This window comes from Podarcis gaigeae, assembly GCF_964106915.1.
Source record: "Podarcis gaigeae genome assembly, chromosome: 5".
NCBI classification, from domain to species: domain Eukaryota; kingdom Metazoa; phylum Chordata; class Lepidosauria; order Squamata; family Lacertidae; genus Podarcis; species Podarcis gaigeae.
This window is the reverse complement of record NC_139681.1, coordinates 101218207-101497362: the sequence shown is the minus strand read 5'-3', so window position 1 is coordinate 101497362 and position 279156 is coordinate 101218207. Positions and strand designations below refer to the sequence as shown.

Sequence of the window (279156 nt, the reverse complement as noted above, 5' to 3'; positions counted from 1 at the left end):
GCCAGAAGAGGGATAGGCAGCAGCACAGGTGGTCGAGGCTTTGACAGCCAGAAAAGGCAGAGGCAGCAACGCATATCGTCGAGTCTTTGACAGCCAGAAGAGGCGGAGGCAGCAGCACAGGTCGTCGAGTCTTTGACAGCCATACAGGGCAGAGGCAGCAGCGCAGGTCGTCGAGGCTTTGACAGCCAGAAGAGGCATAGGCAGCAGCACAGGTCATCAAGGCTTTGACAGCCAAAAGAGGCAGAGGCAGCAGCGCAGATCGTCGAGGCTTTGACAGCCAGAAGAGGCATAGGCAGCAGCACAGGTCGTCGAGTCTTTGACAGCCAGAAGAGGCGGAGGCAGCAGCGCACGTCGTCGAGGCTTTGACAGCCATACAGGGCAGCGGCAGCAGCGCAGGTCATTGTGGTTTTGACAACCAGAAGAGGCGGAGGCAGCAGCGCAGATCGTCGAGGCTTTGACTGCCAGACGAGGCAGCGGCAGCAGCGCAGGTCATCACGGCTTTGACAGCCAGAAAGGAAGAGGCAGCAGCAAATATCGTCGAGGCTTTGACAGTCATAAGGGTCAGCGGCAGCAGCGCAGGTCGTCGAGTCTTTGACAGCCATACAGGGCAGCGGCAGCAGCGCAGGGCATTGTGGTTTTGACAGCGAGAAGAGGCGGCGGCAGGAGCGCAGGTCGTCGAGGCTTTGACAGCCAGAAAAGGCAGAGGCAGCAGCGCAGGTCATCGAGGCTTTGACAACCAGAAAGCCAGAGGCAGCAGCGCAGATCATCGAGGCTTTGACAACCAGAAAGCCAGAGGCAGAAGCGCAGATCATCGAGGCTTTGACAGCCAGAAAAGGCAGAGGCAGCAGCGCATATCGTCGAGGCTTTGACAGCGATAAGGGTCAGCGGCAGCAGCAGAGGTCATCGAGGCTTTGACAGCCACAAGAGGTGGAGGCAGCAGCACAGGTCATCAAGGCTTTGACAGCCAGAAGAGGCGGAGGCAGCAGCACAGGTCATCGAGGCTTCGACAGCCAGAAGACGCGGAGGCAGCAGCGCAGGACATCAAGGTTTGACAGCCAGAAAATCCAGAGGCAGCAGCGCAGGTCATCGAGGCTTTGACAGCGAGAAAGGCGGAGGTAGTAGCGCAGGTCATCAAGGCTTTGACCGCCCGAAAAGCCAGAGGCAGCAGCGCAGGTCATGGAGGCTTTGACAACCAGAAAGGCGGAGGCAGTAGCGCAGGTCATCAAGGCTTTGAAAGCCCGAAAAGCCAGAGGCAGCAGCGCAGGTCATCAAGGCTTTGACAGCCAGAAAAGGCAGAGGCAGCAGCGCAGGTCATCGAGGCTTCGTCAGCCAGAAAAGCCAGAGGCAGCAGCGCAGATCGTCGAGGCTTTGACAGCCAGAAAGGCGGAGGCAGCAGCGCAGGTCATCGAGGCTTTGACAGCCAGAAAAGGCAGAGGCAGCAGCGCAGGTCATCGAGGCTTCGACAGCCAGAAAAGCCAGAGGCAGCAGCGCAGACCGTCGAGGCTTTGACAGCCAGAAAGGCGGAGGCAGTAGCGCAGGGCATCAAGGCTTTGACAGCCAGAAAAGGAAGAGGCAGCAGCGCATATCGTCGAGGCTTTTTCAGCCATAATGGTCAGCGGCAGCAGCGCAGGTCGTCGAGTCTTTGACAGCCATACAGGGCAGCGGCAGCAGCGCAGGTCATTGTGGTTTTGACAGCGAGAAGAGGCGGCGGCAGCAGTGCAGGTCGTCGAGGCTTTGACAGCCAGAAGAGGCGGAGGCATCAGCGCAGGTCGTCGAGGCTTTGACAGCCAGAAAAGGAAGAGGCAGCAGTGCAGGTCATCGAGGCTTTGACAGCCAGAAGAGGCAGAGGCAGCAGTGCAGGTCATCAAGGCTTTGACAGCCAGAAAAGGAAGAGGCAGCAGGGCATATTGTCAAGGCTTTGACAGCCATAAAGGTCAGCGGCAGCATCGCGTGTCGTCGAGTCTTTGAAAGCCATAGAGGGCAGCGGCAGCAGCGCAGGTCATTGTGGTTTTGACAGCCAGAAGAAGCGGTGGCAGCAGCGCAGGTCGTCGAGGCTTTGACAGCCAGAAGGGGCATAGGCAGCAGCACAGGTCATCGAGGCTTTGACAGCCAGAAGAGGTGGAGGCAGCAGCGCAGGTCGTCGAGGCTTTGACAGCCAGAAGAGGCATAGGCAGCAGCACAGGTCGTCAAGGCTTTGACAGCCAGAAGAAGCGGAGGTAGCAGCGCATATCGTCGAGGCTTTGACAGCCATAAGGGTTAGCGGCAGCAGGACACGTTGTCAAATCTTTGACAGCCATACAGGTCAGCGGCAGCAGCGCAGGTCACTGTGGTTTTGACAGCCAGAAGAAGCGGTGGCAGCAGCGCAGGTCGTCGAGGCTTTGACAGCCAGAAGGGGCATAGGCAGCAGCACAGGTCGTCGAGGCTTTGACAGCCAGAAGAGGTGGAGGCAGCAGCGCAGGTCGTCGAGGCTTTGACAGCCAGAAGAGGCATAGGCAGCAGCACAGGTCGTCAAGGCTTTGACAGCCAGAAGAGGCGGAGGCAGCAGCGCATATCGTCGAGACTTTGACAGCCATAAGGGTTAGCGGCAGCAGGACAGGTTGTCAAAACTTTGACAGCCATACAGGTCAGCGGCAGCAGCGCAGGTCATTGTGGTTTTTACAGCCAGAAGAGGCAGAGGCAGCAGCGCAGGTCGTTGAGGCTTTGACAGCCAGCAGAGGCGGAGGCAGAAGCGCAGGTCATCAAGGCTTTGACAGCCAGAAAAGGAAGAGGCAGCAGCACAGGTCGTCAAGGCTTTGACAGCCAGAAGAGGCGGATGCTGCAGCGCATATCGTCGAGGCTTTGACAGCCAGAAGAGGAATAGGCAGCAGCACAGGTCATTGTGGTTTTGACAGCCAGAAGAGGCGGAGGCAGCAGCGCATATCGTCGAGGTTTTGACAGCCAGAAGAGGCATAGGCAGCATCGCAGGTCGTCGAGTCTTTGTCAGCCATACAGGGCAGCGGCAGCAGCACAGGTCATTGTGGTTTTGACAGCCAGAAGATGCGGAGGCAGCAGCGCAGGTCGTTGAGGCTTTGACAGCCAGAAGAGGCGGAGGCAGAAGCGCAGGTCATCAAGGCTTTGACAGCCAGAAAAGGAAGAGGCAGCAGCACAGGTCATCAAGGCTTTGACAGCCAGAAGAGGCGGAGGCTGCAGCGCATATCGTGGAGGCTTTGACAGCCAGAAGAGGCATAGGCAGCAGCGCAGGTCATTGTGGTTTTGACAGCCAGAAGAGGCGGCGGCGGCAACGCAGGTCATCGAGGCTTTGACAGCCAGAAGAGGCGGCGGCAGCAGCACAGGTGGTCGAGGCTTTGACAGCCAGAAGGGGCATAGGCAGCAGCACAGGTGGTCGAGGCTTTGACAGCCAGAAGAGGCATAGGCAGCAGCACAGGTCATTGTGGTTTTTACAGCCAGAAGAGGCGGAGGCAGCAGCGCATATCGTCGAGTCTTTGACAGCCATACAGGGCAGCGGCAGCAGCGCAGGTCATTGTGGTTTTGACAGCCAGAAGAGGCGGAGCCAGCAGCACAGGTCGTTGAGGCTTTGACAGCCAGAAGAGGCAGAGGCAGCAAAGCAGATTGTCGAGGCTTTGACAGCCAGAAGAGGCGGCGGCAGCAGCGCAGGTCGTCGAGGCTTTGACAGCCAGAAGAGGCATAGGCAGCAGCGCAGGTCGTCGAGTCTTTGACAGCCATACAGGGCAGCGGCAGCAGCGCAGGTCATTGTGGTTTTGACAGCCAAAAGAGGCGGAGGCAGCAGCGCAGGTCGTCGAGGCTTTGACAGCCAGAAGAGGCATAGGCAGCAGCACAGGTCGTCAAATCTTTGACAGCCATACACGTCAGCAGCAGCAGCGCAGGTCATTGTGGTTTTGACAACCAAAAGAGGCGGAGGCAGCAGCGCAGGTCGTCGAGGCTTTGACAGCCAGAAGAGGAATAGGCAGCAGCACAGGTCATTGTGGTTTTGACAGCCAGAAGATGCGGAGGCAGCATTGCAGGTCGTCGAGTCTTTGACAGCCATACAGGGCAGCGGCAGCAGCACAGGTCATTGTGGTTTTGACAGCTAGAAGAGGCGGAGGCAGCAGCGCAGGTCGTCGAGGCTTTGACAGCCAGAAGAGGCGGAGGCAGCAGCGCAGGTCATCAAGGCTTTGACAGCCAGAAATGGAAGAGGCAGCAGCGCATATCGTCAAGGCTTTGACAGCCCGAAGAGGCATAGGCAGCAGCACAGGTCGTCGAGGCTTTGACAGCCAGAAGAGGCAGAGGCAGCAGCACAGGTCATTGTGGTTTTTACAGCCAGAAGAGGCGGAGGCAGCAGGGCATATCATCGAGTCTTTCACAGCCATACAGGGCAGCGGCAGCAGCGCAGGTCATTGTGGTTTTGACAGCCAGAAGAGGCGGAGGCAGCAGCACAGGTCGTTGAGGCTTTGACAGCCAGAAGAGGCAGAGGCAGCAAAGCAGATTGTCGAGGCTTTGACAGCCAGAAGAGGCAGAGGCAGCAGCGCAGGTCATCGAGTCTTTGACAGCCATACAGGGCAGCGGCAGCAGCACAGGTCATTGTGGTTTTGACGGCCAGAAGAGGCATAGGCAGCAGCACAGGTCGTCGAGGCCTTGACAGCCATAAGGGTCAGCGGCAGTAGCGCAGGTCATTGTGGTTTTGACAGCCAGAAGAGGCGGCGGCGGCAGCGCAGGTCGTCGAGGCTTTGACAGCCAGAAGAGGCGGCGGCAGCAGCACAGGTCGTCGAGGCTTTGACAGCCAGAAGCGGCATAGGCAGCAGCACAGGTGGTCGAGGCTTTGACAGCCAGAAGAGGCGGCAGCGGCAGCGCAGGTCGTCGAGGCTTTGACAGCCAGAAGAGGCATAGGCAGCAGCGCAGGTCGTCGAGTCTTTGACAGCCATACAGGGCAGCGGCAGCAGCGCAGGTCATTGTGGTTTTGACAGCCAGAAGAGGCAGAGGCAGCAGCACAGGTCATTGAGGCTTTGACAGCCAGAAGAGGCAGAGGCAGCAAAGCAGATCGTCGAGGCTTTGACAGCCAGAAGAGGCGGCGGCAGCAGCACAGGTCGTCGAGGCTTTGACAGCCAGAAGAGGCATAGGCAGCAGCGCAGGTCGTCGAGTCTTTGACAGCCATACAGGGCAGCGGCAGCAGCGCAGGTCATTGTGGTTTTGACAGCCAGAAGAGGCGGAGGCAGCAGCGCAGGTTGTCGAGGCTTTGACAGCCAGAAGAGGCATAGGCAGCAGCACAGGTCGTTGAGGCTTTGACAGCCATAAGGGTCAGCGGCAGCAGCGCAGGTCATTGTGGTTTTGACAGCCAGAAGAGGCGTGGCGGCAGCGCAGGTCGTCGAGGCTTTGACAGCCAGAAGAGGCGGCGGCAGCAGCACAGGTGGTCGAGGCTTTGACAGCCAGAAGAGGCATAGGCAGCAGCACAGGTCATTGTGGTTTTTACAGCCAGAAGAGGCGGAGGCAGCAGCGCATATCTTCGAGTCTTTGACAGCCATACAGGGCAGCAGCAGCAGCGCAGGTCATTGTGGTTTTGACAGCCAGAAGAGGCGGAGGCAGCAGCACAGGTCGTTGAGGCTTTGACAGCCAGAAGAGGCAGCAAAGCAGATTGTTGAGGCTTTGACAGCCAGAAGAGGCGGCGGCAGCAGCGCAGGTCGTCGAGGCTTTGACAGCCAGAAGAGGCATAGGCAGCAGCGCAGGTCGTCTAGTCTTTGACAGCCATACAGGGCAGCGGCAGCAGCGCAGCTCGTCGAGTCTTTGACAGCCATACAGGGCAGCGGCATCAGCACAGCTCATTGTGGTTTTGACAACCAGAAGAGGCGGAGGCAGCAGCGCAGATCGTCGAGGCTTTGACAGCCAGAAGAGGCATAGGCAGCAGCACATGTCGTCGAGGCTTTGACAGCCAGAAGAGGCGGAGGCAGCAGCGCAGGTCATCAAGGCTTTGACAGCCAGAAAAGGAAGAGGCAGCAGTGCAGGTCGTTGAGGCTTTGACAGCCAGAAGAGGCATAGGCAGCAGCACAGGTCGTCGATGCTATGACAGCCAGAAGAGGCGGAGGCAGAAGCGCAGGTCGTCAAGGCTTTGACAGCCAGAAGAGGCGGAGGCTGCAGCGCATATCGTCGAGGCTTTGACAGCCAGAAGAGGCATAGGCAGCAGCACAGGTCATCGAGGCTTTGATAGCCAGAAGAGGAAGAGGCAGCAGCGCAGGTCGTCGAGGATTTGACAGCCAGACGAGGCATAGGCAGCAGCACAGGTCATCAAGGCTTTGATAGCCAGAAGAGGAAGAGGCAGCATCACAGGTCATCGAGGCTTTGATAGCCAGACGAGGCATAGGCAGCATCACAGGTCATCGAGGATTTGACAGCCAGAAGGGGCTGCGACAGCAGTGCAGGACATCAAGGGAATGAAAGCTAGAAAAGGAAGAGGCAGAAGCGCAGGTCGTCGAGGCTTTGACAGGCATACAGGTCAGCGGCAGCAGCACAGGTCATCGAGGCTTTGACAGCCAGAAGAGGCGGAGGCAGCAGGGCAGGTCGTCGAGGCTTTGACAGCCAGAAGAGGCATAGGCAGCAGCACAGGTCGTTGAGGCTTTGACAGCCGGAAGAGGCGGAGGCAGTAGCGCAGCTCATCAAGGCTTTGACAGCCAGAAAAGGAAGAGGCAGCAGTGCATATCGTTGAGGCTTTCACAGCCATAAGGGTCAGCGGCAGCAGCGCAGGTTGTCAAGTCTTTGACAGGCATACAGGCCAGCGGCAGCAGCACAGGTCATTGTGGTTTTGATAGCCAGAAGAGGCGGAGGCAGCAGCGCAGGTCGTCGAGGCTTTGACAGCCAGAAGAGGCATAGGCACAGCGCAGGTCGTCGAGGCTTTGACAGCCAGAAGAGGCATAGGCAGCAGCGCAGGTCCTCGAGTCTTTGACAGCCATACAGGGCAGCGGCATCAGCACAGGTCATTGTGGTTTTGACAGCCAGAAGAGGCGGAGGCAGCAGCGCAGGTCATCAAGGCTTTGACAGCCAGAAAAGGAGGAAGCAGCAGCGCATATCGTCGAGGCTTTGATAGCCATTAGGGTCAGCGGCTGCAGCGCAGATCGTCGAGTCTTTGACAGCCATACAGGCCAGCGGCAGCAGCACAGGTCATTGTGGTTTTGATAGCCAGAAGAGGCGGAGGCAGCAGCGCAGGTCGTCGAGGCTTTGACAGCCAGAAGAGGCAGAGGCAGCAGCACAGGTCGTCGAGTCTTTGGCAGCCAGAAGAGGCAGCGGCGGCAGCGCAGGTTGTCGAGGCTTTGACAGCCAGAAGAGGCATAGGCAGCAGCGCAGGTCGTTGAGGCTTTGACAGCCAGAAGAGGCATAGGCAGCAGCGCAGGTGTTCGAGGCTTTGACAGCCATTAGGGTCAGCGGCTGCAGCGCAGATCGTCGAGTCTTTGACAGCCATACAGGGCAGCAGCAGCAGCGCAGGTCGTCGAGGCTTTGACAGCCAGAAGAGGCGGAGGCAGCAGCGCAGGTCGTCAAGGCTTTGACAGCCAGAAGAGGCATAGGCAGCAGCACAGGTCGTCGAGGCTTTTACAGCCAGAAGAGGCAGAGGCAGCAGCGCAGGTCATCAAGGCTTTGACAGCCAGAAAAGGAAGAGGCAGCAGCGCAGGTCGTCGAGGCTTTGACAGCCATAAGGGTCGGCGGCGGCAGCGCAGGTCGTCGAGGCTTTGACAGCCAGAAGAGGTGGAGGCAGCAGCGCAGGTTGTTGAGGCTTTGACAGCCAAAAGAGGCATAGGCAGCAGCACAGGTCGTCAAGGCTTTGACAGCCAGAAGAGGCGGAGGCAGCAGCGCAGGTCGTCGAATCTTTGACAGCCATACAGGTCAGCAGCAGCAGCGCAGGTCATTGTGGTTTTTACAGCCAGAAGAGGCGGAGGCAGCAGCGCAGGTCGTCGAGGCTTTGACAGCCAGAAGAGGCATAGGCAGCATCGCAGGTCGTCGAGTCTTGAACAGCCATACAGGGCAGCGGCAGCAGCACAGGTCATTGTGGTTTTGACAGCCAGAAGAGGCGGAGGCAGCAGTGCAGGTCGTCGAGGCTTTGACAGCCAGAAGAGGCGGAGGCAGCAGCGGAGGTCATCAAGGCTTTGACAGCCAGAAAAAGAAGAGGCAGCAGTGCATATCGTCGAGGCTTTGACAGCCATAAGGGTCAGCGGCAGCAGCGCAGGTCGTCAAGTCTTTGACAGCCATACAGGGCAGCGGCAGCAGCACAGGTAATGGTGGTTTTGACAGTCAGAAGAGGCGGAGGCAGCAGCGCAGTTCGTCGAGGCTTTGACAGCCAGAAGAGGGATAGGCAGCAGCACAGGTCGTCGAGTCTTTGACAGCCATACAGGGCAGCGGCAGCAGCGCAGGTCATTGTGGTTTTGACAGCCAGAAGAGGCGGAGGCAGCAGCGCAGGTCGTCGAGTCTTTGACAGCCAGAAGAGGCAGAGGCAGCAGGGCTGGTCATCGAGGCTTTGACAGCCAGAAGAGGCATAGGCAGCAGCACAGGTCGTCGAGGCTTTGACAGCCAGAAGAGGCGGAGGCAGCAGCGCAGATCGTCGAGCCTTTGACAGCCAGAAGAGGCAGAGGCAGCAGGGCTGGTCATCGAGGCTTTGACAGCCAGAAGAAGCATAGGCAGCAGCACAGGTCGTCGAGGCTTTGACAGCCAGAAGAGGCGGAGGCAGCAGCGCAGTTCGTTGAGTCTTTAAACAGCCATACAGGGCAGTGGCATCAGCACAGGTCATTGTGGTTTTGACAGCCATAAGAGGCGGAGGCAGCAGGGCTGGTCATCGAGGCTTTGACAGCCAGAAGAGGCATAGGCAGCAGCACAGGTCGTCGAGGCTTTGACAGCCAGAAGAGGCCGAGGCGGCAGCGCAGGTCATCAAGGCTTTGACAGCCAGAAAAGGAAGAGGCAGCAGCGCAGGTCGTTGAGGCTTTGACAGCCAGAAGAAGCAGAGGGAGCAGTACAGGTCATCGAGGCTTTGACAGCCAGAAGAGGGATAGGCAGCAGCACAGGTCGTTGAGGCTTTGACAGCCAGAAGAGGCGGAGGCAGTAGCGCAGCTCATCAAGGCTTTGACAGCCATAAGGGTCAGCGGTAGCAGTGCAGGTCGTCAAGTCTTTGACAGCCATACAGGGCAGCGGCAGCAACGCAGGTCATTGTGGTTTTGACAGCCAGAAGAAGCGGCGGCAGCAGCGCAGGTTGTCGAGGCTTTGACAGCCAGAAGGGGAATAGGCAGCAGCACAGGTCGTCGAGGCTTTGACAGCCAGAAGAGGCATAGGCAGCAGCACAGGTTATTGTGGTTTTTACAGCCAGAAGAAGCGGAGGCAGCAGCGCATATCGTCGAGGCTTTGACAGCCATAAGGGTCAGCGGCAGCAGCGCAGGTCGTCGACTCTTTGACAGCCATACAGGGCAGCGGCGGCAGCACAGGTCATTGTGGTTTTGACAGCCAGAAGAGGTGGAGGCAGCAGCGCAGGTCGTCGAGGCTTTGACAGCTAGAAGAGGCGGAGGCAGCAGCGCAGGTCGTCGAGACTTTGACAGCCAGAAGAGGCATAGGCAGCAGCACAGGTCGTCAAGGCTTTGACAGCCAGAAGAGGCGGAGGCAGCAGCGCAGATCGTCGAGGCTTTGACAGCCAGAAGAGGCATAGGCAGCAGCAGTGCAGGTCGTCAAGGCTTTGACAGCCAGAAGAGGCGGAGGCTGCAGCGCATATCGTCGAGGCTTTGACAGCCAGAAGAGGCATAGGCAGCAGCACAGGTCATCGAGGCTTTGATAGCCAATAGAGGAAGAGGCAGCAGCGCAGGTCGTCGAGGCTTTGACAGCCAGAAGAGGCATAGGCAGCAGCACAGGTCATCGAGACTTTGATAGCCAGAAGAGGAAGAGGCAGTAGCGCAGCTCATCAAGGCTTTGACAGCCTGAAAAGGAAGAGGCAGCAGCGCATATCGTCGAGGCTTTGACAGCCATAAGAGTCAGCGGCAGCAGCGCAGGTCGTCAAGTCTTCGACAGCCATACAGGGCAGCAGCAGCAGCACAGGTCATTGTGGTTTTGACAGCCAGAAGAGGTGGAGGCAGCAGCGCAGGTCGTCGAGGCTTTGACAGCCAGAAGAGGCGGAGGCAGCAGCACAGGTTGTCGAGGCTTTGAAAGCCAGAAGAGGCATAGGCAGCAGCGCAGGTCATCGAGGCTTTGACAGCCAGAAGAGGCTTAGGCAGCAGCGCAGGTCGTCGAGGCTTTGACAGCCAGAAGAGGCGGAGGCAGCAGCGCAGGTCGTCGAGGCTTTGACAGCCAGAAGAGGCATAGGCAGCAGCACAGGTCATCGAGACTTTGATAGCCAGAAGAGGAAGAGGCAGCAGCGCAGGTCATCGAGGCTTTGACAGCCAGAAAGGCATAGGTAGCAGCACAGGTCTTCGAGGCTGTGAAAGCCAGAAAAGGAAGAGGCAGCAGCGCAGGTTGTCGAGGCTTTGACAGGCATACAGGTCAGCGGCAGCAGCACAGGTCGTCGAGGCTTTGACAGCTACAAGAGGCGGAGGCAGCAGCGCAGGTCGTCGAGGCTTTGACAGCCAGAAGAGGCATAGGCAGCAGCACAGGTCGTTGAGGCTTTGACAGCCAGAAGAGGCGGAGGCAGTAGCGCAGCTCATCAAGGCTTTGACAGCCAGAAAAGGAAGAGGCAGCAGCGCATATCGTCGAGGCTTTGACAGCCATAAGGGTCAGCGGCAGCAGCGCAGGTCGTCAAGTCTTTGACAGCCATACAGGGCAGCAGCAGCAGCACAGGTCATTGTGGTTTTGACAGCCAGAAGAGGCCGAGGCAGCAGCGCAGGTCGTCGAGGCTTTGACAGCCAGAAGAGGCGGAGGCAGCAGCACAGGTTGTCGAGGCTTTGACAGCCAGAAGAGGCATAGGCAGCAGCGCAGGTCATCGAGGCTTTGATAGCCAGAAGAGGCATAGGCAGCAGCGCAGGTCGTCGAGGCTTTGACAGCCAGAAGAGGCGGAGGCTGCAGCGCAGGTGGTCTCACCGTCAGAGCCTAAGTGACACCAGATAAAGTCGAGCAACATTTATGTCCTCAAGCCTGATATTCACCTGAGAAGGTGGTGCCTTGTTTTGACCCCCAGGCTTATTGTGACCCATGGAAGGTACAGAGCTGCCGCCCCCCCTTATCAGACAACAAATATCACGTATTTCATAAGCATATAATGTCATGGTTTTACAGTTGGAGTGTGAGCTCAGTTTCTAAAAAGCACCTCTTGAATGGGTTACCGGTATTTTGGGATTGATTCAGGTTGGCCCCCAAAGCAGCTCACTTCAGTTCAATGGTCTCCAGCAAGAAGCACCCAGCCACGCATGACCCCTCCTGCCCCTTCTCATCCCAATCTGGCCGCAGCAGAAGCTAGACTGGTGCTTCCATTTGGAGCTATGGAGTTCTCCGCTGGTTTCTGGTGGGCCTGGACCCCGCATTCCAACCTCTAGGGCTGGGCCTGGCCCTCCCAATCTAATTTGCCTCTGCTCTCACAGTCAGGTACATTTTGGTGGGAAAGGGAAGGAAGGAGTATGAGCTGGTTGGAATCATGCTGAACCAAACACATCCTAAGCTGGGTCTGAACTGCAGGAGGGTTTGGACCTGGCTCATAAAGAGCATGAGATGAGGCTTGAAACTGGAGAAATCTCTTCAGTTCAAAGACTTAGTGGCCTCAATAAATAAATGAAAAAAGCTTATTTGGACGAGCAAAGGATTATTATTATTATTATTATTATTATTATTATTATTATTATTATTTAGTCTCCCCACCCCGATACATAGCGGAACAAAGAGGAAAAAAGATATATAATAAACCAGCAGACACACAAAAATCAATCTTTAAAGCAGGCAAAAATAAATACATATGAACTTATACCAGCTTTCAGGTGTTTCCAATCGTACATATAAAAATGTAATTTTAAGAAAAATCTTAGCCTTCCAAAGGTGAAGACTTGTCCATCCATTAACGGAATACCTGTATGATTGCTGCCTGCAGTAACTTGCGCGCTAGGTCATGGAAGTGTCTGTATCAGAGTCGGACATCCCCTAAGTTGGAGCAAAGCCACTGTAAGTGCATCTTTTATTATGTATACATTCATCTTCTATCAAAAAAATATTGTCCATATATATTAGACATGATAGCAGTGAATGCAGCTGAAGTTGTACAATTAAATAAAAAATGTGTAAATGCTAAAGAACATTTGACAGTTAAATTGCGAGGAATAAAGAAACCATTAGAAACATTAGAACAGGCATTCCCTGTTTCCAGTTCCTACCTCCAAGTAAAACGCCATGCCGATGGCTCTCTTCTTATTGTTTTGACAGCACATATATTCCCGTGCCAATCGGGCAATCCTCTTGTACTGTTCTGACGAGGAGGTGAACAAGGTCCTGAAACATAAGAGTAAGAGACAAAGGATTCACAAGCCTGAAGCTGGCTCAGCGTTCCTGCACAACAACAACCCCCACCAGGTTACTTGAACACTGAGCAGAGCCTCCCGCCTGCATTCGCTCCATAAGACGCACACACATTTCCCCTTACTTTTTAGGAGGGGAAAATTGCGTCTTATAGAGTGAACAATATGGTACATTTTCTGAAATAAATAAGAAGTTTATCCCCATTTCCCCAGAAAGCAGGCCTTGCTCTTCATGCCTCACCTGCCAGTCCTTTTCACCTTCTTACCTTGCCAGAAGACGAATGCCTTTGAAAAAGCTTTCTGGACTTGACAGCATATCCCAGCAGCTTTGCAACCCCAAAACCTCAATTTCGTCAAGGTATTCAACACGCCCAATCAGTTGTTTCAGGGCCTGCACAGCGGTCCTGAGTCAAGTGAAGGAATTAAGAATATTATATTTTAAAAATCTGTATACTGCCCTTCACCCGTAGATCTCCGGGCAGTTCACAACATAAAAATGCAAGTTAAAAAGCACAAAATACAGAATAAAAACAAGAACCAAAGCAAACCAATAACTCCTCTCCCTCCAACAAACACAGTTGAAAGGGCATAGGAGGTTAATCAGCCAATGGCCTGATTGAAGAGGACCATTTTTGCCTGGCATCTAAAGGCACCAGGCAAGCCTCCCTGGGGAGAGCAACCCACTAATGGGGAGCCACCACAGAAAAGGCCCCTTCTTGTGTGGAGGAGGCACGTGAAGAGGGGCTTCCGATGATGAGCGCAAGGTCTGGGTAGGTTCATCTGGGGAGTTTTAGGTCCTTAACATCTTGCAGTCCAACCCCAACCATCACCCCCTGCAGCCTCCCACATGTTTCCAGCACAAGCGACAACCTTTCGGCTGTGATGGAGACTTAAGGTTTCATGACACGTGAGTCCACCACACCCAAATCAGCCCATCGTGCGGGAGAGTCTCCAACATCCTCTCCCATCCTAGGGTCCTTCAGATGTTTTGGGCTACAACTCCCATCTTCAGTCCAGTTGTGCTGGCTGGGGCTGGTGGGAGTTGTGGTCCAAAGCGACTGAAGAGCACAGGGGTTGGGGAAGCCTGGGTCTCCTAGCTATCTAACCTAAGCAGAACCTCCATGTCCAAATGAAGCCTATCTCTTGGGGGAGGGCTGAGCCATCACCGCTATGGGTCAGAGAGAGAAGGGAGGGGCCCCCCAAATGCATTAGCAGGTCCCTTACGTCAGCGGATCGAGATGCGAAGAGGGCTCCGGGATTAGACTTGTCGCCCTAGAACCTCTTCTTCTCGCCTCATGGACAAAACAGATCCGAGTGCTAAGTGCAAACAGCAGGTGGTGGAACTTGCTCTTCAGGATACCTGCAGCCTCAGGGAACGACAGGATATGACACAGAGCGTTGGTAGCCTGGAGGGACAAGGACAGGAGAATGGCATTCAGCAGAGGTCATCGTCAGATCAAGACCTCAGACTCAGACACGACTCAGAGCCCCGGTCCATCTCACTCAGTGTTGTCTAAACTGACTAGCAGTGGCTGTCCAGGGTTTCAAGCGAGGGACTCCCCGACATGGAGATGCTGGGGCCCTTCTGCATACAAAGCAGGTCTCACAGGATGGACCACTTATTAAGATGCACCCCCTCCCAGCAAGAAGCCCCCAGCCCCATCCAGCTCCCATTCAAAACAATCCAGGAGAGAGAAACTGAGTGGTTTCATACCGCCATTGGCATTTGAGAAGTGCTGCGTCGCCTGGAAGTGACTTCCGCTTTGGGGTCTTCATCCTGCAGCCTTTTCAGGAGGGGTCTCAGCAGCTTGACGCTGGAATACGGATCTGTGACCAACGCCTTCCAGATCACTGCGGCACTTCTGCAGTTTTTCAAAACAGAATTTTTCCTTTTTCCTTTTCTTAAAAAAAGTCAGGCCTTTGATATTTTCTTTATATTGCACATACATTAGCAAAGAAAGAAACCACAACTCGGAGCACAATTTTTTGCAAGTACGAAATTCAATATAAATAAATATAAATGAAGAAACCCCTTAAATCTACCCCTCCCCATTTTCACATCACAAAAACTTACTCATCACACTCCATCGAGCAGTCCAACAGGCTGTCTACGACCGGCTGCAGGCGCTTGGTGGCTAGGCTGACAATAGCCGAAAGCGTCTCTTCCTTAGTGCGGGTGTCGGGGATCTGGTGGAGATGGTTGTAAATCTCCTTCACAACCATAGGCAGCTGGAAGAAGATAAAAGAAGACCAGGATGAGAAAGTGTGGTGAACCTGTTTCTATTTGGCTTAATGTATGTAGGGTTTGATGTCAGCGTTACTCGTGCCAGTTCTCTGCTGTTCACTTGTGTTCCTTTGGTGGTGAGAGAGGTTGGGGTTGGCCTAGGGTGTGGTTGTTTGTTTGTGATTGGCTGTGGTGATCTTTGTTTTCGTGTGAGAGTGGGGTGGGTGGGTGTTTTGGATTAGGTTAGCCATATTGATTTGTATGCTGTTGGTGGATTATTGTCATTGTCTTTTTGGGCTGTGTTTGTGATAAAGGGGAGCCATACCAGGATGAAGGCGTCTTCTTCTGTTTGTCCACGTGTCAGTTTCAGTTTATTGGTTAATTTTTCTAGTAGGGCTGTTTCCCATACTATTTGGTACCATTGGTCCATGCTTACTCCTGACAGGTCTCTCCAGTGTCTGGTTATGCTGTTTCTGGCTGCTGAAAGTAGGTGAGTTATAAATTCTTTGTGGTGTAGATATGCATTATTGTATTGGAAGATGTTTAGTAGGGCCAATTTTGGAGTGATTTCTAATACTTGCTTAGTTATTTTACATATTTCTCGTATGGCTGTTGTCCAGAATAGTTGGATTTTGGGGCATTCCCACCACATGTGGAGGTATGTGCCTGTGGAGGTGCACCCTCTCCAGCATTTTGGTGAGTTTCCTGGGCGTATTAGCGCTAGTTTTCTTGGTCTTAGGTACCACCTGTAGGTGAGTTTCAGAGTGAGTTCTTTTCGTTGCTATGGATTTAAAGGGGGGGGGGTTAGACCACATTCTGATCCATTGAGTGGGGTTAATCTCATAGCCTATGTCATTCTCCCATTGTTTTTTGATTGCGTCTAGGGGGGTTGTGGGATTTTGGAGTAGTATATTGGAGTAGTATATTTTGTATATTGCGGATACCATCCCTTTACCGTTTCCCTTTGTTGTTAGGAGGAGGTTTTCAAAGGTTGTCAGGGGCCTAGTTGCTGCTGATTTTACTGTTGGATTGTTTAAGAGGGCATGTAATTGGTGATGTGTTAACCAGGGCATTTGGCTGTCTTCTAGTTTGTCTTGTATTTCTTGTGTTGACAAAGATTTGTTATTTTTACAGAAGTCTATTAGGCGATATAAGCCTTTGGTTTGCCAGGTTTTTATCTGGAGGTTTTGTGCTGCATGGTGGAATAATAGGTGGTGCGGCAGGGGGATTAGTGGGGATGGGGTTGGTATTTTCAATTATGTCCCTCTCTAGGTGTACCCATTGTTTTGTCTCATCTTCTAGTATATATGGGATTATATGGAGTATTTGGCTGGCAGTGTAATATGCTTCTTTGTTGGGGATTCCCCATCCTCCTTCTGAGGTGGGGAGGTGCAGGTATTTGGGGCTTATTTTTGGTTGTTTATGTGAGAAGATAAAAGAGTGTAGTTTTCTCTGCCACTGCGGAGTTGTGTTGGGGGAATCCAGATTGGGAGGGTCTGGAATAGGTAGGTTAGTTTTGGGAGGGTGATCATTTTGATCATAGCAAAGTTTTATTAATTGACCTCAGTGTTGTCCATATTGTGTTTCCTTTGCACTGAAATGAACAGGGTGGAATAATGTAATTAAAATACTGCCAAAGCAGACAGCGAGATGAAAAACAGGGTGGTTGATTTTTGGAAGCCGAACTGCAGCAGGATGGAAACAGAGGTGTGAGCCACAGACACGGAAATTGAAGAAGAAGAAAAAGAGTTTGGATTTGATATCCTGCTTTATCACTACCCGAAGGAGTCTCAAAGCGGCTAACATTCTCCTTTCCCTTCCTCCCCCACAACAAACACTCTGTGAGGTGAGTGAGGCTGAGAGACTTCAGAGAAGTGTGACTGGCCCAAGGTCACCCAGCAGCTGCATGTGGAGGAGCGGAGACGCGAACCCGGTTCCCCAGATTACAAGACTACCGCTCTTAACCACTACACCACACTGGCTCTTCTTACTTCCCACACAATGCCTTCTTACTTCCCAGAAACAAGCTAATTCTAAGTCCGAAGAGAATGTTTAATTTAGAGGAAACCTGCTCCCCCTGCCTCCGTTTTGAGCCTTACGTCCTCCATTTCCATCCCGCATTCCTCAAGGAAGGACCTCAGGAGCTTTCCTGCAGCCTGAGAGACGGCTCTGGCTTCCACTGTCAGGTTGTCAATCGCCTTCAACACGATTTCGTTGATCTGGCTGGGCTTGAGGTGCTCCCCAAAAGCCTGACACAAAGAAGAAAGAAGAGGGAGTTTTCTTCTGCTCCACACTCTGACCACGTTTCAGTAGTCCAAGGGTGCCTTCACAAACCAAGTGAAAGACATCTCCACTCTGCCTTGAGAGGGTTGAACTAAGTGACCCCCGCGTCCCTTCCAACAATTCGGTGATTCTATTTATGTGTTTATTTAAGTAGCTGAAAGATTTTACAACAAACAAAACTAAAAGTCAGGTGACGCCTTGCTATTTTCGATCCACATCTTAAATTGGTTATGACATTGGGACATGAAGAGGTTCAATCTAAAATCAGACTAGAAAATTAAAAAAAAATTCTCGCAGGAACAGAGAAGGTGAAAAATAGTGGCTATCCGTTATATAACCAATGCCAAACAGACTGGGTGGGAACCTGCTGGCTGTGTGTTTAGTTCTTAATATACAACAAAAACACCCACCACAATGTTGGCATAGTTCATTGGCTTGGCAGTCCCTTGTGAAAGATGTATCGGATGAGTCAACTTTTCCTATTCTTTTTCCACCCTGAGGAGCCCAAGGTGGCAATGCATAGTTCTCTCTCCTCCCCATTTTAGTCTCATGAGGTAGGTTAGACTGAGAGACTGTGACTGACTCGTGAGTTTCAGGGCTGAGTGGGGATCTGAACCCTAGGTCTCCCAGCACCTAGTAGAATTTCAATAAGTAGAATTCTGCATGCAGTTTAGGCTACCGGGCACTTGTCTTTGAGCAATTTATTCTAATACAATTCATTTCTGAATGTTATTTACACTAATAGCTCACGCATGGATTTTTTTACACACTGTTTGGCATTGCAAAATTCAAGGACATGTGAATTTCAAAGGCGGGTTGTGTTTCAGTTCTCCTATTGTTTCTGAAAGCCTCGATTTGATAGCTTTGGCTTGCAGTGTGAACTGCTCTGAATCTCTCCCTCATTCCTAGAAGGCGTGGGCTGCCTGAGGGCAGGCTGAAGTTGGTGGGGCAGGGCCCCATTGGCCTGAGTGAGCAAATCTTTGCTAACTGGGAGTGGCTGCGGTCTTAGCAATAAAGAGTACAAAAAGCCACCCCTACCTTGGCCACTTTTGCGATGTTGTAGTGGAAGAGGGAGGGCCCAGGGATGAAGAAGTCTTCTCGGACCCATCTGACCATGTTGCCTTTCTTATTTTTATTCCTCCTCTTCTCCAGTTCCTTACCTAAGCAGGGTCGGGTTTTGGAATATGCATGCAAAAGAACCCAGCATTAGTGCTCCCTGCTCAAAACCTCCAGTTTTCCCACTGGGAACAACAAAAACAATTATCGATTTCACCTCAAAAATTATAATTCAGAACTGGGAAAAAGGTTCAGAAGGGGGCAACCAAAAGGACTGGGGTGCTTGTGGAGCTGGTTGCAGCATTTGTGGGGGGGGGGGGTTCCGTTTAGAAAAACGGCGAGGAAGAGGAGACACAATGTATGGCATGGAGAAAGTGGAGAGAGAAAGCTTTCTCTCTCACCGTCAGAACATGAGAACAACTGGACCTCCAATGAAACTGAAGTTTCAGGATGGTCCTTCTTCTTGCAGTGCACAGCTAAACTCTGGAACTCCCTGCCACAGGAGGCACTGATGGCCACGGACCAAGATGGCTTTCAAAGAAGATGAGGCAAATTCATGGAAGAGAAGGCTACCCATGGCTATTAGCCAGTATGGCTATGCTCTGTCTCCATGGTCAGAGGCAGCAAAGTACAGGAGTAGAAAGAGCTTGAATTCTGCTTGCTGGATCCCCACAGGCATCTGGTCAACCCCTGTGGGAACAGGATGCTGGACTGGGCTGGGCCACTGGTCAGGTCCAGAAGGCTTTTCTGATGTTCTTCAGCAGTGAATCCCTCCCCCAAGACTGCCCTCTCGTCTCTGGCCAACAGGGTGTTGGCGTTAGGCCAGTGTTGGCACGAATTCTGGCCCTCCTAAACTCCCTGATCAACACCAGCAGCAGCCAGCATGGACAACACTCAGGGATGATGGGAGTTGGAGCAGACTCTGGAGGGCTACAGATCTCCCACCCTGCGGCTTACAAGAAACAAGCCATTTCCCAGCATCACCCTCACCCATTTTGGCTATCATGATGTAATGGAGATGGTACAAGGCCTCCGCTGACTGCAGGCCAATCTCCTTCACATTGTCTGCGAGGTGAAGGGACAAGAGCGCCACCAGCTGTCCAAGAAGGGGGAAATCCTGGGATACCTAGGAGGTGGAGAGAGAGAGAGAGAGATGCACAGTCAGCCCTCGTCCCACAGAGCCCAGCAAGAGAAAACCGTCTGGCATGCTTTCAGTCGGCAAAGGTGACAGAGGGGCACAGGGCAAGAGAGCTGTGCTTAGGTGGCCCACCCTAGGCTTGCCCCAGGGCTTTTTCCCCAGCCAGAACTCACTGGAACTCAGTTCTGGCTGTTGAATGGTTGAATGTTGAATGGTTGAATGTTGAATGGCTGTGTCAGCATTTGGGTGTAGTATATAAGGAGCAGCACCTAGCTCTCCCATTACCCTGGGGGATGGGTTGGTGGTTGGGTCTGGTTTGTTGTTGATGTATTTAGTGTTTTTGTTTTTGTTATTAAAACCTTGTTTAAGTTATTTTTGAGTCCCTTTTTAATGCATGATCTCCCCAGAAAGCTCTCTGCAGTGCTACTATACTGCAAATAGGTAACATCTTTGGTTATGGGCCCAGCTGCTGAGTGGATGACTGCATATTTTTGGACTCTGAGAAAGGTTTGAAAACTCCTTCTCCTGTTAGTGTAGTTTCTGTGGGTCTGGAAGAGTTCCAGAATGGTTGACCGGGTTCCAGAAGCCGAGAAGGCTCTGGTGTTCCCACAGCTAACAGATGAGAACTATAGTTTATGGTCTTTTCGGGTGGAGGCGCTTTTGACCTCTAGAGAAGTATGGACCTATGTAACTGATGACCCTCCTGACCCTGTAACTAATGCTTGGTCAAAAGGAGATGCGAAAGCCAGGGCAATAATTAATTTGGCAGTCAGCGACCAGCAAGTAGTCTATATAAGAAATAAGAAAACTGCCAAAGAAATGTGGGACAGTCTTGCAGCAGTGCATGTTAGAAAAGAGTCAGCGTCTGCATTGACGTTTTTCAAGCAGCTGTACCAGACCAAGTTGTAGCCTGGTGGTGATTTGGCAGCACACTTGAGATGTCTGGAGGCAATACGCTGCAAATTAATTCAAAGGGACATGGAGATACCTGATATTCAGTATGTTTTTATCATTCTTTGTTCCCTTAATGAGGACTTTGATGGTGTAGCTAGCCAGATATCTGCCGTTCCACCAGCACAATTAACTGTGGAAGGGGTAACGGCAAGATTAATGGGCGATTTGGATAGAAGGGAGGCTTGTGCCATAACTACTCCTATTTCCAGAAACAATGAAGAACGCCATATGCAAACTTGTGGTAATACGACTGCATTTAAAGCTGCAAAGCGTTATTGGTTCTTCAATAAGCAGGGACATTTTGCAAAGGACTGCAGATCCAAAAGAAAGCAAAGTACTCCCAAGTCTGTTTCTGTTCGTCAGTCACGGTCGTCAGCCCAGCAGCCGACATCGTACCGTAAAGACAGAAACGAGCCACGAGCTTTTCATGCTCGGACTACAGATCGTAAAAGAATTAAAGGTGCCAAGTGGAAGTCTTTTATTGTGGACTCAGGAGCATCTCAGCACATTTGCAACGACCGAAGCTTGTTTATTTCTTTTGAAGAGGAAATTGGTAATGTACATTTAGCCAATTCACAAGTCTTGCAGTCGCTTGGCAGGGGTACTATTAAACTTGACTCTTTAAACATTACGATAGCGAACTGCATTTACTGCCCATCAGTGGACAATTTATTGTCAGTAAGATGTTTTGCTCGTCAAGGCATAACTGTGCATTTCTTAAAGTCAATGTGTGAGTTTTTTGATGGGAACAAACGTCTATTGTATGCCCGGGACTCTGATGGTTTATATAGACTATATTTTCGCACCTACTCCCAATCGCCTATAAATTGCAGAGCAGCACAGTCAAGCCAGGGGTTGAGGAATGTAAGGCCACATTCCGGGTGTGCCCATGAAGCACACAGAATTCTGGGACATCTGAATTTTGCTGATGTAATTAAGACAAAGAATATTGTTAATGGCCTAAACTTAAAACCATGTAAATTCTTTATGCAATGTCTATCCTGTTGCAAGAATAACATTAAGGTTGCACTCAAGGGTAGGTGCTCAGATAGGAAAGTAACTGAGCCATTTGAGCGTGTACATTGTGATTTAGTTGGGCCACTCCCACCATCATTAGGAGGTTCTAAGTGCTGGCTTACCCTGATAGACCAGTATAGTAGATATTGTTGGACTTATGCAATAGCTGAGAAGTCCCAAGCATTTGAGAAGTACAGAGCTTTTTGCAACTGGGTAAAAACGCATTTTAACAAACCAATTAAGAACCTGTTTACTGACCGGGGCGGGGAATTTGTTTCTGAGGATTTTGAGAAATTCCTGGAAGCGCAGGGGACTACTCATGAGTTATCTTGCCCCCGAAGTCCCTGGCAAAATGGGCTTGTTGAAGTTGTGCAGCGTGACCTGCAGGCAGGGGTTAAAACTTATCTGCACAATGCTAATCTGCCCAAAGTCTTTTGGGCTGAAGCGCTCAATGCCTTTGTTACGTTCGAAATCGCAGTTATCATTCTGGTTTAGATGTCACCCTGTTGGGATACTGCCAGGGAGACAAAGGCCATCATGCCCCCACGTCGACTTCAGACGATCCATCAACTTCCCGTAGGAACGCAGAATCAGTCAATTAGCGACACAAGCCTCAGAAACAGCTTTCAACATTCCAAGGACTTGTGCACGCCCTTTGCAGAGTTCGCACAACGAAAGATGCACTCAGGAGAGCATTATTTACAACTTTATTCAGCGTTGGTCAGAACAAAGAAAAAACATGACTGCTTGCCTGCGTGTTCAGGCACAGAGAGAGAAACAAAAGCTATGTACAAAACATAAACTTCCTGTGAGCCGGAAGTACGCAGACTGTGACTCAAACAACAGCCTGCTCCCTGTTTAAGGTGGAACGGAAATATCCTTACAACCCCCTATGAGAAGCTGTTTAAAAACGCCCTAATCTGAAATACCTACGCATTTGGGATTCAGATATAATTATGCATTATCCCGCCAAGCAGAAATTGGGTGAGCGTAGTTGTCAGGGGCTCAGGAGCAGAGGCACAGGAGAGGGTGGAGATGGAGAGCGAGGAGGAGGAATCCGAGGGGGGTGTAGGCAGTGACAGTGGTCAGAGGGATTCCACGAGCCTCTCCAGCGAATCGGAAGATTCACAGAGGGGAGCGCCGATGGCCAGGGCGAGGGAGGTGCCAAGGGGGAAACCCCAGAAGGAAGGGGCCAGCGGGGACTCCCTGAGCAGCAGTTGGAAATCAGGACCAGCTTCCCCACCAGAGCGCAGTAGGGGGGAGGAGTCCCAGGAATCGGGACCAGTGTTCTCACCACCAGCGAGAGGAGATGAATCAGGATTGACCACGCCTCCATCGGAGAGCAGGGAAACGGTCAGGAGGAAGGTTACCGGCTGGGCGCGCGCGGCAAGTTCAAATGTACAGGCGAGCGGCACAGCAGGTAGCCCGGATAGGGAGCCAGGTCCTAAAGCCCGCCGGAAGGAGGGGCAAGACTCAGGGGGGTCAGCATCAGAAGAGTCCAGAAAGGAGGAAACCCCAGGGGGCAGAAGGACCCAGAGGAGGAAAGAACAACGGAAGAGGTGGAGTAGGGCTAGGATATTAAACTGGTGCGGAAGGGGTGGTGATTCAGACGGGACTTCGCCGATCTAAGGTCAAGACGTAGGGCTGCACGCTCTGGCGTTGGAATGGAAACTAAACTTCAATAAAGACTTTTGTACATTACATCAACCTGGCGTTGGTCCTCTGTGAGCTGGGACCTAGAGGCAGCTCTGACAGTAAGTCCCCTCTCCATTTTAAAACCTCGCAACGTGAGGGAACGCAGCGAGGGGCGAAGATTGGTGCTTCGCGAGCTCACGAAAACAAGACAAAATGACTACCAAAGAACAAATAGCAAGCCTGCGAAATGCAGTGACACAACTTAATGCGGAAATTTTGGCATCCAGGCAGAAGGAAGAGGAAGCAGCTGCTGTCTGCCAGGATCTGCGAACCAGGTTAGAAGTGTTGACTAAACAGGGGCTACCGGGACCCAGACCAGAGGGGATTGGGCTGGGGAAGAGAGGAGGGAGCCTTGTGTCTCATTTCGATGGGAATCTGCAGCAGTATCCTAACTTCAGAGCAGACGTGATTTATGCGCTAAAGTTGCTGGAGAAGGACTTTAGAGATGAGGAGGAGAAAGTAGGCTTCATAGTAACTCATCTCCATGGAGAAGCTAAAGCGTGGTTGCGCAATCTCTGGAGAGATAAAGATCCAGCCCTCCGAAATGCGGCTGCATTCATTAAAGCGATGGATGCGTGCTTTTTATCAGAGATTGATGTAGATATCGCCAGGAAAGAGATTCATGGACTAAGACAAGGCAAAGCCACTGTAAGACAATATCACTCCCGCTTTTTTGCATTGGTCAATGCGCTGGGATGGGAAAAAGATTCAGCTGCCATCAGGGACCTGTTCTGGGAGGGGTTGAACGGGGCTGTGAAAGACGAAATTGCAAGGGGGGAGAGACCCCAGACCACTAAAGACGTGGTGCAGAGGGCGCTAACGATTGGGGTGCGGCTAGAAGAACGCCCTTGGAGCAAGGAGGAAGGGCGTTGGGGACGCACGCCAGCAAGAGCACCGCCCTTCTTTCCCAGGGAAACGGCGCGTGCTCAATCCACGCCTCCGCTGGGCGGGGGAGAGGAGCCGATGGAGATAGGTGGTGCCAAGGCTCAGTCAGCAGCCAGAGCCCTAATGCCGGGAGCAGTCAAAACGAAGCCTCCTAGAGGGAACAGGAAATGTTACATCTGCGACAGTGCTCAGCACATGGCGAAAGAGTGTCCCCGGAGGATTCACAAGCACACTGCAGCCTCAGCAACAGTAACAGAATCAGTTCAGCAGAGTGCACCACAGCAGGGAAACGACGAGGTCTGGCTGGAAATGGAGCCACTGGGGCCCAGCCAGACGTGTCAGTGAAGCAGTCCCCAGGGATCTTACAGCCCACAGACCCCCTCCCACCCAAAACAGTGGTGCAGCTCACCGCAGCGCTCCAGCTTCCCAATGGGCTCACCATGGAAGTCCCTATTACCATTGACTCTGGCAGCAATGCAGACTTTATAGGAGTGGATTTTCTCAAGCAACATAACGTGGCGCTCCTACCGGCCACGATGCCCCTGAACGTCGTCACGGTAGACGGCAGAGAGCTACTGGGAGGACAAGTGCTGCAGCAAACACCGCCGATGGTGATGCGAATTGGAAATCACCGCGAAGTCATCAGCTTCAACGTCACCCACCTGTCAGACACGCCCATAGTGTTGGGCATGAGTTGGCTGGACAGGCACAGCCCGGCATTAGCATGGTACCAGCGTCAACTGACCTTCTGCTCCTCCTACTGCGCAGAACACTGCATCCTTGCGAACCAGGAAGATGAGGGGCACGAGGATGGACCACAGCTTAACTTAGGCATGTTGCAAGCAGTACCCAACAAGTACAAAGAGTTTTTGGAGGTCTTCTGCGAGAAGGAGGCGGACAAGCTGCCTCCCCACAGACCCTACGACTGCAAGATTGACCTCCTGCCAGGGGCGACGCTACCGACGGGGAAACTGTATTCCATGTCTGAGGATGAACTGCAGGAACTCAGGGAGTTCATAGACCACAACTTGAAGCGGGGATTCATCCGAGAATCCAAAGCAGTGGGGGGTAGTCCTGTGTTTTTTGTGAAGAAGCGGGACACGCCCCAAAAGAGGCTGGTAGTTGATTATAGAATTTTGAGTTCGAAAACCAAGCCCTCAGCCTTCCCCATGCCCAAGATCGATGACCTCCTGGCGACAGTGAGGAAGGGTCGCATCTTTACCAAGTTGGATCTACGCGGAGCGTACAATCTCATACGCGTGCGGGAGGGCGACGAGTGGAAGACGGCCATGTTTACGCCGCTGGGCACCTATGAATATAGGGTCATGCCTTTTGGATTACAAAATGGTTCCCACTGTTTCCAAGCCTTCATGCACCACGTATTAGCGGGTCTCCTCTACAAGAAGTGCGTCTGCTTCCTGGACGACATCCTGATCTTCTCGGAGTCGCAGGAGGCCCACGAGAGAGATGTCAATGAAGTCCTGCAGAGGCTGAGAGAGCACAGGCTTTATGCCAAGCTGGAGAAGTGCCAGTTCGACATGACGGAGGTGGATTTCCTGGGCTACAAGCTGTCCGACAAGGGGCTCGCCATGGACAGCGCCAAGGTCCGCTCGGTGCTGGACTGGAAAAGCCCGCGCAATCGGAAGGAGGTCCAGAAGTTTGTCGGCTTTGCCAACTTTTACCGCAAATTTATCAAGGGTTTCGCTATGCAGACGGCGGCCATCACCGACACCCTCAGCTCCAAGAAGAAGAAGTTCCTCTGGACGGAGCAGGCGGAGCAGTCCTTTCAGAAGCTCAAGCGTCTCTTCGCGTCCGAAGAGCAACTACTACATGTGAACCCCAGCAAACCCATGAGGGTTGAGACGGACGCCTCAGACAGAGCCATGGGGGCAGTCTGTTGCAGCGAGACCACCAAGGGGACTGGAGGCCATGCGCTTTCTACTCCAGGAAGCTCAGCAAATCGGAGCAGAACTACATCATCTGGGACAGAGAGTTGCTGGCCATTCATGCAGCCTTCAAGGCGTGGCGGCACTTCCTCATCGGAGCCAAACACACAGTGCAGGTCCGCACGGACCATAAGAACCTGGAGTACTGGCGCACGGCGAGGTTCCTGAACCAGAGACACATCCGCTGGGCAGAGTTCTTTGCTGATTTCGACTTCAGGATAGAATACATCCCGGGAGACAGCAACATCATGGCGGATGCGCTATCCAGGAAACCGCAGTATCTCGAGGAAGAGGCACCAGCGGCGGCCAAGCACATTTTCGCACCGAAAGCGTGGGCATGCGCCTCAGCCACGGTGGACCTGGACGCGGTACGTCGCGCGCTGCAGACGGACCCCTTCGCGCGAGCCAAAATGGAGGAGGTGCGCAGCGGCACAGCGAGGAACGACGAATTCCAGATACGCGACGGACTGCTCATCTGCAAAGGGGCCCTCTACGTGCCGGGAGACGACCTCTGCGCGAGAGTACTGCAGCAGTTACACGACGCGCCCAGTGCTGGGCACTTCGGCAAAGAGAAGACGGTGGAATTAGTAGCCAGAGACTTTTGGTGGCCCAAGATGCGGGGGGAAGTCGCGGATTACGTCAATAGGTGCGACACCTGCCAAAGGGCCAAGCCAGTACACAGGCCGCCGGCGGGATTGTTGGAACCGCTACAGACCCCGTTCGAACCGTGGGAGAGGGTGGCTCTGGACTTTGTCACTGATCTGCCCAGCTCGAGGGGCAAAACAGCAGTACTCGTGGTAGTAGACTTGTTCACCAAGATGGCCCACTTCATTCCTTGCGCGAAGGTGGCCACGGCAGAGCAGACCGCCAAGCTGTTCATAGACCACGTGTTCAAGGTGCACGGCCTACCACGGTCTATCCTGTCCGACCGGGGGCGCCAGTTCATCTCCAACTTCTGGCAGAAGCTGATGGGCATCCTGAACGTCAAGGTCAGCCTAGCGTCGGCGAGGCACCCGCAGACCAACGGACAAGCGGAAAGGGTCAACGCCATCATGCAGCAGTACCTGAGATGCTACGCGAACCAGCAGCCCTCGACCTGGGTGGACTACCTACCGCTGGCCGAGTTTGCCTACAACAACACGAAGCACGTGTCCACGGGGGTGACACCGTTTTTCGCCAACAATGGGCGGCATCCCAGAACCTTCCCAGGTTTAGAGAAAGTGAGGGAGGGGGAGCCGCAGGGAGCAGAGGCCTTGGCAGCGGAGTTACAAGAGGTCCACAAGCAGCTCCGGAGGCAGTTAGAGCTAGCAAAACACGCTTACAAAATGCAGGCAGACAAACACAGGAGAGTTGGGGAGGACATCCGGGTGAGGGACTGGGTCTGGTTAGCAGCCCAGGCAGTCCCGGCTAGATCGTTGGCTAAGAAGAAGCTCGGACACAAGCAGCCAGGGCCTTACCAAGTCGAGGCACAGATCAATCCAGTGGCCTTCCGGTTGACACTCCCGGAGGGATCCAGAATGCACCCGGTCTTTCATAGATCAGTGCTCACGCCCTACAAGGCACCTCACAGGTTTCAGGCGCCAGGGACAGCACCAGACCCGCTCAGGGGAGCACCTAAGAAGGGGGGGTCACCGAGAGGGGAGCCACTCAATGAAGCCACAGAGATTTTAGACTCGAGATGGGGGGAGGAAGGGATTGAATATCTCCTCGCCACAGAAGACACCCCGGCCAGCGCCAACAGGTGGGTGCCGGACTATGCAGTGGAGGAGCAGTGGCTCAAAGACGAATTCCATGCACTTTTCCCGCACAGACCCATGCCAGCGGATTATTTCGACGAATATCTTTTCACACCCACACTCAGCCAGCACTTTCCAGGGTTTCTCTTCAGCTGAGGAGACGGCGCCGGGGACTAGTTCCCCAGAGGGATCGCTCTCAGGGTTTGGCACGGGAGGATCTTATTGGTGGGAGGATCAACCCGAGGTGGGCTGGCGCAGAGACCTGCCGACAGGACCTTTGCACGCAGTGTCATCCCAGGCGACAGGGGGAGAGGGGGTCTTGGGTGATTTGGGGGTAGATCCAGGTTTCGAACACACCTCCCACGAAATGGAAGCAGAGGAGATCGCCGTCGACGAGACCATGGAGGACTTCCCGGACTTATCCCGCTGGCTGCACGCCACGGGGGACGAACTGTATCCTGCACTCACCCCCACAACACTGGAGCACCCAGAACAAGCACCTGAAGAGGGGGAGGGGGGCTTCGAGGGGGGGATGGATGTCAGGGGCTCAGGAGCAGAGGTACAGGAGAGGGAGGAGATGGAGAGCGAGGAGGAGGAATCCGAGGGGGGTGTAGGCAGTGACAGTGGTCAGAGGGATTCCACGAGCCTCTCCAGCGAATCGGAAGATTCACAGAGGGGAGCGCCGATGGCCAGGGCGAGGGAGGTGCCAAGGGGGAAACCCCAGAAGGAAGGGGCCAGCGGGGACTCCCTGAGCAGCAGTTGGAAATCAGGACCAGCTTCCCCACCAGAGCGCAGTAGGGGGGAGGAGTCCCAGGAATCGGGACCAGTGTTCTCACTACCAGCGAGAGGAGATGAGTCAGGATTGACCACGCCTCCATCGGAGAGCGGGGAAACGGTCAGGAGGAAGGTTACCGGCTGGGCGCGCGCGGCAAGTTCAAATGTACAGGCGAGCGGCACAGCAGGTAGCCTGGATAGGGAGCCAGGTCCTAAAGCCCGCCGGAAGGAGGGGCAAGACTCAGGGGGGTCAGCATCAGAAGAGTCCAGAAAGGAGGAAACCCCAGGGGGCAGAAGGACCCAGAGGAGGAAAGAACAACGGAAGAGGTGGAGTAGGGCTAGGATCTTAAACTGGTGCGGAAGGGGTGGTGATTCAGAGGGGACTTCGCCGATCTAAGGTCAAGACGTAGGGCTGCACGCTCTGGCGTTGGAATGGAAACTAAACTTCAATAAAGACTTTTGTACATTACATCAACCTGGCGTTGGTCCTCTGTGAGCTGGGACCTAGAGGCAGCTCTGACAGTAGTGTTCAGGGAAAATTAATGGGCTACCAGCAGGGGGCGTACAGAATTTACATACCAGCAACTGGCAAATTTCATATTACCAGAAGCATGATACAAACTGTAAATTGGAATGGCGTTGCTGTTTTCCAAGATACTAACGGTATAAATGACACTGAGGAAGAAGAGGAAGCAGCAGCAGCAGCAGCAGCAGGAAATGGTGCTTCTGAATTAATGGAACAAGACAAAAAGCCTGTTGAATCTGATAATTTGTTTGATGATTTAAAATCACAGGCACCCGAGGGGAGGTTAGATTCTCTTGAGTTTTCTGACTGTGAGCTTAGCCTACAGGCACCTCTTCAGTCTGACAATGATGATTTACAACCTGAAACTAGTAGTTCAATTAGTCCCATTAAGTCTGAGGAGTCTGACTCTCCTTCCTGACTGAGACATTCAGATAGAAAAAGACAGAAGCCACAACGTTTTGCAGATGAACATTTAAATACTGTGTATGCCAATAAGGCGGTTTTTGAGCCAAAAAGCTACAATGATGTTCAGAATTTACCTAAGCACCAAGCTGTAAATTGGTATAAAGCTATGAACTCTGAGATAGCTTCTTTAAAAGAGCATAACACCTGGTCTCTTGTACCACAAACCCCAGATATGAGACTTATTGAAACAAAATGGGTTTAAGAAAATGCAAATGGGAAGGAAACGCCTATGGTGTGTGGTTTCACCTTTACAGGTGAAGATAAGCCATTTCCTAACAAAACTTTGTATCGTTCTGCTATAGGCAAGCTAAATTTCATTCAAAGAATCTCAAGACCAGATATAACTATTGGAATAATTAGGCTTAATTGGTTTACGACCCCAATTAAGCTGTTTACAGCGGTCCGGCGCGCTTCCTCTCAGCTGCGGCAATTCTCTCCGTCTCTTCACGCCTTGCAGAGTAAAACACAGCGGCAAAACTGTCGCTTAGCTTCAGACAAACACACAAAGTATTTGTTTGTCATTAACAGTTCTTCATTGCGACATTTCTCAGAAATACACTCCCGGACTTCTCGCAGCCATGACAAACTGCGTCCTTTTCCCTCAAAGACAGAGAGGAACAGAGAAAATCTCCTCCCACCTTCGAATCCTGACGTCAGAATGTTGAGGCATCATGGGAACAACTTAACCTGTTAAGTTCTGAACTCTAACAATAACTTATGCCTTTCACTTTCTGGCAAAATTTGTGGAAAAGCCCACTACGCAATGTTTCTCTGCTCTTAAGAGAGTGGTAATGTACCTTAAACATACCAAACATTATAGGTTGCAGTTTACATCATGTATTGACAAAGGTTTTGAAATTTTCTGTGATGCATCTCATGCAGTGGAACAAAATAATCGCAGGGATGTGTCTGGTATGGTGTTTTGTTATAACGGTTGTCCATTTGAATAGAAGTCCCAGACACAAACCATTATTTGTCTCTCCACAACAGAGAGTGAATTATGTGCATGCGTTCAGGCCACTCGTGATGTGGAATGGTATCTGCAAGTATTTGCAGACCTACAGATGAAAGTAACACTACCAGTAAGAGTTTACCTTGATTCCCAGAGCGGACTCGCTATCCTGTGTTGAGAGACCAATACGCAGCGCACTAGCGTCTTAAAGTTACGTTTACAGTTTGTAAAGAAACTAATTGCTGACGAAATGATTGTATTTCAATATGTTCCAGGTGACAATCAAATTGCAGACATTTTTACAAAAGCACTTCCAAAGGTTACTCATGAAAGACATGTACAAAATATGCTTTATGTTTTTGTTCCACAATGATGAACCGCAGGGGAAATGTTGAATGGTTTCTTTAAATGTAAAGGTTCATTATTGTTCCACCAGTTGTGTATGTCTTTAAGGGGCCAGAGCAAAATAACAAGACCCAGCTTTACAGCTGTGAAACACAGCAGGTGCTGCTGAGTTGTGTTGATTAAGCTGTGTCAGCATTTGGGTGTAGTATATAAGGAGCAGCACCTAGCTCCTCTCCCATTACCCTGGGGGATGGGTTGGTGGTTGGGTCTGGTTTGTTGTTGGTGTATTTAGTGTATAAGGAGTTTTTGTGTTTCTTTGGTTATTTCTGAGTCCTGGTCTCCCCAGCAAGCTCTCTGCAGTGCTACTATACTGCAAATAGCTAACACTGGCACCTCTCAGGTGGGCGCTATTGCCATTATAAGAGAATGAGGGAGGTGAGTTCATGGTGAGTCCTGGCACCTCTTTTTCTAGAAAAATAGCACTGGCTGGCACCTTCCCCTGGGATGGCCATGCCATACAGCTTTCATCTAGTTTACATGTGAACTTTCCAATGCAATATGATTTGAAATTGCAGCATTAAGCCTTGGTCACTCACATCAAAGTCCAAATGCTCGGAGACATATTTCATGAGTACGTTGGTGGTCTTGACTGCTCTTTGCCTCTCACTGATTTTTGTGGAGTCAATCCAGCCATTTGTGTGCTGCGAGAGAGAAATCATCGTCATCACATGGAAGGACAACCCTTAATCCAGGTTTGCAAATTCACAAAGCTTCATAGAGGGGACAAATTGCAAAAGGGGGTTGTTTTGTAAAGGAGAAAGTTTGCTGCAATTTGTTTATTATTATTATTATTATTATTATTATTAATAATAATAATAATAATAATAATAATACCCCACCTTTTTCCCAGACAGGGACTCGAGGCAGCTTACAAACAAAACAAGAACTAAAGACACAGAAAAAAGAAGCCATTAAAAAAAAGCATTAGTAGAATTAGATATTAATTGGCTCTTGGGTTGCTTTTGTTTTATTATGCATTTTCTGTTCTGATTTTGTATTTTTATGTTGTGAACCGCCCTGCAATCTGTCATTTGTGTGTTTGTGTGTGTGATAATTACAACAATACAACATACACCTCACCACAGCCATAGCAATGGAATGCAGGAAGCATCCTTCGACCAAGCCCAGCCATTGATCCACAGGTAATGAGGACTGGCAGTTGGCCCTTTGGCCTTTCAGGCAGAGAGCCTTTTCCCAGCCCCACCTGGAGATGCTGAGGACTGAACCGGGGACCTTGGGCATGCAAGACAGATGCTCTCCCCCAAGCCACGGCCCTTCCCCATACGCCATCAGCAGAGGACATATCTTGTGTGCCTTGCACAAGCATTGCTAGCAGAACAGAGGCCCACTTGACCATCAGCACCCACAACCAGCGAGTTGGCCCCAGATGCCCCCCGTGCAATCATTTCAAGAGGGTCTGTCCTCCGGCATGGGAGCTGCTGCTTCCCCCTGCTCTGACACCTTGGGGGCTCCCTTACCACTAATATCTCCTGCAGCGTCTCCAGAGAGGGGGCCTCCGACAGCAAGCTAGTGAGCATGTTGAGCCAGATGTAGATGGTCTCTTGAAAGCAGTCCTGGAAGGAGAGAAGCAAAAGCACTTAGAAGCTGAAGACCCCCATGGAAATCCCACATGCTCTGGAGCCTTCTAGTCCAAATTCGTAACAAAGCTTATGCAGGGGTTCAAGCAAGGCACACAAAGAGTCATAAACAGCAAACGTTTCTTGATATATGTAAGGTTACAGGTCATGCGATATAAAGATACAGGACTCCACACTGGGCTCAACTTCCTTGGAGTGTTCCAAGGCAGAGGGCCTTCTTGGTGGTGGGGCCCACCCCGTGGAACACCCTCCTATCAGACGTCAGAGAGATACATCATTATACTTCCGTCTGAAGACATCTGAAGGCAGCCCTGCATAGGGAAGTTTTAAATATTTGATTTCTGGCTGTGTTTTAATTTGTTGGAAGCCGCCCAGAGTGGCTAGAGTAACCCAGTCAGATGGGCAGCATATAAACAAACAAGCAAACAAATAAAATTAAATGCAATGTAGGAGGGAGGCATGAGAGTCACAAAATGCAGGCATGCAGGAATCATTTGTGGATGCATTTTAGCCAAAGGTGAAATGCAATAAATATGGAAACATGATTAAAATCAAAAATATACACCCCAAGTCTCTGGCTGTTACATCATTGTGATGGGTCAAATGTCTCGGGCAGCATTCTTTGCAGCTTACACGGCTCAGACTCTTTGCCCTCAAATCCTTTAACCTGGCAACCCCATTTTCCTCCAGAAGCAGAAGGTCCAGTCACCTGGCTCTGTGTTGCTGGCACAGAGCTCCCGGCTTTGACCTTCGTAACCTGCAATGATGGCAATTGGAAGACCTTCCTTATGGTTTTCTGTAGCAGCTGTGACCGGAGCAGGGGGTCCATGCGTGGTCTCAAGGCACTGAAAAGAGAAAGAAGGGGAGAGGAAAGGATCAGCACCCAGCAGTCCATAAACCTGGTGAAGAAATATGTACTGTGTCTGGCCGTACTTACGTCATGCGAATGATCGCTTCCATCGCTTGGTGTAATATGGTGAGCGATCCCATCGGCTCCTCTTTGATTACCTCCTGTGGTGGGGAAGCACACAGCATGTCAGGGAACTGGAGGCGCCATCCCTGCCACCACCACACCAAGCCCTCAGTTGTGCTCTCTATCCAGCCCACTTGACAACTTCTTTGCAATTGGCAAGTGGGTCCTCCTAGAGGAGAAGAGTGGGCTTCCTGGATCTGGGAATAAGAAGGACACTGACAAACTGGAACGTGTCCAGAGGAGGGCAACCAAAATGGTCAAAGGCCTGGAAACGATGCCTTATGAGGAACGGCTAAGGGAGCTGGGCATGTTTAGCCTGGAGAAGAGGAGGTTAAGGGGTGATATGATAGCCATGGTCAAATATATAAAAGGATGTCACATAGAGGAGGGAGAAAGGTTGTTTTCTGCTGCTCCAGAGAAGCGGACACGGAGCAATGGATCCAAACTACAATAAAGAAGATTCCACCTAAACATTAGGAAGAACTTCCTGACAGTAAGAGCTGTTTGACAGTGGAATTTGCTGCCAAGGAGTGTGGTGGAGTCTCCTTCTTTGGAGGTCTTTAAGCAGAGGCTTGACAACCATATGTCAGGAGTGCTCTGATGGTGTTCCTGCTTGGCAGGGGGTTGGACTCGATGGCCCTTGTGGTCTCTTCCAACTCTATGATTCTATGATTCCCTTTTTCTAACATAGCAATCATGGCTGGGAGCCATCGACAACCCTCTCCTCCTGGGAGAACCTAGCCTCTTTTACTTAGGCGCTGGTGACATCCTGCTGAGGTTGCCACAATGTAGGGCTGCCTTTCAAGAGGGTTTGGAAACTTGAGCTGGAGCAGAACGTGGTTTGGGGCCAGATGGTCAGAACATGCAACCCAGAGCTAGACCTACACAGCTATTTTTAAGAAAAAACGCTCTGAAAATAAACCCCAGGAGATTCCCCCTCTTTTTTTCTTTTTCTTTTTACTCACTATGATGCAGAAGGTGAGCTCGTCTTTGTGGGGGAAGGTGACATATCCCACATTTGATTGCACAAGCGCCTTGGTTGTTAGAGTTGCTGCCTTCATAAAGCTCTTCTTCAAAGCCTCGTTCTGAAAGGAGAAGGGATTTTATAAAACTGAGTTTGAATCAAAATCACAAGGAAACATAAAGCCACACTGACCCTAACCCTAATTCTAATCCTTGTCCTAACACTAACCCAATCCAAAAATTAACCCTAACCCAGAAATGGTCTTGTTAGATAGTTAAATTCGTGGTAAATTGCTGTTTTAGGGTTTCTTTAAAAAAAAGTCTGGAAAGAATTAATCCATTTTGCATTACTTTCTATGGGAAAGCGTGCCTTGGTTTGGAACGCTTTGGTTTCAGAATGGATTAAGTTTGAGAACCAAGGTACCCCTGTAATGCCCCATCTGGTCCTAAGGGTGGAGTCAGTATACACCCCAGTCTACAACCCTTCGGTGGATGAAGCCAGAGACCCTGCCCTAGGGCACAGTCTGAAGGCATGTGGTGCAAGAACCTTGACGGAGCTCAGGAGCTCTGCTCATGCCTGGATGGTGACCACAGGGGAAATGGAGTCGTATGACAGGAGAAAGGCAGGATATACCATATTTTTTCATGTATAAGACACCCCCTATTTTGGGGGACTCCAAATTAAGAAAATGGGGGAAGGATTGCCCAGAGTTGCTGAGCTTTTGGGGGGGGAGGATTACCCACAGTTGTTCAGCTATTTGGGGGAGGGGATTCCAAAAATTGCTCACCCGCTGGACCTATGCTGCCACTCACACACGTCGCAAACCTACCTATTGTCTGTCCCTCGCCGGCAGAAACCGCCAATCGCCTTCCCAATTTCCGCAGCGACAGCCAGTCAACACCACCCCTTGCCGCAGCCACCCATAACACGCACAATAGCCGCTGACTATCTCCGGCTTGCAGCGGCAACCAATCCCACGTCCCCCCTATGCACTATCTGTGTATAAGATGGCCCTCATTTTTAAACATCATTTTTTAATAATAATAAAAAACACCTCGTCTTATACACGGAAAAGTATGGTATAGCTGAGAGAACAAACAACAGGAGTCCGTGTGATAATCAGAGCCATACCTTCCTGCTGTTCTGGAATTGGAAGAGGAGCTCCTCTGTGATAAGGTCTATGAAAAAGGGGAGATCATCCTGTCGTGCCCCGAATGCCATTTGCCCGCAGCAAAGGATGACGGTGATACTGGCATTTGTCTTGCTAGTATTCTGGAGGGAAAGGATGGGGAAAGTGAGTTTGGGAACCTTAAGTGCAATTGGAGACAAATCACCATTTAGTTGGGACCTTTTAGCAGCTGGGAAAATATTAGTAGTCAGTAAGTTGTTGTGCGGGATGCGGGTGGCGCTGTGGGTAAAAGCCTCAGCGCCTAGGGCTTGCCGATCGAAAGGTCGGCGGTTCGAATCCCCGCGGCGGGGTGCGCTCCCGTTGCTCGGTCCCAGCGCCTGCCAACCTAGCAGTTCGAAAGCACCCCCGGGTGCAAGTAGATAAATAGGGACCGCTTACTAGCGGGAAGGTAAACGGCGTTTCCGTGTGCAGCTCTGGCTCGCCAGAGCAGCGATGTCACGCTGGCCACGTGACCCGGAAGTGTCTCCGGACAGCGCTGGCCCCTGGCCTCTTAAGTGAGATGGGCGCACAACCCCAGAGTCTGTCAAGACTGGCCCGTACGGGCAGGGGTACCTTTACCTTTACCTTTTAAGTTGTTGTGCGATGTGACAAGGCTCCACAGAAAAGTGCTAATTAATAAAAGACTAGGCCAAGAATTTATCTCTTCGGACAAAGTGAAGAAAAGAGGTGTGGTGATATATGCAAAGGAGAGCCTGTCACCGAAATTCTTATTTAAAGATGAACATGGCAGAATTTTGGCGATTGAAATTCAGACACAAGGAGAAAAAATTCTGATATTAGGAATATACGCCCCAAATGAAGGAAAATCGGAATTTTTCAGGAAGCTGCATGAGATTATGCTGGATTACTTAGACTATAACAACATCATCATGATGGGTGACATGAATGGGGTTGTGTCTGTAAATATGGATAAGTCGCAAAGTGCTAACATAACGAAAGATGGCAGACTACCTAAAACTTTTTTTGAAATGACTGACAATGTGGACTTAATTGACATATGGAGGGTTAAGAACCCCCTAGGAAAAGAAGGGACTTTCTTTTCTGAAGCTCATCTGACATGGACACGAATCGACCAAATATGGATAACTAGAGGGCTGGCACCCAAGACTAGAAAGGTGGAAATCTGCCCAAAAACCTGCTCCGACCATAATGCTTTGAAAATGGAATTGAGACTAAATACAACCGGATCCTTCAGATGGAAAATGAATGACACCTTATTAAGGGACGAGAAGATTGTTAAGAAGGCCCAAAAAACTTTAAAGGACTATTTTGAGATAAATTTAAATACCACTGTGGAAAAAAGAATAATCTGGGACGCAAGTAAAGCAGTCATGAGAGGGTTTCTAATACAACAAAATACGATCAAGAAAAAATTCTGGAATGAAAAGAAGGAGAAGATATTGGAAAAAATAAGAGATGGAGAGAAAAAACTAAGATCCAGGCCAAAGTCGAAGGAGGTGCTGAGAGAAGTGAAATTTTTCCAAGCACAATATTTGAAACTGATAAATCAAGAGGTGGAATGGAAAATTAAACAAATGAAACAAAGATCCTTTGAATCAGCAAATAAGTGTGGGAAACTGCTAGCATGGCAGTTGAAAAAGAGACAAAAACTTAATACTGTTACAAATCTAGAGATTGAAGGGAGAATGGTTCAGAAACCCGAGGAAATTAGAAAGTGCTTCCAGAGATATTTCAAAGAACTCTATTCACAAGGGCCACAGAAAGATTCGGAGGTGGACCAATTTCTTAAAACCAACGGATTACAGAAAATACCTCAGGAAATGAGAACAACCCTGAATAGTAATATTACACAGCAAGAAATTGAAAGCGCCATTCAGAACCTCCAATTAGGCAAATCTCCAGGCCCCGACGGACTTACCTCCAAATACTATAAGGTTTTGAAAGACTATTTGATACAACCTTTGTTGGAGGTTTGTAACCAGATTATGGAGGGGAGGAAGGCACCGGAAACGTGGAAAGAAGCCTTCATCACATTGATACCCAAAACTAGAAACTGAAAAGACTCAGCTGAAGAACTACCGCCCCATCTCACTCCTAAATGTGGATTACAAAATTTTTGCAGACATTTTGGCAAGTAGGTTTAAAAAAGTGCTTAATGAAGTGATCCATAAAGACCAGGCTGGCTTTCTCCCTGGTAGGCATTTGTTTGGCAACACAAGAAACATTATCGACATTTTGGAACTTTTACAAACAAAACTAAACACTAGAGCGGTGTTAATTTTTATTGATGCGGAGAAAGCCTTTGACAATATTTCCTGGATGTTTATGAAGAAAAACTTGGAAGGGATGGGAGTGGGGCGGGGGTTTGAAAATGGAATAGAAGCAATATATTCAGAACAAAAAGCGAAATTGATAGTAAACAATGTGGTGACAGAGGAGTTTAAAATTGAAAAAGGGACACGGCAGGGGTGCCCCCTATCCCCCCTATTGTTTATTTCAGTTCTGGAGGTGCTATTGAACATGATTAGAAAGGACCGGTTGGTACAGGGAATTGAGGTTGGAGTGAAACAATATAAATTGAAAGCATTTGCAGATGACCTGGTATTAACATTGCAGGAGCCTGTCTCTAGTACTAAAAGAGTGTTAGAATTAATTTCGGACTTTGGTCGTGTGGCGGGATTTAAGCTGAACAAGCAAAAAACTAAGGTTATAGCAAAAAATTTGACAAGTACAGAAACAGATGAGTTTGTGAAAGAAACAGAATTAAATGTGGTTAAAAAAGTAAAATACCTAGGGGTGTATCTGACCTCCAAAAATTTGAATCTGTTTAAGGACAACTACGAGAAATGTTGGTTAGAAATCAAAAGAGATTTGGAAACATGGTCAAGATTGAAACTTTCCTTGTTGGGCCGAATAGCAGCTATAAAGATGAATGTATTGCCAAAAATGCTATTTTTGTTTCAGACCCTACAGGTCGTGGACAAGGTGGAATGCTTTGGAAAGTGGCAGAGGGATATTTCTAAGTTTGTTTGGCAGGGCAAAAAGCCCCGAATAAAGTTTAAGATACTAACTGATGCGAAAGAAAGAGGGGGATTTGCCCTGCCAGACTTGAGGTTATATTACGAAGCTGCAGCCTTCTGCTGGTTGAAAGATTGGATTGTACTGGAAAACACTGATGTCCTAGATCTGGAAGGGTTTGATAATGCTTTTGGGTGGCATGCATATTTGTGGTATGACAAGGTTAAAGTGCACAAATTGTTTAAAAACCACATTGTCAGGAGAGCAATTTTAATGGTCTGGACAAAATATAAAGACTTATTGGAGAGTAAGACTCCGAGGTGGCTCTCACCGGTGGAGGCCAAGGCACGTAAGAGACCTAATATGGAAGCCAATTGGCCTAAATATGGGGAAATTGTTGAAAAGATTGGAGACAATTGGAGGTTGCAGAGCTTGGAAAAACTAAAAAACAAGGTGCGAGATTGGTTGCATTATGCACAAATTCAAGAGGTCTTTAAAGTAGATAAGAAGGTTGGATTCCAGGTGGGAAAATCGAAACTAGAGACAGAATTGTTAGAACCAAAAAGTAAACTACTTTCGAGAATGTATAACCTGCTGCTTAAATGGAATACTCAGGATGAGACAGTCAAATCCGCCATGATAAAGTGGGCGCAGGATTTGGGGCATAACATTATGTTTGAAGACTGGGAAAGGTTATGGAACACCGGAATGAAATTTACGGCATGTAGTGCCTTGAAGGAAAACATTATGAAAATGATATACCGGTGGTACATGACCCCAGTCAAGCTTGCTAAGATATATCACCTGTCTGATAATAAATGCTGGAAATGTAAAGAGGCGGAAGGGACATTCTTTCACCTCTGGTGGACCTGCCCGAAAGTGAAGGCCTTCTGGGAAATGATTCATAATGAACTAAAAAAGGTACTGAGATTTACCTTACCTAAGAAACCAGAGGCCTTCCTTCTGGGCATGGTGGACCGGAGAGTGTTTAAGAAGGACAGAACTTTTTTTATGTATGCTACTACAGCAGCAAGGATTCTGACTGCAAAATATTGGAAGACACAAGATTTACCCACACTGGAGGAATGGCATACGCAGTTGATGGACTATATGGAACTGGCCGAAATGACTGGCAGAATCCGAGACTTGGGAGAAGAAACATTCGAGGAGGATTGGAGAAAATTTAAAGACTATTTGGAAAAACATTATAAGTTGTATGAATGTTAAAAAACGTACCTTTTAGGAAATTCTAGCTTCAGTAATGTTAAATTAAAGAAATGGAAATTAAGGTACAAGGAGTCAGAGATAGAATAATGAAACAACTTTATTGTGTTAAAATGAAAATGTACATGATTTGGGTTATAATACATTTGAAATTGGGTAACATGATAAAAAGGAAGATACAATAAGTATTGAAATAAGTTAACAAATTGCAGACGTTATGCATTACAGAGAATGCAGGGTTGGGAGGACGTGGGGAAGTCCAACAGATTTGGAAAAAAGAGTAAGAAAAATTTGTAACCTTTCTTTTTTACTTTTATAATACGTTCTTTATTCTTTTTTCTGTATTTTATAAAACTAATAAAAAATATTATTAAAAAAAAAGTAAGTTGTTGTGCGAAAGGTGGAGGGCACAAGGAGAAGGGGACAAGCTCTCTAAGCTACCAGCATGAGTTTGACCAAGCTGCGGGAGGCAGTGGAAGACAGGAGTGCCTGGCGTGCTCTGGTCCAGGGGGTCACGAAGAGTCAGACACGACTAAACAACTAAGCAACAACAACAAGTTGTTGTGCAGACTTACAAATTTTGTATTTTTTTTTCCTCCAGGAAACTCAAACTGCTGGCAAGCCAGGGCTCCCCCACCCTATATATGTGCATCAGGTTCTTCCTGCCTAAATGTAGAGCCTAACATTTGACTCTATTGAATTTCATTTTGTTAGTTTGGGGCCAGTTCTCCAATCTGTTAAGGTTATCTTGAATCCTGTTTCTGTCTTCTGTGGCATTGGCTACCCTTCCCAGTTTGGTGTCATCTGCAAATTTGATGAGCATCCCCTCAATTCCTTCATCCAAGTCATTTATTTTAAAAAAATGTGGAACAACAACGGGTCCAGGACAGAACCCTGTGACACCCCACTGGTCACTTTTTCCCCAGGATGACGAGGAACCATGAAGGTGTTCTCTTTGGGTTCGGTCAGTCAACCAGGGAGAAAGTGCAGGACAGTGTAGGGTAGACTGACCACTGGTGCTCTATTCCATGGGAGCTGCTTTTTTAAAATTAAAATGAACCGGGGGGATCTGCTCATCTTCTCCATAGTGAGGGTTGGGAAATTTCCTTGGTCATTTCCCAACTCACAGCAAAAATCCAGGGGTACCACACTCCTGGGTTTCATTTCTCTTGGATGGCAGAGCACAAGAGAGTTCAGGGCTGCGTTCAGATGTAACAATAAACCAGAGGGCATCAACATAGGTTGGCCTCTAGCTCCCATCAACCTCAGCCAGCATGGCCAGTGGTCAGGAGGGATGGGAGTTGCAGTCTGTAGCATCTGAAGGGCCCTGTCAGGACTGCCTCTAGGTCCCAGCTCACAGAGGACCAACGCCCGGTTGATGTAATGTACAAAAGTCTTTATTGAAGTTTAGTTTCCATTCCAAACCCCAGAGCGCGCAGCCCTACGTCTTGACTCTAGATCGGCGAAGTCCCCTCTGAGTCACTATCCCTTCCGCACCAGTTCAAGATCCTAGCCCGGCTCCACCTCCTGCGCTGTTCCTTCCTCCTCTGGGTCCTTCTGCCCCCTGGGGTTTCCTCCTTCCTGGACTCTTCTGATGCTGACTCCCCTGAGTCCTGCCCTTCCTTCCGGCGGGCTTTAGGACCTGGCTCCCTATCCGGGCTCCCTGCTGTGCCGCTCGCCTGTACATTTGAACTTGGCGCGCGCGCCCAGCCAGTAACCTTCCTCCTGACCGTTTCCCCGCTCTCCGATGTGGGCGTGGTCAAACCTGATTCATCTCTTCTCGCTGGTGGTGAGAACACTGGTCCCGATTCCTGGGACTCCCCCTCCCTACTGCGCTCTGGTGGGGAAGCTGGTCCTGATTTCCAACTGCTGCTCAGGGAGTCCCCGCTGGCCCCTTGCTCCTGGGGTTTTCCCCCTGGAGCCCCCCTTGGCCTGGCCATCGGCGCTCCCTTCTGTGAATCTTCCGATTCGCTGGAGAGGCTCGTGGAATGACTCTGCCCACTGTCACTGCCTCCACCCCACTCGGATTCCTCCTCCTCACTCTCCATTTGCTCCCCCTCCTGTGTCTCTGCTCCTGAACCCCTGACAGGCCCCATTTTGGTTACCTCTGTGATAAACTATGGTTTATTATTGTGTGAATGAGCCTTGGACTCATTGGCTCCTGCTCCCTTCTCCTCTAGCACAGTTGCAAAACGGAGACCAGAAGCTTGAGGGAAGTTAACTGAAAGTGGGGAGAAGGTTCTGATCTCCTTCCAGCTGGGTTGGAGAATTGGAGAGTCGGGGGCACATGACCCCAAGGCCCCCTCAGGTTATGGAACTGTTAGATCCGCACGCAGTTACTATGCCTTTGTAATAATTTGCTTAATTGACAAATACATGGAGGTGAACACAGAAAGTGACACTCAACTATGCTTTGTTTCAAGTAGACCTGTCGAAATGAATGGGCCTAACTTAGTCATCTTCATTAAATTCAATGGGTCTACTCTAGAACATAGTTGAATGGGGCCAGCAGGCACTCCCGTAAGCAGAAGAACCCTTGCACGAGAGCAACTTGGGCAGCTGCCCTGCCCCGGGATGCAGCTGAAACCTCTCCCCTCTTTCTCTCTGCCTCTCCCAGCCTGCCGCCTGCCTTCTCTCTTGGGTTCTGCTCCCTCCCCTCAGTTGGAGAGGTGTCCCCTCTTCCAAACTCTAAGAGGTTCTTCATTCAAAGTTTTCTGGCAGCAGAACACTCTCCCTTGGGAGGTTGTGGACTCTCCTTCGTTGGAGGTTGGATGGCCATCTCTCGGGGATGCTTGAGCTGAGATTCCTGCATCGGAGGGGGTTGGACTAGATGACCCTTGGGGGTCCCCCATTAGCTTCCACTATTGAAGAAATGCCAACCAACCACCTGACAACCAACCTAAAAACAGGGGTCAGTGTACTTTGGGGGATGACCAATGGTTTCTAACGAATCCGTTTGACTGACTGACTGAGCCACGGGATCAGATCAGATCTAGGATCTGAAGCCACAGAGACAGGACTGCTGGAGCCCACTTCAGAAGGATGACTGAGACATACCCACAGAGGAAGCTGTCTGGCTTCCATACTGAGAGGATGAGCAGATCCAATTGCCTTTTTGGAATGGTAAGGATCCCATCCCTTGAAAAAGAGCATATTTGGAAATGGGGCAGGATTCGTTCTTTTCCAACACAGCTCTGTTTTACTAGATCAGAGGAACCCAGAGGCTGCTTCACGTGCTTTGGTGTGGATGTAAATAGCCGCTAAGGATCCAATTTGCCAGGACCTTTGTCTAACCATTGGCCATGCTGTCAGGGGCTGGTGGGAGTTCCAATTCAAAACACACGGATGGGGAAGGGGCACCAGGCTGGGGATGGCTGACTACACTCTTGCTGCGCTCCTTCCTCACTTCACATCCTTACCTCAGACGTCTCAGTCGTCCTTGCAATGGCTGCGCGGCCAAAATCCCGCACTGCCATCAGCGCCTGGGAAATATGGGTGCTTGAAGCCACACCGATAGCCTCAGAAATTCCCTAGGGAGAATGAGGCACGTGAAACATGTCGTTTTCTTGATTGGAATTAGTGATAATAATAAATTTTATTTATATCCCACCCTCCCCAGCCAAAGCCGGGCTTAGGGCAGCTAACAACAATAAAATAGTACAACATTCTAAAAACATTTCATTATAAAAATTAATTAAAATCAATTAAAATGAAATTGATGGCAACCATTAAGCTAAGCTGATCATGAGGGATGGAGGATAAACGTGATTCTGTAAGCAGATTGCTGCAAAATGTGGGGAACCAAATTTAAGAATGGAGAAATGAGACACTTAGAGAACCAATTTGAACAGATCCTTTCATCCCGGATAATAATAGGGGTGGTTTGAAGAACGATATTTCTGTGGATTCTGATGTGAACTGACCAGACCACACCTCCCAGACTCATGTGCAGCTTGCAACGCAAGGATGCCTTGCATTCTGACATTTTGTATACAGTTCTTGGCTTCCTTAAACACCCAACCACATTAAAATGCATCATTTATTCCCTGGAAGTATTTGTAATCCACCCCTCACCCAAAGGCGCCAGAGCAGGAATATGCACCATCTAAGCCAGGGTGCTCCAATTTCTCATACCAAGTGGGCCACAAGAATAGTTCAGCACAGAACCTGTGGGCCACACACTGACTTGTCGTGTGGGAGAGGGGAGCAAGCCCAAAATTTGACACACACACCCCGGCCCGCATGCTGCCTTCCCAAAGGTAGGCAGGTGAGGCGCTGGGTTTTGGGAAGAAGGCACGAGGCTCTGGTGGGACCTAGCGCCTTCCCACCTTCTTGCCAAAGGTGGGAAATAGCTAACTGAGGACTCTAGGACCCTGACAGATCACACCTGCCTCCTTCCCCAAGCCCAGCACCTCCTTACCCAGCTTTGGGAAGGCGGTGCAAGGCCTACAGGTGTGTAGGGGTGCCTCCAAGGTTGCTGAGGGCTGCCAAGAAAGGCATTGAGGGCCACTTGCTGGCTGCTCTGATCTAACCCAAAACTAAACAAATCTGCCCAGATATCTGAATGCTGAAAAGCGGTTCCTCCTGTAAGGGGCTTTGAGGGGATGACTGGGTGGGCACGAAATCCTTGGAGGAAGGAAGGTCACGAGCAGAGACCAATCCGGAAATCAGGACAGAGGGTTGGTGGGGTCTGTGGGGTAATGTCAGGGACTGGCTGGATGAATAAGAGTGGGGGACCCTGGATTGTGGTGGTGCGACACTGGGGAGCAGCCTGGGGAGGCGCTTGAAGCAGGAGGGTTCAGAAGGAGGAGGCTCTTCCAGGACACGGCTGGAGGTGGAGAGTCTCCATGTGAGCACAGTCCCAGTCCCGCTGGCTCTCCTCCCCCCTGACATCCCACACATTCACTCACCTCTCTGTCTGCTTCCTCTTCGAGAGGCAACGTCAGGAGTAAGTGCAGGTACTGGTGGACTGTCTCTGTGCTCCTGGAATCCCGCAGCTTGAGTCCATAGTATCTATAGAGGGCGTTCTAAGGGTTGGGGAAGGTTTGGGTGAGTCACAGGGAGGAGACCCCACCAGCTACATCAACTGCTTTTGGAAAACCAAAGAATTTCAATTTTAACGTCTGAAAATGTCGGGTAATACTGAATAATAATAATAGATTGCAAGCACTAGGCAATTGTTTTAATGGTTTGTATGCAATTTTACCCATCTTCTGAATTCCCAAGTCATGTTACAACTCTTTAAAGGTAAAGGTAAAGGGACCCCTGACAATTAAGTCCAGTCGCAAACAACTCTGGGCTTAAAGCTCATCTCGCTTTAAGGCCGAGGGAGCCGGCATTTGTCCGCTTCCGCAGACAGTTTCTCCAGGTCATGTGGCCAGCATGACTAAGCCACTTCTGGCGAAACCAGAGCAGCACACGGAAACGCCGTTTACCTTCCAGCCGGAGCAGTACTGGCTTCGGCTGGGGAGGGTGGGATATAAATAAATTATTATTATTATTATTATTATTATTATTATTATTATTATTATTTACTTGCACTGTGTGCTTTTGAACTGCTTGGTGGGTAGGAGCTGGCACCGAACAACAGGAGCTCACCCTGTTGCAGGGATTCAAACCGCCGACCTTCCGATTGGCAAGCCCAAGCGGCACAGTGGTTTAACCCACAGCGCCACCCGCGTCCCTATTACAACTCTTTAGTACTCCTCATTTGGGGAATTTGAAAGTTGACAAGTTCAGCATGTCCTAATTGCTCTGCCTCCACTGTTGGAGGCAGGAATGCTTCTGAATACCAGTTGCTGGAAACCACAGAAAGGGGAGAGGGCTCTGTGTTTGAATTCTGCTTTCCAGTTTCCCATGGGCATCTGGTTGGCCACTGTGAGATAAGGATGCTGGACTGTGCAGGCTGCTGGTCTAACCCAGCAGCCTCGTCTTTCATTCTCATGACACACTTTTGTCCTGGATATGCTGACCCTAGGCTCTTCCCGCTTTTTAAGAGAACTAATACCTGCACCCACAGCCTCTTACGGGTTTCCCCACTGTCAGAGCTGACACCCACCCTCCCCCCATGACTGAAATTGGGAGAAGGTTTCTCTTTTGTGGCACCCCACAGTAATGTGATTGGCTGTCACTGGTTTAAAAGGGAAGCCTGTCCAATAGTGGTGGAGTGGTGTAGATGAGTGTGGAGTCTTCTTTTGCCTCCAGGAGCAGGTACTCTGTCTGATTATATGAACTGCTTCTGTAGATATTTGTATATATATTTAGCTCACAATAATGAATACTGCACTAAAGAACCTGGGACTCTGAGCATTCTGCTAAAAGCGCCGCGAGGAATTCGTGACAGGGTTATGGGCCCAGCACGCTTCCACTGCGCAGAAGTACAGGTGGCAATTATCTAGCCATGGGTGCTGGAGGGGAGCTGCAGGGATGGAGCAGTCCAGAGCTAGCGTGTTGCTGGAGAAGCTGACGGCCACAAACTACAGGATCTGGTCAGTCCGCATGCAACACTTCCTCAAGCGTGAGGGCCTGTGGAAAGTGGTGGAAGATCCACCGCAGCCCCCTGAGGAGGATGAAAAGGATGAGAAAGCCTTGGCTACGATCATCCTTGGAGTGGACGACAGCCAGCTAGTCTACGTAGCTGATAAGGTGACGGCAAGTGAGGCGTGGAATGCGCTCAAGGCTGTCCATGTGCGAGAGACAGCTGGCTCACTGATAACATTGACCAGGAGACTGTACCGGTGTCGGAAGACATCGGGGAACTCCCTGGTGAACCACCTAAAATTCCTAACAGGCTGTTTCCAGAAGCTAGCCTTAAGAGGGAGGCCTGAGGGGGAAGAGGATAAAGTCTTTATAGTCCTGAGTTCCCTTGATGACAGCTATGATATGCTGGTCAATTCCCTCGAGTCGGTAGAGACTGATAAGCTGACTCTGGAATACGTTACTGGACGGTTGTATGCAGAGGAGAACAGGTGTTCAGAGCGAAAGATGACCTCAGCCCAGCTGTTGGAGCATCCCAGAGGGAACAACAGCTGGGAAGAGCAAAGGTGTCAGGAGCCGGAGAAACAACCAGGAGGAGCTGCTGCAGACCAGCTGGTGGTCAACAAAGTAAAAAGGTGTTTTTGCTGCAAGTCCAATGGACATCTGCTTCGGGACTGCCCGAGGAAACAACAAAAACAGCAGAAGCACAGGAGGCAGCAGAGAGAGTTTAACGCTTGGGTGTCTGCAGATGGTCAAGAAAATGAAGAGCTGTGGGTTCTGGACAGCGGAGCTTCTCAAACTTTTTGTAAAAGAAAAGCATTGCTAACTGATGCTAGGGCTTCAAACAAAACCATGTAAGTCTTGCCTCAGGCCAGAAAGCTAATATAGCCTGTGAGGGGGAGATTGTGTTCCCACAACTGGGACACACATTCAGGAATGTGTTGTGTGTGCCTAGTTTGCAAAACAATCTCCTGAGTATTCCTGACTTAGCAAAAGCAGGCTTTGAAGTAAACTTTGTGGGAGATCAGTGCCAGATAAAGCAAAATGGGGCAGTATTGGCAAATGCTAATCTTAGAACTAATATGTATGTACTGCAGTGTGAGTCTAAGGTTGCGAATGTGCAAAATGTCCCGACCCATGATATGTGTATTCATCTGCTGCACAGGCATCTGGCTCATGCCAGCTTTAAGGTGCTGAACAAAACATTGGAGTTGTGTGGGGCGATGAAAAACATTAAAAGTTGTGATAATTACTTAGACTGCAATATCTGCAAGGAGGTTAAAAGCAGGGCTTGCCCAGTAGCAAGAGCAAGCCAGAGAGAAACAAAAAAAACCCACTGGAGTTGGTTCATGCTGATGTAACTGGTCCTTTTCCACCAAGTGTCTCCCGTAACAAGTACTGTTTGATTCTAGTGGATGACTATTCTAGATTTGGCTGGGTCTATCCATTAAAGCAAAAATCTGATGTTGCCCAAACTTTGAAGTTCTGGGTAAGAAGGATAGAAAGACAACTTGGCCAAAAGGTGTGCTCTATTCAGACAGAAAGGGGAGGAGAATTTATGGCAAGCTCCCTAAGAAACTGGTTGCGATCCCAAGGGATTAAACATAGGCTTACCAATGTGGCGACTCCTCAGGAGAATGGAGTAGCAGAGCGTAGGAGAGGTGTCTTGCAGACACAATTGAAAGCATTGTTGGCAGATGCAAATCTTCCAATTAAATACTGGGCTGAGAGTATTAAGGCAGTGAATTATATTGGAAATTGTTTGTGGTCTATAAGATTCTCTATAACAAAAGTCCCAGTTTGCAACATTTGAGAATCTTTGGGACAAATGCATGGGTTGACATACCTGTAAAAAAACCGAAGAAAAGGTGGGAAAAGGGCACAGCAGTTGCTATTTCTTGGGTATGAAAGCGGTACGAAAGCCTACAGGTTTGAAGATGATAAAAATCTTTTGAGTTATAGTTGGTCAGCCAGCTTTAATGAGCAAAGAAATTGGCCCAAGATACATGCAAACCTGCTGCCAGAAAAAGTTTTACTGCCAAGCGTACCTGATAAGGCCGTTGAAAGAAAGCTAAGAATTGGCAGCTCTCCCAGAGAAATTGAAAGGGAGGAGGTAAAGACTGAGCATTTTTCTCCAGCTGAGTGTGTAGATGAGTGTGGAGTCTTCTTTTGCCTCCAGGAGCAGGTACTCTGTCTGATTAGATGAACTGCTTCTGTAGATATTTGTATATATATTGAGCTCACAATAATGAATACTGCACTAAAGAACCTGGGACTCTGAGCATTCTGCTAAAAGCGCCACGAGGAATTCGCGACAAGGACTTACCTTGTTGTGTCCAGGCTTGGATGTCTTCTGCTGGGAATAAAATGAAGAAAAGTGTCATGTTTTTTGTCTAGAGAACAGTTGCCATCTATCTGCCACTTGTCTTCTCTAAAAAAAAACCCCACATGCCTAGAAATAGACTTCTTGCAAAAATCATTTGGAGTAAAATCTATTGCAATCAATTATTATTCTTTTTTAAAGTAACACTCCAAAGAAGATTAAATAAATCCTCCGGACTGGGAGACACACCATTCATTTAAAGCACTTTGTTTCCTGCCATGAACAAACAGAATCTAGGCATTGTGGCTATTACTATTATTTATTAAATTTCTGTACTGCCCTTCATCCGAAGATCACAGAGTGGTTTACAATATAAAAACTCAAAAATACATACCATAATAACAAACAGACAATACCACTCCCAGTATGATTATTTGCTTGCCTGCTCTGCCAAATGCCCAGGCCTAGCAAATTAACTGCTCTTGAGAGCGAAGAGGAAATATTGGCCATATTTGGCACAATACAGTCACAAAAACGTTTACTGCACAATATCGGGTTCTGAAACGTTCCCACATATTGGGAACGATCAGTTGCAAAAGTTAAAGAAAAAAAATGCAACATTTGCTGGGGTCCAAGTCACCCCACCAAATCAAGTTCATGGATTGGTTCTTCTTCCGGTCTACAGATCCTGCACTGGTCGCCTTCTCTGATTTCCCAAATTTGCCTGGTCCTCTTTTCAAGCCCCCCAGACTGGCGGCCACCACTCCTTCTCACCAGGGGAAAGTCGTCTCTTGCATCTGCAAATAGGACCTTCCTCCAAGCTGGGCTCCCAATAGTTCAGGCCTAGGCAAACACGGCCCTCCAGTTGTTTGGGGACTCCAATGCCCATCACCCCTGACCCGCTGGTCCTGTTAGCTAGGGATGATGGGAGCTGTAGTCCCAAAACAGCTGGAGGGCCGAGTTTGCCTTTGCCTGTGATAGTTCATGGCAGTTCCCCTCAACTTGAACCCTTCTACATGCTCCCACCAGCCCCAGGCAGCATATGGCCCAGAACATTTAGAGGGCACCAGGTTGGGAAATCCTGGTTCACGCTGCACAACATCAGACCAGGGTGGATAAAAATCAATGACCCAATTTTTTTATTTTTCATTTTTTAAATGGATTTCTTTGATTTAAATCACATTTTTTAAAAAATTAAATTGGATTTCTAAAATAAAATGCTTTTGGAGGAAAAATCTTTAGAAATATATTTTTCTTTTTAAATTGCATTATAGTCCAACGGCTATTCACTGGGAAGTAAGGATTTATTTTAAGTTTTTCATATATGCTAAAATTCATTCTAAGATTTTTTTAAAAAAAATGTTTAACCACATCAGTTAACAAACATGGATATATATGCTATAATGTTATTGTTTTAGTTAAATAAATTGTTTAAATTCTTATTAAGGAAATGATTATTTTTCTCCTTCCAATAAGGTACAGCAGAAAAGTTGTCCAAATATACAGTGGTACCTCAGGTTAAGGACTTAATTCGTTCCGGAGGTCCGTTCTTAACCTGAAACTGTTCTTAACCTGAAGCACCACTGTTAGACGTATCGGTTGGTTGCTTGAGAGCAATCAGGAAATATGGCTCAAGAGTCTGTTTTCCAGCTTTCTTCTTCTTAGTGATCAAAACCTTTAGAATGCAGAGCGCCTCTATTCCGTGTCTTGCTCATTCACGGGCAGAATCTGAGAGTGGGCAGCCCTTCAACCTTCCCCAGCAGAGTAATTTATTGGCGCCCAGTCTGCGCCTCCCCTCTCTGCGTGGAAACCTACTGCGCAAGGAAGGCTTGGGTAATGGGCGACCCCCCTCCTCCCCGCTTTGCTCAGGCAAGGTGTCCTGGCACCGCCTTGCCTCCTCCGACCCCTGCATCTCCTCTCCTTCCTCCGCTGAGGAAGTGCTGCTTCCCACGATCTTTGGGGGCTCTGTGTAATCCACCCGGCTTTTCCCCTCTCGCCCCTGAGCCGATGGCAGTTCTTAACCCGAGGTACTATTTCTGGGTTAGCGGAGTCTGTAACCTGAAGCGTATGTAACCTGAAGCGTCTGTACACAGTTAACTTATTATACCCCACAATAATTTCATAATTATCTGTCTATGCATTCCTAACAGTATAAACAAATCAGTAGTAAAAACTACTCTGGAAATTTATTATTCCCAAAATGAAACCTTCATCTGGTTGTAAATATTAAGATTATACAAGCAAGAATGTAAAACTATGTTTTAAATTGATTTGATTTCAATCAAATCCACCCTGCATCACACACACCTGGGGAGGTGGCTGGAGGTGTTGGAGGATTGTGTCCAAAATCTCCCTTTCATCCATCATCTCCAAGGCTTCTCTGACGGTTCTTCCTCCCAGGATCTTCTTACCCATCCACAAGTACTCGAAGTTTTCATCAGAGAGTTCTTCAGAAAGAGAGAGAGAGAGAGAGGTGAGTAAATGAGGCGGATGTGTTTCTTTGTGGCTGATTAGCTGCTCTCCCTGTGCAAAGGTCAGAGGGGGCAGGGTTTCTGTTGAGGTAGGTGATTAGCTGTGGAAGGAGCTTATCAGAGCTTGTAGGGCATCTTTTAGATTTAGGGGAGCTAGTCTCAAACGTTTGTTGGGGGAGACCTAGGTTTTTTTGGGGGGGAGTTATTTGTCCTGTCTTCACGCTTTTTATGATGGAGGACCGCTGTAGTCACCCCCAACGACACGTTCTCAAGATGGAGGGTGAGGGAACAGCTGCAGTCACCTGCGGTTCCTGCGCAATGTTTGCCATCTTGCCAAAGGTTGCAGGCAGCTTTACCTGCAGCAATTGCATGTTGATTGCCCTCTTAAAAGACAAAGTCCAGCAACTGGAGGAACGTGTAGCTACACTCCAAAGAATTAGAGAGTTGGAGCTCTTCTTGGAAGCAACAGAGCACACCGTCTCCACCAAGGAGGAGACAGGGGACTCCCCTGAGAAGGAGGCTAGTTCACCAACACAGGAGCCAGATATATGGAGAAACGTTCGCTCTGATTGTTTAGAAATACACAATCGCTTTGAGATCCTCTCCCATAGCATGGAAGACGAAGAGCAGACTCCATTTGAGGATCTCTCCCTCATTACAGTCGATCAGGTATATGAAGACGAGCAGCAAAGTCAGTCCTCAGGGAATGTGCAGGCGACCTTGGAACGGACAGCTCACGGAAGAACCCCGACCAGACCTAAGAGGAGGCGTGTAGTGGTGATAGGGGATTCCCTACTGAGGGGAACAGAAGCAGTGATCTGTGCTCCTGACAAGATGTCTCGGGAAGTGTGCTGTCTCCCCGGGGCTAAGATCCAAGATGTAACTGAACGACTGCAAGGAACCATAAAACCCACTGACAAATACCCCATCCTCTTGGTTCATGTGAGAACCAATGACACTGCAAGCAATAGCCTCCAGAAGATCAAAAGAGACTACGAGGCTCTGGGCAGGAAATTGAAGCAATTAAATGCACAAATTGCCATCTCATCTGTCCTCCCAGTTGAACGACGTGGCCCAGGGAGAGAGGGAAAAATAGTGGAAGTGAACAACTGGCTTCGCAAATGGTGTAAACAGGAACGGCTTGGATTCTTAGATCACGGACTGCAGTTTCTTAAAGATGGACTTCTGGCAAGCGATGGGCTGCACCTCACAACGGTTGGGAGGAATGTTTTTGCCAAAAATCTCAGAAACCTCATCAGGAGGGCTTTAAACTGACTAATGTGGGGGAGGAAGACAGTGCTCCTGAAGGTAGGAGTCTATCAATTGATGAAGATGATCATCCCAATGTCATAGACCAAATGGAGCAAACAGCACGCAGACCTGGTGGTGGGAGGAAAAAATCCTTAAATAAGAGACACGGGGGAATGATTAATGGACTTCAATGTCTGTACACTAATGCGCAAAGCATGGGAAATAAATAAATAAAGAGCTTGAGCTCTTGGTACAGCAAACTAAATATGACATAATAGGCATCACTGAAACCTGGTGGGATAAGTCCCACGATTGGAATGTAATAATGGAGGGATACAATCTATTTCAGAGAAACAGACCAGACAAGAAAGGAGGAGGAGTGGCGTTATATGTCAGGGATGTGTATATCTGTGAAGAGACAAGATTTAGAACCTCAAAGCCAAAGTAAAAGCATTTGGGTCAAAATAAAGGGAGAGAAGAATAACAGTGACCTCATTGTGGGAGTTTACTATAGATCCCCATGCCAAACGGAGGACATAGATGATGCCTTCCTGGATCAGATGGCCAAGCATGCAAAAGGAAGGGAGATAGTAGTAATGGGGGACTTCAATTACCCGGATATTTGTTGGATGTCAAACTCAGCCAAGAGCATAAGGTCAAACAGATTCGTCACTGGCCTTGCAGACAACTTTATTGTCCAGAAAGTGGGAGAAGCAACAAGAGGAACAGCCATTTTAGATCTGGTCCTAACCAATGTTGATGACCTGGTTAGTGGGGTAGAAGTGGAAGGATCATTAGGCGCAAGTGATCATGCTCTTCTGAAGTTTACTATACAGCGGAAAGGAGCAGCCAAGCATACTAGGACTCCATTTCTTGACTTTAAGAAAGCCGACTTCATAAAACTTAGGGAAGTGCTGGGTGAGATCCCATGGACAGTAATACTAAAAGGAAAGGGAGTTCATGATGGCTGGGAGTTTGTTAAGAGGGAGATAGTAAAAGCACAACTTCAGGCAATACCAATGAGACGGAAACATGGAAGGTGCCTAAAGAAGCCAGGGTGGCTATCTAAAGAACTTTTAACTGAGTTAAGATTAAAAAAGGATGTGTACAAAAAATGGAAAAGGGGGGAAACCACCAAAGAGGAATTCAAACAAATAGCCAGCACGTGTAGACACAAAGTCAGAATAGCTAAAGCACAGAATGAACTCAGGCTTGCTAGAGAGGTTAAAAGCAACAAAAAAGGCTTTTATGGGTATGTTCGTAGCAAAAGGAAGAACAAAGAAACAGTGGGGTCACTCAGAGGAGAAGATGGTGAAATGCAAACAGGGGACACAGAAAGGGCTGAACTCCTCAATGCCTTCTTTGCCTCAGTCTTCTCCGATAAAGAAAACAATGCCCGACCTGAAGAATTTGGAGCAAATGATTCAACAGAAGAAACACAACCCAGAATAACTAAGGAGATAGTACAAGAATACTTGGCTAGTTTAGATGTATTCAAGTCTCCAGGGCCAGATGAACTGCATCCAAGAGTATTAAAAGAACTAGCAGATGTGATCTCAGAACCACTGGCACTCATCTTTGAGAATTCCTGGAGAACAGGCGAAGTCCCGGCAGACTGGAGGAGGGCAAATGTTGTCCCTATTTTCAAAAAGGGGAAAAGAGAGGACCCAAATAATTACCGCCCAGTGAGTCTGACATCAATACCAGGGAAGATTCTGGAGCAGATCATTAAGCAAACAGTCTGTGAGCACCTAGAAAGGAATGCTGTGATCACCAATAGTCAGCATGGATTTCTGAAAAATAAGTCATGTCACGGATTGCTTTTCATTTAAAAACAACAACAGAAGGATGTTATGGTCGATGGTGTCAAAGGCCACTGAGAGATCCAGCAGAACTAGGAAACAGCTCTCACCTTTGTCCCTAGCCCGCCGGAGATCATCGACCAGCGCGACCAAGGCAGTTTCAGTCCCATGGTGAGGCCTGAATCCCGACTGAAAGGGATCCAAATGGTCTGCATCCTCCAGGAGTGCTTGGAGTTGTTCGGCAACCACCCGCTCAATCACCTTGCCCAAGAATGGTAAATTTGAGACTGGGCGATAGTTGGCCAAACTGGCTGGGTCTAAAGATTTTTTTTTAAGAAGCAGTTTAATGACCGCCTTTTTCTGCGGGTCTGGGAAGGCTCCCTCACAGAGAGAAGCATTCACCACCCCGCAGAGCCCATCGCCCAGCCCTTCCCGGCTCGCTTTTATCAGCCAGGATGGGCAAGGATCAAGGAGACAGGTGGTCGGTTTCACTTGCCCATGCAGCCTGTCCACATCCTCGGAGGTAACAGATTGGAATTGATCCCATGTAACAGGACTAGACAGAACTCTAGCACTCTCCCGCCCTGCCCTGCTCCCACCTTGGAGTCTACCTCCTTCTGAATCTGAGTGACTTTATCTGCAAAAAACTTTGCAAAAGCATTGCAGGAGATCTTGGGATCCCTACCAGGCCCCGGTGGTGCAGGTGGTTCCGATAGATTGCAAACCACCTGAAAAAGTCTCCTGCTGCTGTTTTCTGCAGATGCAATGAAGGCGGCGAAGAAGGCCCTCTTCGCCGTCGCCATTGCCACTTGGTAGGCTCAACATTGAGCTCTAGCCCGTGTCCGGTCTGATTCAGAGTGAGTTTTCCGCCACCAGCTCTCTAGCCGTCTCAACTATTGTTTCATCGCCCTTAGCTCTGGGGAAAACCACGGATCTGTCCGGGCTCCATGCAATCGGAGAAGGCACTTCGGAACCAGACAGTCAATAGCCCTGGTTAACTCCGCATTCCAACGGGCCACCAGGGAATCAGCCAAGAGGCCATCAACTTGGGATAAAACATCCCCTACCACTCTCTGGAAACCAGTTGGATCCAGTTGGACCATCCAAATCGGTCCCACCTCCCTGCAGAGGGGAAGGGTCGCGGAGAAGTCCAGTTGCACCAGGAAGTGGTCTGACCATGGCACTTCTTTTGTTTCGCTTTTAGTTAGTGTCAGATCACCAACATCCGTAGAGGTAAACACCAAGTCTAAAGCCAAGGGGAACCCAAGAGGGATCTGGTTCTGCCTACTCACCTGGGAGCGCTGGCCCAGAGTCCTCGAGGCTCTTCTTTTTTGAGGGCCGCTGCTGGCTTGGGTCTTGCTTGCTGGTCTGGGGCTTCACCAGCCCTGGCAAGACTAGGGGTTTTGCCTCTAGTGGTCTGGCCCCTGCCGCTGATTCTGAAGGCTTCACCAATGCCGGCAGTAGGGCAGGGGCCTCGTCCTCGAATGAGGGGTAGATCTTGTTTTTCTTTTTTCTTTTTAGAAAAAAAGCCATCCTGCAAGATGCAAAAAGATTAGGAATTATTGGGGAATGATATATAATGAATTGAAAAAACTGTTTAAAAAGACTTTTGTTAAGAAACCAGAAGCATTCCTTCTAGGAATTTTAGACCAAGGTGTAAAAAAAGAAAATTGGAAATTATTTATGCAACAACAGCGGCAAGAATTTTATTAGCGCAAACTTGGAAGACAGAAGAAATACCAACGAAAGAACAATGGCAAGGGAAACATGGAATATGCAGAACCGGCAAAACTAACAGAAAAATTACATGAAAAGGACAACAAAGACTTTAAAAGAGAATGGGAACCATTTACAACATATATGAAGAGGCAACATAAAGAAATGGACTCATTGGCAGGGTTTGAGTGAACAATCACAACTGTCTACAACAAAAAATAAGACTATATGTATTGAGGAAATTTTGGAGAAACATCAAATACGCAAGGTGAACAATAGGGAAATAAAACAAAATGCGAGTAAGAGGGAAGTCCAGGGGAGGGTCGAAATATGAAAAAATGTTAAAGATATAGTGTTAGAAGTAGAATCCATGGAAAAATCACTAAAAAATTATTTTAAAAAAATAAATAGAATCTCTGCATAAGAAATTGTCATTTTTAGGTAATCTATTAAGACTGGAATATGATATTCCAGTTTTGATTGCTGGAAATTTAGCAATTGGGAAATATTATCCTGGATATTGACAGAATCTGGGAATGATTCAAAGTATTTGGTATTGTATTTTTATTTGTAAACATTGAAATGAGGAAGTCTTTTTACTCAGAGTGAGAAGGATGACCAAATATCTGACAGACCTGGAAATAGCAAGCTCATGTAGATCCAAGGGGGGAGGAAGTGGATACCGCGGAGGAATATTGTAAAATCTGTGGAGGAAAATGATCTGACATGATCTACTATTCCAGCCTGGTTATCTCTTCCTAATTCTGGGTGCTGTGTTTTATTATCTTCAATATCTCTTGTGAAAAGGTCTTTTAATGTAAGGTCAGTAAAAGCCTGGATGTAAGGCCTGCCTTTTGTGTGAATAGTTTTGTTTTTGTTCTCTCATTATGGGTGGATCCCAGGACAGACTAGGTCTGGCTGAAGGTCTGCCCTGAAACCTTGCTGGAAGGATCTCCCGTTGGTGGGCCACTTTGCAGGAGTCGACTCCTGCAGGCGGCTTGTCTTGTGTGCGGGTGGAGGCGTGCTGCCTGCAGAAGTGGACCCTGGGACTAGCTACCTGGAAAACCTCTGTGCCTGAGGACGCCACAACTCCTGTAGCTTTTTCAGGCTTTGCCCTCAGGTGGGAAGAGCATTGCACCCGGGAGAGGGAAAGGGGAGTCAAACAGGCACTCAAGGGATAATTTCAGAGAAAGAGCTTTATTTCTATCATCCAGGCTTGGTAGAAGGAGCTAGTGTGATAACTTCACAAACAAGCACAAGTTCACAGCCATTTGCACAGAGCATATATTCCCCTCCAGTTCCCTCCCCCTTCTCCCCCTCCTCAGGAGTCCTGCCTCATGAGTTTCCCTGAGCATAAACAGAAAGCTCCTGTCCTGGGACTCTTGGGACTCTTGGCGCCCTTCCCAGGAAAGGGGGATGAGAAGCCAAGGGGGTTGAGAAGCCTTGCGTTCAGCGTGTCCAAGATGTGTTGCAACTGGTTGAGATAAGACTCAGTTCCCAGACCTGCTTATTCCTGGCATTGACAGAGCCTATTCATTAGCTTTTTGAAGCCTTCTTGTACTGATAAAAAATAACCTTTTGCTTATGCAGCAGCATCTTGTGAGAAAGCAGAGAAGAGCAGAGAGAAGCTGTTGTAGACGAGAGAAAGGGGAATTTTGGTTTTGAGGCCTGGGGTGACTTTGGGCCTGGGGGGGGGTCACCTGTCCTCACCTCCTTCACTCCCTGGCTTCCCCCCCCCCCCCCAGAGAAAGGGGAAGGCATGGACAACAGACAGTCGCTTCAGGACACCGATCCGCTTTCAAGAAGCCGGCGCATGGGAAGAGCCGCACCCCATCAGCTGCGAGCAGTACCTGATCCGCCTCCAAATAATCATTTGGGCTTCTGTGTATATTCCCAGGTTGTACTTTCAGTTAGTTGGAAGGGGGGGGCGGTTCTCCAGCAGATGCAGGAGTGAAATGCCATCCCTTTTGTTGTGTTGAAAACAACAACTCTCATCTGTGGGAGCCTCAGCTTCTGATCCTAAGGATGAGGCTAATGTTTCTGGTCCTATCCCTGAAGTTCTTTTATAGGTACTGAAGACTGACTGGATATTCTGTTTATTGGTTTGGTAATGCTGTGTGTCATTTAAAATGTGGTTGAACAACTCACACCGCTCATGTGATGGCTCTCTGGGAAGTCAGCCCAAGTCACGGCCTGCACCGCATCCCAGAGAAAAAGGGTACGTGAGCCTTAAAAACCCTTTTGGATCTCTATCCCAACAGAACAGCTGCATTATTTCTCTGGGAAGGTTTTAGTTTAGGTTTTAGGATCCCAGTTGCTTCCCCCCCCCCAATTCAGGTGACCCACCAAATCAGAAATCAGTTAGAGAGATGCCCGAAGTGGCGCAAGAAAATACTTAAAGAAATTAAGGCAGGGAGGGTAGCCGGCCCCTTTTCTGTCTCTCCCATAGATGGTTTGCATATATCCCCATTAGGCATCGTCCCCAAAAAGGCACCCAGTGAGTTTCGCATGATTCACAACCTATCCTACCCAAAGGGAGGGTCCATCAATGATGCGATACCTCAGGAACTTTGCTCTGTGAGGTATGCCTCATTTGACCAAGCGGTTAAACTTATTCGCAAATTTGGAAAAGGCGCGTTGCTGGCGAAATGTGATATAGAGTCTGCTTTCTGACTCCTGCCAGTCCACCCAGAAGATTTCCGGTGGCTGGGTTTTAAATTTGATGGGGCATACTTTGTAGACACGGGACACGGGTGGCGCTGTGGGTAAAACCTCAACGCCTAGGACTTGCCGATCGTATGGTCGGCGGTTTGAATCCCCGCGGTGGGGTGAGCTCCCGTCGTTCGGTCTCAGCTCCTGCCCACCTAGCAGTTCAAAAGCACTCTTAAGTGCAAGTAGATAAATAGGTACCACTTTATAGCGGGAAGGTAAACGGCGTTTCCATGTGCTGCGCTGGTGTTGGCTCGCCAGAGCAGCTTCGTCACGCTGGCCACATGACCCGGAAGTGTCTCTGGACAGCGCTGGCCCCTGGCCTCTTAAGCGAGATGGGCGTGCAACCCCAGTCGGACACGACGGGCCCGTACGGGCAGGGGTACCTTTACCTTTACTGACTTTGTAGACAAAGCAATGCCTATGGGTTGCTCAGTGGCCTGTGCAGCCTTTGAGGCATTTAGTACCTTTTTGGACTGGGCGCTTCGTTTTAGAACAGGCTCTGAGGGTGTGTCGAACTACTTGGACGACTTTATTTGCGTAGCTGATAGTAGGCATAAGTGCTCGGCCCTTCTGGAAGCCTTCACATCTTTAGCAGGACAGCTGGGAGTACCTTTGGCTGCAGATAAAATGGAGGGCCTAGCTACAACTATGGTTTACCTAGGCATTGAGTTGGACAGTCGCCCAAACCTCAAAACTTCCTAGTGAAAAATTGGTTGTGCTTAGGGACCTCATTCAGCAACTTCTCCCTCTAAGAAAAGTTACGCTCAGGCAGATTCAGTCATTGTTAGGCCATTTGAACTTTGCTTGCCGAGTGGTTTCCCCAGGCCGCCCATTTTGCGGCCGCCTCGCGAGGTTGTCAGCAGGCTTGCGGTCACCCCATCACAGGGTTTGCCTATCTAAAGAGGTAAAATCTGATCTGGAAGTCTGGCTGAAGTTCTTGGAAAGTTATAATGGTGAAGAAGCAACCGTTGGAACGCAAAGGCAACACGGCCAGTACCAAATGCAAAGGGGTAGCGACAAAGATGTGTCCTTTTAAGCCTCCCTCCTTTTGCTCCACCAAGCCCCCCACAAACGTTAAAGGTGCCCCACCACCCTGCGAATGTGGCTAGAAATAAGAACCCCCAGCCAAACCTGATCTGTCGGGCGAGCTGTGCGCTTCCAAGTAAAAGGACTAAACGGCGATGGGCTGGCGCTGAACGTGCAAACCGCGTTCCGCAAAGCTCCGCTGCAGAGAAGCCACCCAGAGAGAAGGGAAGACCCGGCCGATGGGGTTTTCCAGCACGGTTTCAGCCCTGCTGTTCCGGAGCTAAATAGCTCTGGCTGCCAAAGCGGCTGCCTGGAACACGGGCGGGCTTGAGGCAGGCAATCCGATGGGAGGCACAACACCGATGCGCGGGTAAATCCAAGTGAAAATCGATCACCGAAGGAATTGAGATACACAGCCTAAAGAAAAGGTAAGCAAGAGACAAAACAACCTTAATACTAACCAAAGCGGGATGGCTGGTGAGGTGAAAAGAGGGCGAGCCCCGGCCGCACAGGCCCTAAATAGGGCAGGCTATGCCACCCAACTGGCTGGCTGGGTTGACGACGCGGCCGGGATTCCCTCAGTCTCACAGGGGCTGGAACCAGTCCCCGCGCACATGGAGTGGGCGTGAAGCCCGCAACCCCAACTCCTCGCCAGGTTCGGAAGTGGCTTTGTTGTGTTGAAAACAACAACTCTCATCTGTGGGAGCCTCAGCTTCTGATCCTAAGGATGAGGCTAATGCTTCTGGTCCTATCCCTGACGTTCTTTTATAGGTACTGAAGATTGACTGGATATTCTGTTTATTGGTTTGTTAATGCTGTATGTCATTTAGAATGCGGTTGAACAACTCACACCGCTCATGGGATGGTGTGATAACCGCACATACATAGATCAGCACAGGAAGACCGACCTGAAGCCATTTTGATTCCTAAACTGAGCAAATGTTGTTTCTGCAAGGTCAAACTGGAAAAGCCTCCCCATTGTCTTTTCCTTCACAAATCCTGTCTTAAGGGTATGTCTGTGTTTGAATAGGGTGTGATCCTGTGACCTGGCCCAGGAACTAAGTATTTATCATTACAAAAGACTGGCCAGGCTCCCCAGGCAATCCAATCAAGTAACCTGCCAGACAGGAGATAAACAAGGACAAAAACAACATTAAATTTCTGTTTAGACTGCCTTTTCTGTGATGTAGGTGTGATGTGTCTGAGGGGTGGTCTTAGGTTACACCCCTTCTGTGATGTATGTATGATGTTCCAGGGGTGGTCTTGGTCTACAGGGTGGCAATTTCAAGAGTCCATATAAGGCCTTGCGCACCATTGTTCTGGGTTCCTCGTCTCTCCTGCGGATGAGGGGAGCACCCTGTTGCAACAGATCAATAAAGATCAAGCTTACTAGCTGCCTTGCTTCTCAATATTCTCTGGTTGGCCTCTGTTATCTTCTCCTACCAATAGGGAACCTATGTAAGGACTCTATATGGGCTCTTGGATAACCCCATAAGGAAAATTTTTTATTTACAACAGAGGCTCTCTGGGAAGTCAGCCCAAGTCACAGCCTGCACTGCATCCCAGAGAAAAAGGGAACGTGAGCCTAAAACGTACAGGGGAGGGAACCAAACAAGCTGTTAGGTGCTAATTCTCATTTACTGCACCCTCATGGTAAGACCTTGGGAAAATGCCACCTTTTCCCAGACATGAGCTATATAGAGCATGGTTATTCCTCTTGTGAAATCAGGGAGACGTTTAATTAGTAAGGAATTCCATGGGTTGTAATGATACCACCACAAATAGCTCTGAACAGGCCTCTGTCTCCAATTTCTACATTTTACCCTGGCCAGCCCCTGAAAGAGCTGAATGGTTCTGGCTTTGGAACAAAATAATGCCTAAAAGGTCCTTCCTGGGTTTTTTTTATAATGTTAGGCGCTCTGAGCCCGGCCTCAGCCGGGGAGGGCAGGATACAAATAAAAAAATCTCATTCTCATTCTTATTCTTATTAAAAGGGAACACAAATGCCAAATTAAAACTAAACATACCACACTGACTTGGGGGAGGAAAAGAAAACACACTCACTCTCTATGGAGGTCGCTGTGTACCAGCGTTGCTAAGGGCCCCCAAGCCCCTGGAGACATGAGGTCACAGCACTATGACAACATGATGGAATGATGATGTCAGTGGAATGGAGACCTCTTGCTCCTCTCTTTTTCTATTTACATTCTATTTGCTGATTTATGATCCGGCAAACCTTCATCGAAGATGAACTAAGAACTTCTTAATGGATTGAATATTTTAAAAATTAATTCTCCAGTAGTAACATTCCAATGATAACAAATCAAATCAATTCTTGCCACATCATAATACAAACAATAAAGCCAATTATACATTCCAAACTAAAGATTTTGGGGAGGCCTTTCCATGTTCTGGCTGTCGGGAGAAAGCTTCTTTCACTTGTTCCTGCGTTCTTCTCTCTTGTTTCCCCCCAGATTCAGCTAGGTAGACCAACTACCTACCTCTAAGGGGCTACTGTACAATTTTTTAATTTTTTGGAAAGGATTCTTTTAAATACTTTTTTAGGACTTTTTTTTAAAGACTTGATTCTTTTAAAGGGATTTTTGGAAGAGTTTTTTAAATATATTTTTTCCAAGTTTTCCCCCCATTTCATAATTCTGATCTTCCGGTCTTTTTAAAATATCCTTCTTTCCAGAACACTCCTGTTTCTTAGTCCAAATTCTAATAATTTTTGAAGAGCTGAGTCCAGGGGGTCATACATTGTCCTGGGCAAAGGTGGTTGGCATTGCAGGGTAAATATTAGGCTCAAGTTGCATCGCAAATTTTGCACACAGTGATCTCTAGGATAAGCCAGGCATGTGCTGTAATGTTATGGCATGTCCACAGCCACTAACAACAACCAAAGTGAATAGTTTCTGATGAATTTTCCTTAAAATGTCTTGTGTCAATTATATTTTTAGAGTTTATCATTGCAATGGTGAGCTAGATACTGCAGTTTTTGGTTGTGGTGACCTGCTATTCGTTATAATTAGGTAAAGTTGTTTCTATATGTAACAACAGCCGCTTGGATTCTATATGCGCAGAAATGGAAGGAAAAAGAAGTTCCAAAGAAGGGATAAGTGAGATAATGGACTATGCAGAACTAGCAAAATTAGCAGTTTTGTGGACAAATAGGCCTTTTTCGGATTATAGTACGCTGAACTCGTAAGGAGGATTTGAGCTATGAGCAACGTAAGTAATTGGAGTATAATACTGGGGTTATGATTTGACAAACAGAAGATGGGGTGCAGCAGGAGAGAAATAACAACTCCATGGAAAACAGGGTGGGAAGTTGACGAAAATTAAGAGAAAAGTCAAAATTGTGTTTTGACTGTATATGATTTTTAAAATATTGAAACAATAAAATATAATTGTAAAAAAAGAAGAAGTTGTAACCACTTTTGAGCTTCTGGATAGGCAGCCTCAGAATGGCTTGTTGTCAGGGGTTCAGAAGGAGAGACACAGGAGGGGGAGCAAATGGAGAGTGAGGAGGAGGAGTACGAGGGGGGCGCAGGCAGTGACAGTGGCCAGAGTTATTCCACAAGCCTCTCTAGCGAATCGGAGGACTCACAGAAGGGAGCGCCGGTGGCCAGAGCGAGGGGGGCTCCAGGGGGGAAGCCCCAGGAGGAAGGGGCCAGCGGGGAGTCCCTGAGCAGCAGTTGGAGATCAGGACCAGCTTCTCCACCAGAGCGCAGTGGGGAGGGGGAGTCCCAGGAGTCGGGACCAGTGTCCTCACCACCAGAGGGAGGAGAGGAGTCAGGTTTGGCAACACCCACATCAGGAAGCGGGGAAACGGTCAGAAGGAAAGTCACCGGCTGGGCGCGCGCGCCAAGTTCAAATGTACAGGAGCGCGGCACAGCGGGGAGCCCGGGAAGGGAGCCAGGTCCTAAAGCCCGCGGGAGGGAGGGGCGAGACTCAGGAGGCTCCGCGTCAGAGGAGTCCAGGAAGGAGGGAACCCCAGAGGGCAGAAGGACCCAAGGCAGGAAAGAGCAGCGCAAGAGGTGGAGCCGGGCTAGAATCTTAAACTGGTGTGGGTGGAGCAGTGAGTCAGAGGGGACTTAGCCGGTCTAGCGTTAAGACGTGGGCCTGCGCGCCCAGAGCTTGGAAATGGAAACTAAACTTCAATAAAGACTTTTGTATATAATATCCACTGGGCGTTGGTCCTCTGTGAGCTGGGACCTAGCGGCAGTCCTGACAATGCCAAACTCCTGAGCTATGGAATCTCTCCTTCAGATTCCCTAAAACTAGACCAAATTACTGCTCAAAGACTGATCCGCCAAAGACTGGATGACATTGATCTACAGCGAAATTATATGCTGGGGGGAGGTGTTTGTTCGCCCCAGAACATTGGTATCACTTTAACTTACTGCGTTCCATCATACCTCTCCTCCCTTTCGACTGTTGCCCATAGACTGGCCTTCACCAAAGCGAGGTTCAACGTTTTTCCCTCCAACGTCCTGAGACATAGATTCTCAAAGAGCCAAGCCCCCGCCACGTGCGAATGTGATAAGGAGACGCCGGAGTCGCTCCAGCACATCATGTTCACTTGCCCCCTGTTCAGTGTGCCACGGGCAAATTTGTTGGGATCAATCATACAGAAACTAGAGGGTACCCCACCAAAATTCCACCTTGCTCAAATCTTGCAGGATAAGGATACTCATACGACCCTGAATGTGGCTAGGTTCCTGGTCGCTGTCCTTACCCAAAAGCGACGCCAAGGAGCACTACAAGCTAACTAAGGCGTAGTAAGCCATTCTATTTTATAGTATTTTATTGTTATTGTGGTGTTTTAGCGGCTGTTTTTTTTCCCCACGTGCACAAGCTGTTATTTATGTGTTGTTTTTACCTGTATGGGCTTATGGCCGTAATAAATCTTGTTGTTGTTGATGGTCCAAACTTGCCCATCTGGGCATTGATCTGCACCTCCTCTCCCTAATTATTTCCCTTTATTCAAACACCACAGCTCGCGTTCGAATTGGTCCCAACGGCTCCCTTACCACTCCATTCCCAACGGCCAGGGGTGTCCGACAAGGTTGTCTTTTGGCCCCTTTACTGTTTAATCTTTATCTTCATGATGCTCTTTCCCCTTTGAAGCTAGCAACTAAGTATCCTCCTCACTTAGCAGGCCACCCCATTGCTTCCCTTTTCTATGCGGATGATGCCGTCATCTTATCCAGAACAGCTGCGGACCTAGCAAATGCAGTTAATGCATTTATCGCCTATTGTAAGGCGGAAGCTCTTAATATTAATTATAAAAAATCGAAAGTCCTCCACTTCACTCGTTCCCGCAAACTCAAGCTGGAGCCGCTTAAGATCACAGGTGGCTACTTAGAAAAGGTAAAAGCCTTTAAATATCTAGGTTTAATATTTACTTATAATCTCTCCTGGACCACCCATCTACAATCTGCCTCTCTTGCTGCAACCACGACCTCTAATGCCATTGTCCGATTTTATCACCAGAAGGGCGGCAAACACCTTCCAGCAGCAATTCAAATATTTAATGCAAAAGTTGTCCCTAAATTATTATATGGCTGCGAAGTATGAACTACAGCAATATCAGGTAACTTGGATCGCCCACTTCACATGTTTCTGAGATCTCTTTCTGGCGTCCCGAGATGTGTCTCAGGTGCAGCCCTACGACTTGAGTTCGCCCAGCCCTCAATTGTAAAACGAGCATGGAGTCGAGCCATTTCCTATAGCTCCCACCTACTAGCATCGGATGCTCGAATTAGAGGTGGTTTCTCCAATCTGATCCTAAGAGATATTCATAATTCTCCTTGGAAAACTACAATTAACCTCAAATCCCGCTCTCTTCTCAATTTGAACCGCAAAACTGTTTTTAACTTAGAGTGTATTAGCCCAGCGGCCCTACCTCCAATCAAAAAGAAGCTACAGCAACTTGACTTCTCTAACACAGCTTCCCATGCAAGAGGGCTGTGTTCAGGCTTAGCCCTAGCTATTCCACCCCCTGAAGGGATCCCTCTATACTGCCTCACAATTCCTTCGGAGGCTAAGCGAAGGGCCTTTACCTGTGCCCGTCTCAACTGTTTTCCTACAGCAGTTCTGTCGGGTCGTTACTCCAGAGTTTCCATCGCAAATAGAACATGCACCTGCAATGACACGGCTCTGGAGACTATGGAACATGTAATGCTCTTCTGTCCCAACTGGACAGATGAAAGATCTCGGTTTCTAACTCCTCTCGTGAACAAGCTTCATCTCCCAATCCAGCCTTGGATAGTGTCCCTTCTTCTGCAGGATTCTGACTGTTGGATTACCGAGATGACAGCTAACTTCCTGCTTAGTGTGATGAAGAGGAAAGCGGCACCAACTTCTTCTTTAATACCCCAGATGTAGTCGATACGCCGCACAATCGAACCTGTTTTTGTATTCTCTGTCACTCGATGTTTTAAATCCCCCGTTACTTTTGTTATCCCCATTTTTTCAAAGTATTCGCCCAGGACGACATCCACTTTTATCTCCCCACCCCCATTTTATGTTGTTATTTCTATGTATATTATGCTATGGCCACATGGCTAATGCAATAAAATCGATTGATTGACCATCGGCTGGTCCAATCTCCTACCCCGTCTTCGCTGGAGGGGGGCTTCCAATCCCTCTCGCCTCAATTATGCAGTGAGTAAAATTAGCAGGGCCACGCACATCACCATGCACCAAATTGGTGGGTTCTGTATCCCACATTCCACCATCACAGCAGATAGAGTTGACCTATTCCGGGGGGACGGGGTGCACCTGACCCCACTGGGCAATGACTTCTGGCTCCACGACGTGGGGACTGGATAGATTGCGGGGTTTGATTGGTCCTCGGTTGTGGGACTTGGCGGCGAGGCCCCTTAGGGCCTCGAGTGGGAGTCCCTGGCCCTAGAGCGGCTGCATGTAGGTCAAACTCCCCAGATGAGGGCAGTGGAAGGGCATGCTGTGTAAGTTTGCGCTTTGCAGTCCCCTCTCACTGGGCCTCAACTGCCTGCATATCCTCAGCCAGGCGGGCTGAGAGGGTTGCCTGCCAAGGCCTGTGCCAAGCTCCCCACTTCTGAAACTCAATCAAGTTGTGGCCAATTTGAACCCATACTCTGGTCTCTTGTCTTATCATTTGGGAAAAGGGGTAGGCACCACAGACAGGGTTTAGCGTGTGTGCCCGCAAACGTCTAGTAGCAGGGAGTTCCACAGGGCTTAGCTCTGGGTACATCCCTAGTGAAGACTAGATGAAACTCAGGGGTGCTGGGAACCACCAGAGATTCTCCGTGAGGGAGGTGGAATCATTTGGGTCCTAGTCGTTGAGGGCTTTTCTTTGCTTCAAAGAGCCTTCTTCCCCAGCTTGGGCCTCCCCCCAATTCTCTGCATCCAGACAGTCCATGACACCCCTGTCCTGAGACCAAGCTTCTGGTCAGCAGAAGCAGGAAGGCCTAGAAGGCCTGGCAAGGCCTGCACAAATCTCTCCAGCCTAACTGTTAGCAGTCAAATGCTGGGACTCCTCCCTGTGATAGGAATTTTGAGGTCTTAGATATATGTTAAATGTTCATAAGTGCACCAACCAAGCACGTACATAGATCAGCACAGGAAGACCGACCTGGAAACATTTTGATTCCCAAACTGTCCCAAACTGACCAAATGTTTTCTCTGCAAGGTCAAAGGAAAATGGAAAAGCCTCCCCATTGTCTTTTCCTTCACAAATCCTGTCTTAAGGGTATGTCTGTGAATAGGGTGAGCCTGTGACCATCCCAGGAACTAAGTATTTATCATTACTGTCAGGGGTTCAGGAGCAGAGGCACAGGGAAGAGAGGAGATGGAGAGCGAGGGGGAGGAATCCGAGGGGAGCGTAGGAGATGACAGTGGTCTGAGGGATTCCATGAGCCTCTCCAGCGAATCGGAAGATTCACAGAAGGGGGTGCCAGTGGCCAGGGGAAGGGGGGTGCCAAGGGGAACGCCCCAGGAGCAAGGGGGCAGCAGGGACTCCCAGAGCAGTAGTTGGAAATCAGGACCAGCTCCCCCACCAGAGCGGAGTGGGGGGGAAGAGTCCCAAGCATCGGGGCCAGTGCATTCCCCACCAGGGAGAGAAGACGAGGCAGGGCTGACCACGCCTCCATCGGAGAGTCGGACAACGGAGGGGAGGTCAGATCCGGCCAGTGTCACGGAAGGGGGAAGCAGTGACACAAGTAGTGTGACGGTGAGGAGAAAGGTCACTGGGTTGGCGCGAGAGGCAAGTTCAAATGTACAGGAGCGCGGGACAGCAGAGAATGAGGATTGGGAACCGGGTCCTAAAGCCCGCCGGAGGCAGGGGGAGGAGCTAAACGACTCAGCGTCGGAAGAGTCCAGAAAGGGCAATGCCCCAGCGGGCAGAAGGGCCCAGAGGAGGAGAGAGCAGCGCAAGAGGTGGAGCAGGGCTAGGATCTTAAACTGGTGTCAGGGGGGAGGAGACTCAGACGGGACTTCGCCGATCTAGAGTTCAAGACGTAGTGCTGCACGCTGGGGCTTTGAAATGGAAATTGGACTTTAATAAAGACTTTTGTACATTACCACAGCCTAGCGTTGGTCCTCTGTGAGCTGGGACCTAGAGGCAGCTCTGACAATTACGAAAGACTGGCCAGGCTCCCCAGGCAATCCAATCAAGTAACCTGCCAGACAGGAGATAAACAAGGACAGGAGAAAAACAACATTCAAATTTCTGTTTTAAACATCCCTTGAAATAGTCGCCAGGTGCTCTGTGGGCCTGAGGGTGTCTCAGGCAGGAGAAGTCTGTGGAACTGGGCTGCTGCTGCTGCTGCTGCTGCTGCTGCTGCTGCTGCTGCTGTGTAAACTAAGGCAGAGTGGCTCCAGGACCGCAGTTAATCTGTAAGGAGCCGCTCTGAGCACTCTGTGTATGCTCTTTGGCTGTGCTGTTTAGGAGCAAGTTTATTTTCTCAAGTCAAGTCTCACCGCTGCATGACAACCACTGCACGACAGCTTCCATCGGCTGCCAATCTCCCAGAGGTCTGGGGGAAGACGGAATTGAAGCAAGAGTTTCTTAGCCAATCAAAATGACCAAGGATTTGAGGGAAAGCCGCCCTTGATTAGTTGCAACTAGTCTCCAATCTCGAGAGACTGAAGCGATGTATGCACTTCAGACCAGACCTTGGACCCATTTTGAAAGGCAAGCCCCTCATGACGTAGGAGCAATGAAAACTGCTGCTCTGACATCATTTATGACACAGGATGGAATTCTACAGCGCCGCTTTCTTATCTTCAAAGGGTCTTCCATTCTCCAGAGTTGGCCAGTTTTCTCGCTTCCTGGGTGAATGTGGCCTAGGTCACAAGGATTTCCTAAAGAGCAGTCACTTACTGTTCTCTTCTTTCAGTGTTGGGGTCTCCCTATTAGCTTTGGGGGTACATTCTGTCCTTTTGGTCTCTTCCGAGCAATCTTAAATCTTACAAGCTTCTTTTTAAGGCATTTATTCTCTTGTTGCCCTGTGTCTTCCTTGAGCTATTTTAATTCCCCTTCATTAGCAAGCTCTTGCCTTCCAAGGTAATATCTGCCTCCTATCTCCTGACAAGGTTCCAGCTGCTAGTTTGCTGTTGTTGTTGTTTAGTCGTGTCCGGTCTTCCACTGCCTCCCTCATGCTGGTAGCTTCGACAACACTGTCCCACCATCTCGTCCTCTGTCGTCCCCTTCTCCTTGTGCCCTCCATCTTCCCCAACATCAGGGTCTTTTCCAGGGAGTCTTCTCTTCTCAGGAGGTGGCCAAAGTATTGGAGCCTCAACTTCACGATCTGTCCTTAGTCTTCCTAAAATAGTACTCATTATAAGCAGTTTTCCAAGACTTTTCTATATTTATAGATAATATTGGGGTACACAACAGCCTTCTGTTCAGAGAGACTCTCTACTCAGCTTTTAGGGTGTCCATGTAAATAGTACTCTTTGAGGACAGACAGTCTCTTATATGGATTTTGATCACCTTTAAAATCATTAAACTTGGAGCAGGAACCCCCCACCCCAATCATTCAGTTTGTACAAACTTCACACACACTCACACTCACACACTACATACGCCACGCTTCTGTTATAAATTCATAGAAAAATCAACCATACATCGGATTTGCACTGTTACACTTTTATTTTACTCCATGAAGGAAAAACTACAAAATGGGGAAGGTTTGATACAGGGCACCATAATCCCTTCATCATCCCAGCACATCCACAGGAGCCCTGCCCAGTTGCTATGCCAACCCTGATGGTCCTAGACAGAAGACAATCAAGATCACAAAGAACTTGCATATGGGAGTGGGTTCAGCATGGACTGGAACAAAGGACAATGATCAGATCTTCCCTCAGGGGGCAGGAAACTACCTTTTGTCTTCAGAAAATGACTCATGGGGAGGAGGAGAAGGGAACCAGCCAGGTGACAGGACACTCAGGTTACCACCGCAACTCCTCCCTCAACCCCTCCTTTCTGTAATGTATGCATGATGTTTCTGGGGGTGGGCTTGACCTAGAGGATGGGAATTTCAAAAGTTTTTATAAGGTCTTGCACACCATTTTTCTGTGTCTTTTCTCTCTCCTGCAAGTGAGGGGAACACCCTGTTGCAACAGTCCAATAAAGGCCAAGCCTACAGGCTGCTGTTTTGCTCCAAGTTATCCTGGTTGGTGTCTTTGTTTTTGTCCAAGGGAGCCCTTGGATTTTTGCGGTAACAAACTGTACTGTTTTGCTTTCATAAAATTCCATTGTACGCATTCCCTGTACAATTTGTCCCTTGGGAGACCAGAGTTCGAATCCCCACTTGGCCATGGGGTGGGGGGTCAGTCAGTGCCTGTCAGCCTGGTCTACCTCCCAGAAAGTGGGAGAAGCAACAAGAGGAACAGCCATTTTAGATCTGGTCCTAACCAATGTTGATGACCTGGTTAGTGGGGTAGAAGTGGAAGGATCATTAGGCGCAAGTGATCATGCTCTTCTGAAGTTTACTATACAGCAGAAAGGAGCAGCCAAGCATACTAGGACTCCATTTCTTGACTTTAAGAAAGCCGACTTCATAAAACTTAGGGAAGTGCTGGGTGAGATCCCATGGACAGTAATACTAAAAGGAAAGGGAGTTCATGATGGCTGGGAGTTTGTTAAGAGGGAGATAGTAAAAGCACAACTTCAGGCAATAGCAATGAGACGGAAACATGGAAGGTGCCAGGGTGTCTATCTAAAGAACTTTTAACTGAGTTAAGATTAAAAAAGGATGTGCACAAAAAATGGAAAAGGGGGGAAACCACCAAAGAGGAATTCAAACAAATAGCCAGCACGTGTAGACACAAAGCCAGAAAAGCTAAAGCACAGAATGGACTCAGGCTTGCTAGAGAGGTTAAAAGCAACAAAAAAGGCTTTTATGGGTATGTTCGTAGCAAAAGGAAGAACAAAGAAACAGTGGGGTCACTCAGAGGAGAAGATGGTGAAATGCAAACAGGGGACACAGAAAGGGCTGAACTCCAAAGGGTCTCATCAATGGTTCCTCTTCATCCTGGAGAAGAGTGGCTAGAGGGGTGCCACAGGGTTCTGTCTTGGGCCCGGTCTTATTCAACATCTTTATCAACGACTTGGATGATGGACTCAAGGGCATCCTGATCAAATTTGCAGATTTGGGAGGGGTGGCTAACACCCCAGAGGACAGGATCACACTTCAAAATGACCTTGACAGATTAGAGAACTGGGCCAAAACAAACAAGATGAATTTTAACAGGGAGAAATGTAAAGTATTGCACTTGGGCAAAAAAAAATAAAATGAGAGGCACAAATACAAGATGGGTGACACCTGGCTTGAGAGCAGTACATGTGAAAAGGATCTAGGAGTCTTGGTTGACCACAAACTTGACATGAGCCAACAGTGTGACGCGGCAGCTAAAAAAGCCAATGCAATTCTGGGCTGCATCAATAGGAGTATAGCATCTAGATCAAGGGAAGTAATAGTGCCACTGTATTCTGCTCTGGTCAGACCTCACCTGGAGTACTGTGTCCAGTTCTGGGCACCACAGTTCAAGAAGGACACTGACAAACAGGAACGTGTCCAGAGGAGGGCAACCAAAATGGTCAAAGGCCTGGAAACGATGCCTTATGAGGAACGCCTAAGGGAGCTGGGCATGTTTAGCCTGGAGAAGAGGAGGTTAAGGGGTGATATGATAGCCATGTTCAAATATATAAAAGGATGTCACATAGAGGAGGGAGAAAGGTTGTTTTCTGCTGCTCCAGAGAAGCGGACACGGAGCAATGGATCCAAACTACAAGAAAGAAGATTCCACCTAAACAGTAGGAAGAACTTCCTGACAGTAAGAGCTGTTCGACAGTGGAATTTGCTGCCCAGGAGTGTGGTGGAGTCTCCTTCTTTGGAGGTCTTGTGACTTGCAAATTCATCTAATGTTAGCAAGAGCTAATGGAAAGTGTCAGGGAGCTAGCAGTGCCTTTTACCAGCTTTGTCTGGTTCGCTAGCTGCAGTAGGGCCATTCCTGCACGACGGATCCCCCCTTTCCCCACTCCCTATAGGTCTTCAGCCCCTCTTATTTCTCTGAGTCCCCGTCATGGAATAGGGCAGGACTACTGTTCCTCGCACCATACAGTTGTGCTGGCTGAGACTGATGGGCTTTGGACGGATAGTCCAAAACATCTGGAGGGCACCAGGTTGACAAAGGCTGTTCTCTATCATGGCCTGTGATGAAGTCTTCCTGAAGCAAGCTATGCCTGGCTTTCATCTTTCCCCATTATTATTATTATCTTCATCCACAAATCTCAGGGCGGTTTACCACCTAAAACTGCAATATAAAAAACACAAACTGCATAATAAAAATAAGAAGAAAAACAAGCACCCCCCCACCCAACATATTTAGAAAGATATCAGGTGTCAATCAGCCAAAGGCTGGGTTGAAGAGGAACATTTTCGCCTGACACCTACAGATAGGTCGCAAAGGTGCCAGGCGAGCCTCCCTGGAGAGAGCCTTCCACAAACAGGGAGCCACTGCAGAAAAGGCCTGTTCTTGTGTAGCCACCCTCCTCTCGGGGAGGAGGCACCCAAAGAAGGGCCTCAGAGGATGAATTTCCCTCAGAAACGCCTTTATCCTTTGTAGAAAGCACCGAGGCCCAGTTCGCCATCCCTAGGCCCCCTTGAAAGGTGGGGTGGTCTGTCATTCTCATCGTGCGGACTCTCTTCTCTCTTCCAGTTGTCACCCGCATTCTGAGATCTGGTTTCTGGACCGAGCTCTCTACTGGCATTTCCTCACCACAACCTTCACCGCTTACTGCCGGCTCCTGATCACCCACCTGGGGCTGCTGCATTGGCAGTATGCCTTCACCAGCTACGGCATCAGCCCCCAGGCTAAAGTGAGAGAACGACAGGCGGCCCGTCCCTTTTCCTAGGCTCTGCCACTCCTGCTCATTCTGTCTTCACAAAAGCCCTGCGAGGGAGGTCAGGCTGAGAGTGAGTGACTGGCCAGATGTCACCCAGTGAGCTTCATGGCCAGACGGGAATTTGAACCCCGGCCTCCCGGGCCCTAGACCGACATTCTGATCCACTGTTTCTTCCCAGCTGTTGTCTGGACCCAAGTTTGAGAAACACTGCTCTTACCACTATTCCACACCACCTCTACACTGACTGGCTGCTGCTCTCCAGGGCTTCAGGTGGCATGGTGGGGGTCTCTCCAGCCCCCCTTGCAGATACCAGTGAGGATTTGCCTGCAACATAAATGCTCTTGCCTCTGAACTTCAACACTGACTCTCCAGGATTTGAGCCCTGGATCTGCACACTAGACTTCTGTGGAGGCAGCCGAGAAGAGCATTCGCCTTTTTTGCTGCTGCTGCTGCTACTGCTGCTGCATCACAGCGTTAAGCTTCTGGTCTTCGCTCGCCCCCTCCCCAGCCTAGCCCATTCCCTGCTAGGTCCCCCTGCAAGAGCTATGCTTCTCGGCCATACTGGCATCCCGTCCTGCATTAACTCAAGTGAAAATCCCACGGTGCCCCCTGCCCCCCTCCCATGCTCACTGCCAAGGATTTTGCTGCACTTGCCTGTGCTTTTGCTTTGAGGTTTTTTGTTCTACAATCAAGCAACACATACTTTTCATGAAATAGTGAAATGGAAACATGGCCACCTGCCCAACCTGAGGAGGTGTGTGCAGATCTCCAAAAACAGATTGGGTTTTCGTTGCAAGGGGACAACACCTGCTTCTGGTGCTCATGAGCAAGTGAGTGAGTGTCAGTTGCAATCAAAGTGTACTTCCTGCATTGCAGGGGGTGGGCTGGATGACCCTTGGGGATCTCTGAAGCCTACAATTCTCTAGAATCTGAGGCAAACTGACAGAGTGTTTAGCTTGGGTGTTGGTGCCAAATGAAGGCCTTTCTGTGGCAAATAGCCTGGATTGGCATAGATTTTTTCTTTGGGCCTTTCCCTGAACCAATAAATTTGGGACTTGCTTCCAGAAAAATGTGCAGGACAGACCTGCAGCCATTCCATCAAAAGACAAAACAAAAACAAAAAAGACTTCTATGCTGACTTGCCCTTTTCAGGATAGTTTCATCCAGGTTCCAAAATGTCACATTGATCTCAACAAAATTCATTTCAAGTTAGTGTGCATAGAGCCATAGCCTTGTATTATTGTTAAGTTTGCTTCAGATGATTCAATTGGTTTCACTTCTGCCCTGTGTGTTTGCCAAAGGACTGGCAGTGGACATGTCGCCGGTTCTTAAAGACCACAAAGACCACAGAGAGAGCGACCTGCGTAGGGGAAACTTCTGCACCAAACGCATCAGCGAACCCAATGCACCCAGGTATCTCTGCCTCGTGTGAGATAGAGAGTGGTTGCCAGTCAGTGCAGAGCAGCCTTTCTCCACCTTGGGTCACCCAATGTTGTGGGAATACAAGGCCCATCATCCCTGACCACTGGTCCTGCTAATGAGGTCCTGACCACTGGTGGTTTGGGCATGCTGCAGGCCTCGTGGTGAGTGCCACCCAGCATTTTGTCACCCTCCTCAGTGGTGACGCCCAGGGTGACACCCACCCACCACACCCCCTTTCTCTGCCCCTGCCTGCAGAGACAATGGAATGCATCCCTCCTGTCATAACCCTGTTTTTATCAAGGGACAGAGTTAAGAGCTTTCAGCAGCAGTAGCAACCTCCAAGGATGCTGTGTTTTGATAATCAGTTGGTGTTTGTTTCAGGCTGCTTTGGGCACTATTCAGTGCAGTGACATAACGTATGAGCACACTCAACTAAACTTGCCATTTGTGGGCACTCTCAGTTGGCATCTCTGTGGTTGGCATTGATGGGAAAACTGAACTGAGATGTCTGTAAGAAGCTGGTGAGGTGGGCAAGGGGGCTTGGCTTAGCTCAGGCAAGGGACTGTTGGGTGGCCTCCTTAAGTACAACTGATAGCCAGTTTGGATGAAGAGCAAAGAACTGAAGAGGTTGTGCCTCAACCTACCAGGCACTTTCTTGGCAGAAACAGTGAGGTCGCAGAGGGGTGTGTGAGATGGGTACCTTAGGGGGTATGGAAATCAGCAGCTCTGCAACTTACATCCATTGGAGGGGTCAGGCCTCTGAGCACCCCAAGTGCCTCACTTCACAAACAGGCAGACTTCAGAGCCAGCTCTAGGGTGCTGGTGTGGTAGGTTCTTTCATGGAGCTTTGACTGTGTTAGGCCATGGAAGCCTGGGATGCTAACGAAACTGCTCCATGGAGTTTAGAAATCCAATCTAAAAATGTGGGAGTTTAGAAATCCAATCTAAAAATGCATATTCTTACTATTAAGCAAGTGTGGGGATTAAAATCACAGAGCAGTATTGCTGTTAGGTGGACTCAGACCAATGCAATTGGTAGAGAAGGCTCTGTGTTATTTCATTTCACCTCCTCTCTTGGGGGGGAAGAAGAAAAGAAGTATTTTCTGTTCTCTCTCTCTCTCTCTCTCTCTCTCTCTCTCTCTCTCTCTCCAACCAGCCAATGGGAGAAGACTTGTATCTGCTTGCTCCAGCATCAGGCTCATGCCTGAGGCTGCTTTCACTGTAAATACAAGTATTTTACCTGCATTTATTTTTACTGCTGTTGTTAGGAAGGACAGGTGCTTGACTGTGAGTAAACTATATGTTTTAGTCATACTTTTCAGTCGGTAGCCTGTTTCTATAATAAACAGGGTAACAGAAGGGGGAGATCAGCCTAAAGGCTTTTGTTTTGACTGTTTAAGATGCTCAGCACTGTGCTTCTAAACACAAGCGATAAGCTGATGTTTTGTCTGTTGGCCAGGTTTGTGGAGGAATAAAATATAGTTAATATATTCCCTCACCTACATGGTAAAACCTAACCAACATCTATCATAATGTGAAATCAAGCCATTCCAGGAGGTGTGCCGGAAGCTGAGTATGAGGGAGCAAATCATTCGATTCTGCTCCCTTGCCTCAGCCATGACCCCTCTGGTGGTGGGCAGACTGGGGGGTAGACTTCTCTTCCACAGTAGCCAGGCCTGTATAGTCATTGCATTGCTGGTGGCGCCAGATCACAGGGTCTTTCTCAGAGCAGCGAGATACCAGGTCAGAGCTCAATCTGGCTTTATTGCTCTTCAATTGTTGGCAATTGTGTAGTGGATCCAGTCTTCAAAGATGCAGACCTTGGTGTACAGCCCCAGCCGGTTCTCTTCACTGCAGCTTTTCTTCCAGGACAGCAGTCCTTGGAGGGCTTCTTCACTCACCAGGGGGCTGCCCACATCTCCCTAAGACACAGACAACAGCTTTGGGACTCTCCAGGGGACAGGATCAAATCATGGCAATTTCTCACTGTCGTTATTTGAACTCTCAGGCCCTGGAGCACTGCCTGCAGCAGGAGAGAGGGAGCTGTGTGAGGCTTTCCCCAGCCACAAGTACCTCCCAAGAGGTTGGCTCTTGCAGCTGGAGAATTTCCCTTCCCCTGTTGGGGTGGGTGTGTGCTTGCACTTACAGCCCCTCTGGCCCTCTCAAGAATGTAGGAATGACATAAATGCTATTTAACTTTGATATGGGGAGGATTTGGCACATGCCTTTTCATTGTACTTTTCAAATATATTATGCTTTGTTGTTTAGTTCTGGTTAATGTTCGGCTAGTAGCTACTAGCCTGCCTATGGAGAATGCTTGTGCTTGTGAGTGATTTGGTTGGAGATAGCTCTAGTCTGAAGGGAAGCATTCATCTATGGTGTGTGTGGATGCACATAATTAGACCATGTTACTGAACTCAAAATCAGGGACAGGGGGCCACCAAAACCGCACCTCTCACCCATGGCTTGGAGTGGCTAGGAGCACACATGCCCATCTGGGAGGCCAGGCAAGGCATGCAGGCTCTTCTAGGCACCCATCTCATCAGCCCTGCAGGACCATCTCCCAGGTTGGCCAGTGGTGCTATGAGCTGAGTGCCAAGTGGCGCTTGGAGAGAAGAAAGAAAGATAGAGACAGTAGGTGAGAGTTGCAGGAAGAGAAGGAGGGAGAGAGGAAGAAGAGCAGTCCTGATGGTCATGGAGGAAATCACAGGCAGAGCATGAAAGGTGACAAAAAGCAAACTTTTGGAGTTTCTGGTCCATGGTCTCTCCCAGCTTCAGATGTACTGATACAGCTTCTGGCCAAGATCATAAGGGAGTCAAGGTATGCCTCTGCTTGTTTGCTCCCTGCCCCCCCCCCCAATCACTGGACTTGCCAGTAAAAAGAGAAGAGCCTCACCTTGCAGGCATCTTGGCTGCTGCCCAGCTGTCCAGCACAAAGCATCCTGTCAGTGAACCGTCCTGGGTAGACATTGTTGCATGTGGCATCAGATGTGACTGGAAGGTAGGAGCACTGCAGAAGGTTGTCTGTTCCATCAGCTGTAAGCCCAAAATATGTTGATCCTGAGCAGCTGCCTGGGGCAAGGCAGGAGGGAGACTCTTATGCTCAGGCCTCACCCCTCTCTCCTTGAGCTCTTTCTGCTTCAAGGGGGCACTGCCACCTGCCATGAATCTATCATAGTACAATGAATTGTTGGTGCCTCCCTCCCACCATTTGCCGTTCATCTACCCTTCCCTTTTTTGCATGGTGTCATTTATCCCATGCATCACTAAGGGACTTCAGTGCCTCCTTGCGTGTCCCCACCATAATCCCCCACGGCCACGAAGAGGGGCATCTTCCAGCAGCCCCCTGCTCCAGTCTGTCACAGTTGTTGCTGGTCCTGGTTAGTCTCTCAGCACCACCCTCTCTCTACTCACAGTTGCTGCTGATCCATTCTGAAGCCAGGCACTGGGTCCCAGCTATGGCACATTGGCTGGGCAAACTGATGGGCTGCACCAGCTCACCCAGGACAGCTGGTTGTGCAAGCTTGATGAGCATGATGTCATAGTCCAGTGTGTAGTTGTTGAACTGCTTATGAGGGACCAGCTTGGCAGCAGCAATGACCTGTTGCTTCTCCTTAGGAGGAGTCTCAGGGACTTGTAGGCCAAGCCAGACCTCCATGTGGTCTGGGCTGCTGGAAGAAGAGCAGGTGGGTCAATAGTGTTCTCCCTAGAGTTTTTCTGCCTCAGCCTGGGTTGAAAGATTCCTTGCTCACCCTCAAGGATTCTTGTAGGCAGGCAGTCAAATGCACAAGTTGCCCTCCTATTTCAAATAAGAACAGCGCAGCCAACAGCAGAGAATGGACTTTATTCCCTGTGGGAGACAGATTGTGTACAAAGGGTGTGAAGCAGGCTTATACCCACCTCCTGCTGCACTGAGCTGAGGACAACACCCATTCTTGGCTGATGAGGGCCCCACTGCAGACATGGTGCACTGACTGGAGGGAGACTTGCCACGGCACAGAATCTTGTTGGCACTTGGCACTACCAACCAACTTCTCAGCAGCTGCAACAGCTCAATATATAATTGGTAGAGGGAAAAATCAAGACTTCTTCACTGGTTAGGAACATGCTAAAATGCAATGTGGCCTCGTGAACTCAGGAAATGGCATCCAGCCTATCCCATGGCATCTGTCAGACAGACTACGGTAGCTAGATGAGGGCGCTGCATGCAATCTCTTCCTGCTAGTAAACAAAGGCTCAACTTTTTGCCACCATATCCTGCTTTCCACCTCCATCTCCCTGCATAGGAATCCTTTGAATTACTGGTCTCATATTGCAAGTAAGTGTGGCTGGCAACTGTTCCTGATTAATTTCTGCCAGAGTTCTACATACCATCACTCATACAGCTAAAATAAAAGCCACAGTTTTAAACCACAGGAAAGCTCATAATGTATTATTGTAGACTATTGTAGACTATAGTAACTATAACAAGTAACTATATAGTACAATGCTGGTTTGCCCCATGTAATAGTGGCATTTCCTCTTTGTACAATCAGCCCAAATAATTGACTGCTTTTGATTATTCTGATATGAGCTGTTAATTTATTTTCTTACAACCATATATATGTACTGTATATTTGTATTATTATATATGAGAATAAAATCAGCATGAAAACATCATTAAAATGCCAATAAATACTAATTAGTTAACAGAGTTGAGATTCCTGCATTGCAGGGGATTGAACTAGATGACCCTAGGGGTCCCTTCCAACTCTACAATACAATGAAAGAAGATTCATTGTACAAAAGCTTCTCTAAACATTAAAGTTTTCAAAAGATGTCTGAAGAGAGGGATGGCTCTTGGTGGCAGGGAGTTCCACAGGGCAGTGGCTGCCACACCAAAGGCTCAATCCCTAATGACGTCCAGCTAAACCTCAGGGTTCATTGGGGTGAGGAGTCCAACAGAAGTGCCCCATCAACAGATCTTGGTGGTCACGTTGGAAAGTAAGTACTTTGGGGTCTCATGGTACTTTGGGACCGAGTTGCTTAGGGATATGTCAGTTTCACACACTGTTACAGAACAAATTCAGTGATGACCAACAAATTCAGTGATGGACAGCACAGATTGACCAAATGCTGCTATGGTAAGTCTAACACCACTGAGATTTTTTAATAAAGTGGGGCTGGGTGAATAGTCTGAATGGTCAGTGTAGAGAGTGGGTTTTGGGGTTGTATCCAACTAAGTAATACTCAGAGTAGTCCCACTGAAATCAGTGGACTTAAGTTAGGCATGCCCATTAATATCAGTGGGTTAAATCTGAGTATGACTGATAATGGAGATAGCCCTCCTGCATTTCTGTTTCCTGGCTTAACTGCCTGGTTCTCCTTCCCCTCCTCTGTTGCCAGGACACCTCTACTTGCACACTGAAATCTTAGCCCTCTTCTGGATTGATGGTCGTGGATTTGCATTCCAGCTTCTGTACTGCAGTTTTGTTCATCCTCACCCAACATTTCATGACTATTCTTGGGCAGATAAACTGTCCAGATTTGGGGGGGGGGGGGATTGTACCTGCAAGAGCCGCCAGCAGTAAACTGCAACCCAGCCACAGCATGTTCTCTTCTCTCAAGCTGGCCTCACTGAGAATGCGGAGTCCTGTGTGCACCTGGAAGTCCTCTAATCTCACAGAGTGGAGAGAAGAGAAGAAAGAATGTTTGCACAGCTTTCACATTGACTCTTGTCCATGCAGTTAGGCTATTTTTAGTAACATTTCTGAAGGAGATAAGATTGCTGCTCCTTTGGGTTTGTAGGAGGTCTGGGCTGCAGGTTCCCCAAGTTTTCAGAGCGTTTTCTATTCAGACCCAGCATGGGGGCATTGAGCAGCTCTTTCAGCCTAACAAATCATCAGTAAAAACAATTACAGCCTAGAAAATACTACAGTGGTACCTGAGGCGCACTTTCGCTAATGGGGCCTCCCGCTGCTGCCGCCCGCTGGCACGCAATTTCAGTTCTCATCCTGGGGCAAAGTTCTCAACCCAAGGTACTACTTCCGGGTTAGCGGAGTTTGTAACCCAAAGTGTTTGTAACCCGAGGTACCAGTGTATAAACAAAGCGGAAACAAAAATACGCTAAACATTACAATTACAGCAAAAGTCATATGATATGATTAACAAAGCATTTATAATCTACAAAACAGTATTAGCAACTAAAAAAATAAACCAAGCGCTGTTAATACACGCACTCTCCATGCCCCCATGACTCATAATCTTTCCCTCTATTCAGTCCATTGCTTAGCCAGCCTAGCCAGATGCTGCAGCAGCTGGTATCCTTAGGTGGTGGGCTAGGGCGGAGACGGTGGGACATAGACCAACATCTACCTTTGGGTAGCTCTTCCAGGTGCTGTTGATGTGGAACATGTTCATGTCACCCTCAGGAGGTCAATTCCCACTCAAGGAAGTCCAGGATGAGCCTGTCGCTCCAGAGCAGCAATCCTGCTGACATGTGCTTGAACAACTTCTTCTAGAGGCAATATAGGTGTTCTATGAATTTGAGAGGGGAACCCCCCAACCCCAAGAAAATAATAAATGATAGGGTTTTGATTCATAGGGTCATTGTCCTTGCCCTTGCAATGCAGGAATCTGAACTAAAGCATCGATTTGGAATATGAAGGGAAAATACAAACGGCAGGCGAACTATGGGCAAGCTTATGCAAAACAACCTGGCTACGCTAGGGCTACTAAGAAGCGATGCAGAGTCACTGAGGGCCATGGTAATGCAAGAGAACTGTCCTTCCTGTTAAGTTGTGGGTTGACATAGCAGACGACACAGCGATTTCTCCAAAGCAGCTCTTTATTTTGTAAGCTGGAACAGAACTGAACTGAGGAGCTCAGTCAGCCTGCTTATATAGAGCTACAGAACAATTGTAACTGTTGGAACGTTCTAAAGCTATCCAATCACGGAACGTCACTTTTCGATCCTTCATTTGCATACAAAACTATCCAATCACTAAACGTCACTTTCAATCCTTCATTTGCATAACTATCTACAGTATCCCCCTGCTGGCCCAGGTTGAGAACTTCAGTACATAACACTTCCCCCCTGCCCAGATGTACAAACAGAGACAGGAGATTTGGAAGGTTACTGGGGTAGCAGAGCATGATGTCATATGTAGAGTTAGGGGCTGAGGAAAAAAGGAGAGAACCATTTTGGCAGGATGGCTGAAGAGAGGCTGGGAGCGATACCTTGGACTCCACTGCTGCACTGCTGTGGGGAACAAACCCCTCTTGGATGACCACGTTGTTAGATCTGGACTCCTTCCATCCAAATTCAGGTGTAGAAATGTCAATATATCATATTTCTTAAAGCTACAACAGCCTCCTCCATGCCTTCATTCTCAAGGGAACACAGACCCTGGGTAAGTGCCTGGGACTCCCCTGGACTCTTGCCAAACCTCAGCAGAGATTGTGGGTGGCGTCCAACCAACAGGTGTTATATAGATGTATTTATTTTGTGGAAAGATAACAAAGCAGTTCTGGTATGTTTCAGGGACTTTCCTCTCTCAGTTATTAAGCTGGCATTTGGGAATGCTACAGGCAAGGTTTTCCAGGCCCCCATATGCATCAGGCATCTTCCATATAAAAGACTGAGAGCCAGTGTGGTGTAGTGGTTAAGAGTGGTGGACTCGTAATCTGGTGAACTGGGTTCGCGTCTCCGCTCCTCCACATGCAGCTGCTGGGTGACCTTGGGCTAGTCACACTTCTTTGAAGTCTCTCAGCCTCACTCACCTCACAGAAAATTTGCTGTGGGGGGGGGGAGGGAAAGGAGATTGTACGCCACTTTGAGGCTCCTTATGTAAAGGTAAAGGGACCCCTGACCATTAGGTCCAGTTGTGACCGACTCTGGGGTTGTGGCACTAATCTCACTTTATTGGCCAAGGGAGCCGGCGTACAGCTTCCGGGTCATGTGGCCAGCATGACTAAGCCACTTCTGATGAACCAAAGCAGCGCACGGAAATGCCGTTTACCTTCCTGCCGGAGTGGTACCTATTTATCTACTTGCACTTTGACGTGCTTTCAAACTGCTAGGTTGGCAGGAGCCAACTCCTTAGGGTAGTGATAAAGTGGGATATCAAATACAAAATCCAATCTCTCTTTTCTTCCTTCCAAAAATAATCTACAGTTTGCAGCCCACTGGAGCTCAGAATTGCTGGCAGTCCGTGCCATTGGGATGGCCTCATATTCCTGTTGCAACTGCAGTGTGGCTTTGGCGCTGGCTGCAGCTGCAGCTGCAAACCTACTTCTCCTCCAGCTGCTGCTTCATTATCTTCATGAGGCACTGTGACACTTCTGTAACCGGGACCAAACCCTGCAGTCTCTGCACACAGAGTAGCGAGTAGCAGACCATGGTGGACAGCTTGGAAAAGGGTCTATAGCAGCTCAGGACAGGAAGGGGCTCATAAGCCTTTGGTTGAAGGCCACAAGCAGTTAATTGAAATCAGAAGCCCCCAGCTTTGGCATCCTCAGAGGATGCAAGTGCACCGCCTCCTATGCCTTTCTCAGGATTGCCTCATGCACAGAAGTCACAAGCAGAAGGTAGCTTTTCTGCATTATTTCTTTCCTCAACAGGAGGGCCTTTGGGTCCCAACTCCAAGAGTGACATTTAAACAGTTAAAAATTAAACATCCATTCCCCCTTTCCCATCATTTTCTTCACACTCCCAAATCTCTTCCTGAAAGGGGAAGGGATGGCTTTTGTCTCTCCCTTCTGCAAGTACCTGATGAATCTTCTCTTTATTCAGGAAGAACTTTCTGATAGCAAGAGCGGTTTGACAGTGGAACACTCTCCCTCAGGAGAATGTGGACTCTCCTTCATTGAAGGTTTTTAAACATTGATCATGTCATGGGTCCCTTGCAACTTTACAATTCTGTGATTCTGTGATTCTATCTGAAATATACTCAGAGTCGCAAAGTGATTTCATGCTCTTTATTCAGCTCATAGTGGTGAGGAGGAATGAATGAGAGTCCCCTCAAAGTATCTGCTTTATATACATTATTTACACAATGGGCTGCTCATGATTGGCTGATTCTGGAATTCTACTGTAAGCCAATCAGGTTGTGGATTCACTTCTATCTGGTGCATGATTGGGTGGTTCCTGCCAACCAATCATACTGCTGCATTGTTCTAAGACCAATCAGACTGCTGCATTCTGAATCCTATTGTTCTAGGACCAATCAGACTGCTGCAGTTTGGATCCTATTCAATTCAGTACATAACACTATCATTCTGCCAGAGGTGTACTGGGGAGAAGGGGGAGTCCCAGGGCTGCAGGGGGAGGATGCATGGATCTCCTGCCCTTCCCATGTAGGAGAGAACTAAGTCAGGGAGCCAAGGTTCCTCCCTCTCTTCCTCTCTGCAAGGCCTGGGAGGGGGCAAGTTTGCAGGAGGTCTGCAATGATATTCTTCATTTGCATCAATATGCTGCTTGCAGGGGCAAAACTAGGCTTTCTTTCACCAGGGTCAAAAATGCTTAGGATTCTGGTAAAAGACTGCAAGCCTTTACGCAATGACCTGGGAGTAAGCTCCATTGAATTCAGTGGGGCTTACTTCTGAGTAGACATGTTGCAGTGAAAGGCTCAATTTACAATAAATACTCCACAAGTTTCCTTAAAAAATTGCTGGTTGTGCTGAACCATTCCATTTAAAAAATGTGAGGTGGATTGGCTACATTTTTCTTCAAAAATTACAAGAATGCAGGAATCTCAACTAAATGAATCTCCATGACATATGGCCATCCAACCTCTGCTTAAAGACCTCCAATGAAGGAGAATCCACAACCTTCAGAGGGTAAAGACATGGCAGAGGCTAATGTATCAATAAGATAAAGAGATATAAACAGCAATAAAGGATATTGCTATTAACAGAGATAAAACTGATGTGCACACATTCGTTTCATTGCTTTGACACATTTGGTAATTTTTACAAGTTACAAAATACTATACGGTGGCAAAGTGATGTCTCTGCTTTTTAAGATGCTCTCTAGGTTTGTCTTGACTTCTAGCTGCCCTTTAGCCAACGGCCCGGAAGCTGCGTTCACTTCCGCCCACAGGACCCGCTACTCTATGGTCAGGCGGACCAAGTCACGCCAGTCAGGGCGCACGCGCGGCCTTCAGCTCCCCCGGCCAATCTCGAAGCCAGGCCAGCACGTGACCCGCCCGGCGCCTGCTCCGCCCACTCGCCGCTCGCGACGCGGCTCCTTCTCCCGCCCGGAGTCTTCGGTCGGCGGCGAGGATGGTCCTGCGCCGGCTGCTGCTCGCCCTGCTGAACGACCACCGGCTCCTGGAGCGGCTGGCGGAGGCGAGGCCTATCCGGGCGGCGGCGCGCCTCACGGCCGCGGCCCTGACGCGCGGACTGCGCCTGCGCGACACTTTCCTGCGCGAGCTGAAGGAGGAGGCCAAGGCCAGCGGCTGGTCCAATGAGGGTCGCGGAAAGGACAAGGGGCGGGATCCCTGAGGAAGGCCATTCAGGAAGGACGGAGCCCAAGACGGACGCTGAGGGCGGCCAATAGCGAACTCGGGCCCGCCGGCCAATGGGCGAGGCTGCGAGCGCCCCCGGGAGGAACAAGCGGCTTTGCCCCGCCCGTCTTGCGTGCGGGGGAGGGAGGCGGGAGGAGGCGGTCGCCATGGCAGCGGCCGGATGGAGGCTTGGCCCCGACCCCATTTTACGGCTGGGGAAACTGAGGCTGGCGAGGTCGCTGAGCTGGAGTCCCAGGCCGAGCCCTCCAGAGACGCAGCACCCCCCGCCCCGCTCCCTCCCCGGACAGCCTCCCGGCAGGGGGACCTGGAGCCGCCTCCCCGCGCCCATTGCAAAACTTGGGGGGCAGGAGCAGTTGAGTCCCCCCGAGATTCTCCTGGGGCTCTGCTTGGCGGCAGAAGCAGGCCCCGCCCTCTGGTCCCGCTCCTGTTCCAGCAGCGGCTTCGCCTTCCTGTAGCAGGGAGTTCCACAGGACTGGGCCAGTGACACCAAAGGCGCGACTCCTTTTTGTCAGACGAGCTTCACCAACTCAGGGAATGACCAACGATGGTTCTGCAGATGACCTCTGTGATTGAACTGGGGTATGATGGGGTATCCTGGACCCAAGTTGTTTGGGGCTTTGTCAAGCAATGCAAGGACCTTGAACCTGACTCAGTAGTAAGCGGACAGCCAGTGCAGCTGTTTGAACAATGGCCAGATGCCCACCACCACCACTGCAGTCCAGTCGCTGCGTTCTCCCATCAGCTGGTGCTTCTGAACGAAACCCAAAGACGGCTCCACACAACAGTGTTGTGTTTCCTTAGAAACGTTTGAGATGGCTCACAACTTAAAAAACATAAAATACAATAAAACAATTGCAAAACTAAACAGAATTGCAGAGCAAGAAATAAAAGCAGTTAAGACAGCGGCAATGCTGTGTTTAAAAACACCCGTAAAAAAGAAATGTAGGTCATAGCTAAAGTCTGATCTTTAATGTAAAATGCAGCATCTTGAATTGGGCTCAAAGAATGAGGAAGTCAGTGCAGTTGCTTTTGCTCTAGAGTAACATGTTCCCTCCCAATGCCTGGTTTTTGTCAGCATCTTATGCTGTAAATTTTGTCCCAATGTAATAGCCAGTTCTGCATTCCCCAGTTTGTGGCACGGTTGGCACACCAGCCCCCTAACTGTGTGGTGCCACTTTGGCATCCAAATCCAGAAACAGCTCTGAGGCTTTGGACCTATCCAGGAGAGGCCGAACCTGTTTCTAGATGGGTTATTTTCTTCTTGTGATTTGGAAGTTGTACTGTTTGGAACTGCCTTTGCCTATTTAGCCCTGCGAGGAAAACCTCCCCTGCATAATCGAAGGAGCAGACAGACCAGGAGGACTTTGACTTGTGCCTGGAAATGGAATAAGAGCTAGTGGAGCTCCCAGTATGTGCATCCACTTTTAATGATCAGGCCAAAGTCACCATGTTTTGCAGTAGAACTGTGGGATAGGGGGCCTTGAAACAAAATGCTGCAATTGCCACCAGGGATGCTTTTGTTATGGGCTGCTCCAGCCAGCCTGGAACAAGAAAAAGAAAAAACAGTTTTCTTAAAACAACAAAAACCCTTACCTTCTTGAAATCTTCACAAGCTTGGCTATATATGTAGCCTAAAAGGCTTCAGTTGAAGGCTGACTGCCAGTTCCAACCTGGAGCACTTTGAACATAGTAGAAAGCTACTTTGTACCAGGTTGGGCAAGACCATTACCTATTCTGACTGACACCAGTTCTCTAAAGTGGAGATTTTATCCTGGAAGTTTCTTTGTTTACAACATACAAACCATGTACTCTACCAATAAACTGTGATTCCTCCACCTATTCTTATTGTTGTTGTTGTTGTTATCATTACAGTTCAGTTTTAAAAACCAGTCCAATTCAATATACTTTATTGAAGAGTTTGGATTTGATATCCCGCTTTATCCCTACCCTAAGGAGTCTCAAAGCGGCTAACATTCTCCTTTCCCTTCCTCCCCCACAACAAACACTCTGTGAGGTGAGTGAGGCTGAGAGACTTCAGAGAAGTGGGACTAGCCCAAGGTCACCCAGCAGCTGCAGGTGGAGGAGCGGGGAAGCGAGCCCGGTTCCCCAGATTACAAGTCCACTGCTCTTAACCACTACACCAGACTGGCTCTCTATTGCTCTGAGGAAGGGAAGGATATGTTCTTTCCCCCACTTCTTCCCTCCTGAAGCCTTGCATATAGCAGCAGCAGCCTGGAGGGGGCACTGCTGCCCTCCAAACACCAGTGTCACTCCTACTACCTGGATAGGACTAGCATGAACCTGTGGGGGCCCCCAATGGAGCAAATGGGGGGCAGGCTTCAGGGCATTGATTTTATTATATATATACATATGTGTGTGTATGTGTGTATCAAAAATGTATCACAGCGCTTTACAACATCAACACACAAAACCCAACAATAAAATAGCAACAAATTAAAAACAAGTTAAAAGCAAAAGGAAATGTAAAACACTTTCACAGGTCCAGCCTCACTCCTGCCCTTCCCCATGCCAGCCCATCCAGGGAAGCTGCAGCAACAATGGTCAGGAGGACAGCTCCCCATGGACTACTGCTGGGGCACCAACAGGGCTTTTCTGGGGCCAGTACACTAGACGGATTGGGCCCTCTAACCCACTTGCAATAGAGGACACTGGTTTGCATAATAATTGCAAATGCTTTGTGTCATGCAAAATTATGTGATTTCTTGCAGGTGGTGTGGAGGACCCAAAATAAAATTGGTGGTGATACAAGTAATAAAACAGACAGAACGTGAATGGATGAAGCTTTCCCCATAATTGTATTTCTATTCTGCAAAGGGTTGACCTGTTGAATTTCTGCCTGCTACACAGCTGGTAAAGGCAGTAGAGCCAGGGGCATGCTTTGTGAGGATATTATTTATTATTATTAATTTTATTACCCATCCTTCACCAGTGGGCTACAGCACTCTAAACCTCAAAACTGAGGACACTTACAATTACAGGAATAGGGTGGGCTCCGAAAATGCAGGTGTCAAAGGCTATGGTAAATGTATGTAGAGCTTGTTTTTAGGAAGAATAGACTAAGTACTTGTTCATGACAGCCGCAAGAGTGTTATTGGCCCCAAAATGGAAACAACAGGAAATACCGACAGTGGAAGACTGGAGAATGAAGCTGCTAGACTATGCGGAGTTGGACAAATTGACAGGGAAGATTAGATATTTAAGAGACCAAAAGTTCATCGAGGACTGGGGAAAATTTGTAGAATATCTGGAAAATATATCTGAAGTATATATGTGTGTATCTGAAGAAGTGTGCATGCACACGAAAGCTCATACCAAGAACTGACTTAGTTGGTCTTTAAGGTGCTACTGGAAGGATTTTTTTTTTATTTTGGAAAATATAAGTGAGGGACAGATAACGCTAGAGGGTTTTAAAGAAGCACTGTGAAAAATTAAGAAGTATTGTCTAAAGGGAATAGAAAGAAAGATATAAATAATGTCAATATAAATCCAAGGAATGCGTAATTTAAATAATGACTATGGATGATTTACGGAAAAGCTGAAGGAAGTCCAGAAAAAGAAGAATTTGTGAAAAATTCGATGTGAAATTAATATGTGTTTTTGTTTTTGTTGTAAACCAATAAAAATTATTATATATATAAAAAAGACTAAGTACTTGTTCATTTATTGTATTCCACCACATGTCCTAAAACACCTTCAGCGTGTTTACAAAACAAAAAAACAGCAATTACATTTTTTTAAAAACCAGCATTTAAAATTATTATTAAACCAAAACTATCCTAAATCACAACAACGGGCAACAGTATCATAACAGCAGAATCACAGAATCGTGGGCTTGGAAAGGACCCACAAGGACTATCTGGTCCAAACCCTTGCAATACACAGATATACACAGCTATCAAAATTCCCAGTACAGATTCCACAATAGGGGAACAACCACTTGTATCTAATCTAACCTCAGAGGACCGCTTACTTATGTAGGGCTTAGGACCAGGGGAGGCTTACATCAGGGTGCTCAAACCTTTGCGATCGTCAGACCCAGCGTTTAAAATTATACCCAGAAAGCAAGGGAAAGCCACTGCCAGGGCTGGCCCAATACATTTTGTCACCTGAGGCAAACCATAAAATTCCCCCACACCTGGGAAGAAGGCGGTGGCAAAGTTTTATCTCAGGAATAAGGGTGGAAGGAGACCAGAAGCGCTTTCTGTTCCCTAAGAGGCTGCCGGGGGGGGGGGGCAGATCTAAAGCACTCTGCAGCTGTCACTGCCAGCACAGCAGCGGGCAATGCATTCCTTGGAGGCTGGATTTGCTGGTCTTGCGGCTTCTGCCAGCCGAGGCAGCCAATTTCTATGTCTTCTAGTGGAGAATTCACATTGCCATCTGGGTTATGGGTAGAAAGGATGCCAGAAGTGTTTGCACATTGTTGCAGGGGGAGTGGCGGTGTTGCTCCAGAAGGAAGCCACGAGGGTTGCTGTGGCAGAGACTGACCCAAGGCATTTCAGGATTTGAGGGTGTTAAATAGCAGCTCCCCACCTCAGTACAGTCTTAGGCATATTTTGATTTGGGGCATTTTCATTTTCTAGCACATAATGTTCCATGCCATCAATACTGATGCAATCATGTGCCCTTTGGTCCCTTACTAACAAAGGAGGAGTTTGGCAGTGGCAACTGTGGTGCATAAAGCAAACTTTTTGCAAGGGCCTCTTTCTGGCTTCCAAACACAAAGAGCACCTTTCAAAGGCAGTTGCCACAAGTGCCCTGGTCAAAGTTTTCTTAAACTGAGCTTAATTTTTATTATTATTTATAATTATTATCCGGTCTTTGCACAAAGGTTTCTCAAGGCAGCTTAGAATCAATTTTAGAACACATTTTTATAAACAACACTATAAAACAATTTCTTAAAAAGAAACAAGCAAACAACAATAATGACAGATTGAGGTGCTTTTGAAGATGATGGTGCTCATGAAACTCAGGTCAGAAGAACAGGTGCCAGGCAAATATTCCTGATGAGAGTGTCTCACAGTCTGGTTTCTCTCCAGGAAAGGACTTGTCCCCGGGTGCCACCCACTCAATTGGCTCTGGTAGAGGTATCGGGTTCAAGTGGCAACAGAGTTTCTGAAGGTGATATCAATGAACTGGCAGCTTCCTAGAGAGGTAGGCAGCCCTTCAAGATCCTCTGATACACCTCAGACTTTTAAAGCCCCAAACAAAATCAGTTTCTTGAATCATGCCCAGAAACAGAGTGTGTGTTGGTGGATGCTGCTGCTCATCTTGGTAGCAGTTTTTGTCTCCATGCCAATTCTAGAGCAGTCCACCAGGTCTAGCTGGTTCTCGCCATTACACCAGGCTGTTTCCACCAGGGTGTCTGTAAACATGTCAGCTGGCCCACCTTGGCTTGGAGGTTTCTCACATTAGCATATAAACACATATTTCCACGTCCGTCTCCAAATGTCTTGGGCGCAAGCATTTTAGCCCAAGGAGCTTTGGCCTCTCTGAATTGCTATCAGTGTCCCTGCACTCTAAATGCCTCATTCTACCCCTCCCCTATTTAAATCATCATGGATCTTTTCTCGCCTTCATCCTTATTACAGGAGAGGGGGAGATATGTTCCGAACCAGATCCTCCTTAGTTTCTTTTGGCTTTCCCTGCAAAAAATTGCTCTGCCACCTTTTAAGTGCCAACAGTCTGGTTCCACACTGGTTCAAGTGAAGCCCATCCTGCTTGTCCCAAAATGTTCCCTGGTGCCTAGAGTTAATCCAGACTTTTCCTCTCCACACCCATGTCTCGTCCACACATTGAAGCTCCACAGATGTGTCTTTCTAGCTGGCCCTGTACATGGACCTGGTAGCATTTCAGAGAAAAGTCACACATATAGCCAAAGTGCCTGTGGTCAGTGGCGTATTGGGGTCCCTAGAAGGCAGAGGCAGATGGAGGCCCTAGGACACACAGCTATGAGACAAGATGGCTATATTTTTGGCTGGAACAGAACAAAAGATGCTGGAAACTGAGAAGCAGGAACTGGGATGGATGGAATTGGGGCACTTGGAAGTTGAAGAAAAGAAATGGGTTGCTTGGGGGGATACAGGACTGTGACACAGTGTTTGGTGGTTGAGGTGTATTGGGAGATTTCTACCAGCAAATGGGAGCTACAAAATGCACCTGGTCTATATAGGGCTGAGAATAACTAGGGTTGTTGTGGACTGCATGTTAGTGCGCCAAATGTTCTTTAGCTTCTTTGCTTAGCTCACCTTGATGCTAGATGCTCTTTTTATTTCTCTCCAGAAACAGGATATGCAGTCCTAACTGGCTTCTCCACTTTTCACTAAGGAGAAAGGACATTTGTGGTGGGTCTTCCATCGTCAGATGTGGAAATATTACTGTCTCCTTCTTGACCAGTAACGGACATTGCTCTATTATGGTTCTGACGGTGCCTGGGATGATAACCAGCACCTGGCAAGTCATTTCCTTGCCCAGTTCTCTATTGACACAGGCAGGACCATTCACTATGGATCCCAGGATCTGGCAAAGGAAGCCTTTCTCGGCCCCAGCCATGTCGACAAGCTCCACCAGCGTGTTGCTCTTGTTAACATTAAGCAGAAACCTGGGAGGCATGTAGGTCCGAGCAAAGAGTAGTGTGTAGTGTGTGCGATGGCTCAGGGACTCTGGGGAATGGGTGAGCTGCTCCAAGTGTAAGAGGCAAGGGACTATGCCTCCCTGGTGGAAGCAGCCAAAGAAAAGGGCACCACAGAGATTGAACACAAGGTTGATGGATTTCCACTGCTGGGCCTGTCTATGCTGCGTGACCAAAAGGACCAGAGGCAAGATGAGAGGGATGAGGAAGCGAGGTTCTTGATGGCTGAATAAAGAAAGAAGTGCCAGAGGGATAAAATAGAAAGCCAGCAGTGCCAGCCTGCCTTCTGGGCATGTGATGGCTGAATGTGAGCTCCTCTTCAAGGCCTTCAACCACATAAATTGGCTGATGTGCACTTTCAGGAGCTTGATGCCATTGCTAACAGCTTCTACATGAAGGATCCCAAAAAGCAGGACCCCGTTAACTGCAAAATGTGTAAGATGTGGGTGAGTCCCGTGTTGTGCAAGGTTATCGGGGTTGAGGTTATAGGTGAGGAAGTTCAAGGGGGTCACAACGACACTCTGGCGCAGCCTGGCAAGGATGCTCAGTGGGCTGGCCTCATAAAAGCTATGCAGGCTAAGTCCTGACAGGGGAGAAGTGAAATACCAGGTGTCAGCAGCTATGAAGAAAACAGCAGTGAAGGCGGCACTTGGGGCAAGACAAAGAACGTGGTGTATTGTTCTTCTAACGCTTTGCTGGCATGTAGCACCTGCACACACCCAATGCAACAGCGGCACCAAAGCAAATGCCAGAAACGTTGGCCTGTTAAAAAATCCAGCAACTATGATCATCCCAATAAGTCTGTGATGTAGAGGATTCTGCCACCGATAGGCTGAGGCCGAGGTTTTGCTGGCTGCTTTTGAAGACACTAGTAGAAGCAGCAAGGCAAAGAGAAGCCCTTCCACAGTGTTAGCAAAAGTCCTCGTGTAAAACACAAGTGTGACGTAGGAGCCAGCAAGCAGAGCCAGGGAGTTCCACGGATCCGCTCCCCACAGAGGAGCCAGCTGGTAAACACTGTAGTCAAGGATGAATGAAAAGATGGTGAGGAGGAGGCGGGGTGAGACAAGGAGGGTGTAGCTGGTGATGCAGCTGGTCGAGAGGCCCAGGTGCTGAAGGGCTTTGATGGCCCAGAAAGCAGCTCCAGATGTGATCAAGGGAAACACTACAGTCCTGCAAGGAGACTTGGGGAGGAATTCCCAGGGGTGATAAACCTTTAAGTCCAATATGCTGCCTGAGGAGGAGTGGGGAAAGGTTAACACAGTTAGCAGCTGGAGCCCTGTCAGCTAGAAACCTGCCCCCCACCCCAGTGACTTGCAACGTAAGATTAGAAAAGTTAAAAATAATTGAAGTCTTTGACTCACTCAAATAAAAACAAAGAAAGAATCTAATTAAAAGCAGAACCAACTGCAGAAGATCAATAATTCAGCAGCCTCAGAATTGCTCTTGCTGCTCTTTATAAACCAGGCTGCCTATATGTGGCCTGTTTGGAACAATGGAGGAAATGGAAAGCAGCTCACCTGCCATATGGTGGGGGCCCTAGAATTGAACTCGTCACCGACCCCCCCTGCTCCCAAAGACCTTTTTGAAATCAGGAACAAAGCACTGTCCACACTGGAGCTATCACAAAGACTAGGTTTTGTAAAAACACAAAACCTTTTCATACCACATACATAAGATGTCATCTTTACCTGCCATGACCTCTGGAGACTGGAAAAACTCATCTGGGTGCAGGTAGCCAGTCTGAGGAAGAAGACACCAGCCAACTCTAAGCATGCAAAGAATTCTCCAAAAGGTTTTGGGTGAAGCCATCACAGTTTCACCAGACCTGCCTGGATGGGAAGGTTGTCCACTGGAAACAGCAGCAGTCCTAGTTGTCAAAAGCCAGCCCTGAAAAGGACAAAATACTTAAAGCACAAAACCCGATTGAGCACTGTTGGTGACAGAAATAATGCCTAGTTAGACAAACATTGATACCTTTTTCAAGCCTCACCCCTTAAGATAAAAAGCAAAGGTCCAACAATAATTTACAGTCTTTCCTCTTCCCTCCCCTCTCAAGAGCAAAGAAGAAAAAAGCAAGTTATAACAGTATATCCTTTAAAACGTAGAAGAAGTGGTTACAGACAGTAAATCACCGGGGGGGGGGGGGGCATCTTAAAGATCAGTCACTTAAGCTTCTCAATTTGACAACCCCCTTCCTTTATTTCTGATGGCAGAATTTTTATTTGTACCTTTATGTTTTCCAGCAGCTTATTCCCATGCAAGGCAGCAACCATTTCCGGAGCAGACTCCCTTTTCGTTTTCCAGTCAATACAACAAATAGTTCCAATAGGCTAAATAATTCACAATTGATCCTTTTTCCCCCCCTCTACCACAAATTATGCAGTCGAGTTTCCCGCATTTGGGGAAATCGCAGGGGTCAGCACACCCGCAGTGCAATGGATGAGCCTCACCCTGGGAAAACCTCCCTCATGATCAAGGTGTCTCCCCTGCCAGGTAAGTATACAATTAATCCTTTTGTTCCTTTGGTTAAAATTTTGGAAACTGACCACTCCTGAGACAGGGCAGCCTGCTGCTGGACTGTGTTAGAGCCCAGCGCCCACGGCTCCACCACCGGGATGACCTGGCTCCTCGTGGAACCCAGCAGGCCCTTGGGAGCTTGTTTGGTCACCACAGGACGCCTCAACATCCTGGTCATCCCCAGGACCTTCTTCAGGGTTCTTGTTGCCTCCGGGCTACTCCAAAACTCCAAAAAAGCAGCAGCTTCTTTAAAAGAGGCCTTACCATCTGAAATAACTCTGCTGGTTGGCTCCTAGAGGATGCCATGCAAGCTGCAAACTGAGCCTTCTTCACACCCCACACTACCACATGGCACACCTGATTATGTGCTTTGTTCAGTTGGCTTCAGAGCACGACTTGAATCATTTGCACACTAATCTTTGTCCAGCTTGCTTCAGAGTCCAGAGCTCTCCAGGATACCAAGGGGCCACTTGAGTTTTACTAAGCTGGACAGGATACTTGGGGGTAATTGTGTCATCACATTGCATAGTGAGACTGGGGCTTTGACAGGATCACAGCTTTCCAAAACATGTCAGTTCCATTAGCCTCTGAGGGCAGGCCATCTAAACAGGCCCACCAACCTTTCAGCAGGAAGTTGCCACTGCCATTCCAAGCTTTATTGGGCAATGATCCAACTATGAAAAGGGAGTGCATTTCACCCCAGCCCATCCTTTGTCCATTCCACATATCACTTTGGGCAAAGACTACAGCTCCTTGATGTAGACCAATGGCCACTTGAGAGAGTCGCATGAGCTGGCCTAGTGGGAGCCAACATAAGAATATTGAAGTCACCCAGAACTATCATCCTAGAGTCATCCATCAGTACCCCAGATACCACCTTGGCCAGCTCCATCAGAGAAGCTGCTGGGCAACAAGGTGGTCAGCAGACCATCAGCATTCCCAATCTGTCTCTTTGGACCAATGCCAGGCGGAGATTCTCTGAACATGTCTAAAATCAAGAGTGGCTTTTTGGTAAAGGAGATGGTGCTTTATGCACAATAGCTACACACTCACCCCTCAACCCTCCCCCATCGAGCCTTGTGCTGTACCAAGTACCCATATGGTCACAGCTGGGTATGGTCAAGCCCTCCCAGCTCACTCACCTAAGTCTCAGTAATGCAAGCCATGCCAGTCGCTTCATATATGATAAAGTTGTAGGTGATCATGGCCTTACTTTGCACCACTCTGAACAAGAAGAAGGAACACGTTGGCTAATAATATATCGACAATACATTTTTATGACACTATACTGTTTCAAAGTCAGCTCATGATGACAATTCCCCCTCCTTTATCAGCTGGTTTTATGATAATGTTAGTATCATTTGATAAGTCATTAAGGCAGGCATGTTGGGACTTGGTTAAATTGTCCTGGGTCCTAGGGCTCCTCTTTTCAAGTTTATCCAAATCGCAGATTACCAATTGATGAAACAAAGTGATGGAAGGATTAAAACTGGGCAGGATAAAAGTTGATGTAGGTCTAAATTGCTGTTGCTGTTGATCTCTGATACCAAACATGTCACGTAACTTAATATTACACACAAATTTATGTAAATCTACCCTGGTGCGAAAAGCATTATAGTGAGGCTTAGGAACAAAATCAAGTCCCAATTATAGGACCTGCTTTTCTTCTGTTGTTAAGGAATGTGAAGAATTGCTTACTATTAGTATTTTGTTTCATCAATTGGTGATCCAACCTCCAATGACAATGGGTAGATCACTGCCAGGTGTTTTTTTTTACTGTGAGTAGATTGCAGTCTCTTGGAAGTTGGACGTGCCTGACATATCCCATATATATTTCATGCATTCACCTGTGGAGCCAAGCTGAGGAGCTTCATAGTCACATACATAGTAGAATTATATAGCTGATAAATCTCTTACTGATAAATTGTAGGGAAAACTAAGGGCACTCAAAATTAAAATCATTGAATTGTAGAGTTGGAAGGGTTCCCAAGGATCATTCAAGGATCATCCCAGGAAATTCAACTAAAGCATCCATGACAGATGGTTAAAAACTTCCAAGAAAGGAAAGTCTACCACCTCCCATTTCACTGTTGATCAGCTCTCACTATCAGAAATTTCTTCCCCTTGTTTAGTTGGAATCTCCTTTCCTGTAACTTGAAGTCACTGGTACCACTACCCCCCTCTGGAGTAGGAGAAATCAAGCTTGCTCCATCTTCCATGTGACAGCCCATTAGATATTATCATATCTCCTCTCATTCCCATCTTTTCCAGGCCAAACATACCCTGTTAACATATTCAAACATTTCTCATATGGCTTGGTTTCCAGACTCTTGACCATCTTGGTTGTCCTCATCTGCACACATTCCAGCTTGTCAATATCTTCCTTAAACTGTGGAGCCCAGAACCAGACATGAGATTCCAGGTTTGGTCTGAACAAGGCAGACCACTTACTTCCTCACTCTGGATACTATACTTCTGTTGATATAGGAATATGGATGGTGCTGTGGTCTAAACCACTGAGCCTCTTGGGCTTGCCAATCAAAAGATTGGTGGTTCAAATCCGTGCAACAGGGTGAGCTCCCGTTGCTCTGTCCTAGCTCCTGCTAACCTAGCAGTTCGAAAGCACACCAGTGCAAGTAGATGAATAGGTACTGCTGCAGTGGGAAGGTAAACGGCATTTCCATGCGCTCTGGCTTCCATCACAGTGTCCTGTTGTGCCAGAAGCAGTTTAGTTATGCTCGCCACATGACTTGGAAAGCTGTCTGTGGACAAATACTGGCTCTCTCGGCCTCAAGCAAGATGAGCGCCGCAGCCCCATAGTCGTCTTTGACTAGACTTAATCATCCCAAGATGTTTTACCTTTACCTTTTTTTACTTCTGTTGATGCAGCCTAGAATAGTAGTACCTTTTCTTGCTGCTGCATCACACTGTTGACTCATCATCATTATCATAATTTATTTCTACCCCGCCCGTCTGACAGCTCCCAAGAGAATATTATTATCATTATTAATAAAGCGACAAAACATCAAACGTGAAAAACTTCCCTAAACAGGGCTGCCTTCAGATGTCTTCTAAAAGTCAGATAGTGGTTTATTTCTTGACATCTGGTGGGAGGGCATTCCACAGGGTGGGCGCCACTACCGAGAAAGCTCTCTGCCTGGTTCCCTGTTAAGCTTGCGGTCTACTAATATCCCTAGATCCTATTCACATGCATTACTGGTAAGCCCGGTGTCCCCCATTTTATATTTGTGCAGCTGGTTCTTCCTGCCTAAATGCAGAACCATACATTTGTCCCTATTGAAATTCACTTTGTTAGCTTGGACCCAGCTCTCAAATCTGTTAAAGTCATTAATGAACACTCTTGGTGTTGTCAGTCAACTAGCTACAATCTACCTAAAAGTTACATCATCCAGCCCCCACTTTACCAGCTTCTCCTCAAGAATACCATGGTGGCCTTTGTCAAAAACCTTCCTGAAATCAAGATACACTATATCCACAGCATTCCCCTCATCCACCAAGCTTGTAACTAAATTTTTTAAAAAATGAGATTACCTGGCACCACTTTTTTTAAAAAAAAAAACACACATGCTGGGTCTTAGTAATCACAGCATCCTTTCCTAAGTGCTCACAGACTGACTGTTGAATTATCTGTTCTGCGAGCTTTTCTGGTATCGATGTCAAGCTCACCGGGCGGCAGTTACCTGGCTCTTCTTTTTTCCTCTTTTTGAAGATGGGGACATTTGCCCTCCTCCAGCCTGCAGGGACCTCACCCATTCTCCAAGAATTCTCAAAGATTTTAGACAGAGATTGCATTCGCAAGCTCCTTTAGTACCCTTTAGTACCAAGCTTGTTTCCTGCTGCTCCTTATCATAAGACTCAAACCAATGGAAGAGTCCCACTAGACATGTGAAGAACTTTCTAACAGTGAGAACAGTGGAATGGACTCCCTTGAGGATTTTTCAACAGAGGTTGGGTGGCCCTATCAGGGATTCTTCAGCTGTGATTCCAGCATTGCAGGGAGCTGAATTACATTTGTGGGTCTTTTCCAACTCTTCTATTTTAAGAGTTTATTCGTCTATGATGAAGGCTTTATACATCCAGCATCTTTAAGTGGGTATGATGCATCCCACACATACATGTCTTCTGCCTTGGTGGTACCTGCATCCAACTGTCATTTAATTGAGATTTCCCTGATCCACAGATACTGCAGTAAGGTGGGGGAAATCTAACATAAAACCAAATGTTACCAAATGGTGAATATGCTGAAGTGCATTGTGTGGGCATGTATTTTTACCCCTGTGATGTGATGGTTTGCTAGGTGCCATTTGTCCCCACACCCCCTCTTTCTGTTGGGGAGATGCTTTAGGTGAGTTGCTGGTGGCAGCAGTCATGACACACACTTAAAAAAACCAGTCTACTGTTTTGTGCATATTGGAAAACTTTGTATTTCCAAAATAAAGTTTTAAAAATGGCTGCCGGCACGGGTAGTCAAATGCCCTCTCAGCAAAGCTCAGGGAGGGTGGGCTGGAACCCACACTTTTGACAGAAAATATGTTCAACACACTGTTCTGTCAGAAAACTCACATCTATTTTTTAAAAGGCAAACAAATACCTCCATGTGTGCCCACAATGGACCTCAGATTTCTGGCACTCAGGGAGTGTGGGAAGTCCTGAGTGAGGGGTCAATGGCCTCCAGGCAAGCACAACCTACTAGTGTGCTGGGAAACATTGAGGAGTTCAAGTGAAAGTGCTCATGTCAACAAATGTGAACAAAAGCCCACATGGAAATCATGGCATCTGTGTGACCCATGTGCATCTTATCCCTCTGGTGTATCCACAGCCTAACACAAACTCCTGGATAGAGTTCTTCTGGGGCAGAGCAGGAGGGAATGAAGCAAGACCCACAGAGATGTCTGGGGGAGGGTTTTACACAGGAAGCTGATGGATGCAGGGATTTTCATAAGGACAGTTCTCAAGGAAGACTCTCTGGGTGCAAGATGTGGTACTGCATCAAAAGATTAGATTTCCTTATCTGGTCTGGAAAAGCAAGGCAAGGAACTGGGTGAGTCACCACTGGGAAGCAGAGCCAGGACCCAATCACAAAAACACACCCTATGTTGGAAGAAGATAGGGGGGAAGGCAAAGGTGGAGCAGAAAGGAAGAGAAGCTGGAGGAAGGAGTTGTGGAAGTACAGGAGTGTGTGGTGGAACAGCGTGGGATAACCAAGGGAACATAGAAGAGGTGCAAGAGGTCACTCCATCCATCTGCTGTGACAGGACCATCTCATCAGACCTCTTCTCCCTCCATTGTCACTTGGGGGCAGCCATTCCAGCAAACAATCTTCATGGGAGACGTGGGAAACCCAAGGCTCCTTGCATCCACTTGGCTGGTGGTCCAGTGCCTTTAGGCACTTACTGCCTCTGAGCTGTGCCACTGGCCAACAGAAATTGGTGCCCCAGTCCTGATCTTCCTCTTTCCTCCTTGTCCCTTTGTGTGTTGTTTTTCTTCAATTGTAAGCCTGAGTGGGGAGCATCTTCTGTGATTTCATGTAAGCTGCTCTGAGAACATTTATAATCTGTTCTTCAAATTCTCTAAATAAATACCGGTAAATAAATACATTAATCCTGGCTTTAGACACAGGAGACACTCCGAATGCTTTATTCTTTTGTGTATGTTACTCTATTAATCCTGTTACACCTACAGCTGAATAAAACTTTTAAACTATTGGACTTGGACTGATCTAGAATCATAGAATCATAGAGTTGGAAGAGACCACAAGGGCCATCGAGTCCAACCACCTGCCAAGCAGGAAACACCATCAGAGCACTCCTGACATATGGTTGTCAAGCCTCTGCTTAAAGACCTCCAAAGAAGGAGACTCCACCACACTCCTTGGCAGCAAATTCCACTGTCGAACAGCTCTTACTGTCAGGAAGTTCTTCCTAATGTTTAGGTGGAATCTTCTTTCTTGTAGTTTGGAACCATTGCTCCGTGTCCGCTTCTCTGGAGCAGCAGAAAACAACCTTTCTCCCTCCTCTATGTGACATCCTTTTATATATTTGACCATGGCTATCATATCACCCCTTAACCTCCTCTTCTCCAAGCTAAACATGCCCAGCTCCCTTAGCCGTTCCTCATAAGGCATCGTTTCCAGGCCTTTGACCATTTTGGTTGCCCTCCTCTGGACATGTTCCAGTTTGTCAGTGTCCTTCTTGAACTATGGTGCCCAGAACTGGACACAGTACTCCAGGTGAGGCCTGACCAGAGCAGAATACAGTGGCACTATTACTTCCCTTGATCTAGATGCTATACTCCTATTGATGCACTATCACCACTGCCTGTTCAGATGGTGGGGAGGCATCAATGGACTCCAGGTTCAACCTTCAAGCAGGGCAGCCAACCGTTGGAGGGGGTTGGGGTCACATTATAATACATCTCACTGGAAGTTCTACTCTTCTGGAGGCTGCCTAAGGGGACCCACACATCCATGTTACTTTGGTCACTGGGACACATGTAAAGTTCTACACTTAGGCAGAAATAACCAGCTGCACAAATATAAAATGGGGGACACCTGGGTTGCCAGTAGTACATGTGAAAAGGATCTAGGGATCTTAGCAGACCACATGTTTAGCATGAGTCAATAATGTGATGCAGCTGCTATTCTAGGCTGCATCAACAGTAGTATCCAGATTGAGGGAAGTACTGCTCTATTCTGCCTTCCTCAGACCACACCTGAAATCTTGTGTCTGGTTATGGGTGCCACAATTTAAGGAGGATATTGACAAGCTGGAGCATGTGCAGATGAGGGCAACCAAGATGGTCAAGGGTCTGGAAACCAAGCCATATGAGAAATGGTTAAGGGAACTGGATATGTTTAGCCTGGAGAAAAGGAGACTAAGAGAAATGATAGCCACCTTCAAATATCTAAAGGGTGTCACATGGAAGATGGAACAAGTTTGTTTTCTCCTGGTTCAAGTTACAAGAAAGGAGATTCCAACTCAATATCAGGAAGAACTTTCTGACAGTAAGAGCTGTTTGACAGTGGAACAAACTCCTTCGAAGGTTGTGGGCTCTCCTTCCTTGGAGGTTTGAAAGCAGAGATTGAGCGGCCATCTGTCCTGGCTGCTTTAATTGAGATTCCTGCATTGGGGAGGGGGGATTAAATGATCCTTGGCATTCCTTCCAACTCTAGACATTTCTTCCAACCTCTGGGCATTTTACCTGAGAACCTGGGCACCGATTGTGAACCCCCTGGAAAGAGGAAAGAAGGTGACCAGATGAGAGCTGAGCTGAGCAGTGGACTACCCTGATGGAGACAGTGTTGGGGCCAGAGGACTGACAGCTGAGGCGAGGATCCCTGCAAGCGGAAGGATGAGGCAGCACAGCGCCGTCACTTTCTTTCGCTCTAACCCAGTGCTTGCGGCTCTGTAGTCCTGTCTGTGTTATATTGCTCCATTATAGCAGATACAATATAGCCATTAGGCATATTTAATATCAGAAGGGATAATCAGGGAAGGGAAGAGGGTACTCCAATTGCCAGCCCTGGCCATGATGATTTGGTGGGCAGGCCAAGAAAGTTTGCAGACCTGTAATACAGCCCCCCCCCCCTTTAGCTTCTCTCCATTTTAAAGACCTCGTTGCCACATGAACGTACCCGTGAGCATTGAAGTACTGCTGTTAAATGCCAGTCCTGTGCATGGTCAAACAGCTGCTGTTGAGGACATGGAGGAGGTTGCTGACTTGCCTTGCACTGACAAGATCTGGCTGGGCCAGGCAAGCTGGATTCTTGGGACAGCATCTTCCACCTAGACCCCCTGACCAGGAAGCCATTTTCCCTGGAAGAGGCTATTGTAATGCCAATCTCCTTTGCGTCTCGGTCAATGTATTGCCCATGCCGCTGCCAAGTTAGGAGTCTGCCTGAACTGGCAGAGCTGGCTTCAGATTTGGCGTTTCAGGCTGTCAGGCATTTGGCTCTTGGGGGCCTTCAGCAACACCAAGCCCCCCCCCCCCCCGCATTGCTCTAACAACCACAAGGCGATCCCAAAGCATCGCGATCCCTATGCGTGTGGCAGATCCCATTGGCCTTGGGGTTCTCTGCTGGGCAAAATGATGGCAATCCAAGAATGGGTGAAGCAGCTGTCTGTGACTGGGCGAGGTCTGGGCATCCCGAGACTCAGGTCAGCTGCTTGGCTTGGCTTGGCGAGGCTGTCCGATCCTGGCTCTCCAGGGCACTTGGGGTCTTTGGCTTTCCTGCCGGCGCAGCTGGAGATTCTACCGAAGCTCTGCTCCTGCTCTGGAACAGAGAGGTTTCCTGGGCAGTCGGGGGACCCCCACCCTCCCTGCAAAGCGGCGCGTGGAGCCTGCCAAGGACCCTTCGGGGCCGTCCAGCTTAGGAACAGACTTGGGGCCCGGCGGCAGCGGCAGCGGCAGCGGCAGCAGCAGATCCCGGAGGGTCCTTCGGGTCGGGCCTCCTGCTCGCCCAGGGGCCAACCGGGCGCCCCCAGGGGAAGCCCCCCAGCAGCGCTGCTCTGCCCGCTCGGCGCTCATTCGGCCGGAGCGAGCGCGACCCCCTCCCGACGCCCGGCCCTCCCCGCCTCCCGGAGGCGGCCCGCCGGTTGGACCCCCGCTTCCCAGGCCGCGCTTTCTCTCCCGGCCACGGCCACCATTCACACGTTCTGGAGAGAGACGCGCATCTCCGGGAGACGAGCCCAGCCCGGGCCCTCCTTCCCTCCCTCCTTCTCTCTCCTCGGGCCGGGCGAGGGGCGGGGCCGGGCAGGGGGCGGGGAGGAGGCTTACCTGGGCGCCAATGGGCGGGCGCCATGCAAATAGGCTGCTCTCCGGGACGCCCGCGGGAGCGCGCCGAGCCGGGAGGTCCCCCAGGGCAGCCGAGAAGAGCGCGCTAGAGCGGCGGCAGAGCTCCGGAAAGCCTAGAGGGGACCGCTCGGTGCTCTGGCCGGGCCACTTCCGGAGGGTCGGGAAAGACGGCGCGGCCTCGGGCGGCAGATGGTGGCCGGGAGCCCGGGCGCGGGAGGGGCCAGGCCCGGACTTCCTTCCTTATTCCCTGTGCTTCACGCCCCGGTGGCAAGAGCTTCAAATGCCGAATGACAGAGAGCATCCAGGCTTGCCAGTCCCAGGAAGAGGGCAGAGTCCGAGGGAAGGGTTCGAGGCCTCCTCCTCCTCCTCCTCGGAACAAGCTCCAGGCAAGCGGGGATTCCTCCTCTGCCCCCGCAGCAGAAGAGGCATCGCTCTCGGCCCACAATTCACCAGCATGAGGCGGCTCTCCTCGTCTGAGGCTCAGAGGAAAAGGCTGCTGCAGAATGCCACCTGCTCCGGGGGTGCCTCAATACTTACACTGTGTTGGGCAGATTACACGATTTGCAAAACAACGAAGACCACCCTCTGCCAAGATGGAAAAGTTCCCGCAGAACAGCTCAGGGAATTGCATGAATGCTGGGGCAAGTCAGCCATTCCTCAAGTGTAAGGTGCTGAAATACTGACAGGCACTGGTCTCCTCTCTCAGTAACCCCCAGCCCTACACGCACACACACACACTTGATGTGACATCAGATGACGCCATCTATTTCCTTTGCATTGAATGATGTGTCCAGTGGGGAGGCCAAGCCTTCCATTTGCACCCCTCAAAACATGCTGGGGCTCATAACAACCAGCACTTGGGAACAGGTGCAATGGAGGACAGAGGCCTGTGCTGATCAGTAGAGAGAAGAAATTGTGATACAGGTGCCTATTCCCATCACACGGAGATGTTGGGTTGTGCAATTAGAGTCTGTGGCAGAAGGACAACCCTCTTTGATCCAGATTATCTGCACCTGCCCCAGACTGGAGATTATGCTTTATTTCAACCTTTTCAGAGGTTGAAATAAACTAGGGACAACTAGGGATTATTGTCGTTTCCAGTGGACAACTGCCCCATCGAGGCAGGTCTGGTGAAGCTGAGATGGCTTCATCCAAAGCATTGGGGAGGGTTCTCTGCATGCTTAGTGTTGGCTGGTATATTCTTTCTCAGACTGTTCATCTGCACCCAGGTGAGTTTTTCCAGCCCCAGAAACCATGGCAGGTATGGCTGACATCTCATGTTACTAAGGTTTGCTGTTGTTGTTGCGGCAAAATCCTGGAAACTGCAGTTACTTAACTTTGTCTCCCTTCCCAATAGCTACTGCAGGCATTTACTAAGAGGTTGTGCCCTTTTGTTGCTTATGGGAGGCTCTTTGGCGTTGGATTTCTAGGTGCTGCAACATATAGCCAAGATAGGCAGGGCTGGAAAATGCCTTCCTTGCCATCACCTCTATCTCCTGTTTATTCTGTTTATAGCCTGCTTTTTTATTCATAGCGGGACTCTCAAGGGAGTTAATAAATACAGTAATTGTGTTAGTCTAAACAGCGTTTCCGTGTGCAGCTCTGGCTCGCCAGAGCAGCGATGTCACGCTGGCCACGTGACCCGGAAGTGTCTCTGGACAGCGCTGGCCCCTGGCCTCTTGAGTGAGATGGGCGCACAACCCCAGAGTCTGTCAAGACTGGCCCGTACGGGCAGGGGTACCTTTACCTTTAGTTCGTATAAAAAGATGGACACAGTGACGCTCTTCAAGCAATCAGCAGGCAGACATGCAGCTCCTTGCCTCCTCCCAGCACACCTGAGCCCAGGGCCATAACTGCAGGCAGACAAGGGGAGGGGAGCCATTTCTCGATCTCTGGGTGCAGAGCCAAGTCTCCCAAAAGGGGCTGCAGTCAGACATCACAAGGAAGCCTGGCTAGTCTTGGAGGGGAGGAGAAAAGTCCCCCCCCCCCCAAGCTCACCTACTCCAAGGTTGTGAGGAGTAAACTGGAAGCATTTGCTCCTTTTACTTAAGCACAGTTAAGGATGTGGCTATTTTAAAATTTGCTTTGTTGAAACAAGTCTGCTTCATAAGCCATCACTTGGAGTTAACTTGTTTCAAACAAATGTCGGTTATGAATAACCAGTTTGTCAGTTCTGAACGACATGATAATTAACCAAAATGGTAAGCAAAAGCTTCTGAGTGCCCCCTCAGGACTGTGCCAGAGAAGGAGAAAGGAAGGTTAGTGCAGGAGTCCTGGAGAGGCCAGGCTTGTTCCCACCACAATGGAAATGCTTTAGCAACCATCATTTGTGGTCTGAGGAAAAAGGAAGGCCCAGCATGCTCCACTTCTTCCAGATGGATCAGGCCAGCTGATTTGATTGGTTTGTTGACTTTGTGGTGGTGGTCCATGTTGCAGCTGCCTTTTGCCTCCTGGCATGTTGGCATTCAGCCAATGGATCACGGAGAGCAGAATCCAGCAAGACCAAGACTTGTCATCAGCAGCAGGAGGAAGACATTCACTGACAAAGCTGGAATGTAACATATGGACATAAAGATATAAGAAGGGCCTGCAGGACCAACAACCTGCCCTCCCATTGGCCAACTGGAAGCTGGTAGGAAGCCCAGAAGCAGGACCTGCCTGGAATAGCACTAGTCGCATTTGGGATTCCCGACAGCTGAGATTCAGAGGCAGACTGCTTCCACAGTGGAGGTAGAGCAGAGCCATCAGGGCAAGGAGCCACTGACCCTCCAGGAATTTGTCAAATCCTCTTTTAAAGCCATCCAGGTTGGTGGCCATCACTGCCTCCAGTGGGAGGGAGTTCCAGAGTTTAACTAAGCTGTGTGAAGAAGGATTTTCTTTTCTTTGTCCTGAATCTTCCAACACTCAGTTTCATTGGATGTCCACAAGTTTCAGTGTTGGGAGAGAGGGGAAAAAGCTTTCCTCTATCTACCTTCCCCATGCCATGCATAAGTTTATAAACTTCCAAGTCAATTGATAAAGTAAGTTATGGTTTATGGTAAAATTTGTAAAGTTTTTTTTCTTTGTGAAAAAGTAATTAAAAATATTTTAAAAGCAAACCAACTTCTATGCTACACGGAAGGCGTGAGGATCACTGTGTTCCACAGAACCTTTGAGGCCCAGATATATGCACGGACAAGGATGCCTCTCCTCCCCCCACTCCTTCCCCAGATTGGTGAGGGGGGAGCAGTCTCTTTCCTCTCAGCTCAGTGCTAGGACTGGGATATGGATTGCTCCCTCTCCCCTCACAGCCCAGGATCAGGGATCCCTCCCCTCCAGGGACCCTCAGGAGTAGCCAGACACATTCATTAACAAAAATTCACATAGGCTTTTAAAAGGACATTGTTTCAATGGTGTTTTTGCACCCCAGGCTCCTTTGGGAGAAAGGGTGGGATATAAGTTGAATGAAAGTAATGATACTATACTTAGAAATGGCAGAAATGGATAAATCAACTGAACTGATTCAATGGAGAGCAGGGAGGTTGTGACATATTCACGGTGTTGAGAGAGACAGGCCTGTTTTGTCGATTATTGGAATGACAGAAATGGAACTCACATAATAAACTAGTATGCTGATGTGGGGGGGGCCCCACACAAAGACACTGGGCATGCTGGATATAGTCCATGGGTCACTTCTCTCTGCTGCAGGGACAGGAGAGGGCAGGGGGGGAGTCCATGGGGCTCCTCAGACTCACCTGCACCAGAGCACTGGGAAGCCCTCAGGCCCTGCAGGGCCTCCACAAATGGCTCCCCCAGCCAGGAGATGGCCGTCCTCCTCGCCCCAACTGGCACAATGGCAACGGTGGAGTCCCTGAAGATCAAATCTTTCCCTTCGAAGGCTGTAGAGTTGAACATTTGGAATCCATTTTCATTGTGGTCGCCAAAGAAGTCCTGAAAGCCAAGCAGAGGTCCCTGGTTACACCCAGGAGCGCCTCTCAGTTTGGGGCGGGGGGGGGGGCTGAGGAGCTGCTGCCTGCCAGAGTTTGCAGAGAGCAGGCAGGGGGGTTCCCAGCACCTTGTGATTCCCAGCACCAACCAGAGTGGGGAGAAGCAAGAGGTTCACTACACTGGGTTGCCTTGTTTGGCTCACTATTAACTTAATTCCAAAAGGTGAATATGCTTAGAAATTATGCTTCACAACTAGATGGACTAGAAGAAATTGGGGGAGCTCTGACCTTAAGCAAACACTGGCTGATTGCTCTGTCACTGCCATTGTAGTGCTAGGCTAACACCATTTTAAAATGATACTGTTCTAAAAAATACTATGCTGCATTGCTTTAAGTTGTTTTGTTTTCCTCTAACTTCAAAATACCATTATCTTCTGAGAAGATAACATGCTTTCAGTGAAGCTTTGTACACCAATAAATCACTTTCTATTATCATCTTGAGTGTGGTTTTTATCACTGGTCGTTTAGGGAACTTTTTAATGTTTGTTTTTTTTTCTATTTTTAATCTGTTTGGAGCCACCCAGAGTGTATGGGGAAACCCAGCTGGGTGGGCGGGGCATAAATAAATTCTTCTTCTTCTTCTTCCTCCTCCTCCTCCTCCTGAACCTCTAATGGAGGACCCAGTGAAAATTTGTGCATCAACCAGGAACTGCTCAGGTTAGCAACTAACACTTTTAGTGGGTTACAGGTAGGTAGCCGTGTTGGTCTGCCATAGTCAAAACAAAATTAAAAAAATTCCTTCCAGTAGCACCTTAGAGACCAACTAAGTGCTATTGGTATGGCTTTTGTGTGCATGCATACGAAAGCCATACCAATAACAAAACTAGTTGGTCCCTAAGGTGCTGCTGGAAGGAATTTTTATTTTGTTTCGACTTTTAGTGGGATTCCTTTTTGTGATCTTATCAAGTGTTGTGTTCATTCTTTTTTGTTGTATGCATTTTAAACTCTTTTGAAATTAATTTCATGTAAAAAAAACCCCAGAGAGGTTCAGATCATATTCTTGGGATCATATTTTTGAATGAGACAATTTATACTTTTCAAACATTCCATAAGTGCTGGAAATATAAATGGATAGTTTTGCTAGCGTTTTGCTTTGTAGCATCACAGATGGACCTCATCTGTACTCCTGAATCACAGACTATTCCTCACTCGCCTGGAGGCTCCTGGGCCACCTTCAGACCAAGAATCCTTCCCACTCACAGCCTGCAGCGCTGCTATAAATATTTACTCAAGGAGGAGGCTGAGTCTGCTGGGCTGCCAGGGATGGGTGACGCTGCAGTGCTCTGGTTCCTTGGATTTTTCCATGAAAGTTTAAACATAACCAGTAACTCCGCTCTACCCCCTTCTGCAACAACCTTTGCATTGTTCATCCCCCCCCCCCATCATTCATCTGCCCCTTCTCCTCCATTACTGAAACCTTTTCCTGATTTTATTTTATTTTCATTTCATGCTGACGGCTCCTAGATGCCCATTTACTATTTCCACGCTTGAAGCTTATAAAAAGAATCTTAGCAAAAGCCAAGCCTGGCTACTGAGAAATGCTGCTGCTCGGCTGTTCCACAATCCTGCTGTGACCAAGTTGATCCTATTCTAATTTCTTGTTCACTTGCATCCAGAAGTTAAGCACAGACTGGGATGGCCTACCTAGCAGGGATGATGTAGTCTTGGATTTCCTGCACTGCCAAGTGGTTGGACTAGATAACCCTTGAGATCCCTTCCAACTCTATGGTGCCAAGTGGGGTGGGAGGGGTGGAGAGTTTCCTATGAGGGTACATTGTTGGAAACGGTTGAGAAAGTGCATCAAAACCAAGCCCACAAATCTCAGGAGCAGGAAGTGGGGATGGTAGAAGGGGGCTTCATTTACACCCTGCCTTTTTGTTTGATCCAGACCCACAAGGGGAGTGAGCAGAAACAGAGCAGCTCAACACAGCGACAACACTAAGGGCTTTAACACACTCGGTTGGAGCATTTATTTTGCCTCAGAACTTTCCCCACGAAAACCCACTCTTTAGTGCTCAGTCAGAGCAAATGTCAGTTGGGGTTTCCTTTGGATTGCCATTTGTTCCAATTGAGCTTTAAAGAGTGTGGTTGGAGGGGGGAGGCTGTACAGCAAAAAGGGTGTGTGTGTTTGGACACAGAGCATTAAATTGTGGGCCATGCCTGCAAAGAGCGGAGGAAAGGGAAGTGTGGATAAGCCCCAAGTTCAAATAAACCAGCAGCAGAATAAACTACCTAAACTATGTGAAAACCAAGCAGGGATCCAAGAACTAGCAGGGACCTCCGCTGTCTGACCTTGCATCCCCACCAGGGGTCAGAGTGCCAAGGGGTGTCAGGGCCCCTCCTGAGAGCACCAGGCTCCTTGCTGCCAGCCTGACCTCTGAGGGCAGAATCACCAGAGCAAATGCAGACAGAAGGAGTGCCCGGCAGTGCTGGATCAGGCCAAGGGGGCCCACCTCCCACTGGCCACCCTGGTGCCCAACAGAAGCAGTGAGAGAAAAGAGCACCCTCAGGAGGATGAAGATGGCGATGGTGCCCTCTTGTGTTGTCTCTCTTCTAAGCCATAAACCGGTACCTGTGCAATGTTCAGAAGTCCAAAAACAGCCAAAGCATTTGTGTCTGGGTGGACCATGATGGCGTGGGCGGGCACCTGTCCCCAATGACAGTGGGCAAACTGGCTAACTTCCGCACGGGCACCATTTGGGCACAAGAGCTGGAAATCCCCCGAGCGCAGCTCGGAGGCCCAGGAGCCCATGTTGTTCCCTGGAAGGACAAGAGTGCTCAGAGAGTGGTTTCAAGGAAAGGGAGGGAGGGAGGGAGGGAGGGAGGGAGGAATCATAAAAGAGAGGAGTGGGCAACCTACCATCTGTGTTTTCAAAGACCGTGGAGTGCTTGACAAAGGCCACATCGCCTTTACCCTCAGCTAAACACCTGCAAAGAACGCCAAGAGTTTGACGGCAAGTGGGAAGCAGGTGGCAGAAGGATCTCCAGCAGCAGCAAAGCAAGGCATGGGGACTCCCCCCCCCCCCCGGTGGAATGGCCAGCGGCAGCCAGGAGCTTTGGCTGATGTGAACAACTTCCATGGTTGGTTTTGTGGCTGTGGGCTGAGAGGAACCAAGTACACCCCCCCTTTTTCTGTTCTGAAAACACCTTTCCCTGCTGCAATCAGTGCCATCTGACTTGGACAACACATGTGCCGCTCTGTCTCAGGGAATGCCCCATGCTCACACCCCAAGAGTCTCTCCCCAGAGCCTTCCGGGTGGCAAGAAAGAGGAAAGACCCCCTCCTCTCTCCTGCCAGGCACTGGAGGCTCAGGCCAGCTGGCACCCCCCTGCCAGTCCCCGTTACCTGAAAGCTCCAGCGTGGCCATAGTAACGTTCTTGGCTGCTGGCATTGCACTTGTGTTTGCCACTGAGGTCCCCAATGCAGAGCTCACACAGGCTGTCCAAGTAGCCGTCTCCCGGGGCCCCAGGAACACAGCTGCCAGAGAAGAAGGTGCTCACCGCTGGAACGAGAGGAGGAGGGCGAAGCCGGGCATGAGCCCGTGAGGGTGTGGTTCAGCAAGGCCAGGAGGAGCCCCAAGAACAGCTGGGCACTCGGAACGAGGGACTGCCTGGATGCATGAGGCTTCATCAGGTCCCGGATGAACCAGGATGAGGGCAGAGCTTTGGGCCAAACTCTGACTCACCTGAGAGGCTGGTGGGCCACAGCTCAAGGGCAGAGTCCCTGCCAGGCATGCAGAAGGTCCCCGGCGCAACCCCAGGCAGCGCCAGAGAAGACTCCCTGCCTGAGACCAGGAGTGGACTAGATGACCCCAGGGGTCCCTTTCAACTCTACAATTCTATGATGCTGTGAGACTCCAGAGGACGAGTTCTGTTGTCAGCACAGGCAAGACTGAGGGGTGGGGATCACTGGCCTGCTTCAGTACCAGGCGGCTTCCTCTGTTGGGCCAGAGGGTGCCTCAGCACCTGCCTTACCTGGCCTGGTGGTGGTGATCCCATGACCCCCCCCCCCGCGGGGGGGGGGCAGCCACATGCAGGAGCTGGGAGAAAGGCAGGGGGAGAAGGGGGGTCAAGGGCCCCTCCACCCTTTGCTCCCCCTTCTCCCCCTGCCTTTCTCCCAGCTCCTGCATGTGGTGCCAAACAGCAGCCCCCTCCTGCCCCCCTACCTTTGGGGATGTTGCAGTCCTGAGGACGGATGAACCCCTTCTTCAGCAAGAGGCCAATGGGCATCTTCCACCCAGCCATTGTCCCATAACCTGCGTGGCAGGACTTCCTTCCTTGCAGCTCGTAGATGGTGAAGGCGTCATCAGCCACCCGCCGCACAAGGGCCACTGCATAGTAGGTGCTGGTGGTGTCCTCATCTGGGGGGGCGGGAAGCACAAAAGAAACCCTGAGCCCCCTCTGCCTGCCCCCTCCTCTAGCTGTTTAAAAGGGGATCTCTAAAAAAGAGCAGCATTTTGTGCAAGAGCTTGAAATGAAGGGGTCAGGAAAGACAAGGGGCACCACAGTGGCACAGGGATCATTTCTGTTTACACAGTGGAGGGTCACCCCCCCCCCGACACACATGCTTCCCTCCTTGGGTCCTCCTTGTTCAATGACTGTTGAGGAAAGAGGAAGAGCTGGGCAAAGACTGGCAGCCAAAGTGCCCCTCCAAGGCACAGTACGAGACTGGCAAGGCAAGCCTCTGCCCCAGTCGGGGTTACAGGTGGGCAACCTGTGCCCCCCCCAGCTCTTGAAGGACTCCTTTCTTGTCCTCCCTGGCCAAACCTTCTGGGGCCAGCGTGACCCAGGAACCTGACAGGCTGCCCACAACTGTCCTCAGGGGAGCCCAGCCCCAGCACGAAGGCCGGAAGGAAGCCCTCGGCTTGTGAGCCCCACGGGGCAAGAGAGCAAGGGGGAAAGGAGTGCGGTGGGTCTCCCGTCTCCTTGAAGATCAGCACCTGAGTGCAGTCTGAGCCAGAAATCCGAGGCCTCCAGGCTCTTTGCGTCTTTGCTGCCAATCACCAATTGCCCCACGGACCTTTGCGCTTGGGGGCTCCTCCTGGAGGCCTGGAAAGGTCCTTAGAGAATCCCTTGGTTCAGCTCTGTGGTGCCCAGCTGGGCGGTGTCCACGTTTGTGGGCACTGAGTCGCCAGCCGGCCGGCCACAAAGCAGCTTGCACACAAGAGGCCTTCAGTCCTGCCAGCCTCCTCACCTGCGTAATGCTCGCCAGCAGCTGGCACCAGGCCATATGTCTCCCCGGCCGTGTAAATATCCTCTCCGGCCAGAGACACAACGTCAATGTCTCTGTTCTGAAAGGAAATCAAAACATCCTTTTAAGACCCGGCTGAGTCACGTTGGGGGGGGGCGGGCGGAGGTGCCTGCCTGCCCCAATGCCTGTCCCCAAATGGCCCCCTTCTGCACTGTCCTGCCTTGATCAACAGGTCACAGAAGGAAATGGATGCAGAGGGGCAGGCTGAGACCCAAAGGGGATGGCCAGCAGGAGGTGGCAAGGAGAAGCCAGTGCAGCCAGCCCTCCTGTGGCCTGGCGGTCTGTCCCCCCCACCAGATACGTGACACCCATCCTGCCCTCTAACCCATCTGGGCATGGCTGCCTGATAGCTTTGCTTCGGCTTAGTCCATGCCCAGATGCTCACATCCCTCTGCTTCACTCCATCTCCACTGCCCTTGGGCCAAGGAGGGCTCCCTGAGCGCAAGCCATGCATTCCAGAGTCCCAGTCGGAAATCACATGGCACATGCTGGGAAGAGCTTCAAGAGGGTAAAGAGCCATTCAGCGGTGGACAGTGGACTTCCTCAGAAGGTGGCGCTTTGAGCAGAGGTTGGATGGCCATCAGTTGTGGATGCTTTGAGCTGAGATTCCTGCACTGAAGGGGGTGGACTAGAGGACTCTTAGGGGTCCCTACAATTCTAGGATTCTCAGTGCCCAAAGGACCATCTCAGTGCCTATGCAACTCTGCCAGGCTGTGAAGGCAAGACTAGCCAAAGGCTCTTCTCTGGACGCCAATGACCCCCCCCCCAGACCTCCACCCTAGGAATCATTGATGGTGATGCTCTGGGCTTCACCTGCTGTTTTGACCCAACGCCTTTTATTGGTTCTGACAGGTGCAGGTTTTGTGATTTTTTTAACGTTGTTATTTGGTTGCTGGTCATTATTTTGAATGAATAAGGCAAAGGGCCAGCATGGCTTCCTTTAGTAGCTCTGGTGCTCCTGGTGAGGTGAGAGACATTTGCACCTGGAGGGATGTGCTTGGGAGGCTGTGCGTCCAAATGGCGCCAAATCCCCAATGGAAGAGGAGTGGGGAGAAGAAGAAAGGCCCCCACTGCCCCAACTGGCGCCCGGTGCACTGATTCTGCTGTGTCCAGGCGCCGATTTGGATGTGGAGAACAGGAAGGAGCAGCTGCCCCCCACGGCCAGAACAAACCCTTGGGCTCCCATGGCCAGTTGCCCTGGTCCTGGGGGGGGGGAGTTAAGCCCCATCCATCACCAAGGGCAGGAAGAGGGGGCCCGTTGCAGCTCCCCTGCCCAGCCAGGCCACAGGGAGGGAAGATGAGAAGGATCCCGGCAGAGGATCCTGGGCAGCTGCCTCCCGTTCCCAGCACTGTCTGCCCTGACTGGCAGACATGGCTCTCCCGGGATTTGGGGCGAGGCCCTCCCACAGCCCCACGGGATGGAGGCTGCATGCAGAGCCCTGAGCTGCTCCCCTTCCCCTTCTGACCATTTCCCAGCCCCCTGCACCCCCACTTCTCCCTCCAGCTGCCTTTTCTCTCCTGGGGCAGTGCCTCTCTCTTTTATTCCATCTGTCTGTCTCTCCACCTCCCTTTCAGTTGCCCTGAGCTGCTTTGGGAGACAATATTTGCCTGGAAAGCAGAATGAAAATAGAAAAAAGAGATGCAATAGAACACTCCCACCCCATGCCAGGTATCCTCATGCAGCCTAGTCAAACAGCCTGCTGCCTGCCTGGCAAGGACCCTGGGATGATGGCCACCTGAGGTCTGCCCAGGCGCCCCTGGGCCCTGCCAGCAGAGGGCAGCAGCAGCAGCCCCCCCCCCCGGCTGACCCATCGCGCTGGGCCCCACACCTGGATGCGCTCCATGCACTGCTGGGGACTCTCTGCCCAAACACACTGCAGCTCCGGCTTCAGCTGCTTCTCCACGAAGGCCGTGGCCATCTGGCTGCATTTCCAGATCTCCTCTGTAGACAAGACGCACCAGCGCAGGAAGGGAGGCAGCCCTGCAGCCCCAGAAGAAAGAGCGGCTGAGAACATGGCAGGCCCAGCTCCCAGGCAAGCCAGCGATGGGTCAGCAAATCCCACGCTGAGGGCGGCATGACTGAGATCCTGGGGGGTCCTTGTGCAAAGACACTGAGAAGAAACCCGGTGCCTGCCACGAGGGGGAAAAGAAGACCAAGCTGCAAGTGCACTCTTCTCAGAAAGGCTGCCATCAGGCAGGGGAGATGTTGTGGGACTCTAACCCTCATCAGAAACACCTGGAGGGCCACAGGTTAAGGAGAGCAGAATGTGGGGGGTCAGAGCATCTGGAAACAGATCAAGGCCCTGGAGCACATGGACCTTGGGCGGGAAAGGTTCAGGAAAGCACCACCAAAACGGTCAGGGGACGCCGCCCATCCCTTACGAGGGAAGATTGCAGTGCTGGGGACTTCTCTTTAAACTAAAAAGTCCCAGAGCCAAGGAAGAGGCAGCATGATAGAAGTTTATAAAATTCTGCCTGGCATTGAGAAAGTGGAGAGAGAGAAAGTTTCCTCCCTCTCTTCTAACTCTACACAGCACAGAATTCCCCTGTGGAACTCCCTCCCACAGGAGGCAGCTCTCACCACGAAGCCTTCCTGACCACAGACACCCAGGCTAGTTTGCCTGCCCTGCCCATTGCTGACCCTCTGCCCAGCCCTTGTGGCTCTTTCTCTCCCACCCAACTCCCAGGGCCTCCCCTCCACCCAGGGGCTGATTCTGAGATAAAGGAGCCACCACTCTTCCCTAGAGAGACAACCCCCAGATGCCCCATACTTGTAGGGTCACAGTCCAGTCCCCGCACGACATGCATGTACTCTTCCCCTAGCCAGGCCTGGTAGGACTGGCCCACAATAGGAACCAGCTCCATGGTGGAGTCTTTGAAGAGAAGATTCTTTCCATCATAGGCTGAAGAGTCAAACATCTGGAAATCAGCACCTTCGGTGTTAAACCTTTGCTGCAACAATGACAGAAAAGGAAGTTCCGGTTAGGAAACTTGGCTGTTCTTAACACCACAATCTCCCCCAAGTCTGCAATTGAGGGAGAAGAGCCCAGAGAAGCTCAGCATCCCGCCTTCCTCTCCATCTCTGCAGAGCAGGGGACACTGGGAGATGCAGCAGGCCGTGGGGGTGGGGTGGGCACCCCTCATCTCCAGTCAGGCCAGCAGCTGAAGCAGAGGCCGGGGAGGGGGCCGGGGAGCCAGAGGGACCCACCTGCCCCTGGTTGAGCAGCTGGAAGATGAGGCTGGCATTCGCGTCCTCCCTGGCCACCACGGCGTGTGCAGGGACACGGGCCAAGTGGCAGGACCTCCACTCCGTCACGGCCGCTCTGCTGCCATCCCGGCAAAGGAGCTGGAAGTCTGTGGCCTGAAGCCCCGGCGGGATCCACGAGGGGGGAGCTTGGCCTGGAAGGCAGAGCAGAGCACAGGCAGTGACGAAGAAGAAGAGGAGGGGTTTGGATTTGATATCCCGCCTTTCACTCCCCTTCAGGAGTCTCAAAGCGGCTAACATTCTCCTTTCCCTTCCTCCCCCACAACAAACACTCTGTGAGGTGAGAGACTTCAGAGAAGTGGGACTGGCCCAAGGTCACCCAGCAGCTGCATGTGGAGGAGCGGAGACGCGAACCCGGTTCCCCAGATTACAAGACTACCGCTCTTAACCACTACACCACACTGGCTCTGACCCACATAGGCCGGGGACAGCTCCCCTTCCGGCAAACCAGGACTCCCATGGGCACCACTGAAAGGGAGACCACAGGGAACTGTGCCAATCTGAGCAGTTTTGTCACTGTTCTTGCTTCATGCCTTTGCGTTCCATTTATTTCAAAAACTGCCCCAGGAGAACCATTAGCAGAAAGGCCCTTGTGCCTTCACCTAGAGAAGCAGAGGGAATAACTCCCTCCTGACCCATAAATCCAATGTTGTTGCATGAAGAATTCAACTCCTGGAAAGGGAGCTAGTGCCCCCTCTTCGGTCCCTCTCCCAGCACCTGCACATGCCTAAATCTTCACCCAAGAGGCCACCGGCTCCGCCTGGCAGAAGCTGACTCACCCTCGGTGGCTTCGGCGACTGTGCTGTGCTTCACAAAGGCCACCTCCCCTGCTCCGTCCACCAGGCACCTGAGGGGAAACCGAGGCACAGTCAAGGCCCCACAATGGCTGCAGAAGCACAGCGTGGTGAGAAGCTTTTGGCCGCTGCTCCCAGAGAAGGCTCCTACTACCAAGAAGGCCCTCTGCCTGGTTCCCTGTAACTTGGCTTCTCGCAATGAGGGAACCGCCAGAAGGCCCTCGGCACTGGACCTCAGCGTCCGGGCAGAAGGATGGGGGTGGAGACGCTCCTCAGGGTTCAAATTTCCTCTTTCAACCTACAGTGGTACCTCGGGTTACATACGCTTCAGGTTACAGACTCTGCTAACCCAGCGGAGGAGGAGGCCCTATAAGCTAAAGTGGTGCTTCAGGTTAAGAACAGTTTCAGGTTAAGTACGGACCTCCGGAACGAATTAAGCACTTAACCCGAGGTATCACTGTATTGCGCTATAAACTTTGGTCTACAGCTATTTGCTCTGGTTGGTGGCTGGAATCCTTCCTTTATCCTGCCGGGACCCACGGGATCTGCCCAACCAGCTGGGGGACTGAGCAGCCTCACACCTAGATTTTTCCGTAACAACCGGAATGATTGCCACTTTAGCGCAGGGTGTTGTAGGGTTTGCTGCCTGCTTCAATTGTAGTGTTGCTGCCTGAAGAAGCAGCATTGATATATTCTGTTACTTTCATGTCATATAATAAGCCAAGCTTTCTTTATTCCTCAGCATTCATAGATTTCCAGGGGAACGGGGCCCCCTCTCTTGTCCCCCAAAGGTACCTGAAGGCGCCCATATAGTCGTAATATTCCTCGCTGGGGCTCAGCTCACATTTCCCCCGGCCGGCCCCGTCTCCTCTGCAGAGCTCACAGAGGTTAGCTGGGTAGCCGTTTCCACTGGCTCCAGGGACGCAGCTGGCACTGAAATAGTTGCCCACGGCTGGAAGAGAAGGAGGAGTGAGGGGCTGGACCCACAAGCCAGGCCAGAGCAGCCCCCGCTGCCACCCCTGGCCCCAGGGGAGAAAGCAGCTGGAGAAGCAGCCTTGCTGGGCTCCGGTCAAGGCTGGAAGGAGCTCTGAACACAAGGAGGGACAGCCCTCCCTCTGGCCAAGAGAGCCCCCCTGGCCCAGGTCAAGGGACACACCTGTGCAGCTCACAGCCAGTCAAGGAGCCACAAGGCCCCACATGCACACACAACCCCCGTTTCCCTCTGTGCTGAGCACAAACCAATGCTGGGGAGTGAGAGTCTTCTTCTGTGTGTGCAACTGAGTACATCAGGACCCAGCATGTTCAGGGCTCTGCAGGTGATGCTGTGCGCCTTCCCCGACCCCAACATACACACACACACACACACACACACACACACACACGAAGAGAACCCTCTCTCTCTGGGGCTTTTGCAAAGCAAAGCAAGGCTCTGGACTTGGCAGTTGCAGAGAACATGGTCAAATTCTGCACACAAAAACCTCCTTTGGCAGGACATGGGGGTGTTTCTATGCCAGCTGCAACCCAACCACAATCCCAGTCCAGAATATTGCATAAATGTATGGACATCTGTGCAACTGATCAGAGGAGCAGTTTGACACTCTGCAACTCAGAAGCTGGTGCCATGTCCTCAACCAGCCCTTTGCAGGCAGGCCTCACCTGCAGCTACTTCGCAGCCCATCACTGGCATCCGGCCGCTGTCACGAAGAAAGCCAATGGGGACATTCCAACCGGCTGTCCTGTTGATGCCCGTGTGGCACGACTTGGTCCTCAGCAAGCTGTCGATGGTCAAACTGGAGTTTGCTCTCACAACAGCCACTGCGTAGTAGGATGTGCCAACATCTGCACAGGGATAGTGGGAAGGGGGCCTGTCAGTCTGAGGAAGGCCTTGCGCCTCCAGGGCTTCAGCAGGATGGCACCCTGGATGCCACTGGAGCCCTGTCCAGTCAGCATGGGTTTTCATGCACACAGTCACTTGGCTGTTCTGCACATTTGAACCGTGCTCAGTGCTTGACTTGGCCTGCTGGAATCAATTGCTGCTGCAAGTGGGAAGAGCCGTTGCCCAGGTGGGCAGTGAGTGAACTGGATTTGGCTCAGAGAGATCCTGCCTCCCAGTGCTGGCCTTGCTGGACTGAACTGGCCAAGTCACTTTCTCCACTGAGTTCCTCCACACAAAATGAAAACACCAGGGCTTCTCTTTCCACGTGGGCGTTGTGAGGCTGGATGCAAGGAAGATGGCTGTGCATACAGATTATGTGGCCCTGATCTTCCCCCCAGCACCCATGTGTTATCAGCAGAAAAGGCATTTGTGGCACACAAGTGGAGCAGCTGCTGGGTCCTGCCTGAACAGAGGGACGGATGCTGGCAACAACTCACTTACCTTGGCCATAGGCTTCTCCCACCACTGGCTTCAGGTTGTATTCCTTCCCAGCCTGATAAATGGTGCCGCCATCCACGGCTGCCACATCTGCCACACTTGCCTGTCAAGGAAACGGGAGGGCCTTTTAGGTACCTGCTTGGCAGCCCCTTAGGAGGGAAGGGAGTTGCAGGCTCATGCCAAGAGACCCCTCTGCCCAGCCCAGCCTCCCTCCTTCAAGAGTTTGGTAAGCGGGTCGCCATTTCCACCAGGCTTCCTCAATGCCTCCAGCCCCCAAGTTTCCCAGGGGTCTCATTGAAGCCTCTGAAGGTAGTGTGAAGGTAGAGAGAGTGTTAAAAATAAGCTGAGACCACACAGTGGTCATGAAACAAGAAAAGACTTTACTAAAGTGGAAAAAATATGGATTTTTAAGAAAAAGAGGTGCAGCGTGTTTCCCTTTGGAGACAAATAGCAAAAGAGAACCAATGAAAATGGCCCCCACTTTCCCTGGGCTAAACATTCCCTCAACTCAGCAGGCTCTCTGGGGAATCCTGCTCTCGAGTAGCAACACTTGGTCTGCCAATCCTGCAGCTCACTAAGGTTTTCCTTCTCTCTCATGCGGAGTTCCACCTTGAACTGCCCATCTGCCAGGATGACGACACCTGGATGCAACCCCCCACCCCCCTAATAATGCTGTCAGTCACAGGCTCAGCCCAGTGGGATACAGAAAGCCAGAGAGCCTCTCAAACAGGAGACTGACCTTTCCCACATCCACAATGGGGTTTCACCGCCTTGACCTATAATCCCCAAGGAACCACCAAGGAAGGTACGTCACAGGCAGCAAGATATGTCTGCCCATATCTCACCCATCTGCACAACAGCCCTGGCTAGCAAAGTTCAGTTCCTGGCCAGAAGGAGCTGCCTTCCTCCTGGTGGCTGATCCCAGATCCTGCCCACCTCATAGTCAGCCATTTAACAACAGGGTGAATGCCACAGGAATGTTTCAGCACAGCCAAGCCACCAGCCTAGCCTGGCCTTGCTGATGTGCCTGAGGGAGGGAAGGAGGTGACCAAGGGGGAGCAGAAGAAACAAGGATTCAAAACATGAGACTGGAGGAAGAAACAGAGGCAAAGGCATCACCCTGTGCTCTGCACACCTGCCTGCCTGGCAATTAAGGGAAGCAGCAGGGAGGAAGAAGCCCGCCGCTTGCCACTTTCTCCTTCACAACGGCTGGGCAAGCCGATCTCCCAACCTCCCTGTCTCTCTGACAGCATCAGCAAAGTGCAGCCCAGCTGGCATCAGGTTGTCGGAAGGGGAAGCAGGGGCAGCCGCTGAGTGCTCAGGACACAAGCCCAGCAACACCTCTTGCTGTGGTCCCCAGCAATTCCTAACACATCCATAGGATGGCACTGCCTGAGACGCGGGTGGCGCTATGGTCTAAACCACTGAGCCTCTTGGGCTTGCCGATCGGAAGGTCAGCAGTTCGAATCCCCGTGACGGGGTGAGCTCCCGTTGCTCTGTCCCACCTCCTGCCAACCTAGCAGTTCGAAAGCACACCAGTGCAAGTAGATAAATAGGTACTGCTGTGGTGGGAAGGTAAATGGCATTTCTGTGTGCTCTGGTTTCCATCATGGTTTCCCGTTGTGTCAGAAGTGGTATAGTTCGGCTGGCCACATGACCTGGAATGCTGTCTGTGGACAAACACCGGCTCCCTTGGCCTGAAAGTAAGACAAGTGCCACAACCCCGGTCACCTTTGACTGGACTTAACCGTCCAGGGGTCCTTTACCTTTCTACTGCCTGAGAAAGAAGAGACTCTACACCCGAGGGGACAGGCAGGGCCAGAACTTCCATCCAGTCATAGCCAGAAATGTTGCCTGCCCTCCCCAAACCCAGACCCAAGCAAGTTAGACTTACATTGATCATCGAGATGCAGTCGCTGGCTGAGACACCTCTCACACAAGTCAGCAGGGGTCGAATGTTGGCCCTGAAGAAGGCTTTGCTCATGTCGCTGCACTTGGCAAGCTCTTTGTCAGAGACTGTGCACCAATTCAGCTGGTCCAAGGCAAAGACTGAAAGCACACATGTGCCAAGTGAGACAGGGAGGAAGTGCTGGGGATGAGCATCTGATCAGGGCCTGATTGTGTCCCTGGGGAGGGTCCCAAAGTCCTGTAGGACCTGAGCGAAAGGGCAGTGCAATAATAATAATAATAATAATAATAATAATAATAATAATAATAATAATAATAATAATGTTATTATTGTTATTATTATTTACTCCGCCCGTCTTGCTGGGTTTCCCCAGCCACTCTGGGCGGCTTCCAACAGAATATTAAAACAGGATAAAACATCAAACGTGAGCAGGGCTGCCCTCCTCTTGCTGTCTTCAGCAGCTGACATCCAATGGCACAAGGCCTCCCACAGGGAAGAGAGAACACAGCCATCGGGGTCAGAAGCCACAGACAGCCTTCTCCTCCAGGAATGCGCTTCTCTGTCTCGAAGGGTGTCATTTCCACTTGTCCATCTAGCCACGAGGGGCTGTGCTGGGCCTCCCCAGAAGGGATCTTTTATCCCAGACACAGGGACCCCGTGAGACAGGAGCCAAGCAGGGCCTATTGTTCAGCTTGGCCCGTGTCACCTGGGGGCAGAGGGGTGGAGCAGGACCCTCGAGGCTGTATCCTCTGGAGGGCTTTGCTGCTGCCGCCCAGGGGCACAAACCCACTCCCACCCTTTGCTTCTGAAATGGCTTCCTCAGTCAATTTCATGTGGTGAATATGGGTGGCAATTTACCACCCAAGGTCACTTGCTAAGCCTCCAACTTTCCTCCTGATGTGGCAAATCCCAGGTGCCATCATGTGAGGTCGTATTCAGTTGTCCAGCAAGAGAAAATGACCAGCAACATTTCTTCAGGTTCTCTTGATGATGGTAAAAATGATGATAGGAACTCGGCCAAAGTGGTGTTTGCAGGTCGCTCTGTTTCTGTATCTTTCTGTCCCATCTTTGCAGAGAAGACAAAAGCTGAGGCCACCAGGTCCGTGCACAAATGGACCAAAGCTGAGCAAAGCCAAATCATTTAGTTTCTACATACATAATATCTCCTGGCTTTTTCCCTGACAGGATTCAAAGTGGCTCATTTCTCCCAACTCAGCATTGTGTGGAGAACTACAGCTCAGACTGCCGCCATATATCCACAAACAACATTCCCATCAGCAGTATTAAAACTGGGGCCCCAGAGTTGCTGGAGAAGAGCTGGGTGGCCTGGGGCCTTTCTGCCATGGATGGGCAAAGAGGGGACAGACCTTCTTGCCTTTTCCCCTCCTGAAATATGTTTTTGCCGCTGCCTTCAGCAGGATGGCTGAACCCATCCTTTGGCACCTCCTGGTCTCTGTCTATGGCCCAGCAGCCATAGTGCTTCTGAAACTCGAAGCTTGTAGCAGAATCTTGTAGTTCAGTACAATTCCCCAAACCTACAATTTGCTCTTGTAAGACTCTGCTGAATGAGGGGATGGTCAATACAGGTGGCCTTATGGAGGACTGGAAAAGAGAACTGCACACAAGGCAATGGCAATCCACCCTCCTTGGACCTCAGCCTGCGTCTTACCCTCCCTAAGCTTGTTTTCCAGGCATCCCGGCCGCCAGCTGCCTCTGTCCAAAGTGCATGGCAGCTGCCCAGAGCGATCAGTAGGATCAGCACTAAACGCCCTGCCTGGTCTTGCCCCACAGGCGCCCTGCCCCATATTAGCCTGATCCTAGAAACATTTCTGAAGTCTTCAGGGGTCCACGCTGCGCCCATTGTACGCCGCTGTCCTGGGATTTGCTAGAAGGACAGCGGAGCTGGACCTGCGTGGCTGGTTGGAGGCCAAGTGGCTGACCTGGCAGGACTGAGCAGCTGCCCCAATCACTCTTCTTGGCCAGAGGGCTTCTCTTCCCTGGACACCTAGGGAAGGGCTCCTTTTGTCCAGCAGCATACAGAAAACACAATGTCTCAGATCTGGGACTCCTCTTTGGGACGGTTTGCGTGAACCGTCCGTGTGGGCTCTGCCAGAATCCACATCCCCTTTGGACGCCTTCTCTCTTCTTCTTCACTCCTTTTTCACTCTTTCCTTTGATTACATGTCTGATCTCCTTAATGGTATTATGAATTCAGCTGCTGCTATTTTGTTTCTTAGCTCTTAGTGTTTGGGTTCTTTATATGTATTGTTACAAAAATTATTGAAAGATCAACCAACTGTGCATAAAGCAACAAGAACAGGTTCCTGTCAGCGGCTTTGCAGCTGGAACTGCAAAGGGCCTGTGGGGGTTTCTGGCCATCTCTGCCCCCCCCCCCCCCGGCCTGCCAAGAAAGCGGGTGATGTGGGACGACCATTTCCTCATTTCCTGAGAGAGCTGGTTTTAAACGGACAAGCTCCTGGAAGCCAAAGTCTGCCCCAAAGCAGGAAGAACAGCAGCCACTGCCCTAGCGGTCCTTTGCTCTTTGGACAGGCCCCGCTCCGAGACTCCCACGGCTGAGCCAGAAGGGGAAAGTAAGGCTCTTGACCCCGACAGGGTGCTCTGCCAAGGAAGAGTGGGATCGGGCCCTTGCTCACGAGAGAGTGCATGAGTTGGTATTCCTATCCCTGCCAAATGAACACTTGGGTCATCCTGTTTGGATCTGTGCTTCAGCCAGAAGGGCCTGTTCCCTCGCTGGGGTCTGATCCTGCTGGGCCAGAATCTCTGGGGCTGCTCCCTCCCAACTGCCCTGTCGTGGCTAGGAATTGGGCCATGCTTAAGCTAGAGAGAGGCTGTGGAAACCCCAGGAGTGGCAACTAGCCCTAAAAAGCCACGGGGTGCCTAAACCCACCATGAAAGGGGGGGGGGGTCTTCTGGCCCAGGTCCTTCACCCCACCTTGAGAATTCCCAAGAAGAAACTTCCTTCTCCATGGAATCTGACCCTCATCAGAGAAGAGAGTTTCAGCCTACCAGCTTGAAAGCAGAGCAGGAGGGCAGAAGGACGGGCGACGCTCTTCATGGTGGAGGAAGGGAACTCTCTGGAAGCTGCTTCTCAGCCTTCTCTCTTGGATTCCTCCTCTGGAAAAGGAGGCAGGCGATGCCACCCTGCATGTCCCCACCTCCAGGGGGAGGGAGGGGGGAAGACTTTGGATCTGGCAAGGTGAATGACTGCCTTCAAGGAACGCCGCCCCCCCCCCCCCCCAGCCTGGCAGTCAGGGGACAACAGAGCTTACCATTGCTTCACTACCACCTAGTGGCTTAGCCGATTAAGAGCCTGTGCAAAGGCATCTCCTGGAAGCTGCTGCAGCCTAATGGACTGGCAAGGGCAGGAGGGGCTCCTGGGACCCCTGGGCAGCCTCCTCTTCTGCAGCAGATGCAGATAGAAAAGCAGCAGCTACCAACCACCAGATGAGCGCCGGGGGTCCCAGACGGAAAGCCAGCCTCTGCTTGGAGGAAATTAAGGCAGGTTCAGCAGGCGGGAAAGTGCGCAGAACAAGAGAAGAGGAAGGAAGTTCAATAGATGATAGCAGGAATCTCCTCTACCACAAGATCCCAGATAGGTGGGGGACCCCCCCCCCGCCTCTGCTGCTTAAAGAAGAAGTCCATCACCTTCTGAGACAGAGTCTGCCTCACAGCTGGCACCAGCATGAAGGTCTTTGTGATGCCTAATTCTGTTCCTTGTGGTGTGAAAATGATGGCCCATATCCTGCCCTCTGGGCAAAAGGAAACAAGCCCTTTGGGTGGCTATCCTGGTGCTCTTAACCATCTCCCCCCCCCCCCCATTCATCATAGGACATTCTTCAGAGGACACTTCTTGCCACACCTTCCAGACTGTTGACACACTTCTTAAACTTCTGTGTTCAGAATTAGACAATCTAGGTGAGGTCTAATAAAAATGAACAAATGGCACCGTATGCCTTTTTACAGTCAGGAGACTACACATCCATTAATGCAACCTGGAACTGCATCAGACTTTTTTGCTGCTGCATTGCACTGCTGGCTCTACTCCTGGGTTGCTCATGCTGGGTTTGTGAATCTCACTCTTCCCATCTAAAAAGGAGAACTTTGACTTTCATCCTTGCTTTTAGTATTTTACTCTGAATTTGAATTGCTTTTAATTTTGGGTGGTTGGCAACCTTGGGGGTTATTCTGAAAACTGGAATGTGTATGGGATATTCTTAAAAGGTAAATACAATAGCAGCAGTCAGGGTGGCAGGGACAGGATGGGTCCTGGCGAGAGACACATTCTTCAACAGGTTTCGGGTGGGGACGAGACAAGGGGATTGAGCCAAAAGAGAGTGTGTGTGTGTGTGTGTGTGTGTGTGTGTGTTACAGAAGGGGGTGCAGATGGAGCTCCTGGGGGGAGCACCAGGCATGAAGGCAACAGGCAGAGGGAGGGGGTTAGAGGGCACACACTGGCTATGCTGGGATACAAGGGCAGGGAGATAAAAGAGTCAGTAGCTCAAAAGTCCTCTGGGCTTCTGGAATTTCAGAATCCTGCCTGAGGAAGCAGTTGCTGAAGGCCAGCAGGGACCCTAATCTGCACTCTGGCACTGGGACCAAAAGTCGCATGGGCCTTTGTTTTGGGGAAAACTGCTGTGGGGAAAAGTTGTATGGGCCACTGTGCCCTGTGCAAGGGAGCAACATAAGCAGGAGAGGACTGTTGGGCTTCCAGAAAGTGAGATGGTGGCCTAGAGGGGCTACAGAGATCTTCTCTGCACCCAAATTTGCAAATGTAATCTTGAGGCTGGAAGGGATGGCGTCTCTAAATCACCCAAGGGGAAGAGAGTGACTCCTTCTCTTTCAAAACCAAGCAGGTGCTGTGCCCAATCTCCAGGCATGGCTTTTGACATCACGGAAGCAATTTGCCCGATGGGTTTGGAGGTCCAATTGGGACATTCTGCAGATGTGATGGGCGAGGAAACAGGAGGGGAGCTTCTTCCTCTTGACTGCACTGCACTGATAAAGTCCTGCTCGAACAGGAACTCCCGTGACTTAAAATGAATTTCAATAGGGACAAATGTCAGGTTCTGCACTTAGGCAGGAAGAACCAGATGCACAAATATAAGCTGGTGGCCCCTGGCTCACTTGCAGGACATGCGAAAAGGATCTCAGGGTCTTGGTGGACCCCAAGCTTCACATGAGTTAACAATCTGATGCAGCAGCAAAAAAGTGATGCTATTCTAGGCTGCATCCACAGAAGTCTAGTGTCCCGACCAAGGGAAGTCATAGTCCCTCTCTCTTCTGCCTTGGTCAGACCAAACCTGGAACACTGTGTCCACTTCTGGGCACCACAATTTAAGAAGGGTATTGACAAGCTGATAATGTGCAGAGGAGGAAGACGATGATGATCAAGGGTCTAGAAGGCAAGCCTTATGAAGAGTGGTTGAAGGAGCTGGGCATGTTTAGCCTGGAAAAAAGGAGACTGAGAGGAGATAGGAGAGCCATCTTCAAATATCTCAAGAACTGTCACTTGGAAGAGGGAACTAGCTTGTTTCCTCCTGCTCTGGAGTGCAGGACCCAAACCAACGGCTTCAAGTTACAAGAAAGGAGATTCCGATTAAACACTAGGAAAAGCTTTCTGACAGTAAGAGCTGTTTTGACGGTGGAACAGTCTCCCTCGGAAGGTGGTGGACTCTCCTTCCTTGGAGGTTTTTAAGCACAGGTTGGATGGCCAAATGTCAGGGATGATCTAGTTGGGATTCCTGCATTGCCAGGGGTTGGACTAGACGACCCTTGGTGTCCCTTCCAACTCTATGATTTTATGACTCGGGCAACTTATGGAATATGCATGTCTCCTGCTGCCTTTTTAAAGGTTTATTAAGAAAATTTATGTTCTGCTTTAGTGTTCAATCAGTCAACAGGGGAAATTTAAAACCAAACTGAGAGATTACAGAATCACGGAACTGTAGCACTGGGAGCGACTCCATGGGTCAGTATCATTCAGTATCATTCCTAGTTTGTTGCTATCTCCAACCATCCACTAAAAAGCTCAGCTCCCTCATTCTCTCTCTCTTGGAGGATTTGAACAGCAGATGATGATGGAAGCTCTTTACGAAGGACTCAGACTGCCGGCTGGGGCAACGGAAGGAAGGGGGCCAGAGCTGCGCCTGGCGTGGGAGAGAGGAAAGCTCCTCTTGCTCCCACTTCCACTGAGAAGCGGAGTGCCAGCGCAGGGGAACTGCCAGCTCTTCCGGGGCGAAGATGCCCGTCCTCCTAGGAGCAAAGAGGAAACTCGAGAGTCGGGAGCTCCTGGTCCAGAAGTGGGGAGGGGAGGGAGCTGGGCAGCTCACAGGGCCACCATCTCCTTGGGCACTGCAAACCCCCTCAAATGCGATGATAAAGCAGTTCTCTCAGGGATCCTGCAAACCAGCTGCAAGCAAAGGAGTTCTGTGTACAGCAATATAAAGAAATTCCCACAGTACAACTTTAGTTAAAGAAAGTTTAATATATATATATATATTTGTATGTATATAATATGTTTTATTATAACAAAATAGGCAGTTATTGTGGGTAAAATATTCATTAAAATCTGACTTCTAAGAACATATTTATATTTCAGACTCTGAATCGTCTCTTATGATAATCTTTCAGAATATTTTCAGAACAAAATTAATAATTCCTATATGAAGTACAAGCTTTTAAAGCACCTAAACTGTATTTGGATTCAAAAATGTAATGACCGTTACCCATTGATGATATCAGTAAGACACTCCAAATAGTCTTGTGTGTGCTAGTTTAAAAACAGGAGATATTCTTGCCCCCAACAACGGCATCAGCAAAAAATGAAAAAATAGACTATAAAGAATATTCTTATGAAATTATGAAAATGGGTTTTCCCTTGTGAAATAATGGCAACTCCATTTACATTATCTTGGACATTTGAACAAAAATCTCCTATTTAACTGCCTGTAAAATAAATGTGTTGCCAACAACAGAAAACTACAGAACTACGGCCTGCAGCCACCCCGTGAATCAAATCATGCAGCTCAAGTCACGCGTGCAAAACTGCTCACCATTTACATCATTAAGACCACTTTTCTTTTGTTAGGAAATATTTAAAAGGGTGTATATAAAGATTTGTTTTCTCAAAATCTCTGAAGGATACTTTCCCTTAAACATTAAGGAGTTTTACCACAAAATTCTCCGTTTCGTATCCACACAAGCGGATCGAGCCACTGCCCTTTGACCCTTGAGAAAATGGCCGCCCGCCAGCAGCTTGTGAGAATCCATACCACCGGAACAAAAGGGGGGCACTGGGAAAATGCTATGGGAGCCACGGGGGCCCATGCAGGACAAGGGCTGCCCCCAGGTGGGAAGCACGGGAGGGGGGAGGCACAGCGGCCCCCGCAGGGCGGCCTTCAGAGCTTCTCCTTGGCGGGGACCCAGATGTAGGGGCTGGAGTGCTCCTCAATGACTTGCTTGACTTGGTTGTAGATTTCTTCCAATGTGTCTCCTTGCACAATAGCTGTAGAGGAGAGAAGGAGGAGGAGGCGGCTCTTGAGGGCCTGGACCGGCACAGCTCTTGCACCACTCCCCCCAGCACTGAAGCCCCCCAGCCGCTGCCTTGAAAGGAACACAGCTGAGCAACCAACCTGTGAAATGTTCGGTGAATTCTTGCTCCAGCTTCATGGCTCTCTCAAAGGTCTTCCGAGCTTGCTCATCCGTCAGCCGCTTATTCATTTCCCTGAAAGTGCAGCACAAATCAAACCAAGCCATTTGGGTGTGATGTTTAAAATGAAGCACCTTCCTGCAACCCCTGGAGGGCACCACGTTGGCGACTCCTGAGCTACCCTCAAACAGCAGCTCGGGAGCAGCAGAGTCGCTCTTCTCTTCTCCAGAAGGCAGAGCCAAAAACCAGAAGGAAGGAAGGACAGACATTTTGCTTTTAAAGTTTGGCCCTGGCTTCCTCCTGCAGAGGATTGGAGCTTAGCTGGCTGCTTTTTTTCTCCTGCTGAAAACGGCAGGATATTATGGGTTGTGGAATACCCCCAGCCCCCAGGGAAAGCTCCCTTCCCGGAGACCGTGGTTGACGACCTTCCTGGAAGAGGAGGCCACATGCCGCAAGGAGGGTCACCAGAACATGCGCAGAGAGGAAAAGGTTGGAGGGACAGAACAAGGCCAGCTTTCACTCACATGATGTTCTCCACTGATTTGGGTTTGATGAAAACGGAGATTGGGTGCAACTGGGCGATTTGGAGCCTCTTGATTGCGTTTCCGGAGACATCGAGAATGCAGTGCTTCCCCTGAGACACGGAGGGAAGAGGCATCTTAGAGCAGAACATCCAAGGCATCGCTGCTGGCAGACAGCTCAGCCAAGCCTGGCTGCACTTTAAAGCCCGGCGGCTGAGACTGAGCACCCTTCCCCCTTAGCTTAGCTATTTGCAGACATTTCCTGGAAAGCATAATCTTGGGGTTGAGAGGAGGCCTGTTTGGCAAACCTATGGGGACCTGGCATTGTCTTAGGCAGCAACTCTAGGCCCACTTCCTCTGCAGTGTAGCGGCAAATTCAGAAAGAAGGGTCCCATCCTGGCAGCCACACCCCTTCCAGATGAGCCAATAAAAGAGCTCTCCCTGGCCTTGCCCCCAAGCTCCTCCCCGTCAGAATCACCCAGGCGCACACAGAGCGGGAGAGAACCTGGCTAGCTTTCTCTTTGGTTCCCTTTGCTGGAACGTAGCAGAGCTGCCTTGGGACCCCCAAACCTTTCTTTGCTGAGCTTCCCTTTGTGACTGCCATCCTAAGACTCACAGTAACTGCATCTGGGCAGAGTTGAGTTGGAGGAGGAAACCTAAGCAGGGGAACTCCTGATCCAACCTCTGGTATTGGTTGCCCCCCCCCCCCCGATCTCGGCCAACATGCTTCAAAGGGAAATGCAAAAGCAACACAGATCTCTTTTGTGTGTGCCAACCTGCCCCTTTCCCAGAGGGACCTACAAGGGAATCCTCAGTGGCCAGTTCTGCTCCTTTCACTTGGATGGACTCCAGGCAGCACAAAGGGTGTGGAAACGTTTTCTCAGGGGCTTAAAAGCTCTCCTTCAAGGCTGACGGGATGCTGGGGCCAGGAGGGACTTTGGACCGACTTCTTCTGAGTTATGGTGTGATGGGGGAAGACTCAAAAACCATACACATCCCTTTAAAAATTACAATATTTTGGGGTTTCTAAAAATACCCAGGCAGTGCCGGGCACTAGCTTTGCTGTATAAGATCTTCAGATATTTCCCATGGCAAAACTGAGGCAATGGACTGAGGGCACTGACTTCATGACGTTTAGTTAATAGAGATCTTTGGGCTCAGGAGGCTCCTGAAGCGCTGAAGGTCCCAGAGCAAGACGCCCTTTTCTCCTTGTGAGGCTGCATCATGACTGACTGGGGAAGGAGACCCTGGGGCAGACCAGGACCACCCCTCATCTCTCCCAAGCAGACGGGCTCCTTTACCTTCTCTGCCACCTCCCGCACGGACTGGACACTCGTTCCATACAGATGGTTGTTGTACTGGCCGGCTTCAATGAACCTGTGATCCTGGATATCTTTCTCCATTTGTTCTCTGGACGTAACAAAGTGGTAATCCCGACCGTCCACCTCGTAGTCTCGCTTTGGCCGGGTCGTATCTTTGCGGAAAGAGACAGGCAGCTTTCAGGCAGGCAGGCCCAACACACAGCAACCTCAACGTTGACTCCAAATACTGGCACCAAGCACCTTCCACTTACTGCGCACAACAGTGGGAGGAAGCAGATCCAAGGTGGGACCCTGGCACCCTACAAGTGCGTTGACCTTCAAGTGCTAGACCAGAGTCTGACCTTCACATCTAGAGCTGACTGAAGCTTCCAGGCGGGCTTCAAAGGCAGCCCCATGTGGAACGCAGGGCAGCAATCCTGTCTGGATACAGGAATGAACCCGGCCTGCCTTCTCTAGATTGGCCAAGTGGAGAGAAGGCACAGCGTCAGCCGCCTCCAGAACAGGCTGAGCCCCCCTCACCCAGCAGCCAACTACCTGCCTTGTGTGGACCAAGCCCTAGCTTGCAAAGCCCTAACTCCTCCTGCACCGAGTCCATTCTATTGCCTTCCTGGATTGACAGGAGCAAGAAGCACTGGGGGGTGTTGTCTGCACACTGGTGATGCTCCAGCAGGTTTGGAAAGGAAGAACCCAGGGATGCCAGCAGGCAGGGGGAATGAAGGGGGGGCAAACGGGGACAGGGCAGAACAAGGCCAGGGCTGGGGGATCTCATAGCCTCCGTGGGCCAGATCCTTATCAAGATGGGCCACATGGGCAAGATCTGACAGGCAGGCAGTGGGGTGTGCACATCTAGCAGCTCTGCAAAGAAGCCTTGGAGGCAGCCTCTCCCTTCCATTCCCACGGCACTTGGCACCAAGAGCCTGAAGCCCATCTCCATGACTGAAGAGGCAAAGTGCCCTTTGAGCCAGCTCCCAACCCCCACCCCAATTAAAGGACAGCCCTTTGCTCTGTTGAACCCTTAAAAGGGAAGGAAAAGGGCTACAATCTTTGCTTATCAGCTGATGAGCAGATTAAATCCTGCTGCCGAGGCTGCATGATCCCATTCCCTGTGTAGGATCAAAATACTGCCCTCAGAAGGTGCCAGGCTGGTGTGGTTTGGGCAAGGGTCTAAGGCAGTGGCTTTCAACCCTGGGGTGCCTTGGGCAACCCTGGCCTCTGTTCCTCTTTCCTCAGATGCCCTCTTGTGTCTCTGCCTCCCAAAGGCTGGTGCAGCTGTTTATTGCAGCAGCCCTGGCTCTAGGCTCCCTGGGCGAATGGTGCCTCTGGGTGGGGCAGCTCAGAGACCAGGGGCCCGAGGAGAGGGGAGAGGAGGCTGAGGGTGTTCGAAAAAGGGTGAGAAGCTGCCAGATCTGCAGGCAAGGGGGGACCTAACTGAGCCCCTGAGTCCCACAGGGGAGCTGCAGAAAGAAGGTAGTTGGTCAAGGGAGCCGTGGACTCAAAAAGGTTGAAAGTCTCTGGTCTAAGGAGCCAAACTGGGACAGGGGCCAGAGGTGCCCCCCTCCCCACAAATGAGGCAATGAAAGTGTGCTTTGACAGGTTGGCCAGCCCATGAGGCCCAGGGGAAAGCACGTCCAATGCCAAAGAAGATGATGATGATGATGATGATAATTCATTTATATCCCGCCCTCCCCAGCCGAAGCCGGGCTCAGAGCGGCTAAGAACCGTAAAAGATAATACAACGTTCTAAAATCATTTCATTATGGAATCAGTTCAAGTCAAATTAATGGCAAGATGCTAGGAGGACGCTGCGCCCAGGAGCTTCTCTTGGCTCCTGACTGAGAAAGGGTCTTCTCTCCCGGCTTGTGCTTGGCTGGGGACTGCATGGAAGGGCTCTTGAGGGCAAGAGGCACTCTGCTTGCAGCCAGGCAATGCCCAGAGCTGCCCAAGGGAGGCCCTGGGTGTCCCCTTGCCAAGCAGGAGGACTCTGGCCCCCGCAAGGGCTCTGCACTCACTGCTGGCTCCAAGCCCAACCACATGCAACTGCAGCTCCTCACACCCGTGCACTATCACCCTGGCCCGCTCTTTCCCAAGCTGAAACACACTTTCTGTGCTGCTTGCCTGTGTGACAAAACCTTCCCTGGTAGGCCTTCGCCATACATACGTGGAACACAGGATCCGAACTCGTCAGGGAATTCGGAGATGAGGTCGTCATTGATCCGGTCTTTCATGGGTCCCAGAACAATCACAGGCCGCGTGTAGTTGACTGAAGGGGGAACAGACCCAGGAGTCAGAGAAGAAGGAAAACAACCAACAACCTCCTGTCCCTTCCCCAAATTTCTGGAGGTCAAAGGCTCGCCTAAGCCAGCTCCCCACCCCCGTCCACCTGCCAGCAGGAGTCCCTCTTGGGCATTCTGCTCATTCCAGAGCTTTGCTCGGCAAGAATGCAGGTGAAGGCCTTTCCTGTGGCCATGGCCAAGTTACGGGAGACATTGATCTGACGGCTTCCCTTCCGACGGCAGGGGTGAGGAACCTCCAGCCCACAGCCCTAGTTGGGACAGCACATACCCCCCCCCCACACACACTTGAGGTCCAAAGGAAGCAACTCCAGAGCAATGGCTGGGAGCTTGAAGGGAGCCCTCCGTACTTCCTTCGCAGAAGGTCCTCGGGCAGCCAAGGGCACTGGGTGCCAACTAGCCTGGTGGTGCTGAAAGCGAGCCCTTGGGAGGTGTGCTTGCAAAGGAGAGCCAAAGGCCTCTGTGGCCTCCAGGGCTTTTGGTTTTATATGCAACACGCTACAAACCTTCCTGCTGAGTAACAGGCTCGTAAGAGAGGACGTATTCCTCTTGGCCACCTGCAAATTCAGATACACCAGTTTAGAGCTGGAATGTAGTGTCTGCGTAAAATAATACAGATGTACAAACGTATCTCTCATTTATAAGACTTCAGGATAAAAAAACCTGGTATAGAAGCCAGATAGGAAATTAATAAGCACCACTGTCTGTATATATGTGGTGAGCCACAATCTACTCTTAATTATATTTCGATTAAGGTGAGTTTATTGTGGTGATCTTAATAGGTATGCCTCAGTTTTAAGTAACATAGCTAAAGAAGCGACTGGGGGACGCTGTTTGTCACACACTCAACATTTCACATGTGGCCACAGGCCCAGAAATTATGAGTGACCCCTCCTGCCGCATCTCTAGAATCTTATTGAGGCTAGAAGACACAGGACTCTATGGTCAGGTGGCTTGAGAGTGCTCAGGGAGTGGAAGACTTTGGATATGATGCCTTAAGCCAAAAACTACATAAGAGAAAAATTAAAAAACACAAGAACAAGGGATACGTTAACAGACTGAAATTAAACAACAGAACAACGGAGTAAATTAAGCACAAGTTTAGGCCAGCAGTGCAGCAATGCAGCTAAAAGAGAACCGGTCTCTTGCCTGGAGTGGAGCTTCCTGAGAGGCGAGGGGTCTGTGAGGATCAGCTGCTGATCCGACCCTCTCACACTCCCAGCAACCGGCCTATCCAGCAGAGCGGAGGCACCACGGAAGGAGGGGGTCCGTTGCTCAGGTGCCCGGCCCAGGTAAGCTGGACTGGGGAAGAGCCCCATCGCAAGAGCCAAAGCTTGACCCCCCAGCAGAGTTCAGGTACGCTCTGCTGCCGAATGGGCGCCTTCAGAGATGCTTCTAGCTGCAGGGAAAGCCAAGCAAGCCTTCCTAGCCTGCCCCAAAGGGAGGTGTGGGGAAGGGCCCCAAGACACTCACGGTAGCTGCTTTCGCTGTCGCTGGCATTGGACGTCACGTGCTCTGAAACGGGAACAGGAAGGAGAAAATGAGGAGCTGCACCAGACCAGAAAGAATTCCCAAAGAAGAGCAAGACAAGGACAAGTGCCAGGCGGGGCTGCCATGACTCTCTCTCCACGCTCAATGAATGTGACAGGGCTGGGGCTGGGCTGAGTGCACTCCACCAAAAGGCAAGAGGACGTCTGGAAGCAGACACAGAACAAGGTGGCCCAAACCCCAGAGGAGTTTCTGCGACTTCCCAACTCTGCCTGGCGCTCAGAGCCAGTGGGAGAAGCACAGGGCACAGAGGGGGCCTCCGTTCACATCCAGGCCATTGGTGCCTCCTTGGGGATCTGCCAAACCTGCAGCATGTGTCATGGCCAGAGAGGTTGCCACCACGAGGGCCAGATGGAGCCGGGAAAACCGGTGGGTCAGGCCAGAAAGGCCACTGGGAGGCTGAAAGCGCTGCTCTGCCTCTCCCCACCGAGGGTCTAAACTGCAGCCATGCACCAGGTCATCTGGCAAAGGCTCACAGCAGGAGCTGGGAGGGCGCAAGAGGGGTTAGAAAGGGGTTCAGCGGCCTAGAGTGCGGAAGAACCTGCTGAAGCCCACGTCTTCTCAATGCAGCTTTGGCGAAGGCACAAGCATTTAACTTGTCAGGAACTATAAACGTATTTGAAGAAGACCTGGCCTAGGAAATCTCCATCTTGGAAGCAGCCCCAGGGAAGGCCGCCAAGTCACTGGGCAGGAGACAGGCGACTCTGCTTCAGGGGCTGGAAAGCTGTGAGCTGCCAGCAATTACAAGCATGCAAACATCTTTTTGAGCTTCCAGAGCACTCCTGCCACACCAAGAGGTATTCCAAAGAAGGACAGATAAGGATACTCTGGAGGCACAAGGACCCACCAGGAACCCTCTTGTGTGGAGACGAGGCCAAATGGCAACAGTCAGAACTGGAAGTGGTTTCGGCTGTAGGGGAACCTCAGGATCTCTCTGTGCTGAAGGTGATTCGGTATGTGGAGGTAAGCCTCTTCTAGGTCTACAGAGGCATGAAAATTCAGACTGCAGAGCGCCCTGCCAATAAAAAGTGACTCTATCCTGAATTTTTGATGGTGGATGAATTGTTTGAGGAATTTCAGGTCTAAGACTTGTTGCATTTGGGTACCATTAAAAAAGATAAAGTCAGTCCTCAAGAAACAGTCTTTGTGTGTAACTGCCTCAACAACCTGAACTCTGAGAAGATGAAGAATGGTGAGATTACTGCAACACGTTATCAATAGGGCTGCCTCTGAAGGCAGTTCGGAAACTTCAGCTGGTGCAGAATTTGGTGGCCAAGCTGCTCACAGGGGCAAGACCCTCTGAGCCTATTGCACCTATCCTGGCCTGACTGCACTGGTGGAGTGCCTTCTGTCAGCTTCAGTTGGGGCTCAGGACCTCAACACCTTAAGAACCGCCTTTCCCCATACAAGCGGACCCAGATCCACACTTGTCACCTGAGGCCCTTCTCTATGTCCCCGTTACCAGAGAGGTTTGGAGGGTGACAGCATGAGAACAGGACTTTTCTGTGGTGACTCCCTGATTGTGGAACGCTCTCACCAGAGAAGCTCGCCTGGTACCATCATTACATGTCTTCAGTCGCCAGGCCAAAACATTCCTTTTTACCCAAGCCTCTGGCCATTAAATAATTTATGGTCTGTTAAAGGAGGGGAAGTTATTGAGCTTATTTTATCATTATGATTTTTATTCTGTGTTCTTAGTGTTGTACATCACCCTGGAATCTTTTGATAAAGGGCAGCAAATAAATAATAATAATAATTATCTATTTAGGCACCTTGTGAAAACATTTCTCTATAACCAGGCATTCGGCTGATTAACATTCTATAGCCTTTTAAATTGTGGGAGGATGGTTATTGGTCTATTTTTGTTTGATCATGTATTTTGTCTTCTCATTTTGCATTTTTATGCTGTGAACTTCCATGTGATCTTTGGATGAAGAATAGCATACAAATTTATTAAATAATAGTAAAATAATAATAATGATGATGATGATGTTTTCTTCAGGATCAGTAAGCACCTCTTTTAAAACATCCCCACCAAAAAGCTCAAGTCCCTCATAAATACTTGTTGAAAGGGTCCCCCCTGGCCATTGTATCTGCTGAGCCAACACCAGGGGACCCGTGGAGAATGGAGGAGAACCCCAGGTGAGATCTACGGCAGAGCTGCATATGGCTAGAGGCTCTAGCCAGAAAGAGGAAACAGATCCAGCAAGCCGTTTGACAGAGGCATAGACTCCCTCAGAAGGTGGTGGGCTCTCCTTCCTTGGAGGTTTCCAAGCAGAGGTTGGATGGCCAAATGTCTAGTTGGGATTCCTGTACTGCAGGGGGTTGGACTAGATGACCCTTGGTGTCCCTTCCAACTCTACGATTCAATGACTTTTGTGCTTGCCAAACAGGGAAAGGTTTCCCAGCCTCCCAACCAAAAAGTAAATGGAAGTGGCATGACTTGGAGGAGGAGATGGCAAGCAAGTGTGGAGGAAAGAGACCCCGGGAAGAATGAGCCTGGGCCCCTGGAGGAGAAGGCCTTTCCTTCTGTCTGGGTGAGAGGAGGGGCTCAGGGGCCTCTGGGGAGAGGGTCACTTACTCAGGCCTTTTGATCCCATGTCTTCAGGGATCTCCTGCAGAGAAGTTCCCAGAGGGCAAGCAATAAAGAGACAATCACAAAGAAAATAACCGTCAGTAGCATATCAATGAGGGGCTACGGCAAGGTGGTCCCAAGAGCGTCTACAGGGGTCCAGGGGGGTGCCCAAAGCTCAGCCAGAAACCCATTTAAGGGCAGCACTTAAAGCTCCTGTCCCTCAAACCCACCTCTGAAAGCCAGAGGCCGCCTGCCTTTTAGCTGCAGCCAACAGAACTCGCTGCCGCCCCCCCCCCCCAATCAGCTGTGGAAGGAGAGCTGGGCCAGCCCCTCCTGAGGATGGCGGCATCTCTGCCCCTGTGGCAGCTCTTGGGACCCCTTCAAGGCAAGGCCACGTCTGGCACGCAAGGCAGGCCCCCCGGCACATCCGCAACTGGCGCTTGCCCTGCCCCCACCCACATACTTACGGTCCACATCACTGGTTTCTTGCTCACTCTGGTCCTTGTTCTTGTAGAAGGGAAATTTTCGGGAAAAGAGGTTCTTTTTACGCTTGTCATTGAATGACTGCTGAAGAAGAGAAGGAAGGAGGGGCAAAACAAAGGAGGTCGAATGTCCAGTGTGTCACAGAGGCCCAGTCCAGCAGCTTGGCAGAGGCCGACTTCTAGGACCACAACATGCAGCAGTTTGAGGCTGGCTGGATCCACAGCCCTTCCTTAGGAGGGGAGGCGGCTGGAGCCAGGGCGGGGGCACGGAGGGAGAGGGGCCTGGGGAGCAAGCGGCCGGCTCCATTCTGAGGGAGCACTGGCTGCGGGGAGGGGCTCTGCCTCTGCAGGCTCCCCACACTAGCCCAGGCACCAGCCCAGTGGGAAACAGCCCCCCCCCCTTCAACTGCTCCTGAGGAAGAAGCAGGGAGCAGCTACAGGGACCTCTTGCAACACAGACTTTCTCAGAGCAAGTCTCAGACAGGGTGGCTGTCCTCTGCAGAGGGCTTCGCGGCAGAGCATCTGCTCTGAATGCAGAAGGGCCCAGGGGCTCCCCCAGGATTTCCAGGTAGGGCAGGAAAAGGATCCCTGCCTAGTACCCTGGAGATCCTCTGTCAGTCAGTGCAGACAATGCTGAGCTGGGTGGACCACTGGTCTGACTGGGCATAAGGCCGTCTGGTGTGCTCTTCTCCCTGTACAAACTCTGGCTGAAAGGCAGTCTATGCAACGGAGACAAATGAAAGGGAGCCAATCTAGCCCCCTTCATCTTCTCAGGAAGGATTCCTGGGCATTTTCAAGGTCAGATGAAGCCACAGCCAGAGGCACAGAGCAGCCTGAGTCGTGATATCTGAGCCGGAGAGCAGTGCCTGGAGGGAACATCCACGTGGCTCATGATCCAAGCACCACAAGCACAAGGGGTCATTGAGACCCCCCCCAGCCACCTGACCCCACACAATGCATGAATATCCAGAGGGACCAGGGACCCTCAGGGGTTACAGCACAAAGAGGATGTCAGAAGCAGCCTGGCCATCTGGATGCCAACCGCTGGCAGCTCAAGCCAGCATGGTCTCTTAGCTGCCACTGAAGTCCAACAGACCCACATGCCGTGGGACCTGCCTGGCCGCGTCTGGTCTCCTCTTCCTGCTGCGTGTCCCTGGTGGCAGCAGAGGAATGGGCAGGGGCAGGGCAGAAGAGCCACAGCTGAAACTCGGGGTTCTTCCACTGGAGCCCCCCTTGGGAAGAAGCTGCTCAGCCTCAACGCGAGCCAAGCCCTCTCCCCAACACCTAGAGAATCATGGAACTGTCAAGTTGGAAGGGACCAGAGGGTCATCTAGTCCAACCCCCTGCAATGCCAGCAAACTGCTGCAGGAGCTCAGCTTAGTCAAGCAGAGCACACCGTGAACAACGTGCGCCTTTGCCTGCTCTGTTTTTAAACCGTTTGGACTGGAAGGCCCAGGGCGCAGCTCCCCACGCAAATTCACCTCCCTGGTAGGAGCTGCCCAAGCCTCTACCTCTGGGAGATCACGGCTAAGAGGGACACATTGGAGCTCTCCTGTCTCCCAGACAACAGCCATTTCCTGTTGTGCAGAGTCTGGAGAGCAACAGCCTCACCTACTGCATGCTGAGTGGTTAGAAGTCGGCTCCATTAGCAAAAAACAAAAAAACAAAACATGGTTAGAAGTAATTATGTTTTGATTTGCAGAAAATATCAGCCATGTGTTTTTAAGGCTCTTACAGGCAGGAGAGTCTTGTTTTTAGTAGTAAGAGTGTATTAACTTTATTAAGCTCTCATAGCCTCTTTGCAGAATTGCATCATTAGTACAAATGGGTTAGAAAAGGAAGCAGAAAAAAACCCACAGGGTAGCGGCCACTCGACATTCTCCTCTTACGCCGGGTGCTCAACGCGGCATAAGCTGATTTTGCCCAGGCAAAAGGACAAGCAGGTCAGTGGCTGGTGCCTGGCATAAAAGGGGGGTGGGGTGGGGGTGGTCCTTGGCAGGACTGTTTGAAAGAAGAAGAGATGGAGGGGGGAACAAGCACACACCTTCAGTTTTCAACACCATCAATTTTGCCTCCTTCTGCTTTGCCATGTTAGGTGCTAGAATTAAGACCAGGCTGCCACATTCCCGAGGCAAAGTAGCCCCTGCCAACAGCAAGCATGCACAGAGTTCCCAGGAAGGTACCAACAAAGAGGAGGAAAGGGGAGGAGAGAGACAGAAAAAGAGAACTGGCAGGACAAGAGGAAGGCCGCCCTCTCAAGAGGGCCATGTTAAGAGGAGGGAAGACAGACAAGACGGGCAGTTCTCTCTCAATGGCAAGCGTAGTTTGGTTTCCACTCAGGGGCTCATGCATGGGTCTGGTGCAGTGTTAGGACATGGGAGCCGTGTGCAAACTTGGCAACAGTCAACATACAAGGCTGTGACTCCAACACAACCAGTTTTCAAAACGGCACGGGACCAGGGCTGTGTGTGCAAATGCAACACCCAAACTCTGTGAGCTGCCCCAAAGGCCCATTTGAACAAAGCGGTATTTGGCTGCACCAGGTGACTAAATGTGTTCTGCTCTTTCTTGCCATAGGGTTAGGGCATCCCCCCCCCCCCAGGGCCTGAGGCTTCCCCAGGCACAAGGGCTGAAATGTGGCTCTGGAAAGGAGACCAGGGAGACCCCTTGGCTCCAGCCCCACATCCTGCAGCTTCCCTGCCCTCCTGCACACACAGCCCAGCCTGGGACCAGCCCCGTTCCAGCACCAGTCTGCTTAAACCCATCCCAGTGCATTCCCAACAGTTCCTTTTCACACAAAGTGTTCAGTGCATACATTTCACGGGGGCGTCTGTAACAGATGTCTGTTAGCACAAGTCATGGAAATATTTTTTTAAAATAAGGTTGCTGGTGTGTTAATTTGGAGTCTACTGTAACTGTTCTACCCTTAAGATTGTGGTATTTCACACAGCTTTGTGAAAAGATAAACATGGCTGATGGTCCACCGAGTCTCCTCCCCTCAGCTGCTCTTCCTCTCTGGTCGGCTGGCCTGCTCCACCCTCTCCTGCCTCTGCTCTCCCCTTCCCTGCTGCCTCCCAGCTGCCCACAAGCAAGTGGTTACGTACCTTCAAGGCTGTCCCTGGGCCCCCAGGGGCGTCAAGGAGGGAGCCAGGAAGCCACAGCCCTCACCTTTCCTCATGATACCCCTTCAAGGGACAGAAGCCAGGAGGTCCCACAAAGGAAACAAAACAGCCAAGTGCACAACATTCCATGGACCATCCATCCATCTCATGCGCTTTCACTCCAAAAGTCTTTTGACTTGAGTTTTCTTGGGTGGTCCCTGACTCTCCTGATTCTAAAGCTGTTTTAAAGGAGGATTTTCCAGAGAGGAACAGACCAGGAATCCTGACAAAGTCCCTTATTCTCTTGTTCCCCAGTAGCCAGTCCTGTACCCTAACAGGAGGCCTGCAAGTGGGGGCCGAAGGCAACACCCCCACCTTCAAAAGCAGGTCCTAGTGGTTCCCTTGTCCCCACTGCCAGCCCCCGAGAGGCCTCTCCTGCTCAACCCTGGATTTCTCTAGTCCTGTCTCCACCTAGGAGATGCCAGACTCACAGGGCGCTGAATCGCTTTCCTGGCCAGTCACCCCCCCCCCCCCAGCCTGTAGGTGAAGTGAGCATGCAAGGCTTTCATTATGACAGAGTTTACAGTAGCAACAGCGTAAAGAGTCCAAACTCACCCCTTTGTCACCTCTTGCTTTAGAGTTGAATTTCACTGTCTTTAAACGAGCTCGTTCCTTCTTCTCAACCCTGCCAGAAAAGCATAAAAAGATTAGTGCATCTGCAGCCCCTGCGCTCTGCGCTCAATCCTGCTGCACCCCATGGCAGAAGCTTGGGGGGGGGGGGCAATCTGGAAAACACATGGGCCTTGGAGGGAGGCCAGGGGAGGCATTGGCCGGCTTTAGCCTGAGGGTCAGGGCAAAGGGGCCTAGAGTCGATGGCCTTCTTTGGATAGCAGAACTGAATGGCTGCTGGAGGGGTCAAGCCACCTGCAAAAGGTGGCTGCAGCAGGGAATCATTCCTGCAACCTTTGTTGTCTTCTCCAAGTCTCATCAGGGAAGCGCCAAGAGTGGCAGCCTCAGACACCAGACCAATATAGGCTGGCTGCTGGAGTCAAGGAACACGGCCAGTTCCAACCAAGCAGCGGTGCTCCTGGTGACCTCTGCTCTTCCTGCCAGGGGGCGGTGGAGGCTTCTTCCCAGCGCACACTGCAGCTTTAGAGGAGAGGCTTTGCTCAGGACAGTGAGAGGGGAGGAAAATGCTGATTTGTTTTGTTTTAAACCTGCATGTTAAAGGCTAAGACCCACTTGGCCCTAATGCACGCTAACCTAGAGTGAGCATTTTGGCTGCTGGAGGCCCATGTGAGTTACCATGGTGGTTCCTGGAGCAAACCATTCATGCCCTCTTGCTAGCAGGAACACTGCAAGATATCAGGGGCACGAGCCCAACGGCCGAATTATGCAGCCGCCAGAATGTGGAGCTGGGAGGGGGTGCACCTCTGTGCTACACCTGGGAAGCATTTTAAAACACTTAAACATGTCTGCAATAGGGAATTTGGTTTGGATGCATAGGACAGAAATTAAGAGTCTTCAAGGCCCGAATCACAGGAAATGGTTTCTTGACATCTTATGTCATATTTGTCAACTGTAGGTAGAACTGTTTGATTATAGGGGCCTGACAAGGTAGCTATGGGAGTTGCAGTGAAGAACAATTCCTGCTACTCCGCAGAGGAGGAAGAGGAGTGTGGTGGTGACTCCTTACGGGGGGCAGAGGCAACAAGTTGCCCAGGGAGGTGTGCTGTCTTCCAAGATTTACGACAGAGAAGTTGCCGTGTCTCAAAAAGCCCGCTGACCACAACCCCTTCCTTCTGATTCATGGAGGTACAAAAGATACTGCCAGGCACCGCCTTCGACATCTAGCAAGGCTCTATGAGACTGCGGGCAGGAAGGGGGAGGGTCTTGGGGCACAGGTGGTCTTCTCAACACTCCCTCTTGTTGAAGGTTGTGGCCCAGGAAGAGAGGAAAACCCCAGCAGGAAAGAGAGGGCTACCTGCGCTTGCTGGGGATGACGCCAACCTCGTCCCTCTCGCCATCTGGCATCACCGGCCGTGCCTGCCACCACTCATCATCAGAAGCGTTGATGACATGGAGGATGTCGCCAAATCGGAAATTCAGGCCCTGGCTTGGGAGGCCACTGTCTTTTGTCTTGTCGTAGTCAAAGAGGGCTCTGGAGGCACAAGGGGAGCACATGTGATGAGTAAGGAAACAAAGGCCCCACTGGCAAGCTGTCATCACTTGCCTCCCTTGGAACTGTCAGTATATGGATCATCATCAGCAACTGCAGCAACAGTCTCTCCACTTCCCTGTTGTGGCTCAAAGGAACTGCCTTGCAGTCAAACTGGGCGGCGGCAGAAGAGGAGCCCAGTCCTTCTCCTCCAGCAGCTCCGCCTTGATGCCGGCTGTGTGAGAGCAAGCAGCTTCCTCCCCCCAGGCACAAGGTCTCTAGTGCTGAGCCCCCTTGTGCTCCTGGCTCTCTCTCTGCTCTGTCGGAAGGGGTCTATGAGTCGCCCAGGAAATAACTTACAATTCTCCTCCTAATGCACTCAAGTGTTTAACAAGCCTCATGGCTCCTCCTAGACCAACACACTCACTGCAGCATCAGTGCTCACAGACCAGACAGAACTCTAGTCTGTGGCAGCTTATGCCATGATACATTTGCTCAGGACCCTTTGTTATTGCTGCAAAGGACAAATCTGACTATTCCACCTTAGTCATGAGACCTTGTTGTGGTTTGACATTGCTACTTTTAAGTCTATTAACAGTTGCAAAGATGGAAAGCCCAAGAGAGAAGAAACCATTTATTCAAAAGCCCAAGGAGTTTCAGAGAAATTTGTCAAGGCATCATTATGAATTAACACGGTCTAGTCCTCCTCTTGCTGATCAAAACCTCAGTCTTACGGACACGAAGCACGGGGTTTAATTTGCACCCTACCAGCACCAGCAGGACAAAGAGGCCTGTCCACAAAGATCTGACTTGAGCCTCCTGTCCTTGCCTGGAGACTTTCACCCCGTCTCCCATGGAGGGAAGGACACTCAAGACCCAGCAGACCAAACAAAGCAGCCAGCAGTCAAGGCAACTGTTCAGCCACTCTGAGAACAGGCTGCTGGACTAGATGGGCCAGATTGAGCAGCCTCTTCTGGTGTTCCGGATGTCAGCATTTTCATTCTCCCGTTGCTGGATATGTGATTGTTACATCACATGTCTGTGTTTATTTTCCAGGCTTGGAAATTGTACTTTTGTACCTACTTACTTTCTCTCTCTCTTGGAGAAGATGTGTGAGGACGCCATGATTGCTTTGTTCTGTACATATTGCTTAATAAATTACTTAGAATGCCACACCTAAGCTCCACATCGTTTCTGCTCTACTCTGCTGATTGAGTGTGCACATATCTCCGGATATGTGTTGCTAGTGCACACCGGGACTGGATGGATGTCCCGGGCTGCGCTTCATCAGGAAGATGCCTGGAGAGGTTTGTCTTGGGCCGTGGGCTGCGTGTGCCCCCCAGGCATGTTCCGACACCCAAGTCCCCTCCTTATGTACCAGGCAATGAGAGAATGGGGCAGTTGAGCTTACAGAGGTTTCTGGCAGGCAGGTGGCCTCCCGCATCTGCAGCTACTGACTGTTCAACAACATCAGCCGCCACCCACCGCCTCTCCTTCTCCCCAAGAGAAAGGCAGAACGCCCCCCCCCCACCCTCTTGCAGTCAGCTGCCCTTTTGACAAGCCTCCCGACTTCAGCAATGGAGGCACAGGCTGCCTGCAAGCGCTCTGCCCCGGAACCGCTAAGCTGCAAGGCAACTAACCAGCAAGCCCTCCAGTCGTTCAGCTCACGTTCCTCCACCTCCGTCCATCATGGAATCCCTTTGGCCACTGCTAGCTCTCCATAAGCCAGCTTGCCATTCTGGGTGACAGACAAAGGTGCAACCCTGGTCAGCAATTCTGCCCCTTGGGGAGGTCACAGTGCAACACATGCCTGCAGAACCAGAATTCTGGGAGACCCCTGCTGCCCTCCTAGGTGCATGCCAGCAAACCTTGGCAACTTCTTCTGGGATATTCTTGATCTTGAAAATTGCATTCAAGCAAGAAAGCCAATTTCCCCAAGACCATTTGATTGCTCCAAGGTGACTGAGCCAACCACAAAGAGAGCGCCAGCAAAGCTGCCTCCTGTCTCCGCATCCTCTGAGGAACAAGCCCAGTCACCAAAGAGCAGCTCCTGGGCAGGTCCCACCAACTGGCTCAGAAGGCAACTTACCTGACATAGAGAGACCGTTTCTGGCTTGTCCGCAGGGACCCCGACCCCGAACTGATGCTGCTGCTCATCATCTGCTCTCGCAAGTCGTGTATTTTAGCTTCAAAACGGCTGTATTCTGACAAACAGAAATGAAAAAGGAGAATGCTGCTAGCTCAAAATAAGCCAGCATCTTGGACCCCTACAACTACAGCTGCTGCTGCTGCTGCTGCGAAGTGTGCTCCCTCCAAAGGCTTCAAGTTCTGCTGTGTTTTCCACAGTCTAGATTTTGTGACAAACGATGAAGTCTCTCCGGCATTCTTTCTCTCCCTGGCATAAAACCAGAATTTTAACTCTCTGAAAATGTGCACACCACATTTCAATTGAAGTGGCTCAAAACAAAATGGTTTAAACCCACAGTATATATAAAACAAAATATTAAAAATAAGCACACCCCCAAGTCCCCAGAGCCATGCAGAATTACAATATGGAATTCCAAGACAGGACCCAGCACTGCCCAGAATGGGCAGACTTCAGGCTTGCTGGATCTACTCTGCCCTTTGCCAGAAGAGCCGTTTGCACAAGGCAGGACAACTAGAGCACAAAAGCGCATTTTGAGCCTAGGACTGAACTGAGCTCATCACCACAGTCCGTTCTGGGTTGGCTTTATTCATTTCAGTAGCCTAACGTAGCTTGAGAAAGCTGTTTGTTGTTGCTATTGGTTAACCAGCTGGGAGTCAGAAACCCTCCTTGCCGATCTACTGGCAGATCCCAATTACCTTCTGCTGACCACCAGCTCAACAAGCTACCCCTACCCCCAGGTATGCCTGCAGGGAACATGCCTGGCAAACGTCCGGGGGAGAAAATTCCCCTCTCTGGATACCAACCACCAGACCACTGTCGGTGGCAACAAGACAACACCAGAAGCACCATGGCTGCTTCTAAGCAAGGAGAATCCTTTGCACAGCGTAGCACTAGCGTAGCACCAGGGGTTCTGTGAGCACTTCCTGGCCAGCCAGCCAGAGCAAAGAGCTGGCAAAGGGCCCTTGCAGGGGCAATTCTGGCGGAGATTTTTTGCAACGGCTTGGTTGCCACCTGCAAGAAAACACTCCAGCTGCATCTCCCTCCTTCCTCCCACTCTAATCTGCACTAACTGGATTGCCTTCTCCAGCAAGACAAAGCCCCGACCAGGGGCCCCTGCTAACCCTGGCAGGGCTGCGTTTGCTCGTCTGATCTCATGGCGCTCTACTCACATGCCTCTCTCCAGCTGATGGGTCCAGCCAAAGCAAGCCAAGCACCTTTCACTAAAGCAGCCAGGAAGCAGCAGAACTCACGGCAGCTCTGCTTCTCAGTCCTCCTGGGCAGAAGCCGCACCTCCGCCCTCTCTGCCTGCTGCCCACGTGACTCGGATTAAAGCCAGTCCAGGCTGGGAGCACATGCAGAGCAAGGGAAGGGGAGCCCATCAGGACCATCACCTGCTCCGGAAGGTGCAGAGAGGCTTGTGCCAACGGCAGCCTTGGCTAGTCTGACTTCCTCCCCACCCTCCACACAATTGGCTGCAGAGTCCAGATCACGATCCCATCAAAGAGAAACTGGACATCTCTTGAAAGGACACAGTGGTCTCTTTCATACCACGGCCAGAAGGAAAAATCAGCAGTGAAGGTCGTAGGCTTGGATGAAGAAACACAAAGCACCTCTGGGGAAAAGGCAGCCTGGTGCCAGGAGGGGCTTCCATGCCCAACTCACCCAGCCGCCTGCCTGCTGCTTCTGCCCTGTCACTCCACGGCCATTATGGAAATGGCACACATCCAACTTGGGCGCATGGCGACAAGCAGCTCCTTCCTTCGCCAGCAGCGCCAGACCAAGGGGCCAGGGGCTTGGCAGCCTCCTGCAGGCGGAGCTTTGGAGATCAGCAAGTGGTGGGATCCTGGCTGGCTCAGACCCTCCTTTCTATGGCACAAGCCTATTTCTCAGGCTCCTGCTTGAAGTGCTATTTGAAAGCAACACTATAAGTAACTTAACTTAGTGCACAGAAAGTTGAACTTTACCTGGGAACTAAAGCTTCCCACCTCCAACTGGCACAGATAACCAGAGCAGATGATTGTGATCAGAGAGCTGGTGCTGTGATGTTTTCACTGTAACTATCAGTATGTTCTGAATAGAGTTTTAATATTTGTATCAATATATAGTTTTAATTCCATGTTTGTTTTCCAATGATAGCTTCATTCTCTCTTTGTGTTTTTAGCCGCTCTTATTTTATCTGTAAGCTGCCTTGAGCCCGTCAGGGAAAAAGGCAGGGTATAAATAAATTAATCATTGTCATCATCTAAGCCAGCACAGGGAGGGAAAGGGGGGGGGGGAGATCCCAGCTCCCCTCACCCACAGGCTTTTTGCTTTTGTTTTGAACAGTCTTTATTATTGTTGTTTAAAAAGTTCTTTGTTACAAAACAATTTACATAAAAGAGAAACAAAACATAAAACACCATAAACAAGCCATAGACACTAACTAACAACATATCAACATATTAGTGTATTTTTCATCTCTGTTGGAAGCCGCCCAGAGTGGCTGGGGAAACCCAGCCAGATGGGCGGGGTACAAATAATAAATTATTATTATTATTATTATTATTATTATTATTATTATTATTATCATCATCATCATCATCATCATCATCATCATCATCTAGTGGTACCTCGGATTAAGAACTTAATTCATTCCAGAACTCTGTTCTTAACCTGAAACTGTTCTTAACCTGAGGTACTATTTCTGGGTTAGCGGAGTCTGTAACCTGAAGCCTCTGTAACCCAAGGTAACACTGTACCTTAACTTCTGATTCACCTCATTGTACCTCTTACACCTTATTAATCTATATGCACTTTCTTATTTTTTCTGTTACTTATCAAGAGTAATTTTTACTTTTATGGTTTCCTTGTAATTCAAGATTCAATCTAAATCTGTCAGGAGATTTGCATTATCACAGTACTTTTTGAGATATTCTTGGAATATTGTCCAATCTTTACTCGTTTTGAACAGTCAACTCTCTACCCCGGAAGAGAAGATGTTGGGAGCAAAGGTGTTTCTGTCCCTCTTCAAACGTAGCTCAGTGCAGATTCTGGGAGCTCGTGACCAGAGCCTGCAAACTGGCCTTGCAAACAGGGGGAAGGATTGCTGGAGGAGACTGAAGAGAGTGAAGCCTGTGTCTTTGGGAGCCTGAGGATGTGGCTGATTGCTCTGCTGGAGCACAAGATCAGATGGGGAGGAGTGACAGCTGAGCGGAAGCCAGCCTGAGGGAGCAGCTAGCAGCCAGCAGCAGGCAACCTTAACGCAGTGCAGATGCTGGGAGCTTGCCAACAGGGATGTTTGCAAGGGTGTTTAATGGGAGAGTTCAAGGGGGAGGCCCAGAGCACTGTCTCTCGGTGTACATAGGACCAAGAGACATGGAGGGTGAGGGAGCTGCTGCAGTGACCTGCAACACCTGTGCTATGTTTGTCTTTAAACCAGATCTTGAGCCGGAGGGAGAAAACACAAGACAAACGTCAAAAGGACACCTGACACTGGGGATAAGAGCTTCACTGATGCACAGGAGACTGAGGTGGTGCTCTAGAAACCTGCTAAAGGGCAGGAAGGAAACAGCTGCAGCGAATGTCTCATGGTTTCAGTTGTCTCTACACAAATGCACAGAATATGGGAAACAAGCAAGATGAACGGGAGCTTTTAGTACAGGATGGCAAATATGACCTGGTAGGCATGAGACTCATGACTAGAATGTAGGAATTGAGGGGTATAACCTGTTCAAAAGGAAGACCGAACAGGAAGGGAGGAGTAGCAGCATTATAAAGGATGCGTACATTTGAAGAAATCCATGACCTGGAGCATGAAAAACAGATTGAGTGTATACGGGTAAACATTGTAGGAGAAACCATGACCTTACTGTTGGTCCAGTTACAGATAGGTAGCCGTGTTGGTCTGCCAACACGAGAAGAAGTGTGCCTGCACACAAAAGCTCATACCAAGAACTGACTTAGTTGGTCTTGAAGGTGCTACTGGAAGGAAGTTTTTTGTTCTTACTGTGGGTGTCTGCTATAGACCACCAGGCCAGGCTGGAGACTTGGATGGTGCCTTATTAGACCAGATTAGTATATCTCTTATTTTTGAATGTTTGGTAATCCTGGGGGACTTCAACTTCCCCAATAACTGTTGGGACTCACGACTCTGCCAAGAATGACAAATTCCTCTGTTGCCTCACTGACAATTTTATTTCCCAGAAGGTGGAAGAAGCAACAAGAGGATTATCTATCTTGGTCCTCACCAATAGGGAGGAACTGATCAACAAAGTGGAAGCACTTGGAAACTTGGGAGAAAGTGATCATGTTCTCCTGGGTTTCAGGATACAGAGGTAAGGGAAAACTGAGTGTACTGTAGTCAGACACACACACTGGACTTTAAGAAGGCCAATTTCAAAAAGCTGAAGGAGCTACTGGGTGAGATCCCAGGGTCAGAAATACTCAAAGAGAAGGGAGTCCAAGAAGGATGCGAGTTTCTAAAAGGAGAACTATTGAAGGCCCAAATGCAGACAATACCAACAAGAAAGAAAAGTGGGGGGCATCTAAGGAAACCAATGTGGCTGCATAAGGAGCTTACGGATGAGCTGTGAGTTAAAAGGGGCATGTATAAGAAATGGAAGAAAGGGAGTATACATGAGTCATAGAATCATAGAGTTGGAAGAGACCACAAGGGCCATCGAGTCCAACCTCCTGCCAACCAGGAAACACCATCAGAGCACTCCTGACATATGGTTGTCAAGCTTGTTGAGGAGGAGTGTACATGAGTAGCCAACAGTTGCAGGGCTGGCGAAACTAGTTGGGTTAGTCATTGGCACAGGAACAGGATTCCGCTGCCGATTCCAGGAGCAGGACACATCCCTTGGCCACTTGCAATGTCGCCCTCACCTGCCCTGAGCAACTGGCATTGTTCCAGCACGTGGGGGGAGGGGGCTGCAGTGTCCTTCTCTGAAACACTAACCCATGGTGGGAAACCAACCAACGGGGGGTTCATGTGGGCACATTCTGCTCACGTTCAGAGATGTTCTTTCTGCCTGCTGTTGCCAGTACCCTAACCCCCTTCCCCTCCCCCCACCGCCTTAATCAACGCAGTTTCCCCTGCAGGACAGGTGGATTAACTCAGTAATTCACTTGCCTTCTGGACGGTATTGAGCCACTATGGTGACAGCTTGGCCGGCATTTTTCAAGGCAGCAGCTGCTTCTTCGTGAGTTGCAGCTTTGAGGTCGACACCATTTACCTGCAAAACAAATGCCAACACAGAGTATTTAGGAAAGCAAGGAGGGACATTGCGCAGAACGTGAAGGCTGGGATCTTTGAGCAGTGGCAGGATGCTGCAGACTCCAGCACCTTCTGTGGACCTATCCTAGACCCTCAAAATTATGTAAACTGCACAGAGAACTTGGTTGGTGGGTGGTTTATAAATATCACAGATAAATACATAAGTAATAAAAAGGCAGTGTGGTGTAGATTGTAGAGTCCTGGATTCTAGGACTTGGGAGACCAGAGTTCAAATCCCCACCTGGCCATGAAGCTCCTTGGGTGACCTTTGGCCCGTCACTGCCTCTCAGGCTAACCTACCTCACAGGGTTGTTGTGGGGAATAAATGAGCTCCTTGGAGAAAAGACTGGATACAATGCAATGAATAAATAAATAAAGCAAGACCTTCCAAGGGACAACCTGTGGACTGAGATGCTGGTGAGAGCCAGAACTGCCCCCCCCCCGGTGGTTCCAAGAAGCACAGTGCCCCACACTCAGTGCCCCACATGGGCTGGCTACATGCTGCCCACCTTCCTCAAAGGTCAAAAAAACAAGCCGAGTCAGAAAAAGGGAGAGTCCTGCTCTTCCCCTTTCAGTCATCTTACTGAAATTATACGGTCTCCTTTCCTGAGCTCGCCACTTAGATCTGCAGGTCCCCCTGCAAGGATGAAGGAGACAAAGATGCCTTCGCCGTCTTCTCCTCCCACTATGTTGAAGCCAAGCCCTGTGGATCCTCGATGGAGCACCAGCTTCCGTGGCTCCCTGAAAGGTGGAGAGAATTCCCGCCATTAGCCTGCCAATATTAGGGCTAGAACTCAAAACACCTTTTTGTCAATTAGATTTCAGTCAGTTAACAACAACAACAACAATGGTAATATAGTAGTAGTAGTAATAATTGTTGCTTTATTTGTACCCCGTCCATCAGACTGGGTTGCCTCAGCCACTCTGGGCGGCTTCCAACATATATAAAAACATAATAAAAGAAAAGAATAAAGAATATAGAAACTGCCAGTCACGAAACTGCGAGGCTGGTCAGAGTCAGAAGCCAAGGACAGGGCCTATGAGGAATACGGTTACCCTTCCTTCTTCCACCTGCCTGTGTCTTGCCCACTCCTCGGAAGCTGATCCGCCTCCACCAGGTGCACTAGGTCCCTGAGCGGTTCTGCCTGGTGAAGCCTTGTAAGCAAAGAGTAGGGTGTTGAAGGGTCACTTTAAACTGTGAAGGTTCATTATTGTTTCACAAGTTGTGTATGTCTTTAAGAGCCAGGGCAAATAACGAGACCCAGTCTTACAGCTGTGAAACATAGCAGGCGCTGCTGAGTTGTGTTCATCAAGCTGTGTCAGCAACTGGGTGTAGTATATAAGGAGCAGCACCTAGCTCCTCTCCCATTACCCTGGGGGATGGGTTGGTGGTTGGGTCTGGTTTGTGGCTATCTTTAGTGTAAAAGGAGTTTTTCTTTTTGTTATTAAAACCTTGTTTAAGTACTTTTTGAGTCCCTTTTTAATGCATGGTCTCCCCAGCAAGCTCTCTGAAGCTACTAAACTGCAAATAGCCAACATAGGGTTCCCACAACTTCCACCATAGAGGTTCAATACGCTGATGACAACATAGTGTGTGTGCACTTTGGTTTTTGGTATACTGAGCGATAGGCCAAGTTTCCTGTGAGCTGCTGTGAATACATTTAGGATGGCCTACCACTCAATATCCCAAAAACCAAAGTGAAACACCAACAAGCACAAAACAACCCTTCCACAGTGCCACAAATCCAACTTAATGGTGTAACGTTTCTTCTCCTGCCTGGGCAGTTATATTTCCACACATTGATGCTGAAATCCAGCATTGCCTGAGCTCTGCAAGTGCAGCTTTCTCCCAATTGAAGCACAGAGTGTTTGAGGACCAGGACATTTGCAGGGAAACCTAAATGCTCGTTTACAAAGCTATTCTACTACCAACTTTACTACATGCTTGTGAAACATGGACCACTTATAAACACCATCTCCAACTCCTCAAAAGATCAATGGTGTCTCTGAAAAATTTTACATATCACTTGGGAAGACAGGTGAACTAATGTCAGTGTAGTGGAAGGAACAAAGATCACCCATGTCAAAGCAATGATTCTTCAGCATCAACTTCATTGGACTGGTTGTGTTGAACCATCGGTGAGTTGTTCCAGGAGCTCTGCTAGAACCAGCTGAATACTCAAAAGAAACTCACAATTGGTGGCAGCTGTAACACTAAGCTTTCATGCAACACACTTGGGAAGCAGGTTAATTGAGCAGCTCAAGGAAGGGAGTTGTCGTCATCCATGGGGATGGGATACTAGGCTCCAGGCCTAATTAGAGCAATATCAGCCACCTGTGGGGAACCTTGGCTGTGGTGGAGATCATGGCCACCTGTGGGCTGCTCTACTGTATCAAGTACATTTGCTCCAGTGCCTGGGGGCAGACAAGCCATCTTCTTGCTGGGGAGTCCGCCCCACAGAGTCCTGGAAACAGGGGCAAGGAGGGAGCCTTCAGACCTTTCGTGGTGATTTTGTTTTTTCCTTTTAATAATAATAATAATACTTATTATTATTATTATTATTATTATTATTATTATTATTATTTATACCCCACCCATCTGGCTGGGTTTCCCCAGCCACTCTGGCCAGCTTCCAACAAAATATTAAAATACAATAGTCCTTCAGATATTAAAAGCTTCCCTAAACAGGGCTGCCTTCAGATGTCTCCGAAAAGTCTGGTAGTTGTTTTTTCCTTTGACATCTGGTGAGAGGGTGTTCCACAGGGCGGGCGCCACTCCCAAGAAGGCCCTGATCTGTAATAAACCACCAATCAACCTGGTAGTGTGGGAAGCCTTCTTTGGGAATCAGAGTTTCTGGATCCCTGCGAGCCCACCTATGGCTCTGCGGGATAGAACAACTGGTCACGTTTTTCGGATGCCTGATTATCATCTTCCAAAGCAACTACTCTATTCCCCACTTAAGAATGGAAAATTAAATACCAGTGGACAACAAAAGATGTTTAAAGACGCTCTTAAGGCAAATCTAAAAAAAAGGAGTATAAACACTGACAACTGGGAATCACTGGCTTGCGAGTGCTCCAACTGGAGAACAGCCTTTACCAAAGGTGTCGAATAAAGGCGCCATGGACTTTGAAGAAGCACAAACTCAGGATGAAAGGGAGATACGTGCTAAGAGGAAGGAATGTTTGGCAAACCCTTGCCATGATCAACTCCTGCCTGGAAATCTATGTCCCCACAAGAGGAAGAGGAGGTGCAGGAGCCTTGAGGGACATTCTGCAAGGGACCCAGCAGCTCCCTACCTGGTGATCTCATCATCTCCGAGCATCCCTTTGGGAATAGGGGAGTATCTCCCTGGCGACGCTGGCGGAAGGGTCTGCCCCAAGTAGGTTGATGGGCTGATGTGGTTGTCGGCAGGCTGAGAATAAGCTGGGAAGGAGAGAAATGTAGATGGTGAACTCTGTGCAAGTGTCATATGTGGGAACTTAACTTATTGGCACATCAGAAAAAACTGTGCAAACCATTTGTGCTGAAGCCAAATCTTTTGCTTTCAACTCTGCCAGTGCCTCCTTCCCCCACAAGCTGCTTCCTAATGTCTGGGCCAAGCCGCCTCCTGCACTCACGGGGAGAGAGGGGGAAACTGACCTCCCCAACAGCTGGCTGGGGGGAGGGCTTCTTTGGTTGGCCATTTAGATGGGCTAAAGTTGTGCACAGGATCCAGCATTCCTTCAGCTGGACCACAGCTTCCTTGGAAATGCCTGCTGAGTTTTAAGTTATAGCATGCCTCAGTGTGTACCTCCAGATGCATCTATCTTAATTTCAAGGAGACAGCAGCCTGGGATGCTGCCACTGGGTGGAGCCTGGGATCTCCTGTATGCAAAGCTACAGCCCTCCTGGCCCCATCCTAAGAAAAACAACTCTCTGCACAGATACAATGAACTTGGGAGTTGTATCTAATTAAGTCCTTCCTACTCAGAGTAGGCCCATTGAAAATAATAGCCCTAAGTTAGTCATAGCCACTGTTTCAACAGACTGAAGCCTTGTTTTCTCTTAAAAACTAATGAGATGAACACATTTTCCCATATACGGGCCACCTTGAGATTTTGTAATTATTGCTTACGTCATCTTTTACATAACCGAAAAAAAGGAAACGGACCAACAGGCATAGAATCTGAAAATCTCCTTTTACAAGCACACCGTACAAGGTATGAATGCCTCAGTCAAAGGAAGGAGCCAAAGTGCAGAAATGCCGGTTGCCAGAGAACAACTCACCGTTGGTGATGTCTGGCGGGGCGTAGCTGTCGTTCATGAACATGCTGGTGGGCTTTGCCACTTTCAGGTAAACCAAGTCGGAGGTGTTTTTTAAGGCAGTCACTGCTTCTTCATGTGTCACTTCCTCTAAGCAAACGCTGTTGACCTAGAGAGGGAGGGGGGAGACCAAATGAACTCATTCCGAAGAAGTCTCTGGCCCCACACGTACAACAGTAAGGAAGGAGCCTGCACTTTGCTCAGAATTCAACCTCCTTGTGTCTAGAAGGGCCTCAGCTGTCCACTCCGACTGGAAACAGCTTTCACTGGCCTCAACTGACATGGTTTGGTTTTAAAAAAGCCAATTTGGGACATCCAGGAGCAGTGCGTTCTAGGGTGGTCCTCTGTACCAACAAGCCCCCACTCTGGACCCTTCCTCCAAAGGTGCTCTCAGAGGAAGACAGGGCATTTATTTTGCAGGACCTTGTGCAGGTGTGGTCCCGTGGGGTGGCCCCTCACAAAATCCTCCTGAAATGGTTACCCACTAACAGTTTCTCAGACTTCCTTCCTGTGGGAGTGAGTTCTGGCACTGGGATCCGCCCTGTTTCTTCTGCTGTGAAGACAGGCACAAGAGGTTCGTTCAGATTCCCCACAATCTCCTTATCCTCCTCTGACTTGCTTGCCATTCAGCTTTAATAATTATACTACACTCTATGGCCTTTTAAACTATGGTGGGGTATTGTTTTCTCTTGTTATTATGATGCTATTTTTCTGTTATTATATTGCACAGTGCCCTGTGATCTTCAGATGAAAGGTGGTATAGAAATTTAATACCAACCATCCGAATCTGAGGGTCCAACTGCCACCCCAACAGTATCCTGCTACGAACACCTTTAAAGGGCTTCTTGTTGGTCTTAATGCTTTTAGCAATGTGCTCCTTAAATTCTGTTTTTTTAAGCACCTTACTGTCCACTTGCACTTTTTTGGCAAAAGCTTGCTCTTGCAGGATGTGCCTACAAAGTCCAGCAGGGAGCTCAACGTGAGCCCCCAATTCTATCCTCCCCCCATCGGGTGGAATCCTGCTTCTAAGCTGCCTGGTTGACCACAGCAGGATGCTGGCCCAGATGGCTCTCCTTTGGCCTGATCCAGCACAGAGCAGCTCTGCTCTTGTTCTCACTGTACTTTTTCATAAAGGCATTACAATGGGGGCAGCTTTATTTTATTGGCTGAAGGGCTTCCTTTGGGGTTTGGGTTCATTTTCATTATTCCCTTATCAAGAGCTGTCTTCTTAGCTGTCTTTAACTATGCTGCTATATTATGTAATCCCTAATCTCTTAAATCTCCTGTCATTTAATTATCAGGACTGCTTCCCCTTCCACATTTCCTCTTAGTTATGATGCTCAAAACCATAATCCAAAACAAAGTCCCTTGTTTACAAGCCCAGTTCCAGGCCAGGACCTGGACAGCCTGATTAAATGGCACTGGCTGGATTCTCCCAGGAATGGCTGAGAGCAGCACAAGGGACCAGCCAGCACATGAGCCTCGGGGTTTTCTATAGTCAAGCATATCTTGTTTTCAGTTCTCTACTGCTGTCTTTGTACATTAGAGCCTCTTCTGTGGACTGACAGTGGCCTCTTAAGGACTGTCCAGCCCTCCCATGTTTGACCTCCCATATTACAGTGCCATTTAGAGGATTTTCTTAGCTGTGCAAGGTGTTCTGAGTCCAGGGCCCGTTTCCCAGCAAAGAAAACTGGATACATCTGGCTCTGATAAGCCAGAGGCAGTCAAGTGAGCTTTGCAGTCTTCTCCATGGTAAACCACTGACCTGCCAAGGCGCAGCAGGCAACACTGCAGAGACTCAGGGAGACCCCCAAGGCTGCTTTGTAGCTTAGAAATGACTCACTGGCTCCCAACAAAGAGTCCTGCATGAAAGGAGGGCAACCCCTGGCTTTGAGGACAGCCTCTGTGGAGCTGTGCCCAAAACAGAGGGATACTGCAACTTGACTCACAGCCATCAGTTTGTCTCCAATCTGGAGCTTGCCATCCTTGTGTGCTGCACCTCCTTCAATGATCTTGGTGACATAGATGCTGTTGTCTCCAGGAATGTGCTGGTTTCCAACACCCCCGGCGATGCTAAACCCAAGACCTGCTTCAAGAGAGCAAAGACCGTCATCAGCACAACTTCCGCAGACTGTCTGCAACTCTACAACCAGCTTGCATGTCACAGTATCTGACCACAGTCCAGAGGAATGGTAGAATGGTAGAGCTGGAAGGGACCCCGTGGGTCATCTAGTCCAACCCCCTGCAATGCAGGAATCCTGCTTAGAAACCTCCAAGGAAGGAGAATCCCCAGCCTCCTGAGGGAGACCGTTCCACTGTTGAGCCGGGGACTCTGGAGCAGGGAATGGTCTGGTGAGAATCAGGCAAGGGCAGGGACACCCCCACCCCCCAGTCCATGTGCTGGAAGGCTCACAGTCATCCACCAGTGATAACTTGGGGGTGAAGGCTGCCCACAGGAAGGCGTGGGCTCTCTTCCAGCTTCCACAGGAGTGGCTGGAATTTCCAACCAAAACCACGGACTGCTGTGTGCAGTCCAAATGCCCAGGCCTTTGAGAACTGCAGGCAGGCTAAGCACCACAAAGAGGAGCTGCAGCCACCCCCATCCCATCCCTAAACTAAGCACAGCTTGCTCCCTTCCGCCACAAACCTTTGGGGCCTTTCACGAGCTTGATCTCCATGATTTTTTCCGTTACTTGCTTTCTTCTCTTGACATGCAGCCGGACTACGGAGCCTGCCTCCTTCAAGGCTTCTACGGCTTTGCTATGCGTCACATCACGGACATCCACCTCATTGACGCGCAAAATGCAGTCGTTCACCCTGCAGGTGGAGAGCAAAGGTGGCCCTGAATGGCCTCCAGGTGTGTACACACACACACACACACACACACACGCTTTTGTCCTCTCAGAATGCTAAATCCATGGGCTCATTGAATGGAACTCAAAAGATGGAAGATGGAAGGTAAGACGAAAGTACTTCTTACACAGCACACACACAAAAACTAAGATTCAGTGCCACCAACATGGATGGCTTCAAAAGAGGAAGAGACAAATTCATGAAGGAGAGGGTTATCAATGGTTATCCTCTTTCTCCACCGTCAGAGGCATTAATGCTTCCAAAAACCAGTTCCTGGAAGCCACAAGCAGAGAGGAGCTGTTGCTGCACTCTGGTCTTCCTTGTGGGCTGCCCAGAATGGGCACCTGGATGGCCACTGGTAACACTGGTAACTGGTACACTTTTAGTGTATTTTTCATCTCTGTTGGAAGCCGCCCAGAGTGGCTGGGGAAACCCAGCCAGATGGGCGGGGTACAAATAATAAATTATTATTATTATTATTATAACAAGATACTGGGCTAGAAGGGCGCCCCTTGGTCTCGGAAGGCCTCCAGTGCCACTGGCCTAGAGCCCCCCCCCCCTTTTGGGCCTGCTGCTTGCAGCTGATGGGAACACCTGGAGGGGCACAGGTTCCCCAGTTCTGCCTTATGGCCAACCCTGGAGAGACGGCTAATGCTGAAGGCTCCAGGCTGCTGCAAGCATCCTCCTAAGAGCCAGGAATCAGGACTGGATGAATCCCACACCAGCTCAGCCTGCTCTCTGCAGGAACAGCAGCCATGCTGCCTCTTTTCCCGGACTGTTGCGAAGATGGACATTAGATGGAGCCAAAGCCTGGAACACAGAAGGAACTGACGTACCGCAATCTTCCATCTTGCGCAGCAGCTCCTCCCGGGATGATCTTTGTAATGAAGATACTCGAGTCGTCCCCAATGTGGGGGTTGTCCGTACCTCCTGCAATGCTGAAGCCAAGTCCTGAATTGCCCTGGGGGAAGACAACCGAAGCACCTGTGATCGACCAAGAGGGACACCGACTTCAAAGTATACTTTTGGATGAGCTAAGGGGGTTGTCAGCGTGTGGAAGGAAGCAGGAAATGCTGCATGGTGCCAACATTCCCAGCTCCACAGGAAAATTAACAGTAAAAGGAATGAATTTAAACTTATTTCATTATGATTGTTGAAACAGCACATGAAGGTCTTGGCACTAGCGAACTGGAATCTGTCTGGCAGAAAAGCTTGCAGCTGGAACTTTCCATCTCATTCATTTGCCACAAGGATCAGTACCTGGCTTACAGCCCCCACCCAATGCAATGGCAGCTGGACTTTGAGCAAGAATTTGAGCTGTGGCCCTTCCAACAGGCTCTACTCCAGGAGCCACGTGTGTGAGGAACGGCAGCTCCAAAAAGCCACGGCAGCAGCAGGATGGGTGCCATGAGGCCAGGCAGACCTGCCTCTCCTGCCTGCTTTGGCCAGAGCATCATGAACCACGCCAGGCAACAGAGCTCCTCTGGCAAATGGGCATTAAGAAGCCATCAGAGCAGGGCAGCAGCCAGATCCAACCGCAGCAGCCAAGAGAGGGAAGCAGAAGCAACCCCTCCCAAATAGAGAGAAAAAACAAACCCCTTGGGAAATCAAAGGTTGTAGGAGCTCCTCCTTACCCTTTCCAGTGTAATTTCTTCATATTCAAAATCTGCATCTGTGCCATTGACCTACATGAAGACAAAAGCATGGAATGTTTGTGGATCCTTCAGAGGGAGTGTGTGCAGTATGGCCCCGGCTGATGGCTGCTGACACCATGTTCGATGGTTCACTCTGCCTGGCACAACTGCCGCGGGGACCATGCAAGGGGAGGAGAGACTGCAAAAATATTAAGAACTCCCGTTTCCTGCTGGTGTGTGCATGCGCACTAGAGACAGAAATAAATACAAGAAGCCCCCTCCCCCCATTCCAGAAAGAGAACATTTTGTTGCTCAAGGAACAGAAAAACACAGCAGAGCAACAGGTGCTGACAGACCCAGGGACTGACTGGCTAACTTGGAAAACACCAAATAGTTTGCCATCTGACTTGACCACCTTCTTCAGAGACTGACTCTTCCTAACACTCCCTTTGGGTAGATGAGGAAAGGAAGCAGTCACCTGCTTAAGACTAGTGGTGTGGGTTTTCTGGGGAAATGTGATTGGATAAACTGTGAAGAAAACTTTCTGCTGCCTAAATTTGACTTACTGTGTTTATTTGACATATTTAATAAACAAAACTTGAAAAGTTTGCCATGCTAGTTCTATGTGCTACCGAAATATCTGGATAGTTTGTGTTTTAACAATAGCTGCAAAGTAGCTGAGGACTTCAATAAAAGTGCTGTTCAAATGGAATTCAAACAAATCCAAAGTTTTACACAATTGGGTTCCTTCATTACAAATCTTTAGCCACCAGGCAAAAACTTCCCTCTTCTCCCAGGCCTTGGGCTGATTCAGTACTCTATGGCCTTATAAACTGGGAGGGGGGATGGTTTTTGCTTGCTATTAAGGTGTGTAGTTTCGTGTTTTTATACTGTAAACTGCCCTGTGATCCTCTGATGGCTTATCAATCTCCTTGTTCTGGAGGTAAAACCAATGCAAAAGAGATCCATCTGAAGGCGCAATCCTGCGCTCCTGGGAGAAAGGGTGGCATGACTAGATTGAATCAAAATCTTCACACGGCCCTCAGAAGCCGGTCCTGGGCATCCCTGCAGCTTGTTCAAAATGCAAATGTTCAGACCTTTCGGTGCCTAAACAGCTGCTTGTAGGACCACTCCTGTTCAAGCCACCAATCAAGCAAAATGCCACGTTTTGCTCCTTCCTGCTGGAAGCAGACTCTGCGTTCAACATGTGATCCTGCTTCCAGGGCAAGAGGCTGCCAGCCCAAAGTCATTAACATGTGGAACCTGATCTCCTCCAGGCTGGCTCCAGACAAAGCAAAGGCTCTCAAAGGAGTCCTTGGTGTTGCATTACTCCGCTGGCGAGGGCGACAGGTCGGGAACAAACAGCCCTCCGCCGAAGGTGCTGCCGTTGTGCTTCTGCACTATCTGAACACAGGAAGCAGAAAGAGCTGGCCAGAAAATGGGTCAGCCGACTGAGGGGTGGGGAGGCCACTTTTAAGCGCACCTGACGCTTCTGGAGTGTGGCAGCTGCAAAGACCACTGGGCATTGCACTGGGGTCTGGCTCTGCCGGCAAAGGAGGGTTGGAAATGGCCCTGTGCCAAAACAGAGAACACCTCCGTCATGTGAGAATCCATCCTGGGACTTGTGAGGAACGATTCTCCTCCACTGTCTCAAGATGAGCATAAGAATGGAAGAGAGTGGGGTCATCCAGGGATTTGGAATGTGCCATTATCAATGTGCAGATGGCACGTAACTCTGCTTCTCATTCACACAGGCATCAACAAGCCCCCCATTCATCACCCGAGGCCCTTCTTTGTGTGCCTCCTTTGAGCGGTGGATGGCAGCATGGGATCAGGCCTTCTCAGTGGTGGCTCCCCAAATGTGGGATGCTTTCCCTAGACAGATGCGCCTTTAGACACAGTGAAGATGTGCTTCTTTAGCCCGGGCTCATCTTTTAGATGAGTGGAATAGGAGCTGTGCTATGTTATTGCAGGATGGGCACTTTATTAAAAAAAATATTAATTCTTTGAAATCGTTTGGTGTGTTTTACATTTGGTATGCTTTTTTTTAAAAAAACACACCTGTAAGTCGCTTTGAGGCATTTTTTCCTGTGGTAAGCATGTCTTGCTTGTGAGTTTCCAAAGACATCTGAACAGCTACTGTTGCCAACAGAATGTTGGTCTAGGGCAGGTGTGGGGAACTGTCCTCTCCCGGTGTTGCTAAACTACAACTCCCATCATGCCTGGCAATTGGCTATGCTTGCTAAGCCAATGGTAGTTGTAAGTTCAGCAACCTCTCAAAAGCTCCCCAATTCTAATCTAGTGTAAACTTTGGGTTGAACCAGCAAGACACTTTGTATGCTGCCTTTGAGCCTGGAGTTCCATTTGGCTTCCACCCACAAAACTCCGTGGCAGAGCCCTCTTCCCCTTACACCCCGGTCTGGGCATCTATCTCAGCTGAGCTAGGAGCTGATGGCAGATGCCACCCCATCGTGGGGCAACCAATGCCCAGTGCTAGCTCTGCATTGCAGATGCCTCAAACCTATCAAGTGTAACTGGTTCACCCCCAACTTCTAACATGGCAAGAGATTTTCTCTCTTTCCGCTCCAGAGAGAGCTTTCTAATTTCCCTGCAGATAGATACATAGCCCAGGTGATATGGGAAGCTAAAGCATAACTGCCTAAATGTGGATTCACCACTTTTTTTAATAAAAAAAAATAGCACAGCACAGAGCATATGTTTTCACTGAGCTTCATTGGAAAGACATACAAGGCAATGAAATATCAATAGACACTTACGTAGGTTGGGGTCTCCGAAGTTTCGGTGTTCACCACGACTGGAGGAGGATTTGCCTTAGGATTAAAAAGATAACGGCCGTGCATGAGAAGGAATGCCCAAAGGGAAGCCACAGAGCCTTGTTTCTTTCTGGGCAGATGACTGCCGCTCCCTTTAAGGATGCCCACTCTGCAGTGCAACTGGGTCAAGCTCCTTGCTCCTGACAGCAAACACCAGGGGACACCCAGAGGAAGAGGCCAGTTGCAGCTGAAAGAGCAAAACGGATCCCCACCAAAGCGGTTAATAAACTGCAGCCCATTTTGAAGCCAGAGTGCAACAGGCATGCTTTGCTGACGCAATCCCATAAACCTCCCCAACCCATATATTTCTCTGCTCTTGTGAGAAGACAAATGTTACGTGCTAGAGCAAGAGCTGGGCATCCCTTACTGCCTGCTTGTACTCCCCAACCCACCTTTGAGTTCTCTTCATTTGGACACGACTTCTTCTTTGACTCTCCTCAAAAACTACTAATGTTAGACTGTAAGCTCCTTGGGACAGGGACCTGTCATCTTATTCACTATAAAGCACCAGGACACTGGTGGTGCCATACAATAAACAGTAACAATTATTTTTCCAGGCTTGCAATCTGCTTTGCCTCTGCTATAGTCACTGCTCTGTTATATATTGCCGCCTTTAGTATGCACAGATCTGTTTGAAGCGCAGAGCAGAAATCTATATAATAAATTCTACTATTTTATTTTATGATTTCTAGGTCGGCCAGTGTCAAAGGGTCTAGCACCATCTGCCTGGACGCAGGTCAAGCCTACAAGCTGCTCACCTTCACATTCCAGAACAGGAAGCAGTTCTGATGCAACTGCCCCAGACCAACAACTTAGAGAGTGCTTTGCTGAGCCAAATATAAGGAGGCATCTTTTATGTATGTGGAGAATGACTCAGCTGAGAAAAGAATTAGCCTGGATTAGCCAGCCTACCCATCTGCCTTTTAAAGCAAGGCGCGCCGTGAGTGCCAAGGCCCATTTCCCCTCCTCTCAGTCGGACCATGAAGTCAGTGGGCATCTTCCTAGAAGAGCCTGGCCTCTGAGCAGATTCAGCAGTGAGAGCAGGTCCCCCAGCACCGCTGTGCAGCAGGAGTACTGAGAGGTCAACAGGCCAGAGTCTTCATGGCAGGGGCCACAGCAGTTGAGCCAGGCTCCTGGGCAGCGGCTCTCCACATGGCCAGGCGGTGCTCAGCTCCTGCCTGGCCTGGGGCCTTCTGCAGGAAAAGCCTTCCCCTGCCACTGAGATGCACATGCAGTCAACCCAAGGAGGCAATGCAACCACTCCATTCTGCAGCATGCCCAAAGGGGAAGAAAAAGCTGAGTTCCAAGGACCCCCAGGACCAAACGGGCATGCAATCACAGAGTCAACCATAGCAAGACAGGCCCTGGCATGCCAGGGGGGTGGGGTGAGGAATAAAAACCTGTGAGATGGAAGATGGGATGAGTGTGGTCTCAGCAGGGACTGGCAGGACAGAGACAACGGGAAGAGAAAGAGGAACAGCTTCTGGTATCTAAAAGCATGAATGGAGAGAAGTCAGGAGCTGAATCTAAAGGTTGCGGGTGGAAGAGGCACTCCCCCCCCCCCCGGGCTCTCGCGGATGGAACTGGCCGCAGCGCAGACATTCCCCAAATGCTGAAGGATCGCCTGAGACCCCAGCGCATGTGGCTCACATTTGGGGCCGTTGTAGGCAAAAGTCCCACAGGGGCTGCTCCGAAGACAAACTTGCAACCCCAGCATCTTTTGGAAAACACAAACATCCACACACATTCCCCTTTTCTTCTCACCAGCAAGGCACAACACAACAGCTCATCCAGTGATTCTGAGGGTCAAGGCTTCCTCATAAAAGGGGCCGGACTAGCTGACCGCTGGGGTCCCTCCCAACTCTACAATTCTAAGTTGGAAACTGGAAGCGAAGGTGGATGCTGTGACATTTGTGCCCCTTTATCAATGAAGATGCTGTGCAGTGGTGAAAGTCACAACGGCTTGTCAGTTACTTTCCATGTGCCCCTTCCTTGGGCTTTCAGACCCCAATCCATAGGAGGAGGCTGGAGTGCCTGGGTGGAAGCAGCAAAGAGGCACTGCTGCAAAGGACCCCAGGAGTCGGGTCTGCAACTGTGTTTCAGAGACCCAGGACAACATGGAGCGTTTTTGCCAGTCCCAGGCTCTCCTGGATTTGGCACTGCAAGGCGTAAGCAAGCACAACTTGTGGCACATCTGTTCTAGTCTTCTTGGCTTCCAATCAGCTGGATTTGTAGAGCTGAGGCCAAGGCCTTAAACCAGCAGGCCTCTCCCCCTCCCCCTCTGCACAGCCCCCAGCCCCCTTGGCACTGGGGGGGAGCTGGAGTCCAGCAACCAGTGGAGAGCCACAGGTTCCCGATCCCTGTGCACCCCCAATATTTTTTTTACTTTTTGGGGGGGTTGTTAAAAGGAAAAGAAAAAATACAGATACAAACAGTGGTTTTCCTATCAGATAATATCTTATAACCTAGTTCATATGTTAACACACACACACACACACACACACACACACACACGTGTGTGTGTATGTCCCTGGCTGTACAGAGGCTATATGAACTGACATCTTTTTTATCACTGAATTTCTCTGGTTTTGAAAAGGGAAATTGTCATTACAATGTTAGCAACTGCCGCTGCCGGATCCCTGGCAGGTGGCCATCCAGCTGCTGCTTCAAAACTTCCGCAGAAGGAAAGGCCACCCCCTGAAGAGGCTGTCCGTTCTGCTGTTGAACAGCTTTCGCTGTCAGAAAGCTCTTCACCTGCTTAGTGGGACTCTGCCACAGGTTCGAGTCCTACCTTCAGGAGCAGCAGGAGGCAAGCTGGCTCTTCCTGTGTGCTTGCCTGGAAAAGCCTCAGGGGGCCAAAGGGGGGCCAGGCAGACATCACTATCCTGCTTGCTCAGAAGAGCTCAGCGCCCACCACTCTAAATTCTGACTTCCTGGAAACCTTCTGGTGCCAAGGGGTCCAGGCCTAGTTTAAAATGTCCCTCGAGTAGCCTGTCATTCTAATGAATGCTTCATGCTGCTTTTAAATGTTTTTATGGTGTTATGCTATGCACTGCCCTGAGGATTTGCAATAGGGTGGTATATAAACACTTGAATAAATATATAATAAATGCCCCCCTCCAAAAAATGGGAGGGGGAGTTATCAGGATGCTCCCTCACCCCTGAGTCTTCACGTCCTTAATTCCACCCCTTGACAGGATCACTGGCCACTAAAAAGTAATTTTTGCACAGCCAGCAGTCTGTAAAGCCTGGCTGCACACACATCTATCAGCAGCAACAAAGAGGCACTTGAAGAAGCATTTGAGTATCTCTTCTTCCTGCTCCCCACACCCCTAATCACCAGAGCCCATAAGCTGCTCACGCGGCACACTCTAAACCGGGAAGACAACAGATACCAAGCGGGCTGACAAAAGCGGAGCAGGGGGTCATATTTTTGCATCCGCAAAGTCAAACCCTCAGACGTTGGGGGCCCCCCGGGCTTGCTGGGAGCCAGAGCAGAACTGCGGCTGAGTGCCCCTTCCTCCCCCTGCCAGGGGGAGAATTGGGGGGTGGACGGTGGACCACAATGCTATTAAGACATCTCCACCTACCCAGAGGCATCCAGCACACACAAGGCTGAATCCACAATCACTCAAAAGAATAATGCACCTGCCATTTTTACTTCACTGGTCCTATTAGCCACTTCCACAGAGCAAGGAAGAGTGAGCAGCAAGTACTGTAACAGAAGGAGGGGGGACCTTTGGGCGCCTTCCTCCCACAACGGCCAGTCCAGGTAGGCCTCTCAAGGGGCTGCCACCCCCTGAGGTCCCCTCCTGCCACAGGCAAACCTTTAGAAGCAAAGCAGAGAGACCACCCAACTTCCCTAGCTTTCCCCTGCCCAAGCCCTCACACACTCTCCTTTTGAGTCTTGCAGAAATGCACCCAACCCCAACATCAATTTCAGGGAGTTTATTAAGACTAAAGACCAAAGGAGAAAGGAGCAGGACAGACAGCCGTCACAGAAGGTTGAAGGCCGAGTCCATCTATCCTATCCCTCCAGGGACTCACCTGGAGCCTTCATTATACACCTTTGGGTGCCAGGAGAAAATGTTCCTCTATAACCAGGCTTTGTGCTGATTACACACTCAAACGGACTTGGAAATGTGTTTGTGGGACGGAGATTATTAGGAAAAACAAAAGTATTTTCCCTATGTTCTTTGTGTTCTTCTTTCGTAAGCTTATGTTGTGAACTGCCCTGTGATCTTCAGATGAAGAGCAGTATAAAAAAGCTAATAAATAAATGGTTGTTGCTGGCATCCATCGGCCTCGAGAGACAACGGAGTGTCCCTCTGGGAGTAAAGTCAAACCGCTGCCAAAGTGACTCCCCAGGGCACAAGCCTGGCCAGGGTGTGAAGCAGAAACAGCTCCCTTGGGCATTATGTAAATGTTCAGCACATGTAAATTAATACTACTAAAGATGCAAGCAAGTGCCCTAAAGACCTCTCAAGCGCGGCCAAAGGACAAGCAAGCTGGCCTCTAAATTGGGGCCACAGGCAAATTATTTGGCCTATTTTTACGGAGCCCTCGACCAAATGCCAATGGCCCCCAAGTGAGGCTAAGTGACCTGGGCCAAAAGGGAGAGAAAAGGGGGTCAGAGAAAGAGGGGCAGGATCCTGGCCAGCACCCACTCTGTTCCTTCTCCCGGTCAGCAGATGAGCGTGAGAGAAAAGGCTGCCAAGCCCTGGTCCAACTGAACCCTCTACAAGCACACAGCATGTGACCTGCTTTATAAATAGGTTATTGGAATTGGACAGAATCAATATGGTCACTGGAGAGCCCTGCTCATCATGTGCTGCCACCAAAGAATCAGGCACCCCCCTCAGAGCCCCCCACTCATCCAAATACCTTTTAAAGTGTTTAAAAAACCACTCCTGCTGCTGAAGCCCCCTCCAAAGGGTGGGCTCTGGGGGTTGCACAATTCTACAGTTCCATTCACAGAAAACCAAATCCTCAGAAAACCAACCTGAGGTTTCCCGCACACTCACTCACAACCAACATGTGGGGAAACCACCTTCCTTGGCCTGACATCGTGGCAACTCAAGGGAGCAGGAAAGCGCTTCAAGAGCACGCCAGCCCCCTTCCAGCTGACGCCTTGCGCTGGAGTCCTGCACGGAGGGAGAAGGAGCTGGGGCGGAGCCAGGGGGGGCTTACCTTCTCCGAGGAGCAATTGGACCACGAGCTGTCGGAGCCCCACCCGCTGGCAGCCCTCACCTTGGCGGTGCTCTTGGTGGGGCTCTTCTTCACACTGTCACGCAGGTTGGTGAACCTGCCCCTGTGTTTGGATGCCACAGGCAACGTGGCTGAAACACAGGGCGTCTGCCCGGCTGCATCCTGGGGCTGGAGCCCCGGAGGTGCCTCTGCCCAGGCCGTGGCGGCAGAGCCAGCATGCCTCAGCCCAGGCCCCACTGCACAGCCGTCAGGAGCCCCACAGCAGCACTTGCGTGGGGGGGAACACGCAGCCATCCGGGAGCCCAGTTAAGCTGCTCGGCCAGCTAAAAGGGAGCCCAGGCAGTGGCACATTTCCTCCAGACAGCCGAGCAAAATGCTCTCCTGGCCAGTCCAGCTGAAGCCCGGCTTTGCACGCCCTCTCCAGAGACAGAAGGCGTCCCATTGGGCAACACGCTGTCGGCCCCTTTGCCAGGCAAGCAGAATCAATGCTCTGCAGAGGGAAGAGAAGCTGCGCCAAAGGTCACCTGGCACGTCCACAGTGCCTTTCTGCTGCAGACTCTGAGACCCTGCGCCACAACTGAGCATGAGGGCAAATGCTCAGCAGTACATCGCATGGCTGCAGGTGTGCTGGGGAGGGCCAGGTCTGCTTGCCAAGGCCAGGCCAGCCCTTCTGCACTCAAATGGAATGCTGCCTCCAGGCCCTGCAAAGGAGGCAACCAAGATACCCAAAAGCTGCAACCCCCCCCCCCCCAGCACTGCTGGAAACACACTGCCTCTCTCCACAGCAAAGGAAAAGCCCCCCTCAGAGAGGGCGGAGGAGGAAGCGTCCCTGCTGGAGGAGCTACCGAGTGAGGGAGTGTGTGGTGTGGTGGGCTCCAGTTGCAAGGTGAGGAGGACTCCAGATACCTCCCAAACCATCCTGCCCCCAAGCTAATCTTGTGGATTGCAGCTGCTGAAGACAAAGAGTGGTAGAGTAGGAGAAGGCCCCAACTCTGATCCCCTACCTCCAAAGGCTGCTGTGCTTCTGTCTTGGAGGTGCAAGGGGCTGCCGGGTGGGAACTAGTCCTTAGAGATGGGCTCTGTGGATTAACAAGAGGGTCTGCATCCACCTCACTCGACAGCTCAGAATTCAGGGGGCAGGGGATGCAGCAGAGAGGCACAGGGGCCCACCGTTGAGACACTCTGGGGCCTCTTTCCCTGGGTTTACCAGCTCTTGGACTCCCTGGGGAGGAGACCATTTCTTCAACCCCTTCCTGGGAAGCAGGGGTCATGTGTGACTTCCAAGACCTCCTCTGAGGCAAGCCAGAGCGACCACTGTGAGGGAACAGGAGAAAGAAAACTGGACACCAACGTCTGCGGAACAGCTCAATCCAAGGTGGCTCCTGACCTGAAGACTCTCCTTCCCCAAAGTTTTTAGGTCGCTGTTTCCTCCTGGCATTCTTAGGACACAGAATTCTTTGGGTCTGACCATTCTGGTGGATCTTAATGGAACTTTCCTCATCATGGTACAGTCTGTTCAACTTCTGAAAACGTTTTGACAACCAAGGCAGAAGCTTCCTGCACCCAATTGGAAGCCGCGGCAAACGTTCGGGATCCAAAAAACATTTGCAAACCAGAACACTCACTTCCGGGTTTGCTGCGTTTGGGAGCCGAAATGTTTGAGTTGCAAGGCGTTTGGGATCCAAGGTATGACTGTATATAATCTTGTAAGGGCTATGCCCTTGAGATACATGAATAAAAAGCTGGCAAAGCTGCCCAGGTGCATCAAACACCTGGGCAGAACACAGCAAGGAGCACACGATTAGCTGCCTCTGGATTCATCACATGGCCCCAGGACAAGAGACCTGTCCCAAGTATCCCCTGCATGGGCCAAGCTGCTCACAGCCTGATCTGCCACAGGACATAACATGCGCCTTAGAATGGAGGGGAGACAGAGCAGGACATGATTTCACTCAGCCTCATCCTAGGGAGAAGCTGAAGGCCCACAGAAGGCCATCAACTGGCCCCAAATAAGGCACGTTCCCCCTTGCTGAAACCTTAACTTAAGAGACAAGAGGAAAGTGAGCGCAGGAGGGTCTGATTCCAGCTGGTTTCACGTCAGCAGGAGCTAAAAGGAATTACTGGAGGTGGGGACCTAGGTGGGATATCACACAGTTGCTAGGTAACCAAGGAAGCATCTCCTATTGCTTCTTTTAAAACTGGAAGTAAAATATGATGCACCATCTCACCTAAAAACATGAACTGGCAACCTATATTATTATTATTCATCCAACATTACAGGGGAAGAAGAAGAAGAAGAAGAAGAAGAAGTCGTCGTCTGGAGAAAGAAGAGGGGCAATTTGGTGGCTCAGGATGACATCTGTGATATACCATAAAAATGTGAAGGGAAACATCTCCTGGTGCTTCTGCATTTGGTTGTGTGTTTGCATGACAACGAATCCATCACTGGAGAATCCCCAGGCCATTTCCGTACACAACTGCACACAAGAGGGCAGGATGCGACCCTCTCCAGACTCCAGGGCCTAAGTGTGGGGAGCAGAGGGCTGTAGAGCTGCCTCCACATACACACCACCAAGAACCACATGCTGCACACAGCTGTGTGAGAAAGGAGCCCCGTTTGCAAGTGCCTGCTCATGAGTAGGGGCTCCACATGGCTGAGGCACTCAACTGTGCAGCTGTCCCAGCGGCATGGAGCCTTTCCACACACAGGCAGGCGCTTGCCCACGGGGCTTTCTTTTCACACAACCATCTGCAAGAAGCATTGGCTTGGGGAAAGCACAGGACCTCAGAGAGAGGGATAAAGCTGCAGCCCCACTCCTGGCCCTGGGAAACGGCCGGCAAATTGAGGCACAATCTGGGCTCTTCAAATCTACTGACAGCTCACACAATCCCTGCCAAACAGGCACCACTGGCAAGAAGCACTGCTCTAGTTCCCAGCAGCGAGTGGGAAGGCAGAAAAAATCTGAGAGATGCATAATAAAAACAACAGCCATGTCTTTAAATACATCAGAAGCAAGAGACCAGCCGGGGAGATGATGGAGCATTACACAAGGGAGCAAACAGAGTGCTTGGGAAGGAGAGAAACGGAATTTAATCTCTCTCTCTCTCTCTCTCTCTCTCTCTCTCTGTGTGTGTGTGTGTGTGTGTTTGTGTGTGTGTGTGTGTGTGTGAGAGAGAGAGAGAGAGAGAGAGAGAGAGAGAGAGACACCCCAAAAATTGAGCCACATGCCAACAAGGGCTTATTGACATTAAAAGTTAACCAGTCACCAGGTCCCCACAGCATCCACCTGTGAGTTAACGAATGTAAATGGGAATGCTGGTCTTCTAAGGAAATTACATAACTTGTCCCTAAAATCAGCCTACATTCTAGAAAACTGGAAAGTAGCCAAAGTAAGACTTGAGACTGAAGAAATTATAGGCAGGTCAGCTTCAGGCCTGGCAATATATTGATATATCACCCAGGACCGGTATGAGGGGCTCACCACAATGGGGGTTTCATTCAGCGCTATATCACGGGTGAAACCTCTGCTGCTCCTCAGTCCCATCCCCCCCCCCAAGCACTCAGCATGCCTAGGGAGAAACAAGCTGCAGCCGGGGGCTGGAGGCAGAGGGACTCAGGAGCCACGGTGGTTTTACTAGCAATATGCCACTGAGTGAAGCCGCCATTGTGGTCAGCCCGCCCCGTCCCCCGACCAGTGCAGGAATGCAGCTGCCCTCACCTCAGCCAAGCAGTTTGACGGAGACCCAGACCCACCACCAGCTCACACGAGTCATGGGGGGGGGCGTAAATCTGCTCCTGCTCCCAAGCTGAGGAAGCCCCAAATAATTTTCCTGCTTGCACAAGAGCACTCAGCTGGGGGGGGGGGGGGGAGCAAGTGGCCTCTTTCTCCCAGGAGAAGGAGGTTGCTTGCCCCCCTTCCCCTCGAAGGCGAAGTAGCCTTGCCAAGGGAGCCTGTCAGGGCTCCCTCCACCTTGGGGAGTGGCCTGGCCCACTCAGCTGTTGGACGCAAGCCTCCCCCCCCCCAGCTGAGCAGGGGGCTTGGGCCCTGCAAGGCTCTGGGATGAAAGAGCCTCGGCTCTGCAGTGAGAGCTGTGGCAGTTTCACCCAGCACCTCAACGGATGAGGCCAATGCAGCTTTTTTCAACATCATGGTATATCGGCAAACCACGATGTTGGACTGGCGACACACTGTGGTGTCGAAAACCTAATATTGCCCAGCCCTAGTTAGCTTAATATTTGCTCCAGACCTATGGGTGGAAACTTATGAGATACAATGATTGAGTCTTGCTGAAGCTGGATCAATGTGGCTTCTGCAAAAGGAAATCCTTACTAACATTTCAGACTGTCATTTTAGAATGCCAACAAGCAAGTTAGTAGACAGATGAACTGGTAGACATCAAATTCTTATACTTTCAAAAGGTTTCCACCAATTCCCTGACAAAGGCGCCTGAGCAACCTTCACAGTCCTGGAATTAGCAGGTAAATGGTTAAAGAATACAAAACAGAGCATGAGATCTACAACAAGGTGTTGCCAAAGAGAATGCTCTTGTTTGGTGTGCAGGCAGCCAGTCTTGCTTTTCACCCACCTGCCAGTTTTCTATTCCCACCCCCCACAAGCCAACAGACCGTCGGGATTTCTAAGCCACTGAGCAAGTTCAATCCTCAATAGGATGTGATGACACAGGTGACACCAGCCCTCAGTTTGTGCTCCCCCTCCCCCACACTTTGGCAAACCTTTGTTTGCGGGGAAGCTGCACAGTCCAATACACCCCCCTCTTGTTTCTCCGTCATCTTGTTTGGGCTACACAGCTGCCAGAACTCGGCACCTAATGTGATATGATAGCAGAGTAGCTCTCACAATGAAGACAGATAAGAACGGGCGCTTTTCAAAGTTTTCACAAACAATATGGAGTTATGGGTGAGCTGAGAGGTGACCAAATTTGCAGGTGATACCAAATTATCCACAATACAGTATTGAAAATCCAAGTGGCTTTCAGCGTTCTAAATAGATCTCTGCTTACTAAGAAAATGTGATGCACACAGAAAGAATCTCAATCCCTCTCCTCCTCCAGCCACCCCTTCTAGGGACGTTCAGGGTTGGCGAGTTGAAATTAAACACACAGCAAGCCTTCCTGATTGCAATTTAGAAGCATTTAAGCTCAAGCAACACCTTGGAGAAAAATGCCAGACCAAATTGAGATTTAACTGCTCCACGTGCATAGATAAAGAGTTTCCTAAGCTTTTTGCAATAGCATGTTTGTTTGTCATTCACCGAAATTTTGCATCTCTGCCTGTGGGACAGCAAGACACCTGCTGGCTCCTAACCATCCACCCCAGCTAACTCTGCCCCACCCAGCTAATCCTCCCCATTCACCCCTGGCTCAGCCTTTCCGTGGTGGGTCATTGCCAAAAACCTTCTCCTGAAAGCCACTGGAGTGCTTAAAGGCCTTCATACTCTGCAGTGGCAACCGCAGCTACTGGGCTGCAACTGCCCACAATGGATGCTGCAGGATCCCTGCCACAAATAATGGCATCAAGCTGCGGGGGGGGGGGTGTGTGTTTGTCCCTCAGTGTTTGGGCGTCTCTGAGACGGGCGCTACTGGCGCCAGCAGGGTGATTCCAGAGCAGCAGCTGGCAGAACTCCTCAGCAGCAGCCACCAGTGCCCAGAGTACCGGGATTCCCGTGACCCCTGAACATTGGCCAAGCGGCTGGGGGGCGCTGCAAGTTCTTGCCCACAGCATCTGGAGGGCACTGGGGGGGGGCTGCCCCCTGCACTGAAGCATCCAGACAGGCCTGTTCTTTCCATGTTTCATACACTAACCACCTTGTTTTACTAATTCAGACCTGGCTGCCAATTCATTTGCAAGCCCAGCCCCACAGGCTGGTTTCAACCTACAACTCTTGGAAACCTCCTGCATCACCTCTCCCCACACAAGCCTCCCTGGGAACCTCAGACCTTTCTCTGAGCACTCAGCCCCCCCCCCCGCCCCCAGAAGAGGACCAAATGCCAACCCCAGGACCTCTTCCACAGGAGAGGGGCAGCTTTATCTTCCCTGGCATTTGGGCATGGTTCTGAGGCTCTGGGGTTGCGTCTAGTCATACTTAATTATTCTGGAGGAACACATTTAACGAGTACCATTGCTTTAGCTGATAAACTTTTGATGAATTACATTATTATATAGTTTATTGCTGGGAGCCAAACAAATGCAATAAATAACAAAAATTCGCCACCCGACCCCACCTCCACTCACCTTTCCCCCTCCACCTCTTCCCCCCTTTTCTTCCTAATGTCTCAACAAATGAAACTGATCTGTAAAAAATGTTACTTGGAAAAAAAAGAGACATTGCTCATACTTTTGTAAACCAAGAAAATCTTTAGTAAAAATAAATAAATAACAAAAAAATCCATTTCTATGGGTTTGTGGGGTGTGGGTGTATGCTGTGGGAGCTGTGTACTTGCTAACAATGTAAAATAAATGGATTTTTAAAAATAAATAGGTGACTCAATTTATGCAATCCATTGGTACTAAAAAGTTGAACAGACAAGTCCGGGGGAGGGGGGAGAGCAGAAAGGAGCGAAAGAACCTTTGGTCCAGGATAAAGCCTCCCTCGGGGATAGGAGTGAAAATGGTGTTTCTTAATTTTAAAACTAATATCCCACCCTGTGCCTTGGGATGCCAGGGCAGGTTACAACAAACAAGCAAGCAAGCCATCACATTTGACTTCGAAGGAGGACTCAAATGAGGGGACTGGGAAAAAGGAAGGTGAAAAGTTGTCAAGAGGGTCAAATCTCTCCACAATGCCTGGGAGTTATTCAAAGCCACCATTGTAGGAACTCAGCCAGGACCATCTGAGGGAGGTCCACAGGGTGGGCACAAGAAGAGAGGCCTTGACACTGGTGGTTCCCCAACTCTGCAATGCTCCCCCAGGTGCCAGACATCGTGCTCCTTGCACCCAAGCGTCGGATCGCAAGTATGACCATATCCAAGTCTTCATAGGTGTTCAAGAAGCATCTGTTCTTTTTACATTCTTGCAAGATTTTGACTAATTAATGTTCCTGTATACATATACGTGTGTGTGTGTGTGTGTGTGTGTCTGTCTGTCTGTCTTACATTTTATATTAGGAATGCCTTTATAATTAGATGTTGTTTTGAGCCAATTTTGTAGCAAGTGACAAATCAACGTAAAAAACAATAATGATGATTATGTTTACTACAGATGAGGAAAAGTGTCACCAAGGTCAAGAGGATACCTGTGTGGTCAGCAAGCAGTCAGGGAAGCTGTGAGGAGGCCAGGAGGCTCCCTTCAAAAACCAGAAGGGCTGCTCACATGAGGGGAACAAAAAGGAACACAAACTTTGGCAAAAGGAAGACAAGCAGACAGTAAGGGGTACAAAAAAAGAATTCAAGCAGCGGATAGCCAAGACCATTAGAATCCACAATAAAAAATATTTCAATGAATCAGGGGAAGTAACTGGACCATTTGAGAACAAGGGAGTTAAAGGTGTGCTAAAGAGGTTGGAGCAATTCCCCTTTTTAGTTTTGGAAAAGAAAAAAAAACTAAACTATTTAAAAAAACTAGTTTAGGTGTGGCATGATAGAAGTCTATGAAATCATGCCGGGTGTGGTAGAAATAAAGACACTTTGTCTTCCTCTTACATAATACTAGAAGAACCCAGAGGTATCCAACAAAGCTAAATATTGGAGAATTAAGGATGGGCAAGTAATTCTTCACACAGCACAGACTTACAACTATAGAATTTACTCCCAGGGGTTGCAGCGATGGCCACCATCTTGAATGGATAGCTTTGGAAGGGTTTAGCCAAATTAGTGGAGGATAAAGCTCAACGGCTTCCAGATATGAGGTCTCGGAACAACAGTGTTGTTGTTGGGGAACAACAGTGGGGAGAGCACTGATGCCCTGCTTGCAGGCTCCCCATAGGAGCATCGGGTTGGCCACTGTGAGAACAGGAACGTGGACAGACAGGCACCAGCTGCCATCTGGACCAACCTAAAGGCCAGCCCCACGTAGAGCCGACTGCAGTAATCCAAGCTTGAGGACAACTGTGGTCGAGGGATCCGAACTCAGGAGCAGCTATATTTGTCTTACCAGAGTAGATGAAAACACCAAAAGATACCAAACTTACTGAATAATATGCCAAGATCAAACTAAAGCAGATCGGCATCAAATGGAGAAGAGAAATTCAGCTGGTTCAAGGATTGACAGCATCTTTGGAACAATTTGGCAGGAAGCCTAAGTCAACGCTCTTGCAGGAGCATCAGAATGGGATGATGCTCCTGGAACAAGAGAATGGGATGCTTGGGCAGCAAAGAGCAATGGAATGCTAGGAAAAAGTGGTAGGGACATCAAGGGCCTGAACATGTGCAAAGAAGGATGAGGCCAGAGAGCTCATGAGGTGCTGCAGCAACACTAAGATTTAGCTGGCAACTAGAGGCCTGGAGGACACTGGGCCTCCACTGGGCTGCAGAGAAGAGAGAGAGAGAGCGGGAGAGCTGGAAGCCAGGAAGCACCCAGGCTCAGCCCCAAACTCACTAGGACATTGCAACCCACCTGCCCCCTTCCCTCTCTGCCTATATCTGCAATGCAGGCCTGCCTTGTGGGATTGTGGCTGGTATAAACCGTGGAGGTGGGAGAACTCAAGTCGAAAAGGCAAGTCCTAAGTAAAGGCTGAGAAAAGGCCACAAGGGAGCATGTGGGTGTCAGATATTGACAAAGGTGCCAAAAAGGAGGAGGAAACTTGCCCTATCTATATCCACCCAGGAAGGAACATGAAAATAATGTGCTTGAGTTACAGGAAGGAAGCAGCCCAACATTTTTTCATAGCTCTCAGAGCAGCCCAGCAGGAGCCAAGGCCGCCTTGCAAAGCTGTGGAAATTCACCCCTTGGAAACTTTTCAAACAAAGTTGGGCAAGTTACAATCCCAGGGGTGCTCTGGGAATAAGAGCACTCTCCTTTCCTGCACTCAGGGTGGGAAACTGAACTCACTGCCCTCCCGACCTGGTCGTTTCTTGGGGCTCTGCAGAGACAAGCCTCCCGGTCTTGGCTGCCAGCTCCTGTCAAGAGGCACTTCCAACTCTGTTCTCTTCCTTTAGCTCACCAGGCCTACCAAGACCCTGCTGGGGTCAGACATCTCAGCCTCTCCTAGCCTCTCCTAGCCTCTCTCTGGAATCCAGCTGTTTCACTAAGTCTAATTTTGCAGCCTCAGTTGTGTCAGACATTTGTGCCAAAATCCCTATTTATGTGGCAGGTCAGAAGAAATGTTAAGCCACCAAGCTGATGTTCATGCAAGTTTTTAATATGCTCAAAGCCAAACCCAGGCACCTATGAGGCTGACTGCAATATTCCTTCCTCTTCTAACCCTGCCCTAATCCTGGCAGCTGGGGAAGGAGATCCCATTCCCATGGCTGCCCTCCCTCCCTCCCCCCCCCCCCCGATTTCAACAAGTGACGCTTTACCTGGCTGGAGCTGGCAGCCACAGAGATGCAGTCAAAGAAGAAGAAGCGATGCCTGCGAGTGAAGAAGGCAGCGATCTGCTGCCAGCGCGAAGTCTCGGCCTCCTCGGAAGGCAGGGCATCCCCAGAGCCCTTCTTTGCCCACAGCTTCTGCTTGGGCCCTCCCGAGCTATGGCCGGATCCAGTGTTGCCGCCCCGACTGGTGCGCGAGTAGAGCAGAGTGTTGTTTCCAAAAATGTAATTCATCTCTGCAGCCCAGCAGGTGGCTGGCAGGCAGGCAGGCAGGCAGGCAGGCAGGCAGGCAGGCAGGCAGGCAGGCGTGGGTCCCCGTCAGCTGCTGAGCCACAGTGAGTGATCAGGCAAACGGCAGGCAGGATTACAGCTGCATCACTCAGGGAAGGACAGCAGCCAGCCTCACTCACTCACTCAGGCTCCTCTCCAGGCCAGCTCCCATCCATCGTGCCCGTGGCCAGACTCTTGCCGCACCTGTTACTCCCCCGGGGGGCACTTCCATGGGTGGAAGGCAAAGGGGCAATCCTGCCACCTTCCAGGCTATTATCTGCTTCTGTGGTCTGCCAAGATCAAAAACCTCCTCCTTTTGTCAGCAGTGAGGCAGGCGGAGTGGAACTCGGGGAGCGAGACCCATTAGCAGGTAGAGAGGGATGCTGCCGGCATCAGACAACAGATGCTCTCTGGGGACGCCTGACAAAGCACAGCGCTGGGCGGGTGGGAGGGACACCCGGAGCCAATCGCCACCAGCGCCTGTGCAAAAAAGCCAGAGGTGCCTTGCGGCTGCTTGCAGCCACTCCAGAAAAGGGGGAGCAGCACTGCCCACCCACCTCATGGCCAAACAGTTATTAATAATATGGAAGCATCTTTAAACACACACAGACCAGAAGCCCCTTTTAAGCCTCAGAACAAACCTCTGAAACTACACAAGTGGTAGTTTCGGCAAGCCCACCAAGCAGGTTCCGTTTCTCACCTATTAGAAACTAGCAGCAACAGTAATTGCTCATACTATTTCCTCCATCCCATAATAAACCAACAAGCAGCTGCTATATTGTGTATCGTTAGGTGTTCACAATCCCTGCCTGCAGGCTAACAAGGCAAGACTGAGACACCCGCAAAACAGGATGCATCTCACACAAAGGGGAGGAAGAAAACTGGAACCAGAGATGGAGATTCGTGTCCCTGGGGGAAAACACCACATCCAAATAATTCTCTTGAAGCAAAAGCCCCGAGGCAGAAGTGCTCCTGCATCCCCGTCAGGCCACATCCTCTCTTTTTAAGGTGATGCAACAGCCCCGTGAATATCCAAAAATAAGGTGCCACAGCAGAAAATTAGAAAGACTGGGGTTCACAAACTGTACTTAATACAAAATACAGCTTCTAGGCTGCTCAGTGGGGCACCCAGCTTTGCACACACCAAGCTCTCTACTAACTGCCTCTCAGCTACTGAGCCAAGTTCAGGGTCCAAGCCCTAAGCAACTTGGAACCAGGGTACCCGGACGCTGGTCACTTTGTGACACAGAAGAGGGCTCTTGCTGTGGCAGCAGCACCCTTGGCTTGAGAGACGGAGACAACAATAAATGCCTCTTATAGACGTCTGTGTTTACCCAAACTCCCCTGGACTCCGATTCCTGGTTCTTAAGCTTTCTTTTAGTGTTCTACTAAGTTTTATCTATGGTATATAGTTTTATTCTCTTCTTGAGCTTCCTAAAGGAAAATGTATTGTTTTTCTTTTGCTCCTGATTATATTTTAACTGCTTAAGAGATTTATGCTTATCTTAAGCAGCACATAAATTTCATACATAAATTAATGAATACAACCACCTAATGGAAAATCTGTATCTCCTTGAGCTGCTGACTCGCAAATAACAACAGAGGTTCTCCAGAGAGTCATTTTGCTTTGGCTGCTGCCCATCACTCCGAGTCCTAGCACTTTCCATTATGTTGCAAGCTTCCCTCTCCAGAGAAGGGGCCCAGCTCAGTGATGGAGCACACGCAGCAGGTGCAAAAATCTCCAGGTAGGCAACTTCAGCCTGACATCACAACAGCCCCTGCCAGTTGGTACAGAGACAGGACCAGGCCAGGTGGCCTAAAGGTCTGGCTAGGTAATAAGGCTGCTCATTGTGCTCCTCCTGCTCCATGCTTATCTGATACTGCAAGCTGCCCCACAGACTGACTGCATAATGATACAGTCATGACTTCCGGGTTAGCGCGATCGGTGAATGGCGGATTCCCTCCGAGCTCCGGAGGGAATCGGCTCTGCTGAGGACGGGTCCTGCCGCGCCGGTGACGCGGGGACCCTAGAAACCGCAGGCGCGGAAGCATGCGGACTTGGTGACTCGGTGGGCACCTTAAGCGCCCTCCCCGACCCACAAAGAGCCTTTTTAAAGGCTACGGAGAGGGTACGGAGAGTGGCGTGGTGCTGTGAGTAGACCGCTACTTCAGTGGAGTGAAGCCGCGAGCCATGGCCGGAGAGCGCTGACTTTCTTCCCAAAATTTGGACTGGAAAATAAACAACCCGTGAGTAGAATGGAATTTGGACTGTAAAATTTTTACCTTTGAATTCGGCACGACCGGGGGATGTGCTAAAGGGAAGTCCGCACCCCCCCCCATCTACAAACGATCTAAAGCAAGGATCGGAGAACTAAGGTGGAGAGATTGTTGTTCTGTCAGATAAAAGATCTTTCCATGAATTTGACAGGAGAAGTCTTTGTGCTGGAGAGAAAGGGAGGAATTTTGGAACTTTATGTGTAAATCCCCCCCCCCCGAACCCGGGAGCGTCCTGTGCGGGTGCCGGAGGAAAAAGAATAAGGAGTTTGACAGCTGTCAAAGGAGCTGTCAAACGGGCGGTTAAAGTTAAGAATTTTGCTATTTAATAACTCTCTGAACTAAAGGTGATACATTTGAATTGAGGTGGTTGGAAACAAAGTAGTAATAAATAATAAAGTAACGGATTGTTGGAAAAGGACTATTAAGCAATTGGAATCCCCCTAGGGGGGACTAGAGACATTACAATGGCTGCAGAGGGAAAATTACTGGCAGAAATAGAAAAAATGTTCTTTCTCGTGGGAATTCTGCAAGAGCAGAGTACGGCTATGAACAAAGAACTTATGACCTTGAACTCTAAAACAAACAACTCTGCTGAGTGCACAAAGGATTCGATTGACAAAAAATCTGCAGCTGAACCAGAAGAGATATTTTTGGAATGGATGGAGAGGAAAGAAGGAGTGGAGATAGTTCAGGTGGAAAATACCAACCAAATAAATACCAACCAAAAGCCTATATTGTCAGAAAATAAGGAAGAAGATCTTTGGATTACAAATCTGCGAAAGATGAGAAAGATGAAGAAGGAAGTCCCTGGAGTACTTGGAACACTGGAATTCAAAAGAATAAAGAAATATGATCGAGACTTCCTTTTTGAGTATGGGAGAGCAGCTGATCTTTTGCAGCAATTGCTTTTAAACATTTTGGATGGAAGAAAATTTGAGTTGACTGTGACAGAACTTCTTCGAGACCTAAGGACCAACAAAAAGGACTACAAACAAAATTGGCAGAGAGAGACTGACAGAGAATTGAAGGCCTCGGATGTGAGGAATCCGGGCTAGGAACTGTTTTTGGACATTTGCTTGGGAAGGGATGGAAAGCGGGGTAGGGAGGGAGGGGAGAATAGAATTTTAAAATTTTATGACTTTTGTATTTGGCCAATGTGACCTATAATTAATATAATAAAGGGAGAAATTCGTGGAAGGGAAGTTAGGTCGACCTTAGAAAAAGGATTTAATGTTTATAAGAGAATTGGAAATGGAAAAGTTAAATGTTTATAAGTAAAAAGAGTTAAGTTTTAAAAATAATAACAATATGTTTAAGATGATAGACAAGAACTTGCTGAAATAATTATTGGAATTGGGATGTATGAAGAGGGGGTGGGGGGAAGTCAAGGAAAGAGGGTAAAGAAAGTAAGGGTATGAAATTGTATATGTGTTGTCTTTGTCTTTTTGTGTGTGTGTGTCTTTATAAAATGTAAAAACCCTATAAAAATTTTATAAAAAAAACAAAAAACATAACGATACAGTCATACCTCATGTTACAGCCACCTCAGGTTATGTGTTTTCGGGTTGCGGACCGCAGGAAACCTGGAAGTGCCGGAACGGGTTACTTCCATGTTTTGCTGCTCGCACAGAAGCACTAAATCGTGCTTCACACATATGCAGAAGCGCCAAATCGCACCAGCGCAGGCACGGCACTTCAGGATGCAAACTCTGCAGGTCGTAGAAGTGCCTCCGTCATGGATTATGTCCGCAACCCAAGGTTCCACTGTATATACATGAATATTCAACAATGCTAGGTGAGTGGGTTCTGGAAGGAATTATTCAGATAATTTAGAATTATGGTACTGTATTCTGTAAGGCACTTGAAAAAGTTCTAGATGGACTTTTGATCACCTCCCCTAAGTCATTAATGAGATAAAAATGCAAAGAGCTCCTGGGGACACCGGAAGAGTCATCTGGATGAGGCCAGGGGCCCATTCGGTCCAACATTCGCTCCTCACCCCGGCCAACCAGATGCCACTATGGGAAGGTCCCCAAGCAGCCCCGCTCTTCTCCTGCAGTTCCTGTGAGAGGGGGAGCCTTCGAGGACTCATGCTCAGTCCAGACAAGTAAACATGGAAAAACCTTCAATAGTAGGAAGCTGGAAAATTATCAACTCAGAGCAGCAGCAAACCTCTAAAACCTCTTACTGACTAACAGCAACACACAGTGATTTAATATCCTCCAACGTCTCAACAATATGCAATCAAAATTAATTTTAACTCTTAAAGCTTCTCCTTTAGTGACTGTCAGGAGAGAAAGGTGGGGCCCTGGGCATGTGTGTGTCTTCCTTCCATGAGCCTGCGGCTGAGTCAGCATCAAAGATAAGAACCTCTGCTCTAATTTGGGCCCGGCTTAATGTGCAAGATTTAATTTAGTTTAGTTTAAAATGACATCCAGTCTTCACAGAAGCCAATGACATGTGAGGCTCCTACAAGGAGCCTTGAGAGGGAATTTAAATAAATGACTTTTGCTGCAATCTGAGAGGTGGGGGATTTTGCTTTCTTTTTATAGAATTTATTTACATGCAAAAGCTATACCGTAATAGGGACAATGTAATTAACAGATGATTAACATTACTACATGAGCAATAATATCATGTTCCTCTTTGCAAAAGTATCAAGTTATTTCTCTCACGTATCACATGGGGACATCCCAAAGGAAACCAAGCTAAGATTACTTTAATCAACATTGTCAAAACAGAAACAGAAGCTATCACAGATAAAACCTGTGGGGATTTTTTACTGGAATCCAAACCGGGGGCGGGGGGGAGAGACTTAGCCTACTTAGAGCAATCCTAGGAGGGATGGCTGAGGGGCCAGAGGGTGCTGTGGGCCTCTCACTTCTCCACTGTGGTGGGGGGGCGGTCCCTGCAGGTGGAGCAGAGGGGGCTGCCTTTGGAGGCCACAATACAGCAGTTGCAGGAGAAGTAAGTTTGGCTTTTGCCAGTGAGGTTACAGTGACAGAGCAAACAGATTCAAAGCTTTACTTGGAAACTATTTTTATTGGAATACTTACATGACAGCTTTGGGGGTTCGACTAGACGGCTCTTGGGGTCCCTTCCAGCCCTATGATTCAATGTCATACCCTTACCTTATTTTAAAGAAAATATATAGGCACTGAATACGGTCAACACACTAACTGTAGCATGCTGGACGGCTGGCATTATGTTAATTTATTTATGTTCCTAATTTATTTCGGGGGACACAGGTGGCGCTGTGGGTTAAAGCCTCAGCGCCTAGGACTTGCCGATCGAAAGGTCGGCGGTTCGAATCCCTGCGGCGGGGTGCGCTCTCGCTGCTCGGTCCCAGCGCCTGCCAACCTAGCAGTTCGAAAGCACCTCCGGGTGCAAGTAGATAAAAAGGGACCGCTTACCAGCGGGAAGGTAAACGGCGTTTCCGTGTGCGGCTCTGGCTCGCCAGAGCAGCGATGTCACGCTGGCCACGTGACCCGGAAGTGTCTCCGGACAGCGCTGGCCCCTGGCCTCTTGAGTGAGATGGGCGCACAACCCCAGAGTCTGTCAAGACTGGCCTGTACGGGCAGGGGTACCTTTACCTTTACCTTAATTTATTTCAGGAAACAGTGCATTTCTAAAAATTCAAAAATTTCCACCCCACATAACTGATGTTCTCCAAATGCTACTGAAATGGATGTGCGTTAAGCAAAGATGCTTTTGTTGGGCTTCAGCCAGGGAGGCTAAACCAGTCAGGGAGCACAAGCACTTCAATGGGACTGGCAAGCAGCATGACCCACCAGCCACTGAAGCCACACGCAAACTGGGATGACGCAGGGCTCACTCTTAACAGGGCTTTTAAATGGCCGGCATCTTATTCATAGCTGCAATGGGCACCACGGGTAGGAGGACAAAGACTGGAGACCAAGGAGGGGACACAGTCCTGGGTGGGGTCTTTTCCAGTGCAACGTGAAGACCTTATTTCCCCAGGGCTTCTAGTTTTCAAAACAGTTGTTGACATTTTAAAGACATTTTGGCAGTGCTGTTTTTTCCTGGTGTGGGTTTCACTTTGGATTTATCTTTGGAGTTGTCTTCTACATCTTGTCTGGAAGGGCTGGTTTTCTTTTTCTTTTTCTCCTGACCAGTGGATCACAGCAAGGAGAATGTGGGAGGGAGAAAGAGAGTTGGAGACAAGGAAGCAGGCCCTTGGACGGAAGCACAACAGCAGGGAACTCACGGGATGGGGAGGGGAGATCCCATTGCCTATCCTGCGAGTTTTGTGCTGTGCTCAGATCAAGCAAGTTGCCTGCCAGTTGGCTTTATCGGATGACCCCAATTCCTAGTAAAAGCTTCTATCTATCCCCTTGCCTGGGTCCACACTCAAATAAAGAGTGGAGGCATCAGGTGTATGTACTCAAGAGGGGAGAGGATACAAAGGCTAATAAATCTTCCAATCCTTGAATGGCAGAGATGTGGAACATTAAGCATCATTCCTTCTTTTTCTTAAAAAAAACCACACACATTCAAAGCAAAAAAAAGCACCTCTGGGGGAAGATGTGGCTTGGCCCTAGGAACAAACAGATTGAGCTCTGGAAGATTTGGCCCCCCCACCAGAGAAGCCCAGCATCAGTCAAGCTCTGGATCCAGCTGCATCACCAAGCAATGAAGTGCACAAACATTACTGTACAAAAGCAAAGGACCATCTGAAGATGCCCGAAATCTTCCTGAATCTGACTCCAGGGATCTCCCCACCTCTGGTCTTGAAAACACCCCTATAATAAGCGTGGTTTAAATATTTGTAAATTGCAGAATGCCAAAGGAAGATACACATTTTCTATGCATCAGAAGTATCTCCCCTTGAATTAAGAACCGGACCATCATTAGGCTATGTTAGTTCACCTACCAAAATATGAAGATTGAAGTGCCTGGACTCCCGGACACTCTTTAGGATCCTCCTACTCATCTTCTGAGCATGCCACATTGAAATGAACATGGTGGCCTTATTACAAGTTGCTCCAAAAACGCCTTGCAGTGGAGAAGCAAACAGCCCAGCTCAAAGCAGAATCACAAGCAGCAGCTGTGATGGACGGACAGACGGGCACTGCCTCCCCCCCCCCAACTGCCTTAGTGCCTCTTGATTAATCCAACTTCCGTCTGTTACACGTTCTGCCCACTTCAGATCTACAGATTATGCTGCTCCCAAGTGAAGAGTCTTTCTTGCCCAGTTATCCAGGTCAAGGAGCCGCCCACTGAGCACCCTTCTGCTCCCACCTGGAGGGGAAAGATGCCTCACCTCCAGCCAACGAAAACACCTGGAACCTGTTCTTCATCAGTGCTTTGCAAACAGATCCCAAGCTGACCCTGGGTTTACATTGGGGAACATTTACTACCCAAAACAATGCTTGTAGCGCACACCCTTCATACCAGGGGGGCTCATCATCATAGACATGACAGATCACCATAGATCAGCTGGTTCCCAATTAGCTAAGTATTGTAGACTCTCTTGTTTTTCAAAAGTCAAGCCATGGACCCCCTACTTTTTAAAATTTTGATCTCTCTATGGTAGTTTTTGTTATGTGTATGGTACCACACACACCCTGGGTGGGTTACGCGGACCCCTTGGGGTCCACGGACCAACAATTGGGAATCACTGCCATAGATCACAGTCTGCTCCTGGATCAGTTGTCTGTGTGGCTTGGGAGGCGCAGGGCAGCTGGAGCTCCCATCCTTCCTGCAGAGCTGGTCTCAGAGAGTGGCACTGGGGAACATGTCTCCACAGTCTCTTGCCTCGCCTGGACGGCCTGATGTGCGCTAGACCTCCTCTGCCTACCCATTCATCTGTTACTAGCTCCAGGCATAGGAATGGCTGCAACCAAGCCTCCAGCCGCGACAGCTCTGGAAGCAGGCCCAGGGCACATGGGTGCCCCTTCCGGGTGGAGCACCCCCTCCTGAACAGGCAGTCTCTCTCATTCCCAGGCCCCAGAACCGCCCACCCACCCACAAGATCACCTCTGGCCTGGTCAAAATTCCACTTCAGTTTGCTGGCCCTCATCCAGCCCACCACAGAGTCCAGGCGCGTCTCCCTGGCCACACCACAGATGTCACAGAAACTGTGCTGACTATTCTCAGCATACGGATGGCACCACTGCTGACTGATGTTTCTTATGTATCACATCCTGGGACTGCCTAGATGAAAGGTAGGAATGAAACTGAACAAACAAACAGGGCTGCATTCACCTGCCAGTTTACTTCGTTTTCATGACTTTTCCTTAACTGTTAAGTCCACATTATATTTCAGTTTTCACACATGTAAAAACCACTTTTCAAACTATCGTAGTGCAGTGCAAGCTTATTGCTCATATTTGCTTCCAGGAAAAAAAATTGTTTACAAATAATAGAGCAAGTTTAGCATTTGTTTCCATATGTTCCACTATATTCCACTATAGTTCTGGAAGTGGCTGTTACGTTGTGTGAAAACTCAAACATAACATGGAAATCAGCAGTTGGGGAAGACCATGAGAATGGAATCAATGGTCATGTGAATGCAGCCAAAACAGTATTTGGATAACCTGAGAGGCCTGTGGCCAAGGTCTTCCTTTGCAACATCTCCACCTAGAGGCCATTACAACAGCAAATGCACTGCCAAAGATTTCTGTTCAGAGGGAGAACCACCACAGAGCAGAGTTCAAATTCCTCAGCCAGCCAGCCAGTCTCTGCAGGCCCACAGTCTACATTCCATTGCATTAAGCCGCTTCCAGGGTCCCTGAGGATTCTGCTCCTAGCAGAGGAAGGCAGACAGGCAGATGAGGCAGCTGCCCCCACCCTCCAAATCCCTGAGCAGGCTGCTTCTTCCTGTCTTTCTGGAGACCTGCTCTGCCAATTCCCATCCTCCCCTGGGCTGGTTCAGGTAAGAAGAGGCTGGCATGAGGGTGTGTTTCAAGGCAGGGCTGGGGAGAAGGAAAGGCCAAGAGGCATCTGCCATTGACTGCTGTGGGCTACTTCCAAGTTCTGACACCAGCTTCCCATATTCCCTGCCTGACACTGCGATCTGCCTCAGTTCTTCAAGCCCCCTTCCTGTCAAAGTGAGTCCAGGCCCACCTATCTGCCCTACATTTCTGACTGTGAGGATGGCAGAGGCAAATAATTCATTCAGCTCTCCTTTAGCACACCTCAGGCCCCAATGTGTGCAGGGTTAGAAACAGAGATAGGAAAGCCAGGAGCAAAAGGGCACCTTTAAAGGGCGCAACAACGGAATGTCTAGGCACGCTTTTTTATAACAAGAATGCCAAGCTGAAAATGAATGAACTGCAACTAAAATATTATGTTCATTCTTCACATAGTCTAGTCCTTCGCGTGCCCCCCTCCCAAATATTCTTAAGAGGGTCTCTTCTCCAGTCTTCAGAAAGTAGCTGGAAGTGGGGAGGCAGAAAAAGGTCCTCCTTTACTTCCACTCTGCAGTTTTAATCTGAAATCTTAGGCACAGTATTTGCACCCAGAGCTCAGAAACTGCTCACGCTAATGAAATTCCCTGTCACAAAATGCACCTAGAACAACGGGAGTTTCAAACACTGGGTGTGTCCAAAACCCAAGAAGAATTTTGCATGATGCACCATTCAACATACTTCACATGCATTCTTATGAAGCAGCTTGACAGAAGCAACCCTATTCTGCAGGTGGTGGCAACAGGGAGGGGGCTGAAGGTACAGCTGCTTTCCTAAGGCAGCCTTCCCCAACCTGGTGCCCCCCGGTTGGTGAACTACAACTCCCACCAGTCCCAGCCACCACGGTCAATGTTCAGGGATGATGGGAGTTGCAGACCAGTTGCAGCTGGAGGGCAGCATGTTGGGGGAGGATGACCTGAGGAGTTCATGCCCAGCCTCCCAGCGCACCATCTGGACTGTGCCAGCTGCACCACAACCTCCCATGGCAGCCTCCCCTCTCCTGAACTGCTTTTACATCATCCACCATCCACCTTTCTGTAGTTTAAACAAGGACTCTTCTTGACTGGTTCATCATGGTCCTTCCATCCCAGCCCACGAGCCATTCCGCTTTTCAAAAACAGCCCACCAGCTGGTGCTCCCTAGTACTGAAAGAACTGCTTCAGGGTCCCGCCCTTCTCACAGCTGTCTTCCAGCCCCACTGGCAGCTTCTCCACAGCCCTCTTGAACCCACTGCCCAGAACTCACCACCCAAGGCCACCTTGCTAGTGCTGAGCAAGGAACTCCTGAATCTCAGAAACCCACGCCACTCCCACTGCTGCCACCATGATGCAAAAGGTCAATGCCTGGTCAATGCCAGGTCACTGCAGACTCAAAATTTGCCAGCAGTCCAGTTCCTATGTGTGTTGTTCTGAGCACCCCTCTTTTAAGGTCACATATTATTATTATCAGAGAAACTGTGGGGTGGGATAAGTGAAGGCAAGTGACAACAATAAGCCATTCACTGTTCCTGCGCAGGCTGCACAGAAAAAGCATTTTGCTTTCATTCTGACTGTGCAGATAAAAGATAACAACTGGATTTCTACAGGATGGGGTATTAGTATGTGAAAACAGTCCAGATCCACTGATCCCCAGGCATGCACCTCCAGATAGTGGAAATGTCAGGCGCCATCCTGGTACCCAGGCATCTTCACTTACTCGTAAGTAGCTGAGAGCCAATTATAAAATGCCCCTGACACCTGGCTAATTTCGGACATTGTTGGGAAACCCTTCTCTCAACCCTAAACTCAACTGAATAAAAAAATCTCACAACAGAGGAATACTCGGGTTTTCATGCCATAACCTAGAAATAGACTAAGAATTTGCAGACAAAATCCTACACAGCCATCAAAACAATTATTTGTGAGAGTGAAACCTTAGATTCCTCAAACAGGAAGAACCAGTTACCTTGCTTCAGAGATGCAGTAGGAAATGAATGAATAACACGTCAGAACTTCATGTTATGATGAGAACCCACCAATTAGAAAGACATAAGGGTAGGACTTGGAATGAACATGAAATCTTTACAGCAAGAAGAAGGCATGCAACTTTTCCCTGGACACCTGACACATCATACCCAAAGAGGCTCTGAAATATGTGCACGCCTCCTACCTTGACTGGCGAAATGTGAGAGTGGGACACAAATCCATGGACGCTCTCAACTTGAGAGAGACTCTTCTCAGAAACATGCACAAGCTCTGGAGCTGCTGCCTCACTGGGAGTTTCCCGGGGGGAGCCATGCTCTGGCGAAGGAGTGTCATCGTCATCTTGAGAACGGTATTTCTGGGGGAGGAAAAAGGTTCAAAAGGAGACCAGTTTTACAAGGCAAATCTCAACAACACAACTTGCTTCCCCAACTTAAGAGGGGAAGAAGGCGGCAACAAGAGAGCGCTGGCTTCTCTGCAACGATCCCAGCACAGGCTGCCGAAGTTGCGCATCAAGGTTGCGCCCCTCCGCTTATGCAGCGGAGTCCCTGCCAGACTCCACCCAACCCATGTAGAACCACCCACTTTTACTTATTTATGACATTTAAATTCCATCTTTCCGCAGACCAGAATTCAAGACACCTTAAGTCAAAATGACACACGTACTCATCCCAGAAAATGCCATAAATTATTATTATTATTATTATTATTAATTTCATTTCTATGCCACTTTATGCTTTTAAGAAAGAAATATCCAAGTGGCTTGCAACCTACATTAAAACATCAAATAAAACAATCCAGAATAAAGCATCAATGAATAAAGTCAAATAAAAAGTATACATTCAAGCAAAATACAAAACAAAACAAAATAGCAAAATAAAGAAATAAATCCTGGCAGACACCAAAAGCCGCCAATAAACATTTTAGCCATTAGAAAACCAGTTCTATAACCTAAACTAAAGAGCTTGGAGAAAAACAAACCATTAGCACATTAACAACCAAAAGCCAAGAGAAGCCCACAGGCTAGTGAACAAGATGCCAGGAGAACTCCCCTGCCAGGGTGGGGTGGGGAGAGGGGAGAGACAAAGGAAGACGTTTTCTCCAGAAAAAGACCACCTGAAGACGCTGGGCAGGTTCACAGGCCAAGAGGAAGTCCTTTGGAAAACCCATCTGAGGTTTTCGACTTCCGGGTTGGCGCCATCGCCGAATGGCGGACTCCCTCCGAGCTCCGGAGGGAGCCTGCTCGGCAGGGGCTTGGTTCTACCGCGCCGGCGACGCGGGGACCCTCAAAAACCATGGGCGCTGAAACCCATGGGCATGGTGACTCGGCGGGCACCGTTTGCGCCCCCCCGACCCGCGAAGGAGCCTTTTTAAAGGCTGCAGAGCGGGTGCCGGGGGGGGTGTGGTGCTATGAGTCCTCCGCTTCCCCTACCGAGCGAAGCCGCATGCCATTCGGCGGAGAGCGCTGACTTCTTCTATTGAAAATTTGGATCAAAAAGAACAACCCGTGAGTAATTGGAAACTGGACTTAAAAAGGAAAAATATTTTTTTAAAATTCGGAGCGAGGGGGGGAGGTGCAAAAAGGAAGTCAGTCTCCCCCCGGTTGTAGAGGATCTAAAGCAAAGGATTTGACAACTAAGATCGAGTGCTACCATATTTTGATAAAGTTATTAACTTCACGATGGAAAACTATAAGATTGGGCTGGAGGAGAAAAGTAGAATGTGAGCTAAAAGGCAACCCCCCCCCCCCCCGGAGCCGGGAGCGATTCGCAAGAGCGCCGGGAGAGGAGCAAAAGAGGCTTTGACAGCTGTCAAAGGAGCTGTCAAAGCTGAAGAATAAAAAGAGAACTTTGTTACGAGGACTTTGCCGGTTATATTCGTTACAAATTGGATATTAACTGTTTAAAATAAGGAATAACAAGTTACTTTGACTGTTGGGTGTGATCTGGAAGGAAACTGAGTTACTATAATCCCTCTAGAGGGGCTGTGGGACACTACAAGTATTGCTGGTATGGAATTTGAATAGGACTCTTTATCTCCTGGGAAACTGCAGAAATGGAATACTATTTTGTCTACAGAGGTCTCTACACTAAAGGAGACAATAGATTTATCTATTGAAGAATGGAAGGGACTTGACGTAAAGTTTGGTTCCTGAATAACAAAGCCTCTGTAGAGGATTTAGAAGCTTTTGGAATTAGAACATTTTTGCAGGGGAGCAGGAAATGAAACTAGAGGAAACTGAGGAGAGAGAATAACAAGAACAACATGAACAACAAGAATTGGACAAAGCTGGAAGTGGGAACATTTGGGACATCCAGATTTGAAAGGCCTAAAGAAACAAGATTGGAGTTTTTGCTCTTAAATATAGAGATCTGGATGGAAAAAATGGACCTTTTGAGTTCTTCCAAGATTGGACGTTCGAAATTAAAGATGACCAAAAAGGCGGCAAAACTTTTAAAAAGACGGCAAAGTGGACTTGTGAAGGATTTTGGCCTAGATGTGGGATCTCCAGGATGACAGCAGGCATTGATGGACACTGGGAAACGCAACCGGGAAAGGGGGCGGGAATTTGGAATCCAAAGGGTGTTAAACTATACTTTATTCTTTTTTCTTTCCTTTTTTATTTTTTTTAATCTGTTCTGCATATTAAAGAGGGGAACTCGTGGAAGGGAGCGGGGTCGATTTTAGGGGATGGAAAAATACTGTTAACATTGGGTTAATCATAATAAGTTTAAAATTTGGGGTAAGAACTTGCTGAATCTATTTGAAGGAATTGGAATACAAAAGGGGGTGGGGCGGGGAAGTCCTGAAAGGATATTAATGAAAATAAGGTTATAAAATGGATGTTTTATTTTTATTTTTTATTTTTTCTGTTATATTTGAAAATAATATTATTAAAAAAAAGGAAAACCCATCTGAGACCATTTCTAAACCACCATTTAGAACTGAGCCAGGAGCCAACAGAGTCCCCTGGGAAGAGCCAAGCCAACAGGCTCATAACCACAAGCCCCTGGTCAACAGCCTGGGTGCCCTGCTTGACCCAGCACAAGCCCTGAGGAACGTGAGTCAGGATGTGACTCAGGTGGGGGGACACCTGGCACGAGGCCATCCTGGGACCAAAGGGACCGCAGCTGATGCACCAAATGATGCTGGGAAAAGGCATCCCGGTGGACCAGTCGCCAAGGCCATCTAGGCATAGCCAGCAGGCCCGGGCTTTCCATCGAATCTTTGAGGAGGGGCTAGACTTGGTGCCTCTGTTGGTTGAAAGAATGAATGAAATTAGAAAACAGAAATGTTAGATTTGGAAGGTTTTGACAACAGATTTGGTTGGCACACATATTTGTGGTTGGATAAGAAGCGAGTACATAAGGGTTTTGAAAATCATATAATTTGAAAGATCTCTCATTGAAGTTTGGGATAGATATAAAAATTTATTGGAGCCAAAAACCCCATATTGGTTATCTCCATTGGAGGTGTTGAGCGTGAAGAAGATTAACATGAGGGGGAATTGGGTGACATATAAGAGTTTAATAATGAAGGTGGGAAGTAAATGGAAATTGAAACTTCCTCATATGGAGGAAGTGAAAGAATATGTTAATTATTGGCTGCATTATTTTCAGATTAATGAAATGTTTAAAAATGATATAGTACAAAGAGGTTTTGCTGATAAGGAATCAAGGTTTCAACAGGAAATATTAAAAAATGAAGTTAAAAACTTATCTAAAATGTATAAATCATTATTGGAATGGTATACAAAAGGATGAAGAGGTGAAATCGGTTATGATAGATTGGGCCAAAGATTTTGGATATAATATACAACTGAATGATTGGATAAAATTGTGGAAGGAAGGAATGAAAATCACTGTGTGTACCACAATAAAAGAAAATGTGATGAAGATGATGTATAGATGGTATGTTACACGAGTGAAGTTAGCAAAGATGTATAAAGTAAGTAATAAATGTTGGAAATGTAAGGAAAAAGAAGGAACATTTTACCATATGTGGTGGGAATGTAAAAAAGTAAAAAGCTTTTGGGAAATGATATATAATGAGATGAAAAAAATGTTGAAATATACATTCATTAAGAAACCAGAAGCATTTTTACTAGGAATAATAGGAAATGAAGTTAATAAGAAAGAATGGAAGTTGTTTTTATATGCAGTAACAGCAGCAAGAATATTGTTGGCCCAAAAATGGAAACAAGAAGAATTACCTACGATTGAAGAATGGAGAATGAAATTGACAGATTACGCGGAACTTGATAAATTAACAGGAAGGATCCGGAATCGACGTGACCAGAGCCAACGTCACACTGAGCCAACAGTGTGACGCGGCAGCTAAAAAAGCCAATGCAATTCTGGGCTGCATCAATAGGAGTATAGCATCTAGATCAAGGGAAGTAATAGTGCCACTGTACTCTGCTCTGGTCAGACCTCACCTGGAGTACTGTGTCCAGTTCTGGGCACCACAGTTCAAGAAGGACACTGACAAACTGGAACGTGTCCAGAGGAGGGCAACCAAAATGGTCAAAGGCCTGGAAACGATGCCTTATGAGGAACGGCTAAGGGAGCTGGACATGTTTAGCCTGGAGAAGAAGAGGTTAAGGGGTGATATGATAGCCATGGTCAAATATATAAAAGGATGTCACATAGAGGAGGGAGAAAGGTTGTTTTCTGCTGCTCCAGAGAAGCGGACACGGAGCAATGGTTCCAAACTACAAGAAAAGATTCCACCTAAACATTAGGAAGAACCTCCTGACAGTAAGAGCTGTTCGACAGTGGAATTTGCTGCCAAGGAGTGTGGTGGAGTCTCCTTCTTTGGAGGTCTTTAAGCAGAGGCTTGACAACCATATGTCAGGAGTGCTCTGATGGTCTTTCCTGCTTGGCAGGGGGTTGGACTCGATGGCCCTTGTGGTCTCTTCCAACTCTATGATTCTAGGATTCTGTGACCAGAGATTCACTGAGGACTGGATTAAATTTACAGAATATATGCAAACATTATGTGACAATCAAATAACATTTGTAGGTTTTCAGGAAGTTCTGTGAAAATGTAAGGTAGAAATATTGTTAAAAAAATAAGGGATAAATAAGATATTAAGGTTGTGCAATATTAAGTGAGAAATGTGGAAGAAGTAAATAGAATGGAGAATCATCAGAAGGGCTGAGGGAAGTCAGGAAGAGGAAGTTGGTGATAAATAAGATGTTTGTTTTGTATCTTTGTTTTTATAATGGAAGATTAATAAAAATATTTTTTTAAAAATCTTTGAGGAGGGGCAGGGTACTTGCGTGTGTGTTGAGAGGCCAAACCATCCCACCTTACCCAGGGGGGCACTGGCTGAATGGGGTGCCAGTGGATATTTATTTATTTCATAAAATTTCATTAAAAATTATATACTGCTTGGGTGTAGAAAAACTTCACAGCTTATCCCTACTGTGTGTTTCAGGTTGGAGACTGCCTGAGCACTCAAGCAAAAAGGCCATGCTCTGCCTTTTGTTCAGAGCCAGGCGCTGGGAATTCAAGTGCTCTCTCTGCCCTGCGGCTCCCAGTTCTCCCTCTGCAGACAGAGTGCTGCCAACTCCAGCATTCACCCACCCGTTTCAGTGCAGTGGGCAAATGGCAGTTTGCAGCCCTCCCGCCTCTTTTGCCCAGCAGTCTGAATCATTCTGAGAACAAAAGATGGCCAGGAGGAGGAAATCAGTTGTCACAGGGAAGAATCAGACCATGGAGCCAAGGGATTATTTAAAGAAGACGACCAAGAGGAGGAGGAGGAAGAGGAAGAAGAAGAGACCTTTCTCCTCCTTGATGGAATAAATATCTGAAGTTCTGCACAAGAACTGTGAAAGGCACACAACCATTGGCACTCAAGAAACAGCAGCTGGAGCTAGGAGCCATGGGTCGGTCACTGTTTCATTAGGCCAGTAACAGAAGCCAAAGATATGGTTCTTCCTTTCTGCCAAGACAGAGGATACTGCAAATGTGAGTAACACTGAAGTTGGGCTGGTGTTGGTACAGGTCAGGCTATAATACTGCTCACATGTCCTAGGCATGTTATTTCTTAGCCCGCTTGTGCAAAAAGCATACCAGAAATAAGCACTTCTAAGTAAGCTTCTCCATTTTGGGTTTGGCTTGCCTGGTCCTTCAACCACCACTGTTAGCACCGTTAACAGAGCATTTTAATCATTTCCCATGGACTGGATATGCTTCAGGAGTAACAGCAATAAACAACTGGGGAAGGGACCAACACACATACCTGCAAGCACCACTGGGGCTCCCCAGGCTTCACTGGCCTCCGGGACCAATAAGTTTAAAATGGTACTTTGAAAAAAGACACCCGCACACAGAGTGCTTGGGAGCATATGCAGAGACAAACCTTGGCAGCCTTGTGGAAACCACAATGGAATGTGGAGATGCGCTGCACCTCACCCCAGCCCAATGCCGAGGAAGGGGAAACATCATGAAACCTCAACTTGTGCCCCCCCCCCCAAAAAAGTTATTGTTCCATCACTGGTGGGGAAGAGAAGGAAAGAGGAATCTGAAGTTGCAGGCAGCATCTATAACCTCTCCAGGGCAAGTTTTCTCCTGGCAATATTAAACCTCCTCTGCTCACAACCAGCATGCAAAACACAGCCTGAGTGGTAGAGAAAGTCTTAGCTGCCATCCAGACCCTCAGACACACTATTTATTTGTTTAAATTTCCACAAGGTCTCAGGGCAGGTTACAACTATTTTAAAACACATTAAAATCTGTTACAACAAATCATGGTCAAAAACATAGGGTGGGTCCAAATATGTCTCAGGTGTCAAAAGCCAGGGAAAAGAGGTGCATCTTCAGCATATAACAAAGGCTACACAACAAAGGTGCCAGACACACCTCTCTGTGAAGGGACTGGCTATTCAGCCACTAAATTAAAGGGTCCGCCTAGCACTGGGTACTTGCAGGCCACACTGGAAGCTGGAAGTGCTAATCTACAAACTGCTGAGATTTCACATGAAACATGCACCCAACAGGAAGATTTTTAAAAAAGAATGGAGCTGAACATTTTTGCCATTCCGCAAGAGGGGCAGCTGTGAGGCTGAAAACTCTTTATTGCCTTCATGCAACCCTCTTCCCCATTCCCCCCCGCCAGTGCCAACCCCAAAGCTGCCTTCCAATCATTGCACTTTCCCTGCAACATTTCAGTTGCAAGTCAGTCCTCAAAAGCCCTGGCTGGGTCAACTGAACTTGCCTGAAGATCCTCTCAGAGGCAAAATGCATGCTTCAGCTGCTCTCTCTCTCAAGTATCTAGAAACCAATCGCAGCCTGGGGTATCTCAACCCACATTCTTATGAGGAAACCCCCAAATACTGGGTAATAACATGCATTTCACTTTTTTAAAAAGGAGGGAAGAAAGAAAAGCCATCAAGTCAATCCAAGTGGATGCTTTGCATTAAAGGTCACTATGCCCCCTTCATTGCTCCATCACAGTCAACACAGCCCCCAAAGCCCTCAGGTGTTCCCCCAGGGACCTCAGGAGGCTTCCATTCCGACAGACAGAACCCTTGATAGCCACAGAATAAAGCAGGAGCAAAACATTTAAGATGGGAATTAATAGAGCTACTTCCTGCTGTAGATACCTTTTTATTACTCTAAGCCACTCCAGGAGCTCAATAAACAAGAGAACAGGGTATGAATATTACAAAGTAAAAACGGTAACTACAAAAACATGCCGTGCTTTGCCAGGGCAGTGCTTCAGCCTTCCCTGGAGGTTTTTCTACTCTGCCTTTTAATTGTTCTCCTGCAGAGGGTGCGTGTGCAATATCCCTCTTCCACAAGGCACACAGACCGAGCAGAGAGCACCGCTGCCTGCCTGCCTGCCTGCCCCCAGCACGTCACCAAAAGCATATGACTTAATCCCATCCCATGGCATAATTCTATTGCTACAGATCCCATTAACAAGGAGATGCTGCTAATTTATTTAGATGTGCCAGAGGTTCGCCAGAAACCCCGTTCGGACCCACCTTGCATCCAAACATTAAAGAGACAGTGTTGTTGCTGCATGCTACTTTGCAGTGGCACAGCACTGGAGAAAAGCAATCCACGTTTTTTGTGCTAGGAGACATCTTTTCAGACCCAGGACACCTCCATCATTCAGCAACCGAGATTCAAGAAGAATGCTTTGGGAAAGAAGGGCTTGCTGCCTGCCTTGGACGTGCGAGTCCATGATCCTCTCAACAGAAAGCTGAGACAGAAAAACAGCACGGAATTATTTCTCGTGGCAGAAGTCCCCACCGCCTGCGGGATCGAGCCGAAGAGGTCCATGTGTCCCTTTCCAAGAGGGTGGCTCCCTCTTCAGTTAGAGAAAAGGCATCAGCATGAAGAGAACTCTGCAAGGGCTCCCTTTTGGAATCCTCTTGGCCAAAAATCTCCAGGGAGGGGAGCAGGGAGGGAGGGAGAGAAGGGGATGAGGCAGTTCCACCTGCTGCAGGCAAAGTAAGCTCCGCTACCTCCTCCATAAGGATAAAAGCGGCTCATCTGGCCGCAGCCACTGCTCCGTTGATGCCAGATGCTGAGGGGGAGGGGCAAAACGCTGCAGCAACCGACCCATCATCATCGCAGGGGGCACACACAAGCACACACCAGAGAGAGAGAAGCTCCAGCAAGCACATTTCAGAATGTAGCAGGAACTTGGAAATCCAAGTAAATGCAGCCAACTTCAAAATATCCAGCCACTCGCTGCACATTTCCTGGTCCTGTCTGTTACTTCTGTCTACCTGGAAGGCAGGGAGGGCTGGCACCTGGAACAGCCATCCAATATATGGGGCATCCTGAAGCTGTCTCTCTTGGAGCCCATTCCCATTGGTGAACGGAGACATCGGGTATCAGCAGAGGTTTCATTGCAATGGCAGGACAACAGAGGGGCAGCCGTGTTAGTGGGTAGCAAAGAACGATGTTAATTATTGCAGCCTGTGTATGTAGAATGCTTCACGGTGAATCAGCACCAGGAATGAAAAGCTGACATCAATGTGGGCAGCCATGAATCACCCAGACATTCCCATCAGAATAAAAGGGGCTTCCCTTCTCACCACTGTGCATTCATTTCCAGCCCACAGACTGCAATAAGAGTTATTAGCACTGCAGGGTCCTGTTAAATCTATCCTGCCTTACAGCCAGTTTCGCAAGGCTGGACAATGGCTTTGGGGCAGCCGGATTTATTGCTGAGACTAGATAAGGATTTGAAATAAAAGGGCAATCCAATAGCAATATTCACTGATGCCTTAAAGAAATTGCAGGAGAGAGGATTTATTGTTTCATCTGTCACCTCAAACAACAAGCTCTTGCACTTAGACCTGGAACTGGCAGAGCTGACCGTTCATCTGACTGTTATGCTGCCGCCTAAGGGGGGACCATCTATCAGCACATGGCACTTCTGATGCAGGGTCCCTGCCTGCACTGCTCTGGAACAAAAACAAAGGGAAGCAGCCAGTGCATGGCAATGTGGTGCCCCCCCTGCCCCTCCAATCACCAAGTCTAGAAAACAGACACAACCCTCCCAAGGACAGTATGGCCACGGAAAGGGTAAAAAGAGGGGGAATTTCAATCCCACTACACTGCTAACTTCTCAGAATAGTTTGGGCCCGCTTTGAGGGGCTAGTTTAGTTCTTTTGCGCTCCTCCCCCTAGGAGGAGGGGGGCTTTTTTAGCCTAAACCGCACTGGCAGCACTTACCGTATTTTTCGCTCTATAACACGCACCCGACCATAACACGCACATAGTTTTTAGAGGAGGAAAATCCGTAGGCATGCCACCCGTAGGCATTCCCTCCATAACACGCAGAGACATTTCCCCTTACTTTCTAGGAGGAAAAAAGTGAGTGTTATGGTGCAAAAAATACGGTACTTTGTCCAAGCATGGCTGTTTATTCCAGGACACAACAACTGGCAGTTAATGTGTGTATCATTTTCACAAACATCGCAGGCGGATCATTCCACGTGGTTTTAGAATAAATGATTTAGACTAATTGCCCTCAAAATAGGAACACTGCAGATCTTTTTTTCAAATGCCTGGTGTGTTTCCATTTGAGTTCATCCATACCTATTCTGCGAAGGCCTGCTTTCTAAAATAACATAACAGTCAGACAGGCTCTCCAAGATTTAGCCAACCTGGGCAAGCGGCATAAAAGGGGCAGGATGCGGTCCTTGGGTCCATACAGTGCTGGGGGTGGGGAATCACAAGCTCTCAGCCCATTTTCTTGGATGATGCCTCAAGACCCACCCCGCCAGGCACACCCAGAGAATGCATTTGAGGCACATTAAGAGGTTGGCTTGCCTAACAATACGATGGACAAAGACTCCCATTTCAGCAAGGCAAGTCAATGGCTGCCTTGCAAACATCCGCTTGTCCAAAGGACTTGCTCACAATCATCCAAGAAAGAAGATTCCACCTCAACATTAGGAAGAACTTCCTGACAGTAAGAGCTGTTTGACGGTGGAATTTGCTGCCCAGGAGTGTGGTGGAGTCTCCTTCTTTGGAGGTCTTTAAGCAGAGGCTTGACAACCATATGTCAGAAGTGCTCTGATGGTGTTTCCTGCTTGGCAGGGGGTTGGACTCGATGGCCCTTGTGGTCTCTTCCAACTCTAGGATTCTATGATTCTATCCAAACCAGTAGAATACCAATGCATAGATGGTTTTGCCATCTTTTCTAATTGAAATCAAAGCAGTCAATACAGTGGTACCTCGGGTTAAGAACTTAATTCGTTCCGGAGGTCTGTTCTTAACCTCAAGTACCACTTTAACTAATGGGGCCTGCCACTGCGCGATTTCTGTTCTCATCCTGAAGCAAAATTCTTAACCCAAGGTACTATTTCTGGGTTAACGGGGTCTGTAACCTGAAGTGTCTGTAACCTGAAGTGTCTGTAACCCAAGGTACCACTGTACAAGGAACTCTACCGGACTGATATTGCCTATACTAGAAACATATATGGTTCACAGAAAACCATGGTCCACAATACATCTCTAAAGCCAGCTTTAGAAACAGAAAATGCATATACAAGTAGAATTTGTCTCACAGGAAAAGAGGCCCGTTTAATTCATGGAAAGTGTATAATAATCAACAGTGACACTATGCTAAAGCCCTGAAGTACACGTCTGATTCTGTGACATCTGGTTATAAGGAACTGGGGGCTTGTGCCGGATGGTTTAAGGTTGCCGGCTCCCTCCAGCAGGATCAGCCTCTGAGGGGCTGCTGCTCCAAGGGGGGAGAAGATGCAGCAGCAGCTGCAGGATGAGAGGCTTTGGGGGGAGTGCCCCATTTTTGGAATTCCCTTCTTAAAAGAGGTTCAGTGGCACCCTCTTCATTTTCTTCTCAGCATCAGCTGAAATCCAGGCCTTTTCATTCTATTTGGTTTTAATTCTGATTGTTCCATCTGCTGTAATTAGGTATTTGCTGTGTTTTTAATATTATACTTTGTGAACATCTGAGAGCTACAGCTGAAGAGTGGCTAATGTAGATTTGAAATCAATAAAGCTGGAATAGGCTTACAAAAGATTATGGAAGCAATTCTGGGGCCAGCATTACACTTTAGGTCTCTCTAGGTACGTAGAAGAGACTCAAGATGAGACTTCGGTGAAAAAAGTTGCAAAGTCACAACAAAGGGCTACAAAGTTTTCAACATTAGGAATACAAAAGTTTGGCATAAATAGAAGATGTTTATAAAGCTCTGAAAGTTTTCATCCTTATTTATTATATCTAGATGCTTTCCTGCCCTGATATTTCTGAGCACACATGAGAGAAAGTGATCATATGATTGCAATAATCTCATCCAGACACAGTGAGGATGCTCAGAGCTCCTCTTCTGTCTTCCACAGAGAATCAGCCACCTGCAAACTGCTATTGCAAAGGGCCCACAGTTCCTTTCTTCCCATTGCTCAAAATGGATGCAACACATCCAACCCTTTCATTTTCCTCACAGTGGTTGTCAGAATAAGACATGCCTTTTGCCAGCAGCAGAGGGCAGCATGTCCTCTCTATTCCTGAAGACCCTCCAGAACCATAGAGTCACAGAATCACAGGGTCAGGACTGGTCTCTTCCCTGACACACAGAATGGCAGAGGTGGGAGGAACGCCCCCCCCCCCAGGTCACATGAGTCCACCTTTCTGCAATGCAGGAAACAGAACCATCTTAACCAAAGGAAGGCACTTTTCAGCTTATTTACACAATAAATGCACACTGTCCTTTGTTAGGGTGCCTTATAAATGAATAAAAACTTACGTTGCAAATAGAACAAAACTACAATAGTGGAAGAATGCAGACATTTTATCACAAATTGATGCCCTAAAACTCCTGAATTGGTGGGCTAGGCCTTTAAGCCAGTGGTGGATGGTGGCCATTGGACCTGGTGGGGCCTCAGGAGGCCACAGACAGTGCAGTGGTTGACTGGCTCTAGGTTTCTCCAAACCTCCTTCCATTGCAAAGATACTGTGCACACGTAAACACTGCAATTGTACAAATGTGTAACCGTGTAAAAGGAAAGGATATATATAAAAAATAAGAATTCATTTCCACTGAATTTGGGGATCAAACCTGGTACTGTACCTGCAAAGCACATTCTCTTTCCCCAAAGGTCTAACAGATGGAACATGGGAGTTTAACTTAAGTGTTAGTTATGCGGTTGGTATCCTACAGTCCCCAAGAAACCACCTCCCTTCTGTATTTGAGTTGTTTGAAATATTATTTATATTAAACAATGGTGGCCAGGATCTAGTTATAAACTTTAGCTTCAAGATATGTAAATGTTGGCAAAGGTATAAGATGTCATACTTCAAAAGTAGAGGTGTTGAAAATAATTATAAAATACTGACGGTATAGTAGGGGAGGGAGAGATGCCAAGGTGGGGTGCTGTTTCTTTGATCATCAAGATTTTGAAAGACGCTTCTTTATACCAGCTACAGTCATCGCGGCAAAAATGCAAGTTAATATTATATGGCAAAGAAACTGCCACAACTCACAATAAAAGGTATGTCTGACACCTACATTATTTAGCTTCTGAAGAATGCTGAAGACACACCTCTTTACCCTGGCATTCGACAAATGAAATGTCTATTACCCATCTTATTACTGTGATTGTTAAGTTGTGTAAAACTGTTTTAAATACTGTGTTTTAATGTTATAACCTGCCCTGCAACCTTACGGTGAAGGACAGGTAATAAGCAGTTATAATACTAATGATAACAGTAGCACCCAGTTGTTACATTAGGCCCATTGTGATCAATAGGCAAGTTACTTTCCAGCGGGTTTTCTCTGTCTCAGGCTCCCTATCACTAAGGCATCAGGAAGCGCTACAAGAATGCAAGGCTGCCCTATTACTAACCAAGGCTTTTCATTTGCTTCAGGTGTTTATAACAGAACGTGATAAAACATAGGGATATTGATAAGGGAAGGCAATCTGAACATTAGATTCCTTCTACATAATTATATTGGTATTATAATAGTGAGGTATCACTGACAGCTAAAAAAAATCTGCTCCTCACCAATATTAAAAATATCTAAATGGAAGATTCATGTTCCAAGAACAGTGTGCAATATGCTGAAAACCACAACACACACATGCGAGACAAAATAAGTTAAAGAAATGTAACTTTAAAACATACAGAATCCTTTTGTAGCATATTGAACAACTGATTACTTTGAGTAATACAGAGATTGAACTGATGTGATTAAACCACTTATTTGTAATCTTCTTTGAACAGATGGTATTTTTAGTGCTCCAGATGTTAACTTTATGCTTAATATTATGATTACCTGTGAAGTTTTGTTATTTCAAAAGTGTGAAAATTAAAAAAGGAACAGCATAATCTATTTTCAGTATATTTTATATGCTTTTCTTTTACATGTTTTTAATTTTCTTGACTGTTTTGAAATGTTGCAATTTTATTAAACGATGGGTTATACATTTCTTAGAATAAATAATACATGACCTGAACGCTTCATTCTGCGCGGCACCAGCTCACGCTGCGTGAGGCAAGTTTCTAAACCCCAGAACAGCACCCTGCTATACAGAATGAAGCCAAAACCTCTTGAAAGGTTCACTATTAAAGCTGAGAGCTTGGAAGGTCCAGAGAAGTTTTCCTAGTCAGGGACTGACACTCTAAATGGACTCTAAATGTGCAATGCCAGTTATCTTAATGGCATCAACCCTGCATCCAACACAAATGCAACACTCACTTAAACATTCCCTGAGCTCAAAACGGAACTCTAAGATAAAGCTGTCAGGCAAAAGACGAGACTTCAACTGTTTCAGCCATCAAGGCAAAACCCTTTGAAGACGACATTTGCGCAAACAGAGAGGAGGTATGAAAGGATGCATTCATTTTCCTATCATAAGAAAAATTCAGAGGCTTTCACATCTATTGCTCTAAAAAGCCATCACCTGTAAACTGCCAAGATACTCTCAATAAAAGTTGTCAGATTCTATTCTCACATGCAGACTTGATGAAGTAGTTTTCTTTTCATTCCAATGACTGTGCTTGCTGAAGGCAGAATTGCGGGGGTGGGGATGGGGAAGAAAAAGGTCTTCAATAGTGCAGAGCACGCCAGTCCTCTCTCAGCCCACCTTTTGCAGGACCCCATTCCGCTTCCCCAAGTCAGGGCGCTTGGTCATTCGCAGGCGATGAGGAAGACTGTCCATTGTAAAGCACTGGCCAGCATCAGCACAGCCAATTGCCCCTGAACAACATGGAACCTTTGTTACAGATAGGTAGCCGTGTTGGTCTGCCATAGTCAAAACAAAAAAAAATTTCCTTCCAGTAGCACCTTAAAGACCAACTAAGTCAGTTCTTGGTATGAGCTTTCGTGTGCATGCATTTCGTGTGTATCTGAAGAAGTGTGCATGCACACGAAAGCTCATACCAAGAACTGACTTAGTTGGTCTTTAAGGTGCTACTGGAAGGAATTTTTTTTTTTGTTTTGGAACCTTTGTGTCACAGGACATTTAAAAATGGAATCCCAATAAAGCTTCCTCAGATTAAGATAACCATTAAAAAGGGAAGATTAAAGGTTATGTAAAACTAGCATATGAGTTCTATTCTGAGAGTTCAAGCAAAGCAGCAAGAAGATGCTAGCATTTGTATGCATTCAATACCATAAAGTATTAAGTTGAAGAGAAAATACATCCATTTACATGCACTCGTTTTGTGTCCTGCTAAGCAAGCTAAGATATCCCAGAGGAGGCTGAGTGACTGGCTTGAAATGAAATTCTCCCTACAAAAAGTTGCAAAGCATGGAAGTTAACATACGGCTTCCCACAAACATAGCCACCAGCCCTGCTGAAACTCCGTCTCTTACCTTGGTGGTTACAATGCAAAGGCAGTCCATTGCTCCACACAGCCAGTTAGTTTACTTTAAGTCCATTATTTGGCCTGTGGTTGTTTACTGAAAACTGGGGGGGGGGGAGAGAATAAGGGGGGAAGAGGGGGAAAGAAAGAAAGGGGGGTCAAAGCATCAAGACCTGTCGCAGGATGCAGCCAAGGAAGAAAGTACCCAATGGGCAGAAACACGTTGGGAAATGAGAAAAGCTCCCTAGAAACAAACAACTGTAGAGGAAGGGGGCTTTTCCAATGTGCTCCAACTTATTCCTGAGGTTTAACCTGCTTCTTCATGCAGTTTGCTCCAGCGCTCCCAGTTCTAAAGATGGCTTGATGGATGAGATTCAAAGCTGCATCTAATTAAACATATTTTGAATAAACCGCTGAATAAAAAAAATTCTCTCCCTCCCCAACGAAGCATTCCAGTGAATGAAAGCTACAGTTACATGCAAAGGTTTCCCCCATTAAACAATTTCAGCATCTGGAGTCAATAAGATACCAGATGGAATATTCCATGTAGAATTTCTGAAGGGGTGGGAAGTGAAAACAGAGCCTAGGAAGACAAACAACAAAGCTTGATTTTAACTATTTTTAGCACTTGCCCGTCTTGAATGTACCAGATTTCACAGGGTGTGGCTCAGAGGCAGCACCTGCTGCCACACGGAAGACCCTGATTTCTTCCCAATCCAAAGGGCTCAGGCAGCAGGGCTGAGAATCAGTATTGAGCAAGACCGACTAGGGGTTTGTCTCTGCCTAAGACAACTTCTGCCTATGTCCAGAATTATTATTATTATTAAGTAAACACTAAAAAGACTCAGGAGCTGCAACAACCAGACCAACAGCACTCCTGCAAGCTTTGCTGATCACAGTGCAGGACAAAGTCACAATTTACATAAATTGTGTGCTCTATCTGGTAGACCCAGTGAGATTCATGGCCATGGCTAATTGAGGTCCATTAATTTAAAGGGGTCTACTGTGAGTGCAACTTCGTTGGCAGATGAGGAACCCAGTGACTCTGACCCTCTGGGCTACCGAGGCTGGCAGCCAGGCTGAGCTCTCCTCCTCCCTCACCTTGCATAGACCAGACCCGCGTGACCCTGAACGATGGAGAGATCCGGAGTTCCCTGTGCAGGAACCGAGTCCATGTGGGTGTCTGCGCTAAGACTACAAAGTAGCTCCACAGGTGTGAACGGGAGCCCCTCTTAGCACCACTGACAAAGCGTTAAGTTACCAAACTTAAAAGGAACAAGACACAGACTTGAAGGAGGAGGGATATTCAAGGGAGCCTCTCCTCCCCCTTCCCTGTCTAACTGCTGCCTGTTGAATCTTACCCTTTCTAGGTCACCAACCAGTCCAAGAAACAAGGGGGACGCTGAATATATGATCAATAGTTAAATCCCGGGATCCTGGACCAGCGCACCTTGCACCTCCAGCAAATCCCTTGCAACGTACAGAGCATCAAGCCTGCTCTCCAGACCTCTGCTTCTCCCTGAGAACAAGGCAGGTTCCCGGCTTTACTAACTCTGGTCTTCCAACAAGGTGGAACCCAAAGGCATCTAGATGCATAGAATTCCTCAGAGCTGAGACTGGCAAACACACACAAACCTCACTGGTCCAATTATGAAACTTTATTAAGAGTATACAGTGGTACCTCAGTTTTGAAACAGCTTAGTTTCCAAACAACTGGGAAATCAAACACCGCAAACTTGGAAGTCAGTGTTCCGGTTTGCGAACTTTGCTTCAGAAGCCAAACGTGCTCCTGAGCTTCCATTTGTACTGATGCACTGCTAATTTGCGGGCCCCCCCCATTGTAATTGAAACCTTCTGTTTGCGTTCTGAGATGATATTTGGTGCTTTCGTTTTTGCTATTTTTTTCATTTCTGTTTTTGTGACTGTGGCTTGCTCTTCGTTTTATGGGACTCTGACTTGTGACCAGTTCAGCTACTGATTGATTGTGTGACTGTGGAAATGGATAAAAGCCCCCCATCCAAACAATGACTATCATCAGTGCAGGTAAGAAAAAAAATAATTTTATTTTTTATCATTTACAATACTGTTTTATTTATTTTATAGTACAGTACATTGATTATTGTTTTCGTTTTATGGATCAATGGTCTTGTATCATAGCAAAATTAATGTTAAATTGCTGTTTTAGGGGCTGTTTTTAAAAGTCTGGAATGGATTAATCCATTTTGCATTACTTTCTATGGGAAAACATGCCTTGGTTTTGGAACGCTTTGGTTTTAGAACGGACTTCTGGAACAGATTAAGTTTGGGAACCAAGGTACCACTGTATTAGAAAGAGTATACAAGGAATTTTGGGAGTGGCCTTACTGGCCAGCGGTTTATACCCGGGTGGGTGGGGCACGGGGAAATGTCTTGCAGGCAGCAGCGTCTAGGATGTGGCTTGTTTTAATAACGTGTAGCCTAAGGCTGGATTTGAAAGAAGGTCCTGCTGCTCCTCGCACTTTTTTGGAAACAGTCCTTCAGGCTTTTGTGTTCCAAAATCCTGCCACATCTGTCTAAGGAGAGGACTATATGTGGGGTGGGTGAGAAATTCGCCTTGGATTTATAATTTGAACTTCCTGAAACAATATGTGAACTGAAATGCATCCTTCTTTCAGAATCCACACTTCCCCAAATTTTGTGGTGCGTTTCCCCAACCGACTATTAAGGGAGTGTAAGACAACTGCTGAGATTAGTGAAAATGACACACAAAAACACATGATGTGTCTTGCATGACAGAGCGTTGCATGCATGACAGCTGAACAGAAGTCATGGGCGTGTGCCAAGTGCAATGAGCTCTTGGTCCTCCAGGTATAAGTTTCTTCAGCTGGAGAAATTGAGAAGGGGTGGACAGATTTGAGGATGAGGTCCCCAAGGACGTGGTAGCAACATGCCACTCCCAGGATGACAGCTCCTCTGCCGTCACAGAGATGGAGGTTCTCAGGAAAGGAAGGGAATGATTCCTCAGAAGGAACTCTTGGAGGATGAAGCACAGCATGCTCACATGCCGAGCATATGCCTCTGGATTTGTGACAGGCGAGCACCCAGGCCTGCAGCCACAGTACATTAGGGATAGATAAGTCACGGTGTGGTCCTGGAAGCAAAATTTAGGTTGCTAGGTAGAACGTTGGAATATGGTACCTCCAAGGTATTTTGCATGTACAGCCAGAAGGACAAGCAGAGTTAAGGGATATCCATGTACCTTGGTTCTCAAACGCCTTGGTACCCAAACAACTTGAAACCCAAACACTGCAAACCCGGAAGTAAGTGTTCCAGGGTGCGAACTTTTATTGGAAGCCAAATATGCTCAGTTTTGAGTGTTACGCTTCTGTTTTGAGTGTTACACTGAGGTCTGTCTGTTTTTGCAGCTCTTTTTGTTTTGTTTTTTGTGACTGTGTGGAACCTAGTTCAGCTGATTGATTGATTGATTGATTGATTGATTGACTGAAGTACATTGTTTATTGCTTTCATTTTATGGATCAGTGGTCTTGTTAGATAGCAAAATTCATATTAAATTGCAGTTTTAGGGGTTGTTTTTAAAAGTCTGGAACGGATTCATCCATTTTGCATTACTTTCTATGGGAAAACGTGCCTTGGTTTTGGAATGCTTTGGGTTTTGGAACGGACTTCCGGAACGGATTAAGTTTGAGAACCAAGGTACCACTGTTTAGATGATGCAGTGGAGGAGGGAGGAGGTATCCTGGGTTCCTCTGTGCTGAGAAACATTTGGGGGCAAACCAGGATGTACAAAAGGGGATGATTTTACTTGAAATTGAAGTTAAAATCAAACTGGAAGTTAATATCAAAAACATGGAAGAGCAGCTTTTAAGCTGACCCCTAGAAGAAAGCCACCAGGGGCTAGTTCAGGAGGAATCCTACATCCTAAAGGCAAAGAACACTTGACCATCCAAGCAGGGATAGGGTAGGACTAGGCGCAATGAACATGCAGCAGGAACCAGCTGCCTCTCTAAGGTCTTGAAAGATCATGGGGGCTGTCACTTCCTACATCAAAGAGGACACAGAATCAAACAAACTAGACATCTCAGAAGGGGTAGACTTCCCCTTGGATCATTTTGAGGGGCAAAACAGAATGCTAAGCTGGAAAGACCCTCAGTTTGATCAATTTTATCACATATAACGTCAGGTGAATATCTCAACTTGAAGGTGTTAAACATTCTTAAGCATCATCTGAGAGTCAATCCTACTCCAATGTGAAACAGAAGCAGGCTGAATAATGAAGGCATGCTGTTGCCCAAGAACAAAACTGAGAGAGACCGGGTGGCACTGTAAGCCTTCACTGCAAACAATAAAATCCAAAAATGTATGTGCCTTTGTTTTACAACTTCTTTCCAGATTGCTCACTTCCACCTTTGGCAACACACAGAACATTCCACATCCCTCCATAACCTCAGTGGGGCAACATATGACAAGGTACTCTTGTGGAGATTTCCACTGGGACAACTATTACATACTGTTATCTCTTGATGCCACAAAAACTCAGAGAGTCTTGTAGGTTGATTAAACTGAAGGACAGCAACATTCCTCAAATTCCACCAACTAGCAAGCTTCATAAGCCTGGGTTCCCCACATATTTCTAGTCACTGAGACACAACTTTTCACTCTTCAATGACTTCTGTATGGAGAAACAGGAAGACTATACAACTTGGAAGAAGCGAGGGGTGGTGGGCACACCCTACCTGACCCCCATTTCCAACTCTGGTGTTTCCAGCTCATTGTCCAAACAGAAAAATACTGCAGATTCCCAGCCACACAAGGATACAAGCTTGGCAACCATCACTCTTTGATTTACTGTCAAATTGACCACATGTCTGTACAGGAGATCTAGATCTAAGAATGGCCATCTCATTGGCTCAAGAGCCAGAGCAAACATTTTAAAGTCATACCTCTGTGGTCGGGCTAAGGCTGCTTGGCAGTGTTTCAGAAGTCACTGTTGTGCTTGGAAGGCTGGAGAAGTCCCATGTATTCACAGGCTGTACAAATTCAATCTGCTTTGAGCGATCAACACTTTTGGGATTGTCAAGTAAAGTCACTTCATAAAATTCTTGAATATCTGGAGAGTGAGAAAATATGGTTCAGCACTTGCTTTTCAGAAGAGATACTGTATGCAGTTGTTGCTTTCTACTTGATCTTCCTTCCACCTTCAATTTATAATCAGATCTCCATCAGAATAAGGGAGCATCTTGTCAGCAAAAACAGCAGCGCCACATGGCGCACACACAGAGACATGCTAACTGTCAGTGGCAGAACTTACAAAGCCTGTAAAGAAAGCACAACTTTAGGATATACAGCCAATTATACAAGATGGTGGGGCAGTAAACTCTTAGAATGAGAAAATCATTCCAGGCTTTCTAGCATCTACCTGAGAGTTCCCATGGAAAAGAAATGTGAAATTGCTAAGGTTCTAACAGAAAAAATTAACTGAGATCAGCCTCCACAGCTGAGGACTGGAAAGCAGCCAGTGTAACACGAATGACTGAAAACATAAGATAGGGGACACCTGGCTTGTCAGTTGTGCATGTGAAAAGGATCTAGGGGTAGACCACAAGCGTAACGTGAGTCAACAGTGTGATGCAACAGCAAAAAATGTTAACGCTATTCTAGGCTGCATCAACAGAAGTTGAATGTCCAGATCAAGAGAAGTATTAGTCCCACTCTGTTCCACCTGGGTCAGACCCCACCTGGAGTCCAGTCTCCAGTTCTGGGCACCACAATTTAAGAAGGATGCTGACAAGCTGGAAGGTGTGCAGAGGAGGGCGACCAAGATTATCAAGGATCTGGAAACCAAGCTTTATAGGGAGCAGTTGAAGGAGCTGGGTATGTTTAGCCTGGAATGGAGGAGACTGAGAGGAAATATTTCAAGGGCTGTCATATGGAGGAGGGAACAAGATGGTTTTCTCTTGCTCTTGAGTGCAGGACTCAAACCAATGGTTCCAAGTTACAAGAAAGGAGATTCCAACTAAACATCAGGAAGAGTAATAATTATTTTATTATTATTTGTATGCCGCGCATCTGACTTGGTTGTCCCGGCCACTCTGGGCAGCTCATAACGGAATATTAAAAACACGATAAAACACCAAACATTAAAGCTTCCCTAAACAGGGTCAGATAGTTGATTATTTCCTTGACATCTGATGGGAGGGTGTTCCACAGGGCGGGTGCTCTTTGACCGTGGAAAGAGGTTGTGGACTCGCCTTCCTTGGAGGTTTTTAAGCCGAGGTTGGGTGGCCAACTGACATGGATGTTTTAGTTGAGATTCCTGCATTGCAGGGGGTGGGACTAGATGACTCTGGGGGTCCCTTCCAACTCTACAATTCTATGATTCTATTCTATGAAGCGGAAGCAACAGGCTTCTGCAAGGAAAAAGTCTGTCTCACAAACTGTGCTCTCCAAGAGCATCAACAGGCAGACAGACAGAAGTGATCTGACTGACATTGTGTACTTTGACTTTTAAATTTTTTTGACAAGATACTTCTTCAAAGACCTTTGAGTAAACTTAGCAATCATGGATTAAGAGGAGAGGTCCTTTGTGGATTAGGAGTTGGCTAAATGGTAGAGAAAGTTTTCCAACTGGAGATACAGAAAGTGGAAAGTGTGCCTTTTAAACAACTTGCTCATAAATGATCTAGAGTTAGGGGCCAGCAGAGAGGTAGCCACGCTTGTCTAGGAACTTGCCAAACTGAGTGAATGTGCTGCAAAAGGAGGAGGACAGCAAATGCCATTCCAGGCGCCTTCTTCCCTCCCCGGCTGCCCCGATACTCGCCTAGGAGAGCCTGGAAGAGGCTGCTCTGGAAGATGCCGATGACTCTCTCCACGGAGCTCCGCAGCTGCCTCTCGTCCGCCCGGCTCAGCTTGGCGCGGTAGTCCTCCAGAAGGCGCAGGGCGCGCTGCGTGTCTGCAAAAGGGGCACCGTCGCTGCACGGGGGCTCCGCCGCCCCGCCCCGCCCCGCCCCGCCCCGCGCTCTGCACGCGCTCAGAGGCTCCCGAGCGGCGCCGGCTCCCCCTCGGCCGCCCGCCCTCCCGCCTCCGCCCCGGGGCGCCGCCCAGGAAAACTTTCCCGGAGGGCGCGCGCGCGCTCGCCCGCCCTTCTTCCCTCCGGCCGGCGCCTCACCTTGTTTGCGGACGGGCATGGCGGGGCGCCGGGGAGCGGAGGGGCCCGCCTGCGCCTCGCCCTGAGGGGGCTCCTCTGCCCGCCCGCCCTCCTGCTCCTCCCGCCGCCTCCCGCTCGCCCCGCCGCCGCCCGGGCCTCCGCCGCCTCAGCCTCCGCCGCCTTCGCTCCCTCCGGGGGCGCCGCTCCGAAATTCCAAACTTTCCAGGCAAGATGGCGTCGCGGGCCTGGCCGGCGGAGGGAGGCGGAGGGCGGGGCAGACACGCCCCCTCCGCGCCCGCCCGCCAATCCGCGCCGCCGCCAGCCACCTACGGGGCGGGGCGGGACAGGTGAGCGGCGGCCGGACGGAGCCCCGCCCACGGAGGAGGAGGAGGAGGAGGAGGAGAGGCTGCCCAAGGCGCTAGTCCTCAGCGGACGGAGGCTGGAACCCCGCCTCCGGGCGCGGGGCTGGACGGGCCGAGGCAGCCAGCCCTTCGGGGGTCCCGGCTTGTCAGAAGAGCCTTGGGGAACCCTCTTCGCCGCCTTCCCCTTGCGGCTCTGCGCAGCTGGAGTCCCTTGTCCCGCCGAAGCTGCTGAGAGGGAAGAGGGAAGAGTCCCTCCATTTCCACGGTCCCCTCTTGTCCTCTCCGCCTGACGCCTTTGAGGCAGGCCGGGCCCCAGGGGCTCCGAGCTGGCGCTGGGACTCGGAAAGGCCCGTCTCCGCCCGGGGTCAGCTCAGCCATGGGCCTCCCTCCGCAAGACGGGGGGGGGGGCTGATAATGCTGCTGCTGCTGCTGGAAGAACGTGAGCGCACCTCACACTCTCAAGCAGCCCTGGGTCCCTGCTGTGTAAAGGACGACCCCCAGCCCCCCCTTGGACCAACACTTTGCTCATGGGGTGTGGAGGGCCATGAGATGGGACTGAGGGGGTTGCTGCCAGGCTGGGCCATCTCTGCCCAAAGGGACACGGGGGAGCCAGCAGTCCTGGTCAGGTGGGGGGGGGGTCTTCAGATGGCCAGAAAGCGGCCAGAAGTCCAGCACTGGTGCAGCTCCTTCCCACTGTCTGGCGGGGAGGGGCATTTGGACCCCAAAGCATGAAAATCTTGCAGCCTACCAAATGCATACTCTGAGTTCCAGAATCTGGATTCTGCGGCTGCATTTCAGGAAAGAGAGAGAGCGCGCCTCTCCTTCAGGGGAGAAACCATCTCTTGGCACAGCCTTCTTCCTCACTTCAGGGCAAGGGCCATTGTTTGCTCTCTCCACAGATGGCTCCCAAGTGCCCTGGGAGAGATGCCCTTGATGGCTGGTGCATCTGGAGGCTGGCCAGACCGTTGGATGGGCTGCCGTGAAGGCACCCACAAGGCTTGGGCTGCTGGGCAGGGAGCCAGTCCACAACAGTTCAAGGTGATACTGGGGGTAAAGGTAAAGGTACCCCTGCCCGTACGGGCCAGTCTTGCCAGACTCTGGGGTTGGTGCGCCCATCTCACTTAAGAGGCCAGGGGCCAGCGCTGTCCGGAGACACTTCCGGGTCACGTGGCCAGCGTGACATCGCTGCTCTGGCGAGCCAGAGCCACACACGGAAACGCCATTTACCTTCCCGCTAGTAAGCGGTCCCTATTTATCTACTTGCACCCAGGGGTGCTTTCGAACTGCTAGGTTGGCAGGCGCTGGGACCGAACGACGGGAGCGCACCCCGGCGCAGGGATTCGAACCGCCGACCTTTCGATCGGCAAGCCCTAGGCGCTGAGGTTTTACCCACAGCGCCACCTGCGTCCCTCACGATACTGGGGTTAGTTGACCAAAATAAAAAATGTTGTTGTTGTTTAGTCGTTTAGTGGTGTCCGCCCCTTTGTGACCCCCTGGACCAGAGCACGCCAGGCACTCCTGTCTTCCACTGCCTCTCTCATGCTGGTAGCTTCCAGAACACTGTCCCACCATCTTGTCCTCTGTCGTCCCCTTCTCCTTGTGCCCTCCATCTTTCCCAGCATCAGGGTCTTTTCCAGGGAGTCTTCTCTTCTCATGAAGTGGCCAAAAGTATTGGAGCCTCAGCTTCACAAAATAAAAAATATAATACAAAATAAAAAATAAAACGTTAAAAGAAGCACAGTGCACTGATCCAATGCAGGGGGGGGGGGCTTGAATTAAATTTAACAGGTGTTGGATCAGCCAGTGTCAACCCCAGGACTGGAGGGAAGGAGGAAGGATGGCGGAGGTCTTGGGGGATCCAGAAACAGGAATGGCCTCTTGCTTCTTACTCCTGAGCCAGCCCAACTTTGCCAGAGGGTTGGTGGACCACTGGATGTGATCACATATGCTGCCCCCCCCCCCGCCTCCTCCCAATGCAAAGGCTAAAATCCAGCTTTGTCTGTGAGGGCTCACAGAGGAGAGGTTTCTGTGAGAGTGAGTGCGTGGAATAGCTGCTCCTGTAGTCGGCTGGTGGGGATGGAAGGGCTACGGCTTGGGGTGGGGCACCTGCTTGGCATGCAGAAGATCCCTGGCCCAGTCCCTGTGGCATCCCAGGTGGGAGAAGCTCCTGTCCTGGGTTGCTGGAGAGCTGCTTCCAGCCAGGGCAGGTGATGCTGAGCTCAAAGGCTCAGTGACCTGGAGCTTCCAGAGTGTTTCCAGGTTCCCAGGGAAGGAGGCAGCCCTGCCTGTGGCAACTGCCATGCGGCAGCGTCCAAAGGAAGATCTTGCTCTCGTTCTTCTGCTTGGAGGCCAACGCTGAGCTGCCTCTGGAATGAGGCTGAAGTTGGGTCTGGCCAGGGAGGTGGCTGAGCTGATCATGAGCAAACCTTTCCACAGCCACATTTGGGCAATGACGTTTGAGATGTTTATTTCTCATGATTGCAAAGGAAAATTCTTCTGAACAGCCAAGCTTATTCGGTGGCTAAGAAGCTTTGCCGTTTGTGGAGCCAGCCCCACTGGAAAGTGTCGTGGGGCAGAGAGATCACATAGCCAAGTTCCCAGGCTCCAGGCCGGAGGACTTGGGCTCAGACTGGCTAAGCCTGGCATTGGCCCTTTGCAGGTGGAGTTTTGCCAGCAAAATGGACCCAGTAAAAATGTGCAAAGGGATATCCCTCGGTGTTTGCCCGCAAAGCAGTTCTGTGGATGGACCAGCCACTCTCTGTCCCTTTTTACTGATGGGGAGGGAGGGCCACACAGAGGAGCCTGCTCCTCCAGAATCAGGCCCCCTGGAAGGGTGCAAAACGTCGGAGCCACAGGGGCAGCCTGGCTGAGGGGAGGGAAAGAGGGAGCAAAAACCAGAGATTGGCTATCCTTGCACTTAGCTGGAGACTTTCCAGGGAAATGTTCAGGGCCGTTGTTAAGGAAAAAATAGACATGGAAAAGCAGCACGCACCAGGAAGCACTGAAATCTGTGAGGTGCTCCTCCAATGCCAGGACAAGGATGCCTGCTTGAATTCCTGCATTGCAGCGGGATGGACTAGATGACCCATGGGGTCCCTTCCAGTTCTATGCTTCTGTATCCCCTTCTGGGGTCCTCCTGGCCCCCTGTCTGTTGAGCCCCCTTCCTTCTTTGCTTGCACAAAGCTTCTCCCTCAGAAATTAAGCAAGGTCCCTCCCCTTTGGGCATTTACTCTGACTTGTTTGCATGGAGGTTAGACATCTTCTCCCCAACAGATTGTTTTTCCACACTTTCTAGCACACTTTACTATCACTTTCTGAACTTCAAAAAGTCTTTGTTGTTGTTTTTTAAGGGGATTTGTTCTGACTGAGTACTTTCACCCACTCCCATTGCACAAACCTAAATTTCCAGCATGAGACAGAATCCTTCCTGCAAAATGCTGGAGGTGACCATGATTCTGTGACCACGGGCTGAAAAAGTTTTAGCAAAGCTCAAAAGGTATTCGCCTTCCAGCCACTGGAGTTCCAGCCAACGAGCAGGTTGGGCAAAGCAAGGCAAGGTAGGCTGTGAATTGTTGGCATCCATCCCAAAGCAAGGAGGGAGCCATCACCAGAAGGGCTTTGTCCAGTCACCCAGATTCTCTGCAGCTCATAGAGCTGTCTCCATTCCTGCAGAATTCTTTCTCAACAGCGGCTCATTCCCTTCCGGTGTGGCTGTTGGACTCTGTCCCTTCAGCACTGCCAGCTGCACCTCAGTTTTGGGCTGGGCAGAAGGCACCCTTTGTGGCCGGCCAGAGGAGTTGAGAGAGCCTGAAGCCCTCACCCTCCTCCCTAACCACTACTCATGCTGGCTGCCTGGGCTGATGATGGGAGCTGCCATCCCACAATACCAAGATTTCTGGCCCCTTCTATTTGTGCTGGGTGAGGGAATGGTGGTTGCTCAGAGGCCATGCTGCACAGTGACCAGAAATTGGTCCTGGCTATCAATGCTGTGCATTGTGGTTTGTTGCTGATCTTCATCTAATTGCATCCAGGTAGACTTTGAAGTGCCCAAGGCCCCCTTTTGGGCCACTTCAGCATGTATTCTCTTCCCAAATTTGCTGAAGGTGCACTCCTTCCTGCCCCCCCCCCCGTCATCACAACTGCTTCCTGCCATCCTGCAACTCACTCTTTTGCATGAAGCACGTTTGCTGCTGTTCAAAGATTTATGGCGCATCTTTGAAGATTCAGCAGCTGCTCTGCAGCCCTCTCAGCTACAGGTCTCCCTGGGTCAAGGATCCCTCCTGCTCTTGTCCTAGCTCCTAGCGCCACATCGACAGGCCTCCTTTCCGGCTTCTGCACACTCAGCGCAGACCGGCTCCTCCAAGAAGCCTGCACAGAACAGAGACACAGACCCTCCAAGTGCCCTTATTTTCCAGGGACAGCCCCACATTTACAGAAGCCATCTTGGCTTCTGATTTGATCCCAGAATGTCCTGCTTTTCCTTAGGCTGCCCCTATTTTCATTGGTGAAATGTTGCAGTTTATGGAGACGCAGCCCGTTCTGGTATGTCATGGTGAACAATGGCACCGTCTGCGTGGAGCAAAGGGAAAGGGGCTTCTAGATCCGGGTGTTCACAGCCCCGTCTGCCAAAGCTGAAAGGTTGGTTCCAAAACACCACCAAGTGGGTCTGTGTGCCAACAGCAGCCAATGCAAGTGGAAATAAGGGAGGAACTGATCCTGTACTCCCACAACAAGCCTTGAGCCTTCCAGTTCATGCCCCCACTTTGCCAGGAGAGCAGCCACATGTCACTCAAGGCACAAGGTTTTGAAGGGGCCCCAAACTCCATTTTTCAGGTTCACCCCCACATGTTTTTACATGATAGGGAAGGGGCACACTCAGCAGGATGGGGTGCAAATGCTTTAAACGAATAATAACTAAATAAAGGCTAGTCGGTATCTAGCCTCATTCTGCCACTCAGGCAATGTTCAGGATCTTTCTTGCTGTGACGATGCCAGCCAGGATCACCCGGCAGCACTCAAAGTATTTGAAAGAAACCCCAAATCTCCACTTCCCGGTGCCTCAAAAGCAGCAAACCCTGAAAAGGCCAACCAGAGCCCAATGGGCAGCTTCACGTTGATCTAAGTAGAGAGCAAATTAATGTGGACTTGGCCAGAGGATTAATGGCAGGACTTGGCTGCCGCAGATTCAAACAACCTCTTTGGTGCCCTTTGAGTTGTCCTTCCAGCAGAGCCAGGAGGGCAGAAGCTCCTTCACACCCCACCCAATCAACAGTCTCTGCTGCGCCTGGAGACCTGCCCTCTTGAAATCAGGGGACACGGAATGCAAGGCTGTTGTGTTCTCTTCCCCTTCACTGGAGAGGAGTGGAGGAAAGAAAGAAAGGGCACGGAGGCCGGACCCTGGCATGCCACCCCTCCCTTCCTTGGCCTCTCTTGGCCTTAAGGAGCTGGGCTGGGGAGGGGCAGCATCTGCAGAGGCCTCTGCCACCACCAGGCAGGAGCCTCATCACAGCTATCTGCCAATCACCCATTCCCACCACCCTTCTGAGTAATACCCCTCCCCACCTTCTCACTATATAGAAGGGTCTGGAAACTTCTGTTTCAGTGTATCTGAAGAAGTGTGCATGCACACGAAAGCTCATACCAAGAACTAACTTAGTTGGTCTTTAAGGTGCTACTGGAAGGAATTTTTTTTGTTTTGACTGTGGCAGACCAACACGGCTACCTATCTGTAAATAAATACTTGGGTACATGGAGGGCATGCAAATCGCAGGGTGACTTGTCCGCCTGGGGTGAAGGCTGCAAATGTTGCCTAGATAGCTTAATAGTTGTCAGTCTGGATAGAGCACGGTGCTGATCATGTCAAGTTTGCAGGTTCCGTCCCCGAATCCCCGAATGGGAGAGCTGCAGGTTCCTGCCTTGCAGGGGGTTAGACTAGATGGTTCTCGGGGTCCCTTCCACCTCTACAATTCTATGATTTTATGATCACACTAGGCACAAGATGATGGCCAGAAATGAGAAACTGGAAGCCGGATGTAGATTGCTAGGTAGGATTCTGAAAGTCAGAATCTCTATGGCAGCTTTCTGGTGAGGTGGTGCTGGTTCCACACCCAGGGCCAGCCAGCCAGGCTCCCCTTTGTGGTCTCAGTGAATGGGAGAGACAATGGTCTCGGGAGGAAGGCTTGGATCTGTTAGGCACTAGAGAACATGCTGGGACAAGCCTGGTTTGAACAAAAGGGTTGGGCTCTGCTTGAAGAAGGATGGAACCAGATTGTTAGTATTTACAATAAAACAGGTGGCAGAGCAGCTTTTAAACTGATTAGGGGGGAAAGCTGAAAAGAGCTGAGGAGGTTCAAATGAATCTCCTCCCAGGGGTGAAGATGATAACATGGATGACAATTTATATGGAGGCTGAGAGGAACTAGACATTATGAGTGCAAGGGCACAAGAAAGCAATTCAGAGAGGCCAAAGCACCACACATGGTGTGCTAGTGTTGTGCATCAGTGCTAGAAGCCTCCAAGCCAAGATGGGCAAACCAGTGTTTGGTCTTACAGGACGGACAGCACTGAGAGCATAATGGAAACCTGGTGGAATGGAGAGAACCAGTGGGACATGCTTATCTGGATATTCTTCGTCTTCTCTTTGGTGATCACTCCTAGCAGAGTAATTTTGTCTTCCATGAACACAGTCTTAACAGTGAGTCTGTAAGTGACTGTGGAAGCCAATTCTGGATCCACACGTCCTTCCACAGTGGGGACATAGGTTTTCATGTGGGAGTTGTTCATGGTGAGGGTTTGCCAAGCAGTGGCGTAGCGTGGGTTGTCAGCACCCGGGGCAAGGCAAGTAATTTGCGCCCCCTAACCCGTGGATTTGAGCCCCCTAACCCTAACCCCCAGATGTTGCGCCCGATGTGGCCGGGCCCCCCTGAGCCCCCCACGCTACGCCACTGTTGCCAAGTGTGCCTTCCTCTTAGCTCGTTTCTCCCTTTCGTCTGAAGTTCGTGCTTCTTCAAAGTCCACAACACTTTTGTTAAAGGCTGTTCTCCAATTGGAGCACTCACAGGCCAGTGTTTCCCAGTTATTAGTATCAGTGCTTATACTACATTTTTAAAGATTTGCCTTGAGAGCATCTTTAAACCTCTTTTGTTGTCCACCGGTATTACACTTTCCATTCTTGAGTTGGGAATAGAGTAGTTGCTTTAGAAGACGATAATCAGGCATCTGAACAACATGATCAGTCCAACGACGTTGATGTTGAAGAATCATTGCTTTGACACTGGTGATCTTTGCTTCTTCCAGTACACTGGCATTAGTTCACCTGTCTTCCGAAATGATGTGTAAAAATTTTCAGAGACACCGTTGATGGAATATTTCTAGGAGTTGGAGATGGTGTTTATATGTGGTCCATGTTTCACAAGCATACAGTAAGGTTGGTAGTATGATAGCTTTGTAAACAAGCATTTTGGTTTCTCTGCAAATGTACCTTTATCTGGTTATAAGCTCTATAGGAAGGACAGAAAAGGACATAGCAGAGATGGTCCACAAAAGGGCAGGGTCATTGTGGGTGTAAATACTGGCCCCCAATAGTAGTTTGGTACTGGGATGCGCTTTTGTCTGCCTGATCAAAATGCTCAAGGAGATCTTGAGATGAAGAAGAAAATCAAGGAAGCATCTAACAGGAGAGACGGTGTAGTAATGGGCAACTTAAACTCACACAGAACGGCCACATATGTGCTCCCATCATGACAGAGATAGGATTTCTAGATAGCCTAAATGACTGTAGCTCAGAGCAGTTGATGTTGGAATTGACCAGAGGGGAGGTGGCCCTGGACCTGGGGCAGATTGGATCTATCCAAGAGTCCTCAAAGAACTCAAATGTGAGGATTGGAAAATAGCCAATGTTACATCAATTTTTAAAAATGGATCCAGGGAGAATCCTGGAAATTACAGGCTGCTTAGCTTAAATCTGTCCCTGGAAAACTGGTGGAAAGTACTGTTAACAATAAAATAACCCAACATATAGAAGCATATAGAAGAACAAGCCTTACTGAAGCAGAGGCAACATGGTTTCTGTGACGGAAAGCCCTGTCCTATTAGATTGATTGATTGATTGATTTCATTTGTATCCCCTTTTTCCCCAAGGAGCTTAAAGTGGCATACATGGTTCTTCCCCTGCTTGTTTAAACAGGGACTAATTGAGCATCTCTCCAAGATGTACGTACACACCTTTCTTTCAGGTGAAACACAGAATCAGAAGAGGCAATTACTGGGCACATGCAAGTCACAATATGCTAGTTCTCAGTTTCCCTGCTAGAAAGAAACCACTGCACTCTTGAGTGTGTCAACAAGCAGATAATTCTGATCCAGTTGATCAGCTTTAATTAATTAAATAAATGAATAAATAAATTGGTGTTGCTGACACTCTCCTTGCATGTCTGCTTAACCCTCCATCCACTGGGGCTCCCTCCAACTTGAGTAGCTGGACCAAATGGACCACTGCTTTGATCCAGCAAGTTCTTCTTATGTCCTTGGGTTTGGGTGACCTCTGGCCTCTGTAGGGTGGTGGGTTCATTAAGGGGGTCTGATCCCAGGAAAATTATGGGTCCAGGTGGTTTCCTGGTAGCTTAAGGGATCTTTCATTGATCTGGCCAGCTGCCCTGTAGAAATCCTAGCTGAATCCCTGAAAGCGGAGCTATTTTAGGCAGTTGACAGGAGACCTCTGGGGTGTCCTCTCCTGACTGGAGCCGGGGGGGTGGGGATGAGATCTGTATTGGCAGAGAATGTGTGCCAGTCACGTCCTTGCTGGGGAAAGAGACCCCAGGTGACCCTGCTAGGAGGCATGCCCTGCTGACCTCTTGACTGTGGTCTTGCGCTGCACATGAGAGCTGCCAACACAGGAAAGTCCATCAGCCAGCCAGTTAGCCACTGGAGCCTCTTACTCCTGTCCTGGAGAGTTTCTGCTTGCTAATTTAATGAGTTTCATGGAAAACGAGGAGGTCCCAACTAAAGAAGAATGGCAACTTTAGTTGACAGAATATGCACAACTTGCAGACTTAACACATAGAATAAGAGATTGGAAAACATTTATTGAATATATGTAAAATAATTGTGTACAGCTAAAAACGCTGGCAGCATTAAGATCAATTCAACAGTGTAAAGAAGTTTTGATGGATGTCATAATGAAAAACCGATTGGTATAGTTTTAGTAAAATATGCACGGATTTAAGATATGTAAAAAGAACCATGGAAAGAGAAGAAGGGAAGTCACTGATATCTTCATGTGTATTTGAAATTGTAAAACAGAAAATGTAATAAAAATGATTTATTATTATTATTATTATTATTATTTCACAAGTCTCCTAGTTTCCTGAAGAGCCTCAATCCAGGATGCTCTAGAGAGCCAGCAATGAGCTGGCTTGGGCAGTGGCTGCTTCCCTTCCTTCTGCCCTCCTCTTCCTTGTGCAAATGGGCAGAGCAGGGAAGCACCGGCAAAATGGCCTTTTGGAGGTGTCTCAGAAGCCTCCCCATGCCCCTCTTCACACCAGCAGCTCCCACTCTGGCAGGCGCACCTAGCCTTGGCTGAGAAGGGGAAATGTCCTCTTCCAGGACCTCCCCGTTTCTAGGTGAGCCAGCACTGAGGCAAAGGGCTCTCCCAGGGGTCTGCTTCCTTCCCTGCCTGTGCTGGCCCCCTGAAGGGGCTCAGGAGGAGGAATGCAGCCCCCCCCCCCCCGGGCAGCAGCACCTTCCTACCCCAGAAACCTCCTTTCTGCCTGCCCTCCTGGTACCCTTTTCCCTCCCGCCAGAGCTCCTCTTTTAGGGGCTTTTCCCAAATCACGTCTTGACAGCGGCATCTCACCCCTGCTGGTCTCTGCCAGACCACCGTGGGATGCTGCCCTGACTGTGTCCATGCAGGCAGGGAGCAGCGTCACTGAGATCCAGTGCAGATTCCCTCCTGGGCTGCCCATTCTCCTTTCCTCCGGGGGCTCTTGGCACTCATCCCCCCCCCCCGCCTGTGCCTGTGCCTGTGCTGGAGAATGGCTGGATGCCAGAATGTGGCCCTTTCAGTGGGGCTCCTAAGCAAGACTTTCCCCTCCAAGTGGAACAGGCTTGGGGGCTGCATTCGCATTACTCGCCCTGTGGTGAAAGTAATGCTGCTGATTTATTTATTTCATAAAAGTTTGTTTTATAATGACTGTATTTTCTCCTCAGAGGTTTGAATGCATTTTGTTTGTCTTCACTTTGAAAGTTTGCTGCAGTTGAAAAGCAGGTCACTAGCCTGGCCTGGAGTGATGGCCTGAGCCAGGCCAGGGAGGGGGAGCATGAGGGCTGTGCCTGACAGCGAAGCAGGTGCCGCCTTTCCGCACAAAGCCCGATTCAGCCACGTTGGGAGGACCAAAGTCCCATGGTGGTGCCAGCCTGCGCCAAGCAGGGAGACAGGGTGCCTGGGTACGTGGCGCCTCTCTTGCAAACGCCCCCCCGCCTGGCCCCCTCCAGGAGCGCAGAAGGGAGTCAGCCTGGTATCTTGGGCACAGACGGACCCTGCCCCCCCTGCCCCACGAAGAGTTTCCAGGAGGAGCGCCAGCAAGGGCAGGGTCTGCCCCAGCGCCACCCCCCTGGGTCTTCATCATGCCCCCTGGAGCACAAAGGCAGTTCACCCCAGATGGGCCACTTGCTCAGATTTGGGCATGCACACAACACAGAGGCCATGTGTGTGCGTGTGCACCGTATCTGGAGGCGGGTGAAGGCCTGGAGAAGGTCTCTCTCTCCTCCTCCTCCTCCCCTTTCCGTGCCGGCATTTGCCCAGGCCAGACTCCTGGCTCTGCTGGGCTCCTGTCAGCCACGATGACAATCAGGGTCTTATCCTCTCCTGCTGCCCTGTGCCAGGCACAGCCTTTAGCTAAGCAGAGTCCAGAATGAGTGAGGGCTGCAGCTCAATGGCAGAGTATAGAACTGTAGAGTTGGAAGGGACCCCGAGGGTCATCTAGTCCAACCCCATCAGTCTGGAATCTCAGCTAAAGCATCCAGGACAGGTGGCTTAAAAACTTCCAGGGAAGGCATCTGCCTCGCCTGCTCAAGGCCCCAATCCTGTTTGCTGCCAGTCAGCACAGAGGCCGGCCCTGGCCAGCACTTTGAGACCTGAGACCTGCACTGCACTCAAAGGGTCGTTTGGGGATCCCTTTGTGCTGTTGTCTGCCGTTCTGTTCGCTGACCAGATCCAGGGGCTCTTGGAGCAGACTGGGTTTTTTGATCCATATATGACGACCTCTGTTGCGAGAGACGGGCAATGTTAATCTTCCTCTCGCAGGTTTCAATATCACCCCAGAATCCTCCTGGAGAGGCTGGCTGAGTTGGGGGGGGGAGTGGTAGGGCTCTGCAGTGGCTCCAGTCCTCCTTGGATGGTTGTCTTCAGGAGCCCCAAGGAGTCTTCCATGGGGGGTCCCTCGGGGCTCCATTCCACCCCCCATGAAGCCACCGGGTGGAGTCATCCAGAGATTTGCAGTGTGTTGGCAGCAATATGCTGGTGATGCACAGCTCTTTTTCTCCTTTATATCCACAGGCCAGGCAGTAGATGGGCCAGAAGGCTGTCTTTCCTCAGTAAGAGACTGGATGAGCGCCCACCAACGGAAGCTCAGGACCTCAATGCCTTCGGAGCCGCCTCTCCCCATGCAAACCGCCCTGGGCTCTGCCCTTGTCACCTGAGGCCCTTCTCTATGTTCCCCTCCTTGAGAGGTTTGGAGGGTGACACTGTGGAGTCTCCACAGGAGAGACGCTCACCTGGCGCCGTCCTGATATGGTCTTTATGTGCCAGGCAAAAACATTTCTCTTTACCCAAGCCTCTGGCCATTAAATTATGGCCTTTTAAAAGTGAAGAGACTATTATGATTTTTTTCTAGATTCAGGTAGGTGGCTGTGTTGGTCTGACACAGTAGAAATATATAAAAAAAATGTCTAGTAGCACCTTAGAGACCAACTAAGTTTGTTCTTGGTATGAGCTTTCATGCATACATCTTCAGATGCACATGATTTTTTCTCTGATTGTTTTTTTTTCTTCATTCTTATTCTTATGCTATATAAATTATGTTTTTGTGCTGTACACTGCTCTGGGATTTTTGGATAAAGAGCAGCATATAAGCTGAATACATAATAAATAAATAATAAATGCTATAGGTGCCCAGTGGCTGCTGCCGCTCTCCCAAGCCAGGCTGAGACTTCCCGTGAGGCTGGTCTTGGGGAGCAGAGGGGGCTCAGCTCCCCTGAGGCTGCTGTCAGGTCAGCAAGGCTTCTCTGCCGGCCGGTCCTGGCTGCTGAAGTATTTCTGGCCTCCTGGTGATGGGAGGCTGCTCTGGCAAAGTTGCCCTGATTCGTGTCTAGCTTTTCTCACCGATTTGGACAGGAATGGCGGGTTGTTCTGTGGCACAAAGCAGCTGTTTCCTGCGCATCCCTTTTCCCCGCCAGGAAGGAACTTTCCACCAGGAAAATTTCCAAGAGCATTTTCCTGGCAAGCCATCCAGCAAGGCCTGCCCTTCATGAAACAGGCAAGGGATCATTGCCTGCATGGCAGAGGCTTAGACTAGATGACCATTGGCGACCCTTCCAGCCCTACAACTCTGATTCTATGGCACCCCCCCACCCCCGGGGCCTGGTCCACCCAGCAGGATGACTTGGCCTTCAGCCGGAGGGGGGGGAGCAGACCTGAGAAACAGCTGGCCAGTGAAGAGCAGCGGGGGGCAGGAAGATGCATGGGGGGGGGTTCCTGGCCCGAAGCTGGAGTGGGAGGTGCTGCCCTTCCATGGCAGGACACATCTGGGGGGGGGGCAGCGGTAAGGATGAACTGGGGAGGCTTTTGCCTTTCACCTCGGGCTCTAGGGCTGCTGGCACCTCCTTGCGTTGCCCCCCCCCGGGCCATTTCCCCCCTAAAAAGCTGCCCTTGGCCTGCACTGAAGGGTCAGCTTCTCTCATGGGCTCTTCTTGCACTCCTGGCCCAGCTTTGGCACAATGCGAAGTTACAGAAAAATATCTCACCACGGACAAGTGCTCCGCGATAAGGAGGACAGACAAGCAGACAAATCTAGACGTCGTCCTTTTCTTTACAATCTCCACTTCTCTTTCCCAAGGGAAGAACAGAGAGGCTCTTCATCCTTCTATATGTTAGCCTTCCTTCAAGGGAAATATTAATACAGGCAGATTTGTCCTGTTTTCTAAGCGATTGCTTCTTTACTACTTCATTGTGCAGCTCGATGATTAAGTTCGTCTGTGGGAAGAAACGCCGAGTTTACCAGAACAAAGTTGATGTTACTTCTATCAAATACACGAGGGATTGCAAAGAAGAAGACGAGGTCTATATTTGCCTGCCAGCCAGAAAGAGAGAGAGGAAGGAAGGGAGTCTGGCAGCGTCTTCCTTGTCACTGTTGTTTAATGTTAATCAAGGCAGAGGATATTTGATCACAGACTCCCCCTCCCCAGTTACAGAAGTGCAGGCCCCCCCCTGCCCCCCACTTTCACAAACACTTTCATCAGCTTCCAGTGACAGTTTTGTTCGCCTCTGAAGCATCACAAAAATATCTCCACGTGGCTTTTTTGTACAAAAGTGTGTTCCTAAAACTGCAGTGGAGCAGAGACTCTGCCGTCCTGCTTTTCAGAGCTTGTTCCCTTTCCCAGAGGGCCCCCCCACCCAGTCCTCGCTCAGTGGCTGGGGGGGGGGGGCATGGCTGGCCTGAGGCTCCTTGGTGTGCGCTACCGACAGCGAGAGCCACTTATTGCTGCAGTGCCCTGTGAGCGCAGCTGGCCCTGGGGAGCAAAGGGGGCAGGCATTCCCCCCCCCCAGAATGCCGGAAAGAGATTGAACTTCTAAAAAGTCCTCTAAAAATTCCCTGCCCAGCCCAAGGGACCCTCCTTGCCCTTTAGGAGCATCTGGCTGCCCAAACGGAGGGGACGGGGGCTCCCCAGAAGCTCCCCCCACCCTGCCTCCGCAGCCCCTCTTCAAAGTGCCCGGCTCAGGAGAACATCGCTCGCTTGCTCGCAGGAGTGCATGGGAAGGAGCCTGCCTAGTGGGGGGGGGGAGTGTTTGTGTTTCTGGTCCACAGAGTCGCCCCCCGGAAGGAGTGTGCAAAAGGCAGGCAAGGCCGGAGGAGCCCCAATGGCTCCAGCCCAGAGGGAGGGGCTCTAGGGCTTCTGGGTGGAAGGAGCCAGGGGCACAGGGTCCACCCCCCCGCCTGCCACTCAAGGGGGGGCTCCCAAGAGAGGGCAGCTGTCAATGCAGCAGGGACTCTGACCAAAGTAGCTGAGATGGGCAGGGGGAAAATGGGACTATTGCAAATAAATAGCACTGGTTGGAGACACACCATGCAAGGAATAAGGGAGCCTCAAACGCTTAAATTAACAACAGCTTAGCCCTAAAAATACAGTACTTGGACCTCAACTAGACAAGCGACTACGGAGAAATTTGTACAGGGTAACCCTTAGCATTAGTTTCCCTTCCTGGAGGTGGACATGGTGGTGGTGGGGGGCGCAGGGGTCCCCCCTCCCCCCGCTCAGTAGATGTAGAGTCGGTCCGAGATGGCGGCCGGCATGTGGGTCATGACCTGCATGCGCAGCCACCAGTAGTAGTCCATGGGGTGGTAGCGGGTGTAGGGGGTGGAGGAGGTCAGGGCGTGGGCGATGCTGTCGATGACGGGCGACGTGTCCGAGGAGCCGCTGTTGCAGTACGACTCCATCTTGGCGATCTGCTCGTCAAAGTACTTGCGCCCGTAGTCGCGGCGCACGATCTCCGGCAGCTCGTCCCACATCTTGTCGGCGATGGCCTGGATGCGCTCGGGGCTGTAGAGGCTGGTGCCCGCAATGAAGTTGCCCGGCTCCACGATGCAGACCTTGACGTCGTGCGGGCGCATCTCGTAGCGCAGGCAGTCGGAGAAGGCCTCCACCCCAAACTTGGTGATGCAGTAGGGGGAGCGCGCCGGGTTGGCCATGCGCCCCATCATGCTGCTGATGTTCACCACGCGGCCTGGCGGAGGAAGCGGGGGACCCTGAAGGGGCTGAAGAGCAAGGGGCAGGGGCCGCCTCAGGGGGCCCCCAACTCACGGTGGCTGCTGGGCAAAGCTCCCTGACCCAGCCCCCCTCCTCTCCCAAAGACCCACCAACCCCAAAGGGGTTGCACCCCCCCCTGGATGCTGCAGGGTTCCTGACACACCCTGCCCAGCAGCCAGCATGCCCAGTGGTTAGGGATGGTGGAGCCGGCAACAGGTCCGGACCCCTGACCTACGGCTATGGGGAGCCCCACCGTCTCACTGACCTTTGGCCCTGCGGATGAGAGGCAAGAAGGCCTTGGTGGTGCGGATCGTTCCCCATAGGTTCACCTCCGCCACCTCCTTGTAGGTGTCCATGCTGGTGAACTCCACCTCCCCAAAGGTTGAGATCCCAGCATTGTTGACCAGGCCCCACAGCCCTGAAGGGAGAAGACCCACGGAGACGTCAGTCATGGCATAACCCCGTCTGTAATTGCATTTGTGTGCCCCAAGGGGGAGCAACGAACGGGGCTTCAAGCCACAAGCACAGCCAAGCGGGGCTTCCTCACGACGGCCTCACAAGCCACGCTGCTTCAGGTGAGCCCTCAGGCCAGAGGGGGCTGGAAGGGTTCTGAGGGTGTTTGCCTGCCTCTGGCATCTTTGCCAGGCCCAGCCAATGCCTCAGACCTGCACAGCCCCACAAGGTCTCCCCAGAGAAGGGGGCTGGGGAGATGGGGGGGGGCACGTGCGGAGCCAAGGGCTGCCGGACCCCCTTCCTTGGCTGATCTCATGCCAGACCCCCACCTACCCTTTTCTGGCATCTTCAGAGTGGAGGTCATGTAGTCCACGGCCCGGCTAACGTCTTCACTGTCGCAGACGTTGAGCTGGACGGTCCTCATCCGGTCACTCTTCATGGCGTCCAGATCCTTGGAGCCGCCCCTTCCCTGCTCCTGAGGAAGAGCGGGGGGGGGGGGGCGGGACATTGGTTTGCTTACTGATTTCTTTTGACATCCTTTCAGCATGCAACAATGTCACACAGCTAAATATTGAAATATCCCACCCTGAACCCAGAAGCTGGTGTTTAGGCAATGTGTGCAGAACAACAGCCAAATAACAAGAGGGAATATTCTCCCTGGCAGTTTGCATGGAGCGCAGGAGACATAACAGTTCGTGTTAACCATAAAGTTTTGTACTGTTACGGGGGGGGGGGGGGGCATGTCTTCTTCACTACAATATACTTGCTCAATTTCTCTAGGATTCCATCACCCCTCCCCTGTCCTCCCTAATTCCTCAAGTAAGGTGTCAAGACCCTAATCCTGTCAAATCACTCTGCCAAACCTTTCCTCGGGCAATGCCAGGTGACAGACTATGCATACACTCAGGAAGCGCTTATCTGCGCATATCTCCAGCTCTGCATATTCCCCCCTCCCTCCTGCTATATGTTAATCCGGTGTAACCCAACCTGTCCTTAATGTATTCATGATGTAATCTGTGTAACCCAACCTTTCCTTAATGTATTCATGATGTAACTGGGATGTATTTTGCACTGTATTCTGGGACATGGAGGGAGTTTCAAAAGTTCATGTCACCCCTTTCTCGCTGTTCAATCTCGTCTTGAACCTGTTGCGCAATAAACCTTGGATCTCCGCATTTTGCTCCTGTCCGGCTGAGCTCATTTTCTTCCGCAGGGACCCGCGGACACTTAGTCCGACGAGCTGGGTGGCAGTGTAGCCCCGCACCCAGATTTTAGCCGTAACAGTAGAGTGAGGGGAGTTCTCTCTCTTCATTTTTAGCCATGAGCACAAGGAAACTGTGCCATTCCATTGCAAAGGAGACTTTGTCCAATTTTATGGTTTTATTTCACCCAAAGTGCCGTTTGCCAGACTTTCACCACACCAATTTGGCAGAGGAGACATTTTGTCTTGCCACCAGGGGGCAGGCAAGAGCTGCAGCCAGCTGCCTTGGGTCTCCCAGCCAGGGGAAGGGCTGCCAGAACCAGCAGGTGGGGGCCAGGCACTCAGGAAAAGGCTTTGCCCCCCCCCAACTATTTTGGGCCCTTGAAAATGGTAAGGATGACTGGGATTCTCATGCAAGGGAAGAGCATCTCTGGCTGCCGTTTGACAGTGTGGGCAGCAGGGGGAGCCCCACATCCCTCCCGGGCCAGGCAGGGGGATTTGGGGAGGGGTCCCCAAGGGGGACCAGCTGCCTTTAACTAACCTTCCCCCAGGCCGCCTGCTGCCCCACACCTTCTCCTGCCCTCATCCACAGGCTCCCTCTGTTTGGGTTTTGGAGAGACAGGGACCCTCAAGGGCCTCCTGGGAGAGAGCAGCTGGCAGCTTGGAGGCACAGCTGGAGGGGGGGTCTGCCCAGGAGGGGCTTGGCGGCTTCGGCTTCCCCTTCCTCCCCCCCCAGCTCCCCCCCTTACCTTGAGCAGGCAGCCGGCATAGATGATGAATCCTCGCTCGTGCAGGTGTTTGGCCAGGGCGAAGCCAAAGCCAGAATCACAGCCAGTGATGAGAACGGGCCTCTCGCCAATCTGAAGCACAAAGGGGGACGTTGGAGACCCCCCAGGGAGGAGCAGACCCACCTCCACCCACCTCCCATGAAAAGGGGGTCCTACAACCTCAGGTCAGGACTCCTGCTAGCAAACCTTTGGGGTCTTCAAACACCCCCAGAAATGCCAGCAGCCCCACCAAGGAAACAGGGCTGGGGGGAATTTCCCCAGGTGAACCAGGAAGCCCAGGCTGGCTCCATGGAAGAGTTTTCTGATGGCGAGAGCCGTTTGACAGGGGAACAGATTTCCACTCTCCTTCCCTGGAGGTCTGTCATGGATGCTTCAGCTGAGATTCCTGCATTGCGGGGGGTGGGACTAGATGACCCCGGGGTCCCTTCCAACTATGATCTCAGGATGGACAGCTCAGGTTCCTCCAGGAAACAGCCCAGAAAGATCAGTGTTGCTGCTGGCCACAAGGGGGCACCCCGGGCGGGAGGAAGCCCCTCACCCCACAAGAGCCCCCGTCCCCACCAGAAAAGGCCACTGAGCTGCCTCCCAGCCCCCACCCCAGCCCCCACCCTTCCCTGCTGCCTCCCCACCGCAGCCAGGAAGCTAGAGGAAGACCCTCTAGAAGCCAAGGGCGGCCCAGTATCCCCATCTCTCTGCCCCTCCCTGCATGGGTCTCATCGCCTCTTGTGGCAGTGAACTCCACAGGCTCTCACCTCATCCACTTCCGTTGCGTAGGAACGGCGGCCCTGCAGGCGAGACACCGAGGAACTGATCTCCGGCAGGGGCCTGCAAGGGAGAAGGCAGCAGGCCAGCGGCTGGGTCAGCCGAAGCTCCCATCCGGGAAAACTCATCCACAACATCACGTCCCTCCCTCCCTCTCTCTTTCTCCGGGGGCTCCAGCACCTCCTGGCTGTGACCCCCCCCCCCAAACCCTCAGGCTTGTCTCCCTGCGGAGAGCAGTCCAGCTGGGGAGCCTGCCAGGGAGCCTAGTTTTGACTGCTGCCTTGCAGGGGGTGGGACTAGATGGCCCCGGGGGGTCCCTTCCAGGATTCTACAATTCCCTAAAAAAGCCTGTCCTCTTGTGGCCCCCATAACCCCCCCCCCCCGGCATTCTGGAAAGATCTGACCCTCTTGAATTAACCCTTCAACTTCCTTTTCGCCCGTCCCCTCATTGGGGGCAAGTGTCCTCTTCCAGAGCCAAGGGAAGCTGCTGGACTTTCTGGGCACTTGTCCATTTCCCTGCGCCCACCTCTCCCAATGGGGCCCGGCCCCTTTCATTTTGCCCCAGAAGGGGGGCACTGCTTCAGACTAAGTCCCAGGCTGCCTCCCAGGAAACTGAGATCTTCTAGCTCTTTCTTGGGGGAGGGGGACACACAAGAGCCCAGTCCGTGAGAAGTCACCCAGCGCCCCTCCTCACCTGGGTTTGCTGCTCCCAGGAGGCGTCATGGCAAGAGGCGGTTATTTTCATCGGATGACACCACCCTCCCCCCCCCCCCGGCTGGCCAGGGTCAAGGACTTTTTGCTGCGGGTCCCACTCCCCAAGGGGCTGAGCAGAAGCTCTCTTGTTCTCTCCTGACCACTCTCAGGAGTAGCTCCTCGGCCCCTGATGCTGCCAACCCGAACAGGGCCACAGCGCTGGCTCCGGCTGCCCAAGGGATCCAGCGTGGTGCCGTGCTGAGAGTGTCAGGCTAGGACCTGGGAGGGACCAGCGTTCAAAGCCCCACCTGGCTCATTGAGCCAGTCGCTGCGCCTCTCTGCCTAACCTACCTTGCAGGGTTGTTGTTGGGGATTAAACAAGGAGGGTGAGAACTATCTGTGCTCCCTTGAGCTCCTGGGAGGAAAGGGTGGGATAGATACAAACAAACAAGCCCCCAGTTTCAAGTCAGCTGGGAAAGGCTCCCCCCTGCCAGACAGAGGGAAGAGAGAGCTGGGCAGGCGGAAGAAGGGACCTCCTGCCCCCTCCATTTCTCTCCCCAGCTGCAATCCCCATCTCTCTTCCTCTTCCTCCCTGACTCCAACTGCTGCTCCTGCCAAGTCCAGGCCGGGCCTGCCAGGCCCCTTGCCCCTTCTGGCTGCTGTTCAGGAGAGGCAGGATCCGCCCTCGCAGCTATTCCCAGCAGGGTAATCTCATTACGATTCCGGCCCCTTCAGGCCTGCCTGTGTGTGTGTGTTAATTCAGGGAGGCTGGGCGGCTGCAGAAGGCCCTTGTGCCCTCTGGGCAAGGAAGCCCCCCCCCCAGCATCTCCAGGCCCCAGAGAGTGCTTGTCCTAAGGGGCAGATCCAAACACAGGACCCCCCCCCATCTCTCTGGGCTGGAAGCTCCCCCGCCGAGGGACTGTGGCCGAGGGTCACCCTTTGCCCCCACATCATCTTGCTGATCCTTCCCAAAGGTCAGCCCAGCGGCCGGAGGGAGGGGAGGGGGCCAGGCGGCAGCCTTGGGGGGCTACGTGTCAGGGGGACTTTGGAAAGCGGACAGCCCTTCTGGACTCTTCTGAAACTTGTTTGCTCAACTTGGGGCAGTCCAAGGAGGCCACGCAGAGGCTCCCAGAGGAGCCAATTCTGCTCTGCCAGAAAGGGGGTGCTGAGCTCTGCTAGAGGTGCCAAATGAAGAGGATAAATCCTGGCACCTCCTTCCCCAAGTCTGCAGAAAACGGGGCTTGCTAGTCAGGGAAGAAGCCATTCTTGGGGAGGTCTCTCAACTGGCTGGTCCTGCCTACTGGCTGGAAAGAGGCCCCTAAAAATCCCTGGGCCTTTGAGTCCCTTAAAAATGGACCCTGCACTGACCCACTTCCCCTCAGCGGGGGTCTCTCTCCCCCCCCCTTGCCAACTCTGCCAGGCCCTTTTGCCACACCAAGCAGCAGTGCCTTGCCTGCCCTCAGAACAACCTGAGCCCACCTGGCCTTCCAGGGGGCCCAGCTATCCAGCAGCCCCTGGCCAGCCAGATAGATGCCCCTGGGCAGCGCCAAGGAAGGAGGAGGGAAGAGGAGGATTCTCCTAGCAGCACCTTGGCTCCTGAATGGGGCAGTCAGGAGCGTCTTGCTCCATGGGAAATGGACCCCCCCCACCTTAGGATCCAGAGTCCTGGCTAATCTAGGGAGCCCTGCCAGGCGGGCAGGTGAGGCAGCTTCTGAGCTCTGCCCTGGCATCATGCCCTGATCAGGACGTCTCCAGCAGCCTTTCAGGGGATGGGGCCACAGAGACAGCAGCAGGGGGGCCAGGGGGCAACCCTAACGGCAGCTTTCCATTTCCCAATTGCTAAACCCCCAGGGTGGCAAAGCTGCAATGCCTGGAGGAAATTTGGGGATTGGAGGGGGAAGGAAACGGCCCCTAATCAGGCGACTCTGCTGAAGGGCCCCTCGTGGCCAGAGACAGAGAGGAAGCCCCTCTCCCTGCTACTGAAGGGGCAATTCCCCAGGGACCCCTCCCCACCAAGGCCACTTACCGAAGGCTGGCGGAGACATCCTTGAGGTGGCAGGTCTTGGTGGCCAGCTGGCCGAGGGGCCGGGAGATGCGGGTGGCCGCGAGGATGGATGCCATGGGTGTCCTCACAGCCGGAGTCTTCCTCTGGGCTCTGCAAGAGAGGGCAGGAGCACCTCACCTTTGTTTGCTCCAAACCTTTATGGCCCCATTGGCCTCTTAGCCATAAAACAGGGTCCAGAAGGAGGGAGCCTTCCCCCTCCCGCCCCACACATCAAGATAGCAGCAGGCTCCTCACGTAACGTCCAGCCCTTCTGCCTGAAAACACAGAAGGCCCTCTGTGTGGGCAACATGCTTTGGGGTGGCATCGCAAACCCAGGGCACCTGCTTGGCCCCTGCGGGAACAGGGTGCTGGACTCAGCTGGCACTTGGTCTCAGTTGGGGCAAGCAACTGCCTCGGGGGGGGGGTCCCTCTCGTAGCTGCAGCCCCTCCTACGGGCATCATCCCTGTTCAGGATCTCTGTTGCCCATCTGGTCGTCTGGTCTCTGTGCAGGAGCCCCCCAAAAGCAATGCCCCCCATCCACCCCCAGGCACATCCAAGGAAGGGGTGATGGGGCCCGGGAGGCAGGAGGGCAAAGAGGGGCTCCTCCTCCTCCTGGGAAATGCTGCTCTTGGGGCTGTATAACTGGAGATTGTTTTATGGCAGGACTCATAAAGCCAAGCAGGAGGAAGCGATGGAGCCTGGCTCTCAGGGAGGGGAAGGTGGCCAAAGGGCCTCCGCAAAGGAGGAGAGGGCTAGCAATGGCCACTAGCCAGGATGGAGTGGGAGGCAGCCGGGCTTCTGAGTGCCAGCGGAGGGGAGAGTGGCTCTTGCACTCGGATCCTCCTTGAGTTTGCCTTGGAGGCCCCTGCTCAGCCACCAGGAGAACGTGATGCCACACAAGACGGGTCCTTGGACCACAGAGCTCAGATGGGACTTGGGGGACCATCCCCTCGGGGCGAAGAGGAGGGCAAAATGTGTGGGCACAGCTTTCCGTGGCAGCCTTGGAAAGGGGAGCCTCCTGACTGCCTCTGTCCCTGAGCAAGGCCACCTGCCCTTTACCTGCGTGGGGCTCCATGCTCACGGAGAGGGGGGTGCAAGGGGGCTGCCTGCCCCAGAGCTGGGAGGGCAGGAGCCCTTTAGGAGAGGAGCAGCAGCAGGAGCAGGAAGGAGAGGAGCAGGAGCGTCATTCCCGTCGGTGACCGGCTGGGGGAGGCCCGGCAGGTGGCAGCGTGTGGGGAGGGGGCAGAAAGGAGAGCTGTGCTGGCAGGGAGAAGAAGGGCACTGCCAGGCCAGGCCCACAGGACTCCCTCCACTCACCAGAACTGGAGGGACAAAGCCCCTTATGCAAATGGGGAGCAGGTATGCAAATGCCCTTATGTGGCATCACAAGAACACCGGGCAGGCAGGCAGGCGGGAGGGGCCACTCCGAGGGGCTGGACTGACCCACTTGGGGCTGCCTGGGCACCGCTGAGAGCAGCCAGCCTAACCCTTGAGCAGCTGCTGCCTCTTGCCATCTCTTGGGGCGGCGGATCCTGCAGGCCCTTTGCTTGCCCAGCTGCCCTTGGCAGAATGCGGCTCTTCCTGGCGCAGAACTGCAGGCGGAAGATGCAGCGCAGCTGCCCGGAGCCCAGCAAGGTCTTCCCCGGGGTCAAGGGCGGGGGGGGGGGCAAGGGAAGCTCAACCCCCTCCTCCCAGAACACGGGGGGGGGGGGATTCACACGCAAGAGGCCGGGAGGGTTGGACTGGATGAGCCTTGGGGCTCCCTCCAGCCCTGAAGAAGCCCTCCTATTCTGTGCCAGCGCCCCCCCCCGTGCCCCAGGCCTCCTCCCTGCGGGGGCGACGGGCCCGCTTGCCCCCAAGCAGAGGGGGGCGGCGGGGGCGCCTCGAGGCCCCTTCCCCGCCGAGCTGCGGGGGAAGCGGGCGCCTCGTGCGGGCTGCCGGGCCTGGAGCCGGGCTGGGCCGGAGGGCCTCCCCGGACGCACCTGCCGCGGCGGGCGCTGAGAGGCTGAGCCGGGAGGCTCGTCGGGGGAGGGAGGCCCGGCGCCGCCCCCGCCCCGCCCGCCCGGCTCCGGGGAAAGGGCTCCCTCCCTGGCCCTGGCCCTGGCCCTCTCCTTCCCGGGCCCGGCCGGGGCGCCTCACCTGCGCGCTCTCGCTCCCTCGCTCGCTGCCGGCGCGTCCTTCCCGCGACTGGCCCGGCCTCCTGCGCGCCCGCCCGGCGAGGAAGTGAGATCACGCGCCCTCCGCTCGCTCCCCCGCCCGCCCGCCCAGGAGGAGATGCCGCCGCCGCCGCCGCCGCCGCCGCCCCCGGGGGTCCCCGCCCGCCTCGCGCTCGGGCCGGCAGCGCCGCCGCCGCCGCCGCTGCTTCTCCTGCTGCTGCTGCTTCTGCTGCCGCTGCTGCTCTGGCTGTGGGGCGGGGGCGGGGCGGGGGCGCTGGGCGTCGCGCTGCTGCCTCTGCTGGGCCGCCGGCTGCCCCGTCGGGGCGGCGCCCTCGCCGTGAGTAGCGCGGGAAGGGGGCGCGGAAGGGAAGCGGGCGCCAGGGGGCTTCGGGTTGGAGCGCCCTCCGCGGCAGGCCTAGCCGGGCGGGGCCTCTCTCCTGCCTGGACTCCAAAGGGGCTCCGAGCCTCCGGCGTGCTGCCCTTTGCGCCCTGGGCTGGAGCCGGAGCAACGGGCGGGGGGGGGGGCAGCACACCCGCCCGACGCGAGACCCTCTGGCTTCCCGGGCAGGAGCCCCGTGGCTCATCCAGAGAGCTGCTGCCCTCTCGGGCCCTGCTCGGCTTCCTTGCCCTGGGCAGGATCCCCCCCAAAAACAAGAGCCCCAAGGAAGCCCCTCGCCTTCCTCCTCCCTTTCCCGTTGGCTCTGGAGTCTGTGTTCAAGTCTGCGCTCTTCCCTAGAACAAGCCTGGAAGCACGGGGCTCCAAAAGGGGGGGGGGGACCTGGGGTGCCAGAGCAGGGCGGCCTGGGAGACACCTGGGGGGACTGGGTGCCTCAGGCCTCTCTCTCACACACAGGGGCTGCTGGATCAGGCCCCAGGGGGCCCATCTGGTCCAGCCTCCTGTTCCCAGAGCAACTCTCTGCTCCTGCACTTTCCCAGAACTGGGATTCAGGAGCCGGGCTGGGAAGGGGAGAGTCTGGCCAACATGGCTGGGAGCCCGTCAGTAGCCCTCTCTTCCTCCTCCTCCTCCTCCTCCTCCAGGCCATGGATTTCTCCTCTTTTAAAGCCATCCATGTCAGTGGCTGTCACTGTCTCCTGTGGGAGGGAGTTCCACAGTTTAACTGTGCTCTGCATGAAGAAGGACTTCCCTTTCTGTGCCCTGAACCCTTTGACATTCATTGGAGATCCGTGAGTTCCAGTGTTGCCAAAGGGAGAGAGAAACATTTCTCTACCCCCTTTCTCCATGGCAGGCGTAACTTTACAAACTTCCCTCAACATCACCTCTTACCTTTTCTCTAAGCTAAAAAGTCCCAGATGCTGCAATCCACACAGCCAATGACTTAAAGCTGCCTTTCATCATGTCAGATTCCAGGGCAATTTACAGCTTAAAACACATTTACAGCAGACTAAAACTTGCAAACTGAAACAATGGAAGCCGTTCGGTTGCGTGCCTGGCGGGGCGTTGTTGGGGTTTTGTAACATTTCCTGTTTCTTGTTTGCTGCCTTGAGAATCATTGCTTGAAAGGCAAGGTGCAAATCTTCAAAGTAACAACAATTGTGGAGCCACCTCCAAGGAGGCTCCGCTGCCTTGTAGGCTAGGAAGAAAGCCCCCCCCCCCGCATCCTCTTTTCGGGGGTCAGCAAGGCGTGCCCCAGAGAGGGTGGGGTGGAGCCCAGCTCTGGAGCCCCTTTCTCTCTGGCAGGGGGGCTGCTGCACTGGCTTGAAAATCAAGGAAGCAGATTTTTAATTCTATTGTGTGATTGATACCATAAAGCACATTTGTCAAACCAATTAAAAACCTTTCCATCCCATTTGCTTTCTTGCCTTGTAATTGCTTAACCAATGAAAACAAATATTGCCAATCTTGGGCTCAGGTGGGGGGGGGGGTCGCTTCATCGTCTCAATTCAAATCCGTTGATTATGGCAACATAACTGCACATTTTTTCTTTATTTTATTAATAAATGAAAAATTTTCAGTGCGGTTCTTAATACCAAATTTTCTATCACGTTTACTCTGCAATCAATCACAGGAGGCTGTTCTAGAGTATGATGGTTCACAATGGGGTCATGGTCATTGTGGTTAAATTCTGAAAAACCACATTTTGTGATTGTCCTTAATTAGCTGCCTGGAGCAAGCTGGGAAGGCAGGAAAAGGGGGACACAGAAGACCCTGGCTAACATCTCTGTGTGCAAGGAGCCTTGTAGTGCTGTGAGACCCAGCCCCAAAACTGGACTCTGGGCTGCATGAAAAGCAGTGCCTGTGCTTAAGTGCCAACTCCCTTTGGGCAGCCCTAGCCAGCCTCCCAGTTCACAATGAATGAAAGGAGACGGTGGGTGGGGGGTGTCAGGATTTGCAGGAGTGCTCAGCAGACCGCTCTGCCTGCCAGTGGGAGAAAGAGGCCAGCTCAGCACTATGCCAGGAATGGAATCCGAGACCACCTTCCTGCAAAGCAGATACTCTCCGACTGAGTCACAGCCCCCCCCCAACAAATGGTCTTGCTTACTGTCATTGCAAGAGAGAGACAAAGTCACTCATTGCAGCCCCCCACCTCCTTTTTGGCTTCTGTGCAAAAGTCACATTGGCAACATGAAGATTTGGGGTTCCTGCGCAGCACAAAGGACTCTATTTAGCTGCAAGTAAACATGGCTCCATGGCTACAGCAAGCTCAGTGCTATTAGGAAAGAGCCAGGTTACAAAACGTGAAACTTGATTTAAACCAATAACTTTGCAGGATTTTGTTTTTCCCCCTTGGAGACTTAAGCTGCACTGATCTAAATCCCCCCCTTTGTGGACTAGGCAGCCCTTCTCAGCCCACGTGGCCAGGAGGGAAACTGAGTCAAAGGGTCCACAAGGCTTCCGGGGAGCAAACAAGACAGGAGAGTGAGAAGAGCCGGGGAGAGATGATGGGAGGTCAGGTCAAGGTGGGAGCCAGGCTAGAGCCAGGCAATGGCGGGATCCCCACCACAGAGGGGCTCCTGTTCGCCCTTGACAGAGGGCAAACCCCTCCTGTGCCTGAGAGAGGAATGTGGGGCTCAGAGTCTGATCCAGAGGCAGGCAAAGGTCACCTCTGAAAATAGTCCAGCTGGAATAGATCACCTGGAGGGGACAAGGAGGAGGGGAAGCCCAAGCCAGTGTGCCTTAGCTCAGCCCCTGCCCCATAGCTCTAGAAAGGAGTTGGGGCTGAGCCGGCTGGGAAGTGGGCCTGTGCAGGTTCCCTTCTTTGCCCCGCCTGCCCCAGGGAGCCGAGCGCCTTCTGCCCCCCAGCTGCAGAGAGTGGGGTGCCCTTTGGCTACAGCCACAGTGCTTGTCCACGGAGCACCCCAGAGGTCATGTGAGTTGGCCGCAGTCCTTTGCCAGGCAGGGGTCTGCAGGGAGATGCACACCGGTGGGGCCAGACTGCCGCCCCATGGTTGGTGGTGGGGCTGTGGGGCCTTGTCTGGAGCAAGCTGAGAATGCAGAGAGCTGCCTCCTGCCCAGTGGGACCTTGGCCGCCTGGCTCAGGACTGGCTGCACTGACCACCACCAGCAGATCTCTGGGGTCTCAGGCAGGGGGTCGCCTCAGCCTGGAGGTTCTGCCGGTGGGGAGGGGAGCTGGGATGGTGTGCCCCACGGAGCTACAGCCCTTTCTGGAGACTGTAAGTCATAGGGCTGTAGAGTTGGAAGGCTTCTGGCCCTTGGGGTCTCTTGCAACTCTACCATTCTACCATTCTAGGCACGTTCGAAACGTCGTGAAAATGCTCTTTTTAAAAAATGCATTGAATTTGCTCTCGCTCACGGTCGCTATCTAGCGTCACAATTGTATATCGCACTTTACAACACATCCAGAACGTTTTATTTGCTGCTGTCTAGCGGAGTCCTCCTCTGGGCCAGCAGGGCCTCCTTTGCTGTGGCTTCATTTTGGATCCAGGCTACTGGAGTTTCTTTTCCTTCCGGCTGATCTGCTGGACCAGAGCTGGCCCTGGGCACCTTTGCCTCACCTCTAGAGAACAGCATTTGCTTAGCCATTTGCACCAGGACACCAGGGGCTTCTGGGGGTGGTAGGGTTGCAAAATAGTTCGACAGCAATTTTTTTAGAAAATTGGGGGGGGGGGATATACATTTCCAACATGGGTTGCCATATGCCGGGGTTTCCCCAAACATTTCTACCAATCCTCAAATATTCCATTCGGACATTATTTTTGGGAGGACAAATTCTGGATACTGTATGTCCAGGAAATTCCGGACATATGGCAGCCCTAGGAGTTGAGCAATTTGTGCTTAAAAGTGGTTCCAAACAATCCTAGGTCCCAGCGCTCTGCCTTAACTTGTCTGGAGGTTTCCCAGTTTATTGCGCTCCCAAAGGCAGCAGCTGTTGAATCACCTTCAGGTGTGGCTCCGTCCGTTGGTCACCCCCCCCCCCCCCCGCCGTTAAGCTGGCCTGTCGACATTTGTGGATGTGGGGAGGGAGGGCTGGCAAGGGAGGAATGACGGTCTTCTTGTTCCTTTGTGGGCTTCAAAATAGCTCCTGCCCTTGGTGCCTTGGCCTGCTTCCAGAGCCGAGTTCTCTCCTTGGTCTGGGTGGGCAGGCCGTGTCCCGAGAGGACTTTCCAGGCCGGGTCACTCTTTCCCTCGCCCAGGGTGACGCAGGGGAGATGCCACCGCACATGCCAGGCCAGCAGCCCAGTCACCCGCCCTTGGCAAGCGGGCTCTCCCTCGCTCCCTCGCTTCGCACTTCCCGTTCGCTTGTCCTTGAGAGCAGTCGGGTCAGGTGAGGCCTGCCTGCCGGTTGCTCAGCAGCTTCCCAGCCCTGAAAAACCGGCTCTGGATCTGGCTTGGCAGCTGAGGCCTAATCCTTATCTGCCGCCACAACTTGTTGCGGCTGAAGCCACCTCCAGACGGCTCATTGCCCAAGGTGCCCAGGAAAGAGGGGCAGGAGAACGGGCAGGAAGGAGGACCCCCGGCCTGGCCCTCCTGGTGCAGGAAGGAGGAAGGGGCCCTGCCCATTGGGTGTCTCTGCAGCCCCCTGCCTCTGCGCCTGGTGCCCACAGGGGAGCAGCTCTTAACCCTTGCTGTGCCACCGGACATCCTTCTTTGCAGTGGGCCACCATGCGGGAGGCTTCTGAGTCAACCGTTGCTCCCTAGGAGTTGGCAGGAGACGCAGCACCTCTGAGCTTGCCAGGAGAGAGCGACAAGTGTGGCAAGCCACAAAATGGGGTGGGTTCAGAGGGAGGGTGACCCCCTTTGTGACTTCAGGGGGTGCAGATCAGGCGAGGCAAACTCTGCTCTCGGGAGGGGGGCGCTTGGCCGGCCGTGCTTCCTCCCAGCCCCTCTGGGCTTGCTCTTGCCTGCGTCTTCCCATCCTTAGCTGGAAGAGGAAGGCAGGAATGTTCCTGATTCTTTAAAGCCATCAATCTGCCCTTTGTTGAGCCTCTTAGGACCCGGATGGCTGAGAGAGGTGTGGGAGCAGCAGAGCTGGATCGGGACCCTCCAGTTGGGAGGGTGGTTGGGTGAAGCTGTCTCTCAGGGTGGGTCATTGGGGGAGAGAGGCCGACATCTCCTGCCGCCTTCCCCAAACCGGCTAAGCAAGGCGGAGGGCTTTGCCATGAAGACACGAGGCTCAGGCAGCTCCTCCCTGGTGCCTTGGCATCTCCTTCCCAAAGCTGAGCACGTCCTAACTAGGGAAGCAGGAGGGCAGGAGCCACCCAAAGGGCCTTGAGGGCCGCACGTGGACCCCTCTGGTCTAGAGCGTAGAGATGCTCTCTCCCTGGCGGCTGAGCCTTGCAGAGCCAGCCTCTGAGGGCCCCTTCCTGTCTCCCCCCCGCAGGCCGACGGGAAGGCCGTGCTCATCACCGGCTGCGACAAAGGCTTCGGCCAGGCCTTGGCCAGGCGCCTCCACGCCGAGGGCTTCACCGTCTTTGCCGCCTGCCTGCTCAAGGTGAGGGGGGCTGCTGCTGCCAGCCCAGCTGGACGAGAGAGGGGCTCAGAAGAGAAGCAGCTGCTGCTGTGCCCCCCCTCAGAGCACCCTTTCCCAGCCGGGTGCCCTCCAGAGGTTGCTGAACTACGACTCCGCTGGGAGTCCCACCGCCTCTGGAGAACATCACTTGGGAAAGAGGAGACTGGGGAGTTTAAACCGGGGACTGCTCATATTTTGTGCCCCAAGGGGGGCAGCTTCACCCAGGGGGGGCATTCCAGCTGTGGTGGATGCCATTGCTGCAAGCCACCGAGGTTTTTTTGGCATAACCTCATACAACACCGTGAGAGAGTGGGGTGCCAGCCCCCGCTCCCCCCAGCAGGGCGCCTGCTTCATTGTGTTCCCTTTTTGCTGCGGCCACCAAACTTGGTTGGATTTTGTGGGGGCAGATTGACTTGGGGGTGGGCGCAGATCAGGCCCCTGGCTGTGCCCAAGGGCAGACCCCTGAGGCCGGTGTGGGAGGCTGCGTGGGCAGGTCCTTCTGGGGGAATTTTGGAGGTCAGGGCCTGCCATTGCCCCTTCCCCACCTCCTGTCCCACAGACGGGCCTTGTCTGCTGGGTAAGGGAGCTCCCTTGGCTGGGGGGGGGGTGAGATCTCTGTGCCTGAGACAACTGCCATTCTTTTTCTTCTTCTTCTTCCTCCTCCTCCTCCTGCCAGAGAGGGCCTTTGGGTGGCCACCTCTCCAACTTCTTCCCCACCCGCAGCCGCCTTCCTGCCCAGGGTCACCCAGAGGTCCCCCAGCCGTCTCCTTTGTGGTTCAGGCCGGCCAAGGTGACCTCCCTCCCTGCATGCCTGGGAGACCTGGCAGGGCCAGTGAGCCCCCGCCCCCCCCCCCCAGGCGGCCAAGCCTGAAAGTTTCCATCCCAAGTGAGGTTGTGCCTGGCCCTGTTGCCATGGAGTCGGTGACGGCTCACTTTCACTTTCCCCGCACTGCAGGAGCAGCAGGTGCAGGTTCTTCATCACAGCTCCAAGCCACGTGCCCTCAGCCGCCTCGCCTGGGTCCCTTGTAAACATCCGGGGCAGCGGGGGACATCCGTGCGCAGGCAGAGAGAGGCCCCAGAACTATTCCTCTGGGCTCCTGATTCCCGTGGGACAGCGTCCCTTCAGCCCCTGAACCCGTTTGCAAAGCGAGGACCTTCCCCTGCCAGATTTTGTGTCTCCTGTTCCCAGAAGAGGGTGACATTCCTGGCCACCCCATCCCAGCTGCCAGGCTCACCGCCTCTGGGGATTCTCTGCTCTCCTTGCAAAGGGTTCGTGTCTTCCCTGTGGTTTCCAATGAAGTTGGGCAACCACTAATCCCATAATATGCCCTTGATCCCGAAGGCTTTCCCTGAAAAGCCCATCAGCCTCTGGATTTGCACAATTGCAGGAGTGGCCTTGCTGGTTTCAGCTGAGTCTGCAACCCTCTTCATCTGACTGTACACCCCCTTGGGCAGCCCTTGGCTGTGGGGCAGTTTATGAATCTGGAAATCCCTCCTGATGCAGCCGGCCCACATCCTCCATCCGTGGAGAGGAGAGCCAGACAGGGCGTCTCCACTGGGCTGCCAGGGCCTTTGGGGGGGGGGCCAAGTCCCAGTCCCCTGGCCTGCCTGGTGGAGGGGAGTGGGAACACCCACCGAGGACCCCCACCCACCAGATGGATGGAGATGGATGGATGTGTAGGAAGCAATATAATAATAACAACAATTCCTTCCAACCACCTGCGAGGCCACCCCTTTGCCATCTGACACAGAGCCCCTTTCCTTTGTTCTCTAAGTGGCCCATCACCCAAGCGATCTCCTCCTCCTCCGGAAGCTAGCCTGGCTTGTCTTTTAACACTTGCTGGATCCAGGGCTTGGGTATGTCTTGGCATTCAGCCTGATTCCCCAAACTCATTACACTATCCTGGTTTTCCATTCCCGGACACACGAAGCAGGTTTTAAAACACGGTTGCCAATATTGCCCTCTTTCCTGCAGACAAGGAAGCAGCAGCTGGGGGTCAGGGAGCTAAGTGCCAGCCCCCAGCAGCCCCCAGCCTGATCCAGGGGGCCCTGGGAGTGGATTGGAGGGGGCCCACTCCTGGCAGGCTACTGTGGGCAAAGGATTTCTTTCCTGTGTCTGTTGAGCAGGACCAAGGAGGAGACGGTGCCCGGGAGCTGGAGCGCCTGGGACCCTCGGGGCGGATGCACGTCCTGCAGATGAACGTCTGCAGCGAGGAGGAGGTGGCCAGGGCTCTCCAAATCGTGAGCAGGAGCCTGAAGGGGCCTGAGCAAGGTAAGGGCCCTCTGGCCAGGGCCAGGTGGGGACTAGGGTGTCTCTGCTCCCCTGCAGCCTGGCATCCCTGGTGCAGCTGCATAGCCAGAGGGGCCTGCTTGGTGTCTGTGGGGCGGGTGGCACAGAGGGGAGGCTGATCCTGGCTGATCCTGAGCAGGCAGTGGGGAGGGCTGAGGTCGGGGGGGGGGCTCAAAGGGAGGTGGCTCAGTTCCTGGAAAAGAAGCAGCGAATGGAGCTGGGATCACGAGATAAGGCCCTCGGAAGAGCGTGGCTGATGCATCAGGCCAAGGACCCATCTAGTCCAGCCAACCAGAGGCCTCCACAGGAAGAAGCCCACAAGCAGGACCCCAGAGCAAGAGCAGCTCTCCCCTCCTGCGGTTTCCACCCTGGCTGGTGGCCCCAAAGCCCCCTCCTCCTCCTCCTCCATGAATTGGCACAGTCCTTTGGGAAAGCCTCGTAGGTTGATGGCCATCGCTGCCTCCTGTGGAAGGGAGTTCCGCAGTTTATCTATGTGCCGCATGAAGAAGGCTTTCTTTCTCTGTCCTGAATCTTCCAACATTCAGCTTCATTCGATGCCCAGGAGTTCTGGAGTTAGGAGACAGGGAGGAAAACTGATCTCTGTCTGCTTCTCCTGCCAGGCCCAATTGTATAAACTTCCACCATGGTGCCTCTTACTCTAAACTAAAAAGCCGCCCCCCCCCCCCCCCGTGGCAGCATCAGAAGCAGCAGCACCGCCTGGGCCAGCCTTTCTGGCTGCTTCTGAGCCCCACATTCCGTGGGGCGGGATGAGGTGGAGGAGGATTGCAAAGAGCAAAGGAGGGCAAAGGCAAGGCAGGGAGGACTGTGCAAAGGGGAGTCAGCAGGAGGAGCAGAGCAGGGATCAGGGCCAGAAGGGAGGAGGAGGAGGAGGCTGGGCCAGAGCAGGGAGGGGTCTCCATGGGTGGGAGGAACGAAGCAGGAGAGGGTTGGCACATGGGCATGGAGCCAGGCAAACAAGAGGCTTTGGGCCGTCTCCATACAGAGCCCCGAAGATGCCCTCAGCTGAGCCAGCCTCAAAGGACCCCTTCTCTGTGCAAGAGGCAGGAAAGGAGAAGCCCCCCACCCCTGCAGAGACCTCTGGCCCCCACCCCAAATGCAGAAATGGTCCCCCAAGTTTCGTGGCGGTGGTGCTCCTGATTCTCTGTACAGGATCCTTCTGATTCAGAGACTGGGAGGTCAGGAAGAGGGGGCTGTAAGGAGGGGAGAGAGAGCTGCCCCATCTCTTCCAGACCCCTTGGGCCTCAGCTCACCCAGCCGTGGGTCTTGGCAGCCCCTGGGAGACTCACAGAATCAGAGCATGGGCAAGTTGGCGGACTCATCTAGTCCAACCTCTTGCAATGCAGGACTTGCCGGAAGGTCCTTGAGTGGATCTCTCGGGGTGGAAGTGACTGGGGGGGACCTTCCTGGGAAACTCTTCCAGCCTCTTTGCCAGAGCCTCTTTGGGGGCTGTTGGGGCAGCAAGGGGAGAGAGGAGGGGCAGCAGAACCCCCTCTGCGCCGGTGCACCTCCTGGGGCTCAGAATTCAAGGACAGAAGACACTGGGAAAGAGGGAAGGGAGTGGATCCGTGGGGAGGAGGAAATGACCTGGGATGGAGACCCCATGGCTCCCCCATGGATGTGTTCCCCCCCCCACCAGCCCTACTCATTTCAGCACAGAATGTGGGAGGGGTTTAATGGGTAGGAGAGGAGAGGTTAATTGCAATTTATCCCTCCAGGCTCCCACAAGCGGCGATTGTGTTTCAAAATCCCATTCTTGGCAGCAAAATTAAAAGCGTAGGAATTAGGCTGCTTTTGAGCAAGTCCAGCTTCATGAAGCAAGCCGGCTCCCCTTTCTTACTCAACAAACAATCAGGCAACAACTTGTAATTAAGTTAAAAATATAACTTATAATCTTGCAATGGTTCACAGCAATGGCAGCAGTAAAAATTATGCAGGCAAAAGACTTACATTTACAGTATAAGTAGCTTCAGGCCTCCAACACTGGCCAAAGGAAGAGAGGAGGGGACAGGAAGTACTATATGGAGGGGAAATGACATCACACAGAACCCTGTCTACCAATTGTGTTTCTATGGTCTGAGTATGTGCCAGTCAGCAATACGGCTCTGTGGTGTTAACCCCTTCTCATGCTAACTAGCAAGAATATGCACTTGTTACATTTGGCTGCTAATTTCGCCTTTCTGTTGGATTGGGGCCACTTCCCCCCTAGAAGTAGGCTTTGAGGCCACCTGACAGGGATGGTGCCTCTTGTGTCCCCCCCCCCCCCAGGCTGATTCTGGAAGTTCCTCTGGCTCCTCATTCATTTGGCCCTGGGAGGGGGCAGGGAGAGAGGGGGCTGGGTGTCCCCGGGGGCAGAGGACCCTGTTCCTGCGGCAGAACCACCAGGACGCATCTCCTGCTTTGCCTGACAGGTCTGTGGGGCTTGGTGAACAATGCCGGAGTCGCCTCCTTTGGGGACGTGGAATTCACCAGCGTGGAGAAGTACCAGAGGGTGGCCGAGGTCAACCTGTGGGGGGCCATCCGAGTCACCAAGGCTTTTCTGCCCCTGATCCGCAGGGCCCAAGGTATGGCATCGTCCGCCTCCTGAGGGACATCCTCCTTGTCACCCCTCCCCCCGCTGCGCTCGGTCCCTTTGCCAGGGTTTCCTGGTGCAGAATTGGGCCTGGGAGGGGCTGTCACAAGCCCTGGCAAGAGCAGCTGAGGAGCCCCTGCAGAAGGTGGGGCAGCTGGGACACGATCCTCCGGCTGCAGGATCCCTCCCTCCAGATCCTGCGGCAGATGGCTCAGCTCTGGAGCTCAGGCTCCAGTGGGCAGCCTCAGCCCGCGTGGATTTGCTCAGCCCATGGGGCAGTGGGACTTGGGGCCTCCACCACCGCTGACCTCCAAAGCTGCTGTGCAGTGAAACGGAAAATAATTTTGGTGCGGTGTGCTTCTGAGCACACACAGAGTTCCTTCCCCCTCTCTCAGTCACCATGGGGGGGGGGTGCTGGGAAGCTCCCCGATGAGTCGCTGACCTTTCCCGGCAGCCTCTGCCCCCCTTTGAGAAGGCCGGCCCCAGAGAGACTCCCTCTCGCCCAGCACCTGCCTCTCTGCTGCTTTCCAGGCCGCGTGGTCAACGTGAGCAGCATGCTGGGCCGCATGTCCAGTCCTCTGCGCTCCTCCTACTGCGTCTCCAAGGCCGGCCTGGAGGCCTTCACCAGCTGCCTCCGCCAGGAGATGTACCCCTGGGGGGTGGGGGTGGTCGCGGTGGAGCCCAGCAACTTCATCGCGGCCACCGGCATCCTGACCCGGGACGGAGTCCAGGCCGAGGCCCAGCAGATGTGGAGCGGGGCCAGCGCAGCCGTCCGCGCGGATTACGGAGAGGCCTACTTCGCGGAGCAGGTCCGCCGGATGGAGGGCTTTGTGTGCAGTGGCCTGAGGGACGTCTCCCTCGTGCTGGACGACATCACCGAGGCCCTGACCGCGCGTCACCCCTACACCCGCTACAACCCCATGGAGGCCCGCTGGTGGGTCCGGCTGCAGGCCTTCACCCACTTGCCCACGGCTCTGGCGGACTGGCTCTACGTCCGCTAGTCCCTCGCTGCCCATTGGCCTGGTGCCCAGTTTGGAAACAAACAATTCCTGCCTTGCGTGGGGTTGGGCTAGATGACTCTTGGGGTCCCTTCCAACTCCACAATGCTGTGGTTCTAGGATCCTACGCCCACATCTTGGCAGCCTGCCTGAGAGTCATCCATGGCAAGCCCAAGTGGCTCCTGAGGCTGGGGAGGGTGTCCTGTCTAGGCAGCCCTGGCAAAGAAAGTAATGCCGTCAGCCTTTAGCTCCTTCTGGAGTGAAGCTGCTGGGTGGGGGGGTGGGGGTTGGTGTCTTCCACTTCTGGCACCTTCTGAATGTGCCCACAGCAAGCAATGAGGTTGCCAGGAGACCCTGCATTGGGTGGGGGAGCCATTCAGATTCCGGGAGTGTAAATGGGCCACTGACTACTTGCAAGGATGCCAGCTGGCACCCCCCCTCCCCCCTCCCCCCATGCCAAGGAAGCAAATGGCTGCCTCTGCTCCGAAGGCCTCACAAAGAGCCTGCCCCGCAGTTGCCTGGGCAGGATCTGTCTCTCACAGGGGGAGGCTGGGGGATTTTGCTCAAGGAATTCCAGCACCCACAGAAAGACGGGGAGGGGACCCCCAGTGCAGAGCATCCCATGCCAGCTGCAGCAGAAACTTCCCCTTGCACTCAGCTGGGGCTCCCAGGAAGGGCTGCATCAGGCCCTGGGACACGAGGACCCTCAAGCCCACCCCCACCCCCCCAGGAGTCCTTCCTAGCCAGGCAGCTTCCACCCAGTCAGCCCTTTGACCCATCGAGCCCCCTCACGTTCTCTCCTGAGCAAGAGGAAAGGTCTTGGCCAGTTGGGCTGCCTGCCTGCCAGATCAGGCCAAAGGGGGCCCATCTGGTCCAGCCCCCTCTCCTCTCAGTGGCCAACCAGATGCCTCAGTGGGAAACCCACAAGCAGGATCCGAGCACAAGAGCAACGATCTCTCCTCCTGCACTTTCCCCGGAGGTGCGCCTGGAGATTGAACTGAAGACCTTCTGCATACAAAGCAACTCTCTACGTCCCCGTTTCCCGGGGACAGTCGCTGGATTCACAAATCTGTCCCCAGACAAAATCCGTCCCCGGAATGTCCCCGGATTTCATTTAATGTCCCCGGATTTATATTTTAAGTGTTGTAGATTTATTAGTAGGGAATGAATGTTGTGTGATTGGTTCAATGACACAAGACACTTCATATGGGGAATTCCGGCGAGGCAAAATGGCAGGAGCCACGGCAGTGAGCAGCTCCTGAAGGCAGCCAGAGCCAACTGCGCTACCAGCCTGGCTCCAGCTGCTGAGACTGCCACTGCCCCCGCCACTGCTGAGGGGGAACCAGGGATGCTCGTTGTGTCAACTGGGGGAACTGCTGACACACCCACCCCATGACCCAAATCGAGCTGGGAGTGAGAGCCAGGAAAACCCTGGAGCTGATGCAGGGAGAAAGGGGAGAGGAGAAGGAGAAGGAAGAGAGAGAAAGAGGAAGGAGAAAAAAGAGGGGAGCCCCAACCTTGTTACACCGCTGCTGCCACTGCTGAGGAAAAGAGGTAGGAGAGCGCTGGAAGAGCAAGGACACGTGGCCAAGCCCAGGCCCGACCCGAGACTCCAAGAGAGCAGGCCAGGACCCAGAGGAGACCACAGAAGAGAAGATATTACTTCTTCTTTTTAAAAAACTTTTTAAAAAATTACTTTCCCCCCTCTTTTAAAACAAAAAGTGTCCCCAGATTCTTTGGAAAAAAACTGGTAACCTTACTGTATCCGCCCCCCCCCCGCCACTGAGGAACATGGGCCTCCCCTGCAACAGTGGATGGAGAACATGCAGATTGTGGGATGGCAGGAGGCCCTCCTCCCTTCTGTGATCTCCCCTTTGCCACTGCTCTAAGCCAGCCAGGGGGCTGCGCTGGGATTAGGCTGAATGTCCCGAGAGCCAAAAGGTGGGGTTTGCGGGTTCCCTTAAAGATCTCTCATAATCCAAGCAAATGTGGCCAAGGTGTCTCTGGGCATACGCAGAGTGCGTTAGGCACACGCACATGCAGGCAGCACTTCTGCGTCAGAAGCAGCCACAGTGACCTCCTGGCTCTTCCCTTTGCAAAGGAGCACCTGCCCAGCCATGTCCCTCACGCCAGCTGGACCCCTTGGCAGGCTGCCCCCTAAGCAGGGCAAGGCCATGGCGTCCCGGGAGCCGCTCACCCAGTGGGCCTCTGGCCAGCTCAGGCATGCGCCAGCTGCTCTTGGGCCGTGCGTGTGACGCTGGGAACAAGCGCATGTAATTGGACTCGGCAGTCGCCGGAGGACTGGGCATAGTTTCCCACTGCAGATTCGCTCTCCAAAGACCCCTTGTGCCAACTTACAGAATTGCAGAGTGGAAGGGGACCCCAGGAGTCATCTAGTCCAACCCCCCGCAATCCAGGAATTGTAGCTCACAGAGCAGTATCCCTTTACTTTTCTGTGAGGGAAGCCACCCTGACCTGAGCACCGTGGGCATGCAAGTGATGCGAGGGGGGGGTATGCGTGTAACTTCATTCCCCCCCCCACCCCCAGCACTGCCCTTTGTCTGCACCATGAAATCATTGGAACACAATGGGCACCTGATCATCTGCACACTGAGAAAGAAATAAAGTGAACCATTGCAGCCCACCTGTGTCTCCCTGTCTCTCTGTGGGTCTGATCCTGCCGCCCTCTGGCAGAATCCACCCTTGTCAGAGGAAGAAAGCCTTATCCCAGAGGAAGGTGAAACGGGGGATTTCTGGGTTTGACACACAATGCTGGTTCTCCTCTGGTCAAGAGTGGATGTGCTGAGCTGCAAGGGGAGTCGTGCCCTGGAGGGAGAGGGGCTGCCATCTTTCCTGGCAAGGCTCCTGTGCTTGCAACGGGGGGGGGGGGGGCACAAGCAGAAAGGCAGCAGGGGCCACTCCTGACCCCCACAGACACACCAGGAAAAGGCAGGAGAACGCAGAGGAAGAACTCCAGCAGAACCAAGCCAAGGGGGGAAAATTGAAGGAAAAAAAGCATTGCTCAAAGCACCACTGCTGCTAGATGGTGGTGGTACTTTGATCTACTATGACATAATTCTCACTCTTAAAGAAGCCCACCCTGGGTGTTTCCTGCTCAGCTGGAAATGGCCCCCTCTTGGGTCGGGTGGTGGAGCAGGTGGATTACCTAGATTTCAAATAAGGTTCCTACTAGTGGAAATTATTAATCTCAGCCAGTTTTATGAATGGAGACTCGGGGAAAACATGAATGAATGCTAGAATGAACACTAGAAATTGTATGAAAGTGGTTTAATTACAAAAAAAAAAAGCCAAACCAAGGATTACACACATTAACCAAAGAGGTACCAGGTTGCCTGGACAAGCTGGGAACTGCCATCATCTCCAAGACACAGGGTCACAGGAGGGGGGCAGAATCAGGTCTTGGGAAATTACAGATAGCTATCAGAAGTGGATGGGACGCAGGTGGCGCTGTGGGTTAAAGCCTCAGCGCCTAGGACTTGCCGATCGAAAGGTTGGCGGTTCGAATCCCTGCGGCGGGGTGCGCTCCCGCTGCTCGGTCCCAGCGCCTGCCAACCTAGCAGTTCGAAAGCACCTCCGGGTGCAAGTAGATAAATAGGGACCGCTTACCAGCGGGAAGGTAAACGGCGTTTCCGTGTGCGGCTCTGGCTCACCAGAGCAGCGATGTCACGCTGGCCACGTGACCCGGAAGTGTCTCCGGACAGCGCTGGCCCCCGGCCTCTTAAGTGAGATGGGCGCACCAACCCCAGAGTCTGGCAAGACTGGCCCGTACGGGCAGGGGTACCTTTACCTTTACCTTTATCAGAAGTGGAAATGGGACAAAAGGACAGCTATCAATGCACAAAGGAGGAAATGTTTGACACAGATAAGGTAAAGGGCAATTACTGTGATTGGATGTGAAAGGAAAACGTTAGTGATTGCAAAAGGTGAAAGATGAGCAGAGACTTGTCTTTCCTGCTTGGTAGGTGGCCGGTCAAGCACACAAATTTCTGCAAAACACCACATCTTTCTGTGACATGGTGATGTTTGTATTACACTTGTGGGAGTGGGTCTTTGGGGTGGGGTGGGGGTGCGGGAACTGAACTTTTAAAAGAAGCTGCACCCTTTCTCTTGGGTCTTTTTTGCTATTTCAGATTTGGAAACAAAATAAAGACCAGGCCTTTCATATACCTTGCTTAGCTCCGACCGACAAGCAGGCCTCGCAGAATCACTGGTCCCTGGAGTGAGGGCTGGGCTGCAGCACCCTCCCTGTTTTCCTGGGCTCAGGCATGGGCTCAGGACCCCAATGGGTGGCCTGGATGGAGAGGCTGGGGCAGAGGGAGGACGCCTCTGCTTCTGTTTCCCTCTCTCTTGGCGGCCTTTGATGCCTCTGATTGTGCTGTCCTCCTGGATGAGTGTTGGGACCGTTGCTCCAACGCGGTTCTCTTCCTGCCTAGAGGGACTTTTCCAGAGCCACACTTTTGCAATGGATTGTCTTCCTCTCTGTTCTCCTCCTTTGGCCCAGGCTTCCGCCCTCTGGAAGAAGAAGCCTCCTTGAGGGTCCCTGGTTTGTTGTAGGTGCTCTTCCTGCAGAGAGCTGACCACCCTGACCCCCGCTTCCCTTTTTACAGCCCTCCCCCCATTTGGGAAGCTTCCTCTGTTGCACTTAGATCAGCTGGCCTTAGACCCTCCTGGCAATTGCCTTTGTCTAGTCCTACATTCAGTCTGATAGCCCTGTGGCTCCCAGTCAGCTCAACAGCACCAGCTCCTAGCTGACTCTCACAAAAAAGGCACGGAAGAGGGGAGAGGGGAACACATGACGGAGGGGCATAAGGTTATACCAGGCGTGGAGAAGGTGGACACAGAGAGATTTTTCTCCCTCATAATACTAGAACGGAACTGAATGGGAATTTAGGACAGACAGAAGGCAAGACTTCTCCATGCAATGCAAAAACTCTGGCACTCCCTCCCGCCGGACGCAGGGATGGCCATCAACCTGGATGTCTTTAAAAGACAATTGGACAAGGCTATCAGTGGCCATGATCCATAAGGGCCATCTTCCACCTCCACTGCCAGAGGCAGTATAGGAATGCTTGTTGTTGGGGGTGATAATAATAATAATAATAATAATAATAATAATTATTATTATTATTATTATTATTATTATTATTATTATTATTATTATTACTATTATTAATTTCTACCCCAGCCACTCTGGGTGGCTTCCAACAAAATATTAGAAATACATTAAAACATCAGCCATTAAAAACTTCCCTAAACAGGGCTGCCTTCAGATGTCTTCTAAATGTCAGATAGTTGTTTATTTCTTTGACATCTGCTGGAAGGGCGTTCCACAGGGCGGGCACCACTACTGAGGAGGCCCTCTGCCTGGTTCCCTGTAGTCTCACTTCTCGCAGGGAGAGAACCACCAGAAGGCCCTCGGATCTGGATCTCAGTGCCCGGGCTGAACGATGGGGGTGGAGACGCTCCTTCAGGGATACTGGGCTGAGACCATTTAAGGCTTTAAGGGTCAGCACCAACTCTTTGAATTATGCTCAAAAACGTCTTGGGAGCCAAGGTAGGTCTTTCAAGAATGGTGTTATGTGGCTCCAGCAGCCGCTCCCAGTCACCAGCCTATCTGCCGCATTCTGAATTAGTTGCAGTTTCTGGGTCACCTTCAAAGGTAGCCCCACATAGAGCGCATTGCAGTAATCCAAGCGGGAGATAACTAGAGCATGCACCACTCTGGCGAGACAGTCTGTGGTCCAGGAGGATCTCAGCCTGTGTACCAGATGGAGCTGGGATACAGCTGCCATGGACACAGAATTGGCCTGTGCCTCCATGGACAGCTGTGAGTCCAAAATGACTCCCAGGCTGCACACCTGGCCCTTCAGGGGCACAGTTACCTCATTCAGGATGTTACGGAAGGGGGGGGCATGTCTTCTTCACCTTCTTCGCTACAATATATCAATTTATTCCCAATTGTCAATGTCAAAAGGGACTAAAATCTAGAAAATCCATAGAAAATCAACGTGCCAATTTGCTCAATTTCTCTAGGACTCCATCACCCCTCCCCCTGTCTTCCATAATCCCTCAAGTAAGGTGTCAAGACCCTAATCCTGTCAAAATCACTCTGCCAAACCTTTCCTCAGGGCAATGCCAGGTGACAAATTATGCATACATGGACCATTGTCTTCCCATCACCCTCAGGAAGCGCTTATCTGCGCATATCTCCAGCTCTGCATATTCCCCCCTCCCTCCTCCTATATGTTAATCCGGTGTAACCCAACCTCTCCTTAATGTATTCATGATGTAATCTGTGTAACCCAACCTTTCCTTAATGTATTCATGATGTAACTGGGATGTATTTTGCACTGTATTCTGGGACAAGGAGGGAGTTTCAAAAGTTCATGTCACCCCTTTCTCGCTGTTCAATCTCATCTTGAACCTGTTGCGCAATAAACCTTGGATCTCCGCATTTTGCTCCTATCCGGCTGAGCTCATTTTCTTCCGCAGGGACTCGCGGACACTTAGTCCGACGAGCTGGGTGGCAGTGTAGCCCCGCACCCAGATTTTAGCCATAACAAGGACCAGAGAGTCCTCCACACCCGCCCGCCTCCTGTCCCCCCAAAACAGTACTTCTGTCTTGTCAGGATTCAACCTCAATCTGTTAGCCGCCATCCATCCTCCAACCGCTTCCAGACACTCACACAGGACCTTCACCGCCTTCACTGGTTCTGATTTAAAAGAGAGGTAGAGCTGGGTATCATCTGCATACTGATGAACGTCCAGCCCAAACCCCGTGATGATCTCTCCCAGCGGCTTCATATAGATGTTAAAAAGCATGGGGGAGAGGACAGAACCCTGAGGCACCCCACAAGTGAGAGCCCAGGGGTCTGAACACGCATTCCCCACCACCACTTTCTGGACACGGCCCAGGAGGAAGGAGCGGAACCACTGTAGGACAGTGCCCCCAGCTCCCAGCCCCTCAAGACGGTCCAGAAGGATGTCTTGGTCGATGGTATCAAACGCCGCTGAGAGATCCTGCAGAACTAGGAAACAGCTCATGGGGAGGTCATGGGGAGAGTTGCTGCTGTTGTGCTCCGGTCCTGCTCACAGACCTCCCCCTGAAGCATCTGGCTGGGCACAGTGAGAACAGGGTGCTGGCCCCGATGGCTTCCCTGTGCTGCAGGGAATATTCTGCACCGGCTGAATTGCTGCCTTGCATGCAGCCATTTGAAAAGCACGGGCGGCTCAGCCTGAGCAATCCTGCTGCTTCCTTTGAGGCATCACAGGAGGCCCTGCAGCAGCCATGGCGGGCTCCCTCCCGAGCAGCCCCTCCCAGGGATCCCTCTCGACCAGCTGCCCCCCAGCTCAGCCCAGCTCAAGACTTGAAGACCTCTGCCCCCTGCTGGCCTCCTCACAGCACGCCTGGCCAAAACAGGCCGCCTGGGAGCCCCAACTGGTGGAGGTGGGGCAGGGGCACCCCACTCCCCTCTTTGGCAGCAAGGTGCTCCGCCCCCGGCAGCGTCCAACACGTCAAAATAATCAAGACATCTTCAGCATTTGGAGATTATCAGTATTAAAGTCATAATGAAGTCACCCAGCCCTACTAAGAAAGCCTCTGAGCATGTGCAAAGCACGCCCCACCCCACCGTAAGTGGAAGCAGCCCTTGATAACCGAGGGAAAGAGCATGTACACCTTGGGGGGTGCATCTGTGGCCGGGGGCAAGAGAGGGGCTTTCTCAAAGGCTCCGTTGAGATTGTGGCAGAGACCCAAGTCAAGCTGGAAGCCTCCTGGGTGGCAGGTCAGGGTGCCCTGACCATGACACCCTGTGCCACTGGGTGCAGCTCCTGGGACACTTCATGGAGTGACAGAATCACTGTGATTGTAGAGTTGGAAGGGACCCCCAAGGATCATCTAGTCCACCCCCATGCTGGTTTGCAGGGAATATTTCCTCTTAGGAATTGGCAGACCCCAGTGCCAAAAGGGAGGGTGGGGCCTTAACAGGACAAGAGGGCCTTCTCGGTGGTGGTGCCCGCCCTGTGGAACGCCCTCCCATCAGATGTCAAGGAAATAAGCAGCTCTCCTATTTTTAAAAGACATCTGAAGGCAGCCCTGTTCAGGGAAGTTTTTAATGTCTGGTGTTTTATTGTGCTTTTACTTCTGTTGGGAGCCACCCAGGGTGGCTGGGGAAACTCAGCCAGATGGGCAGGCTATAAATAATTAATAATAATAATAATATTAAGATTACATCACAGAGCTCTGTGACATTGCCCTGGAAACGGTGGTGTCACACTGTAGGAGAACAGCATGGCTCCCCAGTTAGGGCTTTCCTCCTCCTCCTCCTCCTCCTCCTGCTGCTGCTACATTTTGTAGGTAAGTTGGGCTACTTGCCTCTTGCTCAACTTGCCTCTTCCTGGAGGGAACTTCTGTCCTCAGCTGTTACCCACCACAGCTAGACTGAGTGGCTCCCCATGGTGAAGAGGCCAGGCCCCCCCGGGGTGGGTGCTGGGTGGCAAGCATCAAGGCAGGGCCACCCCTCCCTCCATGCCCAGCCTAGCGGGTGCCAGAGACCAAACCCAGCAAGGAAATAACAATCTCCCCCTTGCCCTTTTATGGGAGGGGGGCCTGGCAGGGAGTGAGAGGGGCTGCACAGAAGGGGGCAGGAGTAGGGGCACAGGAAACTACCAGTGCAGACCACTGGGTCCATCTAGCTCCATACTGTCTTCACTGACTGGCAGCAATGGCACCCCAAGATTTTAGACAGGGGACTTTCCCAGCCACCCCTGGAGATGCTGCCGGGGACTGAGCACAGAACCTTTTGCATACCAAGCAGGTGCTCTGCGCCACTGACCTCGGATCACCTCTCCAAGCAGAGAGGATGTTGCGCCTGATCCAGCAAGGGATGGGGCTCAAGTGGTGGAGACAGCTGTGGGCCAAATCCAGTCTCAGGTATGCCTGGCACAGCAGAAACAAAGGCAGGGGGCAGAAGCCCCTCTAGGTCACTGCAGGATGGTGGAGGTGGAGGGGGGCTCTGGGCCATGTGCTGTGGGGGAGGGACCTGGCACAGGGGCTGCTGGTCTTGGCAGGGCACCACAGAGGGTATTGCGGGATGACCAGCCTCATATAACCAGCCTGCTTGAGTCTGATGAATGCATGAAGGGGTTAATGCCATAGAGTCAGCTGTCCTGCCAGGCTTAGCTAGCTCACTCTCCTCACCTTGGCAGGAGCTACTCAAGCCTATTGTTGTGCCTCAGTCTACCTGAGAGGTTCATTGGTCAAGAGGTCTGAGCTGGCTGCTGCATCTCATTGGCTTCATGGGGGGCAGGGGCTGCCTACCACACAGGCTTGTGGGGGGGTCTCCTCTGTGATTTCCTGCCCCCCATGTTTCCTGCCCTTCCTCTTCCAGGCTGCTGCCTCCCTCCTATGTTGTGCCTGACCAGAAAGTGAGCTATTCCAGCCATGCCAACAAGGTGAATGGGGGCTGTTGTCACTCAGCCCTGCTTTGCGGTGCCCCCGCCCTGCGTGAGGCTGCCTGGGACTCCTTTTGGCTGCCCCCACCCTGAGAGAAGGCATGCTGGGCAAACAGCGGGGGCAGGTGCTTTGGCAGGAGGTGGGAAGCGGGTTAAAGGTGGCCTTGAGGCTCAGGAGGGGACCACTGAGACAGAAAAGCATCCCCTCCACAAGATGGAGGGAGAGAGGAGGGGTCCTGCACCCACCGGAAGCTGCCTGGGCATGAGCTCTGTTGTGCCACCGCCAGCCCCCCCCCCAAACAGGAAGCATTGCCTTTTCTTTCAGGAATCAACATCCTTTGTCACAAACATATTCAACGGGCACCTGGCCCCCGAGAATGTCTTCCCCTTCCCTTCAGGTAGGCAGCGGGAGCCCCCTCAGCCAGCGGGGGTCTCTGAGGGGTGGGGTGAGGGGTTTGATCCTCCTGCTGACCCACCAGCCGCTCTGCCCCTCCAGTTCTCTCCCCGGAGCAAGCGCAGTCCCTGCAGGCCATGGTGGATCCCTGCACCCGCTTCTTTGAGGTGAGTGAGGGTGAGGAGGCCTGAGGTTCCATTTTGCCAAGTTAAGCCAGCGTCCGTCTTTGGGTGCCCTGGGCAGCTGTGCGTAGCAAGACTGGGTGGGCATCTGAGAGGGCACATCTGGGCACTTGCCCTGGAGCCCTGGAGGGAAGCGTATAAGGCTGGAAAAACATTGCTCAGACATGCAAAATCCGGCAAAAGTATCATTTCTCACCTTTTCAGATTTCGCTTTTGAAATTCTTTAAAAAACAAAACCTAATACTTCCGTCTTGGGTGTTGAGTGATTTGCCCCTTAGATCCTTGACTCCAAATGTATCCACAGCTATTAACTTGGAAAGACCCTTCAGCTCAGAAGACAACTCTCTCTCTTCCCCTTTTTCTTTTTGGCAAACCAGTCCTAGAAGGAGGCCTCTTGCTTTAGGCCAAGTCTTCCCTGGAACTCCCTGCCACAGGAAAGTGGCCTTAGGGGAGGGACTGTGTCCTTTGCTTTGTTCTTTTCAAACTGGGCAGGAAGTGAACGATCCAGCTGCCAACGAGGAGCTGGAGAGCATCCAGGAGGAGACCCTGGCTGGCCTCAAGGACATGGGCTGCTTTGGCCTCCAGGTGCCCGAGGAGCTGGGGGGCATCGGGCTCACCAACACGCAGGTGAGAGGAAGTGATGGGGGTGTCCAGTGGGACTCTGGGGAGGAGGAGGCAGAGAAGGGGCCAGAATTCCCCATTCGTGCAGCCCCTGCCCATGCAGAGATGTGGGAGCACGTGGGGGTGGTGGGGGGTGGGGATGGCACTGAAGCTCCAGGTGTGATGGGCCAAGGGGAACTCATCTCCCTGGGGAGACCCCTCCTCCATCTTTGCCTTGTGGGGCTGGGTGAATCAATGGCTGCCTGCCCCGCGTGATGCCAACCTCAGAGCAATTCACCCCCCAGTATGCCCGCATGGTGGAGGTGGTCGGGATGCACGACCTCGGGGTGGGCATCGCCCTGGGTGCCCACCAGTCCATCGGCTTCAAGGGGATCCTGCTCTTTGGCACAAAAAGCCAGAAGGAGAAATACCTGCCCAAGTTGGCAACTGGTAAGACAACCCCCCCTCCCCGAAATGAGACCTGCCGGGCGGCGAGGGCAGCAGCGCTGTCGGAAGCCCAAGCCAGGCAGGGGACGCGGGCGGGAGCCGTCGGGTCTCCTTCCGCCGAGCAGCCGCAGGGGTGAGAGGCCAGCCTAGCCGCCGCCCAGAGGCCCGGGGACGGCGGCGCCCAACCTCGGAGGGGCGCTGGCTGCCTCTGAGAGTCCCGGGAGCCCGCCGGCCGGGTCGCCCCGTCGAATGAGCGGCTCGTCTCTCCCTGCGCCAGGCGAGGTTCACGCGGCCTTCTGCCTGACGGAGCCGTCGAGCGGGTCGGACGCCGCCTCCATCCAGACGACGGCGGAGCTCAGTCCCTGCGAGCGCTATTACACCCTCAATGGGGGCAAGATCTGGATCAGGTGAGGGACAGATCCGGATCAGGACCCCCCCCCCCCGGGTGGCTCAGCGGGCTTCCCCGCGCCCTCGCTGACTCCTCCCGGTTCCAGCAACGGCGGCACCGCCGAGATCTTCACGGTCTTCGCCAAGACGCGCGTCAAGGACGTGACGACGGGCGAGGAGAAGGACAAGATCTCGGCCTTCATCGTCGAGAGGGCCTTCAAGGGCGTCAGCAGGTGAGTCCCGCGGGGGGAGAGGAGCACAGGGAGATGCCCGGACGGGCGGCCACGCTCCGGGGGACCTGGGAGGAGGGAATAGCCTCGGGACGCGGGCAGAGTGCGCCTCCCTCGCCCCTGGGTCGCCGCCTAAAGGGACGCGGCTGGTTGTGCCGTCGGCTGCGCGGGGACCGGGGTGGAGCCGAGTGCGCCGCCCTGCGCCTCCGAGTCCTGAGCCCCGCTCTCCCTCTCAGCGGCCCCCCGGAGCAGAAGATGGGCATCAAGTGCTCCAACACGGCCGAGGTGCACTTCGACGGCGTGCAGGTGCCGGCGGAGAACCTGCTGGGCGGCCGGGGGCGCGGCTTCCAGGTGGCCATGCACATCCTCAACAACGGCCGCTTCGGGATGGCCTCGGCGCTGGCCGGCACCATGCGCGGCGTCCTCCGCAAGGCGGTGAGCGGGGCTGCCGTCGGGGGGCCGGAGCGAGGGAGGGAGCCGCCCGCGCCCGCGCTGAGCCCCGGCCCTGCCCTGACCCGCCCGCAGGTGGAGCACGCGGCCAACCGGCAGCAGTTCGGGAGCGCCCTGAGCCACTTTGGCACCATCCAGGAGAAGCTGGCGCGCATGGCAATGCTGCTCTACGTGACCGAGGTGAGCGGGGAGGCGTCGGCCTACGCCTGAGGACAGGCTCTGGGGGGCGGGAAGAGGCGGCTGAGCCCTGGGGGGGGGGGGGGATTCCTGGGAGCCCTTGCAGCGCCAGTGCCCAGCGGTGCCTCTGCCCACCCCTTCCAGGCCATGGCTTACGTGCTGAGTGCCAACATGGACATGAAGGTGCCCGACTACCGCCTGGAGGCCGCCATCAGCAAGATCTTCGCCTCGGTGAGTTGATGGGGTGGGTCCACTGGTGGAGGAATGGGAGTGCAGAGGGAGAGCACCACCCCCGGCACCACTATTCCAGTAGGGTGCCATCGTGGTGCCCCCCCGGGATGCGCACCACGCCCCTGCCTGCTCTCCACCCCGTTGCGGAGGATGCAGCTTCGCCACTGGGTGGGTCGGTGGGGGAAATGTCTCTCCAAGGAAGCCAGGCTGGCTCTCCCAAATCTCCATCCTTCAGCCCACCCTGTCTGCTAGGCAGAAACTGACTGGCCTCACTGGGGGGTGGGGCACGAGTTGGGGGGGCTGGGGGGACCCTCTTGAGCGCTTGAGGAGGCACTCCTTGACTCTAAATTCCTGTTCCGCCCCCTTTGCTTGCCCCTTCCCTGGCCTGCTAGAAGTGGTGTATCCTCCTGACCTGACCTGTTCCCTGCTGGCCTCCTGCTTCCGGCCCCAGAGGGGGCACCAGTCTGGCCAGCAAGGCCTTTGGGGTGGTGGCCCCAGATCAGCTGAGGCTGCCCTTGCTGCCTTGGGCTGTTTCTGTCCCCAGGAGGCAGCCTGGACAGTGACCGATGAAGCCATCCAGATCCTGGGCGGGATGGGCTACATGAAGGTCAGTGCTCCTGCCTGGGTTGCAGAGGGCGGGGTGGGGGGCTTGCAGGGGCGGCTCCTGTTGGCCCCAACCAGGCAAGAGCCTCAGGCCAGTGGAGGTGACCTTGCTTCCTTTGGCCAGGAGACGGGAGTGGAGAAAGTCCTGCGAGACGTGAGGATCTTCCGCATCTTTGAGGGCACCAACGACATCCTCCGCCTGCTTGTGGCGCTGGGGGGCATGAAGGTGAGCCCCCCCCCGGCCTTTGACCAGGGCTGCCCTCCCACTGGCTCTGCGCAGGAAGGCTGCCCTGCCTTCTGGCCCACCTGCCTTGACACCTCGTTGGCCTTCTCCGAATTCACTTAGCCTCTCCTTGGCTGCCACAAGCATCAATCAAAGCCCTCAGGACCCACCACTAGATGGCACTTGGAGCACAAGAAGCTGCCTTTCTGGGGTCCATCAAGTTTAGCACTTCCTACACTGACTGGCAGGGACGCGGGTGGTGCTGTGGGTTAAACCACAGAGCCTAGGACTTGCCAATCAGAAGGTCGGCAGTTTGAATCCCCACGATGGGGTGAGCTCCAATTGCTCGGTCCCTGCTCCTGCCAACCTAGCAGTTTGAAAGCACGTCAAAGTGCAAGTAGATGAATAGGTACCACTCCGGCGGGAAGGTAAACAGCGTTTCCGTGTGCTGCTCTGGTTCGCCAGAAGCGGCTTAGTCATGCTGGCTACATGACCCGGAAGCTGTACGCCGGCTCCCTTGGCCAGTAAAGCGAGATGAGCGCCGCAACCCCAGAGTTGGTCATGACTGGACCTAATGGTCAGGGTCAGGGCCCCTTCACCTTACACTGACTGGCAGCAGTGGCTCCCCAGGATCCGAGGCAGGGGACACTCCCAACCATACCTGGAAATGCTGCCATGGCGGATGGAACCTGGGACTCTCTGAGTGCAAAGGGGGTGCTCTGCCCCCTGAGCCAGGGTTCTTCTGCCTGCCTGCTGCTGGTGGCTCCCACCCTGTGGAGACTGGGAGAAAGCAGTCAGAGGCCCCCCAGGAGTGAACCAGGAGCCCAGGCAGATGTCCTGGACAGTTGTCCTTTGGCCAGCACCATATTCAGCCTGTTAGATGGCACACCAACCCCATGAGGTCGGCCGCCATTAGTTTTGTTTTCTAGTGGAGGCCGAGAAGCCCAAAGGAGTTCAGGGCAGAGCTTTCTCCCTGAGCCAGGCCATAATCTCTCTGGCAACCCTCCCTTGCTGGGCTGCCCCTTCTTCCATGGCTTGTCTGTGGATCCTTTGTGGGCAGGAACCTTAGAGGAAGTTCCCCAGTTCATGGGCTGGAGCTGCCCTCTGCTCTGCTCCAGGTTGACCCAAGACTCTGGTGGATGGGTGGGGTGGGGTGCCCCCCTCCCATCTCTTTTGCAGAAACAGCCTTGGGGCTGAACCTCTTCTGAGCAGGGCGACTCTTTCTCCCCATAGCATGCTGGAGAGGAGCTGCAGTGCCTGCAGAAGTCTCTCTCCAATCCGGTGGGGAAGGTGGAAGCCCTCTGCAAGGAGATTGTCATGAGAGCCAAGCGGTGAGGAGCATGTCTGGGGCTATTTGGGGGGCTGTGAGCCCCCATGTCCAGCTTGGGGGCAGAAGCGGGTGCCTGGGGTGTTCCTCTGGTCTGAGGAGGAGTGGGTGGAACTGTGGTCTAAACCACAGAGCCTCTTGGGCCTGCCGATCGGAAGGTCAGTGGTTTGAATCCACACGACGGCATGAGCTCCTGTTGCTTAGTCCCAGCTCCTGACAACCTAGCTGTTCAAAGGCATGAAGTGCAAGTAGATAAACAGACTGGAGCTTTTACCGTTTCCCCCCCTCTGGTCTGATGCAACAGCCAGGAGTGACAGCCCACAGACTCCCTGGTTTGCTCTCCATCAACCTTCTGATTTCTATCTTGAATGTCCAACTGACAGTTCTGTTCCAAGTTCTGCACATCTCCTTTCCTGTCTCCTTCCACTGCAGGAAAGTTGGGCTTCCCAGTGGCCTCTCTCTGCAGGGCGATGTTCACCCAGACCTGGAGGACTGCGCGACTCTGGTGAGACATCATGGTGGGATAAAAAGGGGTTTGGAGCACAGCTGTGATTGGATCCATGTGCTGGCAAGGAAGCAAACCTTGCAGATGTACAGAGCTATGTACACATATAATCTTTGTGTGCAGACACTTGTTACATTGCCAGCAAAAACTGGTCCCCTCAAAAGCATCAAGTCCCTGAGATGCTGTTGCAACTTTAGCTTCTCTTTCCATCGTGCCTTGAAGAGGACACGCCAAGTCGGGTTAGCTTTTTGGCTCAATGGCCCACAGGATCTGGATCAGCCTCAAGGGCCAGATTTGACATGTGGTTGGGGCTGCCTTAAAGCTCTTTGCAAAAGCACTCTTTGGAGCAGCTTTGGGCACTTTCTCTAGGTGGACAGTATGTGATGGTGAAGGTGGGAGTCTGTGTGGCAGATAGCAGAACGAAGCCTGTAAGATACAGGCTGCTCTTCCTGCTTCTGCCCCTGATTGTTTAAGAAGGACAGCGCTGCTTCAGAGAGTGCTTTTGCAAAGGGTTTTAACTCCTGCCTATCAGCTGATGGGGATGCGGGTGGTGCTGTGGGTTAAACCACAGAGCCTAGGACTTGCCAATCAGAAGGTTGGCGGTTCAAATCCCCGCAATGGGGTGAGCTCCCGTTGCTTGGTCCCTGCTCCTGCCAACCTAGCAGTTCGAAAGCACGTCAAAGTGCAAGTAGATAAATAGGTACCGCTCTGGTGGGAAGGTAAACGGCGTTTCTGTGCGCTGCTCTGGTTCGCCAGAAGCGGCTTAGTCATGCTGGCCACATGACCCAGAAGCTGTATGCCGGCTCCCTCGGCCGATAAAGCGAGATGAGTGCCACAACCCCAGAGTCGGTCACGACTGGACCTAACGGTCAGGAGTCCCTTTACCTTTACCTTATCAGCTGATGAGCAGAAATTGAATCCTGTTGCCTTGGCTGCGTGATCCAGTTCCCTGTCCTCCCATCAGCTGATGGGCAGGTAGGCCTGGCTTGAGAGAAATGTGGGTCAAATGAGACCCCTTGGCAGGATGAAGTGGGCCCATGGGTTGAAGGTTCCCCACCCCTGCCCTACATGGGTGTCTGCATGGGGTGTTCTTCCAGAGCAGGGTGCCAGAGCCCCCTCCACACCTGTTCCCAGGTGGTGCCTGGAAGGGCCAGCTCCTCTCACTCCAGAGGGTCCTGAAGTGCCGGCTGCCTGAGAGGTAGATGCTATCCCCCAGGGGTGGGGTGGGGGGGGCTGAGGCTCCTGACCCACAGGAGCATCACTTTCCAGCTGGTTCTTCAGCCTGGTCTTTCCGAGATGCCATCTCTGCGCCTGTAGGTACTGTAAAAATGCAAAGAGCGGCTGATGGAGAAACAGGGTGTGGGAGGGGCCTCTAAAGGAAGAGCTGCTGGCCCCCCTCAGGACTATTTTCAGGCTGGGGGGCGGAGGGGTGTGGGCATGTGTGGGCATGCCAGGCTAGCCCTGCCCTTTGCCCTTCCTCCGTCCAGGTCACCAAGGCCATTGATCTCTTTGGTGAAGCGGTTGAGAGTCTGCTGCTGAAATATGGAGCTGCAGTGGCAGGTACCCTCCCGCCCCCCAACAAAAAGCAGGCCCTGCTTTGCACCTCGAGCCCCTCCCTGGATCAGGAGCCATGGGGAGCAGGGCCTGACCAGGCAGGGGAAAGACCCCAGCCTGACTTTCTGAGGTGGGGCGTGGAGGCCTCTTGTCAAAGGTAGGGGACCAGCCAGGCCCCACAACCTCCTGTGGGTGTTCTTGGGAAGGACTGTTGGGGGGCCACACAGTGGGGCAGGTCCAGTGTCTGCTGTGTCATGGGTCGGGCGGGGGGGGGGGATAATCCAAGTCTGCCTGCAAAAGCAAACTCACCTCCTTAGCAATTTCTGGAGTGAGAAGCAGAGGCCAGGCCAGCTGCCCCAAATCTTGCCTGACGCCCCCTCTCCCCCCCCAATTCCTCCATCAGACCAGCAGTTCCACCTGAAGCGTGTGGCAGACTCTGCCATCGACATCTATGCCATGGCTGTGGCTCTCTCCAGGTAGGGAGTCTGCCTTTGCAGGGCGAGAGCAAAGGGGTCCACGGTTTGCCCCCAGGCTCTGACCCCTGGGGGGCCTGTGTGGGGCTCGGGGCTCCCCTCCTGTGGGCTCTGGCCTTCCCTCGCTCCCTCTTTCTTCTTGCAGGGCCAGCCGCTCTCTTTTGCTGAAGCAGCCAGCAGCGCAGCACGAGGAGCTCTTGTGCCGGACGTGGTGTCACGAGGCAAGGGGTGGGGTGGGAGAAGGACCCCTTCCTCGGCCTGGGCTCAGCCATGTCCTCCCTCTGGCCCCTCGCTCCCCTTGGCTCTGCCTTGGCCCCACGGAGGCTTCTCCCCCTGGCTGCCCCTCCCCCAGCCTCCGTTTCCTGCCGGGTGATCCATTCCTCCTCCCAGTCCTCAGGCGGGAGCTGAGCCTTGCAGGATGTAGCCAGGTGTGAAATGCTTCTCTCCTCAATTAGCCATAATTGCAGGGAGTATTTGGGCCTCTCGCCAGAGCACCTGGCTGTGGCTCTTTGAAGCTTCCGCTGGCCTGGAGGAAGCCTCACTGCTGATGGGTCTCCCCCGGGGCCAAGAACAAGGTGGCTCACAGGGTGCCAGCCCCGCGCCAGCTCTTGCCCAGGCTGGGCAGCTGTGTCCTGGAAGGACCCCGAGCCTCCCTCCCTTGCCAGCTTTTCCCTGTGGGCCTGGCAATGCCCTGGGAGCCTGTGGCTGCTGCCCTGTGTCGGGTGGCCGTGACCGGTCTCCCGCGTGGGTGGGTGACGATCCTCCTGTGTCCCGCAGGCCTTCCAGCGCGTCCGCCAGGCTCTGCAGGAATCCAATTCACTGGCCTGGGAGGAGTCCTTTGCCGGCATGAAGCTGATCTCCGATGCCCTGGTGAAGAATGGAGGTGTTGTGGCTGCTCACCCACTCGGCTTCTGAGATCCTGGGGGGCTTTCAGTCAGGGACTGGAAGGAGCGTGGCATCTATTAAAGCTGATTTAAAGCCAGCTGCCTCCGTTTCCCTGGTGTTCTGCCCTGGTCTGGCACAGGCAGCTTCCAGTGCTCCTAGCTCTGGGGTCTGGCTGGCTCCCCTCCTCTCCCGCTTTGGACAAGCACTCCTGACATCTCCAGCAGAGGCTGGATGGCCACCCACCTGGGATGCTTCAGTTGAAATCCCTACATTGCCGGTGGTTGGGCTGGATGACCCTCGGGGTCCCTTCAAACTCTACAGTTCTAGGATTCCAAGACGGCCCTTCAGCCTCTGCTTAAAACCTCCAATGAAGGACAGCCCAGAACTTTAAGTCTGGAGCGTTCTCCGCAGGGCGGCCTCATTGGCCCATCTTGTTTCAGTTGGCCTTTCTGGTGTTTATTGGCTGCGTCCGTTTTCATGCATCTACTGTAAATCTTCTTTGCTGCCCTGAGAAGTGATGGAGACCCCTCTTGCCTCCCCCAGTTCCTCGCTCTAGGGCAGGGGATGACTTATTACTGGGAGTCAAGTGAGGCTGCACAGCGATCTTACTCTAGGGCTGCCATATTCTGGGGATCAAAAACTCAGACCCCCCCCACAACTCCCTCGCTTGCCCCCTTCCTCGCCCGCCTGCTCCCCCTTCTTCCCTCCCCTTCTTCCCTTTGCTGTCTTTGGCCTCCTGCTCACGATGGGAGGCTGAGCGACCCTGAGAAGGTCAGGCAAGGCCAGGCGACTGGGAGTGAAAGAAGCAAAAAGAAAAAAGAAAAACCTCCAAAACCTGGACATTTAATCCAAAGTGCAAAAATCTTCCCAGATGGAGGTGCTGCCCCCCAAAACTGGACTTGTCCGGGAAATCCCTGATGTATGCCCCCCCGTCTTACTCAAGGGGATCCTCTTCAGCCCCTGAGGTCTCCAAATGTCACGTTCCTCCTAAAGGGTCTGTGGAACCGGAGGCCTCATCCTGCCTGGTGCTCTTGTAGGGTGACCTGGACCCCAAGGGGCGAGGAGCAGATTTGCTTGTTGAACCACAAGCCAGGAGGGATCTTCAGGCAGTGGGGGGGGGGGCTTTGATGCCACGAGGCGTTTGGCTCCTCTGTCCTTTGCCTGCCCCTTGGACAGTTGCGCAGGCCTGTCCTGGAATGTGCAGCCGGAAGGAGATTCCCCCTCGGCAGCCGAGCGGAAGGAAGACAGCTGCCCGGGGCGGGAGAGGGGGGGCCGTTTGCCACACACAGTCAAGGGAAAACTTCCACTGCAAGACAAGAAGGTAAAGCATCTTGGGTCTGGTACTTGCCAGCACCACAAAAGCCTTCATCCAAGGCACAGAACAATATTGGTCACCTTGGCTTTTACGTAGGATGACAAATGCCCACAAACCACAGAGGACGTCCGGTCCCATCTCACCTGAGGTTGAGCCACAGGCTCCCTTGCAAGCATTTCAAAGGGACCTGATGGGCTTGAAGAGCAGCATGAAAAGTTCCCCCCACAAAAGGACACATTTATCTACAGTTTGCACATGCTACTGCATTATTACTCTTTTTTTGTTTATTAAGTTTCTATACTGCCTTCACCTGAGTAACACAGGGCGATTTACAGTATATCTGTAATTTGATGTCTTAATGCATTATATATTTTGATGTTAGCCAGCCTGAGCCTGGTTCTGGCCGGAGAGGGTGGGATATTAATAATAATAATAATAATAATAATAATAATAATAATAATAATAATATCTACATTGTACATGTATAGATGCAAAGGTAGTATAGCTCTCTCCTCTTCCTCTTCCTTGCCTTTCCACCGGACCAGGACAGGCCTTCAAAGTGAGGACTGTCCTCCATAAAGTAGGACACCTAGGAGTTGATCATCCACCCAAGTGTGCCATGAGCCACCATTCATCTTCTGCAGCTGAGGAGTTGGGGCTGATTCTGCCTCCAGAAATGCATTTGTCACTTCCTGTCCCTGGGACTCCGGTGGCTCTGATGTGCTCCTTGGAATGTCATGAATGGTTGTCACAACGGATGGCCATTAATTTTTCCAACACTTTTATCTGCCTGTTTCCATGTTGTTGCGAATTAAAATAAACTTCCATTAAGACATTAAAATGGGACGTTGCGTTTTCTATTTTTGTCCTGCATCGAGTTTTGACCAAATACGACGTATTCCCCTTGAAACATGCCTTCTAGTTATTGGATGTATTTACTTATACAATAAAATTATGACCCAGAAATCCCACGGAAGCATCTTCCCTTCCTCTCCAGGGGGCAGAGAGAGAGCCTCTGCCTTGAGAGGGAGATCTCATTTTCATAGAATCCTAGATTGTTGAGTTAGAAGGGATTCCAAGAGTCATCTAGTTTAACCCCCCTCAATGCAGGAATTTCAAGTAAAGCATCCATGACAAATGACTTCCCAACCACTGCTTAAAAACCTCCAAAGAAGGAGAGCCTGCAATGGAGTCCTGTTCCACAGTCGACAGCTCTTGCCACCAGAAAGTTCTTCCCATTGTTGAGTTGGATTCTCCTTTCTTGTAAACTGAAGCCATTGGTTTGAGTCCTACTCTCCAGAGGAAGAGAAAACAAGCTTGCTTCTGGACATGCAAAAAGATATTATATGTAACGAGCTGCAAAAAATGTTTTTAGAAATTATTTGTTAAAAGTTAAAAGAAAAGCTTTCTTTTAGGCATAATAGATGTAAGTGTATTAAAGGATCAGAAATATCTCTTATGTATGCAACCAGAGCAGCCCAAATGGTATATATGCTCAGAATTGGAAAGGAGGCACAATACCAACAAAGGAAGACTGGAAAAATATTTAAAAGATGGAAAAATCTTTCAAGAAGATTGAAAATGCTTTGTAGTTTATCTGCAAAATTACTGTAAGCATATTAAAAAGTTAACAGTAATAGAGTAAATTCAGCAGTAACAATTATTAGGCTATAAAACAGAAAGTGGAAATACTTTATTGGGAACAATTACAATATGTAGTGGAAATGAAAATAAGGGGTGGAGGGAAGTCAAAACTAAATGTGTGTTTTGTATTTGGTTTATTGTTTTAATTGTTTAAATTATGAAAATGAAAAATGAAATTTAGAAAAAAGAAAACAAGCTTGCTCCCTCTTCCCTGTGACAGCCCTTGAGATATTTGAAGATGGCTCTCCTATCTCCTCTCAGTCTCCTCTTTTCCAGGCTAAACATGCCCAGATCCTTCAACCATTCTTCATACAGCTTCATAAGACCCTTGATCATCCTGGTCGCCCTCCTCTGCGCACGTTCCAGCTTATCAACATCCTTCTTAAATTGTGTGCCCAGAATTGGACACCGTATTCCAGGTGTGGTCTGACCAAGGCAGAAGAGAGCGGGACTCTGACTTCCCCTGATCTGGACACTAGACTTCTGTTGATGCAGCTCTGTGAAGCTTGTGGTCCACCAAGACCCCTGGATCCTTTTCACATGCACAACTGGTAAGGCTGGTGTCCCCCACTTCTTTTGAACCCCTGCCCTGCTTCCCTGATGTCTTCCATGACTCTTGTCCTGCTGATATTAGAACTCTGACATTAGAAGGACGGCAAAAGCGGGTGGGCCAGGGAAAGGACCCCACACCTTTCCCCCAGCCTTGGAGTCCCTTCCCTTCCTTCCCAATGGGAGGAAAATGATTTAAGGAATAAAAACAGGGAAAGTGTGGAGGAAGGAAAAAGCCCCCCCTCACCCGGGTGGAGATTGCCTAAGCAGATCATTGGCTGAGGTGGATGAAAGGCCTTGGGGTTCCCCCACCCACTTGAGGATTGCATCCTGAACCTCCTTCCTGCCTCAAAGCCATCCAAGACGGCGTGTATCTTCACGAAAAGCAAAAAAGGGGAAGGAAGAGCCAAACTTGTGCACAGCTGCAAGGCAGAGAAGGACCGGAAGGCATCTGGGCTGGAGGCGGGGATGGAGACACCTGTCCAGCTACCTGACTCCTGCCAGGTGATGGGATCAGGTGAGGATCTGAGCCTGCGAAGAATGAGGGTTGGAGGAAGAGGACTCACCTGTCCCTCTTCCCACTCCTGTGGCCTCTTACTCAAGGACACCGCAGCGGATTATATGGATGCCATTCAACTCTTGGGGCTGGTTGCTGCTGCAATATATAAATATATAAATACAAAGAATGTGCTCTGCTCAAAATGCTAATGACTCTGAGGTAATTGGCAGGTGACACATTGCCTTGACTGTGTCAGGTGCCTGTCCAGACCTTGCAAGAGGAAAGACCAGCCCCCCTCCCAGTCCTGGGAATATGAGGCTGCAGCAAGGGAGGGGCCTCCAGCATGCCATGGGGGGTGCAGGGGTGCCAACCTGAATGAAATATTGGGGTGGCCCAGGTATGTCCCACCCCACATAATCAGTCACAAGATGTGGCACGCACACAGCATATGAAGGACAATGCCCACCAACTTTGGAGGCCCCAGCCCCTCAGATATTTTATGGGGGCTGAAGGGACCTTGGCCCCTTGGAGTTGGCTCCTATGGCTGGGTGGGATCTGCCTGGCCACTGTGAGAAAAGGATGCTGGTCCAAATGGGCCCACTTGGGTCTGTAACCTGTGACCTTGCCCAGGAACTAAGTATTTATCATTACCCAGGAAATCCAATCAAGTAACCTGCCAGACAGGAAATAAGCAAGGATAAGAGAAAAACAATATTGAAATTTCTGTTTCAATACCACCTTTTCTGTGATGTATCTGAGGGGTGGTCTTAGGTTACACCCCTTCTGTGATGTATGCATAATGTTTCTGGGGGTGGTCTTGATCTACAGGATGGGAATTTCAAAAGTTTTTATAAGGCCTTGCACACCATTTTTCTGGGTCCTCTTCCTCTCCTGCGTGTGAGGGGAGCACCCTGTTACAACAGATCAATAAAGATCAAGCTTACTAGCTGCTTTGCTTCTCAATATTCTCTGGTTGGCCTCTGTTATTTTCTCCTACCAATAAGGAACCTATGTAAGGACTCTATATGGGCTCTTGGATTACCCCATAAGGGAAAAGGGCAATTTTTATTTACAACAGGTCAGATCCCGCAGCAGGAGCCCCCAGGCTCTCCTTCCTCTCTGACTGAATTGTGCAAGGGGTGAAAATCCAGGTCACTGAAGAAGATCCCTTTTGCTTTGGGCTTGTGCTGCTCTCTGGAAAGCAACAGGAGTCACACCCACAACAGACGTTTAATGCGCATTGACAGCACATCCCCAAAGAATCCTGGAACCCTCCTTTACCCCCCCCGCAGAGGGCTGCAATGCCCAGTACCCTGAACAAACTACAGAGCCCAGGAGGTCATGTGCTTTAACTGTGTGGTGTGGATGTGATCTGGAGTGTGTGTGTGTGTGTGTGTGTGTGTGTGTGTGTGTGAGAGAGAGAGAGAGAGAGAGAGAGAGATATCAGGGTGGATGGACTCCAAAGCCACATGGAACCCTCTGTGCCCGCGATGCAGACTCTGCCCTTCAGAGGCTCATGTTGCTGTTCTGGGGCAAGGCTGCCTTGGGGAGGTATTAATCCGCCCCCGGTTGGGAAGGGCTCCTTCACTCAACACATAGTTAGACTAGGGAAGTCACTCCCACATGAGGCAGTGATGGCCACCCAGCTTGGACAGGAGGAGACGGCTCTCCATGGCTGCTGGCCAGCCTGGCTCAGCTCTGCCTCCACCGTCAGAGATAGCAGCGCTGCTGAATCCCAGTTGCTGGAAGCTGCAGGAGGAGAGAGGGCTCTTGTGCCCGGATCCTGCCTTTGGGGCATCTGTTCATCCACTGTGCGAACAAGATGCTGGACTAGATGGGCCATTGGCCTGATCCAGGAAGCTCTTTTTAGGGCATTGACATTGCCAGGGGGTGCAGGGGGGCAGCTGCCCCCCTAAATCACGTAAATAAATAAAAATACTTAACTAACTGACCAATAGCATTGCCGATAACTCAGTTCTTCCCCGTTAACAAAGCCTGCCTCCCCCAAATAAGTTCTGGCTACGGCCATGTCTTAGGGCAACTTGCTTCCTGTCTGGCTGGAGCAGGTAGAGCTCAGGGGCCGTACCCAAGCCGGGGCAAGCAGAGAGTGAAACGGGCTGGCTCACGGGCCATGCTCCAGTCGGCCCCCTGGCGCTCTGGGGGTCAATTTTTTGGTTTTTAAACAAGTACAAAAACCATTAAACTCTTATCCAGCAATAGACTTATCCATTTTCTCTAGACCTACACTTACACATTCAACAGTCAAAACATATGACTTAACATAACCTCTCCACTGAGAATACTGAGCAGTTGGTACTGTATAAGGAGGTCTTGATTTTGATAAATACCATGGTCCAAGAAAGGGGTTCATGTTTCTTGGAAGGTGTCTCTATTTGTTATGCCTTTAATTGCCCTCCTGTCTCTGATGAGATGCTCAGACATTGCTGTATCCCAGATATATTTTATTTTCCCATATGTTCAGGGATATTTCAGCCTGGTTCTTCCATTGCTAAGCTATCGCTAATCAAGCTGCGGTCAGTAAGAAGCCTATTAGTTCACTATGGCACAGAGTGGAGCCTAAGTCTATGTCCAAGGTTAGGAGGGCTAAGGCAGGATTTGGAGAAAGGGGTTGGTCTGTAATTGTGGGTATAATGGAGAATACTCTATTCCAAAAGCTTTAAACGTAAAGGCATTCCCACCAAACATGAATAAATGAATCAAACTTTCCACAGCCCTTCTAACATAGAGGAGAAAGGGGGGGGGGGTGTTAATTTTTGCCAGCCTGTCTGGCATCCAGTGCCATTGGCCTTGAATGAGGCCTCCTGTGAGTGAACAGAGATGGTTTTGAATGGGGAGTGGTCCAGGTACCCTCCCATTTGTGATCTTCCGTTGGGTGGCCCAAATCTGATTCCCATACAATTCAAAGCCCTCTAGCGCCCCCCGTTTCCCGATCTAACAGATTGCTGTATATTTGGGAAGCGTCACCCTTCAGGGCATAGGCTGGCCTTCTGCATAAGGATTCAAAGAAGGGAAGTGTGTCTCGGTCCTCTCCCTCGCACTCCAAACGCTGTGCAAAAGAATGAGCCTGAGCTACCTGTAACAGGTTGCCTGAGTGCCTTTTAATTTACCTTGCAGTTCCTCTTGCGAAATTGCTTTCCCTCTGGGAAGCAGGTCACAGATTGTGTAAATGCAGAGGAAGCTGGATGATCCAGGAACAGGACCAGCGGTGAAGGGTTTTGCTCCCTGTTCTCCACACCATCAGTACTGATCTAGTAAACGCATTGTCGGTCTTCCTTACCTCCTTCAGGACCAAGGTAAGACATGGTGGTCTCTCATTGAAGGTGTGGGAGGGGCGATCTTGAGTTGGACCCCAGGATTCCTCCCTTCGGCAATGGGATCAAGGGTTTGATTTGAAAAGCAGCATAGAATAACATTAAGTTAATATGCATTCCCATCCCTCCTTTTGTTAATAATAATAATAATAATAATAAATTTTATTTATATCCCGCCCTCCCCAGCCGAAGCCGGGCTCAGGGCGGTTCTCTGTCGGGAGAGAGTTTTGTTGCTTCTCCTGTTTTTCTTGCTTTCCGACACAAATGCATTGAATCTTTAACTGAAGGGGGGGTGGGAATAGGCAAACTTTTAAAAAATATAACGACTGCCTGTTACTGAGGAGACCGCTGGTGATGGTGGGGAGGAGTGGCAAGGGCACTGATGCCAAACAGCCTGCCCTCTGGATGGCACCAGTTGCCGCCCTCCTTCCAGCAACAAAGGGGTGAGTGAAAGGGGAGGAAGGTGTGGCTTGCCAGGGCAGGATCCTCAGCCCAGAGAGGCTCATAAAAGGAGCTGCCCTTGCAAGGATCCTTTCCAGAGAGGCTGGAGAGCATCTGCTGCTGGTCTGCAGGAGGAGAGCTTTCAGCAGGCAGGAGACATCACCTGAGCTCAGGTAGGCCAAGACCACGTCTCTTTGGGGTCTTCTTCGAAGGCTTGTGGAAGGCAGACTCTCCATTCTGAGGGGGCTTCCTTCCCCCAGGCAAGGGGCAGGAGCCTGGAGGGGCTTGGGGTTGGGCTGCTTTTTCATGCAAGCCTTGGCTCAAAGGACTCAAAATCAAGCGTTGACCCTCCAGAATTACCAACAGGGATAAATGCTTGACCAGCAGCTGACCATGCACCCCATCAATGGCCAGAGTTTGCTTGTTTATTACTATAATCTTTAGAATTTTTGTAAAATTATGGACAGAAGTTCAACATCGCTCGCCTGAGGATTTGGTTACAATAAGAGGCTATGCCTAAGTGATACTGAACAGTTTTTTGACAAGAAAGAAAGAGAAAAGACCCAAAAGTACAAATGCAAGGAGCCACGTTATGGAGTGGTTACAATACCATCAGTTACTTGAAATGTTTAGATTAGATAGCAAAAATGGTTTTTCCAACTAAAGCTCACAATTCGAAAAAGAACTTCTACAAAACAAAGAGAAACTTTAGTCAAAAATGTATAATTTGTTATTAGACAGGGAACAAAAGACGAGCTTGTTAAAGCCTCACTGACACACCGGGCAATAGATATAGGACACAATATAGATTTTAACCTCTGGGAAAACCTCTGTTATTCTTTGAAGGAGAACTACCTGAAAATGATTCACAGATGGTATTTAACTCCAAGTAGGCTTGCTAAGATTTACAAGACAGAATCAGATTAGTGCTGGAAGTGTGAAGAGGTGGAGGAAATGTTTTTTCATATGTGGTAGACTTGTAAAAGGGTAAAAGAGTATTGGGAAATGATGCATAATGAATTGAAAAGAAGGTTTAAAAAAACCCAGAATCCTTTCTGCTGGGGATAATTCAGACTGAAATTCCTAGGTGTCAAAAAAAGGTTATTTAGGGATGCTACTACTGCGGCCCGTGTTTTGTTAGTCCCAAAATGGAAAATGAGCAAAGTCCCAACCAAAGAAGAAAGGCAACTTAAGTGGACAGAATATGCACAATTCCCAGGCTTAACATATAGAATAAGAGAACAGGAAGAACATACATTTAAAGAAGACTGGAAAATGTTTATTGACTACATGGGAAATAATTGTATACAGCTGAAAATGCTGGCAGCAGTGTAAACAAGTTTTGATGGGTGCAATAATGGAATACTGAATGGCATAGTTTTTGTAAAATATGCAGGGATTTAAGATATGTAAAATGAACCATGGAAAGAAAAGAAGGGAAGTCATTGATATCTTAAGGATATTTTAAATTGCAAAACAGAAGATTTAATAGAAAATCTTATATGACATCTCTAATAGACTGAAGACATCATAAAATTGTCACAACTTTACTTCTTTCATAAAGTTTATACAATGCTTGACTATAAAAAGACAAACCTCTAAGTGGTTTACAAAAAGGACAAAACAATAACAGTAGCAGTAAGAAAAATTAACAACAATAATTTCAGACTCCCCCCAAGTTAAAATTGAATAGGCAAAAACAGATTCCATCTTGCCTCAACGTTCTAAGGTTGCCTCCTCCCCCCCCCCCCGGTTCTGCCAACCCATCTTCTGCCTGAAGGGACTCGCAAGAGAGCCACTGTCTTCAGGGGAACCATCTCTGAACCCCCTTCCAGCCGCCATCCAGCAGAGACTCCCCAGAGGCAGAGGAGGCAGCTGGGCATGGCCTGACCGGGGGGGGGGCGCCCACCCATGCCTCTGCCCCGGAACTGGCGTGGTCTTGAGATGGGCTGGCTGCTCCGGGGGAGGTAATGAGAGAGCCCAGAGCGGCTGCAGACCCATTTCCTCTGCCTGGAAGCCACAAGAGGCTGCAAGTCTGTCCAACAAGGAGCACTTTTGCTTATCGTAGAATCATAGTTGGAAGGGATTCCCCAAGGGCCATCTAGTCCAACTCCTGCAGTGCAGGAATCATGACACTTTTCTCCTCTCCCCCCCCCCCTTAATGGGTGGGAGATAAACTTTCTCAAATGAAGTAAAAAGTACATCTTTGGTGTAAGATTCTTTTCCAAAAAGTGATTCTACCTGCCCTATTGGTGATGCCTTTCCTTGCATGGGGCTGCTGGTCTCCCTCCACCCAGCGAGATTGGCAGCTGCCCTGGGGGGTCTCGCTGGGTCTCCTGGCTGAGCTGGAGTTGTGAGCCAATCCATTGCCTTCTGGGCTTCTTGGGCTCCCCCCCCCCTTCTCTCCTCGACAGGCACCTGGGGGTGAAGTTTCCCCCAAGGCCCCTTTGGCCATTTCTGAGCCTTGCTCAATGATTGCCAGACCCATAAAGCTGGAGAGTTGGAAGGGACCCCAAGGGCCATCTAACCCCTCCCTGACCCTTGTGCTGTTTCTCCCTGCCAGGAAGGGAGCCTGTTTCTGCTCCCGCCCATCACCATGGCAGTCCACTGGGTGCTGCTCCCCTTCATCCTGGGACTCCTCGGCGGGACCCAGGGGCAAACCTTCCACATGGGGAGCTGTCCAGACCCTCCAGTCCAGGAGGGCTTTGACGTCAACAAGGTAGGAGCAAACCCGCCCTGACTCTGCCTTATTGCAACCAAACTCAGCAGTCAGCTGGACCACCAGGTGGTGGAGGAGGGGGGGGAGGTCTGAAGGTGGGGAGGGCATTGCCAAGGCTGGGCAGGGAAAGGCAGGGCAGAATGAGATTTCTTCAAGTCTCCTCTGCGAGGAAGCCTGTTCCACAGCGGTGCTTCAATCGCAGCCCCACAGAAGAGGATGGGCAGAATATGGAGTGACTCTCCTGTGTGTTCCCTCCCCTCTCTCAGTATCAGGGGATGTGGTACGAGATCGAGAAGCTGCCATCCAATTTTGAGAAAGGGAAATGTATCCAGGCACACTATGAGCTCAAGGAAAACGGGAAAGTCAGAGTGGTGAACAAAGAACTGCTGTAAGTATCTGTCTCCTCCTGCCTGGCAGGAGTTGGGGGTAAAACGTGGGTTCTTCATGGTTTGGGGGGGGAGTGGCTGGGCGAGAGCTGGGGTGCTCCTGCTGGGCTCCTGGGTGGCCCTCCCGCCCCAACACCTCCCTCTGGCTGCCCCAGGTGAGGGGTTTGCAAGCTTGCCTTTATCTAGGTGTTTTGGTGCCCCCATCCAGGGCCAAAGACCCACCTGCAAAGACAGCTCACAAAGGGAGGCACAGAAGGTTTAAAACCTGCAAGATCAGGCCACCCAGCAGCAGCAGCAGCAGCAATTTAAAATTATACATTTAGTAAAAACGAGAACAGGAATAGCTGCTTCTCAAAGGTCTATTTAAAAAACACAGAGAGAGGGAACCAGGTTGGCAGGGGGTTGGACTCGATGGCCCTTGTGGTCTCTTCCAACTCTATGATTCTATGATTCAGGTGCACAAAACGCAGGAGGGAATTGCACAGGGAAGGAGCCACCACCGAGAAGGCCCCGCCTGGCTCCCACCAAGCAGGCAGATCTGAAGGGGAGGCCTGTGAATGCCACCGGGGCACAAGGGAACTGCGGTCCACTTTCTCCAGACACAGTTGCAGATGTGTCCATGCTGTTCCTTGTTTTGTAAACTGTTTCTTGTCCTCCTTGGGCTGCTCTTTCACCTGCTTGCTTTCCCTCCAGCTCTGACGGCTCCATCAACCAGATTGAGGGGGAAGCCTTCCAAAGAGACCACCATGAACCGGCGAAGCTGCAGGTCAAGTTTAGCTCGTGTAAGTAAGTGGGAGGCTCCTCCTCTTTCTCTTGGCTCACCCTGGTCATGAAGGATGGAGCTTGCAAGGCCAACCATGGAGGCAGAATAGAATCTGCCCCATTTCGGAGGTTTCTGCTGGCTACATTGTGGTTAGTAGTCATTGGCAATCCTCTCACTGCCCACTCCTCTTGGTGGACCATCCAAGTTGGTGGCCATCCCTGCCTCCTGCAGCAGCGAGTTCCATAGTTTAACCATGCACTGTGTGAAGAAATAGCTTCTTTTACCTGTTCTGGATCTTCCAACACACAGCTTCATTGGAGCACCTCTCTGCATTGACTTTCTCCACAATATTCCAAATTTGCCCCAAAGTTGTAACCATTCCTCACCAGGGGAGCTGTTTCAGCCCCTTGACAATTGGAGTGGCCCCTTCAGCTCCGCAGCCCCCTTTGTGTTGCAGCGCACTGTGAGCATGCCATAGATTTCGACAAGGGCCTCACACTATTGGCCATTTTCAATCCCTTTATCAATGATCTGCTTCTTTGGCGCAGTGTGGCTTCTTTCTACCTGCCCTCTACCTGGCAAGGAAGCAGATGGAGGCCTCATTCATTAGAAACACACAGAGAGCCATTTCCTTGACTGCCGGCTGTGAGTTTGGCCACTTCGTTCCCTGCTGCAAGGATACATCTATTTTAAAGGCTGCCTTTTGCATTGTGATACAATTCAGTGAAGTCTCTGCCCGCCCAGCTTCCCTTTGGGACGGCTGGGCTCTGAGTCACCAGTGAACAGGCTCCTTATTCCTTTTGCACCGTGGGCTTCGTTGTTGCCCCGGACAAAAGGGAGGCCTTGTTGGGAAATGAAGGGATGCTGCCAGGCCTCTCCTGTCCCTCCGTTTTCCTGCCGGCCAAGCCAGCCCCGGCTCTTCCAGCGGCTCTTTTGCTGATGGCAATTCCTGCTCCTTTCCCCTCCAGTCATGCCGGCAGCCCCCTACTGGGTCCTCTCCACAGACTACGACAACTACACGCTGATCTACTCCTGCACAAATTTCCTCTGGCTCTTCCATGTGGATTACGCCTGGATCATGTCCAGAACCCGCCAGCTGCCCCCGGAGACTGTGGAGCACCTCAAGAGCACCCTGCACTCCTACAAGATCGACACGGCTCGCATGATGCCCACCGACCAGGAGAACTGCCCTTCAGACATGTAGCCTGCGAGGCCCCAACCAGCGCCGGACTCTGCCTGCTCCTCCTCACTAGCTACTGCTTTGTCTCAACCAGCACAGCCTTTGGGCTTGTGTAGTTTGCCAGCCCTCAGGCCACCGGGACGGGTGGGGAGGCCCTGCGCCTGCTGCCTTGTAGCACCCACCTGTCCTGGGGAGGACCTTGTTGTAGTCTCCTGCTGCCCCCTTCCACACTGCTGTTTCCGGGTTAAAATCTGTCTCAAGAGTAAAGCGAAGATCTCAGAGGAGGCTGCCACCTGACTGAGGCTGCCAGTTGCTTCCTGGAGGGTTGGGGACCTGGGACCACATTCCAAATTCTCTTGTGAGGAAACTTCAGTTTTTCTGCTTAGAATAAACTTGCCTAATCAAGCAGCTTGCATGTATACAGCTCCTGATTTTCCTTCATTTATTGTGTCTTGCTATGGTGCTGAAATGGGGGGGGGGGCTTGGAGTGAGAACCCCTCACTCCTTTGGAATTTGCACCTCAGAATTTCCAGAACCCCAAATGGTGTGTTTGTTTCCGACCTCCTTGCAGCCTCTTTGCTGGGGCTGTCAGAGGCTGAGCCAAAGGTGGGTGGTTGAGATGGGTGCTGAGGGTTGTTGTCAGTCCTGCTGAAAAGCTGTGTCTAGACCTCCTCACTGCCGTTTAGAGGCAAACCATCTGGGCCTCTGCTGAGATGTGCATTATCTGGCAGCCTGCCTGGTAAACTGACAGGCTGGGGGACCAAGAGGAGTAAATGTCGCAGAGATGGGGGCCCACTGAGTCCGCCAATTGCAGCCAGCTTCCCAAGTGGCCCTTCCACCTGCCCCTCCAGCTTTGCAAACATAGTCCCTGGTGCTGTGTTTTCTTGGCCAGGGGCTCTCTGGAGCTCCAGTGACAAACACAAGGCATACAAAATATGTAAAAACACCTCAACAATTGAAGCCTTACCTATTTGCAATTTATTTGCAGTTTAGGAGGGACCAGTTATGGTTGTGGTAGTTACAGGTGAGAAATAAGGGCTGCCCTGAGGCCACCCAGTGAGGATCAGGCCCGAGTGGGGATGCGCCCCCAGCCCCGTCATAAGCCTCAGTCACATGTCAGAGTTCATGGTTAGCGGCTGAATGTGAAGCCAGTGCAAGCAGCAAACCACAAGCCTCTGCTTGGCGTGGGGGCCACCCAGGAGACTGTGGTTTGCTTCACTCCAGACAAACCGCCGCCTGAAACCTGGCTCTCTGGGCCTGGCTTGTTTGAGGGCAGCCAGCTAGGGACCCCTCTACCTCCCTTATTACTTGGGCATTCCTAGCGATTGGTGCTCATCATGGTTTCAGGGAATACATGATCCTGCTCTCAACGCTCTTTACCCTGCAAGACTTTCTGGGCAGAGACGCTGCTTCATTTCCTCCCAGGGCCCACCCCGGAGTGTCAATTCCTGTAACTTTTCATACTACAACTAAAGAGTTTGCTGTGCCACACAAACCTGCCTGTAGTTCCAGCACTCATGACTGCCACACCAGTAATGGCTGCCGGTGCAGAAGCTGAGCTGAGCTTGAGGAAGAAGAGCTCATGGAGCATTCGCTGCTCCAAGAGTTTGTAAGTGGGACACTGGCCACTTCCTCACCTGCCCAGTTTCTCTAGGCAGCTGCTGGGTCTTTGAGCAAGCAAGCTGATCCGCCGAGTGGGCCTGGAGCACCACCCAGTGGCTTGCCAGGAGCCAAGCACCTGGTGCTCCAGAGCCCTTCAAGAGAGTCGGAGCAGGGTCCGCAGGGCTGTGTGGAATCAGGACTCCTGTCTCTGGCCTCCTCTGGGTTGCTTATTCTCTAAATAATAGCCAGCTGAGCTCTGACACCACTCAGGGCCAAAGCCCTTCCAAGCTGGCTCACATAGAAAGTCAAAATGCAAAATACTAATAAAATTAACTTATTAAGACTAAAAAATAAAACAGGAAGCTGTAAACATTCTGGCACATCTCCCCATGAGCTTTTTCTCATCTGCATATATTTGCCTTAGCTAACTTATGCCACAAGCAGCAAATGAGGGCCCAAACTAAGGAGAACAGCAGTATTTTAGAAACCTGATGGTTCGATTTCCATATGGCCATACAGTATTTTTGAAGCAGGGAGCAAATGGATTTTAGGTAAAGCACGTGTGTGCCATAGCAGGAATAGTCGGAGGAGAGAGGGGGAGGGATTCCTTCCTGTATGTGAGAGGAGAAATCCTTCCTAAACGAAATGCAGTTGCCACCTGCCATTTTTGTAAGGACCTGCATTCCAAGCAATACATACGCAGAGAGAGAGAGAGAGAGAAAAAACAAAAAAAAATCCTTCCAGTAGCACCTTAAAGACCAACTAAGTCAGTTCTTGGTATGAGCTTTGGTGTGCATGCACACTTCTTCAGAAGAGAGAGAGAGAGAGATCTGCTACCTGGGGTACTTTTGCAGCTGATGGGAAATGGCTGGATGGATTGAACAGACAGAACACAACTTTCAGTCCCTGTAAATTCAAATGCAGCCCCAAAGGCACAAATTCCTGGTTTGCCCAGGAGAAAACGGGCAGCGCAACAACCCTGTGGCTGGCCAAACCTGTCTCTTCTTGCTGGAGGACTGAGAAGTCCCTGCAAAAAGCTGCTCTCCCTCTAACAACCAAGATGGCACCCTCTGGAAGCTGATGCTGTGGCTTCTGGGTCCGACTCCAGATCCAGCCCTGAGCTCCCCCCATACTCCCAGCTGCTCAAAGACAACCTTGGCTCAGATCTGCCCACCAGTTATGAAAGAATCCCATTTTCCACAGACCACCAACAGCCATCTTGGTCCCTCTAAATATTTTGACCTTTCCGCAGCTGGTGTTCAGATGGATAACTACAGTGACATGCGCTTAGCTCAGCATCATGCAGGGACAAATGCCATGGCTTCCTCCGGGAGTCAGCGAGACTCACACTAACCTGCCTTTATCCCCTTTGGCTCTTCCTCCGTTGGGGGTGGGGGCGGCAGTCTGGTGCCACCCCTGGGGATTGTGTTAGCCCTCCTGGCTGTGTGTCTGCCAAGTGCCATCCCACAGCACTGTACCTTTCCCAATCCAACAGGAACACCTCGCCCTCACTCAATCGCAACACCTGCCTTGGGGAACCTGCTCCCACACACCCTGACTCTCTCCCAGGTGACTGAAGTGAAGCCACTGCCTGCTTGCCCACTCACCCTGATGCTGTGTGACAGATGTGCACAGGGCTGGCCCATCCATGAGGTAGACTGAGGCAGCCACCTCAGGTGGCAGAATCTATGGGGTGCCTCCATGGATGCCCTCTACCACCACCCTTGCGACTGGAGGGCCGGCTGGTTGGGGTGGCTTCCGGACTCGGGTGAGGCCTCTGCACAATCTTGTGGGGCTCTCCTGAGATATCGGCAGAACACACAGCTGTGCACGCTGGCAAGAGAGGCTTTGGTGGGGCAGCAAGGGGGGAGGTGGGCTGAGCATCTGCAGGACAGCAGCTTCCCATCTCGCCTCAG

At 50.8% G+C, this 279156-nt stretch overlaps 9 protein-coding genes across 47 annotated transcripts; 3 read left to right on the top strand and 6 right to left on the bottom strand.

Moving 5' to 3' along the window:
- Nucleotides 1-10805: 10805 nt before the first annotated feature.
- Nucleotides 10806-62020, bottom strand: LOC310844791 (maestro heat-like repeat family member 5). 6 transcript variants are annotated; one of them, XM_083739377.1, is made up of 23 exons: nt 61263-62019; nt 59304-59615; nt 55037-55278; nt 50528-50667; nt 48224-48253; nt 44331-44447; nt 42840-42950; nt 35160-35300; nt 34030-34149; nt 33029-33102; nt 32801-32936; nt 31972-32067; nt 31030-31134; nt 18991-19126; nt 17983-18104; nt 16761-16910; nt 14512-14666; nt 14152-14299; nt 13662-13843; nt 12704-12841; nt 12297-12411; nt 11996-12066; nt 10806-11713 (listed from the first exon to the last, which is right to left on the bottom strand). In XM_083739377.1, the coding sequence occupies exons 3-22, from the start codon at nt 55275-55277 to the stop codon at nt 12028-12030; spliced, it is 2496 nt and encodes an 831-aa protein (XP_083595503.1). In that variant the 5' UTR covers nt 55278; nt 59304-59615; nt 61263-62019; the 3' UTR covers nt 10806-11713; nt 11996-12027. The 6 variants fall into 6 exon arrangements, with proteins under 6 accessions (XP_083595503.1, XP_083595502.1, XP_083595500.1 ...); XM_083739376.1 differs by having other exon boundaries at nt 10806-11691; XM_083739374.1 differs by having other exon boundaries at nt 10806-12066.
- Nucleotides 62021-75769: 13749 nt separating this feature from the next.
- Nucleotides 75770-80510, bottom strand: LOC310845285 (trypsin-like). 6 transcript variants are annotated; one of them, XM_083740114.1, is made up of 6 exons: nt 80380-80510; nt 79574-79678; nt 77926-78076; nt 77440-77696; nt 76922-77097; nt 75770-75947 (listed from the first exon to the last, which is right to left on the bottom strand). In XM_083740114.1, the coding sequence occupies exons 2-6, from the start codon at nt 79614-79616 to the stop codon at nt 75798-75800; spliced, it is 777 nt and encodes a 258-aa protein (XP_083596240.1). In that variant the 5' UTR covers nt 79617-79678; nt 80380-80510; the 3' UTR covers nt 75770-75797. The 6 variants fall into 6 exon arrangements, with proteins under 6 accessions (XP_083596240.1, XP_083596242.1, XP_083596239.1 ...); XM_083740116.1 differs by lacking the exon at nt 80380-80510 and having other exon boundaries at nt 75770-76048; nt 79574-80253; XM_083740113.1 differs by lacking the exon at nt 80380-80510 and having other exon boundaries at nt 79574-80240.
- Nucleotides 80511-88198: 7688 nt separating this feature from the next.
- On the bottom strand, nt 88199-101875 carry PIGZ (phosphatidylinositol glycan anchor biosynthesis class Z). Of its 4 annotated transcripts, XM_083739533.1 has the most exons (5): nt 101354-101449; nt 95398-95546; nt 94842-94923; nt 92871-93069; nt 88199-92413 (listed from the first exon to the last, which is right to left on the bottom strand). In XM_083739533.1, exons 4-5 carry the CDS (start codon nt 92989-92991, stop codon nt 90807-90809), a joined length of 1728 nt encoding a protein of 575 aa, XP_083595659.1. In that variant the 5' UTR covers nt 92992-93069; nt 94842-94923; nt 95398-95546; nt 101354-101449; the 3' UTR covers nt 88199-90806. The 4 variants fall into 4 exon arrangements, with proteins under 4 accessions (XP_083595659.1, XP_083595658.1, XP_083595656.1 ...); XM_083739532.1 differs by lacking the exon at nt 95398-95546 and having other exon boundaries at nt 101354-101497; XM_083739530.1 differs by lacking the exons at nt 94842-94923; nt 95398-95546 and having other exon boundaries at nt 101354-101875.
- A 1057-nt stretch (nt 101876-102932) lies between these two features.
- On the bottom strand, nt 102933-124446 carry MELTF (melanotransferrin). 2 transcript variants are annotated; one of them, XM_083739447.1, is made up of 17 exons: nt 123119-124443; nt 120077-120231; nt 118186-118285; nt 117465-117647; nt 116604-116760; nt 115794-115861; nt 114958-115148; nt 114521-114701; nt 113579-113730; nt 111693-111789; nt 110665-110859; nt 109845-110001; nt 109360-109427; nt 109072-109259; nt 106248-106443; nt 104261-105061; nt 102933-104090 (listed from the first exon to the last, which is right to left on the bottom strand). In XM_083739447.1, the coding sequence occupies exons 1-16, from the start codon at nt 123165-123167 to the stop codon at nt 104991-104993; spliced, it is 2208 nt and encodes a 735-aa protein (XP_083595573.1). In that variant the 5' UTR covers nt 123168-124443; the 3' UTR covers nt 102933-104090; nt 104261-104990. The 2 variants fall into 2 exon arrangements, with proteins under 2 accessions (XP_083595573.1, XP_083595572.1); XM_083739446.1 differs by lacking the exon at nt 102933-104090 and having other exon boundaries at nt 104270-106443; nt 123119-124446.
- Nucleotides 124447-126576: 2130 nt separating this feature from the next.
- On the bottom strand, nt 126577-209456 carry DLG1 (discs large MAGUK scaffold protein 1). Of its 16 annotated transcripts, none has more exons than XM_083739321.1 (25): nt 209401-209456; nt 209053-209184; nt 207176-207342; nt 187114-187284; nt 162192-162281; nt 160735-160788; nt 157958-158008; nt 157160-157284; nt 156118-156287; nt 155420-155559; nt 153435-153579; nt 152465-152591; nt 149749-149905; nt 149021-149123; nt 143848-143962; nt 141585-141761; nt 140216-140285; nt 136485-136584; nt 133368-133409; nt 132401-132451; nt 131762-131863; nt 129583-129755; nt 128285-128394; nt 127744-127835; nt 126577-127616 (listed from the first exon to the last, which is right to left on the bottom strand). In XM_083739321.1, the coding sequence occupies exons 1-25, from the start codon at nt 209417-209419 to the stop codon at nt 127510-127512; spliced, it is 2790 nt and encodes a 929-aa protein (XP_083595447.1). In that variant the 5' UTR covers nt 209420-209456; the 3' UTR covers nt 126577-127509. The 16 variants fall into 16 exon arrangements, with proteins under 16 accessions (XP_083595447.1, XP_083595456.1, XP_083595459.1 ...); XM_083739330.1 differs by having other exon boundaries at nt 136485-136581; XM_083739333.1 differs by lacking the exon at nt 136485-136584 and adding an exon at nt 136024-136057.
- Nucleotides 209457-223134: 13678 nt separating this feature from the next.
- Nucleotides 223135-232899, bottom strand: LOC310845008 (D-beta-hydroxybutyrate dehydrogenase, mitochondrial-like). Of its 3 annotated transcripts, none has more exons than XM_083739875.1 (7): nt 232844-232899; nt 230686-230814; nt 227957-228029; nt 227166-227276; nt 225549-225690; nt 225028-225180; nt 223135-224739 (listed from the first exon to the last, which is right to left on the bottom strand). In XM_083739875.1, the coding sequence occupies exons 2-7, from the start codon at nt 230778-230780 to the stop codon at nt 224270-224272; spliced, it is 1044 nt and encodes a 347-aa protein (XP_083596001.1). In that variant the 5' UTR covers nt 230781-230814; nt 232844-232899; the 3' UTR covers nt 223135-224269. The 3 variants fall into 3 exon arrangements, with proteins under 3 accessions (XP_083596001.1, XP_083596002.1, XP_083596000.1); XM_083739876.1 differs by lacking the exon at nt 232844-232899 and adding an exon at nt 231045-232085; XM_083739874.1 differs by lacking the exon at nt 232844-232899 and adding an exon at nt 231764-232084.
- A 68-nt stretch (nt 232900-232967) lies between these two features.
- Nucleotides 232968-247312, top strand: LOC310844998 (D-beta-hydroxybutyrate dehydrogenase, mitochondrial-like). 2 transcript variants are annotated; one of them, XM_083739856.1, is made up of 5 exons: nt 232968-233197; nt 238662-238772; nt 240918-241062; nt 243510-243662; nt 244202-247312. In XM_083739856.1, the coding sequence occupies exons 1-5, from the start codon at nt 232979-232981 to the stop codon at nt 244669-244671; spliced, it is 1098 nt and encodes a 365-aa protein (XP_083595982.1). In that variant the 5' UTR covers nt 232968-232978; the 3' UTR covers nt 244672-247312. The 2 variants fall into 2 exon arrangements, with proteins under 2 accessions (XP_083595982.1, XP_083595983.1); XM_083739857.1 differs by lacking the exon at nt 238662-238772 and having other exon boundaries at nt 232978-233197.
- Nucleotides 247313-253478: 6166 nt separating this feature from the next.
- On the top strand, nt 253479-262907 carry LOC310844851 (very long-chain specific acyl-CoA dehydrogenase, mitochondrial-like). Of its 7 annotated transcripts, XM_083739527.1 has the most exons (19): nt 253479-253621; nt 254079-254142; nt 254468-254540; nt 254639-254703; nt 255211-255345; nt 255624-255768; nt 256043-256172; nt 256260-256385; nt 256619-256817; nt 256908-257012; nt 257154-257240; nt 257785-257847; nt 257968-258069; nt 259300-259397; nt 259826-259898; nt 261386-261458; nt 261856-261928; nt 262071-262146; nt 262703-262907. In XM_083739527.1, exons 1-19 carry the CDS (start codon nt 253551-253553, stop codon nt 262838-262840), a joined length of 1896 nt encoding a protein of 631 aa, XP_083595653.1. In that variant the 5' UTR covers nt 253479-253550; the 3' UTR covers nt 262841-262907. The 7 variants fall into 7 exon arrangements, 6 of the variants coding, with proteins under 6 accessions (XP_083595653.1, XP_083595651.1, XP_083595650.1 ...); XM_083739525.1 differs by having other exon boundaries at nt 257971-258069; nt 262071-262907; XM_083739524.1 differs by having other exon boundaries at nt 262071-262907.
- Nucleotides 262908-270623: 7716 nt separating this feature from the next.
- Nucleotides 270624-276057, top strand: APOD (apolipoprotein D). The gene is made up of 5 exons (XM_083739970.1): nt 270624-270763; nt 273154-273309; nt 273576-273697; nt 274389-274477; nt 275427-276057. The coding sequence occupies exons 2-5, from the start codon at nt 273187-273189 to the stop codon at nt 275660-275662; spliced, it is 570 nt and encodes a 189-aa protein (XP_083596096.1). The 5' UTR covers nt 270624-270763; nt 273154-273186; the 3' UTR covers nt 275663-276057.
- Nucleotides 276058-279156: the final 3099 nt, after the last annotated feature.

Excerpts from the sequence above, each read along its gene's own strand:
- PIGZ (XM_083739530.1), bottom strand. The coding sequence starts at position 101,497 with ATGCTGTCCCAAGAATCCAGCTTGCCTGGCCCAGCCAGATCTTGTCAG. Across the intron at positions 93,070-101,353 it reads CAGTACTTCAATGCTCACGG|GGCTGGCTTTTGACAACTAG; the intron begins GTACGTTCATGT and ends TGTCCTTTTCAG. Across the intron at positions 92,414-92,870 it reads GTCTCCAGAGGTCATGGCAG|GCAGCATATTGGACTTAAAG; the intron begins GTAAAGATGACA and ends ACTCCTCCTCAG.
- LOC310845285 (XM_083740114.1), bottom strand. The coding sequence starts at position 79,616 with ATGCTGTGGCTGGGTTGCAGTTTACTGCTGGCGGCTCTTGCAG. Across the intron at positions 78,077-79,573 it reads ACTGCTGGCGGCTCTTGCAG|CTGTTGCAGCTGCTGAGAAG; the intron begins GTACAATCCCCC and ends TTATATATTGAG. Across the intron at positions 77,697-77,925 it reads TCAGCTCAGTGCAGCAGGAG|CAGCCCAGACCACATGGAGG; the intron begins GTGGGTATAAGC and ends CTCTTCTTCCAG.
- APOD (XM_083739970.1), top strand. The coding sequence starts at position 273,187 with ATGGCAGTCCACTGGGTGCTGCTCCCCTTCATCCTGGGACTCCTCGGC. Across the intron at positions 273,310-273,575 it reads AGGGCTTTGACGTCAACAAG|TATCAGGGGATGTGGTACGA; the intron begins GTAGGAGCAAAC and ends CCCCTCTCTCAG. Across the intron at positions 274,478-275,426 it reads GCAGGTCAAGTTTAGCTCGT|TCATGCCGGCAGCCCCCTAC; the intron begins GTAAGTAAGTGG and ends TTTCCCCTCCAG.
- LOC310845008 (XM_083739875.1), bottom strand. The coding sequence starts at position 230,780 with ATGGCATCCATCCTCGCGGCCACCCGCATCTCCCGGCCCCTCGGCCAG. Across the intron at positions 228,030-230,685 it reads GATGTCTCCGCCAGCCTTCG|GCCCCTGCCGGAGATCAGTT; the intron begins GTAAGTGGCCTT and ends TCTCCCTTGCAG. Across the intron at positions 227,277-227,956 it reads ACGCAACGGAAGTGGATGAG|ATTGGCGAGAGGCCCGTTCT; the intron begins GTGAGAGCCTGT and ends TTTGTGCTTCAG.
- MELTF (XM_083739446.1), bottom strand. The coding sequence starts at position 123,167 with ATGAAGAGCGTCGCCCGTCCTTCTGCCCTCCTGCTCTGCTTTCAAGCT. Across the intron at positions 120,232-123,118 it reads CCTGCTCTGCTTTCAAGCTG|TCTTTGCCTTGGACCAGCTG; the intron begins GTAGGCTGAAAC and ends GTGTGCTTTCAG. Across the intron at positions 115,149-115,793 it reads AGTCGCCGAAGCCACCGAGG|GCCAAGCTCCCCCCTCGTGG; the intron begins GTGAGTCAGCTT and ends TCTGCCTTCCAG.
- LOC310844851 (XM_083739524.1), top strand. The coding sequence starts at position 253,551 with ATGTTGCGCCTGATCCAGCAAGGGATGGGGCTCAAGTGGTGGAGACAG. Across the intron at positions 254,143-254,467 it reads ATTCCAGCCATGCCAACAAG|GAATCAACATCCTTTGTCAC; the intron begins GTGAATGGGGGC and ends CTTTTCTTTCAG. Across the intron at positions 261,929-262,070 it reads ATGGCTGTGGCTCTCTCCAG|GGCCAGCCGCTCTCTTTTGC; the intron begins GTAGGGAGTCTG and ends TTCTTCTTGCAG.
- DLG1 (XM_083739321.1), bottom strand. Across the intron at positions 187,285-207,175 it reads GCCTTAGCCCGACCACAGAG|AAATACCGTTCTCAAGATGA; the intron begins GTATGACTTTAA and ends TTCCTCCCCCAG. Across the intron at positions 149,124-149,748 it reads AAGGAGACCGTATAATTTCA|GTAAATGGTGTCGACCTCAA; the intron begins GTAAGATGACTG and ends TTTGTTTTGCAG.
- LOC310844998 (XM_083739856.1), top strand. The coding sequence starts at position 232,979 with ATGCCGCCGCCGCCGCCGCCGCCGCCGCCCCCGGGGGTCCCCGCCCGC. Across the intron at positions 238,773-240,917 it reads TTGCCGCCTGCCTGCTCAAG|GACCAAGGAGGAGACGGTGC; the intron begins GTGAGGGGGGCT and ends TCTGTTGAGCAG. Across the intron at positions 243,663-244,201 it reads CCTGATCCGCAGGGCCCAAG|GCCGCGTGGTCAACGTGAGC; the intron begins GTATGGCATCGT and ends GCTGCTTTCCAG.
- LOC310844791 (XM_083739374.1), bottom strand. The coding sequence starts at position 55,277 with ATGGCTTTTTTTCTAAAAAGAAAAAAGAAAAACAAGATCTACCCCTCA. Across the intron at positions 18,105-18,990 it reads CATCATGATAGCCAAAATGG|GTAAGGAACTGGAGAAGAGG; the intron begins GTGAGGGTGATG and ends GACCCTGCTTAG. Across the intron at positions 12,067-12,296 it reads GCATGGCGTTTTACTTGGAG|GGGATGTCCGACTCTGATAC; the intron begins GTAGGAACTGGA and ends GCTCCAACTTAG.